The following is a 288,358-nucleotide window of genomic DNA, read 5'->3' as shown; positions in this document are numbered from 1 at the left end:
AAAGTCTTTTGATCAAAAGCAGAAAGGAGATTAGAAAGAGTTTCTAATGCTTCATCATCGAAGTCATTATTGGTTAATTAAGAATCAATATGAATATGTGTTTGTGTTTAACGTAATTCCATACTCATAAACATATTCATGATGTAGGGATGATCGAAGGATTGCATTGCACAGTAACTTACCACTAAAGGATATATTTGGTATTTTTATCAAATTTTATATTTTGTAGATAGTTATAAAATATTGCTAGATATCAATCTTGACTTGTAGATTTGATCGAATTAAAGAGTTTAATTCGATCGTCAATTAGAAAGGATTCTAATTGTTGAACTCAGGTTAGCTCGATTAGACCTAAATCGGTTCGATTGGAATCTAATCAAATTTGATCAACTTGCATCTAGAACTATTGCTGGGTAGATGTGGAACCCAATGGGTCACACACATAGAAATCAGCCAAGGACCCTTTTGATGAGGTTGATTGAAATTTTGGATCCACTCAGGGTTCCCGATAAGCATGCTAGCACATGTGGAAACCCTAGCTCCTTAGGAGATCAATTTGATCTCATACCTTACTAATTTGCTAACCCAATTTAGTAAGCAATTGGGTCAAGTCGTGCCACCTGGAAGTAGCCCAAAAAGTGGTGCCACATCTTAAGTTAACATTAAAAATGAGGAGTCCTCTTGGATGAGGACTCTTGGTGCAAGAAGGAGGTCTTGTACGTGTGTTGGCGTGAGTAGAAGAAAGAGTCCTTCTGGCTTGGGATTCAGATGCGTGTGGTAGACCACATCACCCTCCATCTTCTAGTTCACATTTAAAGCATGAGATATAATTTTTCTAGAAATTATGGGGTGTAGAAAAATTGGAAAGAAGAAGGGCTCTCATGCATGCGCATTGAAGTCTCACAACTCTTCATGTTTTGAAGAGTCCTTCTGTAGATCAAATATGATTAAAAGAGAATTCAACATATCAAATAATATTCTATTTTTAATCATATTTTTTATGGAGATTTATTTGAATTTTTTCAGATTTATCAGAAGGCCAAATGGATGCCAGAAGCTTCCCCTCGCATGCACATGTGTGGTGATTAGGTCTCTCATGAAGTGATGCGAGAAGGAATCCTTCTATGAGATTTGTTTGCTCTCTTATTAGGTGATCTAGAATTAGATTTAAATCTTCTTTCCACATGGAAAATTTTAAATTTTTCTAATTTGAGAAGGGATGCAAAAATATCCCTTCTCTGGTCGTGCGTGCGGGTGGATGTGCTGATGAACGTATCATTGATAAGAGTCATTCTGCATGAAGGATCTCTTATCTCTGATATTCAGATCAGATAGACCTTTAGAGTGGGGTGTGCCTTTATATTTGGATGTCCCTCTGACACCTATAAATAGGTGTGGATGTTGACTGTTCAAGGCAATCCATTCTGCTTTCCTTTTTCTTCTCCGTTGCTCTCCTTTCTTTCTTACAACCCATCTTAGTTTTAGAACAAGATTTTGGGATTTAAGAAAAAGCCTAATTAGGTCCAGACAGTGATTGGAAAGGTCCCAAAGAAGGAGATTCAAAAGTCTAGAGGAGGTTCTCAAAGGATTGAGTCAGGTTCTTGGAGAAATCCGACCGATACAAGGCTAGTCGAGTTCTCGATGAAAGAATAATACCCTACAAGTCAATCGCATACGAAATATGATAAGGTATTTTTTATAATTTATCTTTCAAACTCATATAATTGACATTAATATTATTAATAAAATAGATATTTTTGATTCATTATATGCTGCATCTTGTTGTTCTTAAGATTATAATGAACTCTATAGGTCCGGACAATGGTTTTAGGGCCATGATGAGATCACACCAATGAGACCAACATCTTTAATAGTCCTAACTTAAAATATTCCTAGTCGTTGGTACATTGAGTCGGAGATCAATGATACCGATAAGACTGGCATGTCTTATGTATGCTCAGAAATGAGGGTGGTTGATCTCACAATCACTTGTGTGGTGACACTAATACAAGGATATGAATGCTTATTAGAGAATGAGTTCACTGGATTGACCTATGAGAGAATATCAGATGGAGTCTTATTTGCTTGTCAACTAATGATTCTCTAGTGGGAGTTGTGTAAGTAATCCTTTAACCTGAGGTCACTATGGTACCTTGTGTACATGGATCTATAGTTTGGTTCACTACCTAACTTGATTCTCTGATCCTTATGTGGGATGTTTTGGATATGGTGAAGTCTACATGGAGGTTGTAAGTGATCAATAAGGGATCAGTCACTCCTAATAAGGAGAGCGAACATCCTATGTGATCTCATAGGATGGTGATTCTGGAAGTCTTTGGCCAAAGTCGGATGATAATTAAAAAAATATTTTTAATATATCATTAACTAAATCATCACCTTCCGATCGAGATACATAAAGATAAGTGATTGTGTTTGATATATTTTCATGCTCACAGCTCATCTGGGATGTTGTTTGACTGAAAGATTGAATTATACAAAAACTTACCATTAAAAGGTATTTTGATAATTTTTTATCAAAATTTTAAATCTTACGGATAGTCATGAGATATTGCTAGATATCCATCTTAACTTGTGGGCTCATCAAAATTGAAAGAATTTGATTTTGAAATCAATTTGAAAGAGTCCAAGTTGATTGGGACTCTCGGGTCACCTAATCTCATCATATTAGGGTTACGTCTAAAATCTGGATCCACTGCTAGCTAGATTTGGAACCCAATGGGTCGCACACTATAGAATTTGATCTTAGCATGATCTAATTAGAGTTTAATATAAATTTTGTGGGTTAATTTGATATTCTAGCACATCGTATTAACCCAAGTTCCTAAATTGGTTTAGTTCAAAGTGTTTGAACTAACATAGACCACTTGCCTTTGACCTAATGGGATTGGGTCAATTTGGATTAGATCCTTATCCAACTTGAAATAGTTTTAAGTTGAGAAGGACTCCTCTATGCCCACTAGGAGCCATGGTAATAGATAAATGCTGCCCACCTCAATTTGGCATGTGAAGTGGAGTGCCCTTCTTAAAGAAGGCTCTTAATTATACGCATTGCTTTTATTTCTCAATCAGATATCCTATGATTTAATGCCAATTTAATGTGGAATTTTTATGGCACATAGAAAAGGAAGATTCCTTTTGCTACAAGCATCTGATGCATCAAAAATTCTACATGGTGAATTTATTCACCATGTGAGAAGTTTGAGCACCAAAGGTTGGCACTCCTTCATCCCTTATGACATCCCTTGGTCCCCTATTTATAGGGGATGCCCCACATGGTTTCTTATAGTGATTTTAGGTTGACACCAGAGAGGAGGGATGTGGTAATCATAGAAAAAATTCTAAAAAAAATTTAAGAAAAAGGCAAGGGAAAATTGAGCGGCAAATTTGCAAGTTGGGTGGTGAGATTTTTTAGCAAGTGTTGCTTGAGTGCCCTAGGGTTTGGTTTTTCATGTGTTGGAGCCAAAAATTAAATTCTAGATTGTGAGACATCTGAAGAGTGTCTTCTTGGTATTATTCTGGTGGTAAATTTAGAAGCAACTGGGTTTTGGTGCGATCGTACCATAAGTTCGAAGCCAACAGTATTCTTAAGAAGATAAAGCTGTGGCAGCACACCGATTGGGAAGGATCTTTGCCAATTTCTATGTGAATCACCATTGGATGACTTTTATTTTGGGGTCTCATAGAGAACACCAAGCGTGTCACTTTTTTATTTTGGTAAAAGTATAAAATTCTATCTCTTTGCATGCTTGATTTTGCTTTGATCGATATTGGTAAGGTGATTTCAGGGTTTGGATTCTGGCTCGATAGTTTTATTTGATAAAGCTATTGATTTGTTTATTTTTAAAATTTTAAAAATTACTTTCTACTGCATGGTCGGAAATCCAACACTCGGGGCTAGAACTCTTGAAGCAAGGTGAAGGAGGAGCACTATCTTTGGTCCAATTTCCTTGTGGATCACCATTGGAGGGCGGATACTTAGACACCTCGTGAAAATTAAGATTAGCGCTATAAGTATTCTTCTTATCCAAGTTTATATTAATTATACGTTAATTATTATAGTTAAGAGTTTCTGAGTATTAAGATTTTCGATGCATCGGGTGTTTTAAATAAAAATTTTAAACACCTGATCCTTCCGTTGTGCCACCAAAATCCAACAGTGGTATTAAAACCTACCTTGATTTATACAATCAAAGAATAGAATATTGTCTTGATTATGATCGAGCATAAGTTTTTGGTTTGATTCAAGTCAAGTCAATGGTTGAACCCAATTGAACATTCAAATCCTAACATGTCTTTTAAGATATGTTTTAGATACATAATATTAAATGCATGATGTATGTATAGAATTTTTCTTAGTAGCCTAGTACTCAAATTGGAGTTTATCATCAGGCCATCCGATCATAAGAGAAAGTAGATTCTGAAGACCCTCTCTTCCCATTCTATGGGTTACTCTTATGGCATATAAGGGTGCCACTGTGATGTCTCAAGAAGAAGAACCACGAAAAGAGTATTTTATATTGATGTATGTTATTAGTACTTCATGCATATGATATGCTTCAGTTGCTATGTTATAATTATATGGTATGATTATAATTTCATATCTTAGAGATATGATTAGATGCCATGATTAGTTGTTACATTTATAAAGATATAACTATAATAGTGCATCGTTATGATTGGTTGAATTAGAATGTGCATCAGACCATTAAAATTCTCATAAAAATTATATTAAGTCATAGTGTTGTGAACCAAAAGTTGACCTATTTCTTGAATTGATTAATCAATTAGTGTCTAAGGAGTGTTTCAAGTGCGGTGATTCTTTAATTGGTTCTGTTTGCTGGCCTGGCAAATTTATTGATGTCTAAAAAAAATAACAGGGGGACCTCCACCAATCTTAACACATTCTTGGCCAATTGGATTAGTTCAAATCTTGAGTAAAGGTTGCTCAGTGTTTTGAACACTACATATGCCTTCTTTCATACCTAGTCAATATCCTATCAAAGATCATAGCAGGTTTATTGTGATATCCATAAAGCTTGCTATGAAAATTGATGTGGGATTATCTTGATGCATATTATATTCTTTATGACATATTTGAATATATTGCTTTGTTATGATATCCACAAGGACAGTATTTTTCAGATATAGCTGTATGAAAATGAAAGGTATGACTTAAATAGAAAATACTATAGCTTGTTGTGATATCCACAAGGCTATGAGTATTTTTAAGTGCAAAGATTATGTTGAGAATTGCATGAGATGCAATTAGATAGGTTTTCCTTTTAAGTGAAAAAACGATGCAGGGGTAAAACGGTGAACACATAACCTTCGTGCGGGTAGTTGATCGCCGTAATTTGATCACTGTCAGGAGGGTCTGATCATCGCAATACAGCCACACAGTATGTCTGGCCTCTGCAGATCATCCACATGAAGCTCCCGATCTGATCGGCTCCTTACGAATGCTAGTTCGTTGTAGAATCCTTTCGACGGCTGATGCTGATTGAACTCTTTTGATCTTGATCTACCGACTCTTCAGATGCTCTGGATCATCAGCAGATATACTTGAGAGATTAATGAAGCTCTTCCTAAAATCTGGTGGGCTCACGACACTCGTAGCTCACTTCTCACTTCTCGAACCCTAGGCAAAAACCCTAGGGTACACAAGAAAAATCTGCGCCCACTTCTCTCTTCTTTTCTCTTCTTTTCTTTTCTTTTCTCACGCAGAAAAACTTTCTCACGCCACCCTACTCTCACAGATAAGATGTTCGCCCACCCTATCTTCTCTTCTTTTTAAAACGATGCAAGACCGCATCTTTGCAGCATTTTTACCGCGTGAGAGGATAAAGATAAGTGGTTGCTCACTTGAATTCAAATCGAATTTGAATTCAAATGTCAACCAACCCATTCTTATCCACTCTATGCGTGAGAAGAGAGGGGCATGGGCTTCTTTGTGCATGGAGACTTTACACGAGAAATCTTTTCTCGTGTGGAGGAAGGGGCGCACAAAATAAAGGGTGGGCGCAGAGATTTGTTATCCATTCAAATTCAAACATCCTTTGAATTTGAATGGCCAACCAATCCTATCATTGTTGCTCCTTGAATTGATTTTGATGACTACAAAGCATTTGAGGGGGTTTCTAATGATTTTGGCTTGAAAAAAGAGTTATTGCATTTTAGGGGCAAAATCATAATTTTATCAAGACCTGATTCGGAAGCCTCAAGAGCAAGAACAAAAGATGAGCAATCTATTGGAGAAAATTTCAATATTTTTGAAAGTATATTTTGTAAGAAAATTAGATTTTTATTTTTGAGTCGACCCCATGAGTCGACTCATGGCTAAAAGGGCTGAACGGCATGCAAAAATTTTGGCTGGCACACTCTGTGAGTCGACCCCATGAGTCGATCCCTTGACATGAGTCGACCCTATGAGTCGACCTCTGTTGCTTTGCAGGCCAAAATTACAGAATAGTTATTTTCTGCTCTTTTTCATAGAGGTCGACCCCATGAGTCGACCCATGAGCATGAGTCGACCCTACGAGTCGACCCCTGTGACGGAAAATTTCTGCAATGGCTAGTTTTTAACCCGTTTCAATTGCATTTAATGCTCATTTAATGTGCTCTAATGGCTCTATTTCAGTCCAGATTACTCTCCACCATTATTTGAAGTTATATAAAGAGACTTAAAGGAGAGAATCATAAGAAGAGAGAGTTTTTGAAAAAGGGTCTTCAAGCATTCATTTCAACCCTAAGCAAAAGCCCACCAAAAGAGTTCAAGAAGCTTTTAATTCAAGTTCACCAACTCCTCAAGTGCTCATTCAAGTCTCCAACCACCCTGAGGAAATCTGAAAGAGCTTCCTTCTAATTGTGTAAAGTGTATTTAAAGCTTTATTCGCTCATTAAAGGAGCTTCATCTGTATTTCTGTGCAATTAACTGTAATACTCTTTTTGAGTTATTATTTTTGTTTTGAAAGGGTTCCAAAACGTGGGAAGGTTGATCCGAACCTTGAATCAGATTGTATTGGGTTGGCTTGTATCCAAAAAATAAGTGTTCTAACTTGGGATAGCTAGAGTCGGAGGTTCTGACGAGTGAATTCAGATCGAATACAGTTTAGTGGATTGAAATTTCCAAGTAGGAGCTTGGGGAGTGGATGTAGGTGCAAGGTTGGCACCGAACCATTATAAATCTTCTTGTTTGTGTTGTGCTTAATTTCTCTCCTTTTAAACTTCTTTATTCTCTTGTATTCTTGCATCCAACTATTATCCTTGCATAAATTATACTCTCCATACTTATCTTGCTCTTGTTAAATAATCTTCATAGTTGCAAATTAAGTTTAAATTTTTAAAAAATCCAATTCACCCCCCCTCTTGGGTTGCATAGCTGGGCAACAATCATTATCCATTCAAAATGGTGCACAAAGGAGGGGCGTGGGATGGCTTCTACATGAGAGAAAATTTGCGAGAACTTGTTTCTTGTGAATTCAAATGGGCGCATATGAAGTGAGGTGGCACAGGGAGATTAGTCAAGGTGGTTTGAAATCCAATTGAACCAACTTTATTAAAATAGGTTGGACACAATTAGACTAAATTAAACCCAATACAATTAAGCTTAATTAGGCTCAATAAAATCTTAATCAAATCAAGAATTGACTAAGCCCAACCCCTGATCAGATCAGGGACCAAACCACCTCGGTGATTAGGTCAACTCTTAACCTAATCGGGTCAAACCCAACTAATCCAATTCAATTGGACTTGATCTAAAAATAATTACTCAATCAAATTGAGTTAATTAGTGATCAAATCACTAATTAAATCTCTCAAAAAAATTGAGTCCAAATCCAATAGGCAATCGGGCATCAGAGTCCATCGATATGAAACCTTGATCAAAAAGTTCCAAACCAGTGGGACTCTTGACTTCGGTACCCAAAATGTGTGGAACTCATGATTAGAGAATCCTGATTCTCGATCATAGAGTTACAGATATGTAGAACTCAAAGTTTACGAATATTAGGACTCTTCACCAGCCATCAGATCAGATAGGAACCTCTAATGTGTGTGACCCCGTAGGTTCGAACCTAAACCGGTAGCACAGGAATCAATTCCTGTACTAATCGAAGTGACCATCTAGCAATGGTACCTGACATCTGGATAGGTCGAATAGTCACAATCGCAATATTCAGAACCTACGTGAATATGGTTACTGTATAATTCATCCCTTTTGACCCCTATGTTTAGGACCACTCAGGGTTATACTGTCAACCCTGATTAGATCATCCGAATCGTGCTCAACTCAAATAGTCCTGTGACTCCTCACTAGGACTACCCTGGCCAAGGTTTTGCTAAATTGAAACACGACTGTACACAGCTCCTGAACTGGAGTGGTCAATCCCATCTTGACACACGCACCAACAAGTCAAGTACTTGACTACACCCAGCAACCTTCCGTCACTGAATTAGAAATTCAGATAGTCCAGTGCCTAAGTGCAGTGAGTTGCTTGCAAATCACCGTGGCGGTCTCAGGTCGGAGGGACAGTTATACACATATCTTATCGGAGCAAATCTTGACAGCAGAAAAAGCTCCAGAGTCAGTCACATTCAGTGCAGATGTACCCTTACATCTCACCTGTATGCCATACCAGTATCTCCACTATTGCTCCTAGATTGATTTTGATGATTACAAAGCAGATTGAAGGGATACAAATAATTTTAAAATGAAAAAGTCCTTATGGTCTTCAAGGATAAAATCGTAATTTTACTAAAATCCTAATTTGATAGTATCATTTGGTAGAACAAATGATTTGAAATCTATTGGTGAAAATTTTATTATATTTGGACTTATATTTTTGAAGTTATGAAGGTTTGAAGTGCATGAGTCGACTCATGAGTCAACTCATGGCACTGTGAGCTGATTGGCACGCAAAAATTCTCCTTGGCACGCTAGTTTTCTGGCTTGGCACGACCTGTGAGTCGACTCATGAGTCGACCCACAAGGCATGAGTCGACTCATGAGTCGACCCCTGCTAATTTGAGCCAAGAATTTCCAGAAAAGCATTCTCTGGTTTTTGTAACAGAGGTCGACTCATGAGTCGACCCCTGAAGCATGAGTCGACTCATGAGTCGACCCCTGCGATGGGAAATGTCAGCAACGGCTATTTTTTTGCCCGTTTTAATTGCCATTTATGCTTCCTAAAAATCCTCTAACGGCTCTTTATCTACCTAAATTGTTTTCTCTTGCTTCTAATGCTACAAAATGCTTTAAATGGTGAAAGAAATTGCAGATTAAATAGCGGATCAAACGTGAAATCAAAAGAGAAGAGGAGCAGAGAAAGAGAGAAGAATAGAAGAAAGGATCCAAAATTTGCAAGAAAAAGCTTGAGATCAACGAAAAATCCAAAAAGAAAAAGAGAGAGGATCCACAATATACCAGAGAGATTGTGAAAGAGAAAAGCAAGATCTTTCAAGGAGAGAATTCTTCACGCCTATTGTTTCAACCTTGATCTAGAGATCGTTCAAAGCTTTCAAGAGATCTTCAATCAACAATCAACCTCTTCTCAAGCATTCAAGCGTTCATCCACTTTGAGAAATTCCGAAAAAGGGGTTCTTCATTTGAGTAAAGCTTTTATTGTTATATTCGCTCATTTAAAGGAGCTGTTATTGTATTAATTTGTGCTCTAAATTTTCTAACTCTTTGTGAGTTTTTGTTCTTGTTTTTGGAGGATTTTCAAAACAAGGAAAGGTTGATCCGAACCTGAAATCGGAGTGTTTTGGGTTTACTTGTACCCGAGAAATAAGTGATCTAGCTTGGGATAGCTAGTGTCGGAGTTTCCGACGTTTTGTATTCGGGTTGAATACAAAGGATAGTGGATTGAAATTCCCAAGTAGGATCTTGGGGAGTGGATGTAGGTGCAAGGTTAGCACCGAACCACTATATATCCTTGTGTTTGTGGTGTGCTTTATCTCTTCACTTTATTTCTTTATTATATTCTTGCATTCCTGCCTTAGGTAATTAATATTGAATTAAAGTCTTTGTTTTGATCTTCATAAGTAATCTGTTGGGCTTAAAATTTTTTAGAAACCCAATTCACCCCCCCCTCTTGGGTTGCATAGCTGGGCAACAAGTGGTATCAGAGCCGGTGCTCTAGCCCTTCTTTGATCTAATAATCAAAGAGCCAAAGATCTATGGCAACCCATGTTGGTACTTCTCTAGCCGAGGGGCAATCAACAAACCGACCTCCACTTTTCAATGGGTCTAATTACACCTATTGAAAAGCTCGGATGAAGATTTTCATACAAGCACTCGACTATGATATGTGGAGTATCATAGTGAATGGTCCTCACACACCCACCAAGATTATAGATGGTGAGGAGTCAACCAAACCCGAGAAAGAATGGGATGAGGTTGACAAGAAATTGGCACAATTAAATGCCAAAGCCATGAATGTTCTTTATTGTGCACTAGATGCAAGTGAATTTAATCGCATTTCTACTTGTGCATCTGCTAAAGAAATATGGAATAGGTTAGAAGTCACCCATGAGGGAACAAATCAAGTAAAAGAGTCTAAAATAAACATGCTTGTACATAAATATGAATTGTTCAAAATAGAGCATGATGAGTCCATAACTGCTATGTTTACTCATTTTACTGATATAATCAATGGTTTAAAGAGTCTTGGCAAATCTTATACTAACAGTGAACTTGTAAGAAAGATTCTCAGGTCACTGCCAAGAACTTGGGAAGCCAAGGTGACTGCCATCCAAGAAGCAAAGGACTTGAACACTCTACCTCTAGAAGAGCTTCTTGGATCCTTGATGACTCATGAACTTAGCATGAAGCAACATCAAGAGGATGAAGTCAAAAAGAAAAGAAACATTGCCCTCAAATCCACAACTTCGCCTGATTATGAAACGGATGACTCTGAAGATGAAGATCAGGATGAAGAGATGGCTCTCATCACCCGGAAATTTAAGAAGTTTCTAAGAAAAGAGAAACAGGGAATGAGAAAGAAATTCACAAAAGGGGAACAAAGCAAAGAAAAAGAGAAAGATCAACCCCCTATATGCTACGAGTGCAAGAAGCCAGGACATTTCAGATCCGAATGTCCACAATTGAAGAAAGGTCCAAAGAAGTTCAAAAAGAAGGCAATGATGGCGACCTGGAGTGCGAGTGATGACTCAAGCTCCGACGAGGAAACCTCAACAGAACAAGCCAATCTGTGCCTGATGGCACATGAAAATGAGGTAACTTCTGAATCCACTAGTGAATTTACTTTTGAAGAATTGCATGAAGCATTCTATGTTCAATTGATGAATTAAAGAAACTAGGGAAGAAAAATAAAGAGCTGAAATTAGAAAATCAGTCCTTAGTGAAACAAGCTGAAAATCTTTCAATTGAAAAATTCACCTTGATTCAAGAAAATCAGTCGTAGACTTGCACACATTAGCATGCATTCTCTCTCAAAATTAATTAAAAAGGATTTAGTTCTCAGTTTGCCAAAACTGAATTTTGAAAAGGATAGAATTTGTGATGCATGCCAATTAGGTAAACAAACTAGAGTATCATTTAAATCCAAAAACACTGTTTCAACTTCTAGACCTTTAGAGCTCTTACATATGGATTTATTTGGACCAACTAGAACCACTAGTCTAGGAGGAAAATGATATGGATTTGTAATAATTGATGATTACTCTCATTTTACTTGGGTTTTTTTTTTAGCTCACAAAAATGAAACTTTTCAAATTTTCACTAAATTTCATCGAAAAGTCACTAATGAAAAAGGGTTTTCCATTCAAAATATTAGAAGTGATCATGGAACAGAATTTGAAAATCATGACTTTGAAAATTTTTGTGATGAAAATGGAATTGGCCATAACTTCTCTGCTCCTAGGACACCCCAACAGAATGGGGTAGTAGAAAGGAAAAACAGAATCTTAGAAGAAATGGCCCGTACCATGCTTTGTGAAAGCAACCTTCCAAGATATTTTTGGGCAGAAGCTATTAATACAGCATGTTACATTTTAAATCGTGCTTTAATTAGATAATTTTTTAAAGAAAACCCCCTATGAACTTTGGAAAGAAAGAAAACCAAATATTGCATATTTTCATATTTTTGGTTGTCGATGTTTTGTATTAAATAATGGCAAAGAAAAACTTGGTAAATTTGATGCAAAATCAGATGAAGCAATCCTTCTAGGTTACTCCTCCACTAGTAAAGCATTTAGAGTTTTCAACAAAAGAACTTTAGTAGTTGAGGAGTCCATACATGTTGTCTTTGATGAATCTAACGATCTTCCTTCAAGGAAGAATGAGGGTGTTGATGATGCAGATCCACTAATAGAAGGTATGAAGGAGATCACTCTGAAAGACTCAGCAACTCCAGAAGACAAGGATCAAGAAGTCAAACAAAATGAGAAAGGTGAAGAAATTCAAGAACAACCTCAAGGTACAAATGACTTACCCAAGGAATGGAGGTATGTTCACAACCACCCTAAGGAGTTAATAATTGGTGATCCTATGCATGGGGTAAAAACCCGTTCTTCACTTAGAGATGTACTTAATCATTGTGCATTTGTATCTCAACTTGAACCTAAAACTTTTGAAGAAGCTGAGAATGATCATAACTGGATTAATGCTATGCAAGAAGAACTTAATCAATTTGAAAGAAATAATGTTTGGACCTTAGTGAAAAGACCTAAAGATTATTCAATAATTGGTACAAAATGGGTCTTTAGAAACAAATTAGATGAGCATGGAAATATAATTAGAAATAAAGCAAGACTGGTTGCTAAGGGATATAATCAAGAAGAAGGAATTGATTTTGATGAAACCTTTGCACCTGTTGCTAGATTAGAAGCCATTAGACTTCTACTTGCTTATGCTTGCTTTATGAAATTCAAACTATTTCAAATGGATGTTAAAAGTGCATTTTTAAATGGATATATTTCTGAAGAAGTATATGTAGAACAACCCCCTGGATTTGAAAATCATGCTTTTCCCAATCATGTCTTTAGATTAAATAAAGCTTTATATGGTCTAAAACAAGCACCTAGAGCATGGTATGAAAGGCTAAGCAAATTTCTACTAAATAATGGTTTCTCAAGAGGCAATGTAGATACAACCCTATTTATTAAAAGAAACCAAAATGATATGCTAATTATACAAATTTATGTTGATGACATAATTTTTGGGTCTACTAATGAATCCCTTTGTCAAGACTTTGCTAAGCTTATGCAGGGAGAGTTCGAGATGAGCATGATGGGAGAACTCACCTTCTTCCTCGGACTCCAAATCAAACAATCAAAAGAGGGAATCTCCATCACCCAAAGCAAGTACACCAAGGAACTACTCAAAAGATTTGGAATGGAGAACTGCAAACCAATTGGCACACCAATGAGTCCCTCAAGTAAGCTTGACAAGGATGATGAAGGTAAAAGCGTAGACTTAAAATACTACAGAGGTATAATTGGCTCATTATTGTATTTAACTGCAAGTAGGTCTGATATCATGTTTAGTGTTTGCTTATGTGCAAGATATCAATCTAATCCTAAGGAATCTCATTTGAATACTGTTAAAAGAATCCTTAGATACTTAAATGGTACACAAACTATAGGGTTATGGTACTCTAAGGACTCACAAATTAATTTGTTAGGATTTTCAGATGCTGATTTTGCTGGATGTAAATTAGATAGAAAAAGCACAAGTGGAACTTGCCAATTTCTTGGAGTAAACCTAATCTCATGGTTTAGCAAGAAACAAAATTCAGTGGCACTATCTACAGCTGAGGCCGAATACATTGCAGCCGGAAGTTGTTGTGCTCAAATCTTGTGGATTAAGCAACAACTCGAAGATTTTGGAATCAAACTTAATGAAACACCAATAAAATGTGATAATACAAGTGCCATAAATCTATCTAAAAATCCAATTCAACACTCAAGATCTAAACATATTGAAATAAGACATCATTTTATAAGAGAACATGTTCAAAACAAAAATGTAATTCTTGAATATGTTTGCACTGAAAATCAATTAGCCGATATCTTTACAAAGGCCCTTAGTGAGGATAGATTCTGTGAAATTAGGAGAAATCTAGAAATTCTAGATCCATTTGTCTAAAATTTCTCAATTTTCAAAGAATTGATTAGAGCTCAATTTTCAACATCCATCCTGGTCCCAAAAGCTCAGATTTTTTACTCTAAAAACTTATCATTGAACAAAATTCCTTCTCCCAAAATTTTAAATTTTTTCTGAAATTTATTCACATTTTTTCTGATTTTCTGAACTTCATGAGTCGACCCCCATGAGTCGACTCAATGGCAAACTTGTAAATCCCACAAACTTCCATCGGGTTCATTGTTTTTAAACGGGAAACCCTGTTCGTGAGACGACACATCTTCCCATCGTTCTTCTTCCAAAAGCCATCTTCTCCAACTCTTCTTGCTCCAAATCCAAGGATCAATTCTGAGGCAATTCTCCCTCCTACTCTCCACCAAAAATCGCCTCCTTGGAAAAGAGATTTTTCGTGCTTTCTCGCATTGCTCGGTGCGGGTGGAACGTGCCCTAGAACTTCACCGTTCATTCAAAATCCACTTCTTTTCTCCACCAAAATTCCTCTTTACTCTCTTGTGATCCCTCCTCCTCTCAATTCAAGTCTTCTTGTCTGATACTTTATTGGATATGGCTCCAAAGATGAAACTTCTCCAAAGAAGGAAATCAATCCGAGAGCCTGAGGAAATTGTCCGAAAGAAAAGGCATGCTCAGTCTTCTAGTGTTTCCACTCCAGTTTCAGTACCTGCTCAAGGTCCCTCTCAATCCTTAATAAGCCCCAGTGTAAATCCTCTTTCTGATAGAAAAGTAGAAACCGGGAAAAACATAGATTTTCGGTTCTTTGAGAAAGAAGGCTTTACTTTTGCTACCAAGATCAAAAATTAAGGATGGGAACTTTACTGCTCCCTTAAGGAAGTCACCTATATTGATCTAGTCAGAGAGTTCTACCAGAACCTAAATTATGGAAATGGGTCAGTGACTTCAACTGTAAAGGGAATTGATATATGCTTGGATTCTAGAATATTGAGAGAAATACTTCAGTTGCCTAGTGAAGGATACTCATATATGGAACTCCCAATTAAAGAAGAAGGGATCAGAATTATCTTAGGAGAAACTTTTTCAGGAAGTTTAAACAAATTGGAAGCAAAGCTATTGTCCATTGAGATGAGAGTCCTGCATCAGATAGTTTCAAAACTCTTCTTTCCTAGGAGTGGTAGACATGACTTACTGTCTGGCAGAGATGTATGTGTCATGTTTCATGTCATCACTCAGACCCCCCTAAACCTCCCCGCACTTATGATAGAGGCCATGAGAGAAACTTTGAACAGATCCAAGGCACACTTGCCTTATGGTATGGCCCTTACTAGAGTATTCAGGAGGTTTGGAGTTAGCTGTGAGGGGAAGACACCTACCAAGCTCTCACATGTGGACACTTTCAACCAACACAGCCTGCACCGAATGGGAATTACAAAGACTGTTGGTGGTTGGATCAAGGGCTCTGAAGAAAGAACTGAGGAGAGAGTTGAGGAAAGAGCTGAAGACAGAACTGAAGGCAGAATAGAAGAAGAAGGTCCATCTTCTCCTGTACATGATTTCAGGGCAGCTTCACCAGATACCCAGTTCATTCCTGATACTGAGGCTGGCCCTTCTGAGTTTACTAGGATGCCCACACCAGTGTATCAGCCAGAGAGCAGAGCACCTCATTCAGAGTTCAGACTGGCTGATGATCAGATCGAGCATATTTCACAGCGTGTGGCTTCTTTGCTGTCTAGCCAGTGGAGTAGTACTTCTTTTGCACTTGGAGCTACCTCTTCTGATCAGACCATTACTCCCCACATCTCCACAGTATTTCAGATGATTTCAGATCAGTTCGTCAGGATACAGCAGCTTGAGGACACAGTCTGGAGACTGACTGGCAGAGTTCTTGACTTGCAGGGGCAAGTCCTTGCATTGGCCCATCCCCAGCCACAGGAGTCTACTATTGAGGTCACAGACCTCACTGCAGAGGCTGGCAGGCTCAGAGGAGCACTAGAAGGTGGATATGAACTACTGAGGAAAGAGATCCGAGGATCGAGTGAGCATGCTACCACCCAGTTCACTGCTCTACTTCAATCTGTTTCCAGAGCACTGAACGTACTTGATTCTATCAGACTCATGGTATCAGCCCTAGCATCTCAGCATTCTCAGCCACCCAGTTCATCTCGCTCTCCTACTCGTGGCAGAGGCAGACGGGGTAGAGGACGCACTTCTGATCCATCATCTCCTCACCCTATATCTGATGACTCCGATCATTGACTTATCTTGATCTTTACTAGGTCCTAGGAGTTAGTATCTTGTTCTAGGATCTATACCTCGGGGCCATGTATTGACAATTAGCTGGTTGAATTTTTTTTTTAAGAACTATGTATTGAAACAATTATGATATTAATGGAATCATCTTTTACCTATATTTCTACCTCTTTGTAATGATCATATGGTTATATATTTTCTTCTTTGAAATATTGTCTTCTCCTTGTTGTTGTTTGCTGTTGATAATTGCTATATTAAGGGGGAGCAAACATCTGTGAAAAACTCTAAAGAGGAAGAAATTAAAGAATATTTCAGAAAAAGAAAAGGAAGAGTTAACTATGTTTGATGATGTCAAAAAGGGGGAGAAATTAAACAAAAACAAAAATTGAAATTAGACAAAAAGCAAAACCCTAAATTATGAGAAAAAGGGGGAGAAATTAAACAAAAACAAAGATTGGAAGATTAAAACAAATATTGAAGAAATTAAACAAATATTAGAGAAATTAAACAAAAACAAGGATTGAAAGATTAAACAAAACTTTGAGAAATTTGGTATCGAAATTTGATATCAGACAGAACTTAAACAAAAAGTCATCCATCAAAAGCAAAATCATAAGTACAATGCAAATAAGTATTTTTTTTATGCTCTGATATATTTCAAAATTCAAACTTGCTCTGATACATCTTTTAAAATTTTATTCACCTTGATACATCTTAAGAAATTTGTTTTACTCTGATACACCCTACAATTTCTTTTAACTTGCTCTGATACATGATAAAATTTAATCCGATACAGTGTGAAGGTTTCTCTGATAAATTATAACATTTGATCTGATACAGTGAGAAAGTTTCTCTAATATATATTTTTTTTGCTCTGATACAGTGTGAAATTTTCTCTGACATTTGCTCTGATACAGTGTGAAATTTTCTCTGACATTTGCTCTAATACACTGTGAAATTTTCTCTGATATATTATAAAATTTTCTTGCTCTGATATATTGTAAAATCTTTTCTGATATCATTGTAAAAATTATTGTTCTTGCTCTGATACATTGCAAAAGTTATTTATCTTCTCTTGCTCTGATATATCTTAAACTCAAAATGATCTAATACCCTTTTCAAATCTTTAAGAAAATGGACAAACTATTTTTGCATTTATATTACATGCCAAAAGAATCATACTCTTTTCAAGCATATACACCTATAATGGATTCTTTTGAAATTAATGCATTAACATAAGTATTTTTGTTCAAATATTTTGTCATCATCAAAAAGGGGGAGATTGTTGCTCCTAGATTGATTTTGATGATTACAAAGCAGATTGAAGGGATACAAATAATTTTAAAATGAAAAAGTTCTTATGGTCTTCAAGGGCAAAATCATAATTTCACTAAAATCCTGATTTGATAGTACCATTTGGTAGAACAAATAATTTGAAATCTATTGGTAAAAATTTCATTGTGTTTGGACTTATATTTTTGAAGTTATGAAGGTTTGAAGTGCATGAGTCGACTCATGAGTCAACTCATGGCACTGTGAGCTGATTGGCATGCAAAAATTCTCCTTGGCACGCTAGTTTTCTGGCTTGGCACGACCTGTGAGTCGACTCATGAGTCGACCCACAAGGCATGAGTCGACTCATGAGTCGACCCCTGCTAATTTGAGCCAAGAATTTCCAGAAAAGCATTCTCTGGTTTTTGTAACAGAGGTCGACTCATGAGTCGACCCCTGAAGCATGAGTCGACTCATGAGTCGACCCCTGCGACGGGAAATGTCAGCAACGGCTATTTTTTTGCCCGTTTTAATTACCATTTATGCTTCCTAAAAATCCTCTAACGGCTCTTTATCTACCTAAATTGTTTTCTCTTGCTTCTAATGCTACAAAATGCTTTAAATGGTGAAAGAAATTGCAGATTAAATAGCGGATCAAACGTGAAATCAAAAGAGAAGAGGAGCAGAGAAAGAGAGAAGAATAGAAGAAAGGATCCGAAATTTGCAAGAAAAAGCCTGAGATCAACGAAAAATCCAAAAAGAAAAAGAGAGAGGATCCACAATATACCAGAGAGATTGTGAAAGAGAAAAGCAAGATCTTTCAAGGAGAGAATTCTTCACGCCTATTGTTTCAACCTTGATCTAGAGATCGTTCAAAGCTTTCAAGAGATCTTCAATCAACAATCAACCTCTTCTCAAGCATTCAAGCGTTCATCCACTTTGAGAAATTCTGAAAAAGGGGTTCTTCATTTGAGTAAAGATTTTATTGTTATATTCGCTCATTTAAAGGAGCTGTTATTGTATTAATTTGTGCTCTAAATTTTCTAACTCTTTGTGAGTTTTTGTTCTTGTTTTTGGAGGATTTTCAAAACAAGGAAAGGTTGATCCGAACCTGAAATCGGAGTGTTTTGGGTTTACTTGTACCCGAGAAACAAGTGATCTAGCTTGGGATAGCTAGTGTCGGAGTTTCCGACGTTTTGTATTCGGGTTGAATACAAAGGATAGTGGATTAAAATTCTCAAGTAGGATCTTGGAGAGTGGATGTAGGTGCAAGGTTAGCACCGAACCACTATAAATCCTTGTGTTTGTGGTGTGCTTTATCTCTTCACTTTATTTCTTTATTATATTCTTGCATTCCTGCCTTAGGTAATTAATATTGAATTAAAGTCTTTGTTTTGATCTTCATAAGTAATCTGTTGGGCTTAAAATTTTTTAGAAACCCAATTCACCCCCCCCCCTCTTGGGTTGCATAGCTGGGCAACATCCACACTCTTTGGTTAAGAGGAAAACCAACCCATATGGCACACAATGACCTATACTTGATAAACGTTGTTGTCCTTGGTAACAACGTATCATTTGGTCGCGAACACGTTTAAGGACTAAACGACAAATCCTCCTTTGTCGAGTCTAAATAGTCCTAAGGACTTCACCACAACACAGGAGTTCATTAGAAGATGAAACAAATTTATGATAAAAAAATATCAAAATAATTTTTATTTATTTATAATTCATATACTAATACAGAAAAAAGCACAACCGTCAATAGGCTGACGATTGGCTTTGGGACACTATTCCCAATATTTCCTACCTTGGAACTCATTTTGATTTGTTCTGATATCCATAAGGCTTCATTGAGTAATTAGGATTTCAATCCCATTAAGAAATCAGATTAGAGTTTCTCATTTACTATAGGAGAGGGCTATGGTATCCGACAAAATAGTGGGAGATATAATTAGTTAAAAGACCTCATCTAGTTATGCATATTAAATATGAGTAGTCTGCTTATATTATTATTCTTTATTTATGTAGATTTAAATATGCATTATGGCTTCTTTATTTTCACTGTATGAAATCATAAATAAAAATATGTTGACTGATCCTAACTATATAGATTGGTTGAGGGATTGAAAATTAGGTTCATACTGAAGAAAAACTCGGATGTTCTGGATATTTCTGATCTTAGATTGGTTAGTAATAATGAGAAGACAAAGATGAAGGGTTTCGGTGGCATAGCAGAAGGATTAGGTATTTAAAATTTTCAAAAAACACCTGATGCATCGAAAATCCTAATGCCCAGAAACTCTTGACTATATCAATCAAAGTATAATAAAATAAATTTAGATCAGAAGAATACCTGTAATACTAATCCAATTTTCATGAGGTGACCAAGTGTCCGCCCTCCAATAGTGATCCACACAAAAATTGAACCAAGGACAGTGCTCCTTCTTCACCTTGCTTCAAGAGTTCTAGCCCCTAGAACTCAACCAGCCACCAATCAATCAGATTTTCCTCCAGATCTGAGTTTGAACCTATTTGAACCATCCACTAGACTTGACCACCTTTTTCCAGACCTCTTAAACCCTTAGAGCTATTAGGATTAGGCTTGTCTTAAAAGAACAAGCCTTGTCCTAAAACCTAGAGTTGTAAGAGAGGGAGAGAGGGAGTGGATAGGGGATGTAAGAATTAAATTATCACCTCATCTGCCGTCCCCTATTTATAGCACCAGATGGGGTGCTAATAGAGAAGGCACACCTCATCTGGAAAGATATATCAAGTCCTCGTATCACTTATCTGAGAGTCCTTAAACAGAAGGACTCTTCAGGGGGTGATACATCGATTCCTGCCTTCTCACGCGCACACGCCCAGAACGAGATACTTTTTGCATCTCTTCACACATCAGATTAGTGTGAAATTTTTCCACGTAAGCCACTATTCAAATAAAAAGGCCATCACTAAATGATGCCTTATTTGGATAAGAATTTATGTGTGAGAAGGACTCTTCACTGAAGAGACACGCGAGCACCTTCTCCCTGTCATGCACACGCACGCCCAGAAAAGGGTGTGAAAAGCAACCTTTCTTAATCTAATAATTCTTCAGATTTTTATCACGTGATAAGAACTTAAAAGTGATCTTATCATGAAAAATATCAGATAAAAAGTTGCTTAAGACTCCCTAAAAAGAAGGAGTCTTCACGTCCCTTCGCACGTCCAGAAAATTCTGTCACGCACATAGCATTCTTCCTGCAATTTTTCACGCAAAATCTGAAAGATTTTTCATTCTTTAAAATATATGCTACATGGATCATCATCTGATCTACTTACCATAAAAATTGGAGGCCCAAAACAGAAGTATTCTTAGTCCTTCTCCATGCCACAAATAAAGCACGCATGCATTCTGCATATTAGTGCCAAGAGTCCTTCTCATCTTGGACTCTTGGTTATTGGCATTAATCAATAGATATTGTGCCTCTTTTTAGCTATTTCTAGGTGGCTTGACCTGACCCAAATGCCCACCAAATTGTACTAGCAAATGAGCAAGGTATGAGACCAAATTGATCTCCAAAAGAGCTAGGGATTCCACACGTGCTAGCATGCTTACCGAAACCCTAATTGAATCCAAAATTCCAATCAACCTTTTTCAAAAGGGTCCTTGGCCAATTTTTATATGTGTGTGACCCATTGGGTTCCACATATAGCTAGTAGTAGGTCTAGATGCAAGTTGATCTAATTTGATTAGAATTTAATCTAACCAATTTAGGTCCAATCAAGCTAACCCGATTTTAGTAATTAGAACTCTTTCTAATTGGCATTTGAATTAAACTCTTTAATTTGATCAAAAACTTATAAATCAAGATTGATGTCTAGCAATGTATCATGACTATCTAAAAGATGTAAAAATTTGATAGAAATACCAAATATGCCCTTCAGTGGCAAGTTACTGTGCAATACAATCCTTCGATCATCCCAGCACCCTGAATATGTTCATGAGTATGGAATCATGTCAAACTCAAATACATATTCATATCGATTTTTAATTAACCAATGATGACTCCAATGAAGAAGCTTTAGAAACTCTTTCTAATTTCCTTCCTACTTTTGGCCAAAAGATTTTTTTCGAGTCATCTACGAATGAGAATATACAGGATGCGATCTCCTCTTACTAGGAGCGATTGATTTCATGTTGACCTATTCACAACTTTCATACATACTCCATCATATCCAGAACACTCCGTATATATCTTAATGCCATGCCTGGGTATGAACCAAAATATGGGTTCATATGCACAAGATTCTATAGTGGTCTCAGGTCTAAGGATCACTTGCATAACTTTCACTTAGAGAACCATCTTTGATATGCAAATAAGGCTTCCATTAGATGTTCTCTTTTATCAAGTCAATTCAGTGGACTCATTTTCTAATTGAGCACCCACATCCTTGTATTAGTGTCCCACACAAGTGGCTAGTGAGATCTGCCATCCTCTCCATCGAGCATACATAGGATGTGCCAGTCTATCGAGAACATTGATCCTCTAATCAATGCTCCTACGACCAAAAATATTTAAGATTAAGATTTTAGTATTTTAGGTCTCACTAGCATGACCCATTCATATCTCCTAAAATTGTTGCCCTAATCTTTGGGGTTCATCATAATCTTAGTCATAATAAGATACAGCTAATATGATGAATCAATGCCTCATTTTATTATGAAATAATAAATGTCATTACATGAGTTGAAAAATTATAAAGAAAAGTCCCACCGCAACATACTTACGATTAGCTTATAGGGCACTCTTCTTTCAAAAGGATGTTCACATAGATATTATCTATCCATTTTATGGCAAATTTGGATATTGAGAGAATAATTGCAAGAATTATCTTACAAGATTGAAGTAAGGTGTAAGATTGCACCAAAAGGTGTGTATATGATATAGATCTTTTTTTCATTTAGTGGCTCAGACTCTGATATTTGGATATTAGATACCTCTCATGGATCGCATATTTGTAATTTATTACAGCGACTGGAGAATATCAAAAGTCTGAAAAGAGGTGACCTTGAGCTTTATGACGTAAGTGGAGAGTCTATTAGCACAGAGACTGTGGGAACCTGTATGCTTGATTTATCTTTGGATAAAATTTTAGAATTAAAAGACTGTTATTACATGTTAACGGTCATTAGAAACATTATTTCTATACCTTTGTTGTTAAAACAAGGTTATGAAATAAGGCTAATAGGAAATAGATGCTCCATTTTCTTTTCTAATAAATTTTATGGCTGTGGTTGTATTGATAATAATTTTTTAATTCTTGCACTCAATGAAAATATTTTTCATATAGAAAGAAATATAAAAAAAAAGAGAAGAGATGTGAATATCATATCTTTGGTATTGCCACCTTGGTCATATTAGTGAGTCAAGGATAAACAAGTTATATAAAGAAGAATTCTTTGACCTGTATGATTATAAATTATTGGAAACTTGTGAATCTTGTCTCATTGGTAAGATATCCAAGACTCCATTCTCTAGATATAGAGAGAAGATAAATGAGTTGTTAGTCCTAGTACATACAGATGTATGTAGATTGATGACAACTCAGGTCAGAGGAGGATATTCCTATTTTATCACCTTTATGGATGATCTATCAAGGTTCGGATATGTGTATCTTATGAAATATAAATTCGAAGCCTTTAATAAGTTCAAGGAGTATCATAACATGGTCAAGAAACAAACTGAAAAAAATATCAAAGTTCTTTGATCTGATCGAGGAGGAGAGTACTTATCCAGTGAATTTTTTTATCATCAAAAAAGTAAAAGTATTCTCTCTGAATGGATCCCTCCTTATACACCCCAATTAAATGGTGTAGCAGAAAGGAGGAATCGCACTTTGATGGATATGGTGTGGTCCATGATCTCCCAATATCTTTCTGAGGATATGCCCTAGAGATTGCCGCATATATTTTAAATAGGGTGCCTTTAAAGTCTGCTGCAAGCAAACCATATGAGATATGGAAGGAAAAAATGCCTAATCTTAAACATCTTAAGATTTGCAGCTATCCTGCTTATGTCAAAAATATCTTTAGACATAAGCTAAGTGCTAGATCAGACAGGTGTAGGTTTGTAGGGTATCCTAAAGAAACTAATGGATACTACTTCTATCACTCTACTGAACAAAAGGTATTTGTTAGTAGGGACACCACTTTCTTGAAAAACGAATTCATCCAAGAAGGGGGCAGTGGAGGAATATTGAACTTACAGAAGTTTAGAATCTACAAACCAATCCAATAATACTTGTGGTTGAACCATAAAAAGATCCTCAATCAGAGGTACCCAAGGATGAGATACATTTACAATACACATCTCCCCTCCAAAGGTCAGATAGAGTACGTCAAGCACCTCTGAGATATGATTTTTTCATTAAGAGTGACAATTCGAACAACATCATTCAGGATGATGATCCACTAACATATTCGAAAGCTGTTATGAGTAGAGACTCAGACAGATGGCTGGAAGCCATGAAATCTGAGATGGGCTCAATGTATACCAACCAAGTATGGACCTTGGTTGATGCACCTGAGGGTGTGATCCCAATAGGGTGCAAATGGATCTTCAAGATGAAGATCGAAGCAGATGGCCAAGTAGAAACCTACAAAGCTAGATTGGTGGTGAAGGATTTCAGATAAGGGCAAGAAATTGACTATGATAAAACCTTCTCACTAGTGGCTATGCTCAAATTCATTCGAATTTTGCTTGCTATAGCAGCATACTACGACTATGAGATCTGACAGATGGATATCAAGACTGTATTCCTCAATGATAATCTTGAAGAAGAGGTCTATATGACTCAGTCAGAGAAATTTATCTCAAGTGGGAAGGCAAATCAAGTATACAAGCTAAAGAAATCTATCTATGGATTGAAGAAAGCTTCAAAGAGCTAGAACATCTGATTTGATATGACAGTTAAAGAGTTTGGCTTTATCAAAAATGAGGATGAACCATGTGTGTATAAGAAGACAAGTGAAAATACTATTATCTTCTTAGTTCTGTATGTCGATGGCATACTGCTCATTGGGAATGATATCCCGATGATGCAATCGATCAAGACTTGACATCGAATAAGTTTTTTATGAAAGACTTGGGTGAAGCATCCTATATACTGGGTATCAAGATCTATAGAGATAGATCTAATAGGATGTTAGGCTTATCCTAGTCACGACACATAGATCTCATATTAAAGAGATTTATATGGAAGCAAGTAAGAAAGATTACCTACCTGCAAGTTATGGTATACATCTCTCTAAGAAAATATATCCTAAGACATCGGAGGAGAGGAAGAGGATGAACGAGATCCCTTATGTTTTGGCTGTGGGATCAATTATATATGCTATGCTTTGTACCAGGCCTGATGTAGCTTATACTTTAGATGCAGCTAGTAGATTTCAGGCTGATCCAGGAAAGGATCATTAGAAAGCTGTGAAAAATATTCTGAAGTACCTAAGAAGGATTAAAGATATTTTTTCTATATATGGAGGTAGATCAGAATTGAAACTAGAGGGATATACAGATTCTAGTTTTCAATCTGATCTGGATGATAGCAAGTCAATATCAAAATACATGTTTACCCTAAATGGTGAAGCAATAAGTTAGAAGAGTTCTAAGCAGGAGACAGTAGCTGACTCAACCAATGAGGTAGAGTACATTGCTGCTAGTGAAGCCACTAAGGAAGCTGTCTTGATGAAAAAGTTCATCATGAAATTGGGAGTCATTCTTAAGATTGAAAGATCGATGCCACTCTATTGTGATAACACTGGGGCCGTTATTCAAATTAAGAAATCTAGGTCTCATCAAAGATCCAAGTACATCCTCAGACGCTTCCACCTCATTCAAAAAATAATAGAAAGACAAGATATTATCCTTGAATGAGTTGACATAAGAAATAATATAGTAGATCCATTCACTAAGGCCATACCATAGTAGCTATTTGATCACCATCTCAATTGTATGAGACTGAAATACAAAGGCGATTGGCTTTAATGTAAGTAAGAGATTGAAAGAAGAGTGCCCTAAGAGCCAATCGCAAGTATGTTGCGATGGAATTTTTCTTTATAATTTTTCAACTCATATAATGATATTTATTATTTGATAATAAAATGAGGTACTGATTCATCATTTTAGCTGCATCTTATTATATCTAAGATTATGATGAACCCCAAAGATTAGGGCAATAGTTTTAGGAGATATGAATGGATCATGCCAGTGAGACCTAAAATCCTAATCTTAAATATTTCTAGTTGTAGGAATATTGAGTCAGAAATCAATATTTCGGATAGACTGGCACATCCTATATATACTCGATGAAGAGCGTGGCAGATCTTATTAGCCACTTATGTGGCACACTAATACAAGGATGTGGGTGCTCATCTGGATATGAGTCTACTAAATTAACTCGACAACAGAGAACATCTTATGGAAGCCTTACTTGCATGTCAAAGATGGTTCTACAAGTAGGAGTTGTACATATGATCTTTAGACTTGAGATAACCATGAAATCTTATGCACATGAACCCATATTTTGGTTCATATCCAGACATGACATTAAGACATGTACGGGATGTTCTAGATTTGGTGGCATGTGTATGAAGGTTATGAATAGGTCAACATGGAATCGATCACTCCTAGTAAAAGAAGATCGCATCCTGTGAATTCTCATCTCTAGATGACTCAAAAAAAGTCTTTTGGCCAAAAGTAAGAAGGAGATTAGAAAGAGTTTCTAATGCTTTATCATCGGAGTCATCATTGGTTAATTAAAAAATGATATAAATATATATTTAAGTTTGACATAATTCCATACTCATGAATATATTTTGGATGCAGGGATGATCGAAGGATTGAATTACACGGTAATTTACCACTGAAGGATATATTTGATATTTTTACTAAATTTTATATCTTTTTGATAGTCATAATATATTGCTAGATATCAATCTTGACTTGTAAATTTAATTAAATTAAATAATTTAATTCGATCACCAATTAGAAAGGATTCTAATTGTTAAACTCGAGTTAGCTCGATTGGACCTAAATCGGTTAGATTGGAATCTAATCAAATTTGATCAACTTGCATCCGAACCTACTACTGGTTAGATATAAAACCCAATAGGTCATGCACATATAGAAATTGGCCAAGAACCCTTTTGATAAGGTTGATTGAAATTTTGGATCTAATCAGGTTTCTCGGTAAGCATGCTAGTATATGTAAAAACCCTAGCTCCTTGGCAGGTCAATTTGGTCTCATACCTTGCTAACTTGCTAATCTAATTTGGTGAGCAATTGGGTCAAGTCATGCCACTAGGAAGCAGCCCAAAAAGTGGCACCACATCTCAAGTTAACATCAAAAATAAAGATTCCTCTTAGATGGGGACTCTTGGCGCAAAAAGGAGGTCTCATGTGCGTGTTGGCGTGAGAAGAAGGAAGAGTCCTTCTGGCTTAGGATTCAGATGCATATGGCATCCCACATCACCCTCCATCCTCTGGTGCACATCTCAAAGCATGAGATGTAATTTATCTAAAAATTATGGGGTGGAAAAAAATTAGAAAGAAAAAGGGCTCTCGTATGCGCATGTTGAAGTCTCAAGACTCTTCATATTTTGGAGAGTCCTTTTGCAGATCAAATGTGATTAAAATGGAACACCACCTATCAAATAATGTTCCATTTTTAATCAGCTTTTTTATTGAGATTTATCTGAAATTTTTTCAATATCAGAAGGCCAAATGGATTCCAGAAGCTTTCCTTCGCATGTGCACGTGCGATGATAAGGTCTCACATGAAGTGATGCAAGAAGGCATCCTTCTGTGGGATTTTTTTGCTCCCTTATTAGGTGATCTAGAATTAGATTTAAATTCTCTTTCCATGTGAAAAATTTTAGATTTTTTTTATTTGAGAAGGGATGCAAAAATATCCCTTTTTTGGTCGTGCACGCTGGTGGATGTGCTAATAACATATTATTGATAAGAGTCCTTCTACTTGAAGGATCTCTTATCTCTGATATTTAGATCAGATAGGCTTTTTGAGTGGGGCATGTCCTTATATTTGGACTTCCCTCTAACACCTATAATGCACATCGAGTGTTCAAGGCAATCCATTCTGCCTTCTTTTTTCCTCTCCATTGCTCTCTTTTCTTTCTTACAACCCATCTTAGTTTTAGGACAAGGCTTTGAGATTTAAAGACAAAGCCTAATCAGGTCTAGACAAGGGTTGGAAAGGTCCTAAAGAAGGAGATTCAGAAGTCTAGAGGAGGTTCTCAAAGGGTCGAGTCAGGTTCTTGGAGAAATCTGATCGATATGAGGCTAGTCGAGTTCTAGGGGCTAGAATTCTTGAAGCAAGATGAAGGAGGAGCGCTGTCTTTGATCCAATTTTCATGTGGATCACCATTGGAGGGTGGACACTTGGATGCCTCATAAAAATTGAGATTAGTGCTATATATATTTTTCTTATTCAAGTTTATATTAATTATACTTTGAATGTTATAGTCGAGAGTTTCAGGCAACAGGATTTTCGGTGCGTCAGGTGTTTTGCATGAAAATTTCAAACACCTAGCCCTTCCATTGCACCATCGAAACCCAATGCGAACTACTTCTTGAACCTAACTCAAATCTCTTCTTGACTTCTTTGCTTCTTAGCTAACCCTTTTAGGACCTTCTAGAGCCTTATCCTAATCCTAACCAGACATAGATTAGGCTAGGAAGGCTTGTCCTAAAAGACTAAGGAAGACAGAGAGGGAGAGAAGTTCTTGTCTTAACGGGACAAGAAAAGCAGATACTTCGGAATGCCTTCAGCCCTTCTACTACCTTCTATTTATAATTAGAGAGGGGGTGCCTGAAGCATCTTACCATGGGTTGTAACCACGCCTTCAAATGGCTTATCAAAACCAAGAGTCATATTAGATAAGAACTCTTGGAATGAATCGGTCCACTCATTTCTCTCGCGCGCGCGCTCACGGAAAGTTGCAGAAGGCATCCTATTTTTAAATCAGATAATCTCTAATTTTAATACATATAATGGGTGCTCAAAATTCATTTGAGATGAGCCTCCTTCTGCCTTAAAGCAGATGGACTCTTCTCGCATCCCTTCACGAGAAACAGAATTTCTGCACGCGTGTGTTGAGTTTCTCCCCTCTTCTACAACCCATCATGCCACCTCATATACTAATATGTGCTAGGCTGATAGAGGGCTGGATAATCTTTTACAAAAGTGAAGAATTCATTCAAGATGGACTCTGTAGAATCCTACACGCCAAGATAAGCTAATGCCTATCAAATTGTGTGCCAAGCCTTGGATAGAGTCCAATCCCCTTTGGACTCTATCATTCCAATGCCCAAAGGGCCATGTGGCACCCTTTAATAGCTGCCTACATCAGAGATTAATCCAAATTAATATCCAATTAATATGGTTCACAAATTAAATCAGGTTCGAATCAAATTCGACCGACAAGTAGGAGCTAGGGTTAGCCACATGTGCTAGCATGCTCACTGGCTAACCAATTGGATTAATTGGTCCAATCAACCTTGTCAAAATAACTTTTTGACCAATTCCCTTATGTGTATGACCATCTACCTAGAAGTAGGTCTGGATGCATGTTGATCTAATTAGATTAGACTCCATCTAATCAATTTAGGTCAAACCTATGTCAATCCAAGTTGTCAAATTAGAACTCTTTCTAATTGACTCATGAATTAATCACTTTAATTCATGAAAACCCACAAGACATGATTGATGTCTAGCAATATGTCATGCCTATCTGAAAGATGTAGAATTTGATGGAAATATTAAATATATCCTTCAATGATAAGTTATCATATAATTCAATCCTTCGATCATCCTGCATCCCGAATATATTTATGAATATGAAATCATATCAAACTCAATACATATTTTTATTGATTCTCCATCAATCTATGATAACTCTAATGAAGGATTAGAATTTCTATCTAATCTTCATCTGCTTTGACCAAAGTCTTTCAAAGTTATCTAGAGATGAGAATATATAGAATATCATCTCCTCTTACTAGGAGTGATCGATTTTTTGTTGACCTACTCACAACCTTCATACATACTCCACTATATCTAAAATACTCCGTTCATGACTTAATGCCATGATTGAGTATGAACCAAAATATGGGTTCATATGTACATGGTTCCATGATGGGCTCAGGTCTAAGGATCACTTGCACAAGTCCTACTTAGAGAATCATCTTTTAACATATATGTAAGGCTCCATAAGATATTCTCTGTTAGTGGGTCAATTCAGTGAACTCATTCTTTAATGAGCACCTATATCCTTGTATTACTATCTCCAGACAAGTGGCCTATGAGATCAACTACCCTCTCCATTGAGCATACATAGAATGTTCCAGTCTATTTGGAACATTGATCCCCAACTCAATATTCCTACGATCAGAAATATTTAATATTAGAATTTTAAGACTTTAGGTCTCACAAGCATGAACCATTTATGTCCCCTAAAATTATTGCACTAATCTTTGGAGTTTATCATAATCTTTAAAATAAAAGATGCAACTAAAATAATGAATCACAATGCCTCATTTTGCTCATATCAAAATAAATGTCATTACATGAATTCGAAGAACATATAGAAAAGTCCCATCACATCACCCTTGTGATTGGCTTATAGGGCACTTATTTTTTCAGGTTCAGCCTTCATGGACTTGAGGCCTAGGGGATTTGGATCTCAAGGGGGCCTAATTCATGTATGGGTCAGGTTTGGATCCATAGGGATGAGAGCTTGCAAGAGTTGGGCTTGGGTGAGTGTTTTCATGTATGGGTTAGCCAAGGGAGTTTTATGCTAGGGTTTTAGTCCATGTATATAGGTGTGTGTGTGTGTGTGTGTGTGTGTGTGTGTGTGTGTGTGTATGTATGTATGTATGTATGTATGTACATTGTAACCCTAATTTGATAAGAAGCATCAAAGTGACTCTTTCTACCTAACCTCTTCCTCTCTCTTTGATCTTCGCATGTTGCCCAAGGAGGCAGCCAAAGGGGCTTCACACTAGGAGGAAGGGGAGCGCTTCTGATGTGCTCTTATCGTGAGAGTGATCAAAGATAAAAATTAATCGACTACTGTTCCATAGAATCGAGTGAGTCAGATCGTATCCTCATGTTGAATGTATGCCCTAGAAGCCAATCTTGGCTGACACATTTTATATCTTTAGGATATGATTTTGTACTTATTGGGCAGTTATATTACCATTCATATTTATGTATCTATGAATCATCCAAGGGATTAATAAGATGATGACACATATACTCAAAGAGTTGAGAATTTGAGACATATATTATTGATGGTTAGTTCTTAAATTGCTCCTGGTCATAGGATCATCATGGGGATGGTGATTGATCCGAATAGACCAGTGTATGGATTGCTTCCTTCAAATAGATGGATCTTGAGTCTGTAGTGTAGAGACACTGGAGCGAGAGTGTAGGTGGTTGTTAGAGAATAACTAGCACTGAGCGTGACCAATACGAGAAGCCACATGGATGTCTACTCACTCGTTAGTGACTTTCTCAATGCTGCAGTTGTATGACTGATCTTTTGACCTAAGATGATGCTAATACTCATAGTGACGTTGCTGAAGTTTAACTGACACATCAACATGGATCTCAAAGAGCCCTTATAGTAGATGTTGGTGACAGTTGGTCCACTGTAGGAGTGAGGTGTGCATCAAGATGGAATCTATCGACTCTAACAGAAGGGAGTAGTCCTATAGAATTTAAGAAGGTGAGTCTTTAAGTCTATGGCCATAGCAGTGTGATTGATGGAAAAGAATTTTCATAGAGTCACATATGGACTCAAGCTAATTGAATCTATCATACGACCGATGTTGAGGTTTGACGATTTATCCATGACCTGCCATCTGGTTGGGACTCATGATAGAGAGACTGTATAATGCGTTAACTACACCTAGAGATTCATATTTTATTCTGTTGGGTTGCCACTACATACTGCTAGGTGTCACTGGTGGATCGTGAGACTCATGAGGATCATCTTGATGAACAATGATCCTTGGTGGGCTGAGTTGGAATTGTTCCAACCCATTAAAAAGAGTTTTAATGATATTATGATAGAGATCACAAAATATCTTACTATCAGATAGAATAGAACTTATGAAGTCACACACAAAAGAAGCTTTTGTCTGATCAGATGGTTGAATTACGATTATGAATCGTAACAGGATTTGATTATCAATTTGATTGATAATTGATCTAATTTAAATATTACATTATGTAACTTACTAAAGAGTTAGTAAGTTATAGGAGGATTAATTAGCAATAAGATTGTTAATTGACTTAATTTGATTGAGCAATGGGACTTGCATCAAGTCTAATTTGATTAGATTTAATTTGACTCATTATGAGTTTGATTTAATCAACCCTATAGGGTTATAGGATAATCCCAAAAGGATCGGAAGATTAGCTCTAGTTGAATTAGGATTTGGGTTTGATCTAATTTTTAATTAGACTAGGATATATGAATTCCTATTTGAACTAGGAATCTTCATTTTTTTGGATGCAACAAATCTTAATTAGATTAGGATTAAAAATTAAGTTTGACTCAAGCACCAAGAAATAGTCCAATTAGACTAGGACTCCTCCTTCAATTACGAGACATCTAATCTAAATAAATTGAGCTCTAAATCAGATTTGATTTTTCATATTTTTGAGTCTAATCTGATCCTAATTTGATTAAGATTCATTGGTGTTTTATTTGATTTAAAACAGCCAACTAATGAAGAGCCCATAAGTTTAAACCACCTTCTTTTCATGCGCCATAAAAGGATCCCACACCAACCTGATTTGTGCGCCCAAAACCAACCCACGCCCACAAGCTTTTGATGCCAACTATTCCTCCTATTTAGCATGTAAGAAAAAAGGGATTTGATCCCTTATTCAATGTGAAAAATCTGAGCGTGAGATATGGATGGGCGGTGTCCAATATTTCTAAGAGTCCTTGGTTGTTGGGACTTTATTTCCTACTCAAACTAGTATTCATCCATAGCCTATTTAAACACCAGCTCTTGGGATGTTTAAGATAGAGATTTTCATCAGATTATGATGTGCAAAAATCAGAGGTTATGCATGGAGAAAAACCAAGAGGAGAAGAGATGTCGGCGTGCATGGGTATGGCGCAAGGTGAGGTTGTTTTGATCTCTTCTTTCTTGCAACAACCAAGGATTGGTTGTTAGGATATCTTATCTCCTCCCTCTTGTCCATGTTTAGACATGGATGTCTCCTCTTTTTTTTATCTAAAAGTTGGACAAAATTTTTACATCTCTATTGTAGAGTTTTGGTGCATGGATTTTAGGAAGAAAAGAGAAAAAATGGTTCTTCTCATAATTTCTAGTGTAGAGATCAAGATCCTCCTACATCTTCTCGTTCTCTAAGAGTGTCTTAGGAGAAAAAAAGATTTTCAACTATCAAGATGCGATCTTTGTAAGGGAGCTAGCACCACGATGAGATCAAAAGGCTTCTGATCATATCAGAGTCTCGTGAGAATATCCGTAGAGACTGGACACTTGTGTGGCCACAAGGGATCTTCAAAAAATGTCCATGATCATCTATTCACGTTAAAGATTGATTCATGTCTAGGTATATTTTAAATTTATTTTTTTATTTATTTATTTTTGTATCTGAATCTTATCTCACATATGATGATCCTGTTATGGTTTGAAGATTTGATCTTATGCATGTTTAAATTAAATTAGACTTAATCTAAAAAATTTTTAAATTTCGCTGCATACTTATTTTAAAAAATTATGCATGCATGAAACCATAAAACTCCAACAGTAGTATCAGAGCCATATCATGTGCATGAGATTAAGATTTAGATTTAAAATTTATAGAGAAAAATTTCAGATCTGAAAGGTTTTGATGTCGTTCTGACATAAGATTGCCCTGGCATAATTTATTATACTGTATGGTTGTCCTAGAATAATGTTAAAATTTTTAATTAGATTAAATTTTTAGATCTGATATTTTTAGCATATATGTGATATATATTTTATTATTTAGATCTAAAAAGAGTTTTGAGATCTATTTTGATTATATATATGATATATGAAAGTATGTTTAGAACTGAAACTTGTTTCTATGACCTGAACTTGTTTATGTATGTGATACATATTTATATACATGATCTGAAATTATTTCAAGATCAAAATTTACTCTTCATGCAAAAAATTTAGATCTAAAAATTTTGATTTAAGATTTGAAATTAGTGTTTGTGCATGAGGGATTGGTCATGGGTAGATCAAATTAGGTCATGTAATTGGATTATATCAAAAAGTTTTTGATTTGATCATATTGGGTCTAAATCAATTTTGCAGTTGATCGAACCGAGACAAGTGTTGATTAGGGTGAGGTCAATAGAGCCTTAGATCATATAATTGTTATTGATCAAATCGATTGACACCCATATGTAGAATCGATTAACCTAAGGACCTAATTCAGCTCTATGGCTTGAGTTTGATTCACCTAAGCTAACCTATTTAGATCAATTATTCAATTGATATCTAAGGCAAGTAATTAAAAGGTAGTTATTTAATTAGTTCTGTTCACTTACCTGATCAATTTATTAGTGTCTAAGGAAAGCAACGGGGGGACCCCCACCAATCTCCTCTTACTTGATCAATTTGGAAGATTGAGTCTCAAATATAGTTGCTTGGTGGTTTGATTTAGCCCATACCAATTACATCGATCATGTGATGGTTGATTAGATGAGACCTAAATCTAAATCTCTCCACCAAAAATTAAATCCAAGATCTTTCATCATTGTAGATATGCGGACGTGCTACCGACGTTGATTATTCTCGACTGGTCACAGTGGTTCAGTTGCATCGAGAACATGCAACCACTCTATTAACAAAGAGTTATTGTAGGATAAAGATAGGGTTGGCCCCAATAACTGTTAGGTGAGGGATCTAGTGACGGCTTTGCACCTACTTATGAATGATGGGTCTAGCTTAACTAAAGAGTACGGACAATAACTATTAGGTGAGCCCATATGACTTAGAGATTAAGTGACTGCAATATGCTTAGAGAAGCATCTGGGCAAAGAGATATCTATGCATCGATGTTCATTCATGTTACCAATAACTGTTAGGTGAGATGCATGACATCGGTAGGATCACAGCACCCACTAAAAATCTAATTATCGCATCAGAATTTTTATTTTTCCACCCAGAGAGTATGGGAGATCTAATAAAATAGTGAGAGTCTCTTTTTGTATCTAAAAGTCTCTAAAGTAAATTACAAAATAAGTACAAACATCCAATTAAAATCTTTGCTCTCTGTTGTTCATTGTGTCAGTTTCCAACCCTCTAGCTTGATTCCTAGATATCAATCGATTAACCGAAATCGATTACATAGACAGGCTCACAAACTTAAAAATTATTTTTAATTTAAAAAATTAAGCAATATTCTCTATCAGGTTATTCTATTGTTAACGACTTGTCCAACCCATAGTCAACGAGCTATACTTGATGTGGATGGACAACGACAATTAAGATAGGTGCTATGCATGAGCATATGTTCATTGCCTACGACACGTTGATTCATCTGCAAATATTGTGAGGTGATCAGAGTCGCACAGCACATATGATGCATGATGGACAGTCAGTCTATGATCGTCATCTGATAATGATCAAAAAAATTAAGAAGCTTGAAAGGCTCAACATGATCATGCATAAAGAATTGCTTGTGAATTTGATCCTGTGATCCCTGATTAGTTTATATAGATAGTTTATGGTAAACTTATTGGGAATAGTGTCCCAAAGCCAATCGTCAGCCTGTTGACGGTTGTGCTCTTTTTGTATTAGTACATGAATTATAAATAAATAAAAGTTATTTTGGTATTTTTTCATCACAAATATTTCATCTTCTAATGAACTCCTGTGTTGTGGTGAAGTCCTTAGGACTATTTAGACTCGACAAAGGAGAATTTGTCGCTTAGTCCTTAAACATGTTCGTGACCAAATGATACGTTGTTACCAAGGACGACAACGTTTATCGAGCATAGATCGTTGTGTGCCATATGGGTTGGTTGTCCTCATAACCAAAGAGTGTGGAGACACTGGTATGGCATACAGGTGAGATGTAATGGTACATCTGCACTGAACGTGACCAACTCTGGAGCTATTTCTGCTGTCAAGATTTGCTCCGATGGGATATGGATATAAATGTCCCTCCGACCTGAGACCGCCATGGTGACTTGCAAGCAACTCACTGCACTTAGGCACTGGACTACCTGAATTTCTAATTCAATGACGGAAGGCTACTGGGTGTAGTCAAGTACTTGACTTGTCGGTGCGTGTGTCAAGATGGGATTGACCACTCCAGTTTAGGAGCTGTGTACAGTCGTATTTTAATTTAGCAAAACCTTGGCCAGGGTGGTCCTAGTGAGGAGTCACAGGACTAATTGAGTTGAGCACGATTCGGATGATATCATCAGGGTTGACAGTTTAACCCTGAGTCATCCTAAACACAGGGGTCAAAAGGGATGAATTATACGGTAACCATATTCATGTAGGTTCTGAATATTGCGATTGCGATTATTCGACCTATCCGATCGTTGGGTACCATTGCTAGATGGTCACTTCGATTAGTACAGAAATTGGTTCCTGTGCTACCGGCTTAAGTTCGAACCTGCGGGGTCACACACATTAGTGGTTCCTTTCTGATCAGATGGTTGATTATGAGTCTTATGTGTCTGAGACTCTATGATTGAGAATTAGGATTCTCTGATCATGAGTTCCACACATTTTGAGTACCGGGGTCAAAATTTTGAATTTTAAATTTTGAATTTGAAATTTGAACTCTTTGATCAGGGTTTCATATCGATGGTCTCTGATGCCTGATTGTCCATCGGATTTGGACTCAATATTTATGAGAGATTTAATTAGTAATTTGATCGCTAATTAACTCAATTTGATTGAGTAATTATTTTTGGATCAAGTCCAATTGAATTGGATTCAGTTTGGATTGACCCGATTAGGTTAAATGTTGACCTAATCGCTAAGGTGGTTTAGTCCCTGATTTGATCAGGGGTTAGGTTTAGTTAATTCCTGATTTGATTAGGATTTTATTGAGTCTAATTAAGCCTAATTAAGTTAGATTTAATTTATTCTAATTGTGCTTAACCTATTTAGATTAGGTTGGCTCAATTAGGTTCAAACCACCTTGACTTTTCTCCCTGCGCCACCTCATTTCTTCTGTGCATATTTAAATTCACGAGAAGCAACTTCTCATAAATTTTCTCCACACAGAAACCATCCCATGCCCACCCTTGTGTGCCAAATATCTGGACAAAAGTAAGTTGGTTGGCCATTCAAATTCAAAAGAAAGTTTGAATTTGAATGAGCAACCAACTAATCCATGTGCCATGGTCTTATCTTGTGCGCCCCATATTTTATATGAGAAAATGTTTCTCGTGTAAACTCTCTATGCACAAATCAACTCACGCCCCTTCTCTTCTCATGCACAAGTGGATAGGGATGAGTTGGTTTTGTATTTGAATTCAAATTTGATTTGAATTCAAATGTGCAACCACTTATCTTTATCCTCTCACACGGATAAGACACGTTCGATGTTGTTTTAAAAAGAGGAGAAAGGTGGGACGTGCGTAGAAATTTTAGGAGAGAAACTTTGGGGTGTGAGGAAAGTTTGTGTGCAAGGTGAAGGTCCAAAACCTTCCGAAAGAAAAAGAAAGAAAAGAAAAAAAATTGAGCGCAGGATTTCTAGTGTGTACCCTAGGGTTTCAACCTAGGGTTTGGGAAGTGAGATTGGTGTGCCACGAGGGTCGTGAGTCCACCAAATTTTAGAGAGAGATCCATCAGCCTCTCAAGCAACTGTGCAAATGATCTGGAGCATCCGAAGAGTCGGCACACATTGATCGAAGGAGTTTGATCAACATCTGCCATCAAAAGGGTGAAATCACGAACTAGCATTCGTGAGGAGCTGATCAGACAGGAGCTTCGTGTGGATGATCTGCAGAGGCCAGACATTTGTGTGGGTGTGATGTGATGATCAGAGCCCTCCGACGGTGATCAGATTGCGGTGATCGACTATCCGCAAAAGGTGATGTGTTCTGAACATAGTACTGTAAAAGGTTTACTGATTCAAATTTAAATTTCAAATTTAAATACATGCTGTTGTATCATATTTAGATCCTAGTGTAGGGTTAATTAGTATTAATTAATAAGATTAATTAATAATTCCACTGTAAAATAGTAATTTTAAAAAAGTTTTAAAATTATCATTTTGCCCCTGCACTAAATTTTCGCTACAAATGGTATCAGAGCATGGTTCTAGAATATGATATACATATGCATGCATAGATTAAGGTGTAATCTATAAGTTTAAATTTGAAATTCAAAATTCAAAATTCAAAAAAAATTGAAATTTGAAATTTGTTAGTGTTTCAAATTTGAAATTCAAAATTTGAAATTTGAAATTTGGTTGAAATCTCAAATTTGAAATTTGAAATTCAAAATTTGAAATTTAAAATTCAAAATTCAAAGATTAGAAATTCGAAATTTGAAATTTGGTCGAAATCTCAAATTTGAAATTTAAAATTTGAAATTCAAAATTTAAATTTTGAAATTGGTATATTTAGATATACTTGATCCAAGTAGCAAGTAATCTAATTGGGTTGGTTGCCATGGCCATCCGGTCATAGGAGAAAAGTAGGGTTTAAAGGCCCTCTCTTCCCATTCGATGGGGTCTCCTATGACGGTAGGGGTGCCGATGCAATTATATCCCATACTGATGAAGCAGCGAAAGGACTTAATTAAGAAATTTATCATGAATGTGTTAGATTAGATCTAAAAGAAAATTTATGATTTATTTTGAGTTATTTTCTGTTATGAAATGAGCAATAGGATTGCTGTTTATGAATTGTGCTGACCCGTTTGTGAAATGAGTCAACACATTTGGTGAACAAAAAATAAAATTTTTCAAAATTTGAAAATTATTTTTGAAATGCCAAACTCAGACCCATCAGCCCAAGTACTTAATTAAAAGAATTAAGTGTTGTCTAGTCGGTCTAGAATTGTGAATTAAGACCTAAGACAATTGCATAAACTTGTGGGTCAATGGGTTAGATGAATTAGGTCCATAATTGGGTTAGACCTAAGGTTAGCTTAAAAAATGGACTAAATGGAGTAATTGGTCAAATCTAATCAAAAGTTGAATTAGATTAGGTCAAGGATACTCTAGACTCAACTTCAATAGTTGTAGTTGAATGGGTCCATGTCTTTAACTAGACCAAGATGGACTTAATTCATGGCTACGCGGTGGAGTCCTATTTACTAAATTGATCAAAATTAAAACTAATGAACCGGTTGGTGTCTAAGGTAAGTTCGACAGTTTTGACCAGTGGTTCTTAAGCGGGAGCTACTCACATTGATTCGATCATTGACGAGTTAATGGCAAATCCCCACCACTGATCTCACTTACCTGGCCAATCTGGTAAGTTAGATTTTGATTAGATCACTTGGTGATTAGAGCTCACCCATGTCATTAGGTAAATCAGTGTGACTGATTTAGGTGCTCCTAATGCCAGCTTTAATTAAATCCTTTTTAATCTGACTTGGTGAAGTCAGTGAGAGGATTGAAATTGGCTGGATGATTTCTTCTCTACTATTCTTTAATAAAATCCTCAAAATTATTAGGTCCCTAAAATGATTAAGTTATAATGATAACTAAGTCATAGCCTCCCATTAAGTGAGTAATAATGAGTCCATTAGTTCAATAATCATTGGAGGCCCAAAGGCCTGGTGCTCATTGGCTAATGGAATTATTATTCATAATATGATAATTTGATTGAGTCTTTCTGATGGTGGTTAGGTGGGCCGACCAAAGTCGGGCCTGATCATTTATTGGTCCGATTCACTAAATTAAGTCATGTTAATGGTTGGACCTAACCAGATCTTTTCAGTGGAGGCCAAAGCCTACTGATTAGGTTCTGGGGCAAAATCAATTACTAGAAGTTGTTTAGAGAAACAACTGGTTAAGAACCTACCCATAGATGCACATGGGTTGACCAACCAAAGTTGGGCTCGTGTGTAGTTTATGTGGATTCTAGTACCCATTAAGGAATTAAAGTAATTCTTCGAATTGGAGGATGAGGCTACCAGTTCGTAAAAATATTGGGAAAAACTTTAGACTAAAGTCCAAGTCTTTAGTATTAATTTATGTACTAATAGAGGTCTCGTTTTTCTTTATGCAGCTATGGCCACTACCCTGTCGCTCCGGTCATTATTAGATAATGACAAGCTCATGGGACCCAATTTTGATAGCTGGTATCGAAAATTGAAAATTGTCCTTGAGCATGAGCAGATCCTTTATGTAGTAACGGATCCAGCACCTAAAGAGCCAGCTCCGAACGCTAGTAAGGCGATCCGAGACACTTACTTGAAGTGGCTCAATGACCGCACCACCGTTCGATGTATTATGCTGGCAGCAATGAATGACGAGTTCAGCCGAAGGTTTGAGAATGCCCAGCCACAGAAAATGCTTCAAATATTGAACGACTCCTTTGGCACGCCTGACGATGTTGAAAGGCACAAAACTAGTTGTGCCATTTTCAATGCTCGGATGAGGGATGGGGCCTCAGTCACTGATCATGTACTGTACATGATCGAGATGATTGAGCGCCTAAGCAAATTGGGCTTTCCTCTGCACGAGCAGCTCGGTAAGGATGCGATCCTTAATTCCTTGCCCAAGTCCTTCCTCCCATTCCTTACTCATTTTCGAATGACAAAGCCTGCAATAAACTACCACGGATTGTTGGGGTTGCTGCAGAACTTTGAGAAGGATCACCAACTCCATAAGGAGTTGGTGAATGTAATGGGAGGGTCTTCTTCTCGTCGTCAACCCTTTGGGAAGGGGAAGAAGAACAAGAAGAAAAAAAATAAGGAGGTGCAATCTCATGCTGGGACAGTAGCACAGGGTCAGACCAAGAAGCGCAAGCATGACCAGAGCCAGGCGGAGTGCTTCTTTTGCAAGAAGCAGGGGCATTGGAAGAGGAACTGTCCTCAATACATTGCCTCCCTGGACCCGAACAGGCCAAAGAAGAAGCAAGGTAATTATATGATAACTCCTTGTAACTTTTCGATTTGTGATACTACTACCTGGGTATTGGATACCGGAAGCCCTTATCATATTTGTAATTCGATGCAGGGTCTGCAGGTCAGTAGGAGATTTGATGAAGGCGAGAGGTTCCTGAACGTTGGAGATGGAAGCAAAGTTTCAGTTCTAGCTTTAGGAATCATGAGTCTTGTAATGAATTCTCGTAATATAATTCTAAGTGAATGTCACTATTGTCCAAGTTTTTTATTAAATATTATTTTTGTAGGCCTTTTGGCCATGTATGGTTATGATTTTTTAATAAAAGGAAATATTTGCAATATCATTTTGAATGGTGTTACAATATTTGTTGGATAATTAAATAATAGAATTTACTTACTATCACAGCCTGTTAATGTGGTTCAAAACTTCGATAAACGCTCTAGAATAGATAATGTGTCAGAAGTCTACCTTTGGTACTGTAGGCTAGGTCATATCAATAAGAACAGGATAAACAGGTTGGCTCAAGAAAGAATTCTTGAAGTTAGTGATTGTGAATCACTTCCAACCTGTGAGTCCTGTCTTCTTGGGAAGATGACCAAGTCACCTTTTACTGAAAAAGGTGAGCGAGCCAGTGAACTCTTAGGTCTGGTACATTCTGATGTATGTGGACCCATGAGCTTAAGTGCAAGAGGTGGATTTTTCTACTTCATAACCTTCACAGATGACCTATCTAGGTATGGATATGTCTATTTAATGAAGCATAAGTCGGAATCATTTGAAATGTTCAAACTATTTCGAAATGAGGTAGAAAAACAAACTGAAAAGTGTATTAAAACTCTTCGATCTGATCGAGGAGGTGAATACCTTTCCAATGAGTTTCTAACGTATCTAGAGGAGAATGGGATTCTCTCTCAGTGGACTCCTCCTGGAACACCACAGCATAATGGTATGTCTGAAAGGAGGAATCGGATCCTGTTAGACATGGTTCGATCCATGATGGGGTTTGCTAGTCTGTCGATCTCTCTCTGGAGATATGCACTCGAATCGGCTTGTTACCTTCTAAATAGAGTTCCGAGTAAGTCTGTAGCCAAAACGCCATATGAGATATGGATAGGACGTAAGCCAGTACTCTCGTACCTTAGGGTTTGGGGGTGTCCGACTTATGTTAAACATTTAATTACAGACAAGCTTGGACCTAGATCTGACAAGCGTAATTTTATAGGGTACCCAAAAGAGATCAAAGGGTATTATTTCTACCTTGCTGATGAGCAAAAGGTGTTTGTCAGCCTTAAGGCAATTTTTTTAGAAAAGAAGTTTCTTAGTGAAAAAACTGTTGCCTCTAAGGTCGAACTTGACGAAGTTCAACAGGTAAAAAAATCGACACATGTTACTGAACCTGAACCGGATTTGATTAGATCAGATCCGGAGCCCATTGATTATGAACCCTTAAGGCTGTCTGGTAGAGTACCACATCAATCGGACAGATACTATGGTTTCTTGGTTCGGGATGGTGATCCTGTCGAACTTGATAAAAACGATGAGGATCTGATCACCTACATGGATGCAATGCAGAGACCTGACTCTGAGAAATGGCTAGAGGCCATGAAATCCGAAATGGAGTCCATGAAGGTCAACGATGTGTGGACATTAGTTGACCCACCCGAAGGAGTAAAACCCATAGGATGTAAGTGGGTCTTCAAAAGGAAGAGGGGCGCAGACGGAAAGGTGGAGACCTATAAAGCCCGTCTGGTTGCCAAGGGATATCGTCAACGTTATGGTATAGACTATGACGAGACGTTTTCTCCTGTGCCAATGCTCAAATCCATTCGGATTATGCTTGCGATAGCTACCCATCTGGACTATAAAATCTGGCAGATGGATGTGAAGACAGCTTTCCTAAATGGAGAGCTGGACGAAGAGGTGTATATGATACAACCTGAAGGGTTCACATCCACAGATGAGTCTAAGGTGTGCAAGCTACAGAGGTCCATTTATGGACTTAAGCAGGCATCTCGAAGTTGGAACATACGTTTTGATAGGACGATCAAAATGTATGGCTTCGTTAAGAACGGAGAAGAGCCCTGCATTTATAAGTGGGCTAATGGTCCAGTAGTAGTATTTCTTGTATTGTATGTGGATGACATTCTCTTAATCGGGAATGATGTTCCTGCATTACAGAGAATAAAGATTTGGCTATCGTCACAGTTCTCCATGAAGGATCTGGGAGAAGCTTCCTACATCCTAGGGATGAGGATCTATAGGGATAGATCCAAAAAGTTGCTTGGCTTATCCCAGTCCACGTACATTGATACTATACTGAAAAGGTTCAGCATGAAAAATTCCAAGAAAGGCTATCTACCGATAGGCCATGGAATTTCTCTCTCGAAGAGGGATTGTCCGACAACACCTCAAGAGAGAGAGCGTATGGGTAGGATTCCATATGCTTCGGCAGTGGGATCTATCATGTACGTCATGACATGTACACGACCAGATGTGGCATACTCACTAGGGGTAGTGAGTAGATACCAATCTGATCCAGGAGAGAATCACTGGAAGGTTGTTAAAACCATCCTGAAGTATTTAAGAAATACTAAGGACCAGTGGCTTATATATGGTGAATCGGACTTGAGACTTATAGGGTTTACAGATTCTAGTTTCCAGTCTGATCGCGATGATAGCAAGAGTGTGTCAGGATTTATTTTTACCCTTAATGGTGGGGCTGTCTGCTGGAAGAGTTCCAAGCAGCACACTGTGGCTGATTCAGTATGCGAGGCGGAGTATATTGCTGCATCAGATGCTGCCAAAGAAGCGATGTGGCTGAAAAAATTCATCACCGAGCTCGGAGTAGCACCCTCCCTTGTTGGTCCAGTTCTGCTCTACTGCGACAGCTCTGGAGTCATTGCTCAGGCGAAGGAACCAAAGGCACACCAGCGGACGAAGCATATTCTGCGCCGCTACCATCTCATCCGGGAGATCGTGGATCGAGGTGACGTCGACCTTCAGAAGATCGATGAGAAGGAGAACCTGACCGACCCATTCACTAAAGCCATTGCGGTGAAGGAGTTCAACGACTACAAGTTGAAGATGGGTATTAGATACTGCACCGATAGGCTTTAGGCCAAGTGGGAGATTGTTGGGAATAGTGTCCCAAAGCCAATCGTCAGTCTGTTGACGATTGTGCTCCTTTTGTATTAGTACATGAATTATAAATAAATAAAAATTATTTTGGTATTTTTTCATTACAAATATTTCATCTTCTAATGAACTCCTGTGTTGTGGTGAAGTCCTTAGGACTATTTAGACTCGACAAAGAAGGATTTGTCGCTTAGTCCTTAAACATGTTTGCGACCAAATGATACGTTGTTACCAAGGACGACAATGTTTATCGAGCATAGATCGTTGTGTGCCATATGGGTTGGTTGTCCTCATAACCAAAGAGTGTGGAGACACTGGTATGGCATACAGGTGAGATGTAATGGTACATCTGCACTGAACGTGACCAACCCCGAAGCTATTTCTGCTGTCAAGATTTGCTCTGATGGGATATGGGTATAAATATCCCTCCGACCTGAGACCGCCACGGTGACTTGCAAGCAACTCACTGCACTTAGGCACTGGACTACCTGAATTTCTAATTCAATGACGGAAGGCTGCTGGGTGTAGTCAAGTACTTGACTTGTCGGTGCGTGTGTCAAGATGGGATTGACCACTCTAGTTTAGGAGCTGTGTACAGTCGTGTTTCAATTTAGCAAAATCTTGGCCAGGGTAGTCCTAGTGAGGAGTCACAGGACTAATTAAGTTGAGCACGATTCGGATGATATCATCAGGGTTGACAGTTTAACCCTGAGTCATCCTAAACACGGGGGTCAAAAGGGATGAATTATACGGTAACCATATTCACGTAGGTTCTGAATGTTGCGATTGCGATTATTCGACCTATCCGATCATCGGGTACCATTGCTAGATGGTCACTTCGATTAGTACAGGAATTGGTTCCTGTGCTACCGGCTTAGGTTCGAACCTGCGGGGTCACACACATTAGTGGTTCCTTTCTGATCAGATGGCTGATTATGAGTCTTATGTGTCTGGGACTCTATGATTGAGAATTAGGATTCTCTGATCATGAGTTCGACACATTTTGGGTATCGGGGTCAAAATTTTGAATTTTAAATTTTGAATTTAAAATTTGAACTCTTTGATCAGGGTTTCATATCGATGGTCTCTGATGCCTGATTGTCCATCAAATTTGGACTCAATATTTATGAGAGGTTTAATTAGTGATTTGATCACTAATTAACTCAATTTGATTGAGTAATTATTTTTGGATCAAGTCCAATTGAATTGGATTCAGTTTGGATTGACCCGATTAGGTTAAATGTTGACCTAATCGCTAAGGTGGTTTAGTCCCTGATTTGATCAAGGGTTAGGTTTAGTTAATTTTTGATTTGATTAGGATTCTATTGAGCCTAATTAAGCCTAATTAAGTTGGATTTAATTTATTCTAATTGTGCTTAACCTATTTAGATTAGGTTGGCTCAATTAGGTTCAAACCACCTTGACTTTTCTCCCTGCGCCACCTCACTTCTTCTGTGCATATTTAAATTTACGAGAAGCAACTTCTCATAAATTTTCTCCATGCAGAAGCCATCCCACGCCCACCCTTGTGCACCAAATATCTGGATAAAAATAAGTTGGTTGGCCATTCAAATTCAAAAGAAAGTTTGAATTTGAATGAGCAACCAACTAATCCATGCGCCATGGTCTTATCTTGTGTGCCTCATATTTTACATGAGAAAATATTTCTCGTGTAAACTCTCCATGCACAAATCAACTCACGCCCCTTCTCTTCTCATGCACAAGTGGATAGGGATGAGTTGGTTTTGCATTTGAATTCAAATTTGATTTGAATTCAAATGTGCAACCACTTATCTTTATCCTCTCACGCGGATAAGACACGTTCGATGTTGTTTTAAAAAGAGGAGAAAGGTGGGACGTGTGTAGAAATTTTAGGAGAGAAACTATGGGGCATGAGGAAAGTTTGTGCACAAGGTGAAGGTCCAAAACCTTCCGAGAGAAAAAGAAAGAAAAGAAAGAAAATTGAGCGCAGGGTTTCTAGTGTGTACCCTAGGGTTTCAACCTAGGGTTTGGGAAGTGAGATTGGTGTGCCACGAGTGTCGTGAGTCTACCAAATTTTAGAGAGAGATCCATCAGCCTCTCAAGCAACCATGCAAATGATCCGGAGTATCCGAGGAGTCGGCACACATTGATCGAAGGAGTTCGATCAACATTTGCCATCAAAAGGATGAAATCACAAACTAGCATTCGTGAGGAGCTGATCAGACGGGAGCTTCATGTGGATGATCCACGGAGGCTAGACATTTATGTGGCTGTGACGTGATGATCAGAACCGCCCGACGGTGATCGATTGCGGTGATCGACTACCCGCTAAAGGTGATGTGTTCTGAACACAGTACTGTAAAAGGTTTACTGATTCAAATTTGAATTTCAAATTTAAATGCATGCTGTTGTATCACATTTAGATCCTAGTGTAGAGTTAATTAGTATTAATTAATGAAATTAATTAATAATTCTGCTATAAAATAATAATTTTGAAAAAGTTTTAAAATTATCATTTTGCCCCTGCACTAAATTTTCGCTACAAAACTACCATATAAAAGACCATCATGGTACTTTATCTGAATTAGTCTAAGTGTTGATAACAAAGAAATCTTGAAAGAGTTCAAAGATAAATACCTGGAGAGCCTAAAAAATCAAAGACACACCTAGAGTAGGTATGTCAAAATTGCTCAATGTTATCCTTATGATTTTCTCTTCTCCCAGTTGAGCTGTGGACTCTAGTGTAGAGTCGATGGGAGATAGAGGACTGAGGAAGTAACCCTTGAATTGGCTATAGGGCAACAATTGCTGCTGTGGCTATGGGTATCTGTCCTTCATGATCATCATTTAGATTTAGTTCTTAGAGACGGTCTCTGTCATTTGCATAGTGATGCATATGTGAACTTACTTGAGTAAGTAGTGAATGCCATTGGATCTAAGAGATCCAGATTTGAGATGAACCTTAAAGTATATGTAGACCCTTAGGCTAAGTCCTATTGGAGAAGAAATGATTAACAAATTGAAGAAATATGGGCTTGGGCTTATTGACTTTTGAGTCAAATCTAGTTTGTGTATCATCTCTTTGAGGAAATACGACCAAGCTACTCTGGTAGGGCAAGAGAAAAAAGACCATTAAGATACTTATCCTTGTACACATTTGATGTGTATAGCCCATGTGATGTGCTAACCAAAAAGTTCTCTACTTTGTACATGAGATACAAATCTGAAATTTTTGAAAGATTCAAAGAATTCAGATGTAAGTAGAGAAACAAATTAAAATTTTTTAAATGTACTTCGATCAGATTGAGGATGCAATATCAATAAAAAAAAATTTTCAGTTATCTCATAAAATGGCATTATTTCATATTGGACTGCTCTTAGTACATCTCAGCTCAATGAGATAAGAAGAGTCAATGGACTATATGAGATATGGTCTAGTCCATAATGAAATTTATTGATTTATTTATGTTTCTTTAAGGACATGCTTTAAAAAATTAGGTTTGCTCTAAGCCTATTCCTACCACATCGTATGAGATATGGCATAGTGAGAACTGAATCTTGATTATTTTGAGATTCAAAGATGTCTAGCCTGTGTCTAGGACAGTAGGTGGATATGTTAGAGAGTAGATCTATAAAGCTAATGCTAAAAGAGTTTGGGATACTACTTTCTGAAAGGATCACAATGTGATTCTGACCCGACATGCTATCTTCTTGAAAAAATTGTTTAACCAAGGTAAAGCAGCGGGAAGAAAGTTAAGCTCAAAGAGACTGTCTCTAAAGAGCAGGGAGCCTTGGGACCTTAAGAACCTATTTATCATGATGAGCTAGTAGACGTAAATTTCTCCTCCACCTCCTACACATAGTAGCATCTCCAATCCTCTCAAAAGATACTCGGGTATGCTTAACAGAGGATGTAAAGAAAGTCATTTCTCATAGGAGATGGGGAGCATAGAGATGATTCCAGAACATATGAGGCGATGTACGACATCGACTCCAAGAAAGGGATTGAAATAGCTTTCCTGAGAAGAGATCTTCTGAAGATTTCTGTATAGAATAGCTTATGGATTTTACTTCTTGTGATAGAAGATCACAAAGTCTATAATAATCTTAGAGTTGGAATAGTCATTTTGATGATATGATCAAATTATTTAGTCAGACATGAGGAATTATGGATTTCAAAAAGGTCAGTGGGAGTATCCAAAACTGACATCGATTAAAATATGGTTGAATATAGATTTCTCCATAAAAAATATAAAGTGAGTGTCCTAAAGATCTATAGTGATAGATTCAATTAGATGCTTGTATTTTTACAGAAAAAATACAGAGACTGGATGCTGAAAGGGTTCAGCATAGAAATTTCACAAAGGATTCTGCTACCCTCTCGGGCATAGTCGTATGCCATGTAACATACTTGAACTGATATAGTTATTACTATGACTGTCACAAGTAGATATCAGTTGTATCTAGGTTGTGAGCACTGGATTGCTGTGAAAATATCCTTAAGCTCTTAGGAAGAACTGAGGATATGCTCTTAATTTGGAGAAGGATCAAAGCTAGGAGTGGGAGGATACACCAATTTAGATTTTTTATCTAATATTGATAGTAGAATGTCTACATCATGGGGTGTGTTCCTGTGTGAAAGAAGAGTGCCCTATAAGCCAATCGCAAGTGTGTTGCGATGGAACTTTCTTTGTAATTTTCCAACTCATGAAATAATATTTATTATTTGAGACATTGATTCATCATATTAGCTGATCTTATTATGTCTAAGATTATGATGAATCCCAAAGATTAGGACAATGATTTTAGGATACATGAATGGATCATGCTAGTGAGACCTAAAACTCTAAAATCTTAATCTTAAATATTTCTAATCGTAGGAGCATTGAGTCGGAGATCAATGTTTCGGATAGACTGGCATATCCTATGTATGCTTGATGGAGAAGGTGGCAGATCTCACTAGCCACTTATGTGGGATATTAATACGAAGATGTAGGTGCTCATTTGGAAAATGAGTCTACTGAATTGACTCGATGAAAGAGAACATCTTATGGAAGCCTTACTTGCATGTCAAAGATGGTTCTCTAAGTGGGAATTGTACAAGTGAACCTTAGACCTGAGACCACCATAGAATCTTGTGCACATGAATCCATATTTTGGTTCATACCCAGGCATGGCATTAAGACATGTACGGGGTGTTCTAGATATGGTGGAGCATATATGGAGGTTGTGAGTAGGTCAACATGGAATCAATCACTCCTAGTAAGAGGAAATCGCATCCTGTGTATTCTCAATCCTAAATGACTCAGAAAAAGTTTTTTGGTCAAAAGCAGAAAGGAGATTAGAAAGAGTTTCTAATACTTCTTCATTGGAGTCATCATTAGTTAATAGAGAATCGATATGAATATGTGTTTGAGTTTGACATGATTCCATACTCATAAACATATTCAGGGTGCAGGGATGATCGAAGGATTGAATTATATTGTAACTTACCACTGAAGGGTACTTTTGATATTTTCATTAAAAATTTTACATCTTCTGAGTAGTCATGATATGTTGCTAGACATCATCTTGATCTGAAAGTTTTTGATCGAATTAAAGAGTTTAATTCGATCATCAATTAGAAAGGATTATAATTGTTGAACTCGGATTAGCTCGATTGGACCTAAATCGATTAGGTTGAAATCTAATCAAATTTGATCAACTTACATCTGAACCTACTGTCAGCTAGATATAGAACTCAATGGGTCACACACATATAAAAATTGGTCAAGGACCTTTTTGAAAAAGGTTGATTGAAATTTTGGATTCAATCAGGCCTTCGATAAGCATGCTAGTACGTGTGAAATCCTTGCTCTTTTGGAGGTCAATTTGGTCTCATCCCTTGCTAATTAGCCAGTCTAATTTAGTGAGTATTTGGGTTAGGTTGTGCCACCTAGAAGCAGACCAAATTGGGGTTCCACATCCCATTTTAATGCCAATTATAAAGAGTCCAAGTTGTAAAGGACTCTTGGCATAAAATAGGATCTGCGTACAAGTGTTGGCGTGGGCAAGATAAAAGAGTCCTTCTGGCATGGGATTAAGATGCATGTGGTAGTTCATATCACCCTCCATCCTCTGCTGCACATCTTAAAGTATGAGATGTATTTTTTCTAAAATTTTTGGAGTGGAGAAAAATTGGAAAAAGGAAGGAAGTCCCGCGCGCACGCGCAGAAGTGTCACATCTCTCTGAGATTTGGAGAGTCTTTCTCCTCATAAAATGCTTTCAAAATTAAACAATTTTTAGTGATAATATTTCACATTTGACATGCTATTTTTGGTAATTTTTTTGAAATTTTTTTAGACTTATCTGGATGCCATAAGTTCCTCCTCATGCCTGTGCACGCAGTGATCAGACTTCACGTGAAAGGATGTGAGAACACATCCATTTGTAGGAATTTTTATTCACTCATTATATATTCTAAAATTAGAATTGAATTCTCTATCTACATAGATTTTTGAAGATTTTTTTGATTTAAGAAGGGATGCAAAAACATCCCTTCTCTGGTCGCGCGCATAGAGCAAGCTGCTGATCGACGTATCATTGATAAGAGTCCTTCTGTTTGAAGGAACTCTTATCTCTGATAATCAGATCAGATAGGCCTCTTGGATGAGGTGCATCTCTCTCTTTGGCATCCCTCTAGTGGCTATAAATTGGTCGGGGCACTGGGTGTTCGAGGCATTCAAAAAGAGTTTCCAATTTTATCTCCGTTGCTCTCCTTTCTTTCTTACAACCTATCTTAGTTTTAGGAAAAAGCTTTGGGATTTAAGACAAAGCCTTATCTAGTCCTAACAAGGGTTGTGAGGGTCCTAAAGAAGGAGGATCAAAAGTTTAGAGGAGGTTCTGAGAGGATGGCATCAGTTTCTTAGAGAAACCTGACCGATATGAGGCTAGTCGAGTTCTAATGGCTAGAACTCTTGAAGCAAGGTGAAGAAGGAGCACTGTCCTTGGTTCAATTTTCGTGTGGATCACCATTGGAGAGTGGACACTTAGATGCCTTATGAAAATTAGAATTAGTGCTACAGATATTCTTCTTATTCTAATTTATATTTATTATACTTTGATTATTATAGGTCAAGGGTTTCTGGGCATTGGGGTTTCCGGTGTATCAGGTGTTTTGAATGAAAAATTTAAATACCTAACCCTTCCGCTACACCATCGAAACCCAACAGTGGTATCAAAGCCTACCTTGATTTATATAGTCAAAGGTTAAATTATTATCTTGATTGTGATCAAGCATGATTTTTTGGTTTGATTCCAGTCGGGTCAAGAGTTGAACCCGATTGAACATCCAAACCCTCGCATGTCTTAGAGATATATTTTAAATATAAAATGCATGATGTATATATAGAATCTTTCTTAGTACCTTAGTACTCTAATTGGATTCATCACCAAACCATCCGATCATAAGAGCAAGTAGGGTTAAGAGACCCTCTCTTCCTATTCAATAGGGTACTCTTATAGCGCATAGGGGTACCATTGTGATGTCCTTAGAAGAAGAATCGTGAAAAGAATATTTTTTGTATTTATGCATGTTATTAGAACTTCATGCATATGTGATATGCTTGAGATGCTTAGTTATAATCATATTGAAGGATTATAATTTCATATCTTAGAGATATGAATAGAGGCTATGATTAGTTGTTATGATTATTAAGATATAACTATATTTGTGCATCATTGTGATTGATTGATTTAGGATATGCTTGAGACCATTAAAGCCCTCATAAAAATCATATTAAGTCGTAGTATTATGAACTAGTAGCTGACCTATTTTTTTAAATCAATTAATTAATTGGTGTCTAAGGAGTGTTTCAAATACGGTAGTTATTTAATTGGTTCCGTTGCTGGCCGGGCCAATTTTATTGGTGTCTAAGAAAAACAACGGGCGGACCCCCACCAATCTTAACACTTTCCTAGCCAATTGGATTAGTTTGAATCTTGAATGATGGTAGCTCAGTATTTTGAACACTACATATGCCTTCCTTCATGCCTAGTCAATATCTTATCAAAAACCATAGTAGGTTTGTTGTGATATCCATAAGACTTGCTATAAGGATTGATGTGGGTTTGTCTTGGTGCATATTAGATATTTTATGGTATATTTTAGATATGTTGTTTTGTTGTGATATCCACAAGGGCAGCATTTTTCAGATGTGACTGTATAAAAATGAAGGGTCTGACTTAACTACAAAATACTATAGGTTGTTGTGATATCCACAAGGCTATGAGTATTTTTAGAGACAAGGTTTATGTTGAGAATTGCATAAGATGTAATTGGATAGGTTTTCCTACTTTTAAACTTATTGAGGTTTATTGTGATATCCACAAGGCTTCAATAAGAGATTAGGGTCTCAACCCCATTAAGAAACCAGATTAGGATTTTTCGTTTGCCATATGAGAGGACTATGGTATCTGATAAAATAATGGGACACAACTAGTTTAAAAGATCTCATCTAGTTATGCATGTCGAATATGAGTGATCTACTTATACAATTATTCTTTATTTATATAGATTTAAGTCTACATTATGGCTTCTTTATTTTTATTGAATGATACCATAAATAAAAATATATTGACCGATCCAACTTTGTGGATTGGTTGAGGAACTTGCAAATAAGATTCGTATCGGAGAAGAACTTTGATATTCTGGATATTTCTGACCTTAGGATGGTCAGTAATAATGAGAAGACAAAAGATGTCCTTAAGGATATCATCTATTCATTTTGTGGCAAATTTGGACATTGAGAGTATAATTGCAAGAATAATCTTGCAAGATTGAAGTAGGGTGCATGTGTAGCATCAAAAGGTATGTATATGATACAGACCTATTTTTCATTGAGTGGTTCAGACTCTGATATCCGGGTATTAAATATCATCTATAGATCATATATTTATAATTCATTACAGCGACTACAGAATACCAAAGATCTGAAAAGAGGTGATCTCGAGCACTATGGTGCAAGTGGAGAGTCCATTAGTGCAGAGGCTGTGAAAACATGTATGCTTGATTTGCCTTCGAACAAAATTTTAGAATTAAAAGACTGTTATTACATACCAAAGGTTATTAAAAATATTATTTCTACCCTTTTATTGTAAAAACAAGGTGATGAAATAAGGCTAATGGAAAATGGATGCTTCATTTTCTTTTCTAATGAATATTATGGCAGTAGTTATATTGATAACAATCTTTTAATTCATGTACTCAATAAAAATATTTTTTATATTGAAAGAAATATGAAAAGAAAGAGAGAAGATGTGAATGTCACATATCTCTGGTATTATCGCCTTGGTCATATTAGTGAGTCAAAGATTAACAAGTTATACAAAGAAGAATTCTTTGACCCATATGATTATGAATCATTGGGAACTTATAAATCTTGTCTAATGGATAAGATGACCAAGACTCCATTTTCTGGATATGGAGAGAGGGTGAATGAGTTGTTAGCCCTAGTACATACAGATGTATGTGGACCAATGATAACTCAGGCCAGAGGAGGATACTCCTATTTTATCACCTTTACGGAAGATTTATCAAGGTTTGGATATGTGTATCTTATGAAACATAAATTTGAAGCCTTTGATAAGTTCAAAGAGTATCAATGTATGATCGAGAAACAAACTGGAAAAGGTATCGAGGTTCTTCGATCTGATCGAGGAGGAGAATACTTATCCAGTAAATTTCTTGATCATCTTAAAAGTAAAGGTACTCTCTCTGAATGGATCCCTCCTTATACAGTCCAGTTAAATGGTGTAGCAGAAAGGAGAAATCACACTTTGTTGGATATGGTGCTGTCTATAATTTGCTTCACTGATCTTTCAATATCTTTCTAGAGATAATGCCCTAGAGACTATCACATACATATTAAACAGGGTGCCTTCAAAGTCTGTTGCAAGCACACCATATGAGATATGGAAGGGAAGGAAGTCTAGTCTTAAACATCTTAAGACTTGGGGCTGTCTTGCTTATGTCAGAAATATTTTTTGGACATAAGCTTAGTCTAGATCAGATAAGTGTAGGTTTATAGGGTATCCTAATGAAACTAATGAATACTACTTCTACCACCTACTGAACAAAAGGTGTTTGTTAGTAGGCATGCCATTTTTTTGAAAAACAAACTCATCCAAGAAGGAGGCAGTGGGAGGAATATTGAACTTACTGAAGTTCATGATCTACAAATCGATCTAGAAATATCAGTGGTTGGACTACAAAAGGATCCTCAATCAGAAGTACCTAAAGATGAGGTACATCCACAATATACACCTTTTCTCCGAAGGTCAGATAGAGTGCATCATGCATCTCTGAGATTTGATAACAATATAATCAACATCATTCAGGATGATGATCTACTAACCTATTCGGAAGCGGTCATGAGAAGAGACTCAGACAGATGGCTAAAAGCCATGAAATCTGAGATGGACTCGATGTATATCAACCAAGTACGGATCTTGATTGATGCACCTAAGGGTATGATTCCAATAGGGTACAAGTGGATCTTCAAGAAGAAGTCGGAACAGATGGCCAAGTAAAAACCTATAAAGCTAAGTTGGTGGCGAAGGATTTCAGTCAAAGCTAAAGAATTGACTATGATGAAACTTTCTCACCAGTGGCTATGCTCGAGTCCATCCAGATTTTGCTTGCTATAGCGGCATATCATGACTATGAGATCTGACAGATGGATGTCAAGATCATTTTTCTTAATGATAATCTAGAGGAAGAGGTCTATGTGACTTAGTCAGAGAGATTTGTCTCAAGTGGGAGGGCAAATCAAGTATGCAAGCTAATGAGATCCATCTATGGTTGAAGCAGGTTTTGAGGAGTTGAAACATTCGATTTCATATGACAGTCAAAGAGTTTGACTTTATCAAAAATAAGGATGAACCATATGTGTATAAGAAAATAATGTTGGAAAATGTGTCCCAAAAAGCCAATCGTCAAACTGTTGACGGTTGAGCAACCAAGTATTGTAATTGATTTGTTAATAAATAAAATATATTTGGCATCTTCATCATAAGCTTTCATCTGCTAATGAACTCTGTTGTTATGATGAAGTCCTTAGGACTATTTAAGTTCGATAAAGAGAGAATTTATCGATTAGTCCTTAAAACTGTTCACGACCACATGATAAGCTGTTAATAAGGACGACAGCTTCTATCGAGCATAGGTCGTTGTAGGCCATATGGGTTGGTTGTCCTCTTAACCAAAGAGTGTGGAGACACTGGTATGGCATACAGGTGAGATATAAGGGTACATCATCATTGAACGTGACCAACTTCAGAGTATTCTGCTGTCGAGAATGTCTCTGATGGGATATAGGTATAAGTGTCCCTTAGACTTGAGATCACCTCAGTGACTTGCAAGCAACTCACTGTGCTTTGGTACTGAACTAACTGAATTTCTAATTCAGAGATGAAAGACTTCTGGGCATAGTCAAGTACTTACGAAGTCAGAGTGTGATCGAGATGGGATTGACCACTCCAAGAGTTAGAGAAGAATGAGTCGCTGTATTTCAATTTAGCAAAACCTTGGCCAGGGTAATCCATCAGATGGATTTGATATTTTGAAATACAATATGGACAACCTGATCAGAGTTGACAGTTGAACTCTGGGGTGTCCTATGATCATTTTGGTCAAGGAGATGAATTATATGAAAACTATATCTGCATGGGTTCTAAGGATGTTGTTCTACACATTCGACCTATCCGATCGTCGGGTACCATTGCTAGATGGTCACTTCGATTGGTACAAGAATTTGTTCCTGTGCTACCGACTTAGGTTTGGACCTATGAGGTCATACACATTAGAGTTCATAATCTGATCGGATGGATGATCAATGATTAAGAATCGTTCTAGGGTTAAATGATCAATACGATTGATATTTAACCCAGTGCAAGTATTACAGGAGGATCGATTAGCAATTCGATTGCTAATTGGCTTAATTTGATTAAGCCAATGGGCTGAGATTTAGTCTAATTAAATATAATTTAATTAGATTTATTTTAGACTTGATTGGATCAAGTCCAATTGGTTTATTGGATAACCCAAGTGCAAGAAAAAACTAGTCCTAGTTCAACTAGAAGTTGGATCAATCTAATTTCTAATTTTATTAGAAAATTAAATCAGATTTAAATCTAATTTAATCTGATTAAATTAGGTTCTTAATTGGGTTAAGACCTATTTTAATTAGGTTGATCTAATTTTGGTTTGATTTGGTTTGAGAAACTAAATTAAAACAAGTCATAAAATAGAATCCTAGTAAGACTAGGATTCCACCTTGCGCCACATAAGCCTTCCCCACGCCCTCTCTCTTATTCAACGCCAATATCCACTTATTTTGTGCGACAAAAGCCCTCTCCCAGGTCTCTCCCACGTTCACAAAAGGTTTTCTCTCTTCTTTCTTACATGGAAGGTGGTTTGGATCAAATCAAAAAGGAATAAGTTTGGATTTCGAATTCTATGAGATAGAGTTTTAGAAATCCAAAACTCTTTCAATTTTGCACCGAATTTATCCAAATTTTTTTTGAAATTTTTGTGACTTTTAGGGTACACATTGTATACCCTTTTCTGGTGATCCATGCTTGAAAATAAGGAGGAGGTGCTCAAGAGTTGGGCGCCCCTTAACTTGCCATGTTTGGATAAGCCTTGACTAGGTATTTGACCTAGACAAGGACTCTATCATATCTCTCTGTATAAAATGAGTTTCTTTATGAAATTTTATAAAAAGATAGATATTTGAGAGACCTTTGTGCCATCCAAAAATCAAAGAGAAAGACCTTTAGGTCATGGAGATATAAAAGATGCAAGTTAGGGTGTCTAGAGAGAAAAACGTGAAGAAGAAGAGGGTCTTCTTCTAGGGTTTTTTGTTTTCATATCTTTCCTCCCTCCATCTTGAGTTTCCTGAGAGCGTCTCAGATTTGAAACTCCTCCTTTTACTTTTCATCTTTGAAAGAGTCCAAATCAAGAAGAAGGAGACACCTGATCAACCATCAAAGAAGGATCAGCGCAGTACTAGCATACTGTGCTGATTTTCTGAAGCAGGACTTCTGATCGAGATTCGTGAGCTCGTGTGGACGACTCTTAGAGGTCGAATACGTGTGCGGCTTGCAACATCATCCTCAAACCCAGATCATTGAGGTTAGAACATCTAACCTGCAAGGTAATAGATCTGATCTATTGTTTAATACATACATTAGATGTGGTATAGAAACATGTTGATATGATCAACATGTAGTTCATGCTATATTTATATATTTTAATTTTTGATTTAATGCTATGTAATAATCATATAATATGATCTTAGATCTAGAGATTCTCTGATTTTAAAAAATAAATTTTGATTTATTTTAGTCTTCCACTGTATGATCTTGAAAAAGTTTCAAGATCTAATCCTGAAACCCTAGATCTGGTTCCTACAATTGGTATCAGAGCCCAGGTTCTTTATTACATAATTATTTATACATGCTTAGATTATTTCTTAGATTAGATCTAATTTATAATCTGATTATTAAATCTAAAATTAAAATTTTAGATCAATCACAAACTGCAAGGTTGTCCTGCTGTAAGGTTTACCCCTTACAGTACAAAGGTTGTCCTAGTTTGTGTAGATCTAGCTTTAATCATAAATTTATTAGATATGATCTAGATTAAATTTATGATTTATTAGATTTAAAAGATATTTAAATCTAAAATAAAATCTCTTTGTTAATAATTTTTATGCAAAAAAATTGTTTAAAGTTGAAATTGTTTCAATTACATGAACCTGTTTAGATTAGATCTAAAGTAGTTTCATGTTTATTTCACTTGTATCTTGATTATAAATCAAACATGCAATATGGTTGGTAGAATCATATTGTAAAATTATTTTACAGATATGAAAATTATTTTTTGAAAAGCCAAACCCAACCCTCAGCCCAAAACTTAATTAAGAATTAAGAAGTTGTTTGATTAGGTTCTAGGATTGTGAATTGAAGAACCTAAGACATAAATCATAACACATTGGATTAATGGGTTAGTAGGAATTAGGTCCATTAATTGGGTTAGACCTATGGTTAGATTAAAGATGGACTTAATTAGAGAATTGACTAAATCTAATCAATTGTTGTCTTAGATTAGGTCAAGGATTCTCTAGATCAATTACAATAGTTGTAGTTGGTCAAGTCCATGTCTTTAACGAGAACCAAATAGACTTAATTCTTGGCTAAGTGGTCTAGCACGAACTGTTAGGTTGATCTAATCGAAACTAATTAAACTAGTTGGTGTCTAAGGTAAACCAGACCGGTGGTTTTTAATTGGGAGCCCGCTTACCTGGCTATTTCTGATAGTGTCTAAGGCAAGCTTTGGCAGACCCTCCCACTGATCGAACTTACCTGGCCTCTTGGTGAAATTATGTATGATCATGTTAATGGTTGGACCTAACTGGATCCTTACAGTGGAGGCCAAAGCCTACTGATTAGGTTTCTGGGGCAAAATTAAAATTACTAGAAATTATTTAGAGAAACAATTGGTTATGAACCTACCCTTAGATGTACATAGGTTGACCAACCAAAGTTGAGCTTGTGTGCAGTCTAAGTGGATTCTAGTACCCGCTAAGAAATTAGGGTAATTCCTCGAGTTGGAGGTAGAGGCTACCAATTCGAATAAAATAGTGGGAGAAACCTTTTGATTAAAGTCCAAATCTTTAGGTTTAATGAATCAATTACTAATTAGGTTATGGTTCTTCTTTGTGCAAATATGGCCACTTCCCTATCGCTCCGATCATTGTTGGACAATGATAAGTTGGTGGGACCCAACTTCGGTAGCTGGTATCGAAAGTTGAAGATAGTCCTGGAGCATGAACGGATCCTATATGTGATAATGGATCCTGCACCTGAGGAGCCAGCTGTCAATGCATGTGGAACAGTCAGAGACACTTACGGAAGTGGCTCAGTGATTGGATCACGGTGCGCTGTATCATGCTGGCTGCTATGAGCGACGAGTTCAGTCATAGATTCGAGACGGCTCAGCCAAAGGACATGCTTCAAGTGTTGGAGGATGCTTTTGGCACACCCGATGACGTGGAGAGGCACAAGACTAGTTGTGCCATCTTCAACGCCAAAATGCGGGATGGTGCCTCTGTCACTGATCATGTATTGTACATGATCGAGCTGATGGAATGATTGAGCAAGCTCGGCTTTCTCTTGCATGAGCAGCTTGGGAAAGATGCAATACTGAACTCGCTGTCTAAGTCTTATCTCCCATTCCTCACTCATTATAGAATGACAAAGTCTGAAGAGAACTACCACGGGTTACTGGGGTTGCTTCAGAACTTTGAGAAGGATCACCAACTTCACAAGGAGTCAGTGAACTTAGTGGGAGGTTCGTCTTCTGGTTCTCAACCTTTTAAGAAAGAGAAGAAGAACAAGAAGAAGAAAGTGAAGAAGGTGCAAGTTCAGGCTGGGACATCAGTGCAGAGTCAGACCAGAAAGATTAAGCCCGATAAGAGTCTTTTCTACTGGCAAGCATCCTAGATTAGATAGTATGTCAGATATCTACTTATGGCACTGTAAGCTAGGTCATATAAACAAGAACAGAATAAACAGGTTGACTCAAGAGGGAATCCTCGAAGTCAGTGATTGTGAATCACTTCCAACCTGTGAGTCCTGTCTTCTTGGTAAAATGACCAAGTCACCTTTTATTGAAAAAGGTGAGAGAGCTACTGAGCTCTTGGACCTAGTACATACTGATGTATGCGGGCCCATGAGCACCAGTGCTAGAGGTGGATATTTCTACTTCATAACTTTCACGGATGATCTATCCCGATATGGATATGTTTATCTGATGAAACATAAGTCGGATTCATTTGAAATGTTCAAATGATTCCGAAGTGAAGTAGAAAAACAAACTGGGAAGAGTATTAAAACTCTTCGATCTGATCGAGGAGGAGAATACCTTTTTAGTGAGTTTCTCACATATCTAAGAGAGAATGGGATTCTCTCCCAATGGACTCCTCCAGGAACACCACAGCATAATGGTGTGTTTGAAAGGAGGAATCGGACTCTGTCAGACATGGTCCGATCCATGATGGGTTTTGCTAGCTTGCCAATATCCTTCTGGGGATATGCACTCGAATCGACCTGTTATCTGTTAAATAGGGTTCCAAGTAAGTCTGTAATTAAGACTCCATATGAGATATGGACGGGACGTAAGCCAGCACTTTCACACCTTAGGGTCTGGGGGTGCCCAGCCTATGTCAAACGATTAGTCACAGACAAACTTGGACCTAGGTCTGACAAATGCTCATTCATAGGGTACCCCAAAGAGACAAAAGAATATTTTTTCTACCATGCTGATGAACAAAAGGTGTTCGTCAGTCTTAAGGCAATCTTTTTAGAAAAGGAGTTCCTTGGTGAAGGAACCGTTGCCTCTAAGGTTGAACTTGATGAAGTTCAACAGGTAGAAGGACCGACACCAATAGCTGAACCTGAGTCGGATATGATTAGATCAGATCCGGAGCTCAATATACCTGCACCATTAAGGCGATCCGGTAGAGTACCACGTCAGCTGGATAGATACTACTATTTCTTGATCCGGGATGGTGATCCCATCGAACTTAATGAGAATAATGAGGATCCGATCACCTATATGGATGCAATGCAGAGACCTGATTTCAAGAAATGGCTTGAAGCCATGAAATCCAAAATGGAGTCCATGAAGGTCAACGATGTATGGACATTGGTCGACCCACATGAAGGGGTTAAACCCATTGGGTGTAAATGGGTCTTCAAAAGGAAGAGGGGCGCAGACGGAAAGGTGGAGACCTATAAAGCCCGTCTGGTCGCCAAGGGATATCGTCAACATTATGGTATTGACTATGACGAGACGTTTTCTCCTGTGGCAATGCTCAAATCCATTCGGATAATGCTTGCAATAGCTGCCCATCTGGATTATGAGATCTGGCAGATGGATGTAAAGACAGTTTTCCTGAATGGAGAGCTGACCAAAGAGGTGTATATGATACAACCTGAGGGGTTTACATCCACAGATGAGTCCAAGGTGTGCAAGCTTCAGAGATCCATTTATGGATTGAAGCAAGCTTCTCAGAGTTGGAACATGCATTTTGATAAGGTGATCAAAATGTATGGCTTCATTAAGAATGAAGAAGAGCCCTGCATCTATAAATGGGCAAATGGTCCAGTTGTGGTATTCCTTATCTTGTACGTGGATGACATTCTCTTAATCGGGAATGACATCCCCGCACTACAGGGAATAAAAGTTTGGTTGTCATCACAGTTCTCCATGAAGGACTTGGGTGAAGCATCCTACATCCTAGGGATGAAGATCTATAGGGATAGATCTAAAATGATGCTTGGGTTATCCCAGTCCATGTACATAGATACTATGCTGAAGAGGTTCAGCATGGAGAATTCCAAGAAGAACTATCTACCGATAGGCCAAGGAATTTCTCTCTCTAAGAAGGATTGTCTGACAACTCCTGAAGAGAGAGAGCGTATGAGTAGAGTCCTATATGCTTCAGCCGTGGGATCTATCAAGTACGCCATGACATGTACAAGACCAGATGTGGCATACTCACTAGGAGTAGTGAGTAGATACCAATCTGATCCTGGAAAAAATCACTGGAAAGTGGTTAAAGCCATCCTTAAGTATTTGAGAAATACTAAGGACCAAAGGTTGGTTTATGGCGAGTCAGATCTGAAACTTGTAGAGTTCACAGACTCTAGCTTTCAATCTGACCATGATGACAGCAGGAGCGTGTCGGATTATATCTTTACTCTGAATGATGGAGCCATCTACTGGAAGAGTTTCAAGCAGCATACTGTGGCGGACTCTGTTTGTGAAGCAGAGTACATCGCAGCATCGGATGCTGCGAAGGAAGCTGTGTGGCTGAAGAAATTCATCAACGAGCTCGGAGTAGCACCCTCCCTCGATGGTCCAGTCCTGCTCTACTGTGACAGCACTGGTACCATAGCTTAGGTGAAGGAACCCAAAGCACATCAGCGGACGAAGCACATCTTGCATCGCTTCCACCTGATCCGAGAGATCATGGATCGAGGTGACATCGATCTTCAGAAGATCGACGGAAAGGAGAACCTAGCCGACCCCTTCACTAAAGCCCTGGCGATAAAGGAGTTTGACAACCACAAGTCGAAGATGGGTATTAGATACTGTGCCGAGTGGCTTTAGGACAAGTGGGAGTTGTTGGGAAATGTGTCCCAAAAAGCCAATCGTCAAACTGTTGACGGTTGAGCAACCAAGTATTGTAATTGATTTGTTAATAAATAAAATATATTTGGCATCTTCATCATAAGCTTTTATCTTCTAATGAACTCCGTTGTTATGATGAAATCTTTAGGACTATTTAAGTTCGATAAAGAGAGGATTTATCGATTAGTCCTTAAAACTGTTCACGACCAAATGATAAGCTGTTAATAAGGACGACAGCTTCTATCGAGCATAGGTCGCTGTAGGCCATATGGGTTGGTTGTCCTCTTAACCAAAGAGTGTGGAGACACTGGTATGGCATACAGGTGAGATGTAAAGGTACATCATCATTGAACGTGACCAACTCTAGAGTATTCTGCTGTCGAGAATGTCTCTGATGGGATATAGGTATAAGTGTCCCTTAGACTTCAGATCGCCTCAGTGACTTGCAAGCAACTCACTGTGCTTTGGTACTGGACTAACTGAATTTCTAATTCAGAGACGGAAGGCTTCTGGGCACAGTCAAGTACTTGCAAAGTCAGAGTGTGATCGAGATGGGATTGACCACTCCGAGAGTTGGAGAAGAATGAGTCGCTGTATTTCAATTTAGCAAAACCTTGACCAGGGTAATCCATCAGATGGATTTGATATTTTGAAATACAATATGGACAACCTGATCAGAGTTAACAGTTGAACTCTGGGGTATCCTATGATCATTTTGGTCAAGGGGATGAATTATATGAAAACTATATCCGCATGGGTTCTAAGGATGTTGTTCTACACATTCGACCTATCCGATCGTCGGGTACCATTGCTAGATGATCACTTCGATTGGTATAAAAATTTATTCCTGTGCTACCGGCTTAGGTTCGGACCTATGAGGTCACACACATTAGAGTTCATGATCCGATCGAATGGTTGATCAACGATTAAGAATCGTTCTAGGGTTAAATGATCAATATGATTGACATTTAATCTAGTGCAAGTATTGTAGGAGGATCGATTAGCAATTCGATTGCTAATTGGCTTAATTTGATTAAGCCAATGGACTGAGATTAAGTCTAATTAAATATGATTTAATTAAATTTATTTTGAGCTTGATTGGATCAAGTCCAATTGGTTTATTGGATAAGCCAAGTGCAAGGAAAAACTAGTCCTAGTTCAACTAGGACTTGGATCAATCTAATTTCTAATTTGATTAGAAAATTAAATCAGATTTAAATCTAATTTAATCTGATTAAATTAGATTCTTAATTGGGTTAAGACCTATTTTAATTAGGTTAATCTAATTTTGATTTGATTTGGTTTGGAAAACCAAATTAAAACAAGTCATAAAATAGAATCCTAGTAAGACTAGGATTCCACCTTGCGCCACATAAGCCTTCCCCATGCCCTCTCTCTTATTCAACACCAATCTTCACTTATTTTGTGCGACAAAAGCCCTCTCCCAGGTCTCTCCCACGTTCACAAAAGGTTTCCTCTCTTCTTTCTTACATGGAAGGTGGTTTGGATCAAATCAAAAAGGAATAAGTTTGGATTTCGAATTCTTTGAGATAGAGTTTTAGAAATCCAAAACTCTTTCAATTTTGCACCGATTTTATCCAAATTTTTTTTGAAATTTTTATAGCTTTTAGGGTATATATTGTGCACCCTTTACTGGTGATCCATGTATGAAAATAAGGAGGAGATGCTCAAGAGTTGGGCGCCCCTTAACTTGCCATGTTTTGATAAGCCTTGACTAGGTATTTGATCTAGACAAGGACTCTATCATATCTCTCTGTATAAAATGAGTTTCTTCATGAAATTTTAGGAGAAGATAGATATTTGAGATACCTTTGTGTCATCCAAAAATAAGAGAGAAAAACCTTTGGGTCATGGAGATATAAAAGATACAAGTTAGGGTGTCTAGAGAGAAAAACGTGAAGAAGAAGAGGGTCTTCTTCTAGGGTTTTTTGTTTTCATATCTTTCCTCCCTCCATCTTGAGTTTTCTGAGAGCATCTCAGATCTGAAACTCCTTCTTTTACTTTCTATCTTTGAAAGAGTCCAAATCAAGAAGAAGGAGGTACCTGATCAACCATCAAAGAAGGATCAGCGTAGTACTAGCATACTGTGCTGATTTTCTGAAGCAGGACTTCTGATCGAGATTCGTGGGCTCATGTGGATGACTCCTAGAGGCCGGATGCGTGTGCGGCTTGCAACATCATCCTCAAGCCCAGATCAGCGAGGTTAGAATGTCTAACCTGCAAGGTAATAGATCTGATCTATTGTTTAATACATACATTAGATGTGGTATAGAAACATGTTGATATGATCAACATGTAGTTCATGCTATATTTATATATTTTAATTTTTGATTTAATTCTATATAATAATCATGTAATAGGATCTTAGATCTAGGAATTCTCTGGTTTTAGAAAATAAATTTTGATTTATTTTAGTCTTCCGCTGTATGATCTTGAAAAAGTTTTAAGATCTAACCCTGAAACCCTAGATCTGGTTCCTACAGATAAGTGGGAGTGCTATTGTCTTCTTAGTTCTGTATGTCGATGACATATACTGCTTATTGGGAATGATATCCCAATCGATCAAGACTTGGGTATCGAATAAGTTTTTCATGAAAGATTTGGGTGAAGCATCCTATATACTGGGTATAAAGATCTATAGAGATAGATCTAAAGGGATGTTAAGCTTATCCCAATCATGGTACATAGATCTCATATTAAAGAGGTTTAATATAGAGGCAAGTAAGAGAGGTTACTTGCCTGTAAGTCATGGTATACGTCTCTCTAAGAAAATGTGTCCTAAGACATTAAAGGAGAGATAGAGGATGAATGAAATCCCTTATACTTTGGCTATGGGATCAATTATGTATGCCATGCTATGTACCAGGCCTGATGTAGCTTATGCTTTAGGCATAGCTATCAGATTTCAAGCTGATCCAAGAGAAGATCATTAGAAAGCAGATAATAGCAAGTCAATATCAGGGTATGTGTTTACCCTAAATGATAGGGCAGTGAGTTGGAAGAGCTCCAAACAGTAGATAGTATCTAACTCAATTACTGAGGCAGAGTACATCGCTGCTAGTGAAACCATTAAGGAAGCTGTCTGGATGAAGAAATTCATCATAGATTTAGGAGTCATTCCTAAGAATGAAGGATCGGTGTCACTCTATTATGATTACACTGGGGCCGTTATTCAAGCTAAGGAACCTAGGTCTCATTATAGATCCAAGCACATCCTCAGACACTTCCATCTCATTAGAGATAAGATGCTGTCCTTGAATGAGTAGATAAAAAAAATAATATAGCAAACCCACTCACTAAAGGCCATGCCACAGCAGCTATATGATCACCATCTTGATTGTATGAGATACAAAGGTGATTGGCTTTAGTGCAAGTGGGAGATTGAAAGAAGAGTACCCTATAAGCTAATCGCAAGTGTGTTGCGATGGAACTTTCTTTGTAATTTTTCAACTCATGAAATGATATTTATTATTTGAGATATTGATTCAGTATATTAGCTGTATCTTATTATGTCTAAGATTATGATAAACCCCAAAGATTAGGACAATAATTTTAGGAGATATGAATGGATCATGCTAGTGAGACCTAAAACTCTAAAACCCTAATCTTAAACATTCCTGATTGTAGGAGCATTGAGTCGGGGATCAATGTTCCGGATAGACTGACACATCCTATGTATGATCGATGGAGAAGGTGGCAAATCTCACTAGCCACTTGAGTGGGACACTAATACAAGGATGTGGGTGCTCATTTGAAAAATGAGTCCACTGAATTGAAGGAACCAGATCTAGGGTTTCAGGGTTAGATCTTGAAACTTTTTCAAGATCAGGCAGCAGAAGACTAAAATAAATCAAAATTTATCTTATAAAATTAGAAAATTCCTAGATCTAACATCCTATTACATGATTATTATATGACATTAAATCAAAAATTAAAATATAAAGAGCAAGAACTACATGTTGATCATATCAACATGTTTCTATAATACATCTAATGTATGTAAAATATAATAGATCAGATCTATTACCTTGCAAGTTAGACGTTCTAACTTTGCTGATCCGGACTTGAGGATGATGTTGCATGCCGCACACACATCTAGCCTCTAGGAGTCATCTACACGAGCCCATGAATCACGATCAGAAGTCCTGGTCCAGGAAATCAGCACAGTATGCTAGTACTGTGCTGATCCTTCTTCGATGGTCGATCAGATACCTTCTTCTTCTTAATTTGGACTCTTCTAAAGATGAAAATTAGGAGAAGGAGTTTTAGATGTGAGACACTCTCAGAAAACTCATAGATGGAGGAAGAGAAAAGGTGAACTCAGCAACCCTAGAAGAAGACCCTCTTCTTCTTCTCTTTGCTCTCACCAAGACACCTAGTTTTGTATCTATTATATCCCCATGCCCCAACATTCTTTTTTCTTAATTTTCACACACCCCAAAGGTCTTTCAATGCTCTATAATCCACAAAAATTTTAAGAAGAAATTCATCTTAAATAATGAGATATGAAGAGTCCTTGTCTAGGTCAAATACTTAGTCAAAGAAAATTCAAACAGGGCAAGACAAGTGGTGCCCAACTCTTGGGCCCCCCTCTTTCTTTTTCTATCATGGACCACCAGCAAAGGGCACACAATATGTGCCATAAAATCCATAAAATTTTCAAAAAAAATTTGGATAAAATTAGTGCCATAAGGAAAGAGTTTTGGTTTCTTAAAATTCTATCTCATAGAATTTGAAATCCAAACTAATTCCTACTTTGACTTGATCCACAATCACATTCCATGTAAGAGAGAAAGAGTGGAAATCTTTGGGCATGCATGAAGGCCAGGGAGAGAAGATTTTATCATACAAAATAAGAGAGAGTGGGTGTGGGGGGCTAAGGTGGCGCAAGGTGGAATCCTAGTCTTACTAGGATTCAATCTATAACTTGTTCAAATTTGGTTTTTCAAACCAAATCAAAATAAAACCAAATCAATTAAATTAAAATAGATCTTAATGCAATTAAAAATCTAATTTAATCAGATTAAATTAAATTTAAATCTGATTTAATTTTCTAATCGAATTAGAAATTAGGTTGACCCAAGTCCTAATTGAACTAGGACTAGTTTTTCCTTGCACTTGGCTTATCCAATAAACCAATTAGACTTGATCCAATCAAGCCCAAACTAAATCTAATTAAATCATATTCAATTAGACTTAATCTCAGCCCATTGGTTTAATCAAATTAAGTCAATTAGCAATCGAATTGCTAATCGATCCTCCTGCAACACTTGCACTAGGTTAAATGTCAATCGTATTGATCGTTTAACCCTAGAACAATTCTTAATCGTTGATCAACCATCCGATCGGAACATGAACTCTAATATGTGTGATCTCATAGGTCCGAACCTAAGTCGATAGTACAAGAATCGTTTCATCACAAATTGTTTCATCTTCTAATAAACTTCTGTGTTGTGGTGAAGTCCTTAGGACTATTTAGACTCGACAAAGGAGGATTTATCGTTTAGTCCTTAAACCTGTTCATGGCCAAATGATACGTTGTTACCAAGGACAACAATGTTTATCAAGCATAGGTCGTTGTGTACCATATGGGTTGGTTGTCCTCTTAACCGAGTGTGGAGACACTAGTATGGCATACATGTGAGATGTAAGGGTACATCTGCACTGAACGTGATCGATTCTGGAGCTATTTCTACTGTCAAGATTTGCTTCTATGGGATATGGGTATAATTGTCCCTCCGATCTGAGACCGCCACGGTGACTTGCAAGCAACTCACTGTACTTAGGCACTGGACTACTTGAATTTTCAATTCAGTGACGGAAGGCTGCTGGGTGTAGTCAAGTACTTGACTTGTCGATGTGTGTGTCAAGATAGGATTGACTACTCCAGTTCAGGAGCTGTGTACATGTGGAAAAATTCAGTGTAGGGGTAAAATGGTAATTTTAAAACTTTTTCACAATTATGATTTTATAGTGAAAAAATATTAATTAATCTAATTAATTAATATAAATTTATCCTACACTAGGATCTAAATATGATATATAGCATGCATGCATTTAAATTTGAAATTCGAATTCAAGCAATAAACACTTTACAGTAATATGTTCATAACATAATACCTTTGTGCGGGTAGTAGATCGCCGCAATCTGATCACCATCGGGAGAGTCTGATCATCGGATGCAGTCACACAGTGTGTCTGATCTCTGTGGATCATCCACACGAAGCTCCCGGTCTGATCGACTCCTCACGAGTGCTAGCTCATTGTAGAGCCCTTTTGACGGCCGATGCTGATCGAACTCCTTCGATTGATGTCTGTCGATTCTTCGAATACTCCAGATCATCAACAGATGTGCTTGAGAGGATGTTGAAGATCTTTCTGAGATTTTATGGGCTCACGACACTCGTAGCTCACTTTCTCACTTCCCGAACCCCAGGCTAAAACTCTAGGGAACTCACCGAAAATCTTGCACCCACTTTTCTTTTTTTTCTTTCTTTCTCTCTTGGAAGGATATGGACTTCCTTCTCATGCACAATACTTCTCATGCCCCAGAATTTTTCTTCAAAAATTTTCTTCTTGCACGCCCAACTCTTCTCCTTCTTTTATAACAACATCAAATGTCTTATCCAAAAGAAAAGATAAAGATGAGTAATTGCACATTTGAATTCAAATCAAATTTTGAATTCAAATAGACACCAACTCATCCCTTATCCACTAAAGGCATGAGGCGTGGCTTAAATTGTACATGGAGAGATTTCATGAGAAACCTTTTCTCACGTAATAAATGTGGCCTAAAAAAAGGGATAAGGTGCAAAGATTGATTGTCCATTCAAATTCAAACTTTATTTTGAATTTGAATGGCCAACCAATCATCCTTATCCATTCATTTGGCACATTAAAGTGGGGTGTGGAGAGGGCTTGGCATAAGAAAATAATTCATGAGAAGTTCCTTCTCATGAATTCAAATGGGTGCAATGGAAGTGAGGTGGCGCATAGAGATTGGGTCAAGGTGGTTTAATTATTTAAACCAACCTAATTGAACTAAATAATTTAGGTCTAATTAGACTAATTTAAATCCAACTAAATTAGGTTTAATTAGACTCAATAAAATCTTAATCAAATCAGGAATTTATTAAGCCCAACCCTTGATCAAATCAGAGACCAAACCATCTCGATGATTAGGTCAACTCTCAACCTAATCGGGCAAACCCAACTGAATCCAATTCAATTGGACTTGATCCAAAAATAATTACTCAATCAAATTGAGTTAATTAGCGATCAAATCACTAATTAAATCCCTTATAAAAATTGAGTACAAATCCGATGGGCAATCGGGCATCAGAATTCATTGATATGTAACCCTGATCGAAAAGTCCCAACCAGTGGGACTCTTGACCCCGGTACCCATAATGTGTGGAACTCGTGATCAAAGAATCCTGATTCTCGATCACTAAGTTCCAAACATGTAAGATTCTACACCAGCCATCAGATCAGATAGGAACCTCTAATGTGTGTGACCCCGCAGGTTCGAACCTAAGCCGGTAGCACAGGAACCAATTTTTGTACAAATCGAAGTGACAATCTAGCAATGGTACCTGACGTTCGGATAGGTCGAAGAGTCGCAATCGCAACACTCAGAACCTACATGAATATGGTTACTGTATAATTCATCCTTTTGACCCCTGTGTTTAGGATGACTCAGGGTTAAACTGTCAACCCTGATCAGATCATCCGAATCGTGCTCAACTCAAACAGTTCCGTGACTCCTCAAAAGGACTATCCTGGCCAAGATTTTTCTAAATTGAAACATGACTGTACACAGCTTCTAAACTGGAGTGGTCAATCCCATCTTGACACACGCACCGACAAGTCAAGTACTTGACTACACCCAGCAGCCTTTCATCACTGAATTAGAAATTCAGGTAGTCCAGTGCCTAAGTGCAGTGAGTTGCTTGCAAGTCACCGTGGTGGTCTCGGATCAGAGGGACATTTATATCCATATTCCATCGGAGCAAATCTTGACAGTAGAAATAGCTCCAGAGTCGATCACGTTTAGTGTAGATGTACCCTTACATCTCACCTGTATGCCATACCAGTGTCTCCACACTCATTGGTTAAGAGGACAACCAACCTATATGGCACACAACGACCTATGCTTGATAAACGTTGTCGTCCTTGGTAACAACGTATCATTTGATCGCGAACAGATTTAAGGACTAAATGACAAATCCTCCTTTGTCGAGTCTAAATAGTCCTAAGAACTTTACCACAACATAGGAGTTCATTAGAAGATGAAACATTTTGTGATGAAAAATACCAAAATAATTTTTATTAATTCATAATTTATATACATATACAAAAATGAGCACAGCTGTCAACAGGCAGACGATTGACTTTGGAACACTATTCCCAACAATCTCCCACTTGGCCTAAAGTCAATCGGTGCAGTATCTAATACCCATCTTCGACTTGTAGTTGTCGAACTCCTTCACCGTAATGGCTTTAGTGAATGAATCGGCCAGGTTCTCCTTCCTGTCGATCTTCTGAAGATCGATGTCACCTCGATCCATAATTTCTCGGATGAGATGGTAGCGGCGCAGAATATGCTTCATCCACTGGTGTGCCTTTGGTTCCTTCGCCTGAGCAATGGCTCCAGAGCTGTCACAGTAGAGCAGAACTGGACCAACAAGGGAGAGTGCTACTCCGAGCTCGATGATGAATTTTCTCAGCCACACCGCTTATTTGGCAGCATCTGATGCAGCGACATACTCCGCCTTGCTAACTGAATCAGCCACTTTGTGCTACTTGGAACTTTTCCAGCAGATAGCCCCACCATTAAGGGTAAAAATAAATTCCGACATACTTTTGCTGTCATCATGATCAGACTGGAAACTAGAGTCGGTAAACCCTATAAGTCTCAAGTCCGATTCACCATAAACAAGCCACTAGTCCTTAGTATTTCTTAAATACTTCAGGATAGTTTTAACAACCTTCCAGTGATTCTCCCCTGGATCAGATTGGTATCTACTCACTACCCCTAGTGAGTATGCCACATCTGGTCATGTACATGTCATAGCGTACATGATAGATCCCACTGCCGAAGTATATGAAATCCTACCCATATGCTCTCTCTCTTGAGGTGTTGTTGGACAATCTCTCTTCGAGAGAGAAATTCCATGGCCTATCGGAAGATAGCCTTTCTTGGAATTTTCCATGCTGAACCTCTTCAGCATAGTATCAATGTACGTGGACTGAGATAAATCAAGCAACCTTTTAGATCTATTCCTATAGATCCTCATCCCTAGGATGTAGGAAGCTTCTCCCAGATCCTTCATGGAGAACTATGACGACAGTCAAATCTTCATTCTCTGTAATGCAGGGACATCATTCCCGATTAAGAGAATGTCATCCACATACAATACAAGAAATACTACTACTGGACCATTAGCCCACTTATAAATGTAGGGCTCTTCTCCGTTCTTAACGAAGCCATACATCTTGATCGTCTTATCAAAACGTATGTTCCAACTTCGTGATGCCTGCTTAAGTCCATAAATGGACCTCTGTAGCCTGCACACTTTAGACTCATCTGTGGACGTGAATCCTTCAGGTTGTATCATATACACCTATTCGTCCAGCTCTCTGTTTAGGAAAGCTGTCCTCACATCCATCCGCCAGATTTCATAGTCCAGATGGGCAGCTATCGCAAGCATAATCCTAATGGATTTGAGCATTGTCACAGGAGAAAACGTCTCATCATAGTCTATACCATAACGTTGACGATATCCCTTGGCAACCAGATGGGCTTTATAGGTTTCCACCTTTCCGTCTGCACCCCTCTTCCTCTTGAAGACCCACTTACACCCTATGAATTTTACTCCTTCGAGTGGGTCAACCAATGTCCACACATCGTTGACCTTCATGGACTCCATTTTGGATTTTATGGCCTCTAACCATTTCTCAGAGTCGGGTCTCTGCATTGCATCCATGTAAGTGATCGGATCCTCATCATTTTCATCAAGTTCGATAGGATCATCATCCCGGACCAAAAAACTATAGTATCTGTCCGATTGACGTGGTACTCTACCAGATCGCCTTAAGGGTGCATGATCAATGGGCTCTGGATCTGATCTAATCAAATCTGGTTCAGGTTCAGCAACTTGTGTCGGTTTTTTCACCTGTCGAACTTCATCAAGTTCGACCTTAGAGGCAACAGTCCCTTCACTAAGGAAATCCTTTTCCAAAAAGATTATCTTAAGGCTGACAAATACTTTTTGCTCATCAGCTAGGTAGAAGTAATACCCTTTGGTCTCTTTTGGGTACCTTATAAAATTATACTTGTCAGACCTAGGTCCAAGCTTGTCCGTAATTAAACATTTAACATAAGCCAGACACCCCCAAACCCTAAGGTGCGAGAGTACTGGCTTACGTCCTATCCATATCTCATATGGCGTTTTGGTTACAGACTTACTCGAAACTCTATTTATAAGGTAACAAGCCGATTCGAGTACATATCCCCAGAAGGAGATCGACAGACCAGCAAACCCCATCATGGATCGAACCATGTCCAACAAGATCTGATTCCTCCTTTCAGACACACCATTATGCTACGGTGTTCCAGGAGGTGTCCACTGAGAGAGAATCCCATTCTCTCCAAGATATGTCAGAAAATCATTGGAAAGGTATTTACCTCCTCGATCAGATCGAAGAGTTTTAATACACTTTCCAGTTTGTTTTTCAACCTCATTTCGGAAAAGTTTGAATATTTCAAACGACACCGAATTATGCTTCATTAAATAGACATACCCATACCTCGATAGGTCGTCTGTGAAGGTTATGAAGTAGAAATATCCACCTCTTGCACTTGAGCTCATTGGTCTACATACATCAGAATGTACCAGAGCCAAGAGTTCACTGGCTCACTCACCTTTTCTAGTAAAAGGTGACTTGGTCATTTTACCAAGAAGATAGGACTCACAGGTTGGAAGTGATTCACAATCACGTACTTCAAAAATTTCTTCTTGAGCTAACCTGTTTATCCTGTTCTTATTGATATGACCTAGCCTACAGTGCCAAAGGTAGACTTCTGACACATTATCTATTCTAGGACATTTACCGGAGGTTTGAACCACATTAACAGGTTGTGATAGAAAGTAAATTCCATTATTAAGTTGTCCAATAAATATTGTAACACCATTCAAAATGATATTGCAAATATTTTCTTCTATTAAAAATTGATAACCGTTCATGGCCAAAAGGCCTACAGAAATAATATTTAATAAAAAGCTTGGACAATAGTGACATTTACTCAGAATTACGTTTCGAGAATTGATTACAAGATTCATGATTCCTAATGCTAGAACTGGAACTTTGCTTCCATCTCCAACGTTCAGGAACCTCTCGCTTTCATCAAATCTCCTACCGACCAACAGACCCTGCATCGAATTGCAAATATGATAAGGGCTTCCGGTATCCAATACCCAGGCAGTGGTATCATAAATGAAAAAATTGCAAGGTGTTATCATATAAGTACCTTGCTTCTTCTTCAGCCTGTTCGGGTCCAGGAAAGCAATGTATAGAGGACAGTTCCTCTTCCAGTGCCCCTGCTTCTTACAAAAGAAGCACTCCGCCTGGCTTTGGTCGGGCTTGCGCTTCTTGGTCTGACCCTGTGCAGACGTCCCAGCATGCAGCTGCACCTTCTTATTCTTCTTCTTCTTGTTCTTCTTCTTCCCTTTCTTAAAGGGTCGACGACCAGAAGAAGACCCTCCCACAATATTCACCGACTCCTTATGGAGCTGGTGATCCTTCTCAAAGTTCTACAGCAATCCCAACAAGCCGTGGTAGCTCACTGCAGGCTTTGTCATCCGAAAATGAGTAAGGAAGGGGAGGAAGGACTTGGGCAATGAATTAAGGATCGCATCCTTATCGAGCTGCTCGTGCAAGGGAAAACCCAGTTTACTTAGGCGCTCAATCATTTCGATCATGTACAATACATGATCAGTGACTGAGGCTCCATCCATCATCCGAGCATTAAAAATGGCACAACTAGTTTTATGCCTTTCAACATCATCAGGCATGCCAAAGGAGTCGTTCAACATTTGAAGCATCTCCTATGGTTAGGCATTCTCGAACCTGCGGCTGAACTCATCATTCATTGCCGCCAGCATAATGCACCGAACGGAGGTGCGATCGTTGAGCCACTTCTGATAAGTATCTCAGACCGTCCCTTTAACGTTCGAGACTAGCTCCTCATGTGCCAGATCCATTACTACATAAAGGATCCGCTCATGCTCAAGGACAATTTTTAATTTTCAATATCAGCTATCGAAATTTGATCCCATGAGCTTGTCATTATTTAATAATGACCGGAGGGACAGGATAGTGGCCATAGCTGCATAAAGAAAAACCAGACCTATATCAGTACATAAATTATAAATACTAAAGACTTGGACTTTAGTCTAAAGTTTCTCCCAGTATTTTTACGAATTGGTAGCCTCAACCTCCAATTCGAGGAATTACTTTAATTTCTTAGTGGGTACTAGAATCCACACAGACTACACACGAGCCCAACTTTGGTTGGTCAACCCATGTGCATCTATGGGTAGGTTCATAACCAGTTGTTTCTCTAAACAACTTCTAGTAATTAATTTTGCCCCAGAACCTAATCAGTAGGCTTTGGCCTCCACTGAAAAAATCTGGTTAGGTCCAACCATTAACATGATTTGATTTGGTGAATCGGACCAATAAATGATCAAGCCCGACTTTGGTCGGCCAACCTAACCACCATCAGAAATACTCAAACCAAATTATCATACTATGAATGATAATTCCATTAGTCAATAAGAATCAGGCCTTTGGGCCTCCAATGATTATTAAACTAATGGACTCATTATCACTTACTTAATGGGAGGCTATGACTTAGTTATCAATATAACTTAATCATTTTTAGGATCTAATAATTTTTGAAGATTTTATTAAAGGATAGATGAGAAGAAAATATCCAGCCAATTTCAATCCTCCCCCTGACTTCACCAAGTCAGATTAAAAATGATTTAATTAAAGCTGGCATTAGGAGCACCTAAATCAGTCAAACTGATTTACCTAATGACATGGGTGAGCCCTAATCACCAAGTGATCTAATCAAAATCTAATTCACCAGGTTGGTCAGGTAAGTGAGATCAGGGGTGGGGATAAGCCATTAACTTGTCAGAGATCGAATCACTGCGAGTAGCTCCCGCTTAAAAACCACTGGTCAAACTACCAAACTTACCTTAGACACTAACCGGTTCATTAGTTTTAATTTGATCAACTTAGTAAATAGGGTTCCACCGCGTAGCCATGAATTAAGTCCATCTTGGTCTAGTTAAAGACATGGACCCATTCAACTACAACTATTGGAGTTGAGTCTAGAGTATCCTTGACCTAATCTAATTCAACTTTTGATTAGATTTGACCAATTACTCTAATTTAGTCATTTCTTTAAGCTAACCTTAGGTCTAATCCAATTATGGACCTAATCCATCTAATCTATTGACCCACAAGTTTATGCAATTGTCTTAGATCTTAATTCATAATTCTAGACCTACTAGACAACACTTAATTCTTTTAATTAAGTATTTGGGCTGATGGGTCAGGGTTTGGCATTTCAAAAATAATTTTTAAATTTGAAAGGTTTTATTTTCTGTTCACCAAATATGTTGACTCATTTCACAAATAGATCAGCACATTTCATAAATAGCAATCCTATTGCTAATTACATAACAGAAAATAACTCAATCAAAATAAATCATAAATATTTCTTTAGATCTAATCTAACACATTCATGATAAATTTTACAATGGAACCTTTACATCTTAAATCCTTTCGCTGCTTCATCTGCATGGGATATAATTACAGCGGCACCCCTACCGTCATAGGAGACCCCATCGAATGAGAGGAGAGGGTCTTTAAATCCTACTTTTTTTCTATGACCGGACGGCCATGGCAACCAACCCAATTCGATTACTTGCTACTTGGATCAAGTATATCTAAATATACCAATTTCAAAATTTTAATTTCAAATTTTAAATTTTAAATTTTAAATTTTAAATTTCAAATTTCAAACAAATTTCAAATTTCAAATTTTTGAATTTTTGAATTTTTGAATTTCAAATTTTGAATTTTAAATTTTGAATTTCAAATTTTGAATTTTAAATTTTGAAATTTCAATCAAATTTCAAATTTCAAATTTTGAATTTTAAATTTTAAATTTTTGAATTTTGAATTTTGAATTTCAATTTCCAAAATTCAAATTTTAAATTTTGAATTTCAAATTTTTGAATTTTAAATTTCGAACAACTTTCAAAATTCAAATTTCAAATTTTAAATTTAAACTTTTAGATTACAACTTAATCTACGCATACAAATATATATCATATCTAAGAACCCGCTCTAATACCATTTGTGGGAAAATTCAGTGCAGGGGTAAAATGATAATTTTAATTTTTTTTTAAATTATGATTTTACAGTAGAAAAATATTAATTAATCTAATTAATTAATATAAATTTATCCTACATTAGGATCTAAATATGATATATAGCATGCATGTATTTAAATTTGAAATTCGAATTCAAACAATAAACACTTTACTGTAATGTGTTCATAAGACAATACCTTTGTGCAGGTAGTAGATCGTCGCAATCTGATCACCGTCGGAAGAGTCTGATCATCACGATGCAGCCACACAGCATGTCTGGCCTCTGTGGATCGTTAACACAAAGCTCCCGATCTGATCGACTCCTCACGAGTGCTAGCTCATTGTAGAGTCCTTTTGATGGTCGATGCTGATCGAACTCCTTCGATCGATGTCTGTCAATTCTTCGAATCCTCTGAATCATCAACAGATATGCTTGAGAAAATATTGAAAATCTCCCTGAGATTTTGTGGGCTCACGACACTCGTAGCTCACTTTCTCACTTTCCGAACCCCAGGCTAAAACTCTAGAGAACTCACTGGAAACCTTGCACCCACTTTTCTTTCTTTTCTTTCTTTTTCTCTTGGAAGGATATGGACTTCCTTCTCATGCACAAGACTTCTCACATCCCAAAATTTTTCTCCAAAAATTTTCTTCTTGCACGCCTCACTCTTCTCCTCCTTTTATAACAACAACAAATGTCTTATCCAAAAGAAAGAATAAAGATGAGTAATTGCACATTTGAATTCAAATGGATACCAACTCATCCCTTATCCACTAAAGGCATGAGGCGTGGCTTAAATTATGCATGGAGAGATTTCATGAGAAACCTTTTCTTATGTAATAAATAGGACGTAAAAAAAGGGATAAGGTGCAAAGATTGATTGCCCATTCAAATTCAAACTTTATTTTGAATTTGAATGGCCAACCAATCATCCTTATCCATTCATTTGGCACATTAAAGTGGGGTGTGGAGAGGGCTTGGCATGAGAAAATAATTCATGAGAAGTTTCTTCTCATGAATTCAAATGGGTGCAATGGAAGTGAGGTGGCGCATGGAGATTGGGTCAAGGTGGTTTAATTATTTAAACTAACCTAATCGAACCAAATAATTTAGGTCCAATTAGACTAATTTAAACCCAACTAAATTAGGCTTAATTAGGCTCAATAAAATTCTAATCAAATCAGGAATTGACTAAGTCCAACCACTGATCAAATCAGGGACCAAACCATCTCGACTATTAGGTCAACTCTTAACCTAATCGGGTCAACCCAACTGAATCCAATTCAATTGGACTTGATCCAAAAATAATTACTCAACTAAATTGAGTTAATTAATGATCAAATCACTAATTAAATCTCTCATAAACACTGAGTCCAAATTCGATGGGCAATCGGATATCAGAATTCATCGATATGTAACCCTGATCGAAAAGTCCCAACCAATGGCACTTTTGACCCCGGAACCCATAATGTGTGGAACTCATGATCAGAGAATCCTGATTCTCGATCACCGAGTTTCAAATATGTAGGATTCTACACCAACCATCAGATCAGATAGGAATCTCTAATGTGTGTGACCCCGCAGGTTCGAACCTAAGCTGGTAGCACAGGATCCAATTCCTGTACTAATCGAAGTGACTATCTAGCAATGGTACCCGACGTCTGGATAGGTCGAAGAGTCACAATCGCAACACTCAGAACCTACATAAATATGGTTACTGTATAATTCATCCTTTTGACCCCAGTGTTTAGGATGACTCAGGGTTAAACGTCAACCCTGATCAGATCATCCGAATCGTGCTCAACTCAAATAGTCCTGTGACTCCTCACAAGGACTACCCTGGCCAAGGTTTTGCTAAATTGAAACACGACTGTACATAGCTCCTAAACTAAAGTGGTCAATCCCATCTTGACACACACACCGACAAGTCAAGTACTTGACTACACCCAGCAGCCTTCCGTCACTGAATCAGAAATTCAGGTAGTCCAGTGCCTAAGTGCAGTGAGTTGCTTGCAAGTCATCGTAGCGGTCTCAAGTCGGAGGGACATTTATACCCATATTCCATCAGAGCAAATCTTGACAGTAGAAATAGCTCTGGAGTCGGTCACGTTCAGTGCAGATGTATCCTTACATCTCACCTGTATGCCATACCAGTATCTCCACACTCATTGGTTAAGAAGACAACCAACCTATATGGCACACAATGACCTATGCTTGATAAACGTTGTCATCCTTGGTAACAACGTATCATTTGGTCGCGAACAGATTTAAGGACTAAACGACAAATCCTCCTTTGTCGAGTCTAAATAGTCCTAAGAACTTCCCTACAACATAGGAGTTTATTAGAAGATGCAATATTTTGTGATAAAAAATATCAAAATAAATTTTATTAATTCATAATTCATGTACATATACAAAAATAAGCACAACCGTCAACAGGCTGACGATTGGCTTTGGGACACTATTCCCAACAGTACAATCATGTTTCAATTTAGCAAAATCTTGGCCAGGATAGTCTTAGTAAGGAGTCACAGGACTGTTTGAGTTGAGCACAATTCGAATGATCTAATCAGGGTTGACAGTTTAACCCTGAGTCATCCTAAACACAGGGGTCAAAAGGGATGAATTATACAGTAATCATATTCACGTAGGTTCTGAATGTTATGATTGTGACTATTCAACCTATCCGAATGTCAGGTACTATTTCTAGATGGTCACTTCGATTAGTACAGGAATTGGTTCCTGTGCTACCGGCTTAGGTTCGAACCTGCGGGGTCACACACATTAGAGGTTCCTATCTGATCTGATGGCTGGTGAAGAGTTTCACTAGATTGGAACTCTTCGATCAAGAGTCCAAATGCTCAGAGACTCTGTGATTGAGAATCAAGATTCTCTGATCACGAGTTCCACACATTTTGGGTACCGGGGTCAAGAGTCCACTGGTTTGGAACTCTTCCATCAAGGTTTCATATAGAAGGACTTTGATGCCCGATTGCCCATCGGATTTGGATTCAATATTTATGAAAAGTTTAATTAGTGATTTGATTACTAATTAACTCAATTTGATTGAGTAATTATTTTTAGATCAAGTCCAATTGAATTGGATTCAGTTGGGTTTGACCCGATTAGGTTAAGTGTTGACCTAATCGCCAAGGTGGTTTGGTCCCTGATCTAATCAGGAGTTGGGCTTAGTCAATTTTTGATTTGATTAGGATTTTATTGAGCTTAATTAAGCCTAATTAAGTTGGGTTTAACTTAGTCTAATTGTGCCTAACCTATTTTGATTAGGTTGGCTCAATTAGGTTGAAACCACTTTAACCTCATCTTCCTGCGCCACCTCACTTATCTGCACCCATTTGAATTCATGAGAAACAACTTTTCATAAATTTTCTCCAACACAGAAGCCTTCCCACACCCTTCCTTGTGCACCATTTATCTAGATAAAGATTGGTTTGTTGGCCATTCAAATTCAAAGGATGTTTGAATTTGAATGGGCAACTAATCCATGCGCCACCCACCTTATCTTGTGCACCATTTAATCTGCATGAAAAAGAGTTTCTCGTGTAAATTCTCCACGCACAAAGAACCCATGCCTCCTCTCTTCTCTCACCCAGAGTGGATAAGGATGGGTTGGTTTGCATTTGAATTCAAATTCGATTTGAATTCAAGTGAGCAACCACCTATCTTTATCCTCTCACGCGGATAAGACGCGTCTTGCACTGTTTTAAAAGAGAAGAGAAGGTGGGGCATGCGGAGAATTTTTTTGAGAGAGAATAGTGGGTGTGAGAAAGCCTTGTGCATGAGTTAGAAGTTCAAAAACTTTCGAGAGAAAAGAAAAGAAAAGAAATAAAAGTGGGCGCAGGGTTTTTCTGAGAGTACCCTAGGATTTCTGCCAAGGGTTCGAGAAGTGAGAAGGTGAGCTACGAGTATTGTGAGTCCACCAAATTTTAGACAAAGCTTCATCAACCTCTCAAGTACATCTGCTAACGATCCAGAGTATCCGAAGAGTCAGCAGATCAAGATCGAAGGAGTTCGATCAACATCGGCCATCGAAAGAATTCTGCAACGAACTAGCATTCGTGAGGAGCCGATCAGATCGGAAGCTTCATATGGATGATCCACAGAGGCCAGACATATTGTGTGGCTATATTGTAATGATCAGACCTTTTCGACGGTGATCAGACTGCAGCGATCGACTACCTGTACGAAGGTAATGTGTTTTAAACACATAACAGTAAAATATTTACTGTAGAAGTTTAAATTTTAAATTTAAATACATGCTATATATATTATATTTAGATCTTTATGTAGGGTTAATACATATTAATTAATTAGATTAATTAATAATTTTTACTGTAAAATTATAATTTTAAAAAAGTTTTAAAATTATCATTTTACCCCTGCATTGAAATTCACTTCAGATAGCTATATTAATTATAGGTCATTGTGTGCTATGTACATTGGTTGTCCTCTTAACCAAAGAGTGTGGAGACACTGACATGGTATGTAAGTGAGATGTAGGAGTATATCTCACTGAACGTAACCAACTGCTGAGCACTCTGCTATCAAGAATAGCTCACGAAGGATATAGATACAAGTATCCCTCTGATCTAAGATCGTCATGGTGAATTATAAGCAACTCACTATGCTTTGGTACCAGACTACCAGAATTTCTATTTCAGCGATGAAAGGTTTCTGGACAGAGTCAAGTACTTGAGAAGTCAGTGTGTGAGCCAAGATAGAATTGATCCTTCTGCATAAGTAATTAGATTAGTAATTAGCTCAATTTGGTTAGTAATTAGATTATTAATTAGCTCAATTTGATTGAGCATTAAGGTTTGGATCAAATCTAATTGAATTGAATTTAACTTGGTTTGATCCGATTAGGTTATGAGATGATCTAATCACTAAGGATATTTGATTCCTGATTTGATCAGAACTTGAGCTTGATTAATTTTTAATTTGATTAAAATTTAATCGAGACTATTTGCTATCTAATTAGATTAAGTTTAGTAGTCTAGTTGGGTCTAACTTAATTTGGTTGGGTTAAGAATCTAATTGGATGAGAAAATAATTCGAATTCAAATCTCTTGTGCCTCTTTTCTCAGTGCCTTCTTATTCTTCATGCGAGAAATTTTTTTACGTAAATTTTTCTTATACTTAGAAGCTTTTCGATGTCTATATATGATTTTTTTTTTAATTAAAAATTAGTTGGTTTAAATTTGAGTTCAAATGGGTTTGAATTTGAATGAAAACCTAGAGTCTAAATTGAGTTGGACTTTTCTCTTCACGCCATCACCTTTCTCCATACATAAAGTATTTTTATGTTAGATTTTTTGTACCAATTTGATGTTGGTCGATCCTTTTCTGAGTTTATAAGATGAAGATAAAGTTTGATTCAAAATTTAATTCAAATTTGATTTGAATTGATGATAAGGATCAACCAACGTTTGAAATTGAACTGAAACTACCTTTTTTTTATCCTTATCTTCCATACGATGCCACCCTTAAGAAGGGATCAGTTTTGTGTGAGATTAGAAGTAATTTTTGGTGTGAGAAATCTAAGAGTTGGGGCATGAAAAGTTGAGAGTGGGTTGGGCTTCCATGCATGAGAAACAGAGGAAGTGTTCTTCCTCTCGGGCGTGAGGTGTAGGGTCTAAGGTTTCAACTCTAGATTTTGTGAGAAGAAAAATACAAAAATGAGTCTTGTTCAATCTCCCACACTACCACCTCTTTGTAAAGTTTTATCTTCTGATCTAAAAAAGTTCGAGAGATCCAAAGAAAGGAGCTTGGATCAGCTATCTAGAGCCTTCGATGCGAGCTAGCACTCCCACGAAGGAAGATCCGATCAAGACTTTGAGTGGACGATCTAAAGAGGTCAGACGATCTGTGCGGCTACTCGATATCAGTGAGAGCTTCATATCATGCCTACTAGCAGTGAAGATCATCGATCTATAAAAAGATAATGAGTTCTGAACTCAACCGATGTGATCTAAAGGTTAGATCAGATTTAAGGCATCGATGTGGTCGATGTAGTTTTCTATTTTATATCAGATTTTATATGTAAATTTTTTATGTCATAGATCCTTAATTGGTAGTTTTGATTTGATCCAAGGCATGTTTAAAAGATTAAAGTATTTAATCTTTTATTTTCTATCATAAAATTTTAAAAATACATGCTTTGAACTATCCATTTTTCCTTCAAGATTTTCTTAGATTGGCTCAGGTGCAGCATCCCCTAGCTGAACGTTGTTAGCTCGGGCTTCATTTGAACATCGTGATGCATTCAATGCTCCTTGTCATGGCCTTATGGTGATCTTTGGTGAACTTTCTCTTTCTCATATTATGACCCCGAAACTTAGTTGGGGCGCTTCCTCTAGCGTCAATATTATGCCCAGCTCCCACGCTTGAGGTTGGATGAACGAGGTGATGATGTATGCTGGAGGCATCATCCGAATTTCGACTCGAGCCTGCAAAAAAGTCCTATCGGAGTGTTTTCTGATGAGGACCTTCCAACGCCCAAGTCAGGAGATGGAGAACAATGAGAGGAAGAGTCGAGAACCTACTTTAGGGGGTTCCTATGCCTCTTTATTTATAGAGGGAGAGATAGAGTCATGCACGCCATAGAGTTTTGGTCGATCCCCGATTATTGCACGTAGATTAGGTTGGTGGGAGTTATTCTTTTGGGATATGGCTTGATCACAAAGATATTCTTTCTCATCCAGACTTTCTCAAAACAGAGCCGGAATTGCTTTTGTCAACAAAGCTTGATGTGCACAATAGATGCAGATCAGCTTCGACCGAGCTGAAAGTATTTTGGTCTAGGCCAAGGAAATGGAGGGGGTGGCTTTTGTCAATGGAGCCCACTATGTCAAGGCATAGGTCGACATTGAATGACCTAATGAAACTTCGGCCGGTCCGAGGTGAATATATTGACCAAAGACAAAGTTTGAACGATTACCCACTATAGAATTTCTATCAGTTCCACGATCAACCTTGGAAACATGTCTGACCAAGGTCGAGTGGAGATCCATAACAATGACGTTGGATCATTACGTTGATTTAGGCCACTTCTATTATCTTTGTTGGGATAAATAAATTAAAAAAATATAATATTTATTATTTTTCATTATTTTCTATTATAATGAATTGTTATAATGTGACAGTTGTTATTTTATTTATATCTTTTTAAATAAAATATTTTTTAGATTTTAATTTTTCTGTCAAAATTCTTCAAAAATGATTGTACGGTCCAAAAATATAATACGATATCCACTAAGAATTAATACCATTACTTATCTATTATTTCCCATCATAGTACTATTGTAACATCCATTATTCAGTAATTATTTAAATATTAAATTTGTGTACTATTAATTTTTGAGACAAGCAACTAAAACATGGATTTATCATTTGTTATTATTTGTTGGGATATACCGACCGACCCTTGTACGCCGACTTACCCTTAGACCTGTCCGACCGACGCCCAACTCTACCGACTGACGACCCCGATGATGGATGCCGACAATGGCTACCGACAATGTCTGGTCGAAGGCATGTCGGTCGAGCAGACCCATGCTGTCCACGGCCGGCCAAGTGGCTGAGCCCAAATCACCGACTCACTGTCGGGGGTGGCAGCCGACGTCTGACTTTCGCAAGGCACCAGACCAGCCGACAGTGTCTCCGGGTCTTCACCCGACGTCCAGGCAGCCGAATGCTGACGTATAGTCGGTCATCCCATCCAAACATTGTACGATCGCTATGGGCAGTTGTCCTGTCAAGGACATACGGCGGGCCGCCCTGGAGCATTGTCCTGCCAAGGACATGGATCAGTCCCAGCGACTTGACAGCCCGCGGTGATTTGACAGCCTCCGACGATTTGACAACTCCCCAGTTGTCTGCACCATTAATAGTGGGACCATACCGCATTCTACTATAAAACGGGGTAAGGCAACAGTCTTGGTAAGCTCTCCCAGGCCTTCGAAAGTGCCCCTAAGCTCTTGAGCTCTCTCCCTCTCTCTCTCCCGCTGAGCCCCTGATTTTCCACTGTTGCCTAGTCTCCTCTCTGACTTGACCGTCGGAGGGTTCCCATCGGAGGCATCTCCGGTCAGCGTGGACTTTTCTTGTAGGTGCGTGACACCGACGATCGGGCGATGGGGGGATTAGCCGTAATAGATTTGGCGCGCCAGGAAGGGGCCTACTCGACAGAGGTAAGCCAGCGAGCTCCGCAGAGCTTGAAAAACCTCTCGAAATGATGAAAATCAGAGCTCAACGATCGAGGGCTACTGGGTCGGCGAGGCGCTCTTCCCACTAGGAAGAGGCCCCTCCCTCACCTTCCACGGCAGAGCCCAGCTCCCCACATCCGGTGGTAACTGCGGAGGCGCAAATCGCAGCGATCATACGGCAAATGACTGTCCTGATGGACGTGGTCAAAAATCTCCAACAGCAACCAACTCAGTTACCGCAACCACTGGCGGAACAATCGATGGTGCACCCTATGCCATCCAGAAGCAGCCGCCGATGCCTGCGTCAGCTTCCGTCTCCTCCTCAAGAGCAGTCATCTCGACACTCCAATCGAGAAAGAGAGAGGTGGCCACAGTGCGATACTAACCGATCTCGACATCCCTCCCCTTCCCAGCTAGAGCAGGTGAGGAAGGGAAAGCGACCGTGGATACCGTCCGCCTCATTCTCACATTCTTCGAGAGGTTCAACCCTTGGAGTTTCTCAACACCGACGGTTGGACGACTACGAACGTAAGTTCGAAGAGATCGACCATCGATTTGCCCAGCTCCAGGCGGATGGTCGAACGACGTCGACTTTTGTTGCCCAGCTATGCAACCCAAGAGGGGGGGTGAATTGGGTTTCTAAAAATTTTAAGCCCAACAGATAACTTATGAAGAACAAAACAATGGCTTAAAACAATATTAATTACCTAAAGCAGTATTGCAAGGATATAATAAAGAAATAAGATAAAGCGATAAAGTACACCACAAACACAAGGATTTATAGTGGTTCGGTGCTAACCTTGCACCTACATCCACTCTCCAAGATCCCACTTGGGAATTTCAATCCACTATCCTTTGTATTCAACCCGAATACAAAACGTCGGAAACTCCGACACTAGCTATCCCAAGCTAGATCACTTGTTTCCCGGGTACAAGCAAACCCAAAACACTCCGATTTCAGGTTCGGATCAACCTTTCCTTGTTTTGGAAATCCTCCAAAAACAAGAGCAAAAACTCACAAAGAGTAAGAATATTTAGAGCACAGATTAATACAATAACAGCTCCTTAAATGAGCAAATATAACAATAAAAGCTTTACTCAAATGAAGAACCCCTTTTTCAGATTTTCTCAAGATGAATGAACGGTTGAACGAATGCTTGAGAAGAGGTTGATCGTTGATTGAAGATCTCTTGAAAGCTTTGAACGATCTCTAGATCAAGGTTGAAACGATAGGCGTGAAGAATTCTCTCCTTGAAAGATCTAGCTTTTCTCTTTCACAATCTCTCTGGTATATTGTGGATCCTCTCTCTTTTTCTCTATGGATATTTCGTTGATCTCAGGCTTATTCTTGCAAATTACGGATCCTCTCTTCTATTCTTCTCTCTTTCTCGTCTTTTTCTTCTTCTTCTCTTCTTTTTTGATTTCACGTTTGATCCGCTATTTAATCTGCAATTTCTTTCATCAAATTAAGCATTTTGTAGCATTAGAAGTAAGAGAAAATAATTTAGGCAGATAAAGAGCCGTTAGAGGATTTTTAGGAAGCATAGATGGCAATTAAAATGGGCAAAAAAATAGCCGTTGCTGACATTTCCCGTCGCAGGGGTCGACTCATGAGTCGACTCATGCTTCAGGGGTCGACTCATGAGTCGACCTCTGTTGCAAAAACCAGAGAATGCTTTTCTGGAATTTCTTGGCTCAAATTAGCAGGGGTCGACTCATGAGTCGACTCATGCCTTGTGGGTCGACTCATGAGTCGACTCACAGGTCGTGCCAAGCCAGAAAACTAGCATGCCAAGGAGAATTTTTGCGTGCCAATCAGCTCACAGTGCCATGAGTGGACTCATGAGTCGACTCATGCACTTCAAACCTTCATAACTTCAAAAATATAAGTCCAAACACAATGAAATTTTCACCAATAGATTTCAAATCATTTGTTCTACCAAATGATACTATCAAATCAAGATTTGAGTGAAATTATGATTTTGCCCTTGAAGATCATAAGGACTTTTTTTTCATTTTAAAATTATTTGAATCCCTTCAATCTGATTTGTAATCATCAAAATCAATCTAGGAGCAATAATCTCCCCCTTTTTGATGATGACAAAACATTTGAACAAAAATATTTATGTTAATGCATTAATTTCAAAAGAATCCATTATAGGTGTATATGCTTGAAAAGAGTATGATTCTTTTGGCATGTAATATAAATGCAAAAATAGTTTGTCCATTTTCTTAAAGATTTGAAAAGGGTATTAGATCATTTTGAGTTCAAGATATATCAGAGCAAGAGAAGATAAATAACTTTTTCTATGTATCAGAGCAAAAATAATTTTTACAATGATATCAGAAAAGATTTTATAATGTATCAGAGCAAGAAAATTTTTTAATGTATCAGAGAAAATTTCATACCGTATTAGAGCAAATGTCAGAGAAAATTTCACACTGTATCAGAGCAAATGTTATAATATATCAGAGAAACCTTCACACTGTATCGGATCAAATGTTATCATGTATCAGATCAAGTTAAAAGAAATTGTAGGATGTATCAGAGTAAAACAAATTTCTTATTGATGTATCAAGGTGAGTAAAATTTCAAAAGCAAGTTTGAATATCAGAGCTTATATATAAAAAAAAATACTTATTTGCATTGTACTCATGATTTTGCTTTTGATGGATGACTTTTTGTTAAAGTTCTGTCTGATACCAAATTTTGATACCAAAATTTCTCAAAGTTTTGTTTAATCTTTCAATCCTTGTTTTTGTCTAATTTCTCCAATATTTGTTTAATTTCTTCAATATTTGTTTTAATTTCTCCAATATTTGTTTTTGTTTAATTTCTTCAATATTTGTTTTAATTTCTCCCAATCTTTGTTTTTGTTTAATTTCTCCAATATTTGTTTTAATTTCTCCCAATCTTTGTTTTGTTTAATTTCTCTCCCTTTTTCTCATAATTTAGGGTTTTGCTTTTTGTCTAATTTTAATTTTTGTTTTAGTTTAATTTCTCTCCCATTTTGACATCATCAAACATAGTTAACTCTTTCTTTTCTTTTTTTGAAATATTCTGTAATTTCTTCTTCTTTAGAGTTTTTTTTTTTTTTTACAGATGTTTGCTCCCCCTTAATATAGTAATTATCAACAGCAAACAACAACAAGGAGAAGATAATATTTCAATAGATGTATCAGAGATTGAAATATAACCAAAATATAATCATTACAAAGAGGTAGAAATATAGGTAAAAGATAATTCCATTAATATCATAATTGTTTCAATACATAAAATTCAACCAGCTAAATGTCAATACATGGCCCCAAGGTATAGATCCTAGAACAAGATACTAACTCCTAGGATCTAGATAAGTCAATGATCAGAGTCATCAGATATAGGGTGAGGAGATGATGGATCAGAAGTGCGTCCTCTACCCTATCTGCCTCTGCCACGAGTAGAAGGGCGAGATGAACTGGGAGGCTGAGAATGCTGAGATGCTAGGGCTGATACCATGAGTCTGATAGAATCAAGTACGTTCAGTGCTCTGGAAACAGATTGAAGTAGAGCAGTGAACTGGATGGTAGCATGCTCACTCGATCCTCTGATCTCTTTCCTCAGTAGCTCATATCCACCTTCTAATGCTCCTCTGAACCTGCCAGCCTCTGCAGTGAGGTCTGTGACCTCAATAGTAGACTCCTGTGGCTGGGGATGGGCCAATGCAAGGACTTGCCCCTGCAAGTCAAGAACTCTGCCAGTAAGTTTTCAGACTGTATCCTCAAGCTGCTGTATCCTGACGGACTGATCTGAAATCATCTGAAATACAGTGGAGATGTGGGGAGTAATGGTCTGATCAGAAGAAGTAGCTCCAGGTGCAAAAGACGTACTACTCCACTGGCTAGACAGCAAAGAAGCCACACGCTATGAAATATGCTCGATCTGATCGTCAGCCAGTCTGAACTCTGATGGAGGTGCTCTGCTCTCTGGCTGATACACTGGTGTGGGCATCCTAGTAAACTCAGAAGGGCCAGCCTCAGTATCAGGAATGAACTGGGTATCTGGTGAAGCTGCCCTGAAGTCATGTACAGGAAAAGATGGACCTTCTTCTTCTACTCTGCCTTCAGTTCTGTCTTCAGCTCTTTCCTCAGTTCTCTCCTCAGCTCTTTCTTCAGAGCCCTTGATCCAACCACCAACAGTCTTTGTAATTCTCATTCGGTGCAGGCTGTGTTGGTTGAAAGTGTCCACATGTGAGAGCTTGATAGGTGTCTCCCCCTCACAGCTAACTCCAAACCTCCTAAAAACTCTAGTAAGGGCCATACCATAAGGCAAGTGTGCCTTGGATCTATTCAAAGTTTCTCTCATGGCCTCTATCATAAGTGCAGGGAGGTTTAGGGGGGTCTGAGTGATGACATGAAACATGACACATACATCTCTGCCAGACAGTAAGTCATGTCTACCACTCCTAGGAAAAAAGAGTTTTGATACAATCTGATGCAGGACCCACATCTCAATGGACAAAATCTTTGCTTCCAATTTGTTTAAATTTCCTGAAAAATCTTCTCCTAAGATAATTCTGATCCCTTCTTCTTTAATTGGGAGTTCCATATATGAGTATCCTTCACTAGGCAACTGAAGTATTTCTCCCAATATCCTAGAATCCAAACAGATGTCAATCCCCTTTACAGTTGAAGTCACAGACCCGTTTCCATAATTTAGGTTCTGGTAGAACTCTCTGACTAGATCAACATAGGTGACTTCCTTAAGAGAGCAATAAAGTTCCCATCCTTGATTTTTGATCTTGGTAGCAAAAGTAAAGCCTTCTTTCTCAAAGAACCGAAAATCTATGTTTTTCCCGGTTTCTACTTTTCTATCAGAAAGAGGATTTACACTGGGGCTTAGAGAGGATTGAGAGAGACCTTGAGCAGGTACTGAAACTGGATTGGGAACAGTGGAAGACTGAGCATGCCTTTTCTTTCGGACAATTTTCTCAGGCTCTCGGATTGATTTCCTTCTTTGGGGAAGTTTCATCTTTGGAGCCATATCAAAAAATAGCAGACAAGAAGACTTGAAATCAGTGGAGGAGGGATCACAAAAGAGTAAAGAAGAATTTTGATGGAGAAAAGAAGTAGATTTTGAATGAACGGTGAAGTTCTAGGGCACGTTCCACCCGCGCCAATCACTGCAAGAAAGCACAGAAAAGTCCTTTTCAAGGAGGCGATTTTTGGTGGAGAGAAGGAGGGAGAATTGCCTCAGAATTGATCCTTGGATTTGGAGCAAAAAGAGTTGGAGAGGACGGCTTTCGGAAGGAAGACGACGAGAAGATGAGTCGTCTCATAAACAGGGTTTCCCGTTTTAAAACAATGAACCCGATAGAAGTTGGTGGGATTTACAAGTTTGCCATTGAGTCGACTCATGGGGGTCGACTCATGAAGTTCAGAAAATCAGGAAAAATAGAAATAAATTCCAGAAAAATTCAAAATTTTGGGAGAAGGAATTTTGCTCAATGATAAGTTTTTAGAGTGATAAATCTGAGCTTTTGGAACCAGGATAGTTATTGGAAATTGAGCTCTAAGAATATTTGATATTAATTAAGAGAAGTTTAGGCAAATGGATCTAGAATTCCTAGATTTCTCCTAATTTCACAGAATCTATCCTCACTAAGGGCCTTTGTAAAGATATCGGCTAATTGATTTTCAGTGCAAACATATTCAAGAATTACATTTTTGTTTTGAACATGTTCTCTTATAAAATGATGTCTTATTTCAATATGTTTGGATCTTGAGTGTTGTATTGGATTTTTAGATAGATTTATGGCACTTGTATTATCACATTTTATTGGAGTTTCATTAAGTTTGATTCCAAAATCTTCGAGTTGTTGCTTAATCCATAAGATTTGAGCACAACAACTTCCGACTGCAATGTATTCGGCCTCAGCCGTAGACAGTGCCACCGAATTTTGTTTCTTGCTAAACCATGAGATTAGGTTAACTCCAAGAAATTGGCAAGTTCCACTTGTGCTTTTTCTATCTAATTTACATCCAGCAAAATCAGCATCAGAATATCCTAACAAATTAATTTGTGAGTCCTTAGAGTACCATAACCCTATAGTTTGTGTACCATTTAAGTATCTAAGGATTCTTTTAACAGTATTCAAATGAGATTCCTTAGGATTAGATTGATATCTTGCACATAAGCAAACACTAAACATGATATCAGGCCTACTTGCAGTTAGATATAATAATGAGCCAATCATACCTCTGTAGTATTTTAAGTCTATGCTTTTACCTTCATCATCCTTGTCAAGCTTACTTGAGGGACTCATTGGTGTGCCAATTGGTTTGCAGTTCTCCATTCTAAATCTTTTGAGTAGTTCCTTGGTGTACTTGCTTTGGGTGATGGAGATTCCCTCTTTTGATTGTTTGATTTGGAGTCCGAGGAAGTAGGTGAGTTCTCCCATCATGCTCATCTCGAACTCTCCCTGCATAAGCTTAGCAAAGTCTTGACAAAGGGATTCATTAGTAGACCCAAAAATTATGTCATCAACATAAATTTGTATAATTAGCATATCATTTTGGTTTCTTTTAATAAATAGGGTTGTATCTATATTGCCTCTTGAGAAACCATTATTTAGTAGAAATTTGCTTAGCCTTTCATACCATGCTCTAGGTGCTTGTTTTAGACCATATAAAGCTTTATTTAATCTAAAGACATGATTGGGAAAAGCATGATTTTCAAATCCAGGGGGTTGTTCTACATATACTTCTTCAGAAATATATCCATTTAAAAATGCACTTTTAACATCCATTTGAAATAACTTGAAATTCATAAAGCAAGCATATGCAAGTAGAAGTCTAATAGCTTCTAATCTAACAACAGGTGCAAAGGTTTCATCAAAATCAATTCCTTCTTCTTGATTATATCCCTTAGCAACCAGTCTTGCTTTATTTCTAATTACATTTCCATGCTCATCTAATTTGTTTCTAAAGACCCATTTTGTGCCAATTATTGAATAATCTTTAGGTCTTTTTACTAAGGTCCAAACATTATTTCTTTCAAATTGATTAAGTTCCTCTTGCATAGCATTAATCCAGTTATGATCATTTTCAGCCTCTTCAAAAGTTTTAGGTTCAAGTTGAGATACAAAAGCACAATGATTAAGTACATCTCTAAGTGAAGAACGTGTTTTTATCCCATGCATAGGATCACCGATAATTAATTTCTTAGGGTGGTTGTGAACATACCTCTATTCCTTGGGTAAGTCATTTGTACCTTGAGGTTGTTCTTGAATTTCTTCACCTTTCTCATTTTGTTCATCTTCTTGATCCTTGTCTTCTGGAGTTGCTGAATCTTTCAGAGTGATCTCCTTCATACCTTCTATTAGTGGATCTGCATCATCAACACCCTCATTCTTCCTTGAAGGAAGATCATTAGATTCATCAAAGACAACATGTATGGACTCCTCAACTACTAAGGTTCTTTTGTTGAACACTCTAAATGCTTTACTAGTGGAGGAGTAACCTAGAAGGATTGCTTCATCTGATTTTGCATCAAATTTATCAAGTTTTTCTTTGCCATTATTTAATACAAAACATCGGCAACCAAAAACATGAAAATAGGCAATATTTGGTTTTCTTCCTTTCCAAAGTTCATAGGGGGTTTTCTTTAAAAATTGTCTTATTAAAGCACGATTTAAAATGTAACATGATGTGTTAATAGCTTCCGCCCAAAAATATCTTGGAAGGTTGCTTTCACATTTCTTCTAAGGTTCTATTTTTTCTTTCAACTACCCCATTCTGTTGAGGTGTCCTAGGAGCAGAGAAGTTATGGCCAATTCCATTTTCATCACAAAAATTTTCAAAGTCATGATTTTCAAATTCTGTTCCATGATCACTTCTAATATTTTGAATTGAAAACCCTTTTTCATTAGTGACTTTTCGATGAAATTTAGTAAAAATTTGAAAAGTTTCATTTTTGTGAGCTAAAAAGAAAACCCAAGTAAAACGAGAGTAATCATCAATTATTACAAATCCATATCGTTTTCCTCCTAGACTAGTGGTTCTAGTTGGTCCAAATAAATCCATATGTAAGAGCTCTAAAGGTCTAGAAGTTGAAATAGTGTTTTTGGATTTAAATGATACTCTAGTTTGTTTACCTAATTGGCATGCATCACAAATTCTATCCTTTTTAAAATTCAATTTTGGCAAACCGAGAACTAAATCCTTTTTGATTAATTTTGAAAGAGAATGCATGCTAATATGTGCAAGTCTACGATGCCACAGCCAACTAGTCTCATTTATTTTAGCATTTAAGGAAACTAGGCATTGCATGTCTAATTTAGTTAAATCATTCAAGTCTACCATATAAACATTGCCATGCCTATGTCCTATAAATTTAATGCCATCGTTAATAGGACTCGTCATAATGCAAACAGATGATTCAAAACTTACTTTATACCCTTTATCACAGAATTGACTAATGCTAAGTAAGTTATGCTTTAAACCTTTAACTAATAAAACATTCTCAATGTATTTGGAGGGAGTGATACCAATGTTACCTATCCCGATGATCTTTCCTTTGCCATTATCTCCAAAGGTGACCATCCCTCCATCCTTAGCATCAAGCGTGATGAATTGTGATTCATCACCAGTCATGTGTCTCGAGCATCCGCTGTCAAGATACCATTTCCTGTTTCCTTCTTGGGATGCTAGACACACCTGCAAGCAAAGATCAAGTTTCTGTCTTAGGTACCCAAGCTTTCTTGGGTCCTTTCAGGTTAGTCAGAATGGTTCCTTTTGGAACCCATATTTTCTTTGTGTTTGCATATTTGTTAATAAGACATGTATATGATTTATGTCCTATTCTTCCACATTTAAAACAAGTAATATTTGTAGACTTGTTACTTGAATAATTTACATAAATATCCTTCAGAAATTTTTGTTTCTTCAGGGATTTATAACCAAGTCCAGCCTTATCATATATAGCTTTCTGATTTTCAAGGATCATATTTAGTTTGTTTGAACTTAAGATGAACTTATCTACTATAGACTTCAGCTTGTTCATTTCATCCTTTAAGTTTTGATTTTCTTGAATCAAGGTGAATTTTTCAATTGAAAGATTTTCAGCTTGTTTCACTAAGGACTGATTTTCCAATTTCAGCTCTTTGTTTTCTTCCCTAGTTTCTTTAATTCATCAATTGAATCATAGAATGCCTCATGCAATTCTTCAAAAGTAAATTCACTAGTGGATTCAGAAGTTACCTCATTTTCATGTGCCATCAGGCACAGGTTGGCTTGTTCTGTTGAGGTTTCCTCGTCGGAGCTTGAGTCATCACTCGCACTCCAGGTCGCTATCATTGCCTTCTTTTTAAACTTCTTTGGACCTTTCTTCAATTGTGGACATTCGGATCTGAAATGTCCTGGCTTCTTGCACTCGTAGCATATAGGGGTTTGATCTTTTTCCTTTTCTTTGCTTTGATCCCCTTTTGTGAATTTCTTTCTCATCCCCTGTTTCCTTTTTCTTAGAAACTTCTTAAATTTCCGGGTGATGAGAGCCATCTCTTCATCCTGATCTTCATCTTCAGAGTCATCCGTTTCATAATCAGGCGAAGTTGTGGATTTGAGGGCAATGGTTCTTTTCTTTTTGATTTCATCCTCTTGATGTTGCTTCATGCTAAGTTCATGAGTCATCAAGGATCCAAGAAGCTCTTCTAGAGGTAGAGTGTTCAAGTCCTTTGCTTCTTGGATGGCAGTCACCTTGGCTTCCCAAGTTCTTGGCAGTGACCTGAGAATCTTCCTTACAAGTTCACTGTTAGTATAAGATTTGCCAAGACTCTTTAAACCATTGATTATATCAGTAAAACGAGTAAACATAGCAGTTATGGACTCATCATGCTCTATTTTGAACAATTCATATTTATGTACAAGCATGTTTATTTTAGACTCTTTTACTTGATTTGTTCCCTCATGGGTTACTTCTAACCTATCCCATATTTCTTTAGCAGATGCACAAGTAGAAATGCGATTAAATTCACTAGCATCTAGTGCACAATAAAGAACATTCATAGCTTTGGCATTTAATTGTGCCAATTTCTTGTCAACCTCATCCCATTCTTTCTCGGGTTTGGTTGACTCCTCACCATCTATAATCTTGGTGGGTGTGTGAGGACCATTCACTATGATACTCCACATATCATAGTCGAGTGCTTGTATGAAAATCTTTATCCGAGCTTTCCAATAGGTGTAATTAGACCCATTGAAAAGTGAAGGTCGGTTTGTTGATTGCCCCTCGGCTAGAGAAGTTCCAACATGGGTTGCCATAGATCTTTGGCTCTTTGATTGTTAGATCAAAGAAGGGCTAGAGCACTGGCTCTGATACCACTTGTTGCCCAGCTATGCAACCCAAGAGGGGGGGTGAATTGGGTTTCTAAAAATTTTAAGCCCAACAGATAACTTATGAAGAACAAAACAATGGCTTAAAACAATATTAATTACCTAAAGCAGTATTGCAAGGATATAATAAAGAAATAAGATAAAGCGATAAAGCACACCACAAACACAAGGATTTATAGTGGTTCGGTGCTAACCTTGCACCTACATCCACTCCCCAAGATCCCACTTGGGAATTTCAATCCACTATCCTTTGTATTCAACCTGAATACAAAACGTCGGAAACTCCGACACTAGCTATCCCAAGCTAGATCACTTGTTTTCTGGGTACAAGCAAACCCAAAACACTCTGATTTCAGGTTCGGATCAACCTTTCCTTGTTTTGAAAATCCTCCAAAAATAAGAGCAAAAACTCACAAAGAGTAAGAATATTTAGAGCACAGATTAATACAATAACAGCTCCTTAAATGAGCAAATATAACAATAAAAGCTTTACTCAAATGAAGAACCCCTTTTTCAGATTTTCTCAAGATGAATGAACGGTTGAACGAATGCTTGAGAAGAGGTTGATCGTTGATTGAAGATCTCTTGAAAGCTTTGAACGATCTCTAGATCAAGGTTGAAATGATAGGCGTGAAGAATTCTCTCCTTGAAAGATCTAGCTTTTCTCTTTCACAATCTCTCTGGTATATTGTGGATCCTCTCTCTTTTTCTCTATGGATATTTCGTTGATCTCAGGCTTATTCTTGCAAATTACGGATCCTCTCTTCTATTCTTCTCTCTTTCTCGTCTTTTTCTTCTTCTTCTCTTCTTTTTTGATTTCACGTTTGATCCGCTATTTAATCTGCAATTTCGTTCATCAAATTAAGCATTTTGTAGCATTAGAAGCAAGAGAAAACAATTTAGGTAGATAAAGAGCCGTTAGAGGATTTTTAGGAAGCATAGATGGCAATTAAAACGGGCAAAAAAATAGCCGTTGCTGACATTTCCCGTCGCAGGGGTCGACTCATGAGTCGACTCATGCTTCAGGGGTCGACTCATGAGTCGACCTCTGTTGCAAAAACTAGAGAATGCTTTTCTGGAATTTCTTGGCTCAAATTAGCAGGGGTCGACTCATGAGTCGACTCATGCCTTGTGGGTCGACTCATGAGTCGACTCACAGGTCATGCCAAGCCAGAAAACTAGCGTGCCAAGGAGAATTTTTGCGTGCCAATCAGCTCACAGTGCCATGAGTTGACTCATGAGTCGACTCATGCACTTCAAACCTTCATAACTTCAAAAATATAAGTCCAAACACAATAAAATTTTCACCAATAGATTTCAAATCATTTGTTCTACCAAATGATACTATCAAATCAAGATTTGAGTGAAATTATGATTTTGCCCTTGAAGATCATAAGGACTTTTTTTTCATTTTAAAATTATTTGAATCCCTTCAATCTGATTTGTAATCATCAAAATCAATCTAGGAGCAACAACTTTCGAACCATCCAACCTCTCTCCCGATTCATCCTCGACGAACCGATCTCCAGTCAGTTCAAAATGCCCCATATGGAGCCCTACGACGGCTCCACCGACCCAATCGACCATCTGGAGAGCTACAAGGCTCTCATGACGATCCAGGGGGCAACTGATGCCCTCTTCTGCATCGGCTTTCCCGCCATGCTTCGTAAAGCTGCCAGAGCCTGGTACTCCGACCTCCGCTCGGAGAGTGTCCACTCCTTCAGACAGCTCGAGCATTCTTTTGTGGTCCACTTCAGCACCAGTCGAAAGCCGCTGCGAACCTCGGACAGTCTTTTCTCCCTCAAATAGGGAGAAAGTGAGATGCTCTGACACTTTGTGGCCCGATTCAATGCGACCACGCTTGAGGTCTGGGACCTCAACGAAGACATGGCTATCTCGACCACGAAGAGAGGATGAGGGGGTCCCGATTTACATATTCTTTGGATAAGATCCTCCCCCGGACGTATGCTGAACTGCTGGAGCACGCATACAAATATATGCACGCGGACGAAGGAGCTTTCGACCGGTGCCTGACCGAAGGTGTAGGCCAAAAGAAGAAGCGAAAGAAGAATCAGACTGCTGCTGAACCCAGCAAGCCCCCGACCGATAAACGGGTCTCGCCCCAACGATGGAGCCCAAAATCGCCCCGACGTTAGAGTTCGAAACTGACGCATCGCAGATATGACTCCTACATCTCTCTCTCCGCTCCTCGTGCACAGATCCTGATGGAGATCAAAGGAGCAGAATACCTGCGACGGTCCCCGCCTTTGAAGGTAAAGGGCCTCGACCGGGAGAGATACTACCGATTCCATCGGAGCCACGGTCACACCATCGAGCAATGTATCCAACTCAAGGATAAGATAGAGGACCTCATACGACGAGGGTATCTCGAAAAGTTTCGAAGGGACCGCCAGCTCGGCCCCTTCCCGACCGACAACCCCAGCCGACTAAAGAGGCAGTGAATAACCAACCTACTACTGGAGTCATCAACATGATCTCCAGATGGCTGGATCGAGGAACGACTGCTGAAGGAGAGTCGACGAAGAGGCCGCGCCAGAGCGATGTAATCATCTTTACGGATGAGGATGCTCGGGGAATCCAAACTCCCCATGATGACGCTGTTGTTGTCTCGACGATAATAGCAAACTATGATGTAAAAAGGATTCTTGTAGATAATGAAAGTTCGACTAATATTTTGTTTTACTCGGCCTTTTTTCGAATGCGACTGTCGACCAACCGACTCAGGAGAGTCTCTACGCCCCTAGTGGGTTTCGTCGGGGAAGCCGTCGCGGTGGAAGGTGAAATTACTCTTCCTGTGACAGTCGGGACAGAACCATGACCAAGCACCATCCACATGACATTCACGATCGTCCAAGTTCCTTCGACCTACAACGCCATACTTGGAAGACCCGGACTAAATACCCTCAGGGCGATAGTCTCGACATACCACTTGCTGGTCCGGTTTCCGACCAAAAATGAGGCCGGAGAAATGCACGGGGATCAATAACTTGCTCGGCGGTGCTTCCAAATCTCTACTCAAAGCAATGAATCGAAGGACTCCCTGACGGTCGATAAGCTGGACCAACGGGAAGAAGAGGAGCGGGGTGAACCGGCTGAACAGCTGATTTCCATCCCGATGATCGAGAATCCTGAACAGGTCGTTTGGGTCAGATCGCAACTGTCCTACCCAGAGCAACGGCAGCTGATAGAGCTGTTGAAAGCTAACGCCGACGTATTCGCTTGGTCGACAGTGGATATGTCCGGCATACCTTCGAAAACAATGACTCACCGACTCAACATCGCCCCTGGCGCGAAACCGGTGAGACAGAAGAAATGGGCTTTCACCCCGAAAAGACAGAAAGCCATCGACGAAGAAGTGGATAAGCTACTCGAGGTGGGCTTCATCAGAAAAATCATGTATCCCGACTAGCTCGAGAATGTTGTCATGGTGAAGAAAGCCAACGGAAAGTGGAGAATCTGTATCGACTACACCGACTTGAATCGGGCTTGCCCAAAGGACAGCTTTCCACTACCGAAGATCGACCAAATGGTAGATACGACGTTCGACCATCAGCTGCTTAGCTTCATGGATGCCTTTGCCGGATATAACCAGATCCGAATGGTGCCCGAGGATGAGGAGCATACGGCCATTGTGACCGCTAAGGACCTTTACTACTACAAAGTGATGCCCTTCGATCTAAAGAATGCCGAAGCCACCTACCAACGCCTCGTCAATAAGGTCTTCAAAGATCAAATCGGATGCAACATGGAGGTGTACGTGGATGACATGCTGCTGAAGAGCGCGCAAGCTTCAGATCATGTCCAAGACTTGAAAGAAGCCTTCTGCACTCTTCGATGACATCGGATGAGACTAAATCCGACTAAGTATGCCTTCGGAGCGGCTTCAGAGAAGTTTCTCGGGTTCCTCATTTCTCAACACGGAATCGAAGCCAACTCCGAGAAGATAAAGGCGATCATCGATATGCAGCACCCGAACTCCAAAAAAGAGGTGCAGCAGCTCAATGGGAAGATCATCACGCTCAGCCGATTCATCTCTCGATCGGCTGAGAGATGCCTCCCATTCTTTAAAATCCTGAGGCAGATGAAGGACTTCTCTTGGCTGAATGAATGCCTGCAAGCCTTTGAAGATTTGAAGAAGTACCTGGCCTCTCCGCCCCTGCTTGTAAAGCCAAAGGTCGGAGAAACATTGTACCTTTATTTGGCCACCATCCAGGAGGCTGTTAGCTCGGTGCTCATCCGGAAGAACGAGAGCCGAACCCACCAGCCCATATACTACACCAGCAAAGTGCTCCACAGGACCGAAGCTCTGTACTCAAGGGCAAAGAAGATGATATTTGCCCTAGTTGTATCCGTGCAGTGACTCCGTCCCTAATTCCAAGCACACGCCATCGTGGTCCTCACCGACTAGACCCTGAGGGCGATCCTCCATCATCCCAACACATCAGGACGACTGGCGAAGTGGGCGGTGAGGCTGAGCGAATTCAACATCCAGTACCGACCGCGACCCGCATTGAAAGCCCAAGTCCTGGCCAACTTTATCACAGAATGCCCGACTGCCGACCATATGTTGGAAGGTGGGGACTCCAAAGGAGCTGCGACTTCTGAATTTGACCCCGGGTCAACCTGGGTGTTACACATAGATGGAGCTTCCAATGCCCAAGGGAGCGGGGCCAGGTTCCTGCTCACCAACTCGGAGGGAGTGGTTACCGAGTATGCCCTCTGGTTCAACTTCAAAGCTTTCAATAATCAAGCCGAGTATGAAGCACTCCTCGCTGGCTTGAGAGTGGTGAAGGAGCTCGGGATCGACAGTCTCAGAGTCTTCTCCGACTCCCAGCTGATTGTGGGGCAAGTCAAAGACGAATTCGAAGCGCGGGACCCGACCATGGTGAAGTATCTCGAGAAGATGAGAGATCTCGTGGCACACCTCAAGCATTTCGAGATCTCCCACATCCTCAGGTTGGAGAACGCTCGGACTGACGCACTCTTCAGGCTCGCAACATCTGCCTACGACACTTTGGGCCGGACATTCATGGAGAGTCTCGAGCAATCGAGCATCGACAGGACTGAAGAGGTACTACAACTGACGATCGAGCCAAGCTGGATGGATCCGATCGTTCAGTATCTGACCGATGGTACCAGCCCCGAAAACCCCACAGAAGCCAGGCGACTTCGGTGGATGGCCTCCCAATATGTGATGATGGATGGATGACTCTATAAAAGGTCGTTCTCCCTTCCCTTGCTACGATGCTTGGGACCGACAGACGCAGACTACGCCCTCAGGGAGGTGCATGAAGGGATCTGCGGGAGCCACCTGGGGGGCAAATCCTTGGCCTACAAAGTCCTACGATAAGGTTACTACTGGCCCACCATGAAGAAAGATGCGGCTGACTTGGTTCAGAGGTGCGAGCCGTATCAGAAGTATGCTAACTTACAACACCGGCCCGCCAACCAACTGACTACCATCGTCACCCCATGGCCCTTCGCCCAATGGGGGATTGACATACTCGGTCCTTTCCCTCCGACGTCTGGCCAGAGAAAATTCATAGTTGTCACCATCAACTACTTCACCAAGTGGGTAGAGGCCGAACCCCTGGCGCAAATCACCGAGCGCAAGATGGAAGACTTCGTCCAGAAATCCATTATCTTTAGGTTCGGACTACCGCACACCATCATCACCGACAACGGATGACAGTTCAACAACAATGATTTCAGGGAGTTCTGTGCGAGATTTCATATCACGCACAAGCTGACCTCGGTCGGCCATCCACAGTCCAACGGAAAAGTCGAAGTAACCAACCGAACCATTCTACATGGGTTGAAGACTCGACTGAACGAAGCCAAAGGCCTTTGGGTCGAAGAATTGCACTCGATCCTGTGGGCCTACCGAACGACACCCCGGGTCCTGACCGGAGAATCTCCTTTCAGCCTGGCCTATGGAACGGAGGCGATGATACCATTGGAGATTGGGCTGCCATCGACTAGAGTTGAGCAATATTGTGAACCGGGCAACTCCGAGTGTCGGAGAGCCGATCTGGACCTCCTGCTCGAGCTTCGGTGCGAGGCTCAACTCCGCATGGCATCCTACCGATAAAGAGTGGCCTAATATTACAATGCTAAAGTTAGGCCAAAATCTTTCAGATCCGAAGACCTGATTTTGAGAAAGATGGAAGTCTCGAAGCCTCAGGATCAAAGAAAACTGTCTCCAAACTGGGAAGGACCCTACAAGATTGCAGACACCTGCAAGCCGGGCGCCCACCGACTTGAAACCTTGGAAGGGACGACCATTCCCCAGACTTGGAATGCTGACAACCTGAAGTTGTATTATCAATGAATTCTGTGTGCCCTTCTTGCTCAGAATACAATACAATTTCAAAACTCCAGAGTCTACAAAGTTTGGCTCTCCGCCGAAAGTCGGCTCTTGCCAGAAGTACGAGCCTCGACACCCCGACTTGGTCCCAACATCTTATCGGAAATCTACGACTCGATCGTCGAATCTATGGTGGCCTCAACCTCTTAAGGCAAAAGGCCTCGACCATCGTGGCTGGCTAACTTGCCCACTCAATTTTTACTAAGAAGGGCAAAATGCCAAGACGACCGCAGCCGCGCCCGCGACATGCCGACTTGGTTACGACCGATCGAAGGATATTCGGCTTGCCACCGTTTATCATGCGCCGTGACATACTCGTCCGACCAAGGTCTGGGCAATGGGTATTCGACTTACGACATGCCGACTCGGTTACGACCGATCGAAGGATATTCGGCTTGCCGTCATTTACCATATGTCTCGACGTGCATGCCCGACCAAGGGTCGGATAACGGATATTCGACTTATCATTGTTATCCTATCCGAATACGTCGGCCACTACTCGATTATCAGACTCTATGGAATGATCGTGCCGACGAGCTACGCTCGACAATTGGCCAACACTCGGCCTAATGAACTCGCCCGACCAAGGTCCGGGCGGCGGACACTCGCCCTACAATCAGTGCGGCACTCGACCATCGGATCCTACGTTGTCTATATGACGATCGAGATGCCAGCCCGCGATCAGGGTTTGCGCTGCCCTTGGCGCAGCGCACGCTATTGACTACTTCGATCGGCTACGCTACACCCTACCGAACATCCTGACGAGGTGTGACAGAACTATGACCTATATACTCGGGGATGGCTCGGCAAATCAAACACTTTGGACCACACCCAAGAAAAGTGTGAAAAGTCTTTGATTTTGTTAAATTGAAATGACTTACAAAATTGGGCCGAAGCCCGATTACAAAATGGGGACGAAGCTCGATTACAGATATCAAAGACAAAACAGAAACAAAAAATACAAAGATAATGAAGCAGACACTCCGACTATTCATCGGAGTCGACTTCTTGCATCGGGTAGAGTTCAGGGGCCACCGACGTGCCCGCTCGGGTCAGGGAAGGATCGGGAGTTGGAGCCGCCTCACCTTCGGCAACTCATTCCGTCGGCTGTGGGTCGGCCTCCTCTTCTATGGCTTGGCTTTCCAACCCTGGAGGGACGATGCCGCTCAAGTCGAGCTCCGGGTGCAGACTCCGGATTGCATCCCGGGCATCCTCATAGCCCACCCGATAGGAGGCGAAGCCACTCTCCAGGAGCTCCTCCCGGTACTCATCCGAGCCATGGAAGTCCTCCACCGCCCGACTCAGCGCCTCCTTGGCCGACTCTGCCTCTGCCTTCGCTATGTCGGCGTCGGCTTGGGCAGAGGACAAGTTCTTCTCGGCCTTAGAAAGGTTCTCCAGGCTAATGCGAAGCTGTTCACGCTCGGCCTCGAGCTCCCTGATGTAGCCGTCCCGCTCGCACCGCAGTCGATGAACAGAGCGGGTCTTGTGCAGAACTTGCTCACGAGCCGACTGAAGCTCGACCTCCAAAGCGGCTAGGCCGTTGGTGAGTCAGGAGATCTCCTCCTCGAGCCTAGCCTCACGGTCGATCGACGACTTCAGTTGGTCGACCAATGTCGCCTTCTCGGCTTCGGCGGTCTCGGCCCTATTCTTCCAGGCCACTTGGAGATCACCGAACCTTCGATACCTAGCCTCTAGTTCGGACATATTGTAGATCAGCTGCAAGTGACAGGTCGGTCGTCAGCAAACTGAACTGATAGAAAACAATAATGAAGATGAAAGAAAAAGAAGAGGAGCTTACCTGGATCATAGTCGGATAAAAGGAAGAAAGCATGTCGGTCACCCACTGACTTCTCATGATCTCCCGGTCGGTCGGGAGGATGGTCGCTTGACACAACATCCTGGCCAAGTTGTGGTTGGCTATGGCCGACGCTCCTTCAAGAAGCTGGATGTCGGATGATGCGGTGCGGCCGGCCGACCTTGTGTCGTCGCCTGGCGCCATCGGAGCCTTCCCTCGTTCGGCCTCCTGGGCTCGGAAATCAGAAAGAGATGGGAAGCTTGAGCTTGACTGGGTCCCTCCCGAGGTCGAGACGGCCGTCGCTGCAGGTCGTTCGGGCTCACAAGCTTCGGCCCGAACCTCTTCTGTGGGTGGGGGAGCTGATACACCTTCGGCCGCCCCCTCAGCCACCCCTTCCTCGGACGGCACTTCGGGTGGCACCACCGGCACCGATAGTGCGATGACCGGCTCATAGCCCGACGCACGTTCGGTGTCGGGCTGCCCTGCCGCCGTCGCAATGTCGGTCGGCGATGATATCTGGGGCCTCTTGGGAGGCCGCGAGGGTCCGGCTCCGGGCACCGGTCTCTTCCCTACCGCATGTTGCCGAATGTCGGCATCCGTCAGCCTCACTCTCGGCGGCATGCCTGCAATTTCGACAAAAGATCAGCACAAGTCCAAAAACAAATAAAAAGGATGAAAGAACGACCGACAGACCGAACTGTACCTAGATGGAGAACCGAACTTAGGCCAGCATCGTACAGAGCTTGCTCGGTGACGAGCTCTCTCTGCTTCGGTACCGACACATCCTTTAGTTGGTGAAAATCCTCTCAGTCGCCAGCCTCCACCCGACTGTTTTCATTCGGTTGAGTCCGAGGGTCGCCCCAGCGGGAAGGGAACCCCCAAGGTAGCGAAGAGGAAGCAAAGAAAAACTGGTTCTTCCATCCATGGATCGACGATGGAAGACCGGTGATGAACGAAAGACCCTTCCGGGGGTTGAAGAACCACCACCCTCGGGCTTTCGTGTGGGGTCGGAGGACGAAGAATGCCCGGAAGAGAGAAATACGAGGATAGGTCGGCAAAAGCCGACACAACAAGGCAAAGCTAATTATCAGCCAGACTGAGTTCGGCGCCAATTGCGCCGGACAAAGCCCGGAGTAATCCAAGACGTTCTGGACGAACTCCGAAATCGAAAAATGAAGATCTGCCCGAAGGTCCTCGACGTAGAAGGCCACCTGGCCTGAAGGCAGGTTGTTAACCCGACCCTCAGCCCCAGGGGCGAAGAGCCCAAACTGCTCCGGGATACTGTGCTGCTCCCTGAGCCGTTCGATGTTTGCCCCCGAAAGTGAAGAAACCTCTACCTCTGGGGTCGATCGGGAATCGTCAGTCTGGTTCCCCGACTGACTCCCTCGAGGAGATGTTCTAGCCATAACGCTAGTTCCAGAAAGGAGAACAAAAAGAAAATGGCAAAGGAGGAAGGGCGCAAGGAGACAAGAACAGAAAAAACTCCAAGGAGAGCTCAAAGGAAGAGGATGGAGACAACTACCTGGGACTGGGGGATAACTCGACAGAGCCTCAGCGCCAGAAAAAGATTTGCAGTAGAAAGTGAAGTTTTGGATGCAAGTGGCAACATATATATAGGGCCCTTCAACGGTCGAGATGAAAGTGCGCCGAACGAGGGCTTTTCGGATGACGACATGTGGCAGCACCCGGGCCCTTCCTCAGTCCGACTGTTCGACGCACCCGCCTCCAGATCAAGCCACGTCGCCTCCATCTGCGTGAACAGTTTTGGCCCAATAGTCCCCTGACACGTGGCGAAAAAGCCGCGTCTCGAGATTCATTAACCGACGGCGGTTCACGTTCCCGAGGAGACGGCGGTTCATATTCCCAAGGAGACGGCGGTTCATGTTCCCAAGGAGACGACGATTTGCATTCCCAATGCGACGTCTGACATCGGGTCGTTCGTTGGTACAGTCGCCAGAGTCGGAGCATGACGTGATGGATAACCACTCCTTTCGCCCGAAGCCGTCGCCTATGTGGAAACGCTAGCCAACCGACATCCGACTCAGGAGTGGGGGGGCAACTGTTGGGATATACCGACCGACCCTTGTACGTCGACTTACCCTTAGACCTGTCCGACCGACGTCCGACTTTACCGATCGACGACCCCGACGATGGATGCCGACAATGGCTACCGACAATGTCCGACCGAAGGCATGTCGGCCGAACAGACCCATGCTGTCCACGGCTGGCCAAGCCGTCGAGCCCAAATCACCGACTCACTGTCGGGAGTGGCAGCCGACGTCCGACTTTCACAAGGCACCAGACCAGCCGACGGTATCTTCGGGTCATCACCCGACGTCCAGGCAGTCGAACGCCGACGTATAGTCGGCCAGCCCATCCAAACATTGTACGACCACTATGGGCAATTATCCTGTCAAGGACATGCGGTGTGGCCACCCTGGAGCATTGTCCTGCCAAGGACATGGATCCGTCCCAGCGACTTGACAGTCTCCGGTGATTTGACAACCTCCGGCGATTTGACAACCCCCCAGTTGTCTACACCATTAATGGCGGGACCATACCGTATTCTACTATAAAATGGGGTAAGGCAACAGTCTTGTTAAGTTTTCCCAGGCCCTCGGAAGCGTCCCTAAGCTCTTGAGCTCTCTCCCTCTCTCTCTCCCGCTAAGCTCTTGATTTTTTACTGTTGTCTAGTCTCCTCTCTGATTTGATCGTCGAAGGATCCCGTCGAAGGTATCTTCGGTCAGTATGAATTTTTTTTACAGGTGCATGACACTGATGATCGGGCGACGGGGGGGATTGGCCGCAATATTATTATTAATTATTTTGGTAGGATATTATTCGTTATTGGGAACGTGGAAGGAACAGCATGTGACGCGCATTTGACCCGGAGCCACCCTATCTCAGCCTGTGAGCCTGTGACGCCCGTAGAAACGCCAATCTCCCGCCTGAGAGAGAGAGAGAGAGAACGAACTGCTCAGTTACCATCCGCTGATGGCGACGTTACCCGCCGCGGCTCCGATTGCCGCCCGTTTCCGCTCACCTTTCCATCTTTTGGTATTTTCCGCTTCCCCTCTCTACCACCTCGGGTTCCAGCTGGAGAAGTTAATTTTCGTAATCTTTCATAAATCCTCTAAACAAACTCTGGTCACCCTTCATACTGATGTTCCTCTTCACTGCTTCCTTTCCAATTTCCAATTTTTTCTTTTGACTTTGATTCCAGCTTTTATCTGTATTTAGGAATGGTCTTCATTTGTTCTTTTGGCTTTTCGACGGGTATTTTATTGTTTCAATTGTAGTTGTTGTCATATGTATGTTAGTTCCCTGTGCGATGATGCAGAGCTCACGGAGTAGGAGGTGGGGAAGTTTTCGTGATTCAGGATTGGAGATTTGGAAATCATGTCCCCTTATGTTTCCTCAGAAGTGTGAGAGGAGGTTTGGAATGATCCTACAGAACTTTTAATGGCGAAGTTCTTCATTTATCTTGTTTTTGATGTTGCATTTCATGATGGAGCATATGTCATCTGATTTGCAGTGCATGTTTTGAAGCTAGAGGGGTCTAACTGTAATTTCTCAATTAAGATAAGTAATTCAAGCAGCTACAAATTTGTTGATTTATATAAAACTAAGAGATGGTACAATCATAAATTTGTGTAGCGGATACCAGGTGTTTTTATTGCAAGGTTTCTTGAACAGTCTGTAGAGACTTGCTTGTTTTTGTTATAATGATGAGCATAAACTTGATTTTGGTCTAAAAAATTTTTGGCAGCTGTAAGCAGAGAATGAAAGAAATTTTTTGTTCTATGTTATTTCAATTTCTTGGCACCTATTATAAACAAGAAAAATTTCCTAAATCCAGACCTTAGAATCTGGTAAATTACAAGAAATTAAGAAACTAGAAATTAGGAAATAATTACAAGAAACTAGGAAGCTAAAAATAGGAAAGAAAATAGGAAATGATATCCCTAAACAGACTCCTTCAAATCTGGAACATAATCTGAAAAATAATTTGAAATATTATCCCTAAACTTACTCCAAGTCTGGAATATAATCTGAAAAATAAATTAAAATAATATCCCTAAACTGACTCCTTCAAATTTGGAACATAATTTGAAAAATAAATTGATGAGCTGTCAACACTCCCCCTCAAGCTGGTGAATAGATGTTGGTCATTCCTAGCTTGTCTACCAGCATTTTAAAACTTGATCTAGATAGCCCTTTTGTTAGCACATCTGCTATCTGCTATTTTGTAGGCACATATGTCATGCAAATTATCCCATCTTCAATCTTCTCTTTTGATAAAGTGCCGGTTTACCTCAATGTGCTTTGTTCAGTCATAATGAACCGGATTATGCGCAATACTTATTGTGGCCTTATTATCACAATATAGCTTCATAGGATCCATACTAGGCATTTTCAATTCTTCCGTTAGCCTCTTTAACCAAATCAGCTCACAAGCTCCCTGCGCAAGAGCTCTAAATTTTGCCTCTGCACTACTACGGGCCACAACAGACTGCTTTTTGCTTGATTCATGATGGCTGGAGCTATTGACAATAACATGATATTTTTGGATTTATTGAATAGGAGAACTTTAATCTATGCGGTTGGTCAAGATGCTGAGAAATCTTTCAAGGCAACTGTGGAAGTAGACCGGCTAATTGATTTGTTGAGGGATTCGACTTCTAGAGAAGTAAGATAAATAACTTTTATAAAGGATTATTCTTCATGTTAGCAAACTTGAGAATCAGTTTTTGTTGGATGCTGTTATTTACTTGCTAACCTGACTACACTAGTCAAATTTATCCTCAATGATAGGCTATAACGCAAAAATCCTTTCCTGGGGAAATTCCATAATGTTCCTTGAATGCATAATTTTGCTGAAAGTAGAAGATAAGAATTGCTGGATCATAACAGCAATTTGATCTATTCTTTTCTTTGAGTTGTTGAATATGGGATGTCAGACTGAAGAGGCCACTCCTAATCTTTCCGATTAACAGATCACTTGGAATTTGCATTATCTGAGTGGATTGTGTTATCATTGCTCTTGTTAGCACTCACAACATTTCTATTAGTTCAATATTCTCTTACTTTGGTATCACAAGCTTTAAATTATTTTGACAAACTATTTAGTGATCTAGGCATTGTCTTCTATGCACACTTATGGAGGAGTACTTGACAGCATAATGGATGAGCTATTGTATCTATTGGATTGTTTTTATCTTTTCTTTGTTGCCTTCATTGGTTAATTATAAGCTAGAACAGATGTTTCACTCTTAATCTTATGTATTATAGAGAAATAGTAGTATCAACTTTATCAAGTCTAGACTACTAATCGATTCTTTTAGTTTTTTTAAACAGCTTGAGAAGCTTGTTGTTGAAAATGTTTTGGCATTCAATGAGAATTTCTGGATCCGGCTTGCTGCTAGAACCGACACATGCAAATCAGATGATGATAAAGTATGATTTTTACTCGGTTGACTTGTTTTTTCTAAGATTTATGAACTTATAACTTATTACCATTTTCTTTACCTTGCTTAACCTTAGTTGTTTTCTAACATAGAATTTCCGTTTCTTCTTTACAGAAGGACTATGATGAATTGGCTGTTTCTCTAATGAGTATGGTTGACCGCCTGGTTCATAAAACCAATGTAAGGAAATTCAGTTGCAAATTCTAAGGATATCTTTATCAATAAGCTGTACTATCACTTATTCTTTTCATAATGATAAGTTGTGTGATGACTTGAAGTTCAGATGGGGGCTTGATACTTTGTCTATAAGGATAAGCCATTATGGTTTCATGGTGGTGAATTCCTTCTCCATTATCATCTTTATTAACTTTACTGTTGCATGGATTCTAAGTCCCATGTTTGTCCATAGAAAAGAAAGTAGTTAGCAAAAATTACATGCAAACTAGACTCGTTGTGGAGCTTAGAGTGATTCACTGAAGCATGTAGATCAACAAATACTGAAACAGGTGCATGATCAGTAAAATATATTCACCAGAACAAACTTAGCCTAGAATTTAGTAGGAACTGTTGCTCCTAGATTGATTTTGATGATTACAAAGCAGATTGAAGGGATACAAATAATTTTAAAATGAAAAAGTTCTTATGCTCTTCAAGGGCAAAATCGTAATTTCACTAAAATCCTGATTTGATAGTACCATTTGGTAGAACAAATGATTTGAAATCTATTGGTGAAAATTTCATTGTGTTTGGACTTATATTTTTGAAGTTATGAAGGTTTGAAGTGCATGAGTCGACTCATGAGTCGACTCATGGCACTGTGAGCTGATTGGCACGCAAAACAAGGAAAGGTTGATCCGAACCTGAAATCGGAGTGTTTTGGGTTTACTTGTACCCGGGAAACAAGTGATCTAGCTTGGGATAGCTAGTGTCGGAGTTTCCGACGTTTTGTATTCGGGTTGAATACAAAGGATAGTGGATTGAAATTCCCAAGTAGGATCTTGGGGAGTGGATGTAGGTGCAAGGTTAGCACCGAACCACTATAAATCCTTGTGTTTGTGGTGTGCTTTATCTCTTCACTTTATTTCTTTATTATATTCTTGCATTCCTGCCTTAGGGAATTAATATTGAATTAAAGTCTTTGTTTTGTTCTTCATAAGTAACTGTTGGGCTTAAAATTTTTTAGAAACCCAATTCACCCCCCCTCTTGGGTTGCATAGCTGGGCAACAGGAACAGAGGAAGAATTTATTATCATGCATTTCCTATGGATATATCGTTGCTTATTTTCAAAATACCATTTTACCAAGTGAGAAAATTTGATTTAAAGAGCTTTTTGAAAGGAGAAAAGTGAAGATCATGCTTCTCAACCAAACTTAGAAAGAAAAGTCTTCATAACAACTGCCAGAGGTTTACAGACTTTGGTGGCAAATTTCCTTGTAAACCAAATTTAAAGTGGTTATCGACATAGTATGATGAGGGCTATATGAATGGCAAGTACATATCTTACAATGTGATAGAGTGAAGAGAGGGACACGGCTTAGGTTGATATTCAGAGGTCAAATAGCAAAACTGAACATAGTCAAAAGGAAATGGAAGGTTTTAAAAATTGAGGAGGAAGAAAAAGGGGACACTTGCGGAAACAAAATTAAGACAAAGGGAGGGTGGTCCTCATGGTGCCTACCTAAGTAGCCAGGATTGAAAGCAAACAAGGGTGTAGTAATGTGGGCACCTAGACCCTAGGAATTGTTCATACTTCATACATAAAGTAATATTAAGATCTACTGACTAATAAATGACATTTATTTGATGATTTCATTTCAATAATTGAGATAGGTGGTCTAATAAAGCGAACCATTACAAGAGTTCCAAAACTAGAGTTTCATTTAAGGTTGCTTGAATGAAATGTTGGAGCAACAATAAATAAGCTTGAAGCAACTATAGGAGGGGCAGCTGCCAAAATAGGATTTATGAATAACAACATGTTGAAGGTGTGTTTGGTTCATGACCGTAATTGGAATTAGAATCATAATAGATGTAAATGGGAATCGGAATGGCTAGATTCCCTGGTGTATTTGGTTCGTGACTAGAATTGAAATTGGAATTGCTGATTCCTATTGTTGCTGTTTGGTTCATTTAAATGCAGGAATCTGAATCAACCCAAATTTTCAATTTTACCCTTGAACCAAAAATCTTCAAAAATGGATTGCTTTCCATCTATTTTTGACGCATTTACTATATTTTACATTAAAAATACACATCAAGGGACTTGAAATTGGACACCATTTGTGAATTGGCTTATCTAAGGATGATAAATTTTTTTCAATTTGTTGATTGCTTAGAGGGTGAGACGGGGACATTCTTAATGACTATGGAACTTGATTATGACGTGTTAAAGAAACTATAATACTAGATAATAGACTTCTGTCATGGGGTCATCAGTATAAAAGGAGTGTTCTAATGTTGATAAGAATGAATGCATAAAGATATAGGAGAGCAAAAGGAAAGTATTTTCTATGGGTTTCTATTACAAAATTTATGTTAACACTATGTAGATGGCTTTTATTCTTATGATACTCTGAGCCTTGGAAGTTGTACTAACTCATTCAGATAAAAAGATTTATGGAGTGATGAGCTCAAAATAAACTCCAATGATAGATATGCATTGAAGAATACTAAATAAAGTGTCTAAAATTTTGTGCATTATATCTTTGGTTCTTTTTTTTTTTTTAATAATAGTAGAAAGTGGAATGTCACACCATAGTTGATAGAAATCCTAAGTTGCCCTTATGCATTTACACTAGACGTGGGCGTAAATCCATATTTGATTAGGATTTTCTTATATTGGTGATTTGATTTGAAACCCTAATTTGATTGGGATTTCCTCAAATTGCTGATTTATATGAAATCCTGATTTGATTAGGATTTCCTCAAATTATTGATTAATTTAAAATCCTGATTTGGTTAGGATTTTCTTAGATATCTGATTTGATTTACTTTGGTTTTCTTTATTTACAGGATTCTATATATATTTTCTTATTTTGTTAAGATGTGTTGCTTAATTTTGCTACTTTCTAGCTGTAGGATTATAAGCCTATAAATATGAGTTTGTAAGACCACTAGGATGTATGAATGATTGAGAATTAAAGTATTTTGCAGAATTTTCTGTCTATCTTCTTTAAGTGCCTCTCCTAGATTTCTTCTCTTATCTTTGCTCTGCCATCTATCTTCTTTCTCTTCTTCTTCTGTTTTGGTTCTGCATCAATTGGTATTAGAGTCAAACTACGATTTGCAGTCATTGTTTGCTTCACATAAACAACTCACCACCATCGCTGCCACAGAACTTTGGAGCTCTTACGACCATCGAAATTGTTGAAAGCCCTTGCCATCGCCATCATCAATTTTAGAAGGTGTCCATCGTTCCTTCATCGCCAAAATCCAAGCCTCCATTGATCGCCGACATATCGCTATTCTTTGACCCTTGTCATACCAAGAAGGCCCACTCTCTTCCCTTTCTGCCACCACTGTTGCTCCTTAGGCTAACCCAAACTTAAATACAGATCTGTACTCGCAATCAAATCCAGATCCAGATCTAATCTAGTTTAGGCTCTAGATTCGAACCCAACCCACTCTCTTCCCTTTCGTAGTTTTCGTTGACTTGTCCCACTATCAATTGGGAATCGCTGTGGACTTGGAGCCGATCTACTCCCAATTCTTTGGCGATCCTTAATCCTGCGATCAGAGCTTCATATTCAGCTCCATTGTTTGTTGCGGGGAACTCGAAGCGCAGAGCGTACTCCGCGATGATTCCCTCTGGACTGATCAAGATCAGGCCCGTGTCTGCACCCGACATGTTGGAAGATCCATCCACGTAGAGGGCCCAAAAGCAACCAGGAAGGTCGGCTTCTTCTTCAGGGGAGTTCGGTCGGGGCTCAAGGTCGTCCATTTCACCCTGTTCCGGTTCGGCCTCCTTCGAGATTGTGCACTCTACTATAAAATCTGCCAATATCTGGGCTTTTACCGCCGGTTTGGGTCGATAGTTGATGTCGAATTCAGTGAGCTCGATCGCCCATTTCGCCATCCTCCCGGAGGCATCTGCCCGGTGTAGAATAGCCTTGATCGGCTGGTCGGTGAGTAACGTTACGGTGTGCCCTTGGAAGTAGGGTCGGAGCCTCCGGACTGCAATCAACAAGGCATAAGTTAGTTTCTCTAATTTAGTATACCTGGTTTCGGCGTCTCTTAACGCGCGACTGACGTAGTAGATCAGCCGTTGAATTTTCGCCTCTTCCTTAACAAGGACTGCTGCGAGAGCCATAGGGGAGACCGCCAGGTACAAAAACAGCTCCTCTCCAAACTCGGGCTTCGCCAACAATGGAGGTGAGCTGAGGTAGCTTCTTAGCTCTTCAAATGCCTGTCGGCACTCAGAGGTCCAACAGAAGTTCTTCGGCCGCTTGAGGGTTTGGAAGAAGGGTAAGCACCGTTCGGCCAACCTCACGACGAAGCGATTCAGGGCTGCTACCCTCCTTGTAAGGCGTTGAACCTCTTTTATCGACTTCGGGGCGGCCATCTCCTGGATGGCGCGAATTTTCTCTGGGTTGGCTTCAATCCCGTGCCCTGACACTATGAAGCCCAGGAACTTCTCCGAGGTCACTCTGAAAGCATATTTAGTCAGGTTTAGCTTCATCTTATATTTTCGGAGGGCGCCGAAGGTCTCCTCGAGGTCGGTGATGTGGTTCATGGAAGATTTGCTTTTCATGAGCATGTCGTCCACGTAGACCTCCATGTTGCGGCCGATCTGCTCCTTGAAGATTTTATTCACCAGCCGCTGATAGGTCGCACCTGCATTTTTGAGGCCAAAAGGCATGACCCTGTAACAGTAAAGGCCACGGTTAGTAATGAAAGCAGTCTTTTCTTCGTCTTCCGGCGCCATCCTGATTTGGTTATAGCCGGAGAATGCATCCATAAAGGTGAGAAGCTCATGGCCCGAGGTCGCGTCCACCAGTTGATCAATTCTGGGCAGAGGGTAGCTGTCCTTTGGGCAGACTTTATTCAGCTTTTTGAAGTCTATACATATCCTCCACTTGCCGTTTGCCTTTTTGACTAGGACAACGTTGGAAATCCAGTCAGGATAGTTGACTTCTCTAATGAATCCGGCTTTCAGGAGTTTGTCCACTTCCTCGGCTATTGCTTTCTGCCTCTCCGGTGCATGACCTCGGATTTTTTCTTTCGTCGGTCGATGCTTTGGATTGACGGCCAGACGGTGCTCCATGACTTCCGTGTCAATCCCCGACATGTCTACTGGAACCCAAGCGAAAACGTCCGCATTCTTTCGTAGAAAATCGACGAGATGCGCCCGCACCTCTTCCCCCAGGTTGGAGCCGATCTTCACCATATGCTCCGCATTCCCGTCGTTCAAAGGGATCGAAACCAGATCTTCGATTGGGCTGCCCCTCTCCTCAGCGAGGTCGTCGCGGGCGTCCAGCCCATCAACTGGACAAAGGTCGGATTGGTCACTTCTTTGTAAGGCTATGTTGTAGCAGTGTCTGGCCAGGGCTTGGTCTCCCCTGACTTCTCCGACCCCCTGGTTGGTAGGGAATTTCAATTTCAAATGGTAGGTTGACACGACGGCCCGGAGAGCGTTGAGGTCAGGTCGGCCGAGGATTGCGTTGTAGGCTGACGGCGCCTTCACCACCAGAAAATTCACCAGAGCCCTGGATTGTCTTGGATATCGACCCGCAGCTACAGTCAAAGTTATCACTCCCTCCATCGGGACAGCATCGCCGGTAAACCCTACCAGAGGGGAGCCAATCGGTCCCAAATGGCCGTCAAGGATGGACATTCTTGAGAAGGCATCGTAGAACAAAATATCGGCCGAACTTCCATTATCGACAAGAATGCGGTGGACGTCGTAGTTAGCTATATTCAAGGAAACTACGACCGCGTCGTTATGAGGAAATTGAACTCCCTGAGCATCTTCTTCAGTGAAAGTTATGGATTCCTCAATCTTTTGCCGCTTGGGAGGTCCGGCCAATACGCCGGCCACTCCCTGTCGGGATTCTTCCGAGATGGTGTTGGCGAAATCCGTCGGAGGCCGATTGTCTGACCGCTCCATGCCGGTGGCCGTTGCTGGAGGGGGAGGAGCCTGTGAAACTGGGGGTGAGGCCGGAGCCTGGGATCTGGCCGTGGAGGCCGTGGGTCGCTGTGTGGATGCTTCGCGGGAAGGCATCGGGCGAGGACCTAGCGGGGAAAGGTGGAGAGGACGTCGGAAAAGATGACCGGAGGCGGTCCCGTTGAGCGCTCCTTTAAGAACAAGGGTACTGCGAAGACACAGCCCTTCCTCTAGCGCCAATCCTGTTGGTGCAAAAATCCGCCTGCGTCGGAGAAGCTGGAGTCGAGGGAGCCGCGGTCGCCACCGGGACCTGCAAAAGAAGTCTAAACCGGAGTTGGGGTTGCTCCGGCAAGACCCTCCGACGCTCAAGTCAGTTCTCTGCCTCAACAAGAATGGAGTGCTCGAACGAAAATTTTAGCAGAGTTTTTAGGTAAAAAATGAGAGCTTAGAGAATAACGTATCTGGGGTCCCCCTTTTTATAGACGGGGGGAGCAACGGATTGATAGCGATTGTTTGTAACCGCCTAGTCGTGGGCCGCACGGGGCCAGGAAGAATTTATCATGAAGAGTAATGGGGTGGAGTCGTGGCTGTCACCATGGCTCGCCACGTGGAATCAGTTGCGGAGAGTGGAGTGGCGTCCGTTGTCGCGACTCGCCAGGGAGTGGTGGAGCCGCGCAGCATCCGCCGCAGGAAGTGGAGCAGATTCGTGGCCATTACTGCGGCCTGCCGCGTGGAGCCTGTTGCGGGGAGTGGTGGAGCCGCACAGAATCCGTCGCAGGAGGTGGAGCAGAGTCGTGGCCGTTACTGTGGCCTGCTAGGGAGTCCAGTCCTGTCGGCCGAAGCTCGGTTGAAGCGCCTGGCGGAGAGAGGTGGCTATCCATCTGGAAGGAGCTCGGATGTTGCTGGCGGGCCGTGCACCGTTGGGTGCCTTGAGCGTTAGTACTATAGGCGAGGGCCATCTGCAATTGAGGTCAGGGACGAAGTCCGGCTCCCGTGGGAGTTCGGACGAAGTTCATCTGCAGTAGAAGTCGGGGATGAAGTCCAGCTCCCGTGGGAGTCCGGATGAAGTCTGCCTGCAGTAGAAGTAGGGGACGAAGTCCGGCTCCCATAGGAGTCCGGACGAAGTCTTCCCGCAATTGAAGTTGGGGACGAAGTCCGGCTCCCGTAGGAGTCCGGACGAAGTCTACCTGCAATTGAAGTCGGGGGCGAAGTCCGGCTCCCGTAGGAGTCCGGACGAAGTCTGCCTGCAGTAGAAGTAGGGGATGAAGTCCGGCTCCCGTAGGAGTCCGGACGAAGTCTTCCCGCAATTGAAGTCGGGGACGAAGTCCGGCTCCCGTAGGAGTCCGGACGAAGTCTACCTACAATTGAAGTCGGGGGCGAAGTCCGGCTCCCGTAGGAGTCCGGACGAAGTCTGCCTGCAGTAGAAGTAGGGGACGAAGTCCGGCTCTCGTAGGAGTCCGGACGAAGTTTGCCTGCGGTAGAAGTCGGGGGCAAAGTCCGGCTCCCGTAGGAGTCCGGACGAAGTCTGTCTGCAGTAGAAGTAGGGGACAAAGTCCGGCTCCCGTAGGAGTCCGGACGAAGTCTTCCCGCAGTCGAAGTTGGGGGCGAAGTCCGGCTCCCGTAGGAGTCCGTCTGTCGTGAAGAATCTGGTCGACGCTGGTGGGGGTTTATCCATCGGCAGAGCTCGGGAATACTGCGGAGGCTCGGCCGCCAGAGAGGTTCGAAAAGATATCGCCGAAGGTCGGAAGTTGGCAGAATCCCCGGAGGGTCACTCCTGGCGCGAACTTCGGTTGAGGGGGTATTTTGTACCCAACATTACTCATTATAGGCGAGACAATACTTATGTGTTGAAGTTTAAAGGTAAAACCATATGGCTTTAGCCCACCAAACCCTCTAATTTGGATAAGAAGATGACATGTAGGACTCCGATACCCAGTAGCTCTTCACAAGCTTTGAGTTCTAGGGCACATGATTTGAGTCCTTCCTCTTCTTAGCGAGTTGGAAAGAAGCGCCTCCATCTTCTGACTCGTAAGGAATTTGAGAAAGAGGGCAAGAAGTCCGACATTATTTTAGCTTTAATAGCCAAAGAGGTTTCTCAAGGGTCATTTCCGTCACGAATTGACCTCCTCCCAGATGTCAACTAGTTATTGTATGAATTTGAAGATGTGACACGTGAGGAACTTCCTATTGAGCTGCCACCTACGAGGGACATACAGCATGCCATTGATCTAGTCCCTGGATCCCAGCTTCCCAATTTGCCTTATTATAGGATGAATCTCGAAGAAAGAGCAGAGATCAATCAGCAAGTTGATGGACTTTTGGAGAGAGGCTTTGTTCAGGCTAGTCTTAGTTCCTGTGCTGTCCCTACTCTATAGACTCTAAAAAATGATGGCTCTTGGCGAATGTTTGTTGATAGCCATGCCGTCAACAAGATCACCATCAAGTACAAGTTTCCCATCACTAGGTTGGAGGATATGCTAGACTTTTTGGTCCTGACTAAATGGTTCACCAAGATTGATTTGTGCTAGGGATACCACCAAATCGAGATTAGATCGGAAGATGAGTGGAATACCGCCTTCAAAACTTAAGATGGGTTGTATGAGTGGTTACTCATGCTCTTTGGATTATCTAATGCTCCTAGTATTTTCGTAAGGGTTATGACTTGGTTTTAAAGCCATTCATAGGCAAGTTCTTGGTGGTATATTTTGATGATCTATAGTGAGGCCAAGGAAGAGCATTTGAGTCACATTTGTTAGGTCTTTTTGACATTAAGAGCAGAAAAGTTACATGTCAATCTCAAAAAATGCGCTTTTATACAGACTCAAGTTGTCTTCTTAGGATTCATTGTCACGATGCAAGGTATTGCAGCTGACCTCGAGAAAGTAAGAGCTATTAGAGAGTGGCCCGAACCAAAGACTCTTTCTAAGGTTCGTAGTTTTCATGGATTGGACACCTTCTATAGGCGATTCATTAAGGGTTTTAGTACCATTATGGTTCCTATCATTGATAGCATGAAGAAAGGGGAGTTCAAATGGATTGACGCTGCACGCGTAGCCTTTAGGGAGATCAAGAAAAAGATGATTGAGGCACTCATTTTGAGACATCCTGATTTTTCTAAACTCTTTAAGGTTGCTTGTGATACATCTGGAGTAGGCATTGGAAGTGTTTTGAGTCGAGAGGGACATCCAGTCGCATATTTCAGTGAAAAACTTAATGAAGCTAAGTAGAGGTATTCCACCTATGACAAGGAGTTTATGCTGTTGTGTAGTCTTTGAGGCACTGGAGGTACTACTTGTTATCTCAAAAATGTGTTGTACTCTGATCATCATGCACTCAAGTACCCGAACTCACAGAAAAAATTGAGTGCCCGACTTGCTAGATGGATTGAGTTTCTCCAAGAGTACACATTTGTTCTTAACCATCATCCAAGAATTAAGAACAAGCCATTTGATGCACTTAGTTGAGTGGTACATCTTTTGCATACTATGAGTGCTCAGGTGGTAGGGTTTGAGAGATTGAAGGATGAGTACACCACTTGTCCTGATTTTGGACTTAGATATCCAGAGATCATGAATGGTAATCATCGTGACCATGTAGATTTTTTCATCAGAGAGGGTTAATTGTTTAAGGGTTTTAGGCTATGCATGCCTCATAGTTCATTTAGAGATTTTGTTATTTGGGAGTTGCTGGTGGCCTCGTTGGTCATTTTGGGCTTGATAAGACTGTAGCCATGTTAGAGGATCGATTTTATTGACCCTCTTTAAAGAAAGATATTGCTCGGATCAAGGTCTGCGGAACCGGTACCGGTGGCTGGATTGGCCGGCCGGCGGTACAATTCGGCATGCCTCCATTCCATTCCGAACTGAGGCGAACCGACGAAGGAAAACGGAGTCGAAATTTCTATCTATCTTCTCTGTGTGCCCCTCCTAAATTTCTTCTCTTATTTTTGCTTTGTCATCTATCTTCTTCCTCTTCTTCTTCTGTCTTGGTTTTGCACTAATAACGTCATTCAAAGATGATGTCCTCCGAGCAAATATCAAATGTCTTATTCCAGGATAGCTCATGCTACACCATAATACACTTCTCCGAAAATCAAACTAGCCTAATTTTGCTGTAGGATAACATTGCGACGAAGCGCTTTATCCTTCTCATTCTATGAAAATATACTCTATTGGAGATAGAAGAATGGATTATTAATTTATTATCTTGGTAAACTAGTACATTTTAGAGACTAGTTTTAATTAAGGTTAGAATAGACCCATGCTACAAAGATGTTCTTTCTCATAATCATGGAAATAGTCCTACATGACTATAAACAGACAAAGCCTAATAAGCCCTTGAGCAAGGTTCCTTGTGCTGGTACAGGGGGCTGGACCGATTGGCCAATGGCATGGTTCTGTATGCATTTGTGTTATTCCTTGTTGGGCCCATACCAACATAGAAGAGGGGGGAGAGGGAGAATGGGAGAGGAAAAGAGAGAGAAGGGGGGGAGAGGGAAGAAGAGAGGGAGAGAGATGGTGAAGGCCAGTAGAGGTCGATGGAGCGCAGCCTAATGGCGGAGAGGGTAGGGGAGAGAAAGAACATGAGAGAGGAAAAGAGAGAGGGGAGAGGGAGGGCTGTGGAGGCTGTCAGATGGTTGGAGGAGGGTCTCCACACTTCAGGGGATCGAATAAGGCAAAACATGGGTCCATCGACCCCCTTATTTTATTTTATGACTTTTAAGTGAAGTTGGCAATGGAATCGGTCCTCCATGCCCTTCCCTCCCTCCCTTTCTTTTCCTCTCTTTCCTTCTCTCTCTCCCCCTCCTTCACTAATTTCTCATTTTGGATGTTGGAACCGTCCTGGCTTGCCGTCGGTACATATTGGTATGGTCCGAATAGGGCGGTTTGGGATGGTTCCACATTCCTTGCCCTTGAGCATATTATTTAGGGTAAGTTCACCTATAGGTGATAGGACCACAACTCGGTTTTGGAGTATGTCTAGCATATGGGAATGGGACAGCCACTCACATACACTTTAATGAAAACCTAGCTTAACTCCAAGATTTCCCCAAATGACCTTTCCCCTCCTAACCTTTTGCCTTCCAAAAGGTTTGGATTTTGGATGCTGCCAAGAGGGCACATGTGATGCATGGGAGCGCATGAGGCAGGATTGAATTTTGGGAAAATCAATTAAACATAAGGGTGTTTTTGAAAAATCAATTTTATTAATGGTGGAATGGAATTTGAATCTTGGGAGGAGAGTCAGGATTGAATTTTAGGGGATTAGGGCATTCCTATTCCCCCCAGAATGGAAATGGGATTGAGACTCCCCCAACCAAACGAGTGGAGTGGGAGTCACTCGTTCCCATTCTCATTGCAGAGCCGAACTCGCATTCTAAACCAAACATGCCCTGAGTAGTGCCTTTGCCTATTGAGAGCCTCGCTAACATTTGACTAGTCTCACTTTGCTTTTGGCATGTTGATCCTGAAATAGTACAGAAAAGGGATCAAATGAGAGGTAGAGTGAATGTTTGTAAGCTGACCAAGAAAAAAATGGAAGCTTTTGGTAACATGAAGAAGAAGGCATCTGAAGTTGAAGTCTTGATAGAATGTGATTCATGCAAGTCAACAATATATGCAGATAGTTATATAATAAAGGAAGCAAATGTGACTTAAGGCAAAACTTGAACGAACAGCTAATTTGGAGAAAGAAAGCATGGCTCCAATCATGCACTTATTAGTCAACTAAATAAAAGTTGCAATACAAACATGTTGAAGACAAAAACAACTGACACTAGCAGGAGTTTCAAGAATAGCAATAGCAAAATTTAGAAGCAGCAATAGTAAAAGTAGCCAGCAATTGCTAGCAAGTAGCAACATTTTTAAAATTCATTATCTCCATTATGCTTTTGGGGGATAATAGTGATGAGATGAACTGAGGTATTGGTTTATCTCAGCTGCATTGGAAGGTCAAAGGTTTCCCAAGAAGGTGCAAAATTTCTGGTTAATGCAGTTACATTTAAGGACTAAGATATTCATAAATTGGCTGAAATTAACTTTCCCTTTAAATATGAATTGATTGTGTACCTATAATTTCTTTGCTTCCTCTCTTCCCTTTCCTACAACCGGCCATGTTGGACCCACAGTCCTCCATCACTGCTGCAAGTGTCCATCCTATCTACCTTATGCTCCTCGATATGCACATTCCTCCTTTACATCTCCCCCTTTTCTTCCCTTTGTGCTTCCTCCTTGTTTGGCTCTGGGGGACCATTTGCCCTTCATTGTCATTGCATCAACCATATCCACCATTCTCTTTGATAGCACCTCCTTCCACATCTGGATCTTAACCACCAGCGCACTTATATTGCTTCTCAAAAAAGGGGGTCATTACCTTGTGTTCCATCACTATGCTTGTGCTTCTCCTTTCCATCTCTTCCCCTCCAAAATTTCTCGATGGTGTCAATCTCCCCACAAGGACTGCATGTGTTAAAAGATATCAGAAGATAGTTGATAGAATCTATAATATGTCATCTGTTATTTGGAATATTTTATCTTATAACAGCCAATTAGTTCTCAATATTGTTTATATTTTATAGATGACTGGTAATGTTACATAATGATATCTTGGCTGAGATCTTGAGCGAGAGGATAACTTTGATTGCTATCCACCAAACTTTTTATCGGGCTCGTTGTATTCCTAAATCAGTATTAGGAGTCAAGGAGACTAGTGCAGTAATAGAAGTATGATAAAGACAACTTTTGTCAGTGTTGCCCACGTTTGTGCTGATCGAGTGATCTTACCTATCATTGACACCACTAAGGAGCATTGGAAGAAAAAAGTAAGATGCCATGATCAAAGTGAGGAGCATTTGGTAAACGGAATCTAGATGAAGCAGGAAGATTTGAAACCACTGCAATAGAACTAGGGGAACATAGTATTAGAAATCAGATGACAATTGAAATTAATGATGAGAGCCGAGCTTGGTAGTATGAGCTTGTAACCCGAGTTGTGGGCATTCAGTGAAATTAATTATCAGAAACCGATGTAGGAGCAAGAAGCCTGCATGAAGCGACATATAGCGGTCTAAGAACAGGGATAGTTGTGGAATAGGATGAACAGAACAATTAAATTAAAGCAATCTCATTATTTTATATTGGAGAACAATATGGTTAGGAATTGTACTCTAACAGATAGCTCAAAACCAAGAGGTCATTGATTTCCAAGTTGCCATGGAACAAACTAAAATACAAAATAGGTCAGAAAACAGCTTAAGGCTTAAAAGGGAGATTGTCTTTGACGATTATTTAAGCAGCAGGAAAATCTAAATTGATATTGCCAGCCAACTGGGAAAATCAGGATACTTAATCTAGAAAACAGTACCAGCTTTTGTGGGTTGTTAAAGGAGGCTAGACCTGTCTCAGCAGAAAATATCAGCCTAATTCCTAAGAAATCTAGTTTATCTGTGTTGAGAAAAGAAAAGGGAAAATGGAGGAAATAATTTCAATTGCAGAAGTTGTGTTGTTTTTTGATACAATGGCCACCCTTTTGTACATTTATATACAAAACCTACAAAAATAATCAATGCCCCTAATAAAGCAAATTCCTAAATTACATGATTTCTTTCCTAAACCAGCTAAAGATTACTTTCTGAAATTGATTTTTGTCAATAATAAAGCAAATTCCTAAATTATATGATTTCTTTCCTAAACTATCAACACTCCCCCTCAAGATGGTGTATGTGTATCCCTCATACCCAACTTGCATACAAAGGAATGAAACAGTTTACTACCAAGCTTTTTTGTGAAAACATCAGCTAACTGATTTTCAGAATTCACATACACTATCTAGAATCTCAGCCAAGGTCCATTGTACTAGACCGAACTGCCCGGTACGGGATGTAGCCAGCCGATCCGATTTGGCCATTTTTCTCGAAAACCAGCTCCGAACCGCACCGAATTGGGCGGTTCGGTACGATTCGGTTCCATACCGCCCAAAATCGGGTGGTATAGATCGGTACGGTTTGGTTCGGTGTTGAACCGAACTGTACTGACATCTCCATGTGAAGGGAGTGGGCGGGAGTGGGGGGGTGTGGGGTGGGGCCTGGGCTGTCTTTTAGTGATGGTCCAGGTGGGTTGTTTAAGAGACTCGAGAGCTCTCAGAGAACTCCCGAGCTTGTCTGAGACTCAATGAGATGCCGAAAAAATAAGAAAGAGGAAAAAATTCTATCAAATTGTAGCATTGGTTCGAGGAGATGCTGATTTTTGACCGAAAGTAAGGTAATGTATTATTTTTTTAGTAAATATTTTATTTTTTATATTTTTGTTAAAAAAAGGATAAGAACGAAGAAGTATGAAAATAAAAGGAAATAATGCCAAAATTTTGTGATTTTGGTATGATTTGATTATATATGATAGATCTTTGGAAGATCTACATAATGACACTAAAATCATTGATTTTCATTAATTATATATTTTTAAATATTTATATATATTTATTCATAAAAAAATTATTAAAAAATAAATTCAAAAAAATAAAAAATCAAAGTTTTAGAATCATGCTTAGAATGATTCAAGCTACTTAAATCTAACCTTGAAATTTTTGAAATAAAAAAATATTTTTATAATTATTTAAATAATAAAAAAATATTATCAAATAAAAAATATGTAAAAATAGTGTTATATTTTAGTTAATTCAAAAATATTATTTGAAGCATATAACATATTTTTTTGAATTTATAATTTTTAAAATTATTATTATAATTTTTTGAATTTATATATAATATTTTTTTAATAATTATTAAACTATTGTGTTTTGTTATACTTGCATATATTTGTAAGAAGAAAAATTCAGAGTATGATATTCGTTGATTTTAATTAATTATATATTTTTAATATATATTTATTCATAAAAAATATTAAAAAAATAAAAAATCAGAGTTTCAGAATCATGTTTAGAATGATTCAAGCAATCAAGCTACTTGAATCTAATCTCGAATTTTTTTGAAATTTTTAAAATTAAAAAATATTTTTGTAATTATTTAAATAATAAAAATATATTATCAAATAGAAAATATGTAAAATTAGTATTATATTACAGTTAATTCAAAAATATTATTTGAAGTATATAATATTTTTTTTGAATCTATAAAAGTCATGTAGAGAATTTGATGATGAGTCAGTCATTCTGACAGCAGGTTGAGAAGGTAGTAAAGACTATTAAGCCATTATATTAGATGCTTCGCACCATGGATAGTGAAAGATATCCCCAGATGGACTTCTTATATTACATGATGGAGGACAAAGAAACAGATTAGTGAGAATGATCCGAAGTATGCTAAAAAATTTATTAACATCATTGAGTGCCATTAGAACTATCAGATAGGTAGAGATTTGCATCTAGTTGGTAAGCACGGATTTAAGAATATTTTAAAATATTTTTTTTATACTTGTAAAAGTGTACTTAATCAATTATGAAATTTATTTGTAGCTTATTATTTGAATCCAAGATTCCAGTATACCATTTCTGGGATAGATATGGATAATGAGCTTCTTGCTGCTCTTCGATCCAGAAATCATATCGTTGTGTCTGCAAGAGGTATGCTAGTTTAAAACAGATGTGATTATTCAACTGAATTCGATCTGTACTCAACGATATATTTATAAATTTAATAAATATATTTTTTATAGACGAAATAATTTAAAGAGGGATTAGACAGCTTTGGAGTCCCATCAGCTGTCATAAGCAAAAAATAGATGAATTCAGGTAAATTACATATCAATAATGAGCAGCATAGATTGATATGTAATTTTGCTTAATAATATCATAAAATTTGATATGTAATTTTGCTTTTGTAGCTGAATGGTGGATTCATTTTGGAATATCTGCAGAATATTTGAGAGGTGTGGCTATTTGCATTCTTTTCTAGACGGTCTCTGCTAATGGCTGTGAGCGCAATTGATCGACTTTCATCTTTATTCACAGCAAACAGAGAAATCGTCTGACACAAAAATGCCTCAATGATCTTGTATATGTTCACTATAATCTGAGGTTGAGGCTAAAATACATTTAGGAGGAAGTACAACTGAAGTACACTGATCCAATATTAGATGATTATGCTGACGAGGACGACGATCCGATCATCGGATAGCTTGCAGGTCAACAGCAGGAGCCAGAGCTTTATGAGCCGGGGCCCCCTCCACGATTAGCCAGTGTGGTAGCTAGAAAAATCAGGATGGATCCAGGGCAATGGGCAGAAAGAAATATTCCATATAAGATTCCAACTGATCAGCCACAGTCTGAGGGGACACAAGAGACTCATTTATCATATGACTCGATGTCTGATACATCCTCGCAGAGGTTCGAGCGATAGATGTTTAGACGAGGTCGGCAGTCAGCAAAAAAATATCCATCCTCCCAATCACAGGAAACTCGGTCACAGAGGGGCACAAGAGGGGAAAAAGAAAAGATAGTTGTACGTGCACCACTCTCGAGAGTACAGGAGCTATCTGACTCAGATTTGGAGCTAGAGAGAGTGATGATGATATTGGTAGTAGTAGTCATAGGTCTGATGATCAGGAAGGAACTGCAGGATAGGAGACCACTGCTTATGAAACAGCCACAGGATGATATTTGATTCATCGGTGAGTCTCAGTTTACACATGCTATACAAGATAGGGACCATGGTGGACGAGTTGGTAGAGATCGTGGGGAGCCGATTTCATATAGACGATGGGCTCCTAGAGGTCGTCCAGCACACGATGCAGCTGCGGACGATCTTGCACGTGGAGTAGGGTCTATGGATGTATCTGGATCATCCTTGCATTATGGATCCTATTATCTGCAGCCACCTTATGATTCATATGGATATGGTGCATCTGAGGTATCGCCTTCTAGTGATTACTATCCTATGTAGTCTGGAGCATCTTATGGATCAGATTTTGCTATTGGCATATTCGGATGGGCTCCTCCACAGCCATACCATCATCCTGAGGATACTTCTCAGAGTCAGAGTTTGAGTGAGAGATCTGAGATGTCTTACAATTCAGAGAGGATGCCTTATGGGACGAATATTCAGGAGTACAGTGCATCTTGGTTAGAGGGTTGGGCTGATGTTCCTCCAGATTATGCTAATGATCCAGATATCTACGAGCGTCACAGACACTCGACGAGATATTAAATGCAGAGTAGATCTTGAGGTTAGTATATCATTTTTTGTGCTTTGTACTTTAAAAATTTAGATATATTTTAATGCACATTTATATATATATATTTTAATTTTAGGATGATATAGTTGTAACATAATATAAATAAATATATATTTAAAATTTTGGATCAAAAATTTCTGTACCGCTACCGAACTCAAAAATTGAACCCAAATATGTCAATAATATGCAATATAATATAATTTTGGGGTTGTATTTATGAATTAATAATTTGAACACCCAAAAAAAAGAAACAAAAAATTTGTATCGGTACCGAACTGATACGTCGAAGCGTACCGTGTGTCAATACGGTATCATACCGGTACCGTAATGTACCGGTCGGCCATCAGTACAAGGTTCGGTACCGGTACAGCGGATCTTGATCCCAGCATTCAACTTTTCTTTGATGAAATGCCAATCAATCTCGATATGTTTTTACGATCGTGTTAAACTGGATTGTGAGCAATGCTAATGGCTGCCTTGTTATCACAATATAATAACAATGGTTTTTCTTCTAGTCGTAGCTCTTGCCTTAGCTTTTGGAGCTACAAAAGCTCACAAACACCTTGTGCCATTGCTCTGTACTCTGTTTCTGCAGTTGACCTTGTTACTACATTCTGTTTCTTGCTTCTCCAAGTAACTAGATTGCCACCAACAAACGAACAATATCCTATTGTGGATCTTCTATCATCAAGAAATCCCACCCGATCAGCATCAGTAAAAGCTTCTATTTTTAAGTGTCCATGATTGGAAAAAAATAAATCTTTTTCAGGAACAGATTTTAAGTATCTCAAAATATGGAAAACCGCATCTAAATGAGTAGTCCGAGGATCATGCATGAATTGACTCACCAGGCTTACAGCATAAGCTATGTCAAGATGTGTATGTGAAAGATAGATTAGCCTCCTAACCAATCTCTGATGCTGTCCCACATCTACTGCTTCTCCAATGCCGCCTTTTAGCTTATGATTTGCTTCAATAGGTGAATCAGCAAGTTTGCATTCTAACATGCCAGTTTCTTCAAGTAAATTCAGGACATTTTCTTTGAGATATAAAGATACTTTTCTTAGACCTTGCAACTGTATTCCAAGAAAATACCGCAAACTACCCAAGTCTTTGATCTCAAATTCCTTAGCCAAATAATGTTTTAAACTGGTCATTTGTTCTTGATTGTTTCCTGTCAGTCTGTCACGACTATATCATCAACATACACAATGAGAATTGTAATCTTACGCATATAATGTTTGATGAACATAGTATGATCTGCATTGCTTTCTTGATAACTAAAATCTATTATGGTTCTATTGAATTTGTCAAACCATATTCTAGGTGACTATTTTAGGCCATATAAAGCTTTCTTCAACTGACAGACTTTTCCTTCAGTTTTTTGATCTTCAAAGCTAGGCGGAATCTCTATATAAACTTCTTCCAGATCACCATGTAAAAAGGCATTCTTTACATCAAATTGCTATAACTCCCAATCAAGATTAGCTGCACATGATAAAAGAATATGAATGAAATTCATCTTTGCAAGAGGTGCAAAGGTTTCTTGATAATCTATTCCATAGGTCTGAGTGACCCCCTTGGCTGCCACTTGAGCTTTGAATCTCTCGATGGATCCATTAGCCTTGTGCTTAATAGTACAAACCCATTTGCATCCTACTAGTTTCTTACCCAAAGGAAGAGTAGTAAGCTCCCAGATTCCATTTTTGGCCAAGGCTCTCATCTCCTCTATCTTGGCTTCTTTCCACTTAGGGTCATTGAGGGCTTCCTTCAAATTCTATGGAACAGAAACTGAAGATAGAGAAGACACAAAAGCTGTATAGGAAGGAGATAAGGAGTTATATGTGTTGGGATATACCGATCGACCCCTTTCACACCGACTCACTCTCGGGCCTGCCCGACCGGCGCCCGACCTTATCGACCGCACCAACCGACGACTGTCGACAACTGTCCGACCGAAGGTATGTCGGTCGGGCGGACCCATTCTGTTCCCGACTAGCCGAACGGCGGGGCCCGACTCTACTGACTCACTATCAGGCGGGGGTGGTGGCCGATGTCCGATTCCCGCAATGCGCCAGACCAGCCGACGGTGTCCCTGGGTCTTCGCCCGACGTCCCGCAACCAAATGCCGACGCATGGTCGGTCGGCTCCCCAAAACACCGTACGACTGCTGAGGGCCGCCGTCCTGACAAGGGCATGCGGCATAGCCGCCCTGGGGCATTGTCCTGCTAAGGACTTAGATTAATCCCAGCGATTTGACAGCCCACGGCGACTTGACAGTCCGCGGCGACTCTGACAGCCTCCGACGATTTGACAACTCCCCCAGTTGTCTGCGCCATTAATGACGTCACCACGTCGCGCTCTACTATAAAACGGGGAAGGCAACAGTGCTGCAGAGAGGTTCTTTCGAAGCCCCTGGACTCTCTCTCTCGCTGAGTTTCCCTGATTCTTTTCTACTGTTGCCTAGTCTCCTCTCTGACTTGACCGTCGGAGGATCCCCACCGGAGGCATCTCCGGTCAGTGTGGACTTCTCTTGCAGGTGCTCGTTCCCGGCGACCAGACGACAAGGGGATTGGCCGCAACAATATGAAACAAAGTTAGAGATAGGATGTTTAGTGCAAGATCTTCCTTTCCTAATAGCAATTGGAAGAGCAAGACTTGAATCATTAGAATTGGAAGTAGGAATTGAATCATCAGAATTGGAAGTAGGAATTGAAACAGGAGACTTACCAGAAGATTTCATGGAATCTGAGTCCAAGATTGAGTTTGACTAGGCGGAATGTGTTCAATGGTCAAGTTTGCTTTTCTCCTACGAGCATATCGCAACAAGTCTGGCTTATTCAATTTCATATTATTTTGAGATGCATTACTTGTTCGTCCATCACCTTCACTTAGGTGCTGCTCATTCTGCTCCAAAGACATTGTGTTTTTACCTTGGCTTATTTGACCCTCATCCTCCCCCTGTCTAATAGGGTAGATAGGAGACACGTGCTGGTAAATCTGGTGACACAATTTGGAATCACCTCTTCCTTTCTATACTTCTCCTGAAGAGGTGACACATAATATGGTTCCATTTCTCAGAAAGTGACATCCATATCGACAAAGACTTTCCTAGTGGGAGGATGATAACACTTATAGCCCTTTTTAGTAGTAGAATACCCAATGAACACATATTTAAGTGCCCAAAAATCTAATTTGCTGGCATGGTGCCAATGAACAAAACACACACCCAAAGATCTTTGGACGAATAAGATATGAACTGGTGCCTTGAATAATTTCTAGGGGACTTTTAAAGTTGAGTGTCTTTTTAGAGGCATTTTATTAATTAGATAAGTAGCTGGAAGGACAACATCACCCCAATAAGACTTAGGAACATTCAAAGTAAACGTAAGACAATGGGCAACCTCTAACAGATGCCTATTTTTTCATTCTGACACCACATTCTGAGCAGCTGTATTAATACAACTAGTTTGATGCATAATCCCATGTCCTTCTAAGTAGTTGAAAAAAGTACATTTCATATATTTTGTGTCATTATCAATTTGCAAAATCTGAATTTTGGTACCAAACTGGGTACGAATCAAATTATAAAAGGACTAAAAATAAGAGAACACCTCATTTTTTACATACATCAAATAAATCCAGGTCATCCAACTACAACAGTTAATAAATGAGACAAACCATCTATAACCGGACAAAGACATAACAGGGGCTCACACATCAGAGTGAATGGTTGCTAAAGGAACATGACTCTTATTATTACTAGGAGGATAACTTCTTGTATGCTTAGCAAATTCACAAGCATCACAAATCAAAGTCTTCAAATCACACTGTTTAATTAACTCAGATACAACCTTTTTAAGACATAAAATGATGGATGTCCTAATTGTCTATGCCATTGAATTAACTGTTGGGAAGTAGATGTGGAGGAACCTAGTAAGGCTTGATGGTTATCAGGGCTTGTAGCAAGCAAGTACAAACCATCTTGCATTCTATCATAGCCAATTGTCTTCCCAGTGCTTAGGTCCTGAAGAACACAAGGAGAAGGATAAAATTCAGCTTTACAATTCAAATCATGTGTGAGAGCACTAATAGATAACAGATTATGGGGAAAACTAGGAATATGAAGAGTAGAGGGCAAAGCAAGTAAAGAGGTACAACATACTGAATCTTTCCTTGTTATGGAAGAGAAAGAACTGTCGGCTATACGGACTTTATCTTCACCCGAGCAAGGGGAATGTATTAAGAAATTGTCTGAAGACCTAGTCATATGATCAGAAGCTCCGGAATCAATAATCTAGGAATGATGTGAATTTGAAGAAATAGAGGTAAAAGCTGTATGAGATATATCTGATTGAGCAAGATTAAAGGAAGAGGAAGAAGCCATGGAGGGAGAATCAAGTCGAGCCATAAGACACCGGAGAGTTTGCAACTCTTTAGTGGAAAGATCACTAGTATTAGTGCTTTCATTGGGCCCAACTGTCTCCACTATACTTGACATCTGAGCCTGTGATCGAGGATTTCCCATTTTTCGACCACCTCGTCCCCTAATTGGCTGATCGTGGAGTTTTCAGTAACTTTTCTTGGTATGTCTAGGTTTCCTACAATAATCACAGGTGAGGTTATCTTTTGCAGAAGATTTCTGATCACTAATCCTCACTGGTTCCACTTTGGTAGGTTTAGAGAATGAGTTAGCCACCGTACCCGAACGATCTATCGGAGCAGCATTCAACATAGCACTCCTCCTACTCTCCTTTTGCTGCACATAACCATATGTCTGCCTCAATGAAGGGAAAGGATCCTTACCCAGAAACTGGATCCGAATCTGATCATATTCGGCATTTAGTCCAGCCAGGAAATCATACACACGGTGTTTCTCCATTACTTTCTGATACTTAGTAGTATCCTCAAAGTTGGAGGGTAAGTACTCGTATTAATCGAGTTCCTGCCATAAAGCACTAAGCTCAAAAAAATATTGTGCAATTGACATCTCCCCCTACTTCATTTCATGAACTTTCTTTCGCAGTTCATATACCAACGCATCATTCCCTTGATGAGAGTATGTTTGAGTAGCAGCATCCCATATTTGTTTAGGTATGGTGAGAAATAAATAGCCACGAGCAATTTGTGGTTGCATAGAATTAATAAGCCAAGACATGATAAGGGAATTTTTAGATTCCCATTGGCTTAGGGTTGGATCAGTGGCTAGAGGTTTTGTTTCTTGCCTGTGATATAGCCTTGCAATCCCTGGGCTTGAATAAACAGTCTGCAAGATCTTGACCAAGCCAGATAGTTTGACCCATCTAACTTAATAGGACTAATATTCAAAGAGCGATTATCACCAAGGATTCTATTGCTCCTATTGTTACCGTTGTCAGTAGATTGCTTCCCTTCAGTCATTTTTTTTTACTACTTCAAGCCCCAAAAAAACAATGCCAGCCGGGTCATACACAGTATCCAAATCCCCACTAAAAAACTCCTAAAGCCAAATGCGATCTTCGGCAGCCAAGCAATCCTCAACAACGACAATCAGAGATAGAGCCTACCTTTGTCACAAACCATGGAGTTGATACGCAAGCGAGAGTAGCTGATGGGAATGGTGGATCTTACAGTAGAACGGTGTCGGCAACAAAGATCTCTCAACGGCGACACGCAAGCACGAAATGAAGAGATTGCCGATGCGGTGAACAGATATGTAGATCTAAAATGCAACCTAATGCAATATGGGAGACGAGGCTAGGCAGGAGTGTTTTTAAAGGTAAGTAGGAAGAACAACAAAGATCCCTAAGGGATCATGCTCTAATACCATATTGAGAAAAGAGAAAGAAAAATGGAGGAAATAATTTCAATTGTAGAAGTTGTGTTGTTTTTTGATACAACGGCCACGCTCTGTACATTTATATACAAAACCTACAAAAATAATCAACACCGCTAATAAAGCAAATTCCTAAATTTCATGATTTCTTTTCTAAACTAGCTAAGATTACTTTCCTAAATTGATTTTTGTCAACAATAAAGCAAATTCCTAAATTACATGATTTCTTTCCTAAATTGTCAACAATCTGCAACAAACATTGCAGTCATTGGAGGATTTATTCATTGCCTTCTGCTTCAACAATCTTCCAACTATAGTCAGGGACCAACTATTCTCAATACTCATACTTGATTCATATCCCTGTGTTCTAGTTGAAATTAGTGAAATTATGGGTAGTGGTGGGCAAGAAATGGCTGAATTCAATTGATAGTTTGGCAGGTTTGATGATTTAGTTTTGCAGTAGAAAAAGGTGCCATTGTCTCACAAATGCTCGGGAAGCTCTCACAGGCTCATGAAGCATTTGATGCTGTATCAGTTGGATAAAAGGTGTTTGAATTTGACATGCATGTATCAAGCTATTGTCATCCACAGAAAAATGGCATATTAAAGTGAATATTTTGTACAATACATGGTTATGCAGACAGTTATCAGCTAATTCCTATATGGGATGATTATATAATTCATCAGATGCACTGGCCACTTCCTAGCTTCTTGGACATATGCTTATTTACCAACATGAATGTCCATTGTTTGACTTAATTCTTCTGCTTTCTCTATTTTTAGAAGAACCAAGGACTTAATTTCAGCTTCTCTTTGTATGTGTAATACAGTTTATTTGCTTTTCTGTTTCTTCAACTTGATTTCTGCATGACTTATGTGGCTTTTTCAATAATATCATAGTGCACCAACTTGCATTTGTCAAATATGGCATTCCTCTGTGACAAATATTCTTTATTGCCTTTAGGAAAGAAGTAATAAAATGAAGAGAAGTCCTTGCTATATAGCTTTTATCACTTTTGAAACTGAAATTTTCTCTAAATCTTCTTGAAAACCCTCTGACAACTATACTCAAGAGGCCTTTTCCCATGGATATGACGTCAGATTTGTAGATCAGTAACCATAGTTACCATACAGTTCAAAAACATGATATATTTTTGCCTCCTAACCTGTTGTCAACCATTTAACTCGTGCCGCAACTAAGCCAAGATGATGCGGGACAAGAAGGGCCTGCTATCAACCTAGAAAGCTTGTTGGTGGTTTTACCACATTATTAATTATGTTGTTAAGCTCATTTAGGTAGTGAGATCTGAAAAGTCTGCTATATATGCTAAATCATATTCTCATAGTGGTTGATTGTAACTTATTTTGTCTCAATTGGAAACTACCAGACTAATAGTACTTGTAAAATCTAGAGAACTATTTGCTGTTCTTACAGTTCTTAGCTCATTTTTTTTCAATAATCATTTACCTTTTTCCTTTGAAGAAAATTAATAGTCACATTTTTATTTTTTATTTTTTAATGCAGGAGAAGATAGAATCTGCGACCGATGTTCTTAAGACAATTTTAAATCCTGTAATGGATGAAGTTGAAGAGATTTCATGGCCTCCAAAAGATCCTAAGTCTCTTATTTTGATGGAGAAGGTAAATCACAAACTGGAAACTAGTTGGTTGATAGGCAGATACTTAAATGAAGACTTTGTTCTAGTTCAAACCTCAATATTTGAACTTCTTTTGGAGTGTCACCTGACATTATTTATGTTTCTTGAATTGAACAGAGAACATTTTTGCATTAGTTCATTTATTGTAAGTTACCATTGTGCTAAGGCTGACCCTCTACCCACTATGACCTATTAAAACTGAAAAAATGAACAGGAAAAAAAGAGAAAATGCAGAAAATCAAAAGACTAAACTAAATTGGGGCTTGATGTTGACAACTTGTAGCCCTTTGACCCATCCATGGTTTGCCGCCGTACTGCTCGGTATGGGGCATACCATACCATATTGGTACGATGTCTTATATCATACCGATACTCGATACTTGCCTCATACTGTACCAAACCGAACTGTGCACTAACACTGTAATAGGATGGTATCGGTAGGGCTCTAGTACGAACACAGCGAACCTTGGCACCAAATATATTATGTCAATTAGGCAAGAAATTGGAAGATTGTTTTTAGGAGAATCTGGTTATTTAAAAGCATGAAATGCATCAATCATACAGTATGCATTGTGGCTCAATATATGTATGGTGGTCCTGCATGATACTCTTAGGGGCTTTTTTGTTGTTTATCAATTTTTTCTAAAATATGTAACTGTAAAATATGATTTCTGTTGGGTATAAAATACCCTCCGACCGAAGTTTGTAAAAGACCGACCCTTCCAGGGCTTTTCCGGCTTCCGACCTTGTGTGGCGTCTCTCTGAACCCCCTCGACCGTCCGAGCTTCCGGACTTCTCCGACAATGAGCTTCTCCATCCATCTACCGGGCCGCTCCACAGGCTCTTTAGGCCTCACTATCAGCCGACCTTCTACAGTGATCAACTATTCTCCGAACTTCTTCCGGACTTCGTCAATATCCGAGCTTTTTCGACAACGAGATTTCTACAGTAATCAGACTCTATCCAAGTTCCTACGGCGGTCGACTGCCTTCAGGACTCCAATCGAGCTCCTGCGAGAGCCCCGTGCAAAGTGAGATCCCCGGAGGGGGGAGGCGGGTTTAAATAGGCGACGGGGTTTGGTGCAATAATGACTGCAGGACTCCTCCGGCCAGTCTATAACCGCCGCGTGGCCCACTCACTGTGGCAAGTGGCTGGAGGTGGCCGACAGTTGGTAAAATCATTATTTCTTCGTACCTGGGGCAGCGCTCCAGTGGGAATTCTAAAAAGAAAAAATTTTTTCCGAAGAGGCTCCAGTACCAGCATGCCGAATGTCAAAATATCTGGCAACCATCGAGTGCGGAAATCGAGGGGGGCAACTTCGGCCGTAAGAATTTCTCTGTACTTCATTCGGAACCCGAACTCGGAAGTAGGGGGACTAGTGTTGGGTATAAAATACCCTCCGGTCGAAGTTTGTAAAAGATCGACCCTTCCAGGGCTTTTTCGGCTTTCGACCTTGTGTGGCGTCTCTCTGAACCCCCTCGACCGTCCGAGCTTCCGGACTTCTTCGACAATGAGCTTCTCCATCCATCTACCAGGCCGCTCCACAGGCTCTTTAGGCCTCACTATCAGCCGACCTTCTACAGTGATCAACTATTCTCTGAACTTCTTTCGGACTTCGTCAATATCCGAGCTTCTTCGACAACGAGATTTCTACAGTAATCAGACTCCATCCAAGTTTCTACGGCGGTCGACCGCCTTCAGGACTCCAACCGAGCTCCTGCGAGAGCCAAACTCCTACTACGAGCGGTCTGCTCCGAACTTCTACTACGAGCGGTCTGCTCCGAACTCCTACTACGAGCGGTCTACTTCGGATCTCTACTACAGCCGAGCTCCTACAGTGGATGGATCCCAGACGAGCTTCTACAATGGGACAGGACCCACCGGTCAGGTCGCTACTTCGAGCTCCCACGACAACCGATCTTCGACCGAGATTCTACAATAAGCGGTCTCCTTTCGGCCTTCTACAGGAATCAGACTCCGTCCGAACTTCCATAGCGGGTGGATATCGGACGAGCTTCTACGATGGACGGACTCCGGCAGCCGGATCTCTACAACGACCGATCGCCCCCGGTGTCTGCCGAACCTCCCCAACGTCATCCGAGGTCCACCGCCGGCCGACCCTCCATCAGATTCCTCATGAAATCGGACTTCTCCGGCGGATAATCTTCAGACGAGCTTCCACATCAGGCAAATCTCATACGGGCTTCCCTAGCAACCGGACTCCTACCAGACTTCACCAACAGAAAGTCTCCATCCGAGCTTCTAGAGCAGATGGCTCCCGCCTGTAGCATCAGCATCTAAGGCATCCGACGACAGTAGACTCGTCAGCAGCCTTGGAAACATCCGAGCTTCTTCTAGATCGACAGGATAGAGAGCCATTCCGCTCCATCGGATATCCCAGTCGAGCTCCAGCTGACAGATCCGAACTCTCTGGCAAGTCACGACAGTGGCTACTACCCTGTTCCACTCTCTGCAACGGATTCCGCGTGGCTCCACCACTCTCTGGCAAGTCGCGACAACGGACACCACTCCACTCTCCGTAACAAACTCCACGTGGCCCTGAATGACCCCTGACGCCACTACTCTCCGTAACAAACTACGGGCGGCTCTGAACAGCCCACTACCAGGCGGTTACAGACGTCGCTGTCAATCAGTTACGCTCTTCGTCTATAAAAAGGGACCCCCAGATACGTTCTTCTCTATGCTCTAAACTCTATCTCAAAACTCTGCTAAAATTCCCACTTGAGCACTCCATTTCTGTTGAAGCAGAGTACTGACTTGAGCGTCGGAGGGTCTTGCCGGAGCATCCCCAACTCCGGTTTAGACTTCCCTTACAGGTCCCGACGGCGGCCGCGGTCATCTCGACTCCAGCAACTCCGGCTTCGGCGGATTTCTGCACCAACAATTTCTATAAAACATATTTTATGAAAAATAGAAGGCAAACTGTTTTTCACAAGGTTTGCTATCTCGGTACCAGATCCAATATGGGGCAGTACGACGAACGATGGTTTTGCATAAAGCACGTTTTTTAAAGTTTTATGACTTACTAGTTACGGCAAAACAGATTTTATGAAAAACAAACAAACAACCAGTTTGTAAAACTCATTCGATTTTGAATGTCACATAAACTTGTTTTAGTAAACCAAACAACCCCTTATTATCCTTGGAGGTGTTTTATATGGTCAATGGTGGCGACCAACATAATGACGTGGTTGATCTGTAGAATCAATAGTTTTTAGGTGGTTTTGCAACCACATAGTTACTACCAAAGTTTTAAGTTCCAGTGGGACAAGGGGCATGCCAACTGTCTTATCTTGTTCCTATGAGAAAATAGGACTTGGATGGGTCGAGACTTTGAAACCCATTCATGAGGGGAAAGACAAAGAAAGATGAAAGAAAGAAAGAAAAGAAAGGTGAAGAAAAGAAAAAAATGAAAAGGAAAGAAGAAGTGATTGAAGGAAAGAAATAAAGCAAGGAATAAAAAAGAAAGAAAGGAAAGATTGAAGAAAGGAAATAGAAAGAAGAAAAAAGGAAATAAGAAATAAAAGAAGGGATAACAAAAGAAAGGAAAAGGGAAGGAAAGAAAGGTAGAAGAAAAAAAAGAAAGGAAGTAAAGAAAGAAGAAAGAGAAAGAAAGAAAGAAGGGAAGATAGACGAAGAATATTTACAAGGATGCATGCCAAGACTGCCGTCGGGATGGGCCGAGATAGCAAAGCATCCATTTCCATGGAGAAACCAGGACCACTCCATCCTATGAGATTTGAAACCTTGATTACTAGTTTTCCTAGATAGGCAACATCCATAACATAGCTGTTTGCCATAAAACATTGCTTGTGGATTGGATACTGCTATATATGATGCATTAATATGTGAAACTACATGTTAAAAGGCATCTATTTATGTTTGATAGGCATAGGCTACTTCAAACTAGATGGATATCCTGGAAAAGGTCTAATTGAATTTTAATCTTAGATCTTACAGCATCAAAATTTATCATTAACCCACTCATTCACTTCCATCAAGTGATTAGAACTTACTAATCTAAGTGGCTTAAAAATGTTGAACATGCACAATAAATTTTCAATTTATATTTTGTTTAATTCCACCTATTTGTGTAACCTAGTTATCCTTTACTCATCTTCCTTTGGTGTGGTAGTCTCAATCAAGGTTCGCCAAACCTTGCCAAATTGGCTGGTTCAAGGCGTATTGAACCGGACCGATCGGCACTAGTTGGCTGGCAGAATCAAGATGTTATAAATCTCTCTTCCAAAGCCCTCTCTAGCTCTCCTCATTCCCTCGAAGCCCTTGCCTCCCCTCTCCCCCTCTCATGTCTCTTTCTCCAACCTTTATCCTTCAACAATGCCATCCAACAGCATCTCGTCCATGTTCGACAATGATGACAACATCTTGGCCAGGTATTCATCTCTGTTTCATGGTCCCCATCTGATTCATAGCCTTTAGATGGCTCGAAGCCCTTTCCTCTCTCTCCATCTCTCACACCTCCTTTGGCCTTTGTCCTTCATCCCTACCACCCGACAGCTATCCACGTCTGATGATGACAACAACATCCTGGCCAGGTGAGTCCTTTCTTTCCCTCGTTCTACTGCATCTGGATGTCTCAGCCTCTCTATCTCTCCCTCTTTTTCCTTCCTCTCCCTCTCCCTCTCCCTCTCCCTCCCTTGCTTCTATTGTGCCTCGATTCGATAGGGTACATAGTGGTACCATACCAAACTGGTTATTAGTCAGTATGACTCTCGGTACTGGTTTTGCGAACCTTGGTTATCAATGCCTTGTATATTAATTTCAGTATGGTTTTCTCTTTTATGCACATCTTATGCTCGTGGAAACTTCTAAATGTGTTTATGTACCTATGTATGGATGCATAACATATAAACCAAGATTGGTTGTGCTGGTACTGGGCCCAGATCAGTTGGTTGGCAGTATGGTTTGGTATGCCCTCATGTTGGGCCTGAACCGACACAACAAAGAGGACGGGGGAGAGGAAAAGAGAGATAGAAAGGAGGGAGGGAAGGAGAGGGAGAGGTTGGGTCCTCTGGCGGCCTCCATCAACCTCCCCGTGCTCTCTCTCCTTCCTAACAAAAACACTAGAACAAGAATAGAGAGATGGTTTGGAATGCCAATATTGCCTTGTCCTCCTTGGGATCAGAGAGCCTCCTTATATAGATCTTCAATAGAGAAAAATATAGTAATACAGCCTATACCAACAACTATACAAAACAGGATAATCAATAATATACTACAGCCCCAAAGATAGTAATACAACCTATAAAAATACAGCTTATATTTAGATTCTTGCTGATTGCTAAATATATTCCTATTGATTGCTATATTTAGATCCCTGCTGATAAGGTATTCTTGGATTTTGCATATACATTTAGATCCCTGCGGATAAGGTATTCTTGGATTTTGTTATATTTAGATTTCTGCTGATTGCTAAATATATTCCTACTGATACTCCCCCTCAAATTCATGCTGGAGAATCTTGCAGCATCAATTTGCTACTGATAAACTTATGTCGATCAAAGGAGAAAGCCTTCGTGAAAATATCAGCGATCTGATCTTTGGAGGGCAAGTAGAGAAGAGTAATAATTTTTCTCTCACGAATGTAGTGACAATCAATTTCAATATGTTTTGTGCGTTCATGTAAGGCTGGATTCTCAGCAATTCGAATGGCACTAGTATTATCAACATATAGGGGAGTGGGTTCATTGCAAGGAAAACCTAATTCCAAGAGTAATCCTCTCAACCAGGTGACTTCAGAACATGCAGCAGACATTGCGCGATATTCAGCTTCAATGGATGACCTAGAAACCCGATCTTGCTTCTTGCATTTCTATGAAATCAAGCACTGTCCTAAAAAGACACACCAACCAGTAATAGATCTCCTAGTGTTAGGGCAAGCTCCCCAATCGGCATCAGCATATGCAGACAAGGATAGAGAGGTCCCAGAAGAAAAGAACAGTCCTCGGTTAGGAGTACCCTTGAGGTAGCAGAGAATATGATGAACAGCGGCAAGATGTGCATGCCTAGGAGTAGTCATAAATTGACTTACAGTATTTACAGCATAGGCAATGTCTGGACGAGCAAAACTGAGATAAATGAGGCTCCCAACAAGTTTGCGATAATAGGTAGGATCATCAAGTAGATTGCCAGCATCACTCCGAAGTTTGAGATTTACTTTCATAGGTGTGGCAATAGTGGGACTGTTTTGAAGCTGAGCAAGAGATATTAGATCATGCAAATATTTTTGTTGAGTCAAATATATGCCTTTTTTGGTGCGACGGGCTTCAACACCTAAAAAGTAATTAAAATACCCAAAGTCTTTCATCTGAAATGATCGATGCAGCGTATCTTTGATGTGTTGTATTCTTAGAGTATCATCACCTGAGATTAATATATTATCAATATACACTACAATAAGAGTAAGACCATGAGGGGACCTTTGCAAGAAAAGGGATGAATCTTGTTTGCTCTGCTGAAATCCCGCCTTCTAAATGGTATGTCGCAGCTTAGTAAACCATGCCCGTGGTGCTTGTTTGAGCCCATAGAGTGATCTCCTCAATCGACAAATCAAGTCTTGTGATGGCAAAGGCAATCTTGGAGGAGGTTTCATAAAAACTTCCTCATGTAAATCTCCATTCAAGAAAGCATTCTTGACATTCATTTGAAATATAGGCCAAGATTTTGATGTAGCCAATGCAACAACAGTTCGAACAGTTGTCATTTTAGCCACGGGCAAAAGTGTCTTAATAATCAATTCCATATTCTTGACGATTCTCCAAGGTGACCAATCGAGCTTTGTAGCGCTCCAAGGATCCATCGGATTTCATTTTGATAGTGTAAATCCATTTACATCCTATGGGCTTGATGCCTGAAGGATAGGAAATGAGATCCCATATGTTGGTTTTGACCAAAGCATCTAACTCCTCTGCCATAGCCTGTTGCCAACACTCATGCTTCACAGCCTGAGAGTATGTATTGGGGATGGGAATTGTGGACAAGGTGGAGAGAAAGGATGTTTCTGTGGAAGTGGATGGAAAGCCATAGCGGTCAGGTGGGCGAGTGGGGCTAGTGGATCTCTTAATATTGGGAAGTGAAGGAAATCCAGAGACCGGTGCAGGTTCAGGATCAGGGTCAACAGCAGGGTTAAGAGGTTCAGCTTGACTAGCACCTGGTGCTGTGGGTGTATTCCTTCGCTTGTAGACCATCCCTTATTTGAATTTGCTGGAGGAATCTGCCTCATGAGTTGTGTCAAATAAATGTACAATGGAGGAAGAAACTTGGGGAGATAATGATGGGTGGTGGGAATAGAAGAAATGTTTATCAAAGAATACGACATTTCGAGACACTCGAATGCATTGACTGTGAGGATCATAACATCGGAACCCCTTTTGATTCACTGCATAATCCAAGAATACACAGCGAGTAGTTTGAGTGGAAATTTTATGACGTTCAAGTGGAGGAAGGTGAACAAAACAAAGACAACCAAAGGGATGAAAACTTCTATAATTTGGTTGTTCTTTAAAAAGTTTAAAATAGGGACTGACATTCTCTAATTTTTTCGAGATCTGACGATTGATTAAAAATACAGCAGTCCTCACAGCCTCATCCCAAAGCATTAGAGGAACTGCAGCATCAAGAAGCAGAGTGCGAGCAACATCAAGGATGTGTCTATGTTTTCTCTCAGCAATATCATTTTGCTGAGGAGTATAGGGGCAAGATCGTTAAGAGGTTATTCCTTTGTCTTGAAGAAATAATTGAAACTGATTTGATATATACTCTCCCCCTAAATCTGATCGTAGGGTCTGTATACGTTTGTCAAAATGAGTTTCAACCATCGACACAAAAGCCTTGAAACAAGACAACACATCAGATTTTGCATGCAAGAAGTTGATCCAAGTGAACCTACTAAAGTCATCGATGAATGTGACAATATTTGTAACCCGACGAAGAAAATAATTGGAGCCAAATCCCAGACATCAGAATGTATAAGTTCAAAGGATGATTGCGATACATGATTGCTCAAAGAAAATGGAAGAGTTTTGCTCTTCCCTGGCAACAACTAAAACAAGGACATTGCTTTGGAATTTCAGATTTATTATGAATCAAACCTTTCTTGAACATTAACAACAATTTATTTAAATTTGGATGTCCTAATCTATGATGCCAAAGTAGCCATTTATGGGACACAACTTCATGAGATGCAGACAAACCAGAGGCTTGCGGGAATATGTGATCCACAGTGAAGAGACGCCCATGCTTACTCCCTTTCTCGATCACTATCCCTGAGTTCAGGTCTTGAATAATGCAGCCAGAAGGAGAGAAGGTTACATTGCAATGATTGTCTACAAGCTATCCAACTGAAAGAAGGTTAGTGGATAATTGTGGAACAAGATAAACATCAGAAACATTAAAATTTTTGGATTGAATTCTACCCATTGCCATAATAGGCAGATTTTTTCCATCAGTAATGTGAATTTTAGATTGACCATGGTAAGAAGATATTGAACAAAGGGTTTGTGAAGAGGATGTCATATGATTGGAGGCTCCAGAATCTAACAACCAGGGCCTAGAAGTATTTTTACCTGAAATTCCCATGGCAGACAAGGTAGACTGAATCATAGCTTGAATTGATTCAGTAGTGATTGAGTGATTACCAGCAGGTGTGGCAAGAGGAGAAGATTCTTCAGCTAAACCAATCGTGATGTGGTATGCCTTTCCTCCTTTGTTCTGAAGTCTCCGCCTACATTCAGTCAAGATGTGGCCTCCCTTCCTACAATACCTGCAGAATTTCTCCTTAAAATCTCGAGCAATGTGTCCATATTTCTGGCATGAATAGCATTGTAACTGCTGGGTATCTTTAGTTCTAGGTTGTTCCCTAAAAAAAAAGGCAAGATCTGAATTGTTTACAGCCTTAGAATTATTGGCAGTTCCTTGTAAGAGAAGCCGTTGTTCTTCACGAAGAACCTGCTGAAAGCATTCATCTAGATCAGGTACAGGTTTTCGATTCATCAAAGTCCCTCTAATAGTCTCAAAATCAGATCTTAACTTCATGAGGAAATGATCTCTCATATTTTTGGCTTGCAAAGTTTGAATTGTCACCAAAGCTTCCGTAGAAACAGTTTCATATATGATAGAGTTGTATTCCAACCATAAGTTCATAAAACCAGAATAGTATTCCTGAACAGTCTTTGTTCCCTGAGTATATTCACCAACTCAATCCCAATATTGTATTTCCTAGAATCATTGTCTTGATGATATAACTTTTTCAAAAAACTTCATATGCTTGCAGCAGTGGTGTGTGCTCGCAGATTTATTCCAATTTGAGGTTCAACAGAACTCACAATCCAACTCATCACTTTTGTATTGTTTTTCTGCTATTGTTTTACTTCTTTTTCATTTCCTTTATCTTCCCTAGGCTGGCCTTCACTTCCATCAACAAACCGCAAAGTTCTTGACCCATAATGAAACATCTTAAATGAAACTCCCACAAAAAATAGTTTTTCCCATTAAAATATACAGGAATTACAGCAGTTTTGGTGTTGGTATCCATTAGGAACAGAGATTTCAAAAGCTAGAGAGATCAAAACAGAAATAGTCAACGAACCTGACAGAAGTTTCTCAGAAAAAAATACCAGACCTCAGATTCCCACGATCTCAAGATGCTGCAGAAGAATCCTTGAATGAGGGCAGCGGACTCCAGAAGGCCCTTTAGATGAGGGTGGCAGTTTCAGAAGCCCTTGGCTCTGACACCATGACAAAAACACAAGAACAAGAATAGAGAGATGGTTTGGAATGCCAAAATTGCTCTATCCTCCTTGGGATCAGAGAGCCTCCTTATATAGATCTTCAATAGAGAAAAATATAGTAATACAGCCTATACCAACAACTATACAAAACAGGATAATCAATAATATACTACAGCCCCAAAATAGTAATACAACTTATAAAAATACAGCCTATGTTTAGATTCCTGCTGATTGCTAAATATATTCCTACTGATTGCTATATTTAGATCCCTGCTGATAAGGTATTCTTGGATTTTGCATATATATTTAGATCCCTGCTTGTTGGGTACAAAATACCCCTTCAGCCGAAGTTTGTGCCAGGGATGACCCTCCGGGGATCCTACCGACTTCCGACCTTCGGCGACATCTTTCCGAACCTCTCTGGCGGCCGATCTTCCGCAGCATTCCCGAGCTCTGCCGATGGATAAACCCCCACCAGCGTCGACCAGATTCTCCATGACAGACGGACTCCTACGGGAGCCGGACTTCGTCCCCGACTTCAACTGCAGGCAAACTTCGTCCGGACTCCTACGGGAGCCGGACTTCGTCCCCGACTTCAACTGCAGGCAAACTTCGTCCGGACTCCTACGGGAGCCGGACTTCGTCCCCGACTTCAGCCGCAGGCGAACTTCGTCCCCGACTTCAGCCGCAGGCGAACTTCGTCCGGACTCCTACGGGAGCCGGACTTCGTCCCCGACTTCAACCGCAGGCGAACTTCATCCGGACTCCTACGGGAGCCGGACTTCGTCCCCGACTTCAACTGCAGGTGAACTTCGTCCGGACTCTTACGGGAGTCGGACTTCGTCCCTGACTTTAACTGCAGGCAAACTTCGTCCGGACTCCTACGGGAGTCGGACTTCGTCCCCGACTTCAACCGCAGGCAAACTTCGTCCGGACTCCTACGGGAGCCGGACTTCGTCCTCGACTTCAACCGCAGGCAAACTTCGTCCGGACTCCTACGGGAGCCGGACTTCGCCCCCGACTTCAACTGCAGGCAAACTTCGTCCGGACTCCTACGGGAGCCGGACTTCGTCCCCGACTTCACCTGCAGGCAAACTTCGTCCGGACTCCTACGGGAGCCGGACTTCGTCCCCGACTTCAGCCGCAGGCAAACTACGTCCGGACTCCTACGGGAGCCGGACTTCGTCCCCGACTTCAGCCGCCGGCGAACTACGTCCGGACTCCTACGGGAGCCAGACTTCGTCCCCGACTTCAACTGCAGGCAAACTTCGTTCGGACTCCTACGGGAGCCGGACTTCGTCGCCGACTTCAACCGCAGGTGAACTTCGTCCGGACTCCTACGGGAGCCGGACTTCGTCCCCGACTTCAACCGCAGGTGAACTTCGTCCGGACTCCTACGGGAACCGGACTTTGTCCCCGACTTCAATTGCAGATGGCCCTCGCCTATAGTACTGACGCTCAAGGCACCAAACGGTGGACGACCCGCCAGCAACATCCGAGCTCCTTCCAGATGGATAGCCACCTCTCTCTGCCAGGCGCTTCAACCGAGCTTCGGCCGACAGGCCTGGACTCCCTGGCAGGCCACAGTAACGGCCACGACTGCTCCACCTCCTGCGACGGATTCTGCGCGGCTCCACCACTCCCCGCAACAGGCTCCACGCGGCAGGCCGCAGTAATGGCCACGAATCCGCTCCACTCCCCGCGGCGGATGCTGCGCGGCTCCACCACTCCCTGGCGAGTCGCGACAACGGACGTCGCTCCACTTTCTGCAACAGATTCCACGTGGCAAGCCGTGGTGACAGCCACGACCCCACCCCATTACTCATGATAAATTTCTCCTGGCCCCGTGCGGCCCACGACGAGGCGGTTACAAACAATCGCTATCAATCCGTTGCTCCCCCCGCCTATAAAAAGGGGGCCCAGATACGTTATTCTCTAAGCTCTAGTTTCTATCCCAAAATTCTGCTAAAATTTTCGTTCGAGCACTCCATTCTTGTTGAGGCAGAGAACTGACTTGAGCGTCGTAGGGTCTTGTCGGAGCAACCCCACCTCCGGTTTAGACTTCTTTTGCAGGTCCCGACGGCGACCGCGACTCCCTTGACTCCAGCTTCTCCGACGCAGGCAGATTTTTGCACCAATAGGATTGACGCTAGAGGAATGGCTTGTGTCTTCGCAGTACCCTTGTTCTTAAAGGAGCGCTCAATGGGACCGCCTCCGGTCATCTTTTCCGGCGTCCTCTTCCCTTCCTCCACTAGGTCTTCGCCCGATGCCTTCCCACGAAGCATTCACACGGCGACCCACGGCCTCCGCGGCCAGATCCCAGACTCCGGCCTCGCCTCCGGTTTCCCCAGCCCCTCCCCTCCGGCAACGGCCGCTGGCATGGAGCGGTCAGACAATCGGCCTCCGATGGATTTCGCCAACACCATCTCGGAAGAATTCCGGTGGGGAGCGGTCGGCGTATTGGCCAGACCTCCCAAGCGGCAAAAGATTGAGGAATCCATAACTTTCACTGAAGAAGATGCTCGGGGAGTTCAATTTCCTCATAACGACGCGGTTGTAGTTTTCTTGAATATAGCTAACTACGACGTCCGCCGCATTCTTGTCGACAATGGAAGTTCGGCCGACATTTTATTCTACGATGCCTTCTCGAGAATGTCCATCCTTGACGGCCATTTGGGACCGATTAACTCCCCTCTGGTAGGGTTTACCGGCGATGCTGTCCCGGTGGAGGGGGTGGTAACTCTGACTGTAGCTGCGGGCCGATATCCAAGACAGTCCAGGGCTCTGGTGAACTTCCTGATGGTGAAGGCGCCGTCAGCCTACAACGCAATCCTCGGCCGACTTGGCCTCAACGCTCTCCGAGCCGTCGTGTCAACCTACCATTTGAAATTGAAATTCCCTACCAGCCAGGGGGTCGGAGGGGTCAGGGGAGACCAAGCCCTGGCCAGACACTGCTACAACATAGCCTTGCAAAGAAGTGACCAATCCGACCTCTGTCCAGTTGATGGGCTGGATGCCCGCGACGACCTCACTGAGGAGAGGGGCGGCCCGATTGAAGATCTGGTTTCGATCCCTTTGAACGACGGGAATGCGGAGCATATGGTGAAGATCGGCTCCAACCTGGGGGAAGAGGTGCGGGCGCATCTCGTCGATTTTCTACGAAAGAATGCGGACGTTTTCGCTTGGGTTCCAGCGGACATGTCGGGGATTGACACGGAAGTCATGGAGCATCGTCTGGCCGTCGATCCAAAGCATTGACCGATGAAAGAAAAAATCCGAGGTCACGCACCGGAGAGGCAGAAAGCGATAGCCGAGGAAGTGGACAAACTCTTGAAAGCCGGATTCATTAGAGAAGTCAACTATCCTGACTGGATTTCCAACGTTGTCCTAGTCAAAAAGGCAAACGGCAAGTGGAGGATGTGTATAGACTTCAAAAAGCTGAATAAAGCTTGCCCAAAGGACAGCTACCCACTGCCCAGAATTGATCAACTGGTGGACGCGACCTCGGGCCATGAGCTTCTCACCTTTATGGACGCATTCTCCGGTTATAACCAAATCAGGATGGCGCCGGAAGACGAAGAAAAAACTGCTTTCATTACTAATCGTGGCCTTTATTGTTATAAGGTCATGCCTTTTGGCCTCAAAAATGCAGGTGCGACCTATCAGCGGCTGGTGAACAAAATCTTCAAGGAGCAAATCGGCCGCAACATGGAGGTCTACGTGGACGACATGCTCGTGAAAAGCAAATCTTCCATGAACCACGTCGCCGACCTCGAGGAGACTTCGGCGCCCTCCGAAAATATAAGATGAAGCTGAACCCGACTAAATGTGCTTTCGGAGTGACCTCAGGGAAGTTCCTGGGCTTCATGGTGTCGGGGCGCGGGATTGAAGCCAACCCAGAGAAAATTCGCGCCATCCAGGAGATGACCGCCCCGAAGTCGATAAAGGAGGTTCAACGCCTTACAGGGAGGGTAGCAGCCCTGAACCGCTTCGTCGCGAAGTCGGCCGAACGGTGCTTACCCTTCTTCCAAACCCTCAAGCGGCCGAAGAACTTCTGTTGGACCCCTGAGTGCCAACAGGCATTTGAAGAGCTAAGGTGCTACCTCAGCTCACCTCCGTTGTTGGCAAAGCCCGAGCCTGGAGAGGAGCTGCTTTTGTACCTAGCGGTCTCCCCTATGGCTCTCGCAGCAGTCCTTGTTAAGGAAGAGGCAAAAATTCAATGGCCGATCTACTACGTCAGTCGCGCGTTGAGAGACGCCGAAACTAGGTATACTAAATTAGAGAAACTAACTTACGCCCTGTTGATTGCAGCCCGGAGGCTCCGACCCTACTTCCAAGGGCACACCGTGACGTTACTCACCGACCAGCCGATCAAGGCTATTCTGCACCGGGCGATGCCTCCGGGAGGATGGCGAAATGGGCGATCGAGCTCACCGAATTCGACATTAACTATCGGCCCAGACCGGCGGTCAAGGCCCAGATATTGGCAGATTTTATAGTAGAGTGCACAATCTCGGAGGAGGCCGAACCGGAACAGGGTGAAATAGACGACCTTGAGCCCCGACCGAACTCCCCTGAAGAACAAGCCGACCTCCCTGGTTGCTTTTGGGCCCTCTACGTGGACGGGTCTTCCAACATGTCGGGCGCAGGCGCGGGCCTGATCTTGATCAGTCCAGAGGGAATCATCGCGGAGTACGTTCTACGCTTTGAGTTTCCCGCAACAAACAATGGAGCTGAATATGAAGCTCTGATCGTAGGGTTAAGGATCGCCAAAGAACTGGGAGTAGATCGGCTCTAAGTCCACAGCGATTCCCAATTGGTAGTGGGACAAGTCAACGGAAACTACGAAGCGTAGGAGGATAGCATGGCTAAATATCTTGAAAGGGTAAAGGAGCTCGTTCCCGCCTTTAGTAGCTTCCACACCAGGCAGATTCCAAGAATGGAAAATACCAGGGCCGATCTTCTCTCCAAGCTAGCTACGCTGGCTCCAGCTGAGTTGCCCAAGGGTGTTCTTTTTGAAGTTCTGAAGTGCCCAAGTACGGAGGAATCGCGACCCGTGATGGAAATTGATCATGAGTCCAGTTGGATCGACCTGCTGGTGGCATATCTCAGGGATGGGGTTCTCCCTCATGATGCAAAAGAAGTCCGGAAGCTCAGAAATTAAGCCTCCCGGTACATCCTCTATGAGGACAAGCTGTACAAGAGATCATACTCTTTGCCCCTCTTAAAATGTCTCCGACCTTCGGAAGCCGACTACGCCTTGTGGGAGGTGCATGAAGGAATCTGCGGAAGCCATCTGGGAGCTAGATCCTTATCCCACAAGTCGCTTCACCAAGGATATTACTGGCCGACTATGCATCGTAACTCAATTGAGTACGTCAGAAAGTGCGACCGATGTCAGAGATATGCCAACATCCAGAGACAGCCCGCCATCGAGCTTACCCCTTTGAGTGCCCCATGGCCGTTTGCGCAATGGGGGATGGATATCCTTGGATCCTTTTCCGTAGCGTCGGGGCAGAGGAAGTTCCTCCTGGTAGCGATTGACTATTTCACCAAGTGGGTCGAAGCCGAACCGCTGGAGAAGATCACAGAAGCTAAAGTGCAAGACTTCGTCTGGAAGTCAATCATTTGCAGGTTCGGCCTGTCGAGAACCATAATTACTGATAATGGGCGGCAGTTCGCGGGAGCGAGATTCGCCGAATTTTGTGAGGACCTAAACATCTCCCACAACTTCACGTCAGTAGCCCACCCTCAGGCGAATGGCGAAGCTGAAGTGACCAACAGAACCCTGCTGCAGGGGATCAAGACAAGGCTCGAAAAGGCGAAGGGAACTTGGGCAGATGAACTTTACCATGTGCTGTGGGCGTACCGAACTACCCAAAGACTGCCCACGGGAGAGACCCCCTTCGCTCTGGCCTTCGGAACGGAGGCTGTTATCCCAATTGAGCTTAAACTCCCGTCGGCACGAGTCGTGGCATTCAACGAACATCACAATTCGCAATGTCTTAAAGCCAACCTTGACTTACTGGAAGAAAAGTGGGAGGTAGCTTAAGTTCGGATGGCAGCCTACAGACAGAAAGTCGTCCGCTATTACAATTCCTGGGTCAAGAATAAAGTCTTTAGAGCAGGAGATCTAGTGCTTCGACGAGCCGCTGTCTCGCAACCTCAGGATCGAGGGAAGCTCGCCCCAAATTGGGAAGGCCCGTACGAAGTCAAGGAAGTAGTTTGGCTCGGAACTTATTACCTCAAGGAGCTTGGAGGAGCAGACCTCCCGCGACCATGGAGCTCGGAAAACTTACGAATGTATTATCGATAACTTTATTTTAAATAAAAGTTTCATATCTACATGTCTCTTCTCTTGGCACGAGCCTATGTCGACAGGACAGTCAAAACGAATCGTGTCGGGAGCAAGAGGAGAACTCCGTCCCGATAAAATCGAAGGCCCGGTTCTCCTTAGATCGGACGGGGAGAGAGGCCAAGCAGAGCCCATATGCGCCCCCACAGCCATGTTAGGGACAGGAGGAGAACCTCGTCCTAACATGAGCAAAGTCGAAGGCTCGGTTCTCCTTAGACCGGATGGGGGGAGAGGCCAAACAGCGTCCACATGCGCCCCCACAGCCATGTTAGGGACAGGAGGAGAACCTCACCCTAACATGAGCAAAGTTGAAGGCCCGGTTCTCCTTAGACCGGATGGGGGGAGAGGCCTTGCAACGCCCACATGTGCCCCCACAGCCATGTTAGGGACAGGAGGAGAACCTCGCTCTAACATGAGCAAAGTCGAAGGTCCGGTTCTCCTTAGACCGGATGGGGGGAGAGGTCCTGCAACGCCCACATGTGCCCCCACAGCCATATTAGGGACAGGAGGAGAACCTCGCTCTAACATGAGCAAAGTCGAAGGCCCGGTTACACTCAGACCGGATGGGGGGAGAGGTCCCGCAACGCCCATATGCACCCCCATAGCCTTGTTAGCGACAAGAGGAGGACCTCGTCCTAATCTGAGCTAAAGTCGATTATGACAGAAATAGGGGAAGAACCCCGCCCTAACGCCAGTCGAAATCTGGTCGTCTAAGACCAGATAGGAAGAAGGGGACCTTCCCAGCGGCCTCTTCGCGCTTCCTCAACCCCATAAAGAGCAGAGGGAAAACCCTCACTCGAAAGAGAAAAAGGAGAAAGGGGAGGGAAGTTAAAAAGGAAAGCGACGGACTACGTCAGCGACGAATGGAAAACAAACAGTATCAAAGATGCAGGGAACCTCGTCCCAGCAAGGATTGGGATTCTTATCAAAAACCCCGACCTTCAAGAAAGCCCTCAACACAAGCCCGAGACAAGACGACTTCCACAGGGTGATGAGAAGCTCGGACCTCCGAGCTCGAACTCTGAAAGGGGGCATCAAACCTGAGCTACCTCGGACAAATCTGCGGCCATGGACGAAAGGACGGGTCAATGCGATGGCAATCGGGTACCTCCGAACAGCATCGATTTCAAGCAAGGCAAAAGCCGAAAGAAGCTCGGCAAGCGATAATTCGACATATGAGTAAAAGAGGTAGTGGAAAATTTTCTTCTCATATTATTTATTAAATATGCATTACAGAGCCATTAAGGCTGAAGAAGAGGGATGACTGGAAAGGCGAGCCGACACGGCAACAACCAGTGACTTCCAGACGACGTCGAAAAAAAAAAAAAGAGAAGAAAAGGAAAAAGAAGGGAATACAACAATAACAATGGCAAATGAAAGAAGTTCGGCAGGCAGCAATTCGATGCAAAGTGCAGACGAAGTAACAAAATCTCCTTCTCATTCTTGATTAACAAAGGTGTACGTTACAAGGCCCTGGGGGCCGAGAAAAAAATTACTACAAGACTCAAAAGGAACACGTTGGAGACCACTTCAAGCTCCCAACTTCTCCTTCCGGTTCCGTCCGTCTTGACAGCATTTTCCAGTGCGTGTGATAAATCCCTCGGCTCTCACCCCCCGCCTTGTTCCGCTCCATCGTCGAAACCCCAGTCCTAGGGGAAAAAGGGTGGGATAGAATTCAAGGGGCAGCGATGGCAACGGCAGAGGCGACGACGACCTGCATCAAGAAGAACCAGAGGCACCCTTGAGGCCGCGAGGGCGCCGGAGGCGTGCACCACCACCGTGTGCTCCACGACCACCACCGTCCTAGGTACTTCGGCAAGGTCGGCATGCGCTACTTCCACCGTCCCCGCAACAAGTTCTACTGCCCCATCGTCGGCGCCGGCCGCTTCTGGTCCCTCGGCCCCGACGACGTCAAGAATCCCGCCACAACTTGTGACGACAACTCTACCCCCTTGACCGGTGTCGCCCCGATCAGCTACTCCGAAATTCTCGGGTGGAACGCACTCATCGGTTGTCCCCGTTATTAAATCCCTGTTGTTGAAGGAATTCTCCCTCGAGCCCCCTTTAAGGCGATGGGAACCCTCAGTGACAGTTCGACAGCCGGAGAATTCGCAGGCCGCTGTTTTTTCCCTCATACTCCTTTTGGTCCATGGCATCCTCTCGAGGTTGGCCTTCGGGGCAGAGGCCCCGATGGGAGAACCCCTCGAAGGGGCTCGGAAGATTGAAGGCGGCGGGGAGCCGGCGGGGATGGCAGAGATTGGTACGAAGAGTGCTTGGAGTCAAAAAGGGGCGCCGTTAGGGGTGGCTAAACCCTCAGGCAGAAGAAGGATGCCAACTCTCAGGCGAAGTGAAGCCCCTGGAGAGAAGGAGGGGGCTTAAATAAGCGACGGGGCCTGGCGCAGTTATGGTGGCAGATATCCCTAGGTCAACCAGTGCCCGCCACGTGTCCCACTCACCGCGGCATAGGGCTGACCGTTGGCGGGACCATTATGGTGTGGCACTTGGGACTACGCTCCGGTGGGAATTCCGAAAGGACCCTTCGGATCGCCCTGTTTGGAAAAAGGCTCCGGCACGCGCGCATTAAATGCCAAAATATCTGAGGGCGATCGTGCATGGGGTTCAGGGGAACAACTTCAGCTGTAAAATTTCTCTGTACTTTCTTCATTCGAAACTCGAATTCGGAAGTAGGGGGACTGGTGTTGGGTACAAAATACCCCCTCAGCCGAAGTTTGTGCCAGGGATAACCCTTCGAGGACCTACCGACTTCCGACCTTCGGCGACATCTTTCCGAACCTCTCTGGCGGCCGAGCTTCTGCAGCATTCTCGAGCTCTGCCGATGGATAAACCCCCACCAGCGTCGACCAGATTCTCCACGACAGACGGACTTCTACAGGAGCCGGACTTCGTCCCCGACTTCAACTGCAGGCAAACTTCGTCCGGACTCCTACGGGAGCCGGACTTCGTCCCCGACTTCAGCCGCAGGCAAACTTCGTCCGGACTCCTACGGGAGCCGGACTTCGTCCCCGACTTCAACTGCAGGCAAACTTCGTCCGGACTCCTACGGGAGCCGGACTTCGTCCCCGACTTCAGCCGCAGGTGAACTACGTCTGGACTCCTACGGGAGCCGGACTTCATCCCCGACTTCAACTGCAGGCAAACTTCGTCCGGACTCCTACGGGAGCCGGACTTCGTCCCCGACTTCAACTGCAGGCAAACTTCGTCCGGACTCCTACGGGAGCCGGACTTCGTCCCCGACTACAACTGCAGGAAAACTTCGTCCGGACTCCTACGGGAGCCGGACTTCGTCCCCGACTTCAATTGCAGGCAAACTTCGTCCGGACTCCTACGGGAGCTGGACTTCGTCCCCGACTTCAACCACAGATGAACTTCGTCCGGACTCCTACGGGAGCCGGACTTCATCCCCGACTTCAACTGCAGGCAAATTTCGTCCGGACTCCTACGGGAGCCGGACTTCGCCCTCGACTTCAACTGCAGGCAAACTTCATCCGGACTCCTACGGGAGCCGGACTTCGTCCCCGACTTCAGCCGCCGGCGAACTACGTCCGGACTCCTACGGGAGCCAGACTTCGTCCCCGACTTCAACTGCAGGCAAACTTCGTTCGGACTCCTACGGGAGCCGGACTTCGTCCCCGACTTCAACTGCAGGTGAACTTCGTCCGGACTCCTACGGGAGCCGGACTTCGTCCCCGACTTCAACCGCAGGTGAACTTCGTCCGGACTCCTACGGGAACCGGACTTTGTCCCCGACTTCAATTGCAGATGGCCCTCGCCTATAGTACTGACGCTCAAGGCACCAAATGGTGGACGGCCCGCCAGCAACATCCGAGCTCCTTCCAGATGGATAGCCACCTCTCTCTGCCAGGCGCTTCAACCGAGCTTCGGCCGACAGGCCTGGACTCCCTGGCAGGCCACAGTAACGGCCACGACTGCTCCACCTCCTGCGACGGATTCTGCGCGGCTCCACCACTCCCCGCAACAGGCTCCACGCGGCAGGCCGCAGTAATGGCCACGAATCCGCTCCACTCCCCGCGGCGGATGCTGCGCGGCTCCACCACTCCCTGGCGAGTCGCGACAACGGACGTCGCTCCTTTGGCAGCCTCTGGAGGCCCTTTCTCTCCCTCTCCCTTTCCTTCCCTCTCCCTCTCTCCCATTCTCCTTTCGGTTTCTTTGTGTTGGTTCAGGCCCAGTGTGGAGCAGCACGAGGGCATACTAAACTGTACCATTGGCTAGCCGGTCTAGGCTTTGCTATCAGCGCAAGCAAACCTTGGATTGGTAATTGTATTACAATCATTGGGTTGCTAGTTGCAAGAACTTTGGGAAATATGCTTGATAAACTCACTCATGCACTCTTTAACTTTGGATATCATTTCTCATGTACCACTAAATAGTCTTATGATGAATTTTGCCTAATCAATTTTTTATTGGAGAATCTTGTATTCATTCATACAAGTGCACTTTTTGAACCTGCATAAGAAAACCTTGTTAGCAAGGAACCTAAGAAATCTTATGTACTGACATTCTAGTTTATGGTTTATGGACTCCATAAGATACTCCATACTCCATACCCTTAGTTTGGACATTATCACCAGAAAAGAAATTGACATTCTAGTTTTTTCTTCTTGTGGCTTTTCTGTTGAGTAGTTTTATTTGTGTTCTGAATTCATTTCAGCCTTCAATGTTCTCATTTTGTAATATTTGTTATCTACAGGAATTAGTTAAAAGGGAACAAGAAGGACAACTAGATGAGGGATTTCTTTCGGAGGTCAATGCCCAATTGCGGCAAGTAAGTCTCATTCCTCTGAATTTTGTCACATTTATCTTTTCTTTTCCTTTGATGAACATTATCAATCATTAACTTTCCTCATATTATATGAATCACATACGTTCATGTGATTGATTTTTTAGTTTGAAAGGATTAACATCCATTATCCTTATTTGCCTAATTGCCAGCAAACTGAGAATTCAAAATTGTCATGCTTCTTTTCTTAATTTTTGTTATTGATTTTTAAAACATGGTGGATCCATCTACCTCTTACATGACTTAATGTGAATGCAATGATTTGAGGTCCTTATCTTGTACAATGAATGTTAATTGATCTCATACCATGGAAATTTTTTAAATAACAATAATGTACAAAGTAACCTCACGTTGTACAAGAGTTTGGGATGAGCACCTTTCTAGAAATTACAAGAAGAGAATGAGGTCATATAAACAAAGGAGACATGTAGAATTAAGAGCTGAGACAAAATTTGAGGGGTCCAACATAAATAAATGAGGCATCAATTATTCATTATAATAATGTGTTTCTTTCCTAATATTGATGAGGTTCTAGCTGTTAAAGATATTAATTCCTCAAATTGCCAAATACCAAGCTAATATTCATGACTAGGTGGAGAGAAAATAGGCAGGGGCAATAGGGCAAGAAACACAGCACTATTGGAAGAAAAACTTGAAATTGTGGCCTGAGCTATATTTTAGTGTGATCCACTTGCAAGGTATATGAGTAGTTGACAAAGTCCCAATCCATACATTAAAACACCTTTTTGGTGTCTTTGTTCCATACGAACCGATTTAGAACAATTTTTAATATTACAGTTGGTCTAATAAATCTTCTGTTACTCCAATATCTTGTAAGATTCCTCTTTTAGTTACATTTCTTGAAAATCTAAACAACAAATCTCCAAATTTCAATTTAGTTTTAGCTTTACTATAAATTTTCTTTATCGAATTCAAAAATAGGATATCCCTAGTCAAGTTTAAGCTCTCCTTAGTCTTTTTTTTTAGCAACAAAGTGGCAATGCACCTCATATTTCATTGATTAAAGAAATGGGACAAGAGCAGCATAAAATAGCTGAAGAAGTAGAAACACAAGAAAAAAGAAAAAAGAGAAAAAAGAGGAGAAGAGGAGGAATGAGCAAGAGAACAAAACTAGCCCAAAAATTTAGGCTTGGCCCAGAAAAGCTAGATATTTGATAGAGGATTGATCCATAGATGGGAAATGGCTCATCTTCCTGGCCCTCCATGTCATCTTGAATAGGTTCGCACTTAGCATTGCTAGCAAGGTTTTGAAACTGATACTGGTGACCGTTTCGGTCATTGGTCGGTTCGATACGCTACCGGTTCGGTACCATACCTACACACAATATGCGGGCCAATTTTTTTTACTTTTTTTTTTGAGAGGGGGGTGTCCAATCAAGTTTTTATGTATTATTTAATATTTTAAAGTCCAAATTGATATTTAGTAGCATTCATTAATTCACTGGTCGATTAAAGGTTCGATACACCTTTAATCGTGTGTGACATACGAATTTTAGTATGATATTATGTTATTTAGTATTCTAAATAATCAATATATGGACTAGATATCATTGGATCCTAAAATGCTTAAATCAATTAAAAAAATCTAAAAATACTCAATACGTATCGATCATCAGAATTTGGTTGACCATCGATGTCCATAAATATCTGGATCATTTATATAGTCAGGAGGAACATCAGTCCATCCTTCCAGCCATATAGTATTATAATCCTCTGTGTTCATTCCATAAGGTAAGCATGCTGGTTCATAACTCATCCTCGATCTCTCATTGAGGTCCTGGCTTTGAGAGGTATCGTTGGGCTGATAGTCTGGTTGTGAAGGGGCCCATCTAAATATACAGCAGTAAATTTCGATCCATAAGATGCTTCGAACTGTATAGGATAGTAGCCACTAAAAGATGATGTCTTCGATGCATCATATCCATTACCATATCCGTAAGGATCATAGCCTGCCTATGGCTGTGGATAAGAGGATCCAAAATACGAGAATGAATTTGGTACATTCATGGATTCTACTCCATGTACGAGGTCATCTGTAGTTGTATCATATCCTGAACGATCTCGTAGAACCCATCGTTTGTATGAAATCGTATCGTTATGGGCTCTACTAGCTCGCACACGGTGATCCCTATCCTGTGTGGCATGTGTAAACTGACTCACCAGTGAATTGAAGACCACTAACCGACTGTCTCCTGTCCTTCGGTCCCTCTATGATCATCAGATCCATGAGTAGCTGAAGAACTATCATCACTGCTTTGTCTAGTGTCTGAATTTGAGTGAACCGAATGCTCTCTCTACTGGGGTTGCAATCGTCTTTTCTTTTTATCTCTGTGCATAGCAGCTGTCTGCCCTCTCGACATGCCCTGCTATGGCTGTTTAGGTTGTAAGGGTGGATGCTGTGGCATATCGATTGGAGGTTTATGGGAGTGTTGCTACTTGTCCATTGAGAGGAATCCACCCCAGCCTCGCTAGCAACAAAATTGGCAGATCATGGAGGCGATCCTAGCTCATCAAACTCTAGCTCTTGCTGCTAACTCATAATCCATCCGATCATCGGATCTTCATCTTCATCAACAAAATCACTCGTAGTCGGATTTGAGTACTTCAGTTGAACTTTCTTCTCAATGCATTTGAGCCTCAGCCTCAAATTATAGTGCATATATATAAGATCATTGAGACATTTCTATTTTAGATGGTTTCTCTGTTTGCTGTGAATAAGGGCAAAGGTCGATCAGTTGCGCTCATATCCACTCGATGAAACTGTCTGGGAGATGATCTTAATGGTAAGATCCTTTAGATTTCATGCAGATCCATCAAAATGCACTCATCATTCAGTTGCAAAATCATAAAAATTTAGCAAAATCAAAAAGAATGAATATATCAATATGATAGTAGATTTATTAATATATATCTGGATTTATCTTTGATTTGCTTCTGATCGCTATATTATTTCTAAATGATTCTGTGCCCTCCTTAAATATTTTCGTCTGTAAAAAAATTATTTCTTATAAATTTATAATGTCTTGTTGAAGATACAGCTAAATTAATAAACATCATTGAACTTATTCAAGACACAAAGCTGCGATGTCTGAATCAAGCTCCATCTTATCTATTACGTTTCATAGGATGGATACAAGCTCTTCATCCATGCCAATCTCAGGATGGAGTATTAGAATCTCGGATTCAGATAATAAGCTGCACATAGATTTTCATAATTAAGTTTATTTATACAAATTTTGAAAGAATTTTTGATTTACTGCTTACCTGCTAAATGCAACTCCCTACCTATTTGATAGCCCCATCGATGGTCGATGATACTGATGTACTCATCGGCATGCTGTGGATCTGCCATCTTGATTTGTTTTTTTGCCTTCTCTGTCATATAATATAAGAAGCTCATTTGGGGAGTATCGCTCACCATACACGGTCCGAAGTACTTCATATAGAGGCTTGATTGCCATCACTATCTTCTCGGCCCGCTGTCAGAATGACTGTCTCGTCACTAAGCTCTTCACATTACTCTCCTTAGTGTCTGCCCTGGCATATCTGCTCTGTTGCCACTCAGGACTGACAAACATCTGATGTAGATGTACTTTCTTATCAATCAGGCTGTCAAGTGCTATATAATCAATGATAGGACCCATGTATGGTTGTAGATGAATCTAGTGATGCTCTGTGCTAACTCCACTATTTTTTGCATCCTACGAATTTTTCCAACATCTATCAACATCAGATGGATACAATGTGCAGCACACGGGATCCAAAAACTATGCGGTCGCTGCTCCATCAATATCTCACCTACAGCCTTGTATTGTGGTCCATTATCTGTTATAACCTACGCAACATTCCACTCTCCTACCTGATCAATCATCCCCTCCATCAATCTGAGGATGTAGCTGGCATCATGCACCTCAGCTGAAGCATCAACAAACTTGTGAAAAAATGTTCTTTCATCATAATATGTCAAGAAGTTGATGATGCTTCGTCTAGTAGGATCAGTCTAACTATCACACATCATAGTCAACTCATACATAGGCTACTTGCTCTGATACGAGGCAATCTATTTTTCAAGATCCTTCTTATTCTGATCAAGAAGCTCACTATTGATATCTCTTGGTCCTAGAGGATCTACATCTGGACCAGCAGTCTGTATAAATGAAATGGCAGAGTGATAATATGGGTTTTTGCTGTATTCGTTGGGATGTGACTGAAGTAAAATCAAGATCCAATAGCTCGCCACATATCCTTCTTCTTATCTTTCCTTAATATAGTATCAATCCTCTGTTGCTTGGAATCTCTGCTAGAAAATGCATGTGGATCCAAATCATGGATAGTGGCTCTTGTTAGAATCTCTCTAGAGGATTTCTTTCTACTGCTAAATACTCCCAACATGGATGCAAGACGGCTAGTGCCTCTACTGGTGGCTCTTTAATTGAGGATGTCCTCTTAAATCGTGACTCAGACTCTGCTACAGTGCTCCCTGAGCCTAACCTGTCCTTATAAGCTGACGGCCCAAATCGAGCTCTATGCCTGGCTATCTCCTCTAGTTGCCATTGATCATCCAAGCTTGTCTGAATGGCAGCTTCGATCTGTGCTTGCTCATCATCTAGAATAGATTCTTCCTTTGACTCTTTGGACTGATAAGAAGGTAGCTCAGCTGCTCGACTGTCCACCTCTGCCTTGATCAAATTTTTTTCTTTCGCAGCTTTAAAATTAATGAACTGTTTCTTTATTAACTGACAGACCTCTTGTGGACACTTATGGCACATAGCTATATCTAGATAGCCGCCAGCCAAATGTTGTTTTAACTGTGTAATTTTTCCTTCTTTGAATTCTATGCTACACCATTTACATCTCCACTGATGCCAACCTGAGAGCATCTCTCCATGCTCCCAATAAATATCACGTTCTGGATCCTTTTTCTTTTTTGATGGATCCATTCCTAAAAATTGATAAGCACATCACTTCAATAATTACGTAAAAATGATATATTTTGTTTACCTAATTTTTCTATAGTTTTTAAATTATTTATTTATTTTTATTATTTTTAAAATAAAATATATTAAAAATTTAAAAAATTATGAAAAAATAATTTGTTCTTAAATTCATGTAGAATCTTACCATAGATAATACATATAACTTTTTAGACAGTTGACATGCATGAAATTTTTTTTTTTCCCAAATGTAGGCCTAGGATATTATGCGCAAGATATATTGAAACGTTGATAAATAGGCACCACATTTATGTCAAAAGTAGTTTCCAAGTCTTTAAATAATAATCTGATTTTACAGTTATGTTTTAAAATTTATTTTTTAAATAATTTTTTATTCCAAAAATATATTTTAATTTAAAAAATTATATACTCAACGAAAATTAATGATTTTAGTGTCATTGTGTAGATCATCCATAGATCTATAACATGTATTAAAATCATGTCAAAAAATAAAATTTGACATGGTTTTCTCTTGTTTTTTCATTTTTCATAAATTTTTCAAAAAAAATAGGAAGAGAGAAAAGAGAGATAAGAAGGAGAAAACCTTAAAGGGTTTTAATCCACATATTTCTGGAGTCTTTCTGCCACTCTCGATGTTAGAGAGTGAGAAAGGGAGAGAGAGAGATTGAGAAACAAAGAAGTTGAAAGGCTTCTCTATCTCAAAAAATAAGAAAGAAGCCGAATCAGGCGGTTTGGCTCAGTAAATCTACGTACCATCCGATTCGAAATGAAACCGTTTGGTTTGGTGCCGAACTAGACAGTTCTTATTTTTTTAAATTTTTTTTATTTTTTTATGTCGGTGCTGAAACCGGTGCCGAACCAACCTGGTTCCGCACCGATCCAGCTCAGTATACCCTGAACCAGGCGGTTCGGTTTGATTTTCAAAACCCTGTTGCTAGTGATGCAAGGGCGTTGGAGAAATCATTCTACTTAGGAAAAATGGAAGAAAGGGGAAAGAAGGCAAAGAGGAGAGGAGAGGGGGGGGAGAAAGGAAGAGAGATAGAGGAAAAGGGAAAAAAATAGAGAGGTGGGGTTCCTTGTCTCCCCACTATTGGGGAGCCCAGTTGGAATAATAGAGCTTCTCTCTAGAAAGGGCTAGCAATAGAAGCTTCCTCTCTAACAAATTGCTTACCAGAGTTGACATTCTTGCTTTTCTCATCAGGGCCTGACCAAATTGTTAAGTTGCTGCACATCCAAGACACATCTGCATTCACCATGAGCCTCCTAATAAGGCAGAAATGTTTCAGATATTTTACAACATGATGGATACTTAACATGATGTTTCTCAAAAATGCATCTTATCATTTGTCAAACTTGGGTACCGCTCTACCAATAAAACACATTAACATGTTTAATATTCTTCTTTTAAATGTCAAAATTGACCGTGCTGTTCTACTTCTATCTAGGTAGCTTTCTTCCAAAAAGAAACATTTTGAATGCCCATGAGATCAACAATTTTCCATGACATCAAAAAAAGGAAAAATTAGCAGGATGAGTTATAAAATATGCCTTTTAGTTAGATATTGTTGTCCGTTGTCTGTTATCATCTATCAGTTAATCCCCATGGCTCTTTCTTTGCTTGATAGACCAAAAGGTCAAGCCTTGTTCGTGAAGGAATTTCTGCTGCTTTTAGTTTTATACATTAATTCCTGAAACCTTTTAATTTACAAGGCCTGTGGGTCATGGCTACAATAAAGATCTTTTTGTAATAAAGATATTAAGCCAAGATAAAGCCTTAATGGGGAAAAAATGAAAATAAAACTACAGATCCTCCAACTATCAAGGCCAACATCATTAGAGAAATTAACTCATCTTCATACTCCAACGAGTTACCATGCTCCTCCTACATATTCCTTTTACAGATAAATGTATTAGGCAGTACTTACATGTCCAATATTGTTTGGACATATTTGACTACAAAGGTAGCAAGAGCACATTGGAGAAGGAAAGGAATGAACCTTATTCAGTTCAGCTCAGCATTACTGACGGTTAGGAGGTAATATTGCTATCTTGAACCTCATGGAGAAGGCTTCCTACCAACATTCATTGCTTGGGTGCTTTCTGGGCCTAATCTTGGGTTTTGAAGATTATTGTTGGAGACAGTACCACTAAATTGAAACTAATGGAGAAGTCTTCACCAATGTGTAGACCTCTGGAAGCATTCTACACCTTATGTAGTGGCTTTGGAACTTGCTGATGGTCTTCTTTAGAGATTCATATATCATTTTCTAGCTTAGGCCTCTTCTCCATGCTTTTTTCTGCTCTGTTTAAAAAGTTTGAAAACTTGTTCTCTACATGCCTTTCACATGCTAAAAAACTTTTCTTCACACATGTTGAGGATTTTTTTTTTTTGGGTGTAAAAAAGAGGGTCATATTCAGATATTCTCAATTTATGTTTATTTGATAATTCTTTTATAAGAAATGGGTTCCCACTGATCATCTCATTAACTGACATGATTTGAAAGCTTAAGTTAGTGCTTAATTGATAATTGACATAAAATGCTTATGAAGGTCCACATCTTCAGATTAAGGTTATTAAACACCTGATCATGAGTACTTTGGCAATCTGAATTTCCTTCCCATCTGCCTTCTCTATTGGATAGAGTGATAATGGATCATATATGTTGTTGGTGCAAAAATCCGTCTACGTCGAAGAAGCTGGAGTCGAGGGAGTCGCGGTCGCCGCCGGGACCTGCAAAAGAAGTCTAAACCGGAGGTGGGGTTGCTCCGGCAAGATCCTCCGACGCTCAAGTCAGTTCTCTGCCTCAACAAGAATGGAGTGCTCGAACGAAAATTTTAGCAGAGTTTCTAGGTAAAAATGAGAGCTTGGAGAATAACGTATCTGGGGTTTCCCTTTTATAGGCGGAGGGAGCAAATGATTGATAGCGACTGTTTGTGATCGCCTCACCGTGGGCCGTACGGAGCTAGGAGGAATTTATCATGAAGAGTAATGGGGTGGAGTCGTGGCTGTCACCATGGCTCGCCACGTGTAATCAGTTGCAGGAAGTGGAGCGGCGTCCGTTGTCGTGACTCGCCAGGGAGTGGTGGAACTGCACAGGATCTGTTGCAAGAAGTGGAGCAGAATCGTGGCCGTTACTGTGGCCTGCCAGGGAGTGATGGAGCTGCGTAGGATCCGCCATGGGGAGTGGAGCAGAGTTGTGGCCGTTACTGCGGCCTGCCAGGGAGTGATGGAGCCACGTAGGATTCTCCGCGGGGAGTGGAGCAGAGTTGTGGTCGAAGTTCGGTTGGAGTCTGATTTCCGCAGAAGCCCGGATGGGGATCATTTGTCGAGGAATCTCGGCCGAGACCTTCAGCAGGAGTTCAGGGCAAAAGTCCGGCTCCCGTGGGAGCCCGGACAAAGCCTACCTGTAGCTGGAGTCGGAGACGAAGTCCAGCTCCCATAAGAGTCCTTAAGAAGGATTTTCAGCAATAAGGAAAAAGAAATCCGCCATCAGAAGAACGATATCTGTAAGGGAGCTAGCATCCTGATGAGATCAGACACCCTTGATCAGATCAAAGCCTCTGTGGATATCTGTAAAGGCTGAATGCTTGTGCGGTTTCCAAAGGATCGCGAAGATATCCACGATCACCAGATTGTGGCATAGATCTACCCACGCAAAGATGATGATTTGATCTCACTTTGTTATATTAGTCTTAATCTTAAAAACTATAAGGGATCTGGATTGTTTCGAGATGCAATCTCACGTATTTACTTAAAAAGTTAATACCATGATTCCTTTTGCTGTGCATATTAATCTCTTTTTTGACAATAGTATCGAGCCACCCTCATACGTTTTAAGAATAAGTTTATAGATTTGGGTATTACAGATCGTTCTTTTCATTTTTCATGGTCTTTGTTGTGATGATTGATCATAAGCAAACAGCATCATGAATTGAATGATTTATGAATCAATGTTAAATAATTAATTTAATACCCAAATCTATTATTTATTATTTTTTATGTATGAGATACATGTAGTGATGATCATAATAGGATTGCGACCCTTTTATTTATATCTATGATGTATCGCATGTGCAAATCCTGTAATTTTAAATTGCTTAATTTTTGGGTGCTTGCAAGCATTAGCAGATTTATGTAATTTGGAGACTTGTGAGTCGCATTAGATCTGATCTAATGGGTTGTAATTAATTGTATTTTTATTGGGTTGTATTATGTATGGTTTCATGTCAACGATTGATCGGTTACAAGCCTACAGCACAACTACCATGGATCAAGTCGAGCAATTGGTTGAGTATGGATTAAGGTGTTGATCACGATTAGATCAAGGACTTGCTTGGGATCGAATCAAGGAGTTGAAGACGATCAAACTAGTTGATGTGTGTGTGCTTGTACTTATGACCCTTAGACCCTGATTTCGGCTTAGGGGCTCGAGTTCAAATCCTTTACTTAAATCCATGATCATCATCGGTTTTTATTCGTGTTTAGTGGATTTTATTTGCATTAGATGTAAATAATTAAAAAAATAAGATTTGATTTTAATCTCTTCATAAATATTAAGTCGAGCGATCTTCTATCATTGTAGATGTGTGGGTGTCTTATTGGTGTTGACTGGCTTGGCTGGTTATAGTGGTCAATTGCATTGGGAAGGCGCAACCACTCTATTAGCATGAGATGTTGTAGGATAAAGATGGGGTTAGGCCTAATAATTGTACGGTGAGGGACCCAATGACGGCTTTACTTCCGTGTTTGAACGGTGGATTTGACTTAACTAAAGAAGGAGGTCAATAATTGTTAGGTGAGGTCTATATAACTTAGAGACCAAAGATCATTGCAACTTGCTTGAGAAGTGGACAAGAGTTGTCCACTCACTAGTTTGCATCAAATTGGTGGGACTGCAAAACCCACTTGAAATCTTAATCACGAAGGATTTCTGTTTCTCTATCCGAGGAGTGTAAGGGACTTGAGGAAATAGTAGGAGGCATATTTGTTTTTAAAAGGGACGTTAAAACAAAATTTTCAAAGCAAATACAAAAATCTAATTTGAATATGTACTCTGCGGTATAAAATGTGAGCTTCTAATCCTCTTACTCACATTCTTAAAACCAACCGACTAATCAGAATCAATAATAAATACCGGCTCCGAAATTTGAAAATAGTTTTAAGTTTCAAGAAGTTAAACTATGTTCTCGATCAGGATATCCTCACATTACCAAATCATCCAACGGCTAACCAAAAGGAAGCACAGGAAAAATGGATGGATGATGACAATAAAGCTAGGTGCTATATTATGGCATCGATGTCAAATGAACTTCAATGCCAGCATAAGGACATGAAGACTGCTAAGGTCATGCTGATTGATCTTAAGGAGTTGTATGGTGAGCAGAGTTGATCAATGCACTATGAAGTGTTCAAAAGGCTCTTTAATGCTAAGATGCATGAAGGACAGTTTGTCCATGATCATTGTCATTGTCAAAGACTTAGAGGAGCTTGAGAAGCTTAGCATGACTATGTATAAGGAATTACAAGTTGATTTGATCCTGCAATCCCTTTCTGATTCGTATGGGCAGTTTATAATAAACTATCATATGAATAAGATTGACTACACCAAGGCCGAATTGTTAAGCATGCTGGTAACTACTGAAGGAGTCTTGAAGGATTCAAGAGGCACAGTTCTTGCGGTGGAGCAGGCTACTTCTTCCAAGAGAAAGTCTAATTGGAAGAAGAAGCAAAAGACCGAGAGCAAGTCTAAAAGGAAAACTCCTAAGAAGGTCGCTGACAAGGGAAAGTGTTTTCATTGCAATGTTAACAGTCAGTGAAAAAGGACTTGTCCCGTATACCTGGAGTTTTTGAAGAATAAGAAGGATATGCCTTGAAAAGATATGTCAGATCTGCTCGTAATTGAAACTAACCTTACGGTTTCTTCTACTTCTAGTTGGATTATAGACTCTGGTTCTAATTTACATTTATGAACTTCAATGTAGGGTCTAAAGGAAAGTTGAGGGCTGAGAGAAGGTAAAGTGATGCTACGAGTTGTTACTGGGGTAAGAGTTGCTGTTCTTGTTGGCATCTATCCTTTGTGACTACCGTTTAGTCATAGTTTATTACTTAAAGATTGTTATTATGTATCTGCTGCTAGCAGGAATTTGATTTCTGTTTCTTTATTGGCACATGATGATTATCTTTTCAAATTTTGATAAAGGACTGCCATTCCATTTGTTTTAAAAATAAATTGATTGCACGCAGCTTTCTGATTGACGGTCTCTATCACTTGCATATGGATGTATCTGTAAATGTTTTTGAGCAGATAGTGAGTGTCGTGGGATCTAAGAAATTCAGAGATGAGATGAACCTGAAGTATATGTGGCACGTTAGACTTAGTCATATCGCAAAAGAAAGGATTAACAAATTGGAGAAAGATGGGCTTCTTATCTCATTGAATACTATATTATATCCAGTTTGTGGATTTTGTCTTCAAGAAAAAATGACTAAACTATCTTTTGTAGGACAAGGGAAGAGAACCACTGAGATATTTGCCCTAGTACATACTGATGTGTGTGGTCTATTTGATGTGTAGGTCAGGGGCGGTTACCCTTACTTTATTATCTTTACTAATGACTATTCACAGTATGGATATATGTATTTTTACGAGACACAAATCTGAAGTTTTTGAAAAGTTCAAAGAATTCAGATATGAAGTAGAGAAGCAAATTGGAAAACTCCTTAAGGTTCTTCGATCAAATCGAAAAGATGAATATCTTAGTGGGGAATTTCTAAACTATCTCAAGAAAAATGATAGTCTCATAATGGACTCCTCCAAGAGCATCTCAACTCAATGGGGTGTCGGAGTGGGAAAATCGAATCCTATTGGATATGGTTTGGTCCATAATGAGTTTCACTAATCTTTATTTCTTTGGAAACATGCTTTGCTTCTATTTTCATATTAAATAGGGTTTTTTTGTAAATCTATTCCTACCATGCCATATGAGAGTGGTATGACAAGAAACAAGACTTGGTCATCTCAGGATTTAGGGATGTCCGATCCATGTTAAGGGACTACAGACGGACAAGTTAGAGGCTAGGTCAAAGAGGGCTTGTTTCATTGGGTATCCTAAAGAGTCTTTGAGATACTATTTTTACTTTCCAGGGGATCACAACATAGTTGTGAGCCAACATGCTATCTTTTGGAAAAATAGTTTATCCAAGATGAAAGTAGTGGGAGAAAAATTGAGCTTGAAGAGTCTTTGAAGAGCAATGAGTCATATAGAACCTATAGAATCTATTTAAGCCAGTACATGCACTACCTCCACCTCGTAGATTGAGTAGGATTTTCCATCTTCCTAAAAGGTTCTTAAGTATTGTGACAGAGGAAGTAGAGGAAATATTCCTCATGGGAGATAGAAAACATGGAGATGATCCTAAAATCTATGAGGCGATGTCAGACATCGACTTCAAGAAGTGGTTGGAAGTCATGAGATCAGAAATTGACTCAATACATTCCAACCAAGTCTGGACCTTAGTGGATCCATCAGAATGTATGGTATCTATTGGATGCAAATAGATCTACAAAAGAAAGATAGGTTTGGATGGAAAGATAGAGACCTATAAGATAAGGTTGGTAGCGAAATGCTATAGTCAATGCGAAGGCATTGACTATTAGGAGACCTTTTCGTTTGTGGCTATGTGAAAATCCATCTGGACACTGTTTATAATTGCAGCATAACATAATTATAAGATTTGGCAAATGGATGTGAAAACTATCTTTCTGAATAGATATCTTGAGGGAGATATCTATATGGAGCAGCCTTTGGGTTTCTTTTCTAATGACGAAAGTCATAAGATATGCAAGCTGCAAAGGTCTATATATGGACTGAAGCAAGCATCTCAGAGTTGGTATACTCATTTCAATGATGTGATCAAATCATTTGATTTTGTCAAGAATGAGGAGCCATGTATCTATAAGAAGGTTAGTGAGAGTGTTGTTACATTCCTCGTATTGTATGTGGATGATATCCTCTTAATTAGAAATAATGTTTCCATGCTGACTTTGGTTCAGAGTGGTTGTCTAAAGTCTCTATAAAAGATCTTGGGAAAGCATCTTATATTTTGAAGATAAAAGTCTATAGAGATAGATCTAAGAGGATGCTAGGCCTCTCGCAGAAGATATACATAGAAGTGCTGAAGAGGTTCAGCATGGAAAACTCAAAGAGGAGATTTTTACTCCTTAGATATGGGATTCATCTCTTAAAGAAGATGTGCCCTAACACATTTGAAGAGATTCAACGCATGAGCAAGATCCCTTATGCTTCGACTACAGGGAGCCTCATGTATGTCATGCTTTGTATACGACTTGATATAGCACTTGTTGTGAGTGTCATAAGTAGATATTAGTCGAATCCAAGTGAGGAGCACTGGGTAGCTGTGAAGACTGAAAAATATTCTTAAGTACTTGAGAAGGACTAAAGATATATTTTGTCTTTGGAGGAGAGTAAAGGGTACAAGGATTTATAGATTTAGATTTTATGTTTAATGTTGATGATAGAAAGTCTACATCCAGATGTATGTTCTTGTGTAATGAGGTTCGGTAAATTGTGAGAGTTTCAAACAATCGATCATTGCAGATTCCACCATGGAAGCTGAATACATCGCTGTTTTGGAGGCTACTAAAGAAGCTTTTTAGTTCAAAAAGTTTGTTGTGGAATTGGGTGTAATGTCATCGGATGCCATAACACTTTAATGCGACAACAATGATGAGCATAGACTTTGCTTAAGAGCCCAGATCTCATAAGAAGTCCAAGCATATAGAGTGACGATTTTGTATTATATGTGATTATCTCACGAAGAAATACATCGAGGTATAGAGAGTAGACTCCATGGATAATGTGGCAGACCCACTGACTAAGCCGTTCAGCCAGTAGGAGACAGAATTCCATCTTAAGTAGATGGGGCTTAGGTATATGGTTAATTGGCTTTAATGCAAGTGGAGATTATTAGATGTATATCCTAGAAGTCAATCAGGCCGACATATGTATTTATTTCAGGACATAGTTTTGTATTTAACTTTTTCATTATTTTTGAAATTGGATTTTTATCTCCATTCATGTTGTGTATGTGTCCATGAATTGTTCAAGGAATTAATAAGATGATGACACATATTCTCAGGAGTTGAGAATTTGAGATATGTATCATTGATGATTAAGTTTTAAATGCTCCCGACAATAGATTATCATGGGAACAGTGATTGATCTGATGAGATTGATGGACTGATCGCTTCTCTTTAAGGGTAGATGAGTCTCGAGTCTATAATACGGGGATACTGAAGCGAGAGTACAGATAGTTGTTAGTGAACAAGGATACCAAGCGTGGTCGATACGAGAAGTCATTTAGATGTCTACTCACTTGTCAATGACTTACTCGATGTTGAAGTTTGCAGTAGTGTGACTAGTGTTTTGACCTGTGCTGCCTCGGCCATTCACAATGGAGTTGCTATAGTTTGACTGTACATGCACTTAGTCCCTAGTCATATGGATTCTTACAGTACTGTTGGCTGCAGTAGGTTCATTGTAGGAATAAGGTGTGCACCTATATGGAATCTATCACTCTTGATAGATAAGGGAGTTAGCCTATATAATTTATGAGATTGAGTTCAGAAAATCTTGACAAAAGTAGTGTGAATAATGGAAAAGAGTTTCCACCATTTTCACATCAGGAACTCGAGTTGAATAAATTAAACATATGATAGATAATGGGGTTTGACGAATAATTCCATAACCTCCATCTAGTCGATACTCGCGATAGAAGGATTATATCATGCGTTAACTGCATCTAGAAGTTTATTCCATTCCGTTCTACTGAAATGTCACTACATGCTGCTAGATGTCATTGATAAATTGTGAGACTCACGAGAATTATCTTAATGGTTGATAATTCTTATTGAGATGAGTTAAAATTGTTCTGATCCATTGAAAAGAGTTTCAATGATATTGTAGATGAAGATTACAATATATCTTACTGTTAGACAGAATAGATCCTATAGGGTCACACACATAAGAGATTGTGTCTAATCAGATGGTTGGATTTAATTTGATAGACTCAGTTTAAATTTGAGTCAAAAGAGTTTGGCATGTCAAAGGTTGACAAGTCAAAGGTTTAACTGGTCAAAGTATTGACACAATCAAATCCAAAAGTAGCAGGACTCCTAATAAACTTTGAACGATCAAAGGTTGATCCGTCAAAGTTTGATTCATCAATGTGATTGACACTTAGGACTCCGTATGCCCAAGAGTTATGGTGTCATAATTCTCCTTATGCATGATTGGATCACGCCCAAGAAACTTCACATGAATGTTGGCGCCCAAGAGTTGTGACGCCCCAATGCTTCCTCACGCATGCCCAAGAGTCCTCAATCAAGTCTTGGACTGGTCAAAGGGTTTGACATGTCAAAGCCTTGATTCCCTGGGACTCTAATGTGAAGGAGTTCATAATTATATAAGAGGGATCAAGATACCTTATGCCTCTAATAAGAGATAAGATCTCACGCCCAAGTTCTTAGACGCCCTATCTCATGGCTCACCTCCACTCCAACATGAAAATTGTTTCACGCCCAAGGGTGGGCGCACGCTAGAAAGAAAAGTGAGAGAGGGACTGCTAGTTTCTTGAGAAAGGAATCAAAAAAGGTTGAGGAAAGGTTCTTGATCCATCCTTGTGCGGAGCATGATCTGCGAAGAGGAAAGCTTGAAATCCTTGAGAATGATCTTTAGCATTAAGAGAAAAGAAATCCGCCATCAGAAGAAGGATCTCTGCATGGGACCTAGCATCTTGGTGAGATCAGAAATTCTTGATCAGCTTAGAGTCTCGTGTGGATATATAGAGACTGAACACTTGTGCGGTTTCAAAAGGACTGCTAAGACATCCACGATCATTATATTACTGTGTAGATCTTCCTATACAAAGGTGATGATTCGATCTCACTTTATTTTATTAGTCTTAATCTTAAAAACTGAGGGATCCGGGTTGTTTCAAGATGAGATCTCGCATATTTAATTAAAAAGTTAATACCATGATATCTTCCGCTGCTCATATTAACGATTTTCTAACAAAGTCAGCTTGCCCAAAAGGCTGTGCTGAAAGGAGAGAGATGGCTATCTTCCCTCTCCCCTTGGGCTTCCAAATTTGATTCTGGGTTTCTTTGTTATAAATGCGTCTTTGGATCATGTCCATCTTTTTAGAATATTGGGAACTGAATAGAGCTTCATCTTATTCTCCAACGGACATTTGGTTCCCTCTATCTTCTTTTCTCTATTACTACTCATCTTCTTCTATTCTTGTTGTTTTGTCATTGTTATTGCTAAAACTTCGATCAAAATCTGCTATTATCCATCTTGGCTGCTGAAATTCTTTCATCCATGCACATAATAGGCCATACTTTGATTACTTTAACAATTTTGCATGCTATTTCTTTGTTGCATGAAATTTCTGAAATTCTCCATGTTGGAATTGTAGGGTTATGATAGCACAGCAGAAGCATGAATTTCAAAAATTTAAATAAAGAAATCCTAAACATTAACCCCTAAACCAGGACCTCCTTGATGATTAACAATCATATGAAACATTTTACATGTATAATTGAAGGTATAGAGGATATCTGTAATGCTTATTCCAAAACTCCGACAGAACCTCCATCAGGCACCCAAGTATTCGCCCTCCAACGGTGATCCGCATAGGGCTTTGATCAAGATACCAACTCCTTAAGATGGTTCCTCCCTCTGAATTCTTTCTCCAAGAACTTCTTTGGGTAGCAAAACTTCAGGGCTTCCTTCCTCTCTTCCTAGCTTTCCTATCTCGATCTTTCTTGTCTCTCTGTCTTTCTTATCTCTTCCTAGGCCCTTATCCTAAAATCGGACTTGTCCTTACTATTTTAGGACTTGTCCTAATAAGGGGAGGAAGGGAATAATTGGACAAGAGGGAGAGGTGTAAAAAAGAAGAGATAAGAATAGAATTCTGAATGCTTCATGTAGAAAGACTTTTTGGAATTAATTCTTCGATGTTTCTCCGGATAGTCGTCCAACCTCATTTTTGGCGCCTCACTTCACCATTGATCAGCACACATCACCATCTAATGGTTCACAAGGGAGGCACAAATCAGAAGTAGGCGTGGAGAAAAAATCAGATTAAAGGGGGCGTGACATATGGATAAGAGTCTATAACAATATGGACTCTTATATAAGGCGCATGGATTAGGGTTAGCTAGGTTTTCAATTTTATCCAATTTCCACGATTAACTCATGAAGTGATTTAGCCACAGAAGGACTTTTCTGCACCTAGAATCAAATCACAAACCTCCGTAAATTATTTCATCGTGAAATAATTGGATAAGAATGTGGAACGAGGCGTCCCATGAGATGGGATGCCTACTTGTTACTTGCACACAAGATAAACCCCACGCATAAGAAAAAATTTCTGGCGCATGGGATGCTAGTTTTGTGGCACCAATTCTCTGGTTCAACCAGTCAAGGGTTGACCCAGCTCAGACCCAAATTTGGTTTGAGTTAATTTGGATTTAATTAGCCCAATTTGGAACCAAAAAATTGAATCCGATTTGAAACAAGGAGCTAGGGCTCGCAATATGTGCTAGCAGGTTCATCTTGCAAACATGATCTAATCCAATTAGAGCCCTGATCAATCTTTTTTGTATGTGATCCATTGGATTCCACATTTAGCTAGCAGTGGGTCTGAGTGCAAGTTGACCTAATTTGATTAGAATTTAATCTAACCGATTTAGGTCCAATCGAGCTAACCTGATTTCAGCAATTAGAATCCTTTCTAATTGGCGATCGAATTAAACTCTTTAATTCGATCAAACTTACAAGACAAGATTGACATCTAGCAATGTATCATGCTACCTGGAAGATATAGGATTTTGATTGAAATTTTAAAAATACCCTTCAGTGGTAAGTTACCGTGCAATTCGATCCTGCGATCAATCTGCATCCCAAATATGATTCTGGATATGGATTGATGTCAAATCTAATATTATATTTATATCTCTTAATCTTATGATGATGATTCAATTAATGAAATATTAATTTTTTTTTTAATTTTCATCCTGCTTAGATTAAAGACTTCTTAAATCATCAGTTGGTTAGGGCAAGTAGGATGCGATCTTCTCTTACCAGGAGTGATCGATTTCATGTTGACCTACTCACAACCTCCATACACATTCCACAATATCCAGAACACCTCGTACATGATTAAGTCATGAATGAGTGTAAACCAAAATACGGATTCATGTATATAAGATTCTATAGTAGTCTCAGGTCAAAAGATTACATGCACAACTTCCACTACAAGAAAACATTTTTTAACAGGTAAGTAAATTTCATAAGATGTTTCTTAAATCGGATCAATTCGGTGAACTCATTCTTTAATGAGCACCCACATCCTTGTATTAGTGTCTCACACAAGTGGCTTATGAGATCAGTCACTCTCCATCGAGCATACATAGGAAGTGCCGGTTTTTCCGGAATAAGGATCCCCTACTCAATACTTCTATGACTAGGAATATTTTAAATCAGAATTTTTTAGGATTTTAGGTCTTATAGGTATGATCTCATCATAATCCTAAAGTCATTATCCTGATTTATGGAGTTCATCATAATCATTACAAAAGTAAGATGCAGCCCATGATGAAAAAATAAATGCTTTTTATAAAGTATTAATTACATGAGTCTGGAAGATTACAAAAAAAATCCATCAAAATATAAATTTCGATTGACTTGTAGGGTATATTCCTTTCAATCTTTCACTTGTACTAAAGCCAATAGCCTTTATATTTTATCCCCATACAATCGAGGTGGCGATCAAACTGCTACTGTGGTAGATCCTTAGTGAACGGATCTGCTATGTTCTTTGTATCTGCTCGTTCAATGACTACATCTTGTCTTTCGACTATTTCACGAATGAGTTGGAAGCACCTTAAAATGTGCTTGGATTTATGATGAGACCTCAGTCCTTTGCTTGAGCAACTGCTCTAGTATTATCATAGTAAAATGGCACTGGATTCTCAATCTCAGGAACAACATCCAATTCAGTGATGAACTTCTTCATTTAGATAGCTTCCTTGGTGGCTTTACTTGCAGCTATATACTCTGTCTTAGTGGTTGAGTCAGCTACAGTTTGTTGCTTAGAATTTTTTCAACTTACTACACCATTTAGAATAAAGACATACCTTGAAGTGGACTTGCTATCATTAGGGTTTAATTGAAAACTAGAGTCAAAATAGCCTTCTAGTTTTAGATCAGATCCTTTGTATACCAAAAAATATTCTTAGTCCTTCTTACGTATTTAAGAATATTTTTCACTGCTTTCCAATTATCCTCATTTGGATCAGCCTGAAATCTACTAACTATGCCTAAGGCATAGGCAACATCAAGCCTGGTACATAGCATATCATACATGATTGACCCTACTGTCGAAACATAGAGAATAGAACTCATTCTATTTCTCTCTTTCGATGTTTTAGGAGACATCTTTTTTGAGAGATGTATGTCTTGACTCATGGGTAAGTAACCTTTTTTACTCCCATTTATGTTGAACCTTTTTAGCACAAAGTCTATGTACCTGGATTGGGACAAGCCTAACATCTTAGATTTATCCTTATAGATCTTTATACCTAGTATATAGGATGCTTCGCCCAAATCCTTCATGGAAAAACTTACTTGATAGCTATGTTTTTACTGATTGTAATATTGGGATATCATTTTCAACAAGAAGTATGTCATCCACGTATAAAACTAAGAAGACAATGGTACTCCTATTAGTCTTCTTATACACACAAGGTTCATCCATATTTTTGATAAAGCCAGACTCTTTGACTGTAACATCAAAGCAGATGTTCCATCTCCTCGAGACCTGCTTTAATCCATAAATGATTTTCTTAAGCTTGCATACCTGGTTTGTTCTCTCTTTTGAGACAAATCCTTCTGGCTGAGACATGTAAACTTTTTCCTCAAGATAACCATTAAAGAAAGGCTTCACATTCATTTGCCAAATTTCATAATCATGATATGTTGCTATAGTAAGTATAATCTATATAGATTTGAGCATGGCAATAGGTGAGAATGTTTCATCATAATCAATACCCTATTTTTACTCGAAACCTTTAGCTACCAATCTGATTTTGTAGGTTTCGACTTGGCAATCTGCTCTGATCTTTTTTTTGTAGACCTATTTGCATCCTATAGGGGTTACACCCTCTGGTGCATCAACCAAAGTCTATACTTGGTTGGAGTACATTGAGTTCATTTCAGATTTCATAGCCTCTAACCATTTGTCTGAGTTCTTACTCGTAATAGCTTCCGCATAGGTCAGAGGTTCGTCATTCTCAATAATGTGGGCTTCATTATTCTCAATAATGAACCCGTACCTCAAAGGTGCACTTCATACTCTTTCTGACCTTCAGAGAGGAGGTGTGTTTTGTGATTGTACCTCATCAATGAGTACTTCTGATTGAGGAGTATCTTGTGCTTCTATTTGTAGATCTTGAACTTTTGTAAGTTCAATTTTCCTCTCACTGCCTCTTTCTAAGATAAACTCCTTTTGCATAAAAGTGGCATGTTTACTGACAAACATCTTTTGTTCAGTAAGGTGGTAAAAGAGATATCCCATATTCTGTTCAGGATAACCTACAAATAAGCATTTATCTGTTCTAGCACTCAGCTTATGTCTAAAATTTCTTTTTACATAAGCTGGACAGCCCCATATCTTAAGATACTTGAGATTAGGCTTCTTTCCTCGCTATATCTTATATGGAGTACTTGGCACAGATTTAGAAGGTACTCTGTTCAGGATATAGACAGCAGTTTCTAGGGCATATCCTTAGAAATAAATAGGCAAGTCTATAAGGCACATCATGGACCGCACCATATCTAATAAAGTATGATTTCTCCTTTCAGTTATACCATTTGCCTGTGGTGTATAAAGAGGGATCCATTCTGAGAGAATTTCTTTTACTTTAAGATGTTTCGAAAATTCATTGGGCAAGTATTCTCCTCCTTGATCAAACGAAGAATTTTAATATTTTTTTCTGTTTGTTTCTCGACCATACTTTGATACTCTTTAAATTTATCAAAGGCCTCGGATATATGTTTCATAAGATACACATCCAAATCTAGATAAATTATCAGTGAATGTAATAAAATAAGAGTATCTACCTTTGGCTTCAGTTGTCATAAGATCACATACATCAGTATGTACAAGTCCTAATAACTCACTTGTTCTTTCTTCATTTCTACTAAATGGAGTTTTGGTCATTTTACCCATAAGATAAGATTCACAAGTTCTTAATGATTCATAATCATAAGGATCAAAGAACTCTTTTTTGTATAACTTGTTAATTTTTGTCTCACTTATATGATCAGGTCTACAATACTAAAGTAAAGTATTATTTATATCATCTCTCTTTCATTTTTTACTTTCATTAATATGAAAAATATTGTCATTAAGAGAGAATTAGAAGACCATTATTCACAATGCCATGACAGAGGATTTCATTAAAAAAAGAAATTGAGCAACTATTGCTCTTTCCATTTATTTCAAAATCTCGTTGCAATAGCAACGGTATAGAAATAATATTCTTAATGATCTTAGGCATATAGTAACAGTTTTTCAGCTCTAAGATCTTTTTAGAAGGTAACTTCAACATATATATGTCCCTATAGTCTCTGCTTGGATGGACTCTCCTCTAGCACCGTAGAGCTTGAAGTTACCCTTCTTCAAAACTCTATTATTCTACAGTCCCTGCAAAGACTTGCATATATGAGAACCGCAGGCGGTATCTAATACCCAAGAGTCTAAATTGAAAGAACTTAATAATAAAATTGTATGTATCTCATACATACCTTTTGGTGTGTCGCTTGCACCAGCCTTTACAGTTGTAAGATAAGATTTGCAATTCCTTTTCCAGTGTCCTGTCTTGCCGCAGTGAAAGTAGGTATCTTGTCCGGAGACTTTCTTTTCCTTCTTCTTCATCTTGCCACCTTTAAGGTTCAATGGTTTCTTTAAACCCTTAATGCCTGATTTCTTCTTAGAGGTCTTACCCATAAGAAGAACTGGAGCCTTTTTCTTTTTAATGTGGCTCTCAATTGTTTTGAGCATGTTTAACAGCTTAGGTAGAGAGGTATTCAGTTTGTTCATGTGATAATTCACAACAAACTTAGCGAATGATTCTGGGAGAGATTGCAGGATTAAATCCTGACTCAATTCTGCATCTATCACAAAACCCCATTGACCCAATCTGGTGATCAAGTCAATAACCTTAAGGATATGGTCTTGTACGAATGATCCTTCAGTCATTCAAGCACGGAATAACTGCTAGATATCTCATACCTAGTAGTCTTACTCTATTCTCCATACAACTTTTTAAGATTGAGGAGTATGGATTGAGTATCCATGCTCTCATGCTGTCTCTACAATTTATTGCTCATAGAGGCCAGTATGATGCATTTGACAGTCAAACTGTCATTCTTCCACATCTTGTATGTGGATACCTCTTCCTCAGTGGTATTATCTCCAACCTCTTGTAGTTCAGAGACATCAAGAATGTAAGAAAGCTTCTCCTGAGTGAGTACAATCTTTAAATTTCTCAACTAGTCCACGTAATTAGGATCGATCAACTTGTTGGAATCTAAAATTTCTTGCAATGATAATGAAGATGCTATTTGTAGAATTTAATCTACATTAAATTAAGAACATAACATAAGCAAACAACTCATGATGACTTACATAATTAAATAAGGTCTTTAGATTTAATTGTGCCTCCCACTATTTTATCGAACATTATAACCTTCTACTATGATGAACGAGACATATTGTATATTTATCTTAGTGGGATTGAGACCCTAATTCCTTATAATGATCTTGTAGTAACACAACAAACCCTTATGAGTTTATAGGTAGGAAACTCTTTCCAATTGCATCTTATGTCCAAATTTTGTTTTGGCCTCTGAAACATTATTAGCCTTGTGGTAATACAACAAGCTATAATATTTTAGTTAAGTAAGATCCTTCATTTCAATACAATCAAATTCGAATATTACTGCCCTTGTGGTAACACAACAAAGCAGTATACCTAAAATTATTGTGAGCATTTTCTATGCACCAGGATTATGTTGTATCAGTTCCCATGGCAAGCCTTGTGATAACACAACAAACTTATCATAGTTTATGATATAACATTAATGTAGCATGAAGGAAGGCCCCTAGTAGTGTTTTCAACATTAGGGTTTTTCAATTTCAAGATCGCTTAATCAAATTGGCCAGATAAGTAGGTGGGGGTCCCCCTGTTGCTTTCCTTAGATACCAATAAATTGATCAGGTCAGTCAACGGAACCAATTAAAGAACCACCTTTAGCATTTTCCTAGATATCAATTGATCAATTGATCAAGAATTGATTAACCCATAGTTGCTATCGCTACTACTAAATATCATTTGGTAAGGGTTTCATTGGTCTCATGCACATTCTAATTTCATAACGCTAATACATACTAATCTATATCAACGTTAATCATTTTATATGTGCCAGTGTGACATATGAACATTCATCGTTCTAGGACAACCTTGCAGTACAACTTCATTATGCTAGGACAACCGTATTTCAGAATGATGAAGTGGTGGATCAGACATGCATCAATTCATATCATCATATGAAAGCATGATTAAAGCATAATTCATAGTGTTGGTGCAAAAATCCGCTTGCGTCGGAGAAGCTGGAGTCGAGGGAGTCACGATCGTCTTCGAGACCTGCAAAAGAAGTCTAAACCGGAGGTGGGATTGTTCCGGCAAGACCCTCCGACGCTCAAGTCAGTTCTCTGCCTCAACAAGAATGGAGTGCTCGAACGAAAATTTTAGCAGAGTTTTAAGATAGAAAATGGGGCCTATCGAATAACGTATCTGGGGTTCCCCTTTTATAGATGGAGGGGGCAACAGATTGACGGTGACGCCTGTAACTGTCTGGTCGTGGGCCGCCCAGAGTCAGGAGGAATTTATTGCGGAGGGTAGTGGAGCGGGATCGTGGCTATCGCCGTGGCTCGCCACGTGGAATCAGTTACGGGGAGTGGAGCGGTGTCCGCTGTGGTGACTCGTCAGGGAGTGGTGGAATCGCACAGAATCCACCGCAGGGAGTGGAGCAGAGTCGTGGCCGTTAATACGGCCTGTCAGGGAGTAATGGAGCAACGCAGGGTCCGCCGCAGGGAGTGGAGCAGAGTCGTGGCCGTTAATACGGCCTGTCAGGGAGTAATGGAGCTACGTAGGGTCCGCCGCAGGGAGTGGAGCAGGGTCGTGGCCGTTAATACGGCCTGTCAGGGAGTCCAGATTTGTCGGCCGAAGTTCGATTGGAGTTGGTAGCGAGGTCTGGTACCCACAGGAGTTTGGGCGAGGTCTTCCCGCAGTCGGAATAGAAGACGGAGTCCGACTCTCGTAGAGGTCCGGACGCAGTCTACTTGCAGTTGGGGTTGTAGGCGGGGTCCGGCTCCCGTAGGAGTCCGGGCGGAGTCTTCCTTGTAGCAGAAGTTGTGGACGGAGCCCGGCTCCCGTAGGAGTCCGGGCGGAGCCTTCCTGCAATTGAAATCAAAGATGAAGTTCGGCTCCCGTAATAGTCCGGACAAGGCTTACCAGCTGTTGGAGTCGGTGACGGAGCCCGGCTCCCGTAGGAGTCTGAGCGGAGTCTTCCTTGCTGTAGAAGTTGTGGACGGAGCCCGGCTCCCGTAGGAGTCCGGGCGGAGTCTTCCTTGCTGTAGAAGTTATGGACGGAGCCCGGCTCCCGTAGGAGTCCGGACAGAGTCTTCCTTGCAGTAGAAGTTGTGGACGGAGCCCGGCTCCCATAGGAGTCCGGACGGAGCCTTCCTGCAATTGAAATCAAAGACGAAGTTTGGCTCCCGTAGGAGTCCGAACAAGGCTTACCAGCAGTTGGAGTCGGTGACGGAGCAGTTGGAGTCGGTGACGGAGCCCGGCTCCCGTAGGAGTCCGGGCGGAGTCTTCCTTGCTGTAGAAGTTGTGGACGGAGCCCAGCTCCCGTAGGAGTCCGGGCGGAGTCTTCCTTGCTGTAGAAGTTATGGACGGAGCCCGGCTCCCGTAGGAGTCCGGGCGGAGTCTTCCTTGCAGTAGAAGTTGTGGACGGAGCCCGGCTCCCGTAGGAGTTCGGGCGGAGTCTTCCTTGCTGTAGAAGTTGTGGATGGAGCCCGGCTCCCGTAGGAGTCCGGGCGGAGTCTTCCTTGCAGTAGAAGTTGTGGACGGAGCCCGGCTCCTGTAGGAGTTCGGGCGGAGCCTTCCTGCAATTGAAATCAAAGACGAAGTTCGACTCCCGTAGGAGTCCGGACAAGGCTTACCAGTAGTTGGAGTCGGTGACGGAGCCCGGCTCAAGTAGGAGTCCGGGCAGAGTCTTCCTTGCTGTAGATGTTGTGGACGGAGTCCGGCTCCCGTAGGAGCCCGGGCGGAGTCTTCCTTGCTGTAGAAGTTGTGGACGGAGCCTGGCTCCCGTAGGAGCCCGGGCGGAGTCTTCCTTGCTGTAGAAGTTGTGGACGGAGCCCGGCTCCTGTAGGAGTCCGGGCGGAGTCTTCCTTGCAGTAGAAGTTGTGGACGGAGCCCGGCTCCCGTAGGAGTCCGGGCGGAGTCTTTCTTGCTGTAGAAGTTGTGGACGGAGCCCGGCTCCCGTAGGAGTTCGGGCGGAGTCTTCCTTGCTGTAGAAGTTGTGGACGAAGCCCGGCTCCCGTAGGAGTACGGGCGGAGTCTTCCTTGCATTAGAAGTTGTGGACGGAGCCCGGCTCCCGTAGGAGTCCGGGCGGAGTCTTCCTTACTGTAGAAGTTGTGGACGGAGCCCGGCTCCCGTAGGAGTCCGGGCGGAGTCTTCCTTGCTGTAGAAGTTGTGGACGGAGCCCGGTTCCCGTAGGAGTCCGGGTAGAGTCTTCCTTGCAGTAGAAGTTGTGGACGGAGCCCGGCTCCTGTAGGAGTCCGGGCGGAGCCTTCCTGCAATTGAAATCAAAGACGAAGTTCTGCTCCCGTAGGAGTCCGGACAAGGCTTACCAGCAGTTGGAGTCGGTGACGGAGCCCGGCTCCCGTAGGAGTCCGGGCGGAGTCTTCCTTGCAGTAGAAGTTGTGGACGGAGCCCGGCTCCCGTAGGAGTCCGGGCGGAGCCTTCCTGCAATTGAAATCAAAGACGAAGTTCGGCTCCCGTAGGAGTCCGAACAAGGCTTACCAGCAGTTGGAGTCGGTGACGGAGCCCGGCTCGCGTAGGAGTCCGGGCGGAGTCTTCCTTGCTGTAGAAGTTGTGGACGGAGCCCGGCTCCCGTAGGAGTCCGGGCGGAGTCTTCCTTACTGTAGAAGTTGTGGACGGAGCCTGGCTCCCGTAGGAGTCTGGACGGAGTCTTCCTTGCTGTAGAAGTTGTGGACGGAGCTCGGCTCCCGTAGGAGTCCGGGCGGAGTCTTCCTTGCAGTAGAAGTTGTGGACGGAGCCCGGCTCCCGTAGGAGTCCGGGCAGAGTCTTCCTTGCTGTAGAAGTTGTGGATGGAGCTCGGCTCCCGTAGGAGTTCGGGCGGAGTCTTTCTTGCAGTAGAAGTTGTGGACGGAGCCCGGCTCCCGTAGGAGTCTGGGCGGAGCCTTCCTGCAATTGAAATCAAAGACGAAGTTCGGCTCCCGTAGGAGTCCGGACAAGGCTTACCAGCAGTTGGAGTCGGTGACGGAGCTCGATGACGGAGCCCGGCTCCCGTAGGAGTCCGGGCGGAGTCTTTCTTGCTGTAGAAGTTGTGGACGGAGCCCGGCTCCCGTAGGAGCCCGGGCGGAGTCTTCCTTGCTGTAGAAGTTGTGGACGGAGCCCGGCTCCCGTAGGAGTTCGGACGGAGTCTTCCTTGCTGTAGAAGTTGTGGACGGAGCTCGGCTCCCGTAGGAGTCCGGGCGGAGTCTTCCTTGCAGTAGAAGTTGTGGATGGAGCCCGGCTCCCGTAGGAGTCCGGGCGGAGTCTTCCTTGCTGTAGAAGTTGTGGACGGAGCCCGGCTCCCGTAGGAGTCCGGGCGAAGCGACGGAAGTTCACCAACAGTAGTCGAAAGTCGGAAGAGACTTGCGAGGGTCGATCCTGCCAAGAACTTCGGCCGAGGGTATTTTATACCCAACACCAGTCCCCTTATTTCCGAGTTTGAATTTCGAATGAAGGAAGTACAGAGATGTTGTCGTAGCCGAAGTTCTCCCCCTGACGTCCGCGCGCGACCGTCCTCGGATATGTCGGCATTTAATGCGCGCATGCCGGAGCCCTTTTTCCATTTAGGGCGATCCGAAGAGTCTTTTCGGAACTCCCACCGGGACGTGATCCCAAACGTCGCGCTATGAAAATTTGTGAACAGTCAACCCTCGGTAGCGGCGAGTGGGACACGCGGGACACGTGGCGAGCACCGGTCGGTCTAGGGACACTCGCCACCATAATTGCGCTAAGATCCGCTGCCTATTTAAACCCCCTATCCTTCCTCCGGGGGCTTTAATTCGCTTGAAGGACGACATCCTCCTTTCGTCTGAGAGCTTTGCCACCCAGCCACTCTATCGGTGTCCCTGCTAGCTCCGTGCGTCCTCCACGCCGGCCTTTGCCGTCTCCCTGCCGTCTCCAGCCCCTCGACTCCTCTCTAAGGGGTTCCCCCGCCAGGGCCTCCGCCCCAGAGGCCATCCTCAAGAGGATGCCACGGGCTTGGAGGAGGGCAAGGAGGGGAACAACAGCTTGCGAGTTCTCCGATCATCGAGTGGCCGTTGAAGGTTCTCGTCGCTTCAAGGGGGGCTCGAGGGAGAATTCCATCAACAACAGGGGTTTAATAATGGGGACAGCCGGTGAAGGCGTTCTGCCTGAGAATTTCGGAGTAGCAGGACGGGGTGACACCGGTCAAGAGGGCAGAGCTGTCGTCACAAGCTGTGGCGGGATCCTTGATGTCGTCGGGGCCGAGGGACCAGAAGCGGTCGGCGTCGAAGGTGGGGCAGTAAAACTTGTTGCGGGGACGGTGGAATTAGCGCATGCCGACCTTGCCGGAACACTTAGGACGGTGGTTGCAATGGAGCATTCGGTGACGGCGCATATCTCTGGCGCCATTGCTGCCTTCGGGGTAACTCCGGTTCTTCTTGAAACAGGTCTTCGTCGACGCTGTCGTTGCCCTTATTGCCCCCTGGAATCTATCCCATCCTTTTCCCCCTAGGGTTGGGATTTCGGAGGTGGAGCGGAACAAGGTGGAGGCGAGAGCCGACAAGCTTGTCACATGCACTGGAAAATGCGGTTGGGAAGGACAGAAACGGGAAGAGGAGTTTGCGGCTTGAAGTGGCCTCCGGTGTATCCCTTCCAAGCCGTGTGCTCGAACCTTGTAATAATGTATTCTTTTCCGGCCCTCCGGGTCTTGTAACGTACATCTTGTTAGTCGAAAAATGAGGAGGTGATTTTGTTACCTTGTCCGTACTTTGCGTCGAACCGTTGTCTGCCGAGCTTTTTCCTTTGCCGCTGCTATTGTTGCATTCCCTTCTCCTCCTCTCTCTTTTTCTTCTTACCTTGGGTTTGTGTTGAAAGCTTCCTTGGAAGTTGGGGTTCTTGACGAGAGTCCCAGTCCTTGCCGAGACAGGGTTTTCAGTATCTTGGACGCTGCTTGTTTTTCATTTGTCGTTGACGTGACCCATCGCCTTCCTTTTTTCTTTTTCACTTGGAATTTTTCCTCCGTTCTTGAGGCTACGGGAGTTCGGCTTCCGTAAGCGAAGTCGGGGTGTGGTTCGGCTCCCGTGGGAGCCCGGGCGGAGTCTTCCAGCAGTCGAAGTTGGTGACGGAGTCCGGCTCCCGTGGGAGTCCGGGCGGAGTTTTGTTGCGAGGGGGCCGCTGGGGGAAGTCCCCCCCTCTTTCTCCTCTTTTCTTTTTTTTTTTTCTCTGGTCTTTGAACGACCGGACTTTTAATTGACGCCGGGACGAGGTTCTTCTCCCATTCCTGTAGCAACAGGTCTCGGCTCTGGTTAGAACGAGATCCTCCTCTTGTCTCTAGCGCGACCGTGGCCGTGCATATGGGCGTTGTTGGGCCCTTCCCACCTTCCGGCCTAAAGAGAGCCGGGCCTTCGACTTTGCTCGAATTAGGGCGAGGTTCTCCTCCCGTCCCTGACAGGGCTGTGGGGGCGCGTATGGACGTTGTAGGGCCTCTCCCCTCATCCGGTCTAGGAGGAACCAGTCCTTCAACTTTGCTCAAATTAGGGCGAGGTTCTCCTCCTGTCCCTAACAGGGCCGTGGGGGCGCGTATGGGCGTTGTAGGGCCTCTCCCCCCATCCGGTCTAAAAGGAACCGGGCCTTCAACTTTGCTCAAGTTAGGGCGAGGTTCTCCTCCTGTCCCTAACAGGGCCGTGGAGGCGCGTATGGGCGTTGTAGGGCCTCTCCCCCCATCCGGTCTACAAGGAACCGGGCCTTCGACTTTGCTCAAGTTAGGGCGAGGTTCTCCTCCTGTCCCTAACAGGGCTGTGGGGGCACGTATGGGCGTTGTAGGGCCTCTCCCCCCATCCGGTCTAAAAGGAATCGGGCCTTCGACTTTGCTCAAGTTAGGGCGAGGTTCTCCTCCTGTCCCTAACAGGGCTGTGTGGGCGCATATGGGCGTTGTAGGGCCTCTCCCCCTATTCGGTCTAAAAGGAACCGGGCCTTCGACTTTGTCGAGACGAGGTTTCCTTCTCGTTTTTGAGACATTTTGTTTGGATTATCCTGTGGATGTAGGATAGTACCAAAGACATGCAAATATATAACTTTTAGTTAAAATGAAGTTATTGGTAGTACATTCGTAAGTTCTCCGAGCTCCATGGTCGCGGGAGGTCGGCTCCTCCGAGCTCCCTAAGATAATAAGTTCCAGGCCGAACTACCTATTTGACCTCGTACGGGCCTTCCCAGTTTGGGGCGAGCTTCCCTCGATCCTGAGGCAGTGAGACGGCGGCTCGTCGAAGTACTAGATCTCCTGCTATAAAGACTTTGTTCTTGACCCGGATGTTGTAGTATCGAGCGACTTTCTGTCTGTAGGCTGCCATTCGAACCTGAGCTATCTCCCGTCTTTCTTCCAGCAGGTCGAGGTTGGCTTTAAGACTTCGCGAATTTTGGTGTTCGTCGAATGCTACGACTCGTGCCGATGGGAGTTTAAGCTCAATTGGGATGACGGCCTCCGTACCGAAGGCCAAAGCAAAGGGGGTTTCCCCCGTGGGCAGCCTCTTGGTAGTTCGATATGCCCACAGCACATGATAAAGTTCGTCCGCCCAAGTTCCCTTTGCCTTTTCGAGCCTTGTCTTAATTTCCTGCAAAAGGGTTCTGTTAGTCACCTCAGCTTCGCCGTTCGCCTGAGGATGGGCTACCGACGTGAAGTTGTGGGAGATGTTCAGATCTTCGCAGAATTTGGCAAATTTTGCTCCCGCGAATTGCCGTCCGTTATCAGTGATTAGGGTCCTAGGCAGACCGAACCTACACACGATCGACTTCCAGATGAAATCTTGTACTTTTGCTTCTGTGATTTTTGCTAGTGGTTCAGTTTCAACCCATTTGGTGAAGTAGTCGATTGCTACAAGGAGGAACTTCCTCTGCCCAGACGCCATAGGAAAGGGGCCAAGGATGTCCATCCCCCACTGTGCAAAAGGCCATGGGGCACTCAAGGGCGTGAGCTCGGTGGCGGGCTGTCTCTGGACGTTAGCATATCTCTGGCATCGATCGCACTTTCTGACATATTCGATCGAATCATGATGCATTGTCGGCCAGTAATACCCTTGGCGGAGCAACTTGTGGGATAAAGATCTAGCCCCCAAATGGTTTCCGCAGATTCTTTCATGCACTTCCCACAAGACGTAGTCAGCCTCCGAAGGCCGGAGGCATTTTAAGAGGGGCAAGGAGTATGATCTCTTGTACAATTTGCCCTCATAAAGGATGTACCGGGAGGCTTGGTTCCGAAGCTTCCGAGCTTCTTTCGCATCCTGGGGGAGAACTCCATCTCTGAGATAGATTATCAGGGGGTCGACCCAGCTGGGCTCGTGGTCAATCTCCATCACGGGCCGCGACTCTTCTGTACTCGGATGCTTTAGAACTTCAAAGAGAACGCCCTTGGGCAGTTCGGCCGGAGCCAGCGTTGCCAGTTTGGAGAGAAGGTCAGCCCTGGTATTTTCCGACCTTGGGATCTGTTTGATGTTGAAGCTGCTAAAGGCGGGGACGAGCTCCTTTACCCTCTCAAGGTATTTGGCCATACTGTCCTCCCGCGCTTCGTAACTTCCGCTGACTTATCCCACTACTAGTTGAGAGTCACTGTGGATCCGGAGCTGGTCTATTCCCAGTTCTTTGGCGACCCTCAGTCCTGCAATCAGAGCTTCATATTTCACTCCATTGTTTGTTGCGGGGAATTCAAAATGCAGAGCGTACTCCGCGACGATTCCCTCTGGACTAACCAAGATTAGGCCTGCACCCGCGCCTGACATGTTGGAAGACCCGTCCACATAGAGGGTCCAAAAGCGATCAGGGGGATCCGTTTCTTCTTTGGGGGAGTTCGGTCGGGACTTCAAGTCGTCAATTTCGCTTTGTTCAGATTTAGCCTCCTCTGGGATAGTACACTCCACTATGAAATCTGCCAGTATTTGGGCCTTCACTGCTGGCCTGGGTCGATAGTTGATGTCGAATTCTGTGAGCTCGATCGCCCACTTTGCCATCCTTCCAGAGGCGTCCGCCCGGTGCAAAATCGCTTTGATCGGTTGATCAGTGAGCAGCGTCACGGTGTGCCCTTGAAAGTAGGGCCGGAGCCTCTGGGCTGCGATCAACAAGGCGAAAGTCAGTTTTTCTAATTTGGAGTACCTGGTCTCGGCGTCCCTCAAAGTGCGGCTGACGTAGTAGATCGGCCGTTGGACCTTCGCCTCTTCTTTGACAAGGACGGCCGCGAGAGCCATGGGAGAGACCGCCAGGTATAAAAATAGTTCCTCCCCAGACTCCGGCTTTGCCAACAGCGAGGGTGAGGCGAGGTAGCTCCTTAGCTCCTCGAACGTCTGTTGGCACTCAGAGGTCCAACAAAAGTTCTTGGGCTGCTTGAGGGTTTGAAAGAAGGGTAAGCACCGTTCGGTCGATCTTGCGACGAAGCGATTCAGGGCCGCTATCCTCCCCGTGAGGCACTGAACCTCTTTTATTGACTTTGGGGCGGCCATCTCCTGGATGGCGCGAATTTTTTCTGGGTTGGCCTCGATCCCACGCCCCGACACCATGAAGCCCAGGAACTTTCCCGAGGTTACCCCGAAGGCACATTTAGTTGGGTTCAGCTTCATCCTATATTTTCGGAGAGCATCGAAGGTCTTCTCGAGGTCGGTGACGTGATCTCTGGAAGATTTGCTTTTTACAAGCATATCGTCCACGTAGACCTCCATGTTACGGCCGATCTGCTCCTTGAAGATTTTGTTCACCAATCGTTGGTAGGTTGCGTCCGCATTTTTGAGGCCGAAAGGCATGACCCTGTAACAGTAAAGGCCACGATTAGTGATGAAAGCGGTCTTTTCTTCGTCTTCCGGTGCCATTCTGATTTGATTGTAGCCGGAGAACGCATCCATGAAGGTGAGGAGCTCATGCCCCGAGGTCGCGTCCACCAGTTGATCGATTCTGGGAAGGGGGTAGCTGTCCTTTGGACAGGCCTTATTCAGCTTTTTGAAGTCTATGCACGTCCTCCACTTGCCGTTTGCTTTTTTGACTAGGACGACGTTGGAAATCCAATCAGGATAATTGACTTCCTTAATGAACCCGGCTTTAAGGAGCTTGTCCACTTCTTCGGCTATCGCTTTCTGCCTCTCCGGTGCATGACTTCGGATTTTTTCTTTCGTTGGTCGATGCTTTGGATCGACGGCCAGGCGATGCTCCATGACTTCCGTATCAATCCCTGGCATATCTGCTGGAACCCAAGCCAAAACGTCTGCATTCCTTCGTAGAAAATCAATGAGACGCGTCCGCACCCCCTCCTCCAGGTTGGAGCCGATCATCGCTACATGCTCCGCATTCCCGTCGTTCAAAGGGATTGGTACCAGATCTTCAATTGGGGTGCCCCTCTCTTCGGTGAGGTCATCGCGTGCAACCAATCCATTAACGGGACAGGGGTCAGATTGGTCGCTTCCTTGCAAGGCTATGTTGTAGCAGTGCCTGGCCAGGGCTTGGTCTCCCCGGACTTCTCCGATCCCCTGGCTGGTGGGGAATTTCAACTTCAAATGGTAGGTTGACACGACGGCTCGGAGAGTATTGAGGCCAGGTCGGCCGAGGATTGCGTTGTAGGCTGACGGCGCCTTCACCACCAAGAAATTCACTAGAGCCCTGGATTGCCTTGGATATCGACCTGCGACCACAGTCAAAGATATCATTCCTTCCGTCGGAACGGCGTCGCCGGTAAACCCTACCAGAGGGGAGCTAATCGGTCTCAAGTAGCCGTCAAGGATGGACATTCTTGAAAAGGCGTCGTAGAACAAGATGTCGGTCGAGCTTCCATTGTCGACGAGAATGCGACGGACGTCGTAATTTGCTATATTCATGGAAACTACGACCGCATCGTTATGAGGGAATTGGACTCCCTAGGCGTCTTCTTCAGTGAAGGTTATGGGCTCTTCAGTCTTTTGCCGCTTGGGGGGTACGGGTGGTACGTTGGTTTCTTCCTGCCGGGATCCTCCCGAGACGTTGTTGGCGAAATCCATCGGAGGCCGATTGTCTGGCCACTCTATGCCGGCGACCATTGCCGGAGGATGCAGGGCCCGGGAAACCAGAGGCGGGACCGGGGCCTGAGATATGGCTGCGGAGACCGTGGGTAGCTGTGCAGATGCTTCGCGAGAAGAAATCGGGCGAAGACCCAGTGGGGGAAAGGAGGAGTGGGTGTCGGAGAAGATGACCGGAAGCGGCTCCGTTGAGCACTCCTTTAAGAATAAGGATACTGCGAAGACACAGCGCCCCTTCCTCTAGCGCCAATCCTGTTGGTGCAAAAATCCGCTTGCGCCGGAGAAGCTGGAGTCGAGGGAGTCACGGTCGCCGCCGGGACCTGCAAAAGAAGTTTAAACCGGAGGTGGGGTTGCTCCGGCAAGATCCTCCGACGCTCAAGTCAGTTCTCTGCCTCAACAAGAATGGAGTGCTCGAACGAAAATTTTAGCAGAGTTTTAAGATAGAAAATGGGGCCTATCGAATAACGTATCTGGGGTTCCTTTTTTATAGACGGAGGGGGCAACAGATTGACGGTGACGCTTGTAACTGTCTGGTCGTGGGCCGCCCAGAGTCAGGAGGAATTTATTACGGAGGGTAGTGGAGCGGGATCGTGGCTATCACCGTGGCTCGCCACGTGGAATCAGTTACGGGGAGTGGAGCGGCGTTCGCTGTCGTGACTCGTCAGGGAGTGGTGGAATCGCACAGAATCCACCGCAGGGAGTGGAGCAGAGTCGTGGCCGTTAATACGGCCTGTCAGGGAGTAATGGAGCTACGCAGGGTCCGCCGCAGGGAGTGGAGCAGAGTCGTGGCCGTTAATACGGCCTGTCAGGGAGTAATGGAGCTACGCAGGGTCCGCCGCAGGGAGTGGAGCAGGGTCGTGGCCGTTAATACGGCCTGTCAGGGAGTCCAGATTTGTCGGCCGAAGTTCGGTTGGAGTTGGTAGCGAGGTCTGGTACCCGCAGGAGTTTGGGCGAGGTCTTCCCGCAGCCGGAATAGATGGAGTCCGACTCTCGTAGAGGTCCGGATGCAGTCTACTTGCAGTTGGGGTTGTAGGCGGAGTCCAGCTCCCGTAGGAGTCCGGGCGGAGTCTTCCTTGTAGCAGAAGTTGTGGATGGAGCCCGGCTCCCGTAGGAGTCCGGGCGGAGCCTTCCTGCAATTGAAATCAAAGACGAAGTTCGGCTCCCGTAGTAGTCCGGACAAGGCTTACCAGCAGTTGGAGTCGGTGACGGAGCCCGACTCCCGTAGGAGTCCGGACGGAGTCTTCCTTGCTGTAGAAGTTGTGGACGGAGCCCGGCTCCCGTAGGAGTCCGGGCGGAGTCTTCCTTGCAGTAGAAGTTGTGGACGGAGCCCGGCTCCCGTAGGAGTCCGGGCGGAGTTTTCCTTGCTGTAGAAGTTGTGGATGGAGCCCGGCTCCCGTAGGAGTCCGGGCGGAGTCTTCCTTGCAGTAGAAGTTGTGGACGGAGCTCGGCTCCCGTAGGAGTCCGGGCGGAGCCTTCTTGCAATTGAAATCAAAGACGAAGTTCGGCTCCCGTAGGAGTCCGGACAAGGCTTACTAGCAGTTGGAGTCGGTGACGGAGCCCGACTCCCGTAGGAGTCCGGACGGAGTCTTCCTTGCTGTAGAAGTTGTGGACGGAGCCCGGCTCCCGTAGGAGTCCGGACGGAGTCTTCCTTGCTGTAGAAGTTGTGGACGGAGCCCGGCTCCCGTAGGAGTCCGGACGGAGTCTTCCTTGCTGTAGAAGTTGTGGACGAAGCCCGACTCCCGTAGGAGTCCGGGCGGAGTCTTCCTTGCAGTAGAAGTTGTGGACGGAGCCCGGCTCCCGTAGGAGTCCGGGCGGAGTCTTCCTTGCAGTAGAAGTTGTGGATGGAGCCCGGCTCCCGTAGGAGTCCGGGCAGAGTCTTCCTTGCTGTAGAAGTTGTGGACGGAGCCCGGCTCCCGTAGGAGTCCGGGCGGAGTCTTCCTTGCAGTAGAAGTTGTGGATGGAGCCCGGCTCCCGTAGGAGTCCGGGCGGAGCCTTCCTGCAATTGAAATCAAAGACGAAGTTCGGCTCCCGTAGGAGTCCGGACAAGGCTTACCAGCAGTTGGAGTCGGTGACGGAGCCCGGCTTCCGTAGGAGTCCGGACGGAGTCTTCCTTGCTGTAGAAGTTGTGGACGGAGCCCGGCTCCCATAGGAGCCCGGGCGGAGTCTTCCTTGCTGTAGAAGTTGTGGACGGATACGGGAGCCGAGCGAGTCTTCCTTGCTGTAGAAGTTGTGGACGGAGCCCGGCTCCCGTAGGAGTCCGAGCGGAGTCTTCCTTGCTGTAGAAGTTGTGGACGGAGCCCGGCTCCCGTAGGAGTCCGGGCGGAGTCTTCCTTGCAGTAGAAGTTGTGGACGGAGCCCGGCTCCCGTAGGAGTCCGGGCGGAGTCTTCCTTGCTGTAGAAGTTGTGGACGGATCCCGGCTCCCGTAGGAGTCCGGGCGGAGCGACGGGAGTTCACCAACAGTAGTCGAAAGTCGGAAGAGACTTGCGAGGGTCGATCCTGCCAAGAACTTCGGCCGAGGGTATTTTATACCCAACACATAGCATAATTAATTTTAAACTATGAACATTTACATAGCATGAATCATTGCATGCATTATCTATATATGATTGAATCAAGCAAGGCCGGCTCTAATATCACTGTAGGGTTATGATAGCACAGTGCGAGCATGGATTTCAAAATTTAAGCTAAGAAATCCTAAACATTAACCCCTAAACCAGGACCTTCTTGATGATTGACAATCATATGAAACATTTTATATGTATAATTGAAGGTATAAAGGAATATCTGTAATGCTTATCCAAAACTCCGGCAAAACCTCCACCAGGCGCCCAAGTGTTCGTCCTCCAATTGTGATCCACATAGGACTTTGATCAAGACACCAACTCTTTAAGATGGTTCCTCCCTCTGAATTCTTCCTCCAAGAACTTCTTTGGGTAGCAGAAATTCTGAGCTTCCTCTCTTTCTAGTCTTCCTATCTCTACCTTTCTTGTCTCTCTGTCTTTCTTATATCTCTTCGTAGGCCCTTGTCCTAAAATTGGACTTGTTCTTACTATTTTAGGACTTCTCCTAATAAGGGAAGGAAGGGAATAATTGGACAAGAGGGAGAGAGGTGTAAGAAAGAAGAGATACGAATCGAATTCTGAATGCCTCAGAACCCCAGCGCGCATCCCCTTTTATATCGAAAGACCGGATGCGTTCGTGCCATTTCAACCCAATTTCCATGCCCAAAAATCACACCCTTCCACCTTTGAAACACCGATCCAAGTCTTATCTGATACGTGGAATTATCTGAATTAATTCCAAGAGTCGCTTCACGCAGAAGGACTCTTCGGAATTAATTCTTCGGTGTTTCTCCGAAGAGTCGTGCCACCTCATTTTTGGCGCCTCACTTCTCCACCATTGATCAGCGCACATCACCATCTAATGGTCCATAAGGGAGGCGCAAATCAGAAGTAGGCATGGAGAAAAAATCAGATTAAAAGGGGCATGACATATGGATAAGAGTCCATAACAATATGGACTCTTATATAAGGCGCATGGATTAAGGTTAGCTAGGTTTTCACAATTTTCACAATTAACTCATGAAGTGATTTAGCCACAGAAGGACTCTTCTGCGCCTAGCATCAGATCACAAACCTTCATAAATTATTTCATCGTGAAATAATTGGATAAGGATGAGGAACGGGGCATCCCATCTCATGGGACGCCAACTCGTTACTTGTGCACAAGATAAACCCCACGCGTAAGAAAAAATTCATGGTGCATGGGATGCTGGTTTTGTGGCACCAATTCTTTGGTTCAACTAGCCAAGGGTTGACCCAACTCAGATCCAAATTTGGTTTGAGTTAATTTGGATTTAATTAGCCCAATCCGGTACCAAATTCGAACTCGATTCGAAACAAGGAGCTAGGGTTCGCAACATGTGCTAGCATGTTCATCTTGCAAACATGATCTAATCCAATTAGATTTCTGATCAATTTTCTTTGTGTGTGACCCATTGGGTTCCACATCTAGCCAGCAGTTGGTCCGAGTGCAAGTTGATCTGATTTGATTAGAATTCAATTTAACCGATTTAGGTCCAATCGAGCTAACCCGATTTCAACAATTAGAACCCTTTCTAATTGACGATCGAATTAAACTCTTTAATTCAATCAAATCCACAAGACAAGATTGACGTCTAGCAATATATCATGTCTACTCAGAAGATATGAAATTTGATAGAAATTCCAAATATACCTTTGAGTAGTAAGTTACCATGCAATTCGATCCTGTGATCAATCTGCATCTCAAATATGACTCTAGATATGGAATCATGTCAAATCCAATATCATATTTATATTTCTCTTAATCTTATGATGATGATTCAATTAATAAAATATTAAAAATCTTTTCTAATTTTCTTCTTGCTTTGATCAAAGACTCCCTGAATTATTAGTAGATTAGAGCAAGTAGGATGCGATCTCCTCTTACCAGGAGTGATCAATTTCATGTTGACCTACTCACAACCTCCATACACATTCCACCATATCCAGAACATCCCGTACATGACTAAGTTATGAATGAGTATGAACCAAAATACGGATTTATGTATGCAAGGTTCTATGGTTAGTCTCAGGTCAAAGGATTACATGCACAACTCTCACTATAAGAAAACATTTTTTGACAGGTAAGTAAATTCCATAAGATGTTTCTTAAATCGGATCAAATCAGTGAATTCGTTCTCTAATGAATATCCACATCCTTGTATTAGTGTCTCACACAAGTGGCTTATGAGATCACCCACCCTCTCCATCGAGCATACATAGGAAGTGCCGGTCTTTCCGGAACAATGATCTCCTACTCAATGCTCCTATGATTAGGAATATTCTAAATCAGGATTTTTTTGGATTTTAGATCTCATAGGTACGATCTCATCATAATGCTAAAGCCATTGCCCTAATTTATGGAGTTCATCATAATCATTACAAAAATAAGATGCAGCCCATGATGAAAAAAAAATGCCTTTTATAAAGTGTCAATTACATGAGTCTGAAAGATTATGAGGAAAACCTATCAAACTACAAATTTTGATTGGCTTGTAGGGCATATTCCTTTCAAAAATTTTTTTGACACCAAATAATGTGATCTCTTTATTGCAATTAACAATGGGACTTTAGGAAATTTAAGTCTAAGGATCAGACGATGCCTCAGAGGCCTTGTTTGCTTGCTGAAATTTCTGGACAGCACCCAGAATTTTTTTTGAAGTCATGGTATTACTCGTACAGGCTGTTAGTTCCCCTCAGAGTAGAGCAACTCGATTCTTTTGTCTTTGCCTGATTTTGAACTGTGTTTGTTGTTCTTCCATTTTCTTTGATATTTATTCCTTCCAAACTCATGTCTAATTTTTTGGCACTTTGGAGCGGGAGAATTGTAGCACCATGCGTATTGATAGATCACAGTTTGACAAATGTAAATAATAGCTCACAAATTTTAGAGCCGTAGTAGATATACCAGAGGAACTTCTTATGAGGCAAGTAGGTCTTTTAACACATTGAAGTTAATCCTGCTGGAATGGAAGATTCTGCAGTCAAAACATTGTAATTAGAGAAGCCTATAGTGGAAGAATGCACTTCCAAAGCAATAATGTAAGATCAGTTTATTGATGATCAATAGTTGGAGCGAAAAACACAAGATCCAGCAATAAATGAGCTACTGGGGGAGTAACCAGAGGATATAGCTGTTGAAGAAAAGACCAACAAAGATCCAACACTTCAAGGATGCCTTGATACCTTCTTTGCTGATTCTTCTGTTCCATTGTTGTATGTCATCCTATAAATGATTGGAAGTCTTAATATTGTTCATAGACGTTCTTCAAAACCACCATCAGATGGTCTCAATGCTAGAATGATATTTGTTGGTCTTCATGATCAAGTTCTGTAGATCCAACAGGGGAATAGAACATGTACACTACTAATTATATTGCAAGGACAAGATTTGTAAAGAGGAAGCAATTGATGCATTTGAGGACTGTTAATTAACAGATTGCCTTTATATTTCATTATATCCATTAATTTTCTTTATTTTTCTGTTATTGCTTCTTGATTTCAAGTTTTCATAGGGCTTGGTCTTCCTTTGATTCTATCACAGCCACTGAGATTGAAGAAACTATGCAACCCAAATTAAAGGATTGATTGGGTAACAACATGGCATCTCTTAAAACAACAGCCAGATAAATTTGATATGCAAATTTATAGTTTGATACTTTGATTTGTAATTAGTTATCATTTTTTTGTTCACAATTTAAGTACTTACATGCAAAGTTTATAGTTGTAATGTCTCTCCAATACATCTGTACTGTACTTTTGTTCAGGGCATTTTTGTATATCTCCTGTTTTGAATCTCTCATTAACTCTCACCTATCCATATCCCATAGTCCTTCTAATTATCAGTTTTATGCTATTTGATCTAACACCTTCTACATGGTTGCTTAGCTCTTTCGATTATTGCTTGTGCTCTACTAATAGCATAAATTGACCTTCTTTGTATGCAAAAGGGGAAGTGATTGTTGGCTGTGGTTTCTTTAGTTCTCTTCCCCCATCTTTTTTGTGACCTCACTAACCTTTATAGACCATATGAACCTCGGGACAAGTATTTTATGAAATTATGTGTGGATAATGAACTTAGTACCTGTGGTACATCTAATAGTTTTCCATGCTGTATTAGCCATATGTTTTTGAAGTGTGAATAGGATCATTGTTAGAATTTTCATCAACTAAATAGCCAACCTGACATATGAAGCTCTTCACTTTTTTATATATGCATGTCTTCTTGCATATATTTTGGTTAGGGATTAACCTTTCTAGGCATTGCCTTCTGCACTCAATACTGAATAATATTAACAAAGTGTCATCATGATTCCTAGGAATGCATTAGGTTCATTCTCCAACCATTAATCCATTTTTTTATATTTGTAGGCAAAAGAAGATGGGGATAAGCCTGGCCTGGAGGCAATGTTGCAAAAAGTCTTGCAAGTATATGCCTCCAAAATTCTTCGAAAACGTAGTTATGCATACAAAGGTGAAGATATTTAGTTTGTTTTGTGTTGTTTGCTAATTCTAGATTATTTTCTTTTCCTATTCACCTCTACACCAAAAACTTCAAATGTGTGGCTGGATAATGCTGTATGAAAAGTTTATAGTAGAAAGTAAGTACATTGACTTTGTATGCTAGCTTGATTTACAGTGCTGACATTGTAATAAACATGTCATATCAAGCTTTAAATTGGGCCTTTTGCATCCTAGAATTAATTGTTAGGATTCCTTATCCTTGACCTTGATGTAGAGCTCAAAAGGCAGGTTGGATGAGGCCAGCAGGAGATAGAAAATTCTCCAGGCATCCTCGCTTGACTCCATATGCTCCATTGTTTGAGTTCCATCATTTCTTCTTGACAATCAAACCTTGTTGCTTTCCCTTATGGGTCTATTTGGATGACTGGGCCCAATATCCCATAGGAATTGTGGGTTTGGGATAATACAACCACCTAAATTGGACTGGGCTAGGCCTGCCTTTGCAAATACCCACAGAACCATTGTAGTGGGCCATCCTGAATCCCATAGAGAGAAAAAAAAGAAAAAAGCCCGATTTAGGTGGTTGTGCAGGTCCAAACCCACGATTCCTATGGGATTTTGGGCTCAGTCATCCAAACTAGCCCTACATGGTAGTTTTTTTTTTTATTGAGAGAACAATTCTTAGAGAGGAATGTGCATTAGTCCGAGGCTCTAAGACACATTTTTGGTTGTTGGTTTGATTGAAGGTTCTTTGTACTTTGTACCCACCCATATTGCCAGGTACCGGGCATATTGCATCAACCTGATAAGGTATGATAAGGGGTGTGGAAACTATACCAACATGTGGTATGGTTTTTGTCATGCCTCCAGCAGTCTATCATGTTGGTACGAGGGTGTTTTGCACCAATGCTCATACTAGTAAGCTATTGGTATAGGTTCCAGTGCAAGACTGAAAACCTTGCTTTAATCATCACTTCCTTAGTGTCATAGATAGCCTATTCTAACCTCATTGGGACTTTCCCAATCATAAACTTCAAGTCATTTGGGTATTTAGTCCTTGAGATAAAACATGTAGATTAGATCTTGATGGAATAGATTACAAGCAACTGCATATGATATCTGATAGTTCCCTCCATTGCACAATATCACAATATCCCTTTATAGTCCATCAATCATTGTATAACGAGATTTTTTTTTCTAGGTAGAGGTCTATAGGAAATTTTGGGCTCGAGGATAGGTGGCCTTCTCCTAGTACCCCTAACTCTCCCACCTTTGATGAAGGCAAGACATAATATTATCTCTATTTGTCTACTCTCTATTACAATTACCAAGAGATTTAATCAATAATCTTGCTAGCACCTTCATTTAACTAGATTCTTATTCATTTGCTTGTAAATATTTTCATAGGAAGGAACATTGATAAATGATGTTGTCACCCATAGTTATTGATAAAAATGAGCTAATTTAACACCAAATTTGAACTTTTATATTTGCTAAAACCATGAACCTTATCATAATATCCACAATTAACTTATAGATTTCTTCTAGGTATTAACATTTGAGAATTACCTTAGTTGTCTAATTTGCTAGGTTGGCATATAAAGTGACCAAAAAATGTTCAGTACAAGTTCCGCCATACCATACCGAATTGGAGGGTGTACCGTAGGCACCAGTTTGGTACAAATACATGGTACGAAGGGCATACCGAGTATTGACACTTAGTATGCCGAACCGGCCTCCCTATTGTGCATACCGACACAGTGACAAGATGGCATTGGTGTGGAGTCTGGTACCAAGACGGCAAACCTTGCTTCAGTAAGATAGACTCATTTCAAAAGGCCGCTTGGGCTTATAAAAATCCCAATTTAAACTCATGAATGTAGGTCATTGTTACTAGAACAAACGTTGGAAAGAAGCATGAAATGGGTGAATCCATTTCTAGGGGCCATCATCAATTCATGTTGCAGTTGTACAATATTGTTTGGGTCATCACAATTTACATATCCAGAAATACAAGGATACATGAGAAATCTTATTCATTCATCAAAAACTCTTCTTGAACTCATGGTAGATTAGATAAAAGGATCTTGCTAAAGAGGAAGACTACATGACCTATTACACATGCCAACAAGTTGGAGAGTGATGGAAATATGGGGTGAGGAGGCATTGTAAGGAAATAATAATGTCTAATGAAGTCGCAATGAATCTCCATGGTCTTGGTAAAATTATAGAAACAATTAATTGCTAACTCTCTATACCAAATAATACATGCAAGGTGAAATATCAACAATGAACTCCATATTATTATACAGATGCTAAGGCCAAACCATCAGAAAAGAGGCTTAAGCTTGTTTGATGCTTGCTCGACACTTGTGGCAGAGAGTGCTTTCTTTTTTATCTCCTAGGAGATGGAGGAATTTTCAAGGAAAATATGGTAGTTATTCATGGAATGCAAATTAATTCAAGTTATAGCATCGTTGAATGGTGAAAAGATGAATGATAGTGAATTAGTGATTGTGATGGTGACTAAAAATAGCAAATAACATCATGACTATAAACATTATAAGTAGTTTGTTTTGGTGGTAATTGGCAAACATGGTCTAAACTTTGAAGTGTTGCAACCTGAAATGCAAACTCATTCAAATCGTGAGTTGTGACCATCATTGTCAGTAAAATAGGTGCAAATATAGCAGTAATATTAAAAAATTTCTTAAACAAACCAAATGATCATATGAAGCATAACTAAGCTGAATAAAAAATTATGACATATTATCATCACCTTCAATGTCAAAAACGAACAATGCATGCTAATCTACTATATAATTGGTGCCAATAGATGCTATACCATCCCAAACTAGGTGGTACAGGACGTACTGCGCTATAGGTACCGAATGGGTACATGGTATGGGGGGCGTACTGATACTTAATATGCCAAACCAGCAATCGTATGGGATGTACCGACACAATAATAGGATGGTACTAGTATAGGGCCCAATACCGAGACTGCATACTTTGGTTGGGGCTGTCCCAATGGTCACTAGATGCCAAAATGCACCTTCACAGCTGATTCTTTATCGATTACTCTGTACTTCACAATTTAGTTCAGCTCTCATTAATTGCTCTAAAAAGTTTAGTTGTAATGGAGAGTGAGCAACCCAGCTCAATAAGCAACTTTGCTATAGTCTAAGAATTTATATCTTAACTAAATAAATTGTATTTAGCATATAACTTATGAATAAGATTTATAGAAATGTTCAAGCAAAAGTTCCATAGGATTATATCAAGCAAATTATTGAAATTAAAACTTTAAAACTTAACTAAGCCTTCATCCCAAACTAGTTAGGGTTGGCTATATGAATCCTTTTCTTCTATTCTACTTGGTTTAGGGCTATATCTTTTAGAAAATGTTGAGATATCAACCAAGGTTTTAAATTTCGTGGGACGAAGGTGTCCCGATTTTCCTATGGAATGGGACATCCCGCTATTCTATCCTCGATAGCAATCTCAATCATATATCCTAGTAGATATCTTCCATCTTTCTCCCCTTCTTTCCTTTCTTTCTTTCTTTTTTTCCTTTCTTGCTTTCTTTTCCTTTACCTTCTTTTCCTTTCTTTTTCTTTTCCCTTACTTTCTTTTTTTCATTTTTCATGTTCTTTCCTTTCACTTTTTTCCTTTTATCTTTTTTTTTTGGTAAGATCCTTCATCTTTTCTTCCTTTCCTTCTCTCCTCTTTCTTCTTCTCTCCTTGTGTGGATGGGTTTTGGAGTCTTGAGCCCATCCCATTCCCATTTTCTCATAGAAATGGAACAGGACAGTCGGGACACCACCTGTACTGTCGGAATGCAAAACCTTGATATTATCAACTCTTTTCTTACTACCAAGGTTTTACGTCTCAGCGAGATGGGGGGCATCTTAGCTATTCTGTCACATTCCTATGAGAAAATAGGATCGAGATGGGCTCAGAACTTCGAAACTCATTCACGCAGGGAGAGAAGAAGAAAGAGGAAAGAAGGAAAGAAAGAAAAAGGAAAGATGAAGAGAAGGAAAAAAATAAAAGAAATGAAGAAGAAAAATGAAGAAAAGAAAGGAAGAGAGAAGAACAAGAAAGAAAAAGGAAAGAGAAAGAAAGGATGGTAAAGGAAAAGAAAGAAAAGGAAGAAAGGAAAAAGAAGAAAAAGAAAGAAAGAAAGGAAAGAAGGGGAGAAAGATGGAGGATATCCATCGGGATGCATGACGGAGATTGCTATTGCGATGGGATGGGACATCTTTGTCCATTGAGAAACTGATCTTTGTCCCATCGGATTTAAAACCTTACCACTACATCATATTACTGCACATTGGTGCATCCCCTGGCCTATGTTGTATATGTCCAAACTATCTAAGTCACAGTTTGTTGTCTTAATATCGGGCCCCATATTGATGCCAACATGTTACTATGTCGGTATGGGATTGGTTCAACGTACAGACACCAATTGCATACTAGTTCCGGTACCAAACCGATCTAGTGGTTTATGCCCCATACCACCTGATTCGGTACAGTACAATCAGGTTTCACTGAATCGGTCTAAATCAGACTGTTCGGGGTGTGCCAAACCATATCAGTAGCTAACGAGTGCGGTTTGGATGTCCGATTTAGAACATCAGTAAAAACGGAGCAAGAGAGAAGGAAAGAGGAGGAGAGAGAGAGGAAGGGAGGGAAGGAGGGGAAAAGGTCAATGGTGGCTCGTCGAAGCTGCTGGAGGGCTGTTGAGCCTTTGGATCTCCATGGTTCTTCTCAAGATGCGAAAAGAGAGAGATAAAGGGGAAGGGAAGGGAGGGGAGAGGAGGGAGGGAAGGCGACGGGGAGGCCATCGGAGGGTTGCTGTGACTGTCGGATGGTCCAAAACACCCCTGTAACCACTGCTGTTCGAAATAGGAGCTTCGGACCCTCTTTCATCAGGTTTTTTAAAAAATCCAGTAGACAGTGAAGTCCTTGTTTCGAATCCATGGTGGTCGTGGAGATGTTTTGGGCTGTCTGGCAGTCATGGTGGCCCCCTCCCCCCGCCGCCTTCCTATCGCCTTCCCCTCCTATCCCCTTTCCCTCTCTCTATCTCTCTCTTCTCATTTTTTCTCGTGGAGGGCCGTGGAGCTTGGGACTTCTCATTTTTTCTCAGCGACTCTAATGGCCACCATTGGCATCTCTGGCGGACTTCTTTTCCTTCCCTCCCTCTCCTTTCCTTCCTCTCTCTTTCTCTCTTTTCCTCTCTGGTTAATGTCCGTTTTCGTGTCGGTTCGAATCTGGCACGGGGATGCACTGATTCGTATCTTGGCCTATCAGCACGAGGCCTGGTTTCGAGTCGTCGATCCTTGGGCACAACAAACCTTGATGATCTAAGTCGTATGAAAAGAGCAAAAAATTTGGGGAGAATATCTTAGATAATTAACATAGATCATGTTTTCTTATTAGAAAATTCATATTTTGTTCTTTTTACCCTCTAAGACAAATCCTCCTTGCTACTGTAGATAAGGCCTCATAAAATTCTCACCTGGTAAATCAGTTGAGGCCACATAACTCTAAGTAATTTTATTGCCTAGGTAAGGCTAGATAATCCGCAAGGTCCACATTTACCACTTGGCCAAGGGGCCACTTTAATCTTCATCCATAATTTGAATGAGGCCACATATACCACCTTATTATGGGTTGGAGAAATTCTTATCGATAATTCAAAATCAGGCCGAAGCTGCCACCTATCTACAAGTGAGCATATATATCTTTCATGTATGATACTAATGTCACGCCCCCGATCCGAGATCGTGAGTCGAAGGTCTTGGCAACTCCACATACCTATGAAAAATTTTTTCCACAAGCATGCAAAGCATCTCATCACAATATCATAAAGCAACAGTGAACAAAATTCAAATAATTTATGTTCAACTTTATTTTCTGTTGGTGCACTAAATCGACCCCAAACCATGTGGCATCATCATATGAGATCAAAGAATTATCAATCTCAAGGCACCAAATTGCGATTTATTAATCTGCTGATAAGTGGACATTGAGGTCCGATATTTACCGATCTGAATCATGAAGCCCCATATATCCGAGATGACAGATCTCTCGATTGAGTCTTTATTTCACCCTAGTTGTCGAGGTGAATTACTACATTAGCGGCAGCCGTCATCCTGTGAGAGCCCGCCACGATCTTTACAATTGGGCCACAGCTGGCCATGATCTCACATACAGTTGGCAAATACAGTCAGGTATGACCTCATTTCAAGCTAATATATACAACTATACATCGGCTCACTTACAGGTGGCTCTTTAACGGCCTAACAAACTTCTCTAACGGTCTAAAACTTTGTAGTAGCCCCATTAGCCCCTCTATAAATGAAGGGGCCAAGGATCCTCCATCGGTATGTTCACAATTCTAGGACTAGGAGAGACTCTATCGATGGGATCTCTGCTAGTTCTTGAAGAACTCCAGTTCTCACTCAGTCTGATCTCTCCCATTCCAGTCAAACCCTCTTCTCATGCTCTTCTACTCTTTTCCACCCTCTGTTCTTGAGGCTTGAATTGACTTGGCATCGGAGGGTCAAGAACCGGAGGATCCCCACTCGATTTTTGACTAATTTTGCAGGATTCCTCGAAGGAGAGTCGGATTAGATCGCTACAGCCACTCTAGTCTAGCTTCATCTGACCCTCTGTTCCAGATTTTGAGCCTCGCAGCAACAGATTGGCGCTAGAAGAAGGGCCTTTAATTTTTTTTATGAAAAAAATGGTTAAACCACGAGCACAGCAACACTCTCCCTCTTCTCCAGAAGGAGGAATGTTGGAGCCACCACCGCAGCAATCAGTTACGGTTCATCTTCAACAGTTTAACCTTGTTCAACAAGTCCAAGCCCTGACAGCGGTTGTTCAGCAGTTTCAAAAGGAGCAACAGCAGAAAGAAACTCATCCGAAGGCTGTATCTCAGCACAGCTATCAACCAGCCCTTTAAGATGGACACCAAATTAATGAGGCTAACAGTGAATTTATCCCCAGTATGGTGAAGGTTCAAAAAGGGGGTGATTTGGAATGCAAGATCCTGGATCTTGAAAAGTGCCTGATGGAGATCCAGATAGGAGGTCAATCTCAGAATAAAGATAGTTTCAATCTTCAATTTTTTTTTCTCTCATGAAATTCTGAATGAATCGATCTCAAATTGGTTCAAGATGCCCGTCATTGAGTCTTTTAATGGCTCTATTGATCCAATAGATCATATCGAGGGTTATAAGACCCTTATAGCTTTATAAGGGGCTTCTGATGCCCTACTATGCATCGCTTTTCTTACAACCCTCAAGAAAGCAGTGAGGGTATGGTTTTTTGGACTCCTGCAGGGGTCCATTTCCTCTTTTGAGCAGCTCGGGAGGCTATTTGTCATTTATTTTCGTACTAACCGATCTCATTTGAGACACATGGATAGCCTTTTTTTTGTTCAACAACATGAGGGAGATGACCTCAGGAAGTATGTGTTTCATTTTAATGCGGCCACCCTGGAAGTGAAAAATTTCAATGAGTCAGTTGCTGTCTATTTTGAAAAAGGGACTCTGGAGCAATCGCCTAATCTTTTTTCTGAATAAAAACTTCCCAGACACTTATGATGAGATGCTCAATTAAGTACGTAAGTACGCTCAGGCTGAGGAAGAAGAAGCTATCTTAAGGCAAGCAAAGAAGGACAAAAATAGGAAGAAACAACCAAGAGAGAATGATGAAGCTCCTCAGAGCAAAGGCCCTGATCCACTGCAGAAAAATCTGAGGTCAAGAAGTCCACTTCGGTGTTTTGATTCTTACACCTCTCTGTCCACCCCTTGAGCATAGATTTTGATGGAGATAGAAAAAGAAGGATATCTCCGAAAGCTTGATCCTATAAAGGCTCCATCAGAGAAAAGGGACAAAAAGTACTGCTGCTTTCATCATGACCATGGCCATGATATTGAGGAATGAAGGCAATTGCGTGATGAGATTGAAGCCTTGGTGCGTCGAGGCTACCTTAGTAAATATGCTAGGCTGACCAAAGCTATTGAATACCGGCCTTTATCAGAAGAAGGCACCTCTGAAGATCATAATCAGCCAATTGTCGAGGTCATCAACATGATATCCAAACCGCTATAGAAGGTTGACAATCCCTCCCTCAAAAAATAGAAGATAGAAGAAATTATTTCTTTTTCTAAAAATGATGTAAAGGGAATTCAAATCCTTCATAATAATATTGTTGTCGTTTCTATAACAATAGCGAAGTATGATGTAAAAAAAATTTTAGTTGATAGTGGAAGCTCTACCGATATGTTGTTCTTCGATGCGTTCTCAAAAATGAACCTAGCAGCCCGGCTGAGGTAAGTCGGCACTCCCCTCATCGGATTTTCAGGAGATCCGATGGCTGTCGAAGGAGAAATCACTCTACTAGTCACAGCAGGATGAGAACCAAAGCAATCAACAGTACAGCTCACCTTTCTAGTGGTTAAAGTCCCGTCTGCTTACAATACTATCCTTAGCTGACCTAGTCTCAATGCCCTTAAAGCTATTGTCTTTACTTACCATCTATTGGTGCGATTCCTGACCAAGAGAAGAATTGATGAAATGCGTGGTGACTAGACGGTGGCTCGATAGTGTTTTGTGATTACCTTTAAAATGAAGCGTTCTATAAAAAATATGCCAGTCGACGTGCCGGATCCAGTAGATGAGCTCAGAAAAATCCGAGGTGAACTAACAGAAAAGCTTGAAATTATTCCTTAGGGGGATGATTTGGGAAAAAGAGCCCAGATCGGTGCAAACCTCAAATCTGATTTGAGGGACAAAATAATCAAGTTCCTACGAGCAAATATTGACATCTTCACCTGATTAACTTCTGATATGCCTGGCATCCCTATCGATGTAATTATTCATAAACTGAATGTGGATCCGAATATCAGGTCAGTTCAGTAGAAGAAAAGAAGTTTCGCTCCAGAAAGGCAAAAGGCCATTGATGAGGAAGTTGATAAGCTTCTAAAAGCCGAATTTATTAGAAAAGCTTATTATCCAAAATGGATAGCTAATGTTATGGTTAGAAAGGCCAATGATAAATGGAGGATATGCATTGACTATAAAGATCTCAACAAAGCTTATCCGAAAGACAATTTTTCTTTGTTAAGGATTAATCAGCTAGTGGATGTCGTCTCGGATCACAAACTCAGCTTTATGAAAGCTTTCTCAAGCTATAATTAGATCAAAATGGCTTCAAAAGATGAAGAAAATACGGCCTTCGTCACTAAAAGAGGTTTGTATTGTGATAAAATGATATCTTTTGGTCTTAAAAATGCAGGTGTCACATTCCAGCATCTTGTCCACAGTCTTCAAACGACAAATTGGTCGAAGTATAGAGGTCTTTGTTGATGACATGATAGTGAAAAGTGCTGAAGAGGACCAGCATATTGTCGATCTGAAAGAAGCATTCAGGGAGCTTAGGAAGCATCAAATGAAACTCAATCCAAACAAATGTACTTTTGGGGTGACCTCGGGTAAATTCCTTGGCTTTCTCATTAATCAGAGGCGGATAGAAGCAAATCTCGAGAAGATTCGAGCACTGTTGGAGATGAAGTGTCCAAGTTCTATCAGAGAAATCTAGTAGCTTACGGGGCAGGTTGCTGCCCTAAGCCGATTCATTTTCAGGTCAGCTAAAAGATGTCTCCCATTCTTCCAAATATTAAGGAAGATAAAAAATTTCAACTGGACGGAAGAGTGCCAAGCTGCCTTTGAAGATCTTAAGAAATATCTTGGCTCTCTACCTCTTCTTAAAATCAGTGGAAGGTGGAGAATTATACATGTATACATCTGTCTCACCATATGTTGTCAGCTCGGTTCTTATCCGAAAAGAAATGGGTATCTAAAGGCCTATCTATTATACACGCAAATTATTGTGGGATGCCGAGATCCGATACCATAAGGCTAAAAAAATGATATATGCTTTAATTGTAGCGGTTTGGAGACTTAGACCTTACTTTCAAGCTCATACCGTTATAGTGCTGACAGATCAACCACTCAGGTCCGTACTTCGATGGATTGACACTTCGGGTCGGATTGCCAAAGGGGCCATTGAACTTAGTGAATTTGATATTCAATACTGACCTCGAACTGCAGTCAAAGGCCAAGTACTAGCTGATTTTATTGTGGAATGCACTATTTCTGATGACGGATTAGTTCCAGAAAGTCATGAAAGTTCTGATAACAATTCGTGCTGGGTTCTGCATGTGGACGAAACCTCAAACTCTCGGAGAAGTGGTATTGGTCTAATTCTGGCAAGTCCCGAAGGGTTCATTACTGAGCAAACTCTAAGGTTCAATTTCAACATTTCCAATAATAGTACTAAATATGAAGCTTTAACCGCGGGCCTCAAGATAGTGAAAGAGCTTGGAGTTAGAAAGCTAAAGGTTTTTACCAACTTGCAGCTTGTCGTCGGCCAGGTACGGGGTCAATTTGAAGCCAAGGACTCCACAATGGCTTGCTACTTGCACAATGTAAAGGAATTATCTAAAGGCTTTGAGGAACTTCAAGTACTCCAAATTTCGAGGTCAGAAAATGCTTGGACTGATGCTTTATCACATCTCACCATGTCGGGTTTTCTAAGCTGAATCAGAGGGTACTTATCGAACTGTTGGATAGGCCTAGCATTGAAGTACTCTCTATCTTTCAGGTCGGCCAAGAATCGAGTTGGATTGATCCCCTCGTAGGCAATATATCTAAGGGGATTCTACCTAATGATCCAATTAAGACTAGAAGTATTAAAAGACAAGCCCATTGGTATGTTCTTCAAGGAGGCCAATTATATAAAAATTCTTCTCTTCCTTTACTTCAGTGGTTGACGCTGTTTGAAGCTGATTATGCATGTCGAGAAGTGCATGAAGGAATATGTGGAAATATCTAGGGCGCAGATCACTTGCTTATAAAGTAATTCGGTAAGGCTATTACTAGCCAATTATCCAAAAGGATGCTGCTGATCTTGTTAACAAATGCAACCAATGTCAAAGGTATGCTAACATCCAACATCAACTTGCTATTGAGCTCATTTTTATTACTATTCTTTGGCCCTTTGCAATTTGGGGAATGGATATATTGGGACCTTTTCCAGTGGCATCAGATCAAAGAAAATTTTTGGTCGTGGCTATTGTCTACTTCACAAAGTGGGTGGAAGCAGAATTTTTAGCCCAGATAATTGAGAAAAAGATGCATGATTTCGTCCGAAAATCTATAATATGCCGGTTCGGTTTACCTTGGGTAATCATCACTGATAATGGTTGGCAATTTGATAATCTCAAGTTCACAAAATTTTACTCTAAGCTCCATATTGATCATTGGCTCACTTCTGTTAGGCATCCGCAGTCAAATGGTGAGCCTGAAGTCACTAATAGAACTATTCTTCAAGGTCTAAAGACAAGGCTCACAGAAGCAAAGGGGTTATGGGCTGAAAAACTTCACAGTGTCCTATGAGCCTACAGAACCACATATCGATTTTCGATAGGAGAAACTCCTTTTACACTTTCTTACGGGATCGAGGCCATGATTCCAGTCGAAATCGGTCTGTCATCTGATAGAGTTAGAAATTTTCATGAAACAACAAATTCTGATTGGCTGAGGACCAATCTGGATCTTCTCGAATAAATAAGAGAGCAAGCCCGTATCAGAATAACAGCCTATAAGCAAAGGATTGCTAAGTATTATAATGCCGGAGTAAAACTGAGGTTGTTTCAGAAAGGTGACCTCATCCTAAGACGAGCTGCCGTCTCAAAGCCTACAGAACGAGACAAACTTGCTCCGAATTGGGAAGGACCATATCGAATCACTAATGTTATTCGCCCAGGAGCATATAGAATTGAAAATCTGGATGGGACTTATTCTCCATACTTGAAATTATGAAAATCTTCAAAAATATTATCAATAAAAATGCTCCAATGAGCTTATTCTTGCATGTTGTCTTTGAATCTATGAAAATTCAATCTCCGGATTGGTAGAGCCCCGTGAGGCGCAAATGGAGATAAGATCTCCTCAAACCCAATCTTCAGATTGGTAGAGCCTTGTGAGGCATAAATGGAGATAAGGTCTCCTCAAATTCAATCTCCAGATTGGTAGAGCCTTGTGAGGCACAAATAGAGATAAGGTTTCCTCAAATCCAATCTCTGGATTGGTAGAGCCCCGTGAGGCACAAATGGAGACAAGATCTTCCTAAATCCAATCTCGAAACAGGTGAAGTCCTGAAGGGCACAATCTCTCCATGAATAAATATAAACAATCCACGAATTGAGATTATCTTGGATTTCTATAAAATACCGACCTCCGAATCAAGGATAACTTCAGCTTTATGAAATATTGACCTATGGGTCAAGGTTATCTTGAAGCTTTACGAAGTACCAGTCTCGGAATTGAGGTTATCTTCTATCGATCTCCAGATTGATGATTATCTTGAAATTACTGCTAAAAATATCGATCTCCGGCTCAAAGTCAGATGTTGAACCCAAGGTTTGCCATACTGTGCCGAATCGGTCGGTACATGCCATCTCGTACTGGACCAGCAGGGAACCGGCACGATTCGGCCGGTAAAATCGGTACACTGGTGGTACCGAAGAAAAAAGAACGAAAAATGAGAAAGAGAGAGAGAGGGGAGGAGAGAGTAAAATCGGTACACTGGCGGTGGCCGGCTGCGGCCGTCGGAGGGCTTCCGAGCTCCGTATCGTCCGATAGGGCTTTCAAGAGAGTAAAAAAGAGAGAGAGAGCACTCGGAGGGGGGCGGAGAACCTATTGGATGGACGGTGCCTTCGTTACGAGGCTCTCGGTGGCCGGCAAGCCGACACCGACGGTCTGAGGGCGGTCGAGTGGGCGGAGCCGTGAAGGGGCTCTACCTCTTTTTTCGAAACAGATGACGTCTGTTTCGATTTTTTCTTTTTTTTTTATTTTAAACTTATGAAGTCAGCAACTGGATTGCCGACTTAAGAATTTTTTTAAAAAAAAACAAAAATCGTGAAGCCGGCAAATCGTTTGCCGACTTCACTTAAAACCATGTTTTTTAAAAAAATTTGCGAAACAGGGGCAATGTCCCTATTTCATGCCTGCGGCGCCGCGCGCGTGGACTGCGCCCTCCGACGGCCATGGCGGCCAGTTGAAGGCCGTCTGGTGGCCCCGCTGGCTCCTTCCCCTCCCTCTTTTTTTTCTTCCTATTTCTCTCTCTATCTCTCTCTTTTTTTCTTCCGGTTCAGATCGTCGGTTCGGTACAGTATGAAACCATACCGAACCATACCGCCGGCCGACTGAAATGGCCAGCGGTACTGGTTCAGCATACCTTGGTTGAACCTGATCTATTCAAGGCCGTACAAACAAAGGTACATTTGAACCTTGACTTTAAATCAATTGCTAGCTAGTGAGAGTTAAAATTGCTGATTCTTTAAGTTCTGTTGAGCTACAATGCGTGCTATTATTTTACCTTGAAAGATTATGGAACTTGCTAAGTAACAGGAATGTATACATCGGATCATGACATATCTCAGAAAATGTTTCTTTCATTGATTTGAGAAGAAAATAAAAGGAAAAAAGACCCATATATCGGGTCATTACATTAAAAAATAAAAGACTTACATCTAGTTGTTATAGACCAAAAGGACCCCTATCAGGTCACTACATCTCGAAAAGAAAAAATTACATGATAACTATTGGAGCATTGGAGTTTTTCTTTGTTGATCCTTCTTTAATTTGCTCCGACTCCTTGGTAGTCTTGACGGCAGCCGGCTCTACAGAAGTAATGGGCTCTGGCTCTTTGACGGCCTCAGGAACTTCAGTTGTAGCAGGGGGTACCGTCGTTATTGGCACCGCAGCAATGACCTCGGTATCTTTCACCTCGGTCAACTCTCGATTTAACTCCATGGCCGGTTCTTTGGATGCTTCAGTAGGTGGCTCGGGCTCTCCCTTTATGCCCATCTCGATGGCGACCTTTGGAGTCACCTTGGAAATATCGACTTCCTGATATAATGCTTTGATCAAATTTTTGTACTGATTGAATGCATAGTCATATGCCCCCTCGAAGCTCTCACTCATCTCCTCGAATTCCTCCGAGGCATTGTACAACTCCACCGCCTTCACCGCCTTATCTTGTTCCTTCTTGACCTGTCTCTTCAGGGCTTCGATGCCTTTTCATGGGCCTCATTGGCCTTAATTGACTCCTGTAGTCTTGGCCCCAGTTCTTTGTTCTTCTTGGCCTGTATGTGCCAGTCGAAGATTTTCATCTCTTATTTGTTTATCTTTTGTTGAAGGTCCAGGAGATTTTGATTCTTCTCCTTCAGCAACATCAACTTTTCTTCGAGCTGAGTTTTGAGCCCTTCAGCACGTTCGGACTCCTCTTGGAGGACTATCAAGTTGGCATCTATGGCTTCTTTATTTTTCAGCAAGTAGGCCATGTTCTCATATATGGCCTTGAAATTAACAGCGACCTGCAGGGCAAAAGTTGAGATCAGTCATACACAGATGTGAAAAAAAAAAAGAGGAGAAAGGAAAAAAGGAAGAGAAACTTGCATGAGATGCTCGTAGTAGTGATTTGCGATCTCCTTTGGCTTGTTCTTTCGGCGTGCCTCCAGGTCAACTGTCAGCATCATTGATTCGAGAAGATCGCCACCTAATCGAGACCGTTCCAAGAGTGACATCCGTGTCATGGCATCTCCCTCAACTGAAGTCGATGGGGCTACGACAGTTGCGGTTAGTTTGCGTCCTGGCTCCTTGGGAGAGGGTATAGGTCGGGATTTATTCTTCTTCCTCACCTCGGTTGGTTGACAGGGTGGAGGCTCAATCCAGGAGGTACTCTGTGGACCTCGGGGAGCATCGCCTCTCTCCAAATTGGCAGGAGGGGGTGGCAGACGAGGACTGGGATGGTGCCCGAGCGGGAAGAGGCTCTGCCCCTTGATCTTCTTTGGTACAGGAGCAATGGCGGACGGCCTTGATTGTTCCTTCCTCTTCCGTTCCTCCACTCTATTCGGATTAAACCTCATTTTTGCACCGAAAGGTTATACATTTAGAAAAAATATGATAACACAAGAGGAGGAAAGAAAAGCAAGAGAAAATACATTGGTCTTACCCCGAGGAGAGTATAGGCTGATACTAGTATTAAATAATGCGTGATCATCAACAAGTCTGGAAAGCTTGGGCACCTTGGTGGTTATTAAAGCCAAATGAGCCACCTCATCCCGGGGAGGATTTTAGTATTGGAATTGTGCTTGGTGTCTGGCGCCCCCTGGAAGTTCTAAAAACCCATGGGATAGGAGCTTGGACAAAGAAGAAATGATTTTTCCAGCCATGAATGGAGGAAGGCAGGCTAGGTCCGAACTTGCATTTTTTTCTTAGGTGAGAAGTACCACGAACCCTTCTCACTCGGATGTCTTTTCAAAATAACCAAAGACCTAAACAAAGAAATCCTAAGTTCTATACCTTGGAGACCACACATTATTATAAACACTATGATCATCCTAATTGCATTTGGGTTATCTGAGTAGGATGGACCCTATAGAAATAAAAAATATTGCAGAAAAAAAGGTGCAGTAGAAATCAAAATCCAGATCGGAGGGCTTCATCATACAAGGCTATACAACCCTTAGGAGGTTGAGAAACCCGTCCTTCGGGATCCGGCACCAACATCTTATACTCATCTGGTATATCGTATTTTTTTCAGAGATTCATCAAGTTCTCCTCGGTCAAAACAGATACCTCTGTTTTTGGATCAAGGTAGTCTGTGAGACCACGTACATGAGATTCCGTGCTACGGTGTAAACTTCCCTTGTCTGCAGGATCGGTATTCGGATTTTCTTGAAGAGGATTTTCTATCTCCAAGGCCAATACAGGCTGGGTTGACCTAATCCGTGGGTCATCTATAATCTCCTTCCTCTTCTTACCTCTTTTAGACATGATTTTCGAAGAAGGTTCTCTAAAGGAAAATGAAGAGGGGGAGACGAGGACTAAAAAGGAAGAAAGGCTACTTTATGGCTGAAAGAAAATAGATGAGGAAAAGGCTGGTACTTAAGGAAAACAGTCGAAATCCTCTCGAAAGATGAAGAATAGGCCCCTCTTCTCCCTCTCCGGCAAACTTCATGCTGTTTCCGATGGCTGTTCAACATAGAAAAGCTTCTGGACATAATTCGACAGCGCCTCCACTAGATGATGGCAAATATGAATGGTTGCTAGGGGCAAAACCCATTCAAAGGTTGATCAACGGTTCAGATGAGTTGGCCCGATAGCCAATTTATGACATTTAGCATCAATCCAGCGACTTTATCAGACGGCGGTTTGGCACACCCCTCCTCGGATTTTGCCACGTCAGACCGATCCACAAGACAACTGATCCATTAATCAGGTTTCGACAAATGACACGCTCTTGATGTTTTCAAACCACCTATTCAAGCAATGATGACGGGAGGATACGGCGAATCATATCCCTGAAAAGGTCAAGTCTCTTCGCAATCCACCAAGTAATTAATTTTGATATTATCAAAGCATGGTGCATTTATTCCAGGCGACAAACGCCAGCTCGGAAATCTTCATGAGACAGTATAGAGATAAGATCTCCTGGCCGATAAAAATTAGGCCAAAAGTTAAAATATGGATATAGGATCTCCTGTTTGATAAAAATCGGGCCGAAAGTTAAAGTTATGGAGATAGGATCTCCCGATCGATAAAAATCGGGCCGAAAGGTAAAGTATGGAGATTGGATCTCCTAGCCGGTAAAAATTGGGCCGAAAGGTAAAGTATGGAGATAGGATCTCTTGGTCGGTAAAAATTGGACTGGAAGTTAAAGTATGGAGATAGGATCTCCTGGCCGATAAAAATCAGATCAAAAGTTAAAGTGTGGAGATAAGATCTCCTGATCGGTAAAAATTGAGTCGAAAGATAGAATATGGAGATAGGATCTCCTGACCGATAAAAATTAGATCAAAAGATAAAGTATGGAGATGAGATCTCCTGATTGGTAAAAATCGAGCCAAAAAATAGAATATGGATATAAGATCTTCTGGCTGGTAAAAATCGAATCGACAGTTAAAGTATGAAGATAAGATCCCTAACAGGTAAAAATCGGGCTGAGAGAGTCGATCGAGATAAGATCTCTCGATTAGTGAAAAACATGATCTCCATATCCTGATTGAAGCCAAGCCCCAAAAAATAGAAGTAAACTCACAGATACTTCTACTTCCTAGTCCGATCTAAAAACTATCATCTCGGATATAGGAAGTGGGGGGTAAAATGTTGGTGCACTAAATCGACCCCATGTCCTGTGGCATCATCATATGAGATCAAGGAATCATCAATCTCAAGGCACCAAATTACGATGTGTTAATCTGCTAATAAGTGGATATTGAGGTCGACTATTTACCGATCTGAATCATGAAGCCTCATATATCCGAGATGCCAGATCTCTCGGCTGATAGTCTCTATTTCACCTCGGTCATTTACTGAGGTGAATTTCTATAATAGCAGTAGCCATCATCCTGCGAGAGCCCGCCACGATCCCTATAACTGATTCATAGCTGGCCACGATCTCACATGCAGTTGGCAAATAGTCAGGAATGACCTTATTTCCAGCTAATATACACAACTGTACACCGGCTCACTTACAAGTGGCTCTCTAATCGCCTAACAAACTCCTCTAATGGTCTAACAAACTCTGTAACGGCCCCATTAGCTCCTCTATAAATAAAGGGACCAGGGATCCTCCATCGGTAAGTCCACAATTCTAGGAATAGGAGAGACTCTGTCGGTAGGAACTTTGCTAGTTCTTGAAGAACTCCAGTTCTCACTCAGTCTGATCTCTCCAGTTCCTTTCAAACCCTCTTCTCATGCTCTTCTACTCTTTTCCACCCTCTGTTCTCGAGGTTTGAACTAACTTAGGCATCGAAGGGTTAAGAACCGGAGGATCCCCACCCAATTTTTGACTGATTTTGCAGGAATCCTTAAAGAAGAGTCGGATCAGATCGCTACAACCACTCCAATCAAGATTGATATCTAGCAACATGTCATGACTATTCAGAAGACATGAAATTTGGTGGAAATACCAAAAATAATTTTCTATGGCAAGTTACCATGCAATTTAATCCTTCGATCATACATCCCAGATAGGTTATGGGTATGGAAATATGTCAAGCCCAAATACTTATCCATATGTATTTCGATCTGATGATCATGACTCGGTTGAGAACCATTAGAAGTTCTTTTTAATGTTAATCCCTGTTTTGGTCAGAGACTCATTGAGTCATTATCCTATGAGATCACATAGGATGTTCTCTCATCTTACAAGGAGTGATCGATTCCTTGTTGATCACTTACAACCTCCATACATACTTCACCAAACTTAGAACATCCCACACATGTCTCGGAGAGTCATGTTAGGGTATGAACCAAAGTATGGATCCAAATACACAAGGTACTATGGTGATCTTAGGTCTAAAGATCACTTGCACTACTTTCACTGGAGAACCATCTTTTGACATGCTGATAAGGCTCCATCAGATGTTCTCCCTGTGGATTAGTTCAGTGAATTTGTTCTCCAATGAGCACTTACATCTTTGTATTAATGTCACTACATAAGTGATTGTGAGATAAATCAGCCTCGCCATCGAGCATACAAATGATGTACCAATCTTACCGGCATCACAATCTCCGAGTCGATGATCTTATGATTGGGAACATTTTAGACTGGGGCTATCAAGATTTTAGGTCTCACTGGCATGATTTCATCATGGCCCTAAAATCATTATCCTAATTCATGGGGTTCATCATAATCATAAATAAAATATGATACAGCAAATGATAAAACACAATATCTTATATATAAAATAGCTAATACATGCACATGAATAGGAAGATAATATAAAATAGTCCCATCGAAAGGCTTATAGGGCATTATTCTTTCAAGTATCAGCGCACAATCTCCATTAGCAGGATATCAAAATACCAGCATATAACTCCCACTGATCGGATATCGAAGTACTAGCGCATAACCCCTACTGGTAGAGCATCAAAGTACCAGCATTTAACCTCCACTGGTGGGGTTCGAAATATAGTCAGACTGTGAGTCAAAGTCCATCTCAGATCAAACACAAATTCAAATTCTAAATTCGAAAAGTCATAAATCAAACGACATCGAAATCAAATCAATATGATCAATCACAAATCATTTGACATATTAGGAAAAAAGATATATTCAGTAATCCAAAATACAATGCATCGAATTTATAAATCATGAATAATTCAATATAAAAAATATTTTATAATTTATTGATAAATATAGAAAAAGTGAAACATTACTTTCCTCATGCGTATTCCGATAAATCCACATAATTTCATAAATTTTTTTTCAAAATTTTCAATTCATAGATCAGATCACAGTATCCCTCTGCTGGATATTTTCTTGTCGAGAATCTACACCCCTAAACATAATTGAGTCCAATAATCAGAAAGGACATAAATAATTAAGGAAGATATGATAAATCATAGTCATATCCTATGGTTTGGGTTGGTCCAATCATGTTAACTTTATCCTATTAAGGATGATCAAATATAAAGAATCTCAATCTAATCAAGATGGGTGCCAGCACGTAGTCCGACGGTCGTGGATCTAGAACCTTCATTAGGCTGGATTAAAAATCATCAAAATAAAGTCCTTTACTCAATTAATCTTAAAGAGATGACTTCTAGAAAGAGAAATCCATGAAAAGAGACGAATAGTCTAAAGAGAGAATCTTTGAGAGAGAAAATAGAGAGAGTAAAATTTTTAGAGAGAGAGTGTAAGCCCTTGAAGAGAGAAGGGAGAGAGGGATGAGGGAAGAGCGAGAAATTGTTTCTCTCCCTTTCTCTTTTTTTCTTTTCCTTTTTTTTCTTTTTTTCTTTTTTTCTTCTTCCTATTTTCTTCCCGTGGCTTCTATGGAAAAACAGGGGACGTGTGGTCCCTTTTTGTTCTTAGGGAAAAGATCAACCTAAATTTCTTAGGTTCTTACCTTGCTTTTCTGACGATTTTTAGACTGAAATCCGGTGAGCTTAAGGAGAGGAAGAAGAGAGGAAACTCTGGCGATCTTCTTCGGATTTGTCCTTGATTCTTGATGAGAGGAAGAGGGAAGAGCCTTGCCTTTTAAATAGGGCCGGAGGGCAGGAGTTCCACTCCTCCCCATAGAGGATTTTCGACTCTGTTGAGGAGTCATTTGGGAAGAAGACTCCTTACGGGAGTCGTCTTCAAATTTATTTATTTATTTTTGATGCTGCTTTGAGATCCATGCGTAGGGGTGCAGTATTACAACTAGTTTTTAGTTTTGAATACGAGATGAATACAAAATGGAATACTTATCAGAAAACTCCAAATGGAAGCAATTGTAATAAAGAGATTCTCACAAAACCATATTCTAAATTTGATAACTTGATATAGTCACACATATACATATATAAACACACATACACACACATTTGTATAGATGTGTTAAAAATAGTTATGGGAAACTCATTTTATTTCAACATTTTTGCATAGAAATAAAATGGATAATTCAAGTTAATAGAGTATCAAATTTCCCTAGGACAATAAGTCAAGATCTTTGTAACTAATTATAAGTTTTAAATGTAGAGTAACTTTCAAATATGAAATGAATTATTGGGTCAAAATCCAAAGGATGCCCTAAATGTTGAGGATTCACTAGTACTTTAGCCTATCAAAATAAACTTAATTCAGAAATGTAAAAAACATGAATTTTGTCACAACATTCATAGGCAAAAAGGAACTTGTGTTCTAGGGTTTCCAAGGACCTTGCAGAACTTGCTGAGTTTAGGGTTTCATCGGGTGATTTGGATCAAGATGTAACAAGAGTCACAAAGAACATACTCTGACTTGAAATTCAATATGTGATATATTTGTTTGCATAGAGGAAGTCCTAGAGTCTGAAATTTGGCTTGAGATGGAACAGATCTAAGCTTGAAAAGAACTTTAAGGCTCAGAAGACAACACTTAAAATTCAAAAGATAGTGGAAAAGTTACTTATAACATAATGCTAAAAGAATCTCCGAGTTCCTCTTCTTCCTCCTCCTATTCGCCTTCCTTTTCTTCCTTTTTGTTGGCTGGTCCTACTTGCCTGTATTTATAGGCAGGTAGGCTGGCTAAGCAATTGGGGCCGACTAAGTGAATTGACCTACTTATGTTGGTTGCCTAATTAAGTCTGTTCCTTAAGTAGATTAGTTGGCGTAAAGGGATCAAATAGTGCTGACTAGGATATTAATAAGGCATAGAAGAGCACTTGTTTACATGAATATCAATTAAGTAAATGTTTCGAAATCAAAAGAAAAGTGGATAAGTGGATGGTTACTCGCCTTCTTTCCATTTTCATTTTTGTCTGGGTGTCCAAGAGGAGAGCTCTATGTACTTTACAAGTGGTCTTTCAGCATCAAATTTCCTCCAACTTGGGTGTACATACAAAACCTTAAGAATAATGTTCTGTGCCTCTACAGGGTCCACACTCTCTACTATTCGAACCAAGGTTTGCTGAACCGGTACTGCCGGCCATTTCGGTCGGCCGGCCGGCGGTATGGTTCGGTATGATTTCATACCGTACCGAATTGACGATCCGAACTGGAAGAAAAAAGAGAGAAATTGAGAGAGAGAAAGAGGAAGAAAAAAAAAGAGGGAGGGGAAGGAGCCGGCGGGACCGCCGAACGGCCTCCGACTGGCCGCCGTGGCCGTCGGAGGGCACCGTCCACGGGCGCAGCGCCGTAGGCGTGAAAAAGGGGCATCGCCTCTTGTTGAATTCTGTTGGTGCAGAATTCCGCCGACGTCGGAGAAGTTGGAGTCGAGGGGATCGCGTCCGCCACCGGGACCTGCAAGGGAAGTCTAAACCGGAGTTGGGGGTGCTCCGGCAAGACCCTCCGACGCTCAAGTCAGTACTCTGTCTCAACAGAAATGGAGCACTCAAATGGGATTTTAGCAGAGTTTTGAGATAGAGTTTAGAGCTTAGAGAAGAATGTATCTGGGGGTCCCTTTTTATAGACGGAGAGCGTAACTGATTAACAGCGACGTCTGTAACTGCCGGTAGTGGGCCGTTCGGGGCCACGTGGAGTTTGTTACGGAGAGTAGTCGCGTCAGGGGGCCGTTCAGGGCCACGTGGAGTTTGTTATGGAGAGTAGAGTGGTATCTGTTGTCGCGACTTGCTAGAGAGTGGAGTAGGGTAGTGGCCATTGTCGTGACTTGCCAGAGAGTTCGGGCCTGACGGTTGAAGCTCGACTGGGACGTCTGATGGAGCGGAATGGCTCTCTGTCTCAGCAATCCAGGAGAAGTTCGGATGTTTCCGAGGTTGCTGACGAGTCTACTGTTGTCGGATGCCTTTAGCGCTGATGCTACAGGTGGGAGTCATCTGCTGTAGAAGCTCGGACGGGAACTTTCTGTCGGTGAAGTTCAGTAGAAGTTCGATTGCCAGAGAAGTCCGTCTGGGATTCAATTCTGCTGTAGAAGTTTGGACGGAGTCCGGCTTTTGTAAGAGTCTGAAAGGAGTCCGCTTATTGTAGAAGCTCGAACGAAGATCAGTTGTTGTGGAAGCTCGGATGGAGACTTCTTATTGTAGCAGTCCCGCTGCTGGAGAAGCTCGATCATTGACGAAGTTCGGAAGAAGTTCGGAAGAGAGACCCGGCAGGTGGAGCCTGTCCATTGTAGGAGTTCGTCTGTGATCCATCCACTGTAGAAGTTCGGATGAAGTCTGCTTGCAATAGAAGTTCGGAGTAGAGATCCGGCTCTTGTAGGAGCTTGGATGAAATCCGGAAGGCGGTCGACCGCCGTAGAAACTTGGATGAAATCTGGTTATTGTAGACGTCCTACTGTTGGAGAAGCTCGGACATTGATGAAGTCCGGAAGAAGTTCGGAGTAAAGTCGTTCGTGGCCGGTAGAAGTCCGAAAGAGATTCGAAGAATAGTCGATCACTGTAGAAAATCGACTGATAGTGAAGCTCGGAGAACGTTTGGAGCAGTCCGGTAGATGTATGGAGGAGCTCATTATCGGAGAAGTCCGGATGGTATTATGAAGCTCGGACGGTCGAGGGAGTTCAGAAAGACGCCACACAAGGTCGGAAGTCGGAAAAGCCCTGGAAGGGTCGGCCTTTTACAAATTTCGGCTGGGGGTATTTTATACCCAACACCAGTCCCCCTACTTCCGAGTTCGGATTCCGAATGAAGTATAGAGAAATTTTCACAGTCGAAGTTTTCTCCCTCGATTTTCGTATTCGATTGTTTTCAGATATTTTGGCATTTGGCGCGCTGGTGCTGGAGCCTTTTCTAATCGAGGCGATCCGAAAAGATTTTTTCGGGATTTTCGCTGGAGCGTTGCTCTAGGTACGGCGCAATAATGGTTCTGTCAGTTGTCGGCCACTTTCAGCCGTCTGTCATGATGAGTGGGACACGTGGCAGTTGTAGATCGGCCAGAGGAGATCCGCGATCATTATTCCGCCGGACCTCGTCGCCTATTTAAACCCGCCTCCCTCCTTCATGGGTTTCATTTTGTCTGGAAGTTTCTTCGGTCCCTCCCTGAGAATTCCGTTCTTCCCCAGCATCCTTTTCGGCCTTAGGCGTTCTTCGAGTCATCCCCATCTCTACATCTCTGCATCCTTCGGACCAGTCTAGGTTAGTTTCAGAACTCTCCCCTTTTTTTTTCTCTTGCTGTTCTTCTTCCGTTTTTCTTCCTTTACATTCCACCTGTTCGGTTTTCCACGAACGTCCTGTTTCTTATTTTTTCCAATTTTTTTGGAATTTTTAGGATTTTCACTCGATTCAAAATGTCCTCCAGCACTTCCTCTAGCAGTTCTAGGAGTTCGTCCGTTCCAGTCCCCCAAAATCTTAGCTCTGTAGATGAACCTCGTCCGGTCTTTGTACCAGACACCATCCCCAGCTCTCTGACTCCGGAGGAATTCTTATTGATTAGGATTCAGTACGGGGTTTCTCCGGAGTACGAGCTGGAGCTTCCCGGGCCGACTGGCCGGGCTAGCACTCGTCCCCCTGGCTGCTTTTGTTTATACCAAGAAGCTTTCCGCGTCGGGCTTCGACTTCCGCTTCCACCTTTTGTTATTGCTCTCTTCCGCTTCTTAAACATTTCTTTAGTTTCTGTAGCGCCGAACTCCTTTAGGTTTCTGATAGGATTTCTTTCCCTCTGTAGTTTAGCTGAAGTTCGGCCGACTCTTTCTTTGTTTAGGAATTTCTACACCTTCAAGCGTCATCCCTCGGCAAAGGACTGGTGGTACTTCTCCCCTCAGTTCGGTAGAAAGGGGTTGCTGAAAGATGCCCCCTCTTCTATCCACAACTGGAAGGAGAGGTATTTTTACGTCCGATGCCCAACCTTGGAGCTGGGGTTGCTCCCCTGGGGCTCCCTGAGGGATTCCGTCCGCCGGGCTTCTAGCCTGGGACAGGATGACCTTGAAGCCTCCAATAAACTCGAGGCTTATCCAGCCCCTCTTCTCTCCAACCTCCTGAAGGAACAACTCTTGTTTAACATCGGCCTAAGTCCTCTCAACCCTACCGGTATATTTATTTATTTATTTATTTATTTTTTTGCTTCCCCTTTCTTCTTGTTCCTTTGTTAAGTTGTGTCGATCCTCATTCACTGCAGATATGGATGCTGACGCAGCTCGAATGCTAGCCCAGGATCTTAAGACCCACAAAAGGAAAGGCGCAGCATCCTCGGGGGCGGCGAAGAGGGCAAGGGCAGAAAAGACCAGCTCGGCCGCGCCTGCCCAGGTGGCCATTGCTGTCGACTCTCCCTCCGACGTCGAGCTCGTAGTCCCTCGGGCCTCTTTAAGGAGCTCCCCGATCGAGGCTCCTGCTCCAGAGGCCTGGTCCGAGGAGGCACCAGGGGCCGAACGGAGAAGGAGAAAGAAGACATTGGCCCGCAAGAGCTGCAGTAGCAGGGCTGCCATCAAGGAGGTCGATGGCTCCGAAGAAGATTTGGGGGAAAATCCCTTCAACAATAGGGATATAATAAAGAGATTGGTCGACGGGTGCATCCTGCCCAAGGTCGTCCACAGGACCGTTCACGCCGATCCTGAGCAGCGGGTCTGGGACTCTTTGGGATCCTTTCTCGAGGTAGGTCAATTTACTCCTTTCTTCTTCTCGCCTCTTTGCTTAGCTTATTCTTTAGTTTTCATATTGACTCCCTGACTGCTCTTCTAGATTGGACACCAGCTCATCGCCAACATCGAGGCGATGAACAATGCTAGGAAGGAGGCTATCCAGGCGGAGGAAGGTCGCCTGGCCGAGGCCGCCCGCCTCAAGGAGAAGATCGCCGAAGTCCCGAGTCTCCAAGTGGCGCTGCAGGAGGGGCAGACCTCGGCAGACTTGAGGGCCACCTTGGAGGAGGAAAGAAAGAAAGCAGAGGCCGAGGTCTTCGAGTTGAAGGAGCAGATCCCGATCTTGGTCTCGGAGGCAATGGTACGGGCAGTGGAGGAGTTCAAAACCTCCTCCGAGATGAGGGATCTGAAGGTCGAGTTCGGCCAGGCCGCCTTCATCAAGGGCTTCGAGCTCTGCCAAGAGAAGGTAGTTCGGAAGTTTCTCGAGCTGGACCTCGGCTTTCTGGATGAGGCGTCCGATGACGAAGCCGGGCCTTCTGAAGCTGCTGCCGGTCTTCCTCCAGCCGAGACTTCCTCGACTGCCGTGACTGCCGCGACCGACCTTCCGGGGGCACCGAGCTCCCCCACTTCTGCCCCAGAGGTCCGAAACCTCTAATTTTGTATTCTCTCTTTTTTTTTCTTTGTTGCAACTTTTTCTCGTTCTCTTGTACTTAAGAACTATTTAATCAATGAAATCGGGCTCTTCTTTACAGAGGGCTCCTCTTTTTTACTCTGCATTCTTTTTCTTCTCTTTTATTTTCCAGCACTAATTTGTGTTGTGGCGCTCGTCTTTCAATGACAGTGCCCCGCCGAAGCTCTTCCCCTACCACAGGGGATTTCTCTGAAGTCGATGGTCCGGGACCTCAGAAGGGAGGTTCGTCACCTGACGAAGAAATCAAAGAAGCTGGATGACGAACTTCACCGACTGAGGAAGAGCCATCGGAAGTCACTGCGGAGGCTGCTCGCTTTTGGGACCTCCACAAAAAGGACTTCATGGACTACACCCGGAGGAAGGCTGACTTCGTGAAGGCGCTTGAGGAACTCCGAAAACGTGCCAGCGACCGATCTTGGACTTAGGCTTCCAAGATCAGCTCCCTTGAGGTCGAGTTGGCGGCTGTGCGGAAGAAGATCGGCCAGTTGGAAGGGAGCTCATCCTGGCTCACAACTCAGGCCGACCGCGATCGAGACTGGTCAAAATTCTCCGACCTTCAGAAGCAGCTGCAGGATGCCGAGCCGAACTACAACGCCTACCGAGTCGGTTGGTGCGGGCAAGTAGACGACTATTGAAGGAAGCTCAAGATGGCGACCGACGAGGTTGTCCGCCTTCAGAGGCAGTTATCTGAGAGAGTCCAGGCCATCTCTGCACAAGGCTTCGACGAGCTCCGCTCTTTGAGGGGGACCATAGAAGAACTGTCCGTGGCCCTTGGACAGGAGAAGGCCGAACTGCAGCGGCTGAAGATTCAGCTGGCTTACGAGCAGCAGGCGGTCAAGGATGTCGAGGCGGAGTCCGAAGTTCTGAGGAAGAGGCTTCGGGAGTCGAAGGGCGAGAGTCGGCGGTTCCACCAAATATATCGGGAGATGCTGTTAAGAAAGAAAGAACTGGAAGAAGTCGAAAACTTAAAGCAATCCTCGATGATTGCTGAAATCGAGAGTTAGAAGTCTGAAGAAGCCGAGCTTCCTTAGAGCTTCTTTATCTTTTATTCTATGTATTCTTTCTTTTTCTTGTCGTTTTTCTTTTTTGGCCTTCAAAGATTTTGTAATGTACACTTCACTAATGGAATGAAAAGGAAATTTTCCATTACCTTGTCCATTCTTGCATTAAGTTGTAGTTTACCGAATTTCTTTTGTCTTTTGTCTTGTTCGATGTCGACGTCGTTAGAAGGTTCCTGGTCGTCGCCGTGTTGATTTGCCCCTTTTGTTCATGATCGAAGGTCTTTTCGAGGCCATTCGAGTTTGACGCTTCCTCCCAGTGCTTGAGCTTGGGGGCCCGAACTTCTCGTTACCTTGAAGAAGTCGATTTTCTCCTGCCAGTGTTGGGTTCCCTCTTAGAGACTGAGGGTTTTTGACAAGAGTCTCATTCCTTGTTGGGACGAGGTTCCTTGTGTCTTTGATGTAGTTTGTTTTTCCCTTATCACTGGCGTAGCTCGTCGCTTTTCCTTTTTCTCTTGCTCCCTCTTTTTTTTTTTGTGTTCGAGTGAGGGTTTTCCCTCTGCTCTTAACGGGGTCGTAGGAATGTAGAGGAGCCGTTGAGAAGGCTTTCCCCCTCATCCGGCCTTGAACGATCAGGTCTTTGTTTGTGTCAGGACGAGGTTCGCCTCCTGTTCCTGACACAGTTAATCTCAGCTCATGTTAGGATGAGGTTTTCCTCCTGTTCCTAATAGGACTATGGGGGCACGTAAAGGCCGTTGCAAGGGCCTCTCCCCCCATCCGGTCTCTAAATAACCGGGCCTTCGACTTTGTTCATGTTAGGACGAGGTTCTCCTCCTGTTCCTAACATAGCTGTGGGGGCACATAAGGGCCGTTGCAAGGGCCTCTCCCTCCATCCGGTCTCTAAATAACCGGGCCTTCGACTTTGCTCATGTTAGGACGAGCTTCTCCTCCTGTTCCTAACATGGCTGTGGGGGCACATAAGGGCCGTTGCAAGGGCCTCTCCCCCCATCCGGTCTTTAAATAATTGGACCTTCGACTTTGCTCATGTTAGGACGAGGTTCTCCTCCTGTTCCTATCATGGCTGTGGAGGCACATAAGGGCCGTTGCAAGGGCCTCTCCCCCCATCCGGTCTCTAAATAATCGAGCCTTCGACTTTGCTCATGTTAGGACGAGGTTCTCCTCCTGTTCCTAACATGGCTGTGGGGGTACATAAGGGCCGTTGCAAGGGCCTCTCCCCCCATCCGATCTTTAAATAATCGGGCCTTCGATTTTGCTCATGTCAGGACGAGGTTCTCCTCCTGTTCCTGACACGCTTAGTTTCGATTGTCTGAAGGAGCTACTCCCTGTCGTTAAAAGCTCATGCCAAAAGAAAAGATGTGCGAATATGAAAAAAAAAAAATTTATTTAAGGCAAAGTTACTGGTAATACATTCGTAGATTTTTCGAATCCCATAGTCGCGGAAGACCTACTCCCCGTCGAGGTCCTCCAGAGATGGAGTTGATGATCCCGATTGGAGGCCGATCTTCAGGCTGCTCCTCCCTCCTTGATGGCTTCGGTTGTGGCAGGGCCCTCGGCCGATCTTCCCTACCCTTAGGCCGACGTCGGATGAATCAATCGAGCCGACCTCGTCTGATGAGCTCCTCGATCTCGTCTCGGAGAGGAATGCACTCTGTATCGTGGCCGTGGTCACGATGATAGAGGCAGAACTTGTTGGGGTTGCGCTTTCCGGGGTTGTGCGCATTCTTTCTGGCCTTGGCAGCTGCTCCCTGACCTCCATCAACATTTGAGCTTTTGGAGCATTGAGGGGGGCGTAGCTGTGGAATCTTCCTGGGAGAGAGCTCCGTCGAACTCTGCGGTCCGGGCTCCTCTGTCTACGAGCTCGGGGAGGAGTGCGGACATGCTTGTGTCCGGGGGGAGTTCGAGAACGTGGCCGAGCTTCACTTGGCCCTTTTTCAATTGCGAGCTTGCTGGAGTCACTCACCTGCCGCTCCTTCGCGGCCTCCTCGTCCTTCAGCTTGAAGGCTTCCTCTGCTCGGGCATATCCTTCGGCCCGAGCCAACAGATCAGTGAAGTCCCTGGGATACTTCTTTTTCAGGGAGAACAGAAGATCGTTCTTTTGAAGACCGCTCTTCAGGGCGGCCATTGCAACCGATTGGTCCAAGTTCCGAATCTTCAACGCGGCGATGTTAAAACGGTTGACGTAAGTTCGGATGGATTCTCCCTCCTTTTGCTTGATGTTGATGAGGGACTCCGAACCTCTCTGGGAACGTCGGCTGCTGACGAAATGAGCAACAAACTGGTGGCTCATCTGATCAAAGGAGAAGATAGTACCTGGCTTCAGTACCGAGTATCAATTTCTTGTTGCTCCCTTCAAGGTAGACGGAAAAGCTCGGTACAGGATGGCGTCTGGCGCGCCATGGAGCAGCATCATTGTCCGGAAGGCCTCCAGGTGGTCAACCGGATCTGAGGTCCTGTCGTAGCTCTCGAATTGGGGGAGCTTGAAGTTCGGCGGGATTGGTTCCTGCATGATCATTTGAGAGAAAGGAGGGTCAGTGCAGATGTCCTCACCGTAAGCAGTGGGAGCATGACGGAGCTCTTCGATCCGCTAGTTCATGTCCTGGAATCTTTGATCCAGGAGGTCGTCCTCTTGACTGCGAGTCTCGAGGGTCTTCTGGTGGAACGGAGGTAGGGACTCTCCGAGGGTGGAATCATGATTGGACGGAGGGCTCTCCGCCTTCTGCTTCCCCTTTCCGGGGAAGACAGGGCGACTGGCCCAAGTGGCCCGCCCGATCGTCGGATTTTGGAACTCCGACGAATCCCTTTCCAGCCACACTGATGCCTGCGGCTGCTGCTGCATGGCCTGCACTGCTTCGGTGAGGCTCCTGACCTGCTAAACCAGCAAGTCGAACTGCTCCATATCGACTGCCGTTGCCGGAGGAGCCTGAGAAACTGGAGACGAGGTCGGAGCTTGCGGACCTCGCTGGGATCTGGCCGCGGAGGCCGTGGATCGCCTGGTGGATGCCTTTCGGGGAGGCATCAGGTGGAGATCTGGCAAGAGAAGGAGAAGAAGATGTCGGAGAAGATGACCGGAGACAGTCCCGTTGAGCACTCCTTTAAGAACAAGGGTACTGTGAAGACACGGACCCTCCTAGCGCCAATTCTGTTGGTGCAGAATTCCACCGACGCCGGAGAAGCTGGAGTCGAGGGGATCGCATCCGCCGTCGGGAGCTGCAAGAGAAGTCTAAACCGGAGTTGGGGGTGCTCCGACAAGACCCTCCGACGCTCAAGTCAGTACTCTGCCTCAATAGAAATGGAGCACTCAAATAGAATTTTAGCAGAGTTTCGAGATAGAGTTTAGAGCTTAGAGAAGAACGTATCTGGGGGTCTCTTTTTATAGACGGAGAGCGTAACTGATTGACAGCGACGTCTGTAACTGTCTGGTAGTGGGCTGTTCGGGGCCATGCGGAGTTTGTTACGGAGAGTAGTGGCGTCAGGGGGTCGTTCAGGGCCACGTGGAGTTTGTTACGGAGAGTGGAGTGGTGTCCGTTGTCGCGACTTACCAGAGAGTGGTGGGGCCACGTGGAATCCGTTACAGAGAGTGGAGTAGGGTAGTGGCCATTGTCGTGACTTGCCAGAGAGTTCGGGCTTGACGGTTGAAGCTTGGCTGGGACGTCTGATGGAGCGGAATGGCTCTCTGTCTCAGCAATCCAGGAGAAGTTCGGATGTTTCCGAGATTGCTGACGAGTCTACTGTTGTCGGATGCTTTGGATGCTGATTCTACAGGCGGGAGTCATCTGCTGTAGAAGTTTGGATGGGGACTTTCTGTCGGTGAAGTTCAGTAGAAGTTTGATTGCCAGAGAAGTCCGTCTGGGATTCAATTCTGCTGTAGAAGTTCGGACGGAGTCCGACTTTTGTAGGAGTCTGAAAGGAGTCCGCTTATTGTAGAAGCTCGAACGAAGACCAGTTGTTGTAGAAGCTCGGATGGAGACTTCTTATTGTAGCAGTCCCGCTGCTGGAGAAGCTCGGTCATTGACGAAGTTCGAAAGAAGTTCGGAGTAGAGACCCGGCAGGTGGAGCCTGTCCGTTGTAGGAGTTCGTCTGTGATCCATCCACTGTAGGAGTTCGGATGGAGTCCGATTCTTGTAGGAGCTCAGATGAAGTCCGCTTGCAATAGAAGTTCGGGGTAGAGATCCGGCTCTTGTAGGAGCTCGGATGAAATCAGAAAGGCGGTCGACTGCCGTAGAAACTTGGATGGAATCTGGTTATTGTAGACGTCCTGCTGTTGGAGAAGCTCGGACATTGACGAAGTCCGAAAGAAGTTCGGAGTAAAGTCGTTCGTGGCCGGTAGAAGTCCGGAAGAGATTCAGAGAATAGTCGATCACTGTAGAAAATCTGCTGATAGTGAAGCTCGGAGAGCGTTTGGAGCAGTCCGGTAGATGTATGGAGGAGCTCATTATCGGAGAAGTCCGGATGGTATTATGGAAGCTCGGACGGTCGAGGGAGTTCAGAAAGACGCCACACAAGGTCGGAAGCCGGAAAAGCCCTGGAAGGGTCGGCCTTTTACAAACTTCGGCTGGGGGTATTTTATACCCAACATCCCTGTTTCGCAAATTTTTTTAAAAATATGGTTTTAAGTGAAGTCGGCAAACGATTTGCTGGCTTCACGATTTTTGTTTTTTTAAAAAAAATTCTTAAGTCGGCAACCCAGTTGCCGACTTCATAAGTTTAAAACAAAAAAAAAAATTGAAACAGACGTCGTCTGTTTCGTAAAAGAAGAAGGGGGTGGAGCCGCGGAGGGGCTCCGCCCGCTCGACCGCCCTCAGGCCGTTGGCGTCGGCTCGCCGGCCACCGGGAGCCTCGCAACGGAGGCACTGTCTGTCCGGTAGGTTCCCCGCCCCCCTCCGAGCGCTCTCTCTCTCTTTTTTGCTCTCTTGAAAGTCCTATCGGGCGATACGGAGCTCGGAAGCCCTCCGACGACCGCAGCCGGCCATCACCGGCCTCCGGCGGCTCCCACCTCCCTCCCTTCCCTCCCCTCTCTCTCTCTTTCTTACTTTCCTTTCTTTATTCTTCGGTACCGCCGGTGTATTGATTTTACCGGCCGAATCGTGCCGGTTCCCCGCCGGTCCAGTACGAGATGGGGTGTACCGGCCGGTTCGGTACGATATGGCAAACCTTGATTCGAACTTAAGGTGTCTGGAGAGATGGTGAGCCCCATCTCATTGTGCCCATTCAGGTACAATTCTGCTTTATATAAGTGGAATATCTGTACCATGGATAGAGGTGGTACCAAATCTGAAGTTTACTAAGGTAATGAAAATGGAATTAGGCGGGGATGGTACAGCCGTACAAGTGTTTGATTTAGGTTTTTTATTAGAAGAAGATTGATTGATAGAGTAGATTACTAAGCAAACTTGGTTACACTCGCCCACGAGGGATTGACAGATTGATGGATGAATGGAAGCTTAAAACATTACATGTGAAAAAGTAAACATCTCTTATTTGAGTTTCATAATAATACTCAAAAAACATCAAATGTTTTTAGATTGAAAGGTTGGTTTCTCATTTTTAGTTCAAATTCCAGATTGTTGTCATATGAAGCTATATTTTAAATTGTAAAATCTCATAAATTTTGTTATACCCAAACATCGGCAAAACCCAAAAGTATGGTTTTGAAAATCGATCCGAACCACCCGATACACCCCATACTGAGCCGGACCGGTGGAGAATTGGGATGGTTCTTATGTCCAAAATGGTTCTCGAAGGGAGGGAGAAGAAGGGAAGAGAGAGAAAGGGGGAGAGAAGGAGAGGGAGAGGCTCGAGAGGGAGAAGAAAGGAAGAGAGAGAAAGGGGGAGATAAGGAGAGGGAGACGAAGAGAGGGCCTTCGGTGGGAGGGAGAAGAAAGAAAGGAAGAGATAAAGAGGGGGGGAGAGAAGGAGAGGGAGAGGAAGAGGGGGCCTCTGGCGGCCATCAGAGGCCATTCGACATCTTGTCGAGGTCGGTATGTGCAGAGGGAGGGAAGAAGAGAGAGTGGGAGGTCTTTATCAGATCTCCCAAGGCTGTTGGAGGCCTCTGGATGGACAGTGCCTCTGCTACGACATCTACAGCAGCCAGCGAGCCCATGTCGAGGGGCTTGAGGGCGGCCGAGCCGAAGGAGGGCCTCTACCTCCATTTTTGAAACAGGGGTTCACCCCTATTTCGGATTTTTTTTGGATTTTAGTGTGTGAAGTTGGCAACCCAGTTGTGGACTTTGCGAATTTTTATTGTTGTAGAAAATTTCAGTTGAAGTCGGTAACAGTGTTGCTGACTTCGCTCGTGAAAAATCAAAAATTAAAATTGAAACAGGGGCGAACCCCTATTTTGAATCTACCATCCTTCGCGGCCCTCGGCTGCCCTTCGCTCCCTTCGCGTTGACTCGTCGCCCGTTCGAAGGCCTCCGGTGAGTCAGTGAGGTCTCCCACGCTTTCTCCTTCCCTCCCTCCATCCGTACCAACACTCCACCGGAGGCCATCTCTTTCTCTCCCTCTCCCTCCTCTCTCCCTCTCTTCCTCTCCTTCCCCCTCATCCTCTCTTTCTTCTCCCTCTTCCTTCTTTGCCATATCAGTTCGCACTGGTCTGATCTGGTATAGACCCATACCGAGCCGTACCGTCAGCCGGCCGGCATGGGCTTTGGTACCGAGTCATGAATCTTGTCCAAAAATTTGGCTAGAATAGTCTTATAAACTAGTCTTTAAAGCACAGTTATTTTTCAATACTTTGCAGACCGATAGAAGGTTCATCTTTCAAAATTTAAATTACATGCATCTAGACATATTTGTCTAAGTACATGATGGATGTTGTATAAAGTAAGGTTTACTATACTATACCAAACTAAATGGTATAAGATGTACCGTGCTGTTTCGGTACGTGGTACAGGAGGTATATCGATACTCGATATATCCAACTAGCCTCATACTGGCACAGTAACAGGCTGGCATCGGTACGAGGCCTAGTACTAAGACTACGAAGCTTCATCTGAATTTCCAAACAGAATCTATACTTTTCTATTTGGGTTGGAATCAATTCAAAATTGGATTCTGTTCAATTTATGGGGCTAGATTTATTATCTATGGGCTGTTCATGTTTTCACCTTTTTTATCATTTTTTTTCATTTCATTAATGTTGGGAAGCATTTTTTTTCTAGATTAAATTAGATAGTTCAAGTATTTTGACAGGTAAAATACATTATGAATTTGTATTTTAAAAATATTTAAATGGATTGTTAAGGCATTTTCTCCCTACTAATGTCACATTTCCATTAAACATTAAATGATATATTAAACTGTCAACATAATTTACTTTTCAAATATTGTATGTTTTATAATATAACATTTTGATTAATCCAGTGCAAAAAACATAGAAGGGATATAATTTCAAAAATAGTAGAATTTAAACTATAATTGAAAACCTAGTTTTTCTTAAATTATTTTGCTTTTCTTTTCTTTTTTTAATTTTTGTACTTATAATTGATGTCTTCTAAGTTTCTTTCATATTTTTATCTGAAGTTGCAAAAACTACAATTGAAACCACTGAAATTGTCAAAAAACAAATTCATCTTTTACGTGCAAATCATAATCAAAGCTGAGATTTCGATCTTGTAGGTGAACCTGACCATTCATAGTTTCTTACTCATGACACAGCAATTTTCAGAGATGGTTGGACTAACTAAAGGTCCAACAAGCTAATGGTAGCTGATTGGATTTGTAAGAACTTTACAATCTCATGTTGTTCTAGACAAAAGACTGGTAAAAATCATTCTGGCATCAAGCTAGTGGGCTCTTCACAGCACTTTTATGAAAGAAAGATGTAACCAACTGAACAGTAGGCAACCTCAAGATCCTGACATGGTATAGGGCAGTGGATTCTCATGCCAAATCAGTGATATAGGTGGACCTTGATTAACTTTATTTTATTGGGGAAGTGGAATATTTTAACCATGTTAAGCGTACATATTTTAGAAGTTGTGCAAACCAACATGGTATGATAGCTAAATCTACCTAACATAAAATTTATTGTTGAAACTTGAAACCATGCTTAATTTCTCTAACTAGTATGAGGTGCATATTGAGTGTGTTACAAAAATATAAACCCAATGAAAATCACCATGGCCACATACATCTTTATGTCTAGCTTACAAAAGAGGCAGTTATGACTTGTGGCAGTGACACTGATCAACTGAAAGTGGGCCTTCATGGTAAATGGAGGAATGATCCTACAATGTGCACTATGTTTTTGAGTAAAGCCATGAGACACCATTAGAAATGCTTGATTTCTTTTACATAGTAAAGGCACTCAACTAAACAGGATCTTGTTGAACTGGGACTCTTTTATGTCTACAAGTATAGAAGAGCCATAATCAAGGTTCATCATCTCGGTATCGGATTTTATACTAGTACCATCCTTTTACAGTGTCAATACATGGTGCGGACTGGTATGACGGTGTCGGTATGGTATGCTACGAACGGTATGGCATACTAGTACAGTATGGTACACCCCATATGACAAACATTGGCCATAATAGTTGAGTACACAATCATTTGTATTTCAAACTCTTATATTTGTAAATGCAGCATTGCCACATTGATGGGGATACGACGTATTATGGTAGCTCTTAATGGAAAAGGATTACTGCAGTATATATTTTGTGAGTTGGTTACAAGGATTGTCAACTCAGAATGGTTTTCCATATCAGTTGGCCAGCGGTACGAGTCAGTATGTCCCCATACCAGATCGTATGAAGTCCAAACCGATGCAGAAATAGGGGATGAACCAAAGAGAAAAAAAGAGAGGGGGGAGGGAGGGAAAGGGATGTCGGTGAAGACACCGGTAGTGGCCACTGGAGGGCTGCTGAGGCCTCTCGGGCTCCATGATCCTCTGCAGGAGAAAATGAAAGCAAAGAGAGATAGTGAGAGGAGAAGGGAGGGAAGAAGAAGACGGTGGAGCGGCTGTCAGATGGCTATTGTGGCCATCGAACAGTCCAAAAATGCCCTGCAGTTGTCATGGGTTTGAAACAGGGGCAACTCCCTTGTTTCATCATCTTTTTTTTTTTAAAAAAAAATACGATAAATAGTGAAGCCGATAATGGGCTTGCCTTCCCCTCCTTTCTCTTCTCTTCCTCCCCTCCTCTCTCTCTCTCTCTTCATATCTCATAAAGGACTATGGAGCCCTGGAGGCCCTCTGGTGGGCTTCACGTGGCGCCTGCTGGCCACCTCTAGCCTTCTTTGCTTCTCTCCCCTCTCCTCTCTCTCTTCCTCTCTTCCTTCTCTCTCACTCCGTTTTCACTAGTGTTTCGAATTGAACGTCCGAACCGCACTGGTAAGCCACCGGTATGGTTCGGCATGCCCTGCACCATTCAGTTCGGGCCAGTTCGGCGAAACCTGGTTGGTTATGTGGTAGTCAAGAAAATAAGAATGATGCCAATGCTGCTAATACCACAGCAGGTAGGGTAGGAACACATAAAGGAAGAAGCCAAGTAGGTAGGTCCATCTTTCTGAGAACCTCTGATTTGGAACAACGTATGGCACTTGTGTGGATGTGTTAACACACTACTACTAGGCATAGAATTTGAGCAATGGAAGATTGGGCAAGAGATGAAGGGTGTAGATAAGGATATCAGGATAAGGGGAAAGCATGAGCTCAAGGTGAAGGAGAGAATTGAATCAAAGGATAAAGAGCTCACAGAAGATGAGATGATTGTAGAAACTGCTACAGGATACGGAAAAGAGAAAGCTCAAATAAAGGAAGGTGCTTAAAAATGTTATTTCGTGGGCATCTAAATGCATATAAATAGGATGATATCACCAGTGTCATTTTGCTTAAGATTATATGCTGAACAGAGACACAAGTAAGGAGCCATAAACCAGTTTTCTTATAGATATAAGAATGACAATTGAACAAGCACAATATGGAGACCAAGGGAGGTGAGATGCAGCTACGGACCTTGGAAGGTTTAATAGATAAGCCACGTTCAGTATAGCTATCACTAGGTCATTTTGTCAGCTTCTTTTGATCATTCATGAAGGATTGAGTAGCATTGAGCAGTATGATCGTATCAATTTTTGGCAGGTTCTTGGCTGCAGATGATCAGGCCTTTGGATTGGGGATAGTTTTTTAGTGTTATTTGACAAGTGTACTGCTGTGACGAGGACATATAGGTGGTCAAATCTAAGTTATAAAACTATAAATCAATGTTAGAAGAGCCAGTAGTTGGCAGAGGCTTTGCAACATGTGTAGAGAAAAGAAGCTGAATTGTGGAGCTTAAATAAAACTCAAAGACAGGCGTGAAAGATCACAGATCTGGAATGCTTTACTAGATGGTGTCAACAGCCTAATATAAATAACAGGCATATAGGTTATTAAGAAACAACTGTTGCATGTAGATGCATGGTATCACAAATAGAAAAAAATTTGTAATACTATATGGAGTATTATCTCTAATAATATGAGAAAGAAAGGGAAAATGCAGAAGGTAGGGATAAGTTTACCAAAATTAAATAAGAAGAGTGAAAAAAGGAACAAAAAAAGGGTATTGAAAGAGAAAAATGCAACTGGACCAATTTCTATAAAGAAAATGGTTCCCTGCTTTCTGTTCAGTTTCGTAAAAGAATTTGGTGAAAAATAGAGAGAATAAGAAGGATAATGAATTCTGAATATTAATGAAAAAATGGATGCTCTTCTTTGAGTTAAGGTTGGAAGCCCCTTTATAACATATGCAAAAATGGATATATTCACAACTTCTTAACCAAGCCTTAAATCTACCTCTTAATTTGGCAGAAAACATCCTGAAAAGCAGTTACAGAGAAGAGAAACAGAATCAAGAAAGGATGTCAAAGAGAATCAATAGTAGGCAACCAGGCATGACATCATTATCTTCAGTTGGAAAAGACCCTAGTGGGTAAAGTAATGGCATTACTGTTCCTTTCTGAATCCTGCATGTCATTAAGTGTCATGACCAATCTGTTGATAGCATTAGCCATTACCATTTATCACTACTCCATTTTCCAAGTGTATTACTCATTATTCGCCTTGGAAAGTATTCCATGAGTTCAGTCTGGAGAGAGTGGACTTTTGGGCATCCTAGCCATCCGGTCCCATTTCTGTGAAAAAATGAGATCGGGACAAGTTTGGAACTCCGAAATCCATCCATATAGGGAGAGAAGAAGAAAGAAGGAAAGGAAGGAAAGATAAAGAAAAGAAAAAATGAAAGAAAAGAAGAAAATGAAAAAAAGAAACGGCGAAAAAAAGAAAAGAAAAAGGAAATGAAAGAAAGAAAGATAGAAAAAAGAAAGAAAAGAAGGAGAAGAAGGATATTTACCAAGATATATGATTGGGACTGTTGGTGGGACGGGATGGGACAATGGGGCATCCTGTTCTATGGAGAAGCCATGACATCTTTGTCCCACACGATTTAAAACCTTGAGTTTATGAGAAGATGGATCTTCTTCAATCATTTTGCATTTAAGGATACTCTCGTGAGCAGCAAACGTGCTTCAGGCCCACAAAATTATTGTGAATTATGCTTCAAGTCTACTTTGCCTAGTCTAGTCTTTAGTCATATTCATGACAGTCTTCTTCTTCACATATATTTAAACTAAGGAAATTTTTGGTATGTCCTGAATTATATTAAGCTCATGCACAAGGTCTGCAATCTTTGTGCTGGGTATCATATTAGTACCTTATTGGTTTGGTACAGTATAGTCAATATGGTACAGTGCTTACCCTATACTAAAATAGTTTTCTAACTATTTTTCTCAAATTTTATCTCGGTGCTCCTCGATACAAGTTGGTATGTTTCGGTACAGGTTGGTACAGACCTTAGTACGCCTTGGTACAGATTGGTATGCCACGATATGGAGTAGTATGTGTTGGTATAGGGCGGTATGTAGCTTGTACCAACTCAAAGTTGAGTTTTATACTGATTTCCTCCCGTATGGTATGGTATGCCCCATACTAAGTGGTGTGACGGACCATGCTTAGGAAGGTTTTCTAGTTATTGCTGCAGAACTTGTATGTTATTAATTAGTGGTTTGATTTCTTTCCCTCTTACATTAACTTCTAAAATTAATTAAATGGTGAGATACATCTAGTAAAATTGACTTTTCTGAAGTAGGGTATTCAAAATTTCAAACTATTTTTCTTTTGCAGGTGAAGTTTTGGCAGCAGAGAAATTGCTCGAATCTATAATCGAAGGTAACCTATCTGAAAAACAATTTGTTAGCATACTTTAGACAAATTAACAATATACAGATCCTGTGTTAATAAAATCAGTTTGCACTGCTATACCATTTTGCTTTACATGCTTGGAAATATATGTATCAACAAATATAATCATAATTATCTTCCCTTGACGCCTTTTTGATGGTGGCTTCATGTATGTTGGTTCTCCGGTGGTTCTAGTTCACCATTGTTCCCTGTAAATTCCTTCAGAATTTTGTTTCAATTCTCTGTTAGTCATATACTACTCAATATAGCCATTCTGACCTATAAAGCCAGAAACAATGAGCATCGACATGGGGAAGTGTGAAGGCGAACTTGGGAATTAATATCTTCATATGCAAGGCAATGTAAGACAGTCTATACATGGGATTCTATAAGGGTTTAGGATAGGTTTGAGACCTATAGATTGCTGGAAATTTAGATTAAGACTTGAGTACTTGATATAATTGAACTAAAAAGGTAACGAGTTTAAAGAAAAAGGAAATGATGGTTATTATCTAAGCTAGGGTTTAGGTCTATGCATATGGATCTATATGGGTTTAGGATAGGTTTTGAGAACTATGGATTGCTGGAAATTTAGATTAAGCCTTGAATATGCAATAAAATTGAACCAGAAAGGTAATGATTTAAAAGGAAAAAAGCAATGAATGGTTATTATCTAACCTAGGGTTTAGGATTCTATGGTTTATGGTGGGTTTTTTAAGAATTTATGTAATTGAATAATTGAAATCAAATTTTTAGAAATCAAATGCTTGATAGGAGGAAATCTAATATGTATATGACATCAAAGATCTTTGGAAATAAAGTACATTTTTGATCAACAATGATTAGGAGAAAAGTAAAACAAAAAAGAATGAAATAAGAAAAAGGGTAAAGGGAAAAGCAAGAATAATTCCAGATTCACTCCAAGATTTATGAATCACAGTTAGGGTTTGAAATGTGAGTCTTTTACCTCCATTATGGAATCACACCACTAAAAAAAAAAAAAAACTAAAGATATCCTTTCTTCAATAATCAATCATCCAAATTTGTTACATCAAACATAAGATATTTTAAATATACCAAAGATATTTTAATCAATACTCATTCTTCTCCCCCTTTTTGTCATTATCAAAAAGATAGATATTATCAAACATTCACAAACAAGACATTGCACATGTAAAGAAAAACAAACTTCAAGTTTCATTCATTCATTTAAAAAGATATAGTGAGTCTCAAAAGTGCACAACATACAACATTCTCAAAAAGAGCTTAATCATAACATAAGACATTGACAAACAAAAAGCTCAAAATGATAATGCAACTACATGCATCCTAATCTAAGTTAGGATCGAGAGGGGCAGAGGAAGCTGGATCCATAAGCACAGAAGAACGCTGCTCGGCAAAGACCTCTCTCACAGTATTCTTCATCAGTGAAAACAGACAACCAGAAAATTAGTCAAATACACACTGCACGATCTCCTCTATCTAATCCTCATTAAGCCGAATAGTGGACAAAGATGTCGTAGGCGCTGGATGCTTTGGCAGGTCTGGCTGAACTGTAGGATTTGTAGGATGTGGCATGGGCTCCGGCACACCTCTATCTTCCTCTTCCTCACCTTCTCTGACCCATTATCCTTCAACCTTCAAGAATCCCATCCTCTTCATTGACTTCTCGTTGTATGTATCATAATATTGAAGCATCTTACATGACTCTCCTAGCACACCAACCCCAAAGTCATGAAACATCAAAGTAAGGAACATACCATAAGGAAGAGCTGGCTTGGCTCTCAATTTAGCCTCTTGCATGATTGTTAACATAAGTGCTGGAAGATTAAACTTTTCTCTCTTCAAAATACGATACATAATGCCAACATCGGTCTTCGTCATAAAATCAAACCTTCCAATCCTTGGAATGAGAATCTTAGCAATTATGTGGTGGAGAAGACGGTGTTCAACGAATAGATTTTTAGCAAGAATTTCCTCGAGATCTAAAACATCATCTCTCCCAAACAACAGCCGCAACCCACTATAGACCTATCATCTAGTCTCTCGCCTCCTTCAGTGGGTGCCTTCAGAGGTTCTCCCAACTTCTCCATAGATAGATTAATTTTAACATTTTTAACCTCAGTTTCAAAGGAGTTAGCTTTGATCTTAGCATTTCCATAGAACTCTCTTACTAGGTTAGGGTAAATGGACAAATTCAAAGTGCATAAATACTCCCACCTCTGAAACTTCAAACACTCACCAATCTCAAAGTGCTCTCTTTCCAGGAAACCAAAATTTATTTTTCTTCTCGTGGTGACAGCCCTAGACGAGTGAGGAATCAACCATTCTTATGCAGGAGATGGTGAAATTGAGCAGGAGATGGTGAAGGCGGTTGAGGAGGCTGAGCAGGGGCTGTCGGAGGAGGAGGTGGAGACACTGTAAGCAGATTGAGATGACTTAGGGCATTGGTCTTGACGAAACTTGGTCTACCGTTCTCCGTGAATCCCTCTCCTCGGTGATGAGAATGTATAGGGGCGCTTAATCTGCTGTGCCGGTTGCTTCTTGGGTGCCATAGATCCAAAACCCCATTTTACATTGATTTAGGATTCTAAGAGATGGATTTAGGGTTCTAAGGGTCTAATGGTGAGATGGCTCAAAAGAAACTAAAAATGAACAGGAAAGGTCCCATGGAAAATCTCATTAAAAAAATAGGATTTTCGATAACTAAGTCGACTCAGACTCATGTTGAGTTGGCTCAGTGATGGGTCGACTAGGTTTTTCATGAGTTGACTCAAAACTTAGTCGACTTAGGAAATGGGTTAGCCGGTTCAGTCCGGCACAAACCTGAACTATCTAGGTTTCAAGATCAAAAATGATGTAATTTAAACATATCTTTTCTAATGAAATTAAAACATAAATAATTCAAAAAAGTCCATCATATTAGAAGAAATCATTTCAATATAAAATACGTATTCAATAATTCAATAAATTGGATCAAATAAACCTAATTATTTTCTTATTGCATAATTTTTTTTTTTCATTTAAAGGCTTAGTAAAAATATCTATAATTTATTTTTCAGTTGGCACAAACTCGAGAGTTATATCATTATTTTGCATATGATTTCTAATAAAATGGTGTATAACTTCTATGTCTTTTGTTCTTAAATGTAATATAGGATTTTAGTTAAGTTTATGGCATTTATGTTGTCAATCGAATAAGAATATTATTACAAGTAATATCATAGTCCTCTAGTTGTTAGATGTATATCCTAGAAGTCAATTGTTAGCTGACACATTGTTCATTTTATGACACAAATTTGTACTTAAACTATGGATTTAATCAATAAAGAAGTTTTTTTTTCCATTCAAGTGTTATGTGTCCTTGAATCATCCTTGGGATTGATGTTACGATACATATTCTTAACTGTTGAGAATTAGAGGTATGTATAATCGATTTCTAAATTGCTCTTAATCATAGGATAGCCATGGAGATAGTGATCGATCCAGATAGACCGGTGCACGGTTCGTTTCCTTCGGAGTAGATGAATTTCTAGTCTACAGTATAGAAATACTGAGTAGCAAGTGCAGATAGTTGTTAGAGAACTAGTACTGAGCATGACCATATGAGAGATAATATGTATTTTTATCCGATTATCAATGATTATCTTGATGCTGTAGTTGTGTAACTGGTCTTTTGACCTGCGGTATCACAGTTGTTCACAGTAAGACTGCTGTAGCTTGACTACGTATAAACATTGACTTAATTATGAGTTTTTGTAGTGAATGTTGGTTTCAGTTGGTTGAGTTGTGGAAGCAAATATGCATGTTGATGGGATCTATCGACCTTGATAGAGAGTAGTTCTATAAGATTTGAGAAGCTGAGACCACAAGTCTATAGCCATAGCAGTGTAATTGACAGAAAAGAATTTTCATTTGGAATTACTATTGGACTTGAGTTAATCGAATCTATCATATGACTGATGATGAGGTTTGATGATTTATCCATAACTTGCCATCTAGTCAGGACTCACGATAGAGGGACTGTATTACACATTAACTACACCTAGAGGTTCTATTTTGGTTCTGCTGGATTGTCACTACATATTGCTAGATTTCACTAGTAGATTGTGAGAGCTCAATAGGATCGTTCTGGATCAGTGATCCTTGTCGAGTTAAAGTAAAACTATTCCAATCCACTGAAAGAGATTTTAGTGATACCTATGATAGACATCATGGTATGTCTCACTACCAGATAAAATTGAATTTATGGGGTCACACATTAAAGGGAGAAGACTCGGATTAGTTAAAATTGGACTTATGAAGCACCAATTTATATGGATTTAGAGAAATCCTATTGGATTCATGTTAACCTTGCTAGCACCTGGGTGAACTCAATTCCTCTTGTAGATTGGTTTGTTTGTATGATAAGCTTTAGTCAATTCCTATACTTGATTTGAAACTAATTAAATTTAATTAAATGGCTTTCAATGGTTGGATACTTAATTTATGGCTTAGATTAAATTAAAATTTTTTTTTTGATTTTATTCATTTTAATTTGATCAAAAACCCTTCAAGTGAGTTTACGTAACCATGTGGGCTGATTTGAGAGTATTTAAATAGGTCCCATATGATGGGATGCCTAGCATTGGGTGTGGGCGTGGGTCAAAGATGGGTGGCACCCCTTTTATCTGGTCCAAGAAGTTTTAAGTTAGGACTTCTAATATGATTAGGATGAGAGATCCTAATTTGATTAGAACATTCTTATGTTGTCTATTTAAAGGATGGTAGCTCTACCTCTCTTCATATGACACATCCCCTCATCCTTGTCGCCACCCTTACTGTGCCCAACACCTCACTTCCTCTTCCTCTCTTTAGCCCATGCCCTCTCTCTCTTTAGGCATCCTTTTGGATCTTAGAGAGAAGTGGGCGGCAATCTATTGCTTGGTGTCAAGTGTTGGTGTCTAGATTATTGGTTTTTTCTTCTTCCTCTTAAGCTTGTTGGGAGTTAGTTACATATCACTTCTTGTTAGTAGTTCTTCTTGATTAGTTAAGGGATCAAGAAAAGTTCTTGGCTTCTTCAAGAATTAAGAAAGAAAGATTAAAAAAGGGTTCAAGGGTTGATATCTATCCAGGCTTGGTTCAAGTCTATTAAGGCATTTGGTTCAAACAAGCAGGATTCAAAAAAAAATAATTCAGATCGGCCCTGGGGATACCCATAGAGGCAGGACAATTGTGCTGCTGATTCAGAACCTGCTCAACTCCAGATCTAGGAATTGAATTGGATTCAGTCCCTATTACAAGTTTGAAGCAAAGAAAAAGCGATTCAGATATGTGAATTGATCACACTTTTTTTATTCAAGCTAAAATTAATTTATGTTAATTTCAGTATATGAACTAGATCCATATGTGCTTTCATATGATGAATGCATACTTAGACTAAAATTATTTTAATTTAATTTTTTGCTGTATTTTGGATTTAAAAAAATTTTGAAATCCACATGCACTAGTATCTATAGAAAATCCAATAGTGGTATCAGAGCCATTTGTTCATATATATGAAAGTAGCATAAAAGTTTTAAAATTTATTTTTAAAATTCTGATTTTGGTTCATACATATGATGTATATTTTTATATTTAGATTTGAAAAGTATTTTAGTTCTGATTTTTATTCATATATGTGATATATGAAAGCATGCGTAGGTTAGAAATTAAATTTTTGTAATCTGAATTTTACATGCATGCGATATATGATGGCATGTTTAGATCTGAAATTAATTTTTAAAAAATTTGAAATTTTTCATATATATGATATATGATTGCATGCATGTTCTAAAAATATTTCGAGAATCAAAAATTTTTTATGCAATAAATTTAGATCTGAAAATTATTTTTATGATCTGAAATTAGTGTGTGTATGAATCGTTTGGCATTGGTAGTTTTGCATTAGGATTGCATCTTAGGTTATGATTAAATGATATTGTGTCGAAATCGATGTTGCTATTGATCAAGTCGAGTGAAATGTTGATTTGGGTTCGATCCATTGAGCTAGAGATTCTATAAGTGTGGTAAATCGAATCGATCAAACCCCATATATAGAATCGAGTCAATTTAAGAATCTATTTCGGTTTTATGGCTCAAACCCAATTTACCTAAGTTGACTAATTGAAACCAATAAGCCATTTAGTGTCAAGGCAAGTTTTGATCAGTGATTTTTAATTGGAAGGCTACTCACCTATATAATTTAGCCTACGATGAGTTAATGACGTACCCTCTCACCGATCTCACTTATCTAGCTAATTGGATGATTGGGTTCATTAGTTAAGATATTTTGATTTAGCTTATGCAAATTAGATCGGTCATATGATGACTGATTAGATGAGACCTGGTCTAAACCTCTCTAATCAATATTAAGCCTTTAAGGTCTTCCACCATTGTAGAAGTGTAGGCATGGTACTGACATTGACTATTCTCTGCTGGTTATAGTGGTTCAGTTGTATTGAGAACATGCAACCACTCTACTAGTAAGGAGTTGCTCCAGGATGAAGATAAGGTTGGGCCCAATATATGTTATCTGAGGGATTTAATGATAGCATCATACCTACTTATGAACAGTGGGTTTGGCTTAACTAAAGAGTATGGTAATATGTGTTATCTGAGCTTACATAACTTAGAGAACAAGTCACTACAATATACTTAGAGAAGCATCTGAGCAAAGAGTTATCTACGCATTGGTGTGCATGTCACCAATAACTGTTAGGTGAGGTGCACGGCATTGGTGGGACCGTAGCATCTACTGAAAATCTTATATGGTCGCGTTGGATTTTCGCTTTTTACTCAGGGAGTGTCGGAATTTGAAAAAATAATGGGAGTCTATTTGCATCTAGAAGTCTCTAGAGCAAATATAATTTTAAGTACAAATATCTAACTAGAATCTTTACTCTCGCAGATAAATAATGTCGGCCTCTAATCCACTAGCCCACATTCTTGAAACTAACCATCTGACTGGAATAAATTTTAAGGACTGGCTCAGAAACCCTAGGATAGTCCTGACATCTGAAAAGATTGGGTATGTACTCGATCAGGACGTCTGTTGCTCCTAGATTGATTTTGATGACTACAAAACAGTTTGAAGGGACACAAATATTTTTTATTTGAAAAAGACCTTATGCTCTACAGGGGCAAAATCATAATTTCATCAAAACTCTGATTTGATAGCATCATCGTGTAGAACAAATGATATGTAATCTATTGGTGAAAGTTTCATGGTTTTTGGACTTATATTTTTGGAGTTATGAAGGTTTGAAGTTCATGAGTCGACTCATGAGTCAACTCATGAAACTATGAGCTGATTGGCACGCAAAGATTAGCCATGGCACGCTGGTTTTCTGGCTTGGCACGACCTGTGAGTCGACTCATGAGTCGACCCACAAGGCATGAGTCGACTCATGAGTCGACTTCTGTTGTTTTGGGCCAAGAAAATCCAGAAACCAAATCTCTGGACTTTGCAACAGAGGTCGACTCATGAGTCGACCCCTGAGGCATGAGTCGACTCATATGACGGGATTTGCCTGTAACGGCTAGTTTTTGGCCAGATTTGGTTGCTTTTTAATGCTGCTTTTTGTGCTCTAACGGCTCTTTTTCTGCCTAGTTTGTTTTCCCTTGTCTCTTAAGGCTATAAAAGATTTCAAAAGGTGGAAAACAAAAAGGAGAGAGATCCAAATATCCAAGAGGCATTCAAGTGATTTGAAAAGAGAAAATCAAGAGCATTCAAGAGGGCATTCAAGTGCATTCAAGAGAAGGTTTTTCAAGCCAACTACTCAACATCATACAAGAGCTCATTTAAAAGCCTTCAAGAAGCCATCAATCAAGCTCACCAACTCCTCAAGCATTTACTTCATCTCTCATCCACTTTGAGGAAATCCAAGAGGGGCTTCTTCATTTGAGTAAAGCGTATTTATTGTTATATTCGCTCACTTAAGGAGCTATTCTTGTACTTATTTGTGCTCTAAACTGATTTTATCTTGTGAGTAATTGTTTTTGTTTTGGAGGGTTTCCAAAACAAGGAAAGGTTGATCCGAACCTGAAATCGGAGTGTATTGGGTCGGCTTGTACCCGGGAAACAAGTGGACTAGCTTGGGATAGCTAGTGTCGGAGTTTCCGACGGTTGTATTCGGGTTGAATACAAAGTATAGTGGATTGGAATTTCCAAGTAGGAGCTTGGAGGGTGGATGTAGGTGCAAGGTTGGCACCGAACCACTATAAATCATTGTGTTTGTGGCATGCTTTATTGTTTCTCTTTAATTCTCCATTATATCCTTGCATTCTTGTTTTAAGTAATTAATCTCAAACTAAAGTCTCTCTCCTCATTCATCAAGCTTTTGATATATAATTTTTACAAGTAATTAGTTAAGCCTAAAATTTTTAAAACCCAATTCACCCCCCCTCTTGGGTTGCATAGCTGGGCAACAAGTGGTATCAGAGTCCGGTGCTCTAGCCCTTCTTTGATCTAAAAATCAAAGAGCCAAAGATCTATGGCAACCCACGTCGGCACTTCTCTAGCCGAGGGGCAATCTACCAACCGACCTCCACTTTTCAATGGGTCTAATTACACCTATTGGAAAGCTCGGATGAAGATTTTCATACAAGCACTAGACTATGATATGTGGAGTATCATAGTGAACGGTCCACACACACCCACCAAGATAATAGATGGTGAGGAGTCAACCAAACCCGAAAGAGAATGGGATGAGGTTGATAAGAAATTGGCACAGTTAAATGCTAAAGCTATGAATGTTCTTTATTGTTCACTTGATGCAAATGAATTTAATCGCATTTCTACCTGTGCATCTGCTAAAGAAATATGGGATAGGTTAGAAGTAACCCATGAGGGAACAAATCAAGTAAAGGAGTCTAAAATAAACATGCTTGTACATAAATATGAGTTATTTAAAATAGAGCATGATGAGTCCATAACTGCTATGTTTACTCGCTTTACTGATATAATTAATGGTTTGAAGAGTCTTGGCAAATCTTATACTAACAGTGAGCTTGTAAGGAAGATTCTCAGGTCATTGCCAAGAACCTGGGAAGCCAAGGTGACTGCTATCCAAGAAGCAAAGGACTTGAACACTCTACCTCTAGAAGAGCTTCTTGGATCCTTGATGACTCACGAGCTTAGCATGAAGCAACATCAAGAGGATGAAGTCAAAAAGAAGAGAACCATTGCCCTCAAATCCACAGCCTCTCCTGATGAAGAAACTGACGACACAGAAGATGAAGAACAGGATGAAGAAATGGCACTCATCACCCGAAGATTCAAGAAGTTCCTAAGAAAGAGGAAACAGGGGATGAGAAAGAGACCTTTCACAAAAGGGGAACAAAGCAAAGAGAAAGAAAAAGATCAACCCCTTATATGCTATGAGTGCAAGAAGCCGGGGCATTTCAAATCCGAATGTCCACAATTGAAGAAAGGTCCCAAAAAGTTCAAAAAGAAGGCAATGATGGCCACATGGAGTGCGAGCGACGACTCAAGCTCCGATGAGGAGACCTCAACAGAACAAGCCAACCTGTGCCTTATGGCACACGATAATGAGGTAATTTCTGAAACCCCTAGTGAATTTACTTTTGAAGAATTGCATGAAGCCTTCAATGATTTAATTGATGAATTGAAGAAACTAGGAATGAAAAACAAAGAACTAAAATTGAAAAATCAGTCTTTAGTAAAACAAGCAGAAAATCTTTCAATTGAAAAATCTACTTTGCTTCAAGAGAACCAAAGCCTAAAGAATGATATTAATAAGCTGAAACCTATAGTAGATAAATTCACCTTAAGTTCAAACAAACTAAATATGATTCTTGAAAATCAAAAGGCCGTATATGATAAGGCCGGACTTGGCTATAACCCCTTAAAGAAACAAAAATTTCTGAAAAATATTTATGTAAATTATTCAAGTAACAAGCCTACCAATACTACTTGTTTTAAATGTGGTAGAATAGGACATAAATCTTACACTTGTGCAAACATAACTGTAAAGAAAATATGGGTTCCAAAAGGAACCATCTTGACTAACCAAAAAGGACCCAAGAAAGCTTGGGTACCTAAAACAAAAACTTGATATTTGTTTGCAGGTGTGTCTAGCATCCCATGGAGAAAACAGGAAATGGTATCTGGACAGTGGATGCTCGAGACACATGACTGGTGATGAATCACAATTCATCACGCTTGATGCTAAGGATGGAGGGATGGTCACCTTTGGAGATAATGGCAAAGGAAAGATCATCGGGATAGGTAACATTGGTATCACTCCCTCCAAATATATTGAAAATGTTTTGTTAGTTAAAGGTTTAAAGCATAACTTACTTAGCATTAGTCAATTTTGTAATAAAGGGTATAAAGTAGTTTTTGAATCATCTGTTTGTATTGTGACTAGTCCTATTAATGATGTCATCAAATTTATAGGACATAGACATGGCAATGTTTATATGGTAGATCTAAATGATTTAGCCAAATTAGACATGCAATGCCTAGTATCCTTAAATGCTAAAGTTAATGAGACTAGTTGGCTTTGGCATCGTAGACTTGCTCACATTAGCATGCATTCTCTTTCAAAATTAATTAAGAAAGAATTAGTTCATGGCTTGCCTAAACTGAATTTTGAAAAAGATAGGATTTGTGATGCATGTCAACTAGGTAAGCAAACTAGAGTTTCATTTAAATCCAAAAACATTGTTTCAACTTCTAGACCATTAGAGCTTTTGCATATGGATTTATTTGGACCAACTAGAACCACAAGTCTAGGAGGAAAACGATATGGTTTTGTAATAATAGATGATTATTCACGTTTTACTTGGGTTTTCTTTTTGGCACACAAAGATGAAACTTTTCATATTTTCACTAAATTTCATCGAAAAGTCACTAATGAAAAAGGATTTTTAATTCAAAATATTAGAAGTGACCATGAAACTGAATTTGAAAATCAAGACTTTGAAAAATTTTGTGATGAGAATGGAATCGGCCATAACTTCTCTGCTCCTAGAACACCCCAACAAAATTGGGTAGTTGAAAGGAAAAACAGAACCTTAGAAGAAATGGCCCGTACCATGCTTTGTGAAAGCAACCTTCCAAGATATTTTTGGGCGGAAGCTATTAACACAGCATGTTACATTTTAAATCGTGCTTTGATCAGACAATTTTTAAAGAAAACCCCCTATGAACTTTGGAAAGGAAGAAAACCAAATATTGCATATTTTCATGTTTTTGGCTGCCGATGTTTTGTATTAAATAATAGCAAGGAAAGACTTGGTAAATTTGATGCAAAATCAGATGAAGCAATCTTTCTGGGTTACTCCTCTACTAGTAAAGCTTTTAGAGTTTTTAATAAAAGAACTTTAGTAGTTGAGGAGTCCATTCATGTTGTCTTTGATGAATCTAACGATCTTCCTTCAAGGAAGAATGAGGGTGTTGATGATGCAGATCCATTAATAGAAGGTATGAAGGAGATCACTCTGAAAGATTCAGCCACTCCAGAGGACAAGGAATAAGAAGACAAACAAGATGAGATAGGTGAGAAAATTCAAGAACAACCTCAAGGTACAAATGACCTACCCAAGGAATGGAGGTATGTTCACAACCACCCTAAGGAGTTAATTATTGGTGATCCTATGCATGGTGTAAAAACTCGCTCTTCACTTAGAGATGTGTTTAATCATTGTGCTTTTGTATCTCATTTTGAACCTAAAACTATTGAAGAAGCTGAAAAAGATCATAATTGGATTAATGCAATGCAAGAGGAACTTAATCAATTGGAAAGAAATAATGTTTGGACTTTGGTTTCAAGACCTAAAAACTGTTCAATAATTGGCACAAAATGGGTCTTTAGAAACAAATTAGATGAGCATGGTAATGTAATTAGAAATAAAGCAAGATTGGTTGCTAAAGGATATAATCAAGAAGAAGGGATTGATTTTGATGAAACCTTTGCACCAGTAGCTAGATTAGAAGCCATTAGACTTCTACTTGCATATGCTTGCTTTATGAAATTCAAATTGTTTCAAATGGATGTTAAAAGTGCATTTTTAAATGGATTTATTGCTGAAGAAGTTTACGTAGAACAACCCCCTGGATTTGAAAATCATGCCTTTCCTAATCATGTTTTTAAATTAAATAAGGCTTTATATGGATTAAAACAAGCACCTAGAGCATGGTATGATAGACTAAGCAAATTTTTACTAAATAATGGTTTTTTCAAGAGGTAATGTAGATACAACCCTCTTTATCAAAAGAAATCAAAATGATATGTTATACAAATTTATGTTGATGACATAATTTTTGGGTCTACTAATGAATCTCTTTGTCAAGACTTTGCTAAGCTTATGCAGGGGGAGTTCGAGATGAGCATGATGGGAGAACTCACCTTCTTCCTCGGACTCCAAATCAAACAATCAAAAGAGGGAATCTCCATCGCCCAAAGCAAGTACACCAAGGAACTACTCAAAAGATTTGGAATGGAGAACTCCAAACCCATTGGCACACCAATGAGTCCCTCATGTAAGCTTGACAAGGATGATGAAGGTAAATGTGTAGACTTAAAATACTATAGAGGCATGATTGGATCATTATTGTATCTAACTGCAAGTAGGCTTGATATCATGTTTAGTGTTTGTTTATGTGCTAGATATCAATCTAATCCTAAAGAATCTCATTTGAATGCTGTTAAAAGAATCCTTAGATACTTAAATGGTACTCAAACTTTAGGGTTATGGTACTCTAAGGACTCACAAATTGATCTATTAGGATATTCTGATGCTGACTTTGCTGGATGTAAATTAGATAGAAAAAGCACAAGTGGAACTTGTCAATTTCTTGGAGTTAACCTAATCTCATGGTTTAGCAAGAAACAAAATTCGGTAGCACTGTCAACGGCTGAGGCCGAATACATTGCAGCCGGAAGTTGTTGTGCTCAAATCTTGTGGATTAAGCAACAACTCGAAGACTTTGGAATTAAACTTAATGAAACACCAATAAGATGTGACAACACAAGTGCCATAAATCTATCTAAAAATCCTATTCAACACTCAAGATCCAAACATATTGAAATAAGACATCACTTCATAAGAGAACATGTTCAAAACAAAAATATAATTCTTGAATATGTTTGCACCGAAAATCAATTAGCTGATATCTTTACAAAGGCCCTTAGTGAGGATAGATTCTGTGAAATTAGGAGAAATCTAGGAATTCTTGATCCATTTGCCTGAATTAATTTTTCAATTTCCAATGATTTATTGTCAAAATTTCTTAGAGCTTAATTTCCAACACCTTTCTTGGTCCCAAAAGCTTGAGTTTTTCATTCTAAAAACTTATCTTAGAGCTAAACTCCTTCTCCCCAAATTTCAAATTTTTCTGGAATTTATTCACATTTTTCCTGATTTTCTGAACTTCATGAGTCGACCCCCATGAGTTGACTCAATGGCAAACTTGTAAATCCCAGCAACTTCCAACGGGCTGAAAGTTTTATATTTGAGTTGCTGTTCGTGAGCCGACCCTCACGGTCGTCTTCCTCCTTCCGAAATCCATCCTCCCATCTTCCTTTTGCTCCATTTCCAAGGCTTAAGCTTGTGGAACTCCTCCCGCCTCCTCTCCACCGCAAATCGCTACTCGGGGAAAGGTTCTTTTGTGACCTCTTCCCTTGTTCTTCACGGTTGGAGCGTGCCCTAGCACTCCACCGTCCCTCTCAAATCCACTCATTCTCTCCTCCAAAACCTCAAATCACTCTCTTGTGATCCTTCCTCCACTCTCTCACTTGCTCCTCAAGTCTCCTCGCCTGGTATTGAAGAGGTTATGGCACCAAAAATGAAACTTCCCCAAAGGAGAAAGTCTGTCCGGGAACTTGAAGAAAGTGTCAGAAGGAAAAGGCAAGCGGCACAGTCCTCCTCTGCTCCCGTTCCAGCTTCAGTTCAAGGTCCTTCACAGTCTTCTCAAACCCCCAGTAAGAACCCTCTCTCAGATAGAAAAGTAGAAATCGGGAAAAACATTGACTTCCGGTTCTTTGAAAGTGAGGGATTTTCTTTAGCAAGTAAGATCAAAAATCAGGGATGGAGCTTTTACTGTTCACTCAAAGAAGTCACCTTTGTTGACCTTGTTAGGGAGTTTTATCAGAATCTTATTTATGGAAATGGGTCAGTAACTTCAACTGTGAAAGGGATTGATATCTGTCTGGATCTTGTCATTTTAGGGGAGATTTTACACTTACCTAGTGAAGGTTATGCATACATGGAACTCCCCGTGAAAGAAGAAGGTATAAGTGTTATACTTGGAGGAACCTACCAAGGGAATTTGAATAAACTAGAGGCCAAGATTTTACCTATAGAAATGAGAATCTTACATAAATGGTCACAAAACTTTTCTTCCCTAGGAGTGGTAGGCACGATCTTCTGTCAGGCAGGGACATATGCATTATGTTTCACATTATCACAGAAACCCCCCTAAACCTCCCAGCACTTATGATAGAGGCCATGAGAGAGACTCTGAACAGATCTAAGGCACATTTGCCTTATGGTATGGCCCTGACTAGAGTTTTCAGGAGGTTTGGAGTTAGTTGTGAGGGGGAGGCTCCCACCAAACTGTCTCATGTTGATACCTTCAACCTACACACCTTGCATCGAATGGGGTTCACAAAAAGTGGTGGTGGTTGGATCAGGGGAACTGAGGAAAGAACAGAAGAAAGAGCAGAAGAGAGAACAGAAGAAAGAGCTGAGGATACAGCAGGAGTCAGAGCTGAAGAAGAAGAAGGTCCATCATCTCCTGTTCATGACTTCAGGGCAGCTTCACCAGATATACAGTTCTTTCCGGATCCAGAGGCTGGCCCTTCTGAGTTTACCAGGATACCCACACCTGTGCATCAGCCAGAGAGCAGAGCACCTCCGCCAGAGTTCACACTGTCCGATTATCAGATTGAGCGGATTGCACAGCGTATGGTCTCTTTGATGTCGAGTCAGATGAGCAGTACTTCATTTGTACCAGGGGCTACTTCTACTGATCAGACTTTGACTCCCCACATCTCCACAGTATATCAGATGATGGCAGATCAGTCCATGAGGATTCAGCAGCTTGAGGACACTGTACTGAGACTGACTGGCAGAGTTCTCGAGTTACAGGGGCAGGTCTTCGATTTGGCACACCCTCAGCCTCAGGAGTCTACGATTGAGGTCACTGATCTCACTGCAGAGGCCGGCAGACTCAGAGGAGCTCTTGAGGGCGGTTATGAGTTACTGAGGAAGGAGATCAGAGGATCAAGTGAGCAAGCTACTACTCAGTTCACTGCACTTCTCCAGGCTGTCTCCAGGGCACTGACTGTACTTGACTCCATTATACTTACCCTTTCAGTTCAGTCCCTAGCTTCTCAGCGTTCTCAGCCACCCAGTTCCTCCCGTTCGCCTGCTCGTGCCAGTTCTTCCTCTCGTGCCAGAGGCAGACGGGGTCGAGGATGCATCTCAGATCCAGATCCATCTGCTCCTTATCACATTTCTGATGATTCTGATCATTGATCATTTCTAGATCCTAGGTCTTAGTGTTTAGTCCTCTCTAGGATCTGTATTTTTGGGGTCATGTATTGACATGAGCTAGTTGACTTTGTATGATACTTTTTATGTTACAATCTATGTACTGAAACAATTATGGCTTTACCTTTGGAATGATGATTATCTTACTTTGGTTATATATTCTCTTTTGTGAAATATTGTCTTCTCTTTATGGTATTATCATTTTATGATTGCTGTTAATAGTTGCTTCATTAAGGGGGAGCAAACCCTACAAGAGGAGAAATTAAAGAATGCTTCAGAAAAAGGACTTAACCTTGTTTGATGATGTCAAAAAGGGGGAGAAATTAAACACAAAGAAATCCATCAAAAGCAAACACTACAAATTATGAGAAATTAATACATTGACAATTTTAAGTACAAATGCTAAATATACTGCAAATAAGTACCTTTTAAAATTACTCATACTCTGATTTGCTGTAAACCATTGAATATGCTTTGATAGGCTTTCAAATTCTAAACCCACTCTGATATATTGAATACATTGCTCTAATACTTTGACAATTTTTTTTTACTACTCCGATACATTACTCAATTTTACTCTGATACATTGAAAAACTGTTTTTATTACTCTGATACTTTGCAAAATTTTTTTCTGATACTTTGTAAAATTGTTTTCCCTACACTGATACATTGCAGGATTTTCATTTCTCTTGCTCTGATACATCTTAAACTTAAATGATCTAATACTCTTTCCAAATCAACTATTAAATATGCTTTGGCACACATGACTAGTTTTGAGAATTGAGAAATTTTTTTTTTCTTGCTCTGATAATAAAATCAAATTTTCTGCTCTAACACGAAAACAATAATCCAATGAGCATATCTTCCAATCTTTAAGCAAATGGACAAACCATTTATGCATACAACCATTTGTATCACATGCCAAAAGAATCATACTCTTTTCAAGCATATGCACCTAAAATACAATCTGTTGAAATTCATGATTCAGAAAAATGCTTTTGTTCAAATGTTTTGTCATCATCAAAAAGGGGGAGATTGTTGCTCCTAGATTGATTTTGATGACTACAAAACAGTTTGAAGGGATACAAATATTTTTTATTTGAAAAAGACCTTATGCTCTACAGGGGCAAAATCGTAATTTCATCAAAACTCTGATTTGATAGCATCATCGTGTAGAACAAATGATATGTAATCTATTGGTGAAAGTTTCATGGTTTTTGGACTTATATTTTTGGAGTTATGAAGGTTTGAAGTTCATGAGTCGACTCATGAGTCAACTCATGAAACTATGAGCTGATTGGCACGCAAAGATTAGCCATGGCACGCTGGTTTTCTGGCTTGGCACGACCTGTGAGTCGACTCATGAGTCGACCCACAAGGCATGAGTCGACTCATGAGTCGACTTCTGTTGTTTTGGGCCAAGAAAATCCAGAAACCAAATCTCTGGACTTTGCAACAGAGGTCGACTCATGAGTCGACCCCTGAGTTGGTCAATATGCTAGTCACTGCTGAGAAAATCTTGAAGGGTTCAAGGCACTCTATTCTGGAGAACCTAAAGAAAAAGGATGAAACATTTTGTGAAGGCCTACTCATAATAGAATCTAATCTAATAGTTTCTTCTACTTGTAGTTGGATATTGGACTCTGTTCGAGTACATACATATATACTTCAATGTAGGGTTTAATAGAAAGTACGAGGTTGAGGTAAGGTGACATGATCCTTTGGATCGGCAATAGAGCAAAAGTTGTTGTAAAAGTCGTTGGAACCTATCCTCTTCGATTACCATCAGGCTTTAGATTAGATTTAAAAGACTGATATTTTGTTCCTGTAGCTAGCTGAAATGTGATTTTGATTTCTGTACAAGCACGGGATAGATTTATTTTTTTATTTAATAAAGATTATTATTCTATTTATTTATGAAATAAATTGGTTGCATCTGGTCTTTTAATTGACAGTCTTTATCACTTGCATATTGATGCTAGTGTGAACTTAAACGAGTAAATAGTGAGTGCCGTAAGTCAAAAAAGATCCAGAGAAGTTTAACCATAAGTACTTATGGCACCATAGGTTTGGCTATATTGGAAAGGACAGGATAAATATATTGGAAAAGGATGGGATCCTTGACTTGGTTAAATCTGAGTCAATTCTAGCTTGTGAATCATACCTTCGAGGAAAAATGGCTAGGTTATTCTTTGTGGGACAAGAAGAAAGGGCCACTAAGTTACTAGCTCTGGTACACACCGACGTGTGTAGCCCATTTGATGTGCTGACCAGAGATGGTTATAGCTACTTCATTATCTTTACTGATGATCTGTCATGGTATGGATATGTGTTTCTCATGAAACACAAATCTAAAGCTTTTGAAAGGTAGAAAAGCAAACAGATAAACCTATCAAAGTCCTTCAATCTGATCGAGGAGGGGAATAATACCTAAGTGCTGAATTTCTGGGATACCTTAAGAAGAACGACATAGTTTCTCAATGGACTCTTCCCGGCATGCCTTAACTCAACGGAGTATCTGAAAGGAGAAATAGGATCCTATTAGATATGATCCGATGCATGATGAGTTTCAAGAATTTACCTTTATTTCTTTAGAGACACACCTTGCTGTGATGCATATTTTAAATAGGATTTTTTTAAATCCGTTTCTACCACACTATATGAGATATGACACGGTAAGAAGTCGAGTCTGAGTTACTTTAAGACTTGGGGATGTCCAGTTTATATCAAAAGATAGAAAGCTGACAAGTTAGAGGATAGATCTGTTGTAGCTTGATTTATAGGGTATCCCAAAGAATCTATAGGGTACTATTTTTACTTTCCACATGACCATAATATGATTGTGAGTCGCAATGCCATGTTTCTAAAAAAATAGTTTGTCCAAGACAGTAGTAGGAGGAGGTTAGTTGAGCTCGACGAGAATGTCTTTGAAGAGCAATGAGCTATAGATCTTCAGAAATCCATTCATGATGAGCCAGTAGTTAATGTTTCACTTTCACCTTGTAGATCAGGTAGAATCTTCCATCCTCCTGAAAGATATATGGGTATGCTAAAAGAGGATGTAGAGGAAGCGTTCCTTATGAGAGATGGGGGTCATGGTGATAATTCTAGTACTTTTAATAAGGCGATGTCTGACATCGATTTTGAAAAATAGTTAGATGCAATGAAGTTAGGAATTGACTTAATGCATTCGAACCAGATATGGACCTTAGTGGATCCACTTGAGGAAATTGTTCCTATTAGGTGTAAATGAATTTGCAAAAGAAAAATAGGTGCTGATGGTAACATAGAGACCTATAAGGCAAGGCTGGTGGCGAAGGGTTATAATTAATGTGAAGGCATTGACTATCATGACAGTTTTTCATCTATAGCCATTGCTGAAATCCATCTACACATTGCTTGCTGTTACAGTTTACTATGATTATGAAATCTGTCAGATGGATGTGAAAACTATTTTTCTGAATTGATGTCTTGAGGAAGATATCTATATGGAGTAGTCTTTGGGTTTCACGTCTGATGATAGTGATCATCGAGTCTGCAAGCTGCAAAGGTCCACTATAGACTAAAGCAGGCTTCTCGAAGCTGGAATCTTCGTTTCGATGATGCGATCAAATCATTTGGTTTCATCAAAAATGAAGAGGACTTGTGTTTATAAAAGGATCAGTGGGAGTGCACTTGTCTTCCTCATACTGTATGTGGATGATATTCTCTTTATTGGAAATGATATTTCTATGCTGATCTCGGTCAAAACTTGGTTGTCTAAGGAATTCTTCATGAAAGATCCAGGAGAAGCATCATATATCCTTGGGATAAAGGTCTGTAGAGATAGATTTAGAAGGATGCTTAGCCTATCACAAAAGCTGTACATAGGGAAAGTATTGAAGCGATTTAGTATGGAAAACTCCAAAAAGGGTTTGCTACCTCTTAGATATGGTATTCGATTTTTCGAGATGATGTGTCCTACCACTTCTGAGGAGATCGAGCACATGAGTAGGATCCCTTATGCTTCGACGATAGGGAGCCTCATGCATGCCATGTTATGTACTCGATTCGATATTGTCCTTGCTGTAAGTGTCACAAGTAGGTGTCAGTCGAATCCAGGCGATCAGCACTGGATAGCTTTGAAGAACATCCTTAAGTACTTAAGAAGGATTAAGGATTTATTCTTGATCTTTGGAGGAGCACCTGAATTGCGAATTGAGGGTTATACAGATTCAGACTTCATATCAGATCCTGATGATAAAAAATCTACATCAGGATATGTGTTCATTTGTAATGGTAGTGCAGTCAACTGGAAGTGTTTCAAACAGAACATCATCGTAGATTCGACCATAGAAGCTGAGTATGTCGCTGCTTCGGATGCTACAAAAGAAAGCTTTTAGTTCAAAAAATTTATCGTGGAGCTTGGTGTAATGACATTAGATGTTATACCACTGTACTGTGATAATAATGGAGCCATAGCACTTGTTAAGGAGCTCCGATTTCATCAAAAATCAAAGCACACTGAACAGCGGTACTATATCATACGCGACTATCTCGAGAAGCAATATGTCGAGGTGCGAAGAGTAGATTCTATGCATAACATGACAGACCCACTGATAAAGTAGTTGAGCTAGCTCAAAATGAAAACTCATCTTGAGAAGATGGGACTTAGATAAATGATCAATTGGCTTTAGTCTAAGTGAAAGATTGTTGGATGTATGTCTTAAAAGTCAATTGTTGGCTGATATATTGTTCATTCTATAATACAAATTTATACTTAAACTATTGATTTAATAAATAAAAGATAATTTTTTTTTCATTCAAGTGTTATGTGTCCTTAAATCATCTTTGGACTTGATATTACGATACATATTCTCAACTGTTGAGAATTAGAGGCATATATAATTGATTCTTAAATTACTTCCGATCATAGGATAGTTATGGAGATGGTGATCGATCTAGATAGATTGATGCATGGTTTGCTTCTTTCGGAGTAGATGAGTCTCTAGTCTATAATGTAGAGACACTGAGCGACGAGAATAACTAGTATTGAGCGTGATCATATGAGAGATCACATGAATTTCTATCCGATTGTTAGTGATCATCTCGATGTTGTAGTTATGTGACTAGCCTTTGACCTACGGTATCACAGTTGCTCATAGTAAGACTACTGTAGTTTGACTACACATAAATATTAACTCAAGTATGAGTTTTTATAGTGGATGTTGGCTTCAGTTGGTTGAGCTGTGAGAGCAAGGTGTGCTTCTAGATGGGATCTATCGACTTTGATAGAGAGTAGTCTTATGAGATTTGAGAAGCTGAGACCATAATTTTATGACCATAGCAGTGTGATTGATGGAAAAGAATTTTTATTTGAAATTACTATTGGACTTGAGCTGATCAGATCTATTTTATGACTGATGATGAGATTTAATGATTTATCCATGATCTACCATCTAGTCAGAACTCATGCTAGAGGGACTGTATTACACATTAACTATACCTAGAGATTCTATTTCGATTCTGCTGGATTGTCACTACATATTGCTAGATGTCATTGGTAGATTGTGAGAGCTCAATAAGCTCGTTCTGGATTAATGATCCTTGTCAAGTTAGAATGGAATTGTTTTGATCTACTAAAAGAGATTTCAGTTATGTCTAAGATAGAGATCATGGTATGTTTTACTATTAGACAGAATTGAATTTATGGGGTCACACATTAAAGGGAGAAGACTTGGATTAGATAAAATTGGGCTTATGAAGTACCAATTTAGAGAAATCTTGTTGGATTCATATTAATCTTGCTAGCACCTGGGTCAATCCAATTCTTCTTATAGATTAGTTTGCTTATATGATAAGCTTTAGCCAATTTTTACACTTGATTTGAACCTAATTGAATTTGATTCAATGGCCTCCAATGGTTGGATGCTTAAGTTATGATTTGGATTAAATCAAGAAACTCTTACTTGATTTTATTCATTTTGATTTGATCAAGAATCCTTGAAGTGAATTTATGTAACCATGTGGACTGATTTGAGAGCATTTAAATGGGTCCCATATGATGGGACGCTTAGCATTGGGTGTGGGCGTGGGTCAAGGATGGGTGGCGCCCCTTTTACTTGGTCCAAGAGGTTTTAAGCTAGGACTTCTAATATGATTAGGAAGGATTCTAATTTGATTAGGATACCCTTATGTTGTCTATTTAAAAGATCCTAGTCCTAGCTCTCTTCATATGACACATCCCCTCATCCTTGCCACCACCCTTACTGTGCCTAACGCCTCGCCTCCTCTTCCTCTCTTTAGCCCATGCTCTCTCTCTAGGTGTCCTCTTTTTGGATCTTAGAGAGAAGTGGGCAGCAATCTATTGCTTGGTGTCAAGTGTTGGCACCTAGGTTGTTGGTTTTTTCTTCTTCCTCTCAAGTTTGTTGAAAGTTAGTTACAAATCACTTCTTGTTAGTAGTTCTTTTCGATTAGTTAAAGGATCAAGAAAGATTTTTGGCTTCTTCAAGAATCAAGAAAAAAAGAAAGGATCAAGAAAGATTCTTGGCTTCTTCAAGAATCAAAAAAGAAAGATAAAAAAAGGCTTCAAGGGTTGATCCCTATCCAGGCTTGGTTTAAGCCTATTCAGACCTTCGGTTCAAGCAAGTAGGATTCAAGAGAAAATAATTCAGGTCGGCCCTGTGGATATCTGTAGAGGCAGGACAATTGTGCTGTTGATTTAGAGCCTGCTCAATCTCTGATCTAGGGATTGAATTGGATTCAGTCCCTATTACAGGTTTGAAGCAAAGGAAAAGCGATTCAGGTATGTGAATTGATCACAGATTTTTTTTTTATTCATGCTAAAATCAGTTTATGTTAATTTCAACAGATGAACTAGATCCATAGATGCTTTCATATGATGAATACATGCTTAGATTAAAATTGTTTTAATCTGATTTTTCGCTGTATTTGGGATTTAAAAATTTTTTTGAAATCCACATATACTAGCATCTGTAGAAAATCCAACAATTATTGGATCCACAATAGTTGAGCATAACAACTCCCAACAGCAATGTATGCGGCTTCCACCATCGATAAGACTACTAAGTTTTGTTTCTTGCTAAATCATGAAACCAAATTTACTCCTAGAAATTGACATGTACCACTTATACTCTTTTTATCTAAGCAACAATCAGCAAAATTTGAATCACTATATCTAATTAGGTCTAATGAGGATTGTTTTGAATACCATAAACCTACATCTTGAGTGTTTATTAAATATTTAAAGATTTTTTTAACTGCAACTACATGAGATTTCTTAGGATTTGATTGATAACGTATATAAATGCATACGCTAAACATTATATCAGGTCTACTTGTAGTTAAATAGAGCAAAGATCCAATCACTCGATATAACTTGGGATTTATTGTTTTTTCTTTCGGATCTTGATCAAGCTTGCAACTCGTGCTCATAGGGGTGTCACTTTCTCTGACATTCTCCATCCCAAATTTTCTTAACATTTTCTTGATGTGTTTGCTTTGGTTGATTAAAAGCAATCTAATAGCTTCAAGTCTAGCTACGGATGCAAAAGATTCATCAAAATTAATTCTCTCTTCTTGATTGTATCCTTGTGCAATCAACCTAGCCTTGTTTCTGATTACATTGCCCTTCTCATCAAGTTTGATCCTAAAGATCCATTTAGTTCTAATTACTAAAAAATTTTTAGGTCTTTCAGCTAATTTTCAAACTTTGTTTCTTTCAAATTGGTTAAATTTTTCTTGCATTGCTAATATCCAATTAGAAACTTTTTCAGCTTCTATTATATTTTAAGGTTCTAAATGTGATATAAAAGCAAAGTGATTTATAGCTTCCTTAAGTGATGTTCTAGTTTTAACATCATGAAATTGATCATCTATTATTAATTTTTTCGGATGATTGTGATCATACCTCTATTCTTTTGATAAATTGAATGTACCTTGCTTATCTTGGGGTTGTGGCACATCTTCTTCAACATTTTGCTCCACATCTTTTTTTTTTTGAGGAGTGTCTTCAATAGTTGTCTTTCAATTTTTTTCAAGATTTTTTGCATTCACATCAAGCTCTTCTTTTCTTATTTTAAGAGAGTTAGTTTTATCAACAATGACATGCACCGATTCTTCTACAATCAATGTTCTTTTGTTAAATACTCTATATGCTTTACTACCAGATGAATAACCTAGAAAAATGCTTTTATCTGATTTTACATCAAATTTTCTTAGTTTATCTTTATCATTTATTAAAATGAAACAACTATACCCAAAAACTTTAAAATATGAAACATTATGTTTCTTTTCTTTATAGAGTTCATATAAAGTTTACTTTAAAATTGATCTAATTAATGCTCTATTTAGCACATAGCATGTGATGTTAATAGCTTCCATCTAAAAATATTTTGAAAGGTTGCTTTCACAAAACATGGTCTGTGTCATTTCAATTAATGTCCTATTTTTTTTTTCTACCATCCTGTTTTGTTGAGTTATCTTAGATGCAGAAAAATTATGATTAATTTCATTTTTAGAACAAAAATTTTCAAACCTATAATTTTCAAATTCGGTACCATGGTCACTTTTTATTTTCAAGACATTATGCTCTTTTTTACGAGTTATTTTGTTAAATAAATCAACAAACATATCAAAGGTTTCATCTTTCTGTTATTTTATTTTGGACGCCAATTAAGAAGGGGCCAAAAGGGGGCATTAAAACCAAAGAATGCCCAACCCTTGGATATGCAGGCGTGAGGCAGAAAGGGAGAGAGCGGGTGTGGAGAGCTCGAGAGGAATTCTTTCTTCTTCCTCCTTCTCTTAGAGGTGCATGCTGGTTTCTTGGAGAAAAAATATAAGAGGAGCTTCCTAAATCATTTTCATGGATATCTGTAGAGGCCGGATAGTTGTGCAGCTCTTTAAGGAATCCGAAGAGATATCCATGATCATCAAATCGTGGTGAATAATTATCTGCGTAAAGGTGAAGATGAGATCTTTATGTTTATGCTTTTTATATATTAATTTTATGCTTAGATCTTAAGGATATGATAGATCCGATCTCATGAGATGAGATTTAAAAGATGCATGCTAGATTAGTTTTCTTCCACTACATAAAAAAATTTTAAAGATCTAGCACGCATGCCCTACATTTTTCATACAGATGGATGCCTTGTTCTTTTCTCTCTTGGTCCAAGAGTTGGACACATTTCTTCTCCCTTCATCCTCCTCTAGATCTTTATCATTCTCTCAAGAAGAGACAAGAAAGATCAAAAATTATTTAGCATCGAAGGAACGATCTGTGCAAGAAAGTTAGTATCCCGATGAGATCGGGATCTCCTATTTGTAGAGGCCGGACGTATATGCGGCTACAAAGGAACCCGTGAAGACATTCACGGATCATTGGATCGTGGTAAAGATCTATCCGCGCAAAGATATAAGATCGGATCTTATTCTTCTATTTTATAATTTCATATCTCTCAATCTTATCTCTCATATGAAGGATCCTGTTTAGGTGTTTTGTAGATTAGATCTAATGCATGCTAATTAGATTAAAAGGAATTTTGATCTGGGTTTCTGCTGCGTTATAATTTTAAAATCTGCATGTTTGAAAATACCGGCTTTCCAACAGTGGTATCAGAGCCGCCTTCATATGTATAAGATTAGGATTATAAAGAAAAATGACAACATGCGGTAGTGCAAAGTGGGCAGTCTAGCATACAGTGCCAACAATCCAGGGAAGACTAAAAATAACAATGACCCATGTAGGAGGACCCATCAAGTTGATGACCTGTCTGAATTAACTTTTCAGAATGCATTAATAAGAATCAGAATAAGAGTAATAATGGGATTGTGCACTGGTATAATCTAGGTAGTAAAGAAAAACAAAAATGTCAGTGGAAACTTTGGAACATGAAGAAGATCAGATGTCTGAAAGTAGTGAAAATTGTCAGAATGAGTGCTTATTATCCGATATCTGCCATTGCATCTACCTAGGATGCAGATTATAAGGTCTGATTAACTTAATCTTTTGATAAAATGCTTTATCTTCTTCCTTTTTGTATTGTTTCTTGATCTGCATTCACCAGTGCATTGTCATCAAAATGCAGCCCCTGAAGACAATTGGAATATGTTATTGATCAAGGGACTCAGTGTTGGAAAAGGAGAAGTTTCGCCTGAGGAATTTTATGCTGTTATTAAGAAACGAATAGAACGGATCTTAATTCGCACAGTAAAATTCATAACCTTTACTTTTACTCTCTGACACTTTCAAATGCTTATATACTGTTCTACTATCTCAATCTTGTTTACAGGAAGGAGGTTCTTATCAGCAGCGTATCCTAGTTGAGTATCTTAAAGGCATCAAGTCGAGAAGCGAGGAAATTGTCCAAGCAGTTCAAGGGCCACAACAATAAAGTTTGGGGCATCTGATTAAATGCCTACCTACAGATGCAGTAAGTACAGATCTTGTCCAACTTTCAATTGCTAATTTCTTGATAAACCTGATTGGCCACAACAAAAAATGATCGTCTTAGTTCTGCTTATTTGTGAATTTCTAGTTATAAACCTTACATATTTAAAGGTAAATAAAGTTCAGTTTTTTTATGCCTCAAATACTATTTATTCTATTCACTAGTATTAACATACTAAACTTGGTTATGAAATCATTGTAACAACCTTTGGTATGAATTGTAGTACATTGACTACGGCTTTATATCGAAGTCCTTTTCTTCATAACCTTTTGTTGATTCATGGATGTTCATTTTAAGCTCCATCTGTAAGTTCAGACTCTTTGAAGTGGAAGAGTTTTGTAACTAATAACGCAACACCTGCAGGGTATGGCAGTAACAAGATGGGGAAACAAAGGAAAGGGAAAAAGGGCCCGTTCATTTTGATCATGCTTGAAACATCTCATTTAGGACCTTGGGTTAGAAAATAATTTTGTAACCACTTTTACTGTTAACTGTTACCAGAACTAACAGCAGCTATATCAACATATGATGTTTAATTATTTACAAAGCCAAATGTTCCATAGCTTAAATATTTAATTTTCAGCGTGGCTCATCTCCTCTGACAAATAGCTTCTGAGAAAGAGAAATTAACAAGGAAATATGCAAGTGAACATTATTTATGCCACCTATAGCTAGCTGTTTCATGAGAGGAAAGTCATCGTCAGTTTTTCTTGTCATGCGGCCATCATTTCTCTCTCTCTTTTTTTTTTTTTTTTTTTTTTTTTTTTGTGGATGAAAACACTCAGGGACTGTTTAGTAAAATCTGGCAGGATAAGACGGGGTATTGGGTTAAAAATTGTGAGGGAGTGGGCAGGGCTTTGCGGTTTGGAACTCCGTAGGATTAAAGAAAAAATTCAATTCTCTCGGATCTAATATTATTCCTATAATATCCAGTCCTACCGCACAAATCTCAAAATATAGAAACAAAATTAAAATTTGGGCCAGCATGTGCAATGCAGGTGCTGGAAATTAGCGTGGAAAGAGGAAACTCAAAATCCTTCCTATTGAAACTTATTTAAAGGCCCTAATCTCTTTGATTTTCCTCAACGAAAATCATTGCTCTTTTTTTCCCCCCTTTCTTTCTTCCTGATTGCTGGTGGTTTACCCATGCCGTAGCCATCGGAAATTTGATCAAAGCCAATCAAAAACTAGATAAATCTCCTTTATATCACCTTCTTAATCTTTTGTAAGTCTGAAGCATGAGTTTTGTCAAATTTTTCTATCAAAAATTCCTTGAAATTGTTGTTTTTTGAGTTTTCTATTTTCCCTTATTTGTTTTTGGTTATTGTCGTTGGTTGCCATCACTGGTCACCGGACCAAGGCCACTGGTTCCTACCTTGCCCTGCTTCTCTAGCTGTGAGCCTTGCCAATGGGAAGGAAGCCATCTTGGCTTCGGGAACAAGGGGGAGGAAGACCTTCTCTGTTCCGTGAAGAAGGGGAAGAGGATGCGTAGGTCCATTGTTCCCATAGGAAAAAAAAAGAAAAAAAAAGAAAGAAAAAAGAAAAAAAAAAGAGAGAATTTCTCCATCTTCTCTGTCTTCCTATTCTAAGTTGAATCTCTACTTTCTCTATCTAGAAAGCCAACTTTCTCTCTCTAATTTCTCCCTCTCTAAAATTTTCTGTCTCTAGATTGTTTTCTCTCTTAATGGAATTTTCTCTCTAGAAGTTATCTTTCTAAGATTAGTCCAATGAAGGACTTTCTTTTGATGATTTTGATCGAGTTTAGTGAAGGGTTCGATCTCAAGTGAAGTTTTGATTTGAAATTTTATTTTGATTTAGTTATAAATTAGAATTGATATAAGTATATAATTTTGAATAATAGGTTCTGAAGCATGCTTTCAGGATTTGATTGATTATGTCCATTCAATATTCTGAAGAGGTAAGTAATGAACTATCTTTTTGAGATGTTTCATAATTATTTTGAAAGCAAGTATTGATTTTTGAATTATGCATTATTTATGAAATTGTGTTTTGAATGGAAAGTAATTTCTAAAATAATATGATTATGAATATGTTCAGTGGAAAGTATGATATCTATATGTTATATTACAAAAGTATTTTGATACAGATCGAATTTATGCTCTAAATCTAACTATATTTCAATGGGTCCCATCAATAGAGATTATACATTGGTTTTTGACCATGTCAATGGAGTTATACATTGGTTTTCTATCCTGCCAATGGGAGTTGTGCATTAGTTTTCGACTCTGCCAATGGGGATAGTGCATTGATTTTCGACCCCACTAATCGGGATAAATGTTGGCTATAGTCAAGGTTATTGAGCTATGTGTGTTTTGACTCGAATCAAATTTATGATCATATATATATATATGAATATTTAAAAATATTTATGTTATTTAAGTAAGCATGAAATATGTCTTTGTGTTATTTATGGTATTATTTTTGAACATAATATCATATGATAATATATGGAATGTCTAGTTGAGATATTCATTATCTCTCTTTTTATTTTTCAGATTCAGATAATTAATTATGAGTGCGGGCATTAATTTTGAGAGAGCTTTTAGAGACGAGATTTAACATTGTCAACTTCGTTGAACTTAGATTTATTTTATGTTATTTTTAGTAGAATTTTATTAGATATAAGACATTTGATTTAGTTATTTGAGTTAAAGTTGAATAACAAGTATTTAAATTTTATCTACTGTGATGCATTGATGTCGTCATGAGATGCCTTGTATGTTTATGGGGAAGAGTTCTTCATAAATATGTGGCGGTTGTCATGATCGCTGATCTATATTTCAGATCGGAGGCATAACAATTAATATAATATTAGAGTAATTAATATGGTATCAGAGTATAAGTGGATAAATTATGATAAATAGAAACAGATATAGGATGAGTGTAGGTGGATAGACACTAGGGGCATTGGGATGTAGATTGATGATGATTGTAGTGTAAGTTATCTTCATGATTTTTGACAAAATCTTGTAATTATGAATGAAAGGATTATTTAGGAATAATGACTTAGAGGGTTTGATATATAATGGACAATCTATGGATCATATTATGATTTGTTGGATTTTGATCTAAAAAAATTATAAAAATATTGGTTATGAAATTTTATTGTGCATTGAGATTATTAATTTGATCATCAGTTGCTAAAGTAAATTACAAGCTTAAATTTGATATGAAAGAATACTGTGATGTTGCTCTCGATTTTAAAATTTATTATTTAGTAGCAAGATAAAGATTTGTTTATAAGATGTTTCATATTGGACTAAAAAGATCTTTCATGATATTTTATTGTAATATTCTTTGAGGTTTGCACTGGAATGTGGGTCATGTATGAAGCTTGCATGCAAAAGAAAATTTTATTTTGGGACATTGCTAATTGATCTATTGAAGAAATTGATTTTACCTTGAAGTTTGAGACTATTCATCTTGGTAGTCATTAATAATTTTAATTATTATCCTTGAGACCAAATAATAGATCTCATTTATGTTAGAGACTATATGGTGTACATGAAACTTTAATTCAAAGTTTGGGATTATAAATTGATCAAGGAATTTTCTATATTAGTGTTGAGGTTGCTAGTGAGATTCTTGATTGCTATTTTTGGATGATCAAGATTTAAAAAAAAAATCAGATTTTATTTATATCTATTTGAGATTTTGGGATAATTATGAAATTGCAATTCAAAATTTTTGGTTCATGAACTGATTTGGAGTTCTTTTATCTTTATTATTGAGATCCTTGACAAAATCTTGTATTGTATGGAGATTTGATTTTAAAAGACTTGCATAATTGTTGTGGAATGTATTTTGATAGATGTTTAAGATAAAAGAAACTTTAGAAAAGATGATTGAGTTGGTTCTACCTATATGTTTTGAATTAAGTCTCAACTTGATAGAGCATCAGAAGATTTTCTTATTGATCTTAGTTACATGCTTTTTTATTTGGAACTGTCAAATTGAATTGATACGAGAATTAAGATGTAATTTATATTGAATTATAGTAAACCTATACGATGATTTTGAGCATGATATTGGATTTAAAGACTGATTTAGATAAATGTGCTTGATGCATATTAGGGATAAGACTTGAAAGTTTCTTTCGACCTACCTAGAAGTTAAATTTTGAGATTTTCTTAATACAAAGTAATATTTTAATTGAAAATATTTTATTATGTTCAGAGAAATTTTGATGGTTAAATCAAAGTGCACAGTGAAAGCATGGTGATTTGGATTATTTTGAGCTTGTCAGCAATATATTGATTTTTTTTTATGGCTAAAAGTTTATGATAAATGACATGATTTGGTATTCCTTATAGGAGAAATTCATTGATAATGAAAAGGATAATATTTTTGATTTGGGACTATTTTGGATGTCGATATGTGATTTTCATAAGTAGATCTTCTATTGACGATACTAAAGAAATTTTTGGCATCTTAGGACTAGGATGAATGGACCATTGGTTCTTGATTTTGGAATTGAATTATTTAGTAATAGATTTCTTTTCTCATAGATTTGAAGTATATGTCTCTCTATCTGTTATAAAGAATTTAAGATTGTCTATCGATCCTAGATTTTATACTTGAATGTCTATCTATTGTGAGCATATTAAAGTTAGCTCATAATCTTGTGATAGATCGATTAAGACAAATATAGATGTATTTTGACGAAGAACTTAATGTCTTTATCTAGAATTAAGATATTGATTTTGAATATAAAGAATGAATGGTTCTGATTCAGATCTACTCTTAAGATATTGATCTTTCCTTTGTGCAATATTTTAGTGATGCATTTGCATCGATAATTAAGAATAACGAAAGGTTGAGGATGATATTAGAATTGTGAATCTCTATCTTTTGAAAGTATAGGTAAGAAAAATTTCGAGGACAAAATTTATTTTAAGGGGATAGAATGTAATACCCAGTCCTACAGCACAAATCTCAAAGTGTAGAAAAAAATTTAAAATTTGAGCGAGCACGTGCAACGCATGTGCTGGAAATTAGCGTGGAAAGGGGATTGTGTGCCTGAACTCCCGAAGGAGTTCTTCTCAGAAAAGCAATCCTAAAATCCTTAAGAAATTGAGAAGGAATTAAACTCAAAATCCTCTCCATTGAAATTGAGAAGGAATTAAACTCAAAATCCTCTCCATTGAAACCTATTTAAAGGCTCCAATCCCTCTGATTTTCCTCAATGAAAATCATCAAGATTCACTGCTTTTATTTTTTTCCCTTTCTTTCTTCTCGATTGTTGGTGGTTTACCCATGCTATAGCCATCAAAAATTTGATCAAAACCAATCAAAAACTAGGTAAATCTCCTCTATATCTCCTTCTTAATCTTTTGTAAGTCTTAAACATAAGTTTTGCCAAATTTTTCTATTGAAAATCCCTTGAAATTTTTGTTTTCTAAGTTTCCTATTTTTCCCTATTTGTTTTTGGTTTTTATTACCAGTTACTGTCACCGATCGTCGGATCGGGCCACCAGTCCTTGCCATGCCCTGCTCCTCAGGCTGCGAGCCTTATCGATGGGAAGGAAGCCATCTTGGCTTTGAGAACAAGGGGGAGGAAGACTTCCCCTATTCCGTGTAGAAGGGGAAGAGGATGTGCGGGTCCTTTGTTTTCGTGGAAAAAAAAAGAGAAAAAGAAAAAGTAAAAAAAAAATAGAGAGAGAATTTTTCCCTCTTCTCTCTCTCCTTGTTCTAAGTTGAATCCATACTTTCTCTATCTAGAAAGCCAATTTTCTCTCTAATTTCTCCTTCTACAAACTTTCTTTCTCTAAAATTCTCTTTCTAGATTGATTTTCTCTATTGATAGATTTTTTTTTAGAAGTTATCTTTCCAAGATTAGCCCAATGAAGGACTTTCTTTTAATGATTTTGATCGAACTTAGTGAAGGATTCGATTTTAAGTGAGATTTTGATTCGAGATTTTATTTTGATTTAGTTATAAATTAGAATTAATGTAAGTATATAATTTTGAATAATAGGTTTTGAAGGATGTTTTCAGGATTTGATTGATTCTGTCCGTTCAATATTTTGAAGAGGTAAGTAATGAACTATTTTCTCGAGATATTTCATAATTATTTTGAAAGTAAATACTGATATTTGAATTATGCATTATTTATGAAATTATGTTTTGAATGGAAAGTAATTTTTAAAATAATATGATTATGCGTATGTTCAGTGAAAGCATGATATCTATATATTATGTTACAAATGTGTTTTGATACGGATCGAAATTGTGCTCTCAACCTAACTATGTTTCAGTGGGCCTCGTCAATAGGGATTATATGTTGGTTTTCAACCTTGCCAATGGGGGTTATACGTTGATTTTGGACCCTGCCAATGGAGGTGGTGCATTGATTTTCGATCTTGCCAATAGGGATAGTGCATTGGTTTTTGACAAATGGGGGTAAAAGTTGGCTATAGTCAAAGGCTGTTGAGCTATGTGTATTTTGACTTGAATCGAATTTATGATCATATATATATATATATATATATATATATATATATATATGAATATTTAAAAATATTAATTTTATTTAAATAAGTATAAAATATGTCTTTATGTTATTTATGGCATTGTTTTTGAACATCATACTATATGATAATATTTGGAATGTCTCGTTGAGATATTTATTACTTACTAGGCTGTCTAGCTCATTACCTCTCTTTTTATTTTTCAGATTCAGATAATTAATTACGAGCTTGGATATTAATTTTGGGAGAGAGCTTTTAAAAGCGAGATTTAACATTGTCAATTTCTTTGAACTTTAATTTATTTTGTATTATTTTTAGTAAAACTTTATTAGATGTAAGATATTTAATTTAGTTATTTGAGTTAAAGTTGAACAATAAGTATTTAAATTTTATCTGCTGTGATGCATTGATATTGTCATGAAATGCTTTGAATGCTTATGGAGAAGAGTTCTTCGTAAGTGTACGGCAGTTGCCATGACCCGTGGTCCATATCTCGAGTCGGGGGCATGACAATTCCAAAAATTGCAGTAAGTGAAAATAGAAGTAATTTATGGCACGGTTGTTTGGCTAGGAGTAAAACAATTCCTATTCAACTTTTTCCTATTGTTGAAGTAGATATGCCCCACACCTAATGGGTAAAGTGTGATACAACTGATGGATGAGATTTGCCTCAATATAGCCTCGATTAGAACCAAGTATCCACATGAACATGCCACCCAACATGAGCCCTCCAGGTTAGATGAGGTGCAAAGACATTGTATATGAATTGTAATTAACTGCTTTGATCCTTGATCTAATATAACTCTTTATAATCATTTTTGATAATTAAGAAGGGAGAAAGTCTAATAAAAAATTGGGGTGATCATATAAATCAAACCTGAGCCTTTTATATCAAGGCACTAGCAACTTTACCAACTAAATTAGTTGGCATCCTCACAATTCTAGAAATTAAAGTCCAACAAAGATAATAACTATTTTATTTCATTTTTTCCTATTTTTGAAGCAAGCAAAGCATATCCTTAATTGATAAAATATAAAAAAGTAGATGAGATTTATTTCATATAACTAAGACAGTCGGATCTAGGCATCTATACGTTAACTTTTATCAAAATGGATTGAATTGAAAATAAAGTACTCTTATGATTGTCAATTAATCTGGGAAGCTTGAATTGAGCTTGTTTTGAATTAAGCTCAAATCAAGCTCAATTGAGATTATATTGAATTTAAATTCTAATGCTTTAATCCATTTCTGACGAAGTATGAACCAAATTCAATTCAAACTTGCTATATGGTCGAATAGATTTTAGCCTAGATTTGTGATTATTTGAATTAAATTCAATTCATATGCTTTAATTAGACCTTTTTTCTTTTCTTTTCTTACTTTGATTGCATAAATGGTTACTACAATCACTATTTAAGGTGCTCCTACAAACATGCTTAGTGGTCCAAGGACAAAAGGTTTAACACATTAAGAGCAATGTAATTGTCAGATCCCACTTTATACCAAATCTCGTAGCTTTACCAAGACCAGCTAAATCACCAGCCACCTTGTTAACTTCTAGTAGGTACGCTGAATTCTGCGCTCTTCAGTAACTTTGAAAAGTTACACACGTATACATACATACATACACACATACATACACACATATATATATATACATACATATATATACATACATATATATATATACACATATACATACATATATATACATATATACATATATATTGTTGTCCAAATATGGAGCCCAAGAAGGGGGATGAATGGTCTTTTTAAAATTTTGTGTTTAGTGCACTCAAGTAATGTGCTATACTTATTGAGTGGAGTGAATTGATTAGCTAAGAAAATGAAATCAACTGCAAATAATAAGAAAGCAAGGATAAAGCACAATGAATGAATAAAGAGATGCAAGCACAACAAACACAAAAGATTTATAGTAATTCGGTGCCAACCTTTCATCTACATCCACTCCTCAAGTCTCTACTTGAGAATTCAATCCACTAAAAGGATTACAAGATACAAAACATTAGATAACACCGACCCTTGCTATCCAAGCAAGAACACTTATTTTTCAGATATAAGTCCATCCACACACACTCCGATTTCAGATTCGGATCAACCTATCTGAGTTTTGGAATCCTTCAAAATTCAAAACTCAAAATACAATAGCAAGTGAATAGTGTATAGGAATTTCAGCACAACAGCCCCTTAAATAAGCACAATAAATGCAATAAAAATATAATACTTAAGGAGAAGAAGCATTTGCTGAACACCATCAAATGATTGGCATACTTGAATGCAGCTGGAGAGTGGTTGGTGAGCTGTTGAATGCTTCTTTCCTCTCTTTCTAGATTTTTCTTTTCTTTTCCCGAATGTGAGCTTGAATATATAAATCCTGATTGATTTTCCACCTCTAGAGGGCATTTATAGCCTCCATTTGGACTTGAGAGTGTCTTAGTGTCGGTTAAGAGCTGTTGGAGAGTGTTTAATGTGCATTAAATGCACTAAAAATGGGTTGAAAACTAGTCGTTACGAGGTTCGTCCAGAATGGGACGTCCCATGGATCGTCCCACTGCGACTGAGAAGGCCCATGGGTCGCCTCATTTGGCCAGTCTAAAAAACAGACTCTTTGTTTTGGTCTCAGGGTCTCAGGGGTCATCCCATGGATTGTCCCACTGCATGCCACAAGCCAAAAACAGTACGTACCGGCTACCCAATAAAAGAGGATGACCTAGTTGGGTCACTTCATTTTGTTCCAACTCAGTTTTTTATACATTTAAGATTTGAAACTTACCAGAACACTACCAAATATTCTTAAATGAATTTGAATCAAAGATATGCCGAAAGGGTTTTGATCAAAGAAGGAGAGCAAGAAGGAGAGGGTTTTGATCAAAGATATGCCGAGAGGATGTGTTTACCCTATATTTTGAGATAGAAATCAGAGATTTTTGGATGGATAAGGGGATGGATTTGGGAGATTGTGGTCGGTGGAGTGTTTGAAGAAGGATTCGGTATGAGACGAGAAGAGAAGGAAGAAGAATAGTAATTGCGTCGCCCCACTTAGGTTTTAAGTGAGAAAATTAAACAGGTCGGCCTATATAAAATCCGCTTATCCGATCAATTGGGACGCCCCATGGGTCATCCCATCCAGTAAAAAATCAGGCGATGAAAGAATAATTCAAAAATAAGAAAAAAATTAAAAGAAAAAAAATTAAAAATACTTGTATCGACTTGAGATGATCATGTAGAGTTTAGATAAATTTTGGTATGATTTTTGATAGAGAATTCAATGAAAAAAAATTGAGATCATATCTGAATAACACTAATAATTTTTTAATTGACTTGAAATAATCTCAAAAAAAAAATAGATGCCTTCCAAAATTAAGATGATGAAGTCAAGAGAATTTGGATAGATTTTGGGAGTGAAATTATGATTGGAGATCAAGCAGAAAGATCTAAGATGCCCAATTTTCTTCTAATTTCATAAAATTTATTTTTATTTGTGAAAATATCAGCTAATTGCTTTTCAGTATTTATATATTCAAGTGCTACATCATTATTTTGAACATATTCTCTTATAAAATGATGTCTAATATCAATATATTTTGACCTAGAGTGTTGGATTAGATTTTTGGTCAAATTAATGGCACTAGTATTATCATATTTTATGGGAATATTTTTAAGTTCAATTCCAAAATCTATGAGCTGTTGCTTAATCCACAAGATTTGAGCACAGCAATTTTTGATTGCAATGTACTCGACCTCGACCGTAGACAATGCCACCGAATTTTGCTTCTTGCTAAACCAAGAGATTAAGTTCACTTCTAGAAATTGGCAAGTTTCACTAGTACTTTTTTTATCTAACCTACATCTAGCAAAATCTGCATCTCAGTAACTTATTAAATCCATAGAAGATTGCTTAGAGAACCAAAGTCCTAGGTTTTGTGTTCTTTTTCTTGCTGTTCTTCCGTTTCTCCTCTGCATTCCGCTCGTTCTGTTTCTCCGCGAGCACCTTATTTCACCTACTATGCTACAAAAATATTTAGCATCCTAATTCAAGTATGAGTGGACCTTTGATTTTTGATTTTAGATTTAGAATATTTAGAGATAATTTTTTTTTTCTATTCTAGAATTAAATTTTATAATTCTCTAATTACTAGAAAGAATTTGAGATGGTTTATCGAATGATGATTTTGATCTTAGATTAGTATACTCAAATAATTATCTCCAGGGTATAATGAAATTTGAAGTTAGAACTCTTTTGATTATTATTATTTCTCTGACTAAATGAAAAAAGATTGAGGTTATCTATTGATATTGACGATTGTTCTACAAAAGATGGATTGGAGTTATTTATAATTTAATTTGATAATAAATTAATTAATTAAGAGTTGTTAATGTTTAGATAAAGAAAATTAATATACTTACTTAGAATAGAGACATTGATTTTGATTATAAGAAAAATATAGTTTTGATTTAGATCAATTTTTGAGTTATTGATTTTTATTATGGAATGACTTAATGATAAAATTTACTTCAAGAATTAGAATATTTAAGAGTTTGAGGGTTTGAGTAAGAAAATTTCGATGACGAAAAATAGTGATATTGATTCAATCAACAATGGTGATATTGATCTTTATGAAATAACTTAATGATGAAGTTGCATCGAGAAATAAAATATCAAAAGTTCGAGAATGAGATTGAAATGATAAATCTTCAACCTTTGAAAGTACGAATAAGAGAAAATATTTTTAAATTTTGATTGATTGGGATATCGTCAAATGATTCATAGAAGTATGTTTTCCTATCTTATGATAGGTTGAAATTAAGGGTGGTTAATATTTTAAAATAAATAAATAAATAAATGAATGATGATGAATGAAGTTCTTATGCAAAAATAGAGACATTGATTTTCTTCTACCTACAAGAGATAGATTTGATTTTAATTTGAGTCATGAGATATTGAACATTAATTTTTACAGAAAATGAGATAATAATTTTAAAATCTTGAAATATTGAAAATCTTTGAGATGTTGGTCTTGATGAATAAGAAAATGAATGGTTCCGTTTCAGATCGATATTAATGTATTGATTTTTTTTCTTTATGAAATGATTTAAGAATGAATTTATATCAAGAATAGAATATTGAAATATTTGAGGATGAGATTCAAGTAAGAAAATATGAAGACTCAAGCAAAAAAAAAAAAAATTTCGAGGACGAAATTTCTTTTAGAGGGGAAGAATGTGATAACCCAACCAGCCCAAACGAAAAAAAAAAAAAGAAAAAGAAAGAAGAAAAATAAAATAATAATAATATAATAATAATAAATAGGATTTTCTCTCCTCTCTCTTCCATGAAGAAAAAGAAAAAAAAAGAGAGAAAGAAAGAAAAGAAGAAAGAGAAAAATAAAATTAATTAATAAATAATGAGATAAATAATAAAATATGAGAAAGAGAGTTTCTCTCTCTTTCCTCTCTCTTCAGCCTGAACTAGTATTTTCTCTCTCTAGAATTGGACTTTCTCTCTCTACTTTCTCTCTCTAGAATTCTCTCTCCTAAGATTTTTAGAATTTTGAGAAGAATGATGATGAATTTAAATGATTCTCGTAATGAATTTTTGATCTGTGATCGTCGGACGATACACCGACATCCACTTTGATCAGATCAGGTATTTTTAGATTTTATTTCTCATGATCTTATTGAATTATCCACATGATAATTTTAGCATGATTTGATCTGATCGATCAGAATTTGTTGAATCATATTGTCTGAAGAATTTAAGATGAATTTTCTCTCTCTAAAATATTCTCTCTCTTGATTGATTCTCTCTCTAAAAAAAAAAGTTAGTGAATGAAGAAATTTCTTTTAATAAGTCTGATATGATTTTAATGAAGAACCCTGATCTATGATTGTCAGACAGCGTACTGGCACCCACCTTAATCAGACCATGAATCTTTAGATTTGATCATCCATGATTCCGATCTAGCCATGATTTGATTTGATCATGTTGATTTCACCAATTGAGATATTGGATCAATCGTAATGTTGGATTGTGTCACCTGATCAATTTGAATTGTACCTCATGAATTCTCTCTCCTCTGATTTTCTCTCTCCACTTGATGTTATGAAATCGATGAAGAAACCTCGGTCCTATCACTTCGAATCCGATTTGATCTGACAGTCAAACTTTGGATCATTTAGGTCCTAATTAGATTTTGATTAGATGAAATTAGATGACCGGACCCAATCTAAACTGTTGAAATATGGTGTTCGTATTCTTTCTAATTATTGAAATTGATTCTATATGGATTGTGGATGTTTGATTATGGGATATCGCGATATGATCTACGAATAGAATTTTTGGAAGAAAATTTATAGAATTATGTGGATTTATTAGAATGCGTTCGAGGTAAGTAATGTTTCACTTTTTCTAGATTTATCGATAAATTATAATGTATTCTTCTGACATGATTTGTGAAACGATGCATGAATTGGATGAATGGTATTTTGTTATGAAAATATCTTATTTGAAATGTTATAATGAAGCATGATTGAACATATTGATTTCATGATGCATTATATTGATTGATTTCGATACTACATGATTATATGTTTTATTATCGAAATTAGAATATGAAACATGATTTATGAAGAATTATGATATAAGAAACAATAAGAATTGACAATCTGACTATGTAAAGGACCCTGCCAATGGGAACATATACGTTGGCAATTGATTGTCCTGAGGGTTTATGTCGCCAGCGAGACCAGCGACATGTCACCAGAGAGACCAGCGATAAACCGCCAGAGAGACCAGCGGTTCCAAAGGACATGGCTACCAGATGATTTGCAGCCTACCGTAAGAAGATATGCGGTATTATGACCCTGCCATAGGAAAAATATGGTCATAGCTTATGGTTGACGAAAAAAAATTGAAGAACAAAAGAAATTGAAATTTGGAAAGAAACTTGAATTTTCGAAAAAGAAATGAATTTGGCATGAATTATGTTGCATAATTGAAATTGATTTCGAATTGATGAACTCTATATGCTTATTTTTCTATAAATGATTATTTACTTAAATGCCTGATAAAATCTGTTGAGAAGTGATCATTGCTTACTGGGCTGTCTAGCTCATTACCTCCTATTTTTATTGTTTTTACAGATGTTGAGGAATTAAGATGATACAAGATATGAATGGAAGAGTGATCAGAAGTAGAATCCCTATACTTTTATTTTAGGTTGAAAGTCTTATTGAATTTGATGTAAGGCCTATGAATCATTGTTGAATTTATTGAGACATTAAAAAAAAAATTTAGGTCATTATGTTTTGGATTTAAATTATTGACTAATTATTCCGCTGTTGTTTTAAGATAACATGATAAGATGCCTTGCATGCTTATGGGAAGAGTTTTCTATGAGTATGCGGCGGTTGCCATGACTCTCGATTCACAATCTCGGGTCGGAGGCGTGACAGAAGGAGAAGGCCAAATTGCAGTGGCTGAAAATTCAGCTGGCCTATGAGTAGCAGGCGGTTAAGGATGCAGAAGTGGAGTCTGAAGTTCTGAGGAAGAGGCTTCGGAAATCGAAGGGCGAAAGTCGGCAGTTCCACTAAATGTATCGGGAGATGCTGTTAAGAAAGAAGGAACTAGAAGAAGAAGTTGAGAATGATAAACACTTAATTTAAGTCATTTAAAGTAAAAAATTATATTTAATTTATTTTATTTATTAAGAATTTGATGATTTTTTTATGTTTTACAGGAAAGGTGATCGCCGATACAAAGAGTCCGATTTGTAGATCAAAAAGACTCAAATTTGAAGAAAATTAGACTTAAAATAAAATTTAAATAAAAGAAGGATACATACGGTATTATAGAAAATGAAGATACTATGCAAGGAACCTAAAAAGGATATAGACGCCATTTTAAAGAAACAAAAGTTTCTTTTTGTAATTTGAAGTGTAAACAGCTAATGTCACGCGGTGGGTTCACGCGGAAGTAGCGCGCGGTCACGCGGGCGCGCGGGCGAGTGCGCGGGCGGACGCGCGGGCGTGGCAGCGGGTGCGGGCGAGCATGGGCACGCGACATGGTGGGGCACGGGAGTTTTTTGCTGGCGGACGCGAACAAATGAACAGATGCTCATTAAAAGAAAGAAAATGATATTTGGAAATACTTCAAGGGGAAGAATTTATATTTTCTTTATCTGCTTGTGATCTTTCTATCTCATCCATTCATCTTTTAATCCTTAGTATTTTCTTTAGTCCCACATCGAAAAATCATGTAAAACTCCTCCCTCCTAACACCTATAAAAAGACTTTTGTACTCCCATTAGAGGGAGAGCCCAGAAATTCTTCTAGAGCCTTGCATAGAAGAATAGAAAGGGACTACTTCATGAGCAGCTAGGCTAGCAGTCTCGGGAGTGGAGAAGAAATTTTGTAACGACACAGAGATGGTTTATTATTCTAAACTTTATTGTATTTCTTTATATGCTAAAGATTATGCTTTTTATTTAAATCGTTATGAGTTCTTTATTTACTCTCTTTTATATGCTTTTATTTATGCTTTTCTGTTAGATTAATATTAGGAACAACTTTTACTTTCCAGAGATGCGTCGTGATCTACGGGTACTGGACGTGCCGAAGAAAGCAGAGTTGTTTACCTAGTACTTTCTGGAGACATGCCGTGATCTACGGATACGGGGTGTGTCGAGGAAAGATAGGTATTTTTTCTAAGATTAATAGCATCTATTTAATTAAAAAAGAGATACAACTCTGCTGTGCAAAATTAATTCAAAATTCTCGAGCTCTTTTCTAATTATATTAATTTTAAGATAATTTATTTTTTAAATCAAAACAACGCTTCTTTCTTTTATTTTGTAATCTCAACTTAGTCCAAGGTCTCTGAGGATACGATCTCGACTCATCCTACCTACGTAGTGAGTAGAGTTATTTTTGGTGCTATCAACGACTACGCATCAAATTTTGGCACCGTTGCCGGGGATAGCACCAGAGAACTTAAAGCAATCCCTGATAATGGCTGGAACCGAGAGTTCGAAGTCAGAAGAAGCCGAGCTTCCTTAGAGCTTCTTTTACTTTTTGTTCCATGTATTCTTTTCTTTTCTTGTTGTTGTTATTTTTTTTTTTTGGCCTTCAAAGGCTTTTGTAATGCTCTCTTTACTAATGAAATAAATTTTTTTTTCATTACCTTGTCTATTCTTGCTCTAAGTTGTCGTTTATCGAGCTTCTCTTGTCTTTTGTCTTATTCGATGTCGACGTTGTTTGAAGGTTCCTGGTCATCGTCACGTTGATTCACCCTTTTTGTTTATGACCGAAGGTCTTTTCGATGCCATTCAAATTTGATGCTTTCTCCAGGTGTTCGAGCTTGAGGTCTGAACTTCTCGTTACTTTGAGGAAGTCTATTTTCTCCTACTAGTGTTGGGTTCCCCCTTAGAGACTGAGCATTTTTGACAAGAGTTTTCCTCCTCATTGAGATGAGGTCCCTTGTGTCTTAGATGTAGTTCATTTTTTTCATATCTCTGGCGTAGCTCGTCGCTTTCCCTTTTTCTTTTGTTTTGGGTGAGGATTTTTCCTCTGCTCCTAACGAGGTTGTAGGAGTGTAGAGGAGCCGTTGAGGAGGCTTTTCCCCTCATCCGGTCTTAAATGGTCAGGTCTTCATTTATGTTAGGACAAGGTTCTCCTCCTGTTTCCGACACCGTCAATTTTAGCTCATGTTAGGATGAAGGTTTTCTCCTATTCCTAACATGGCTGTGGGGGCACATAAGGGTCGTTGCGAGGGCCTCTCCCCTCATCCGATTTCTTAATAATCAGATCTTCGACTTTGCTAATGTTAGGATGAGTTTCTTTTTCTGTTCCTAACATGGCTATGGAGGTGCATAAGAACCGTTGCAAGGACCTTTCCCCACATCCGGTCTTTAAATAATCGGGCCTTCGACTTTGCTCATGTTAGGATGAGGTTTTCCTCTTGTTCCTAACATGGCTGTAGGGGCACATAAGGGCCGTTGCGAGGGCCTCTCCCCCCATCTGGTCTCTTAATAATCGGATCTTCGACTTTGCTCATGTTAGGATGAGGTTCTCCTCCTGTTCCTAACATGGCTGTGGGGACGCATAAGGATCGTTGCGAGGGCCTCTCCCCCCATTCAGTCTCTAAATAACCTGACCTTCGACTTTGCTCATGTTAGGATGAGGTTCTCCTTCTGTTCCTAACATGGCTGTGGGGGCACATAAGGGCCGTTGCGAGGGCCTCTCCCCCATCTGATCACAAAATAATCGGGCCTTCGACTTTGCTCATGTTAGGATGAGGTTCTCCTCCTATTCCTAACATGGCTGTGGGGGTGCATAAGGGCCGTTGCGAGGGTCTCTCCCCCATCCGGTCTCTAAATAATCGGGCCTTTGACTTTGCTCATGTTAGGACGAGGTTCTCCTCCTGTTCCTAACATGGCTGTGGGGGCACATAAGGACCGTTGCGAGGGCCTCTCCCCCCATTCGGTCTCTTAATAATCGGGTCTTCGACTTTGCTCATGTTAGGATGAGGTTCTCCTCCTGTTTCTAACATGGCTGTGGGGGTGCATAAGGGCCGTTGCGAGGGCCTCTCCCCCCATCCGGTCTCTAAATAATTGGACCTTCGACTTTGCTCATGTTAGGACGAGGTTCTCTTCCTATTCCTAACATGGCTGTGGGGGCGCATAAGGGCCGTTGCGAGGGCCTCTCCCCCATCCGATCTCTTAATAACCAGATCTTCAACTTTGCTCATGTTAGGACGAGGTTCTCCTCCTGTTCCTAATATGACTGTGGGGGCACATAAGGGCCGTTGCGAGGGCCTCTCCCCTATCCGATCTCTTAATAACTGGGTCTTCGACTTTGCTCATGTTAGGACGAAGTTCTCCTTCTATTCCTAACATTGCTGTGGGGGCGCATAAGGGCCATTGCTAGGGCCTCTCTCCCATCCGATCTCTTAATAATCGGGTCTTCGACTTTGCTCATGTTAGGACGAGGTTCTCCTCCTGTTCCTAACATGGCTGTGGGGGCACATAAGGGCCGTTGCGAGGGCCTCTCCCCCCATCTGGTCTCTAAATAATCGGGCCTTCGACTTTGCTCATGTTAGGATGAGGTTCTCCTTCTATTCCTAACATGGCTGTGGGGGCGCATAAGGGCTATTGCGAGGGTCTCTCTCTCCATCCGGTCTCTAAATAATCGGGCCTTCGACTTTGCTCATGTTAGGATGAGGTTCTCCTCCTATTCCTAACATGGCTGTGGGGGCACATAAGGGCCGTTGCGAGGGCCTCTCCCCCCATTCGGTCTCTTAATAATCGGGTCTTCGATTTTGCTCATGTTAGGATGAGGTTCTCCTCCTGTTCCTAACATGGCTGTGGGGGCGCATAAGGACCGTTACGAGGGCCTCTCCCCCCATCTGGTCTCTAAATAATCGGTCCTTCGACTTTGCTCTTGTTAGGATGAGGTTCTCCTCCTATTCCTAACATGGCTATGGGGGCGCATAAGGGCCGTTGCGAGGGCCTCTCCCCCATCCGGTCTCTTAATAATCGGGTCTTTGACTTTGCTCATGTTAGGATGAGGTTCTCTTCCTGTTCCTAACATGGCTGTGGGGGCACACAAGGGCCGTTGCGAGGACCTCTCCCCCATCCAGTCTCTTAATAATCGGATCTTTGACTTTGCTCATGTTAGGACGAGGTTCTCCTCCTATTCCTAACATGGCTGTGGGGGCGCATAAGGGCCATTGCGAGGGCCTCTCCCCCATCCGGTCTCTTAATAACCAGGTCTTCGACTTTGCTCATGTTAGGATGAGGTTCTCCTCCTGTTCCTAACATGGCTGTGGGGGCACATAAGGGTCGTTGCGAGGGCCTCTTCTCCCATTCGGTTTCTTAATAATTGGGTCTTCGACTTTGCTCATGTTAGGACGAGGTTCTCCTCCTGTTCCTAACATGGCTACGAGGGCACATAAGGGCCGTTGCGAGGGCCTCTCCCCCATCCGATCTCTAAATAACCAGGCCTTCATTTGTGTCGGGACGAGATTCTCCTCTTGTTCCTGACACGCTTAGTTTCGATTGTCTGAAGGAGCTACTTTCTGTCGTTATAAGCTCATGCCAAAAGAAAAGATATGTGAATATGAAACTTCTATTTAAGGCAAAGTTATCGGTAATACATTCATAAATTTTTCAAATTCCATGGTCGCGGAAGGTCCGCTCCTCCGAGCTCTTTTAGATAGTATGTTCCAGGCCGGACTACCTCCCTAACTTCATACGGGCCTTCCTAGTTTGGGACAAGTTTTCCTTGGTTCTGAGGTTGTGAAACAGTGGCTCGCCGAAGTACTAGGTCCCCCGCTCTGAAGGCTTTGCTCTTGACCCGAGAGTTGTAGTAGCGGGCTACTTTCTTCTTGTAAGCTGCCATCCGAACTTGAGCTGTCTCCCGCTTTTCTTCTAACAAGTCGAGGTTGGCTTTGAGATCCTGTGAGTTGCGCTGCTCGTCGAATGCCACGACTTGCGCTGATGGAAGCTTGAGTTCAATTGGGATAACGGCTTCTGTTCTGAAGGCTAAGGCAAAGGGGGTCTCCCCCGTGGGCAGTCTTTGGGTAGTTTGGTATGCCCATAACACATGATAAAGCTCGTCTGCCCAAGTTTCCTTTGCTTTTTCAAGTCTCGCCTTGATTTCTTGCAACAGAGTCCTGTTAGTCACCTCGGCTTCGCTGTTTGCCTGCGGATGGGCTACTGACGTGAAGTTATGGGAGATGTTTAAGTCCTCACAAAATTCAGCAAATCTTGCTCCAGCAAATTGTCGCCCATTATCAGTAATGAGAGTTCTGGATAAGCCGAACCTACAAACGATTGACTTCCAGACGAAGTCCTGCACTTTAGCTTCTGTGATTTTCGTCAAAGGTTCGGCTTCAACCTACTTGGTGAAGTAGTCAATTGCAACCAGGAGGAACTTTCGCTGCCTGGACACCATGGGGAAAGGTCCAAGGATATCCATCCCCCATTATGCAAACGGCCATGGGGCACTCAAGGGTGTAAGTTTGGAGGCTGGCTATCTTTGGATATTCGTATATCTCTGATACCGATCACACTTTCTGACATATTCAATGGAGTCGTGGTACATTGTAGGCCAGTAATAACCTTGTCAGAGCAGTTTGTGGGATAAAGATCTGGCCCCCAGGTGACTTCCGCAGACTCCTTCATGTACCTCCCACAAGGCAAGGTCGGCTTCAGAAGGTCGGAGATATTTCAGGAGGGGCAAAGAGTACGACCTCTTGTACAGCTTGCCTTCATAAAGGATATATCGAGAGGCCTGATTTCTAAGCTTCCGAGCTTCTTTTGCATCATGAGGAAGAACCCCATCTTTGAGGTATGCAACCAGTGGGTCAATCCAGCTGGGTTCATGGCTAATCTCCATTACAAGCTGCGGTTCTTCCGTATTTGGACATTTCAGAACTTCGAAGAGGACTTCCGTGGGTAGTTCAGCCAGAGCCAGTGTAGCCAACTTGGAGAGAAGATCGGCCCATATTTTTTCTACTCTTGGAATCTGCTTGATGTCAAAGCTGCCAAAGGGAGGGATGATCTCTTTTACCTTTTCGAGATACTTGGCCATACTGTCCTCCCGAGCTTCATAGTTTCTGCTGACTTGTCCCACCACCAATTGGGAGTCACTGTAGACTTGGAGCCGATCTACTTTTAATTCTTTGACGATCTTCAGTCCTGCAATCAGAGCTTCATATTCTGCTCCATTATTTATCGTAGGAAATTCGAAGCGCAGCGTGTACTCCGCGATAATTCTTTCTGTATTGACCAAGATCAAACCCACACCCGCGCTTGATATGTTGGAGGAACCATCCACATAGAGGGCCCAAAAACCATCAGGGAGATCTGTTCTTTCCTCAGGGGAGTTCGGCTGGAGCCCTGGGTTGTCAGCTTCATCTCGTTCAAGTTTGGCTTTTTTCGGGATAATGCATTCCACTATGAAGTCTGCTAATATCTTGGCTTTTATCGTCGGTCGAGGTCGATAGTTGATGTCAAATTTCGTGAGCTCGACTGTCCATTTTGCTATCCTTCTGGAAGCATCCGCTCGATGCAGAATTGCCTTAACCGGTTGGTCGGTGAGCAGCATTATGGTGTGCCCTTGAAAGTAAGGTCGGAGCCTTCGGGCTGCAATCAACAAGGCGTAAGTTAGTTTCTCTAACTTAGTGTACCTGATTTCGGCGTCTCTCAATACTCGACTTATGTAGTAGATCGGCCGTTGAATTTTTGCTTCTTCTTTAACCAGGACTACAGTGAGAGCAATAGGGGAGATGGTCAGGTACAGGAACAACTCCTTTCCAGGTTCGGGCTTTGCCAATAGCGGAGGTGAGCTGAGGTAGTTCTTCAATTCTTCGAATGCTTGCTGACATTCAGTGGTCCAACAGAAATTCTTCGGCTACTTGAGAGTCTGAAAGAAAGATAGGCACCATTCAGCCGACCTTGAGACGAAGCGATTCAGAACTGCTACTCTCCCAGTAAGGCATTGAACTTCCTTTATTGACTTCGGGACGGTCATTTTCTGGATGGCACAAATCTTTTTTGGATTTGCTTCGATCTTGCGCCCTGATACCATAAAGCCCAAGAATTTCTCTGAGGTTACTCCGAAAGCGTATTTGGCTGGATTCAGCTCCATCTTGTATTTTCGGAGGGCGCTGAAGGTGTCCTCAAGGTCGACGATGTGGTTCATTGAGGATTTACTTTTTACAAGCATGTCGTCTACGTAGACCTTCATGTTGCGGTCGATCTGCTCTTTGAAGATCTTGTTCACCAGCCGTTGATAGGTCGCCCCTGCATTTTTGAGGCCAAAAGGCATGACCCTGTAACAGTAAAGACCACGGTTAGTAATAAAAGCAGTCTTTTCTTCATCTTCTGGTGCCATCCTGATTTGTTTATAGCTGGAGAATGCATCCATGAAAGTGAGAAGCTCGTAGCCCGAGGTTGCATCCACTAATTGGTCAATTCTGGGCTGAGGATAACTGTCCTTCAGGCAGGCTTTGTTCAGTTTTTTGAAGTCTATACACATCCTCCACTTGCCGTTCGCCTTCTTGATGAGAACCACATTGGAGACCCAGTTCGGATAGTTGACTTCTCTAATGAATCCGACTTTCAGGAGTTTATCAACTTCCTCAGCTATTGCCTTCTACCTTTCCGATGCATGATCTCAGATTTTTTTCTTCGTCGGCTGATGTTTGGGATCAACAGCTGACGGTGTTTCATGACTTCTGCATTAATCCCCGGCATGTCCGTCGGAACCCAAGCGAAAACATCGTATTTTTTTGTAGAAAATTGATGAGCTGTGTCCGTACCTCTTCTCCCAAGTTGGAGCCGATCTTCATCACATGCTCTTCATCCCCATCGTTCAAAGGAATCGAGATAAGATCTTCAATTGGCTCACCCCGTTCTTCAGCAAGATCATCGCGGGTGTCTAATCCATCAATCGGACAGGGGTCAGACCGACCATTTCTTTGTAAGGCTATGTTATAGCAGTGTCTTGCCAGGACTTTATCCCCTCTGACCTCTCCGACCCCTTGGCCTGTAGGAAATTTCAATTTCAAATGGTAGGTCGATACCACAGCTCGGAGGGCGTTGAGGCCAGGTCGGCCGAGTATTGCGTTGTAGGCAGACGACGCCCTTATTACCAGAAAATCCACTTGCGCTCTAGATTGTTTCGGGCACCGACCTGCAACTACGGTCAAAGTTATTACTCCTTCCACTTGCACAGCATCACCAGTGAACCCTGTCAATGGGGAGCTTATCGGCCCTAATCGATCATCCAGAATGGATATTTTTGAGAATGCATCGTAAAATAAAATATCGGTCGAGCTTTCATTATTAACAAGAATGTGGCATACATCATAGTCAGCAATATTTAAAGAAACTACGACCGCATCATTATGGGAGAATTGAATCCCCTGGACATCTTCTTCAGTAAAGGTTGTAGATTCTTCAGTTCTCTGCCGCTTGGGCGGTTCGGCTGATCCACTGGCTGCTCTCCATCGGGATCCTTTAGAGATGGTGTTGATGATCTCGATTGAAGGCCGATCTTCGGGCTGTTCTTCCCTCCTTGGTGGCTCTGGTTGTGGTAGGGCCCTCGACCGATCTTCTCTACCTTCAGGCCAGCGTCGGATGAATCTGTTGAGCCGACCTCGTCTAATGAGCTCCTCGATCTCGTCTCGGAGTTGAATACACTCCTCCGTGTCATGATCGTGGTCACGATGATAGAGGCAGAACTTGTTAGGGTTGCGCTTCCTGGGATGTGTGCACATCTTTTCTGGCCTTGGCAGCTGCTCCCGGATTTTCGTCAGTACTTGAGTTTTTGGAGCATTGAGAGGGGCGTAGCTGTGGAATCTTCTTGGGGGAGAGCTCCATCGAACTCTGCGGTCCGGGCTTCTCTGCCTACGAGCTCAGGGGGGAGTTCGGGCACGCTTGTGTTCGGAGGGAGTTTGAGAATATGGCCGAGCTTCACTCGGTCCTTTTTCAGCTGCGGGCTTGCTAGAGTCACCCGCCTGCCGCTCCTTCATAGCCTCCTCATCCTTCAGCTTGAAGGCTTCCTCTGCTCAGGCATATCCTTTGACTTGAGCCAGCAAATCAGTGAAGTCCCTGGGATACTTCTTTTTCAGGAAAAATAGAAGGTCATTCTTTTGAAGACCGCTCTTCAAGGCAGCCATCGCAACTGATTGGTCCAAGTTCCAGACCTCCAATGCGGTGGCGTTAAAACGGTTGACGTAAGTTCGGATGGATTCTCCCTCCTGCTTGATGTTGATGAGGGACTCCGAATCTCTCCGGGGACGTCAGCTGCTGACGAAATGAGCCACAAACTGGTGGCTCATTTGATCAAAGGAGAAGATAGTACCCGACTTCAGTATCGAGTACCAATTTCTTGCTGCTCCCTTCAAGGTAGATGGAAAAGCTCGGCACAGGATGGCATCTGGTGCGTCGTGGAGCAGCATCATTGTCCAGAAGGCCTCCAGGTGATCAACCAGATCTGAGGTCCCGTCGTAGCTCTCAAATTGGGGGAGCTTGAAGTTTGACGGGATTGGTTCCTGCATAATCATTTGAAAAAAAGGACGGTCAGTACAGATATCCTCACCGTAAGCAGGGGGAGCATGGTGGAGCTCTTCGATCCGCCGGTTCATCTCTCAAAACTTTTGATCCAGGAGATCCTCTTGATCGCGAATCTCGATGGTCTTCTGACAGAACGGAGGTAGGGACCCTCTGGGGGTGGAATCGTGATCAGACAGAGGGCTCTCTGCCTTCTGCTTCCCCTTCTCGGGGGATACAGGGCGACTGGCCCAAGTGGGCCGTCCGATCGTCGGATTCTGAAATTCCGGCGATGCTCTTTCCAGCCGCACAGATGCTTGCGGCTGCTACTGCTGCTGCATGGCCTGCACCACTTTGGTGAGGCCCCTGACCTGCTGAGCCAACAAGTCGAACTGCTCCATGCCGACTGCCGTTGCCGAAGGAGCCTGAGAAATTAGAGACGAGATCGGAGCTGGCGGATCTTGTTGAGATCTGGCCATGGAGGCCGTAGATCGCCTGGTGGATGCCTTTCGGGGAGGCATCAGGTTGGGATCTGGCCGGAGAAGAAGAAGAAGATTTCGAAGAAGATGACCGGAGACAGTCCCGTTGAGTACTCCTTTAAGAACAAGGGTCCTACAAAGACACAGGCCCTTCCTCTGGCGCCAATTCTGTTGGTGCAGAATCTGCCGATGCCGGAGAAGCTGGAGTCGAGGGGATCACGGCCGCCACCGGGACCTGCAAGGAAAGTCTAAACCAGAGTTGGGGGTGCTCCGGCAAGATCCTCCGACGCTCAAGTCAGTACTCTGCTTCAATAGAAATGGAGCACTCGATTGGGATTTTTAGCAGAGTTTAGAGATAGTACTTAGAGCTTAGAGGAGAACGTATCTGGGGGGTCTTTTTTATGGGCGGGAGAGCGTAACCGATTGACAGCGACGTCCGTAATTGCCTGGTAGTGGGCCGTTCAGGGCCACGTGGAGTTTGTTACGGAGAGTGGAGTGGTGTCCGTTGTCGCAACTTGCCGGAGAGTGATGGGGCCACGTGGAGTTTGTTACAGAGAGTGGAGTGGTGTCCGTTGTCGTGACTTACCGGAGAGTTTGGGCCGGACGGCTGAAGCTCGATTGGGATGTTTGGTGGAGCAGAATAGCTCTCTGTCTCAGCAATCTGAGAGAAGCTCGGATGTTTTCAAGGTTGCTGACGGGCTGTTGTTGGGTGCCTTAGGCGTTGATACCGCAGACGGAAGTCATCTGTTGTAGAAGCCTGGAAGGAAACTTTCTGTTGGAGAAATTCGGTTGGAGTCCGATTGCTAGAGAAGTCTGTCTGAAATTTGTCTGATGTAGAAGCTTGTCTGAAGACTGTCCACTGGAGAGATCCGGTTGCATGAGAAATCTGACAGAAGGTCGATCGATAGTGAAATTCGGAAGGCATTGTGGAAGTTCGTCCGCTGGAGGAGTTCGAAGGGAATTTGTCTGTTGGAGGGGTCTGGTCGGCACTGTTGAAGTCCGATTGGCGCTATTGAAGGTTGATGGCTGGAGAGGTACGGAAGACACCGAAGATAGTTGGTCATTGTAGAAATCCGGCTACTAGAGCTCGTTCATTATAGAAGTTCGTCTGGAATCCATCCGCTGTAGAAGTTCGGACGGAGTCCGGTTCTTACAGAAGTCTGGAAGGAGGCCGCTTACTGTAGAAGCTCGGATGGAGATCGGTTTCCGTAGAAGTCTGGGTGGAGACCGCTTATTGCAGAAGCTTGGATGAAGTCCGCTTGCAATAGAAGTTCGGTCGGAATTCGCTTACTGCAGAAGCTTGGATGAAATTCGGAAGGCGGTCGATCACTGTAGGAACTTGGATGGAGTTTGGTTACTATAGAAGTCCTGCTACTGGAGAAGCCCGGACATTGACGAAGTCCGGAAGAAGCTCGGAGTAAAGTTGATCGTGATAGGAGGAAGTCTGGAAAAGATTCGGAGAGTAGTCGATTACTGTAGAAAATCGGCTGATAGTGAAGTCCAGAGATCATTTGGAGCAGTTCGATAGATGACTGAAGGAGCTCATTATCGGAGAAGTCCGGAGGGTACGATAGGAGTTCGTTCATTGAAGAAATTTGGAGGACACCATGGAAGGTCGACTACTGGAGGAGTCCGGATGGTACTGTGGAAGCTCGGACGGTCGGGGGAGTTCAGAAAGACGCTGCTCAAGGTCGAAAGTCAGAAGAGTCCTAGGAGGGTTGGCCTCTTACGAACTTCGGCTGGGGTTATTTTATACCCAACAGGATGCAAGACACACCTCATTTTTATATGCCATAAGGCACAGATTGACTTCTTCATGGGATTCTTTATCTGTGGTGGAGTCATCATTATCACTCCATGTAGCCATCATTGTCTTTTGCTTTTTGAACTTCTTCTGACCTTTTTTGAGGTAAAGACAGTCCGATCTGAAGTGGCCCGGCTTCTTGCATTCATAACAGATGATGGGTTGCTCTTTTTCTTTACTTGGCTTCCCCTTAGCTGGTGGTCTTCTCTTGATCCCTTGTCTTCTTTTCTTCATGAAACGTCTGAATTTTCTGATGATTAATGCTAGGTCCTCGTCTTCTTCACTATTTTTTGATTTTTCTGAATCTTCTTCTTCTTGCACTATTGTTTTGAGAGTTGTTGGGTATAAAATAACCCCAGCCAAAGTTTGTAAAAGGCCAACTCTCTCAAGACTCTTCTGGCTTCCGACCTTGGGTGGCGTCTTTCCGAACTCCCCCGGCCGTCTGAGTTTCCATAGTACCATCCGGACTCCTCCAATAGTCGACCTTCCACGGTGTCCTCCAAATTCCTCCAACGGACGAACTCCTATTGTACCCTCCGGACTTCTCCGATAATGAGCTCCTTCAGTCATCTATCGGACTGCTCCAAATGCTCTCTGGGCTTCACTATCAGCCGATTTTCTACAGTAATCGACTACTCTCCGAATCTTTTTTAGACTTCCTCCTGTCACGATCAACTTTACTCCGAGCTTCTTCCAGACTTCGTCAATGTCCGGGCTTCTCCAGCAGCAGGACTTCTACAGTAACCAGACTCCATCCAAGTTCCTACAGTGGTTGACTGCCTTTCGAATTTCATCCGAGCTTCTGCAGTAAGCGAATTCCGACCGAACTTCTATTGCAAGCGGACTTCATCCGAGCTTCTGCAATAAGCGGTCTCCACCCAGGCTTCCACAACAACCGGTCTCCATCCGAGCTTCTACAGTAAGCGGCCTCTTTTCGGACTCCTGTAAGAATCGGACTCCGTCCGAACTTCTACAGCAGATGAATTCCAGACGAACTTCTACAACAGACGGGCTCCAGCAGCCGAATTTCTACAATGACCGACTGTCTCTAGTGTCTTCCGTACCTCTCCAGCCATCAACCTTCAACAGCGCCAACCAGACTTCAATAGTGCCGACCAGACCCCTCCAACGGACAAATTCCCTCGGAACTCCTCCAGCTGACGAACTTCCGCAATGCCTTCTGAGTTCCGCTATCGGTTGACCTTCTGTCGGATCCCTCATGCAACCGGATCTCTCCAGCGGACAGTCTTCAGACAAGCTTCTACATCAGACAAATTCCAGACGGACTTCTCTAGCAATCGGACTCCAACTAGATTTCTTCAATAGAAAGTTTCCGTCCGGGCTTCTACAACAGATGACTTCCGTCTGCGGTATCAACGCCTAAGGCACCCAACAACAGTCCGTCAGCAACCTCGAAAACATTCGAGCTTCTCTCAGATTGCTGAGACAGAGAGCTATTCTGCTCCACCAGACGTCCCAACCAAGCTTCAACCATCCGGTCCGAACTCTCCGGCAAGTTGCGACAACGGACACCACTCCACTCTCTGTAACAAACTCCACGTGACCCCACCACTCTCCGGCAAGTTGCGACAATGGACACCACTCCACTCTCTGTAACAAACTCCATGTGGCCCTGAACGGCCCACTACCAGGTAGTTACGGACGTCGCTGTCAATCGGTTACGCTCTCCCGCCTATAAAAGAGACCCCCCAGATACGTTCTCCTCTAAGCTCTAAGTACTATCTCTAAACTCTGCTAAAAATCTCAATCGAGTGCTCCATTTCTGTTGAAGTAGAGTACTGACTTAAGCATCGGAGGATCTTGCCGAAGCACCCCCAACTCTGGTTTAGACTTTCCTAGTAGGTCCCGACGGCAACCGTGATCCCCTCGACTCCAGCTTCTCTGATATCGGCGGAATTCTGCACCAACAAGAGCAGTTGTCTTCTTTCTTTTGATCTCTTGTTCATAATGTTGCTTCATTATTAGCTCGTGGGTCATGAGGGATCCAAGTAGCTCCTCCAAAGATAGAGTGTTTAAGTCTTTGGCTTCTTGAATTGTAGTGACCTTTGCCTTCGACGATCTTAGTAGAGACCTAAGCACTTTTCTCACAAGATCACTGTTAGAATAACACTTATCAAGATTTTTTAGACCATTTATGATATCAGTGAAATAAGTAAATATTTTTGTTATAAATTCTTCAGGTT

General features: G+C 40.8%; 1 protein-coding gene across 13 annotated transcripts; it reads left to right on the top strand.

Annotated features, from left to right (window-relative positions):
- The first annotated feature begins 106,229 nt into the window (after window positions 1-106,229).
- LOC105034911 (uncharacterized) lies at window positions 106,230-274,112 on the top strand. 13 transcript variants are annotated; one of them, XR_012137381.1, is made up of 14 exons: window positions 106,232-106,429; window positions 106,713-106,807; window positions 107,957-108,062; window positions 108,731-108,829; window positions 108,955-109,020; window positions 133,471-133,587; window positions 154,459-154,533; window positions 195,203-195,305; window positions 234,248-234,292; window positions 246,645-246,857; window positions 259,936-260,057; window positions 260,140-260,280; window positions 262,160-262,216; window positions 273,955-274,112. XR_012137381.1 is itself a non-coding variant. In XM_073249766.1 (13 exons), exons 1-12 carry the CDS (start codon window positions 106,367-106,369, stop codon window positions 260,239-260,241), a joined length of 1,206 nt encoding a protein of 401 aa, XP_073105867.1. In that variant the 5' UTR covers window positions 106,232-106,366; the 3' UTR covers window positions 260,242-260,280; window positions 273,955-274,112. The 13 variants fall into 13 exon arrangements, 11 of the variants coding, with proteins under 11 accessions (XP_073105869.1, XP_073105872.1, XP_073105868.1 ...); XR_012137380.1 differs by lacking the exon at window positions 273,955-274,112 and adding an exon at window positions 266,996-267,181; XM_073249766.1 differs by lacking the exon at window positions 262,160-262,216.
- The last annotated feature ends 14,246 nt before the right edge of the window (window positions 274,113-288,358 follow it).

The sequence above is a fragment of the Elaeis guineensis genome, chromosome 16 (genome assembly GCF_000442705.2).
Source record: "Elaeis guineensis isolate ETL-2024a chromosome 16, EG11, whole genome shotgun sequence".
Classification (NCBI taxonomy): domain Eukaryota; kingdom Viridiplantae; phylum Streptophyta; class Magnoliopsida; order Arecales; family Arecaceae; genus Elaeis; species Elaeis guineensis.
The sequence above is the reverse complement of the archived record's forward strand: the minus strand, read 5'-3'. Positions and strand labels throughout refer to the sequence as shown.

Bases quoted from the DNA above. Each gene is read 5' to 3' on its own strand.
- LOC105034911 (XM_073249766.1), top strand. From the start codon at position 106,367: ATGGCGACGTTACCCGCCGCGGCTCCGATTGCCGCCCGTTTCCGCTCA. The intron at 106,430-106,712 runs GTATTTTCCGCT...GCGATGATGCAG, and splicing joins GCTCACCTTTCCATCTTTTG to AGCTCACGGAGTAGGAGGTG. The intron at 260,058-260,139 runs GTAAAATTCATA...TCTTGTTTACAG, and splicing joins AACGGATCTTAATTCGCACA to GAAGGAGGTTCTTATCAGCA.